The sequence below is a fragment of the Somniosus microcephalus genome, chromosome 6 (assembly GCF_052327205.1).
Source record: "Somniosus microcephalus isolate GS21.2 chromosome 6, FLI_Smic_1.0, whole genome shotgun sequence".
Classification (NCBI taxonomy): Eukaryota; Metazoa; Chordata; class Chondrichthyes; order Squaliformes; family Somniosidae; genus Somniosus; species Somniosus microcephalus.
The window spans coordinates 112,567,928-112,791,825 of record NC_140992.1 but is presented as its reverse complement, the minus strand read 5'-3'; the positions used below and the strand labels follow the sequence as shown (position 1 = coordinate 112,791,825).

At 50.0% G+C, this 223,898-nt stretch overlaps 2 protein-coding genes across 3 annotated transcripts in view; both read right to left on the bottom strand.

Annotated features, from left to right (window-relative positions):
- Positions 1 to 24,009: 24,009 nt before the first annotated feature.
- On the bottom strand, positions 24,010 to 203,449 carry LOC147116000 (S-arrestin-like). The gene is made up of 16 exons (XM_085990708.1): positions 203,278 to 203,449; positions 200,564 to 200,655; positions 193,749 to 193,809; positions 179,441 to 179,485; positions 174,826 to 175,022; positions 174,192 to 174,251; positions 103,688 to 103,755; positions 102,015 to 102,150; positions 99,235 to 99,319; positions 90,884 to 90,956; positions 87,531 to 87,668; positions 61,659 to 61,736; positions 43,288 to 43,311; positions 31,449 to 31,495; positions 27,393 to 27,417; positions 24,010 to 25,279 (listed from the first exon to the last, which is right to left on the bottom strand). Exons 2-16 carry the CDS (start codon positions 200,618 to 200,620, stop codon positions 25,195 to 25,197), a joined length of 1,179 nt encoding a protein of 392 aa, XP_085846834.1. The 5' UTR covers positions 200,621 to 200,655; positions 203,278 to 203,449; the 3' UTR covers positions 24,010 to 25,194.
- Positions 203,450 to 215,413: 11,964 nt separating this feature from the next.
- atg16l1 (ATG16 autophagy related 16-like 1 (S. cerevisiae)) overlaps positions 215,414 to 223,898 on the bottom strand; it is a 59,453-nt gene continuing 50,968 nt past the window's right edge. For both annotated transcript variants that reach the window (XM_085990702.1, XM_085990703.1), the window contains 4 exons: positions 222,824 to 222,973; positions 222,114 to 222,161; positions 220,571 to 220,672; positions 215,414 to 218,852 (listed from right to left, as the gene is read on the bottom strand). In XM_085990702.1, coding sequence (XP_085846828.1) covers positions 218,759 to 218,852; positions 220,571 to 220,672; positions 222,114 to 222,161; positions 222,824 to 222,973 — 394 coding nt within the window. In that variant the 3' untranslated portion in view covers positions 215,414 to 218,758. The remainder of the gene's footprint in view (positions 218,853 to 220,570; positions 220,673 to 222,113; positions 222,162 to 222,823; positions 222,974 to 223,898) is intronic.

The following is a 223,898-nucleotide window of genomic DNA, read 5'->3' as shown; positions in this document are numbered from 1 at the left end:
TACCATTCAAATGAAAGAGGTCCATACCAACCTTTTGCCATGGTGCTGTTGGTAAGTCAGCCACTATCATTGGTTCCTTTGCTTGTTTGTTTTGGTGTTTCTGACATGTCTCACATATGCCTATCATGTTCTCAATGTCCTTATTTATGCCAGGCCAATAAACAGTGTCTCTTGCTCTCCTTTTGCATTTTTCAATTCCGAGGTGTCCCTCATGAATCCTTTTAAGCATGTCTTGACGTAGGGCCTGTGGAATGACTATTCTGTTCTGTTTTAGTAATAGTCCACTTGCAACACTTAACTCTGACCTGATGTGATAGTACTTTGGACAGGAACCTTTTGGCCAACCATGATGAATGTTCTCTATTACTGTTTGTAACACTGTGGCCTAGAAATTCATTGATGCCACTTTTGGGGCGCTAAAGTGGGGCGTCCGCTAAAGTTAGCGGCCGCCGCCAAATCTAGGCCACTTCTCCGATATTCATTAGCTTCGCCCTACTAGTTCGGGCGAGCGCTAAAACTGTTGTTGGACGCCTCTCTTTGGGCGCTAAGCCGGAGGTGGTGATCGATAGCGCCGAGGCCGGGCGCAGCGCAGGTGCGGCCATCTCGTGACTGACAGCAGACACCCTGGCGCCGGCCAGCTCTTAAGGGGGAAGGGTCGACTGTGTCTGCTGCCACGCCCTGGATAGTGGAGCCCTCCAGCTAGGCCTGAACACTGCTGCTGGACCCAAATAGCGCCTGAAGACATGGAGAAGGCCCATGAACGTGCGCAGCGCTTCTCAGAGCGTGATCTGAGTGTGCTGCTTGCTGCTGTGGAGAAGAGGCGCCATGTTTTGTACCCGGACAATGGCAAGAAGGTGACGGTCCGCGTCTACAGGAGAGCCTGGAGGCATGTCGCCAGCAAGCTGTCAGCCAACAGCGACGTCCCCAGGACCGGTGCCCAATGCCGCAAAAAGATAAATGACCTCACACGCATTGTCAGGGTGAGTACCCTTTCCAATGACCTCCTCATCCTTGCATGTGCACCTCACATTATGGGCAAAGGGACCTGAAAGCTCTAATGGCCAGCCTTCATCCAGCAGCTATGGGACAGGCATGAGCATCAATTGCACATTCTGCACTTAACACACTGGCCAAGCTATTCCACCATGGGAGGCAGTGCACACCAGATCATGGCGACACACTGGCCAGGCTATTCCACCATGGGAGGCAGTGCACACCAGATCATGGCGACACACTGGCCAGGCTATTCCACCATGGGAGGCAGTGCACAGCAGATCATGGCGACACACTGGCTAGGCTATTCCACCATGGGAGGCAGTGCACAGCAGATCACGGCGACACACTGGCCAGGCTATTCCACCATGGGAGGCAGTGCACACCAGATCATGGCGACACACTGGCCAGGCTATTCCACCATGGGAGGCAGTGCACAGCAGATCATGGCGACACACTGGCCAGGTTATTCCACCATGGGAGGCAGTGCACACAAGATCACGGCGACACACTGTACTTAGAGGCCATCCTTTCTCTTGCAGGCCAAGCTGGCGAATAATCGCAGGAGCCGGACTGCGACCGGGGGAGGACAACCCCATATCCAGCCACTCACCGACCTGCAACATCACGTGGAGCGCCTCATGGGTCGCCGGGTGATTGGGCCCGTTGCATGTGGAGATGCCGACCCTGTTCTGGGAAGCAATGGTAAGGACATCACCTTTTGCACCTCTCTCGTCCCACTTGCGCATCAGATCTACATCCTTTGCCACTGTCCGACCAATGCGCTGAATGCCACCACTCATGCATCCCGCACTGACGCCCTCTCCTCACTCTAAAGCTACTCTTGTGCCTTCCTGCTTTCAGATGGTCAAGAGGAGGTCCCTCAACTTGCCAGTGACAGACCCTCCGAGGAGGAGCAGGAGGAGGAGCAAGAGGAAGGCGGCCCATCAGGGGAACCCTCAGCCGCGGCCACCCAGGCCAATGTAGGGGACATGTCTTCCCTGGAGGGCAGCGTGGCGGAAGTGTCGAAGGGGAGGGGAGCTCCTGGGACCTGCGTGCTGCAGAAAGGCGGGAGGGGGGTGGAAGCTCGGCGGCCTTCTCCCCAGAGGGGGGATGCGTCGGAGGGGAGTCCAATTGCTGGGCCCAGCGGCCTCCAGCAACGCAGGAAGGGTCGGCCAGCTCGGCGGCCTTCTCCCCAGAGGGAGAGTCCGGCCTCCAGTCAGGAGATGCTCTTCGCCGAGGAGATGGAACGCCTCGAAGACTTGTCCGCGGACTCGGAGCGCCGGCACACGGAGCTCATGGCGGCAGTGGCACGGTTGCCTGAGTCCATCGATTCCCTCTCTCGGAGTGTGGCCGAGTTCGGGCCCTTAGAGGCCACCAGTCGGGCGGAATACCGGGCAGATCTTTCAGCGACTGGCCAGGTGATTAGTGGTGCCGTCCAGTCACTGGCTGCTCTGCTGCGGGCAGTGAACAGGTCAACACGGGCACTCACTGCTGCCACACTCGCTGTGTCAGCCAGGCATCGCCAGGGCACCCGGCGCGCTGCAGCAGCACATCGGTCTGTCCCTCGGCAGATTGGTGCGCATGCTGCAGTGCTGGCCCGGGCGAGTGCCAGTGTCTCAGGCGACCAGCGAGCGCCTGCCATCCGCCAGCTTGCCGCCATTCCTCCAGCCGCCACTGCCACTCCCCCAGTGGAGCTGCCAGGAGCTGCTGCAGCGACTGATGCTGGCCAGCCACAGCTGCAGCAATCAACGCCCAGACCTCGACTAGGCCGACCCCCAAGTGCATCTGCCGTCACGACATGTGCCCCTCAGGAGCCTGCCCCCAGCCTTGCAGCAGCCAATGGCCTTACTTTGAGGCGGAGCAGCAGGGCGGGCAGGGGCCACCCAAAGATGGCCAAGGCATCGCCCTAGCGGGCCAAATAGTCGAATGTGTGGCCATTTGTGTTTGTTTCTTGAGGCCGAGAATTGGATGTTTGTTTTTTGAAGGCCGATGATGTGATGTTTGTTTTGGACGAAGGCCGAGAATGACGGCTATTTTAGTTGCCCTATTTTGTTAATCCTCCCCAGGTTGTGGGAGCGAGTAATGTGTTTGAGTGTTTTTTGGGGGTTTCCTCTGTTTTTGGTTTTCATGTGGGAAGGGCCCAGAGTTTGTACAATAAAGCATTTTATTTATTCACATTGTCCATGTTTGATCTTTGAAGTGTTTGTTGCCTTAACCGGCTGAGGGCTTGCGGAGCGGCTGCAATCATGTTCTATCATTGGCACAAGCCATTCCCTGACAGGGGGCCTAGAAGGGACGTTCAATAAGCCGACGACGGGCGGCCCTTGGACCTTGTGCGTCCCTCCTGGGCTGGTACTCCTCGTCCTCGTGCTCCTCCTGCTCCTCCTCCTGAGGTGGTGGTCCAACGTGAGGTGGCAGTGCCTGAGTCCTGCGGATAGCCAGGTTGTGCAGCATGCAGCAAACGACGACGAATTGGGAGACTCGATCCTGTGAATACTGGAGGGCTCCCCCGGAGCGGTCGAGACAGCGGAACCATTGCTTGAGCACGCCGATTGTTTGTTCTATGAGGTTCCTCGTCGCTTGATGGCTCTCGTTGTATGCCTCTTCAGCAGGGGTCGTGGGCGCGCGGAGCGGGGTCATGAGCCAGGTACACAAAGGATAGCCTTTGTCCCCGATAAGCCATCCTCTTGGGGGAGGCTGTGCCTGGAACATGTCAGCCACAGTTGTCTGTCGCAGGATAAAGGCATCGTGGCTGCTGCCTGGAAAGCGGGCATTGACAGCTAGGATGCGCTGCCTGTGGTCGCACACCAGCTGTACATTGAGGGAATGGTAGCCCTTCCGGTTGCGGTAATCCTCGGCATGCTCAAGAGGTGCCCGCAAAGCCACATGCGTGCAGTCAATGGCGCCCTGCACCATGGGGAAGCCCGCTATTCTTGCAAACCCCACTGCACGCTGCTGCTGCTTGTCCAGGGTCATGGGGAAGGAGATGAATTGATGTCTCCTTCTGAAAAGGGCTTCGGTCACCTGGCGGATGCAGCAATGCACGGCGAACTGGGAGATGTTAGCGATGTCCCCAGTAGCGGATTGGAAGGAGCCGGAGGCATAGAAGTTGAGAGCCACCGTCACCTTCACTGCCACCGACAGAGACGTCCTGCGCATCAGCTGTGGCTGCAGATCTCTCTGAAGCAGCCGGCAGATCTCTGTAACCACCTGCCTTCGGAATCGCAGCCTCCTAACACACATCGCGGCAGACATGGTCAGATAGGAGGTCTGCTGGCGGTATACCCTGCGTGGGTAAGGCCTCAGTTGGCGACGCCTGTTGCCCCCTCTGCGTCTAGCCAGGGCTGCCACTCTCTCACGGCGTCTGTAAGCCCTTCTGGCATAAGGCTGAAATTCAGCGTTGCCACCCAATGCAGCCCCCATTATATGCTGGCAAACACTGAGCTCTGAATGAAGGCTAAGATAATTGGTAAGCTCTGGCCTGAGCCAAAAATACCTGTCCAAGTGTTCGTCCAAAGCAGTAAACTCTCCTCCTTGGTCTCTGTCCAAAAAACCGTTGCACAAGAGTGAATGCTGCAAAAGGGCTGGCCTTTATACTGCTGGGTAAGTGCCCTTTAATTAGCGCTCCCCCCGGCCCAGCTGGCCTGTGTACCGTTCCACTTCACAGTCGCTCGGGACGCCCGGCGCACAATGGGCCGGCGCGAGTGAAGTTCCGGTTTGGGGCGCACAAAGGGCGTTGCACTATTAAATTACGTCATGATCTGCGCGCGCAGCAGGGCGTGCGCTAAGACTTTGCGCCGGCGCTAAATGTGTCCTGAAGTTGGGGAGAGGCGCAGATCGCGCTGCGCCCGGGCGATAAGCGCCTAGCGCTCGAGATCTACTCCCCCTAAGGCGCTAACGGCTGGCGCGCCCAACTGAATTTCTAGGCCTGTATCTTTTGTAACACTGTACTCACATGAACATCTACGTCTTCCTCAGTAGAGCTCACATGACTCATTGTGGGTGCTCGGGATAGTGCATCTTCTAACACTATGTGTTTGCCTGGTGTGTAGATCAGTTCAAAGTCATATCTTTGCAGCTTCATCATGAGTCGTTGAATCCTTGGAGACATCTCATTCAGATTTTTGTTTATGATGGCAACCAGTGGGCAGTGGTCTGTCTCAACTGTGAAGGTGGGAAGTCCATATATGTAGCCATGGAACTTTTCTAGTCCAACTACCAAGCCTAGACATTCCTTTTCAATCTGGGCGTAGCGACACTCAGAGTCAGTCATAGACCTGGAGGCATTGTAGGATTCGCAAAATTGGACTTTATATTAATAAGGGTCAAATGGCAGAAGAGGCCATGATTTTAAAGACTGTTTTAAAAATAGCCCAGAAAAAGGGGTATACAAAATGGCCACCATACCATGTGACCAGCTTATTGGGACACTTTAAAATGGTTCCTGCGCAACCTCAGGCAGATTTGTGGATTCAAGCCACAGTAAGTTCTGGAAGCCGTTTCTGAGAGAATGAAACCAGACCCACACGCATGCATATGGATTAGATGCAGATCTAGTCAAGATCGGCCTGGAGACAGAGGCCATCAAAATGTTGACCCAGACAAAAGGGGACAATTTCATATTCATGAGAACAGCACCCAGGACTAGATAACGAGATCAGCAGGGCATTAAAAACAATGAAGGTAATTCCAGACCAGAGATGGGCCTCTTACCAGCCGTTTAAGACATTAAAAAATATAATGACTACCCCACTGTGCTCCCAGCCCGCCAAAAATTAAACAAAGACTAACCTGATTTTGGGCGGGAGACGGAGGTTTCTGGAAGAAAGTATATCTGGAAGACTTTTTCGGCAGTTGGACACACAGGCAGACACGTAGGCTTGGAGAGCTGGAAACACACAGCTTGAATCCGGACACCCAGAAGAAGAAGCAGGCAATCACAGGAGGAAGAAGAAAGTCAACATCGAGAAGGCCGTTTCGAAACCGACGTTCCGCCCTGGGGAAGCACATCGGGAGATCATCGACCGTCCCCGGGCCGTTGCCGGGACGAGAGGCCATCGACCCAACTTGGGAGAAGAGACAAAAAAAAAAAAACCCCAAGAGGAGAAACCTTCCAGCCACCCCGGCTCGGGAGAAGAGTGAAAAGGAAACTGAAGAAGCGATGGGAGCCAGCCCAAGGCTCCTCTAACCAGGGTCGAGCCGACGATCCTCGACCCCGCCGACATCCAGGCCCACTGGTGTCCAGCCGCCCCCGACCCCCACCTCAGGAGAGAGGTGTGGCGCAGCTCGCAGGAGCTCCATGATCCACGTGGAGATGAAACGCCTGAAAGGACCAAACACAGACTCGATTTCAAAACCTTGCACTTCCTAGTGGGATTGGTGAGCATGTTTCTGGCCCTTCACAATCAGTTCTAGATCGGTTTAATAAGGGGGTGGATTTAAGGGTACAATTAACATGAGTTGTTGTCCCTCGATGTTCTGTGTGTTTCCTTATTTCATAATGATCTTTGTAGAGTATAAGATGCCTGAATTTGCTTTAGTTAGTACTGTGTCATTATGATTTGTTTGTGTGTGTTTTTCCCTCCCATGTACTCCCTTATCTGCTTGCATTTGATTTGATATTTTTCCTTATGCAATAAAATTTCATTTTGTTTCATCAAACTTGGTCTACAAGAGTTTTCTCTACATTGTAGTTCCTGCACCTAAGTCCAGAGTGTAGAATCTAAGGGGCGAGTGGGTTGAACCACTCAAGGTTTTACTGTGCAAGAGAGCGAGGCCTCTAGAGAGAGAAACCTCAGGGGAATCTCTCGAGGAAAACCCCTTACAGAAAATGGCGACCACGGCAGGACTCTGGCAGCAGGATTGCAATGTAGTAGATCCAAGTTTGAATGGTCGAAATGCAATGGATGAGAGGATAGCGGATTATGTCTTTGGCAAGGTAAATCTCACTAAACAGTGGATTTCCGATCTCTTGCTGGATGGACGTCCGGTGGACACAGCCACCAGGTGGACAGAGAGCAAAGAGCATAAGAAGTCAGTGGAAAAGGCAGTGTGGCTGATGTGTTACAAGAGGCAGGTCCAGATCTTGGACCGGGTCGTTGCAGCACAGGCAGCCAGGATCACAACCCAGGCAGCAGAGATAGAGGAAAAGGCCATGGGTGGGGAAAAGCTCATCACAGCGCTTCACGCGCTGAATCAGGAACGCCAAGTGGTGGCTAGTCAACATCAGGCTAGGATAGAGTACCTGGAGTGCCAGGTTACTGAGGCAAAGATTAATGAAATGAGGATACAGGAGAAAAACGCCCGCCTCGCACAACAGCTAAGAGCGCAGGAGGAGAGGGTAGTGGAGGTTAAGGCAGCTTACAAGCTAGCCCTCGAGCACGGGTTTGAGAGCACAGACCACGGACCCTGCCAAAAGACCATAGAGGACCTAAGAACAGCCCTGGTTAAGGCAAGAGGCATGGTGTGTCTCGTCAGCCCGAAAGCCAGTCACATGGACTTTTTAAAGGAATCAAAACAGCCGATTCCAGCTGAGGTAATTGTGGTACCAGCCACCGAGCCCTCAGCACCGCCGAGCTATAGTGAGGCTTGGTCGGAAAAGGAGGGGGTAGCGAAAGAGGAGGTAGCCGAGGTGGAGTGTGTGGAAGAACCACTGGTAACAAAGACGGGACCGGCACCGATGTGTCCCGCTCGGCACCAGAGGTTCGGTCCCAACACTGCCGATGGCAGTGTCGGACCCCACCAGAACCAGCTCGTGGTGCCCTACGCTGGCCCGCAATTAAGGTCCATGGTGAGACACCTCACACGACTCACAGTAAAAGGAGATCCCTCGATTCATTTCAGGGAGATAGAGGAAACAGCAGCCATTAATGACTGTGATGATCAGGAACAGGTCAAACTGTTGCTTTTCTCCCTGGATTCCACAATCCTTCAGTGCCTCTCAGAGGATGGTAAAAGGGGACGGAAAGGGTATGCGGATCTCAGGGAGGAAGTTTTAGAAGTAATGGGAGTGGACGACGGTAGTCCGTTCGACCGTGTAGAAGGGACCATGCAGTTATCTGGAGAACCCCCACGGGTTTTCGCAGAAAGGCTGTGGCCAGTATATCGACGCAGCTGTCCGGGTATGCCTGAACGGGCTTTAATGAGCAACAAACAGCGGGTTCATTGGCTCCGTTGTTTGGCTACCAACAGTTTGCCAGAGATACGGGCCCTAGCCAGATCTTGGTTTGATCCCCAAGGTCCCGGCGTCACGGAGGAGATGGTACTCCGTCAGTTAAATGTAGCGTACAAGAATTGCAGAGGTCAGGAAACACCTCCCCAGAAGGGAAAGGTGCATGAGGCAAAACCCGTAGCCCCAAGTCAGAAGGAGTGGCGTCAGGAGGGGAATCGCCCTGTCCAAGCCAAGCTCAATTGCTACGGGTGTGGGAAGGATGGACATTGGCGTAAGGACTGTAGAAATCCATGGAAGGATAATAAAGGGAGATTTCCCGCAGCCCAAGCCCAAGCCCAGACTGCCGCCCCAGCACCAGCCAAAACCCAAGCCGCAGCTCCTGTCCCAGCACAAGGAGCTGGTGCAGTTATGAATCCCGCTGCGATTGAGTCGATCATAGAGACAATGCGGTCTCTGATGACCTCGTAGGGGAAAATAGCTGTCACCACCGGCCTTGTCGCTCCCGAAACTCCAATCGCTATACCCAAGTGACTAGAGTTGGCGCAGCCCGTCTACCTGTGTGCGCTGCGATATGATGTATGGAGACGACGCCTCGTGGAGATGGAGATGGAGGAGGTGAAGGGAACCTATCTGTTGGACACGGGAGCATCGTGCACCGTAATCCACGCAGATAACCCCATCGCCTCGCCTCTGTCCACCGGGGTCCCATATCTTCTGTCGGGCTTCACGGGCGAAGAACAGGCTGGCGCACATTCCCTTCCCCTCTCCATTCGTTTAGGACCACTCCGCACCACATGGAAGTGTACCCTAATGAAGTGAGAGGTGGGAGGTGGAACGGGAGTCCTGGGGTCTGATTTCTTGGTAGCCCATGGGATCCACGTGGACCTGAGAAATCATTGGCCCTGAAATTAGGATCGGGAGCTTGCCGCGCGTGCAAGCCCCCGATGTGCACTCACCCTGCGCGCCGACATCTGAAGCCCGGGCCTGCTTGCATTTCATGTCACTGGCCCGGTTCAGATGTCGGCGCGATGTGCTTACCTGATCCAGCAGCGTAGTTAGTGCGATGTGCCGGCTGGGATCAGGTGAGCACTGTGCAGCCAATCAGGGGAGGGGAAACTCATTCATGAGTTTGAGAGTAAGAACTGTCAAACTCATGAAAAGTATGGGCTGCCAAAACACTACTTAAACTTTAAATAAAATTTTAAAAAACATCCCACTGATTATATTGGCCCAGAAATTCCAGAACGGGGCTTGCAGCGCGTGCAAGCCCCGTATTTACACTTACCCCTCGCTACTGACGATCAGCTCCAGGGACGCCTGGACTTGGTGAATGAAAAAGAAGAATCCCGGGCAGCGTATGACGTCACGCCGCCCAGGAGTGCAGCCAGCGCGAAGCCAGGAGCGTGCAGTGTAAGTGAGACACGCCCCTTGAGGTCTCAGTTTCACTGGACACGCCCCCAATGTTTCTGTCAAGCTGCTAAGGATTTTTACATGCAAAGCAGCAGTTTAAATAGGTTTTTGGAAGTTTTTTGAAGATTTTGGTAACTTTTATAAACTCTTTAAAATGTTTACATTATTTTGAGTAATCTGAAGTAGTTTTAAAGAGAATTAAAGCAATTTAAAGACTTTTAAAAGCCCTAAAAGAATTTTTTTAATTCCATTTATTTATTTAGCAATGTCGTCGTCATACGTGTCTTCACACTGTTCCCTTTGGGGAACTGTATGAAGTGGTGGAAGGATTTATGGCCGTGATTAACGCTCATTCCGTGACCGTAACCATCTTTGAACCAGCCATTAGGGCGGTTAGTCCTATGGCGGGAGGGTTTTACGGGCTCCCACAAGCTATACAAGGAGGGGGGGCCACCCACACCCACGGACGCAAATATCCCACTGGATGTCAACCCAGAATTTAGAGCCGGAGCTCCGACTCCACTTGCCGGGACTGTCTGGAGCGGGGTTCGAAACCCTACCCTGATCTGGCCCAGCGGCAGGGATCCTACCGCTATGACAAAGGCCCAATCCGATTAGCAACGTGAAATGGCAGCATAGGGCTCCAGTCACGGGGAGGGAAAAGGCGCAGGAAACGTATGGGTGTCACCTTTTGTGCGGAGTGGGCCTTTTGCGTAGCAGTAAGCATCCCCGCCGCTGGGCCAGAAGGAGTAGGGTTTTGAACCCCACTCCAGACAGTCCCGGCAAGTGGAGTCGGAGTTCCAACTTTAAATTCTGGGTGGACATCCAGCGGGATACTTGCGTCCGTGGGTGTTGGTGGCCCCCCCCCCCTCAGATGGGCTGTGGGAGCCAGTAAAACCCTCCCGCCATAGGACTAACCACCCTAATGGCTGGTTCAAAGATGGTTACGGTCACGGAATGAGCGTTAATCACGGCCATAAATCCTTCCACCACTTCATACAGTTCCCCAAAGGGAACAGTGTGAGGATACGTACGATGATGACCTCTTCCGCAATGCACCTCCTTGGACCCTCAGTCACAGATGCGAGGGGGCAAGTCGTGCAATTTTTAAATTTTTCATTTTATTGACATGTAAAATGTTGGCCCAGTAATTCCCTTCCAACTGCGCGAGTACGGTTGGGGTACTTACGCATCTGGCCGGATGAAATGCCGGTTTTCAGCATGCACAGTGCTTTTGGGGAAAACCGGCATTTCCTGTCCTCTGAACGAAGGGGTTCAGAGGCAGAACGCGTGCGACTGCACAGGCAGCGCGTGCGCAGTATAATTCGCCGCTTTCATTACTGCTTTCAGTGAGGTCAAGTCCTTACAACTTACACATGAAAAAAGCATGGGTACAGTTGCTCCAGAGGCTGCAGAGGAAGATATTTCTTATCGTGGAGCTTCTGAAAGTATGTATGTCTGTATATATTCCTTTGCGTGTTATGTATATATTCCTTTACTTATGTGTATGAATGTATTATTTAATTATGACTTTCAGAGAAAGTAACTTATTTGAAAATCATAATTAAAAACATACATTCATACACATTAGTAAAGGAATATAAAACATACATACATATACGTAAAGGAATATATGTGGACATACATACATAACTCATTCTCACATTCCATTCACACAGCCACAATTGCTCCTTCTACCTACCGTTCTGAAAACCCTTTTAAAAAAAAAAAAAAAATTTTAACTTTAAAACTTACTTAAAATTTCTTAAAATAACTTCCCTCCCTTTCCCAAACAAAAATATTGCATTTCAGAAGCTCCACGATAAAATGTTTCTTCCTCCGCAGCCAATGAACCACTTTACACTTGCTTTTTTCAAGTGTAACTTCTGAGGACTTACCCTCACGGATTTCATGAATGAAATCTACGAAGTTCACTGCGCAAGCGCTGCCTGTGCAGTCGCACGCGCTCGAGGTCTGGAAATGCCGGCGTTCCCCGCATGCGCTGTTCATGCTGAACGCCGGCATTTTCAACGGCCAGATGCGTGAGTACCCCGAGCGCACTCATGCCTTTGGCCGCGAATTTCTGGCCCATTAACTATAAATACGTTTAAAAAAATGTTTTAAACAATTAATCAAATTTTTGAAAAAAATAAATTTTTAAAAAATAGGGTCTAAAACTAAACTTACCTTACTGTAAATTCTTTAAAAATAATAAACCTGTGGAAAAAAAAATTCTAAATTGTACTAAAAGCCCACTTACCTGTAAAACTAAGTACTTACGTCTGGTTTTTCCACACGTAAAAACCGGAAGCCTTTACACTCGGGCAACTCTGGAAAAAAAAAAGGAATTTCACTGCGCACGCGCTGCCTGTGCAGTCGCACGCGTTCTGCCTCTTAACCCCTTGGGTCAGAGGACAGGAAATGCCGGTTTTCAGCGCATGCGCTGTGCATGCTGAAAACCGGCAATTCCTCCGGGCACACGCGTGAGTACCCCGTCCGTACTCACGCGTTGTGACAGGAATTACTGGGCCATTGTCTCTGGGGAGAGGGTACGAGTGTGAAGGAGATAAGAGAGTGTTAAGGAAACCCCTACGAAGGCGCGGGTTGGCCGGCGAGAAGTAAAATTCTTGGGTCTAACCCTATGCGCTGGCGAGAGAACCGTAGACCAGGAGGATGAGCCGGAATCGGTGGAAAATCCACCGGTCTATGCCACTCGCACAGTGGAGGTGTCCCGACGCAACAAGTGGTTTAGCATGAAGCGGTGCAAACTGTTTAAACCGGGTGCAAAAGCATCAGCAACCGAAGCCAGGTCTGAGGGTAAAGATCCTCAGCCTGAGGCGCGCGATGAGTCACAGACCACACAAGCTGGCGTTGTAGCCTGCTTGGAAGGAGAAGAGGTCCCGCCCACCTGGGGCTTTCTCCGATGGCCTGGGACTCGGACGAGGAGGGGCCCGAACAACAAGGTCCCGCCCTTGACACGATTCTGGAAGAGGTGGCGTCGGAGGACGGAGATCCTGCTCTCGACTCGAGCGTGGGGGAGGTAGAAATTGGGGGCAGAGACCCTTTGCCTGTAGGGACAGGTGAGGAGGAGCCGTCTGCCACAGGCCCAATTCCCGAAGGGGCGGAGACTGAGGGGAGGGAGCCGAAGCCTACAGTCGTGGAAGAGCCACTGGCTGTGAGAGCTGAAGTCCCACCCGAAGATCCACTCGCCAAGGGAGCCTGCCCAAAATCCCAAAGGGGCGGAGCCTGAGGGAAGGGAGCCAAAGCCTACAGTCGTGGAAGAGCCACAGGCTGTGAGAGCTAAGGTCTCACCCGAAGGTCCACTCGCTAAGGGAGCCACGCCCAAAGTATCTTTTCGCAGATCGACTCGAACGCCTCAGCCTGTAAAACCTTGGCCCGATTCCCCCACCCCCAGTAGACGCCGACTTCAGAAATCCTTGAAAAAACACAGTCCCCAATTAGCAGCAAAAGGCTGCGGGGAACCAGAGCCACAGGTCACTGCAGCCCCGCCACAGGGAGCGGCAAGCTGCAGTCCAATCAGGGATTAGGCAAGCCACCCGGGGACGGGCGGCGCTGTACATAAGTCAGGTTAAGTTTAAGTTTAAGGTGTGTAAATATTAAAATGATTAGAGTGTAAGTAGTTTTAAATCTGCCCAGTATATGTGTGTGTTTTTGGATCGAGGTCGAAGGACCCGATCATGCCGTCACCTAAGCCAGAATCTCTCGGGAGCCTGGCTATATTGTTTGATTTATTGCAGGAACTAGTAAAGATGAGAGGGATCCTCGTCGCGTTCGTGATGGTCGGATGGAGCTGGGCCTATTGGGGCCGCACCAAGGACTCCACCATCTATGGGTGCTCTGGAAATAGAGGCCCCATCGCGACTGACGGAACCGGCCCACGGGACGCTGAAGAGACTGCTGCCTACTTCCATGAAGGGAGATGGCCAGGCTGGCTTGGGTCGAACTCTACTGAATACTCCAGCCAGACGGGGTTTGCATACAGAGAAACGTCTCTGATGTGCCCCAGGGTGCGGATCATTGCACCCAGGATCAGCGTCACCGTGGGCAAGAAGATGTGCCTTGTTTGTCACGGACATGTACCTTTGGACCGCTGGTGGTGGCTGCGTAAGTTGAGCAGCACCATGAAGAACTCGACGGTGGAGTGGGAGAGATTGGGTAATAACACCCATCGGACAATAACAGGAACACACGGGGGGTTGAGTGTCTGTTGGGACAAATGGTGGGAACCAGATGAGGGGATCTACATCTGTATGTGGGGTTCAGAACGCGCTTGCCCCACAGGCGTCCCCATCTTTTTCCAAAGACAGTGGCAGGGTGCTGGACAAGGAATGAGGTGGGACGTCAGCACACAGGCATGCGGAGTCCCATACTCTCAGATCCCAGTAAATGCCACGGAGCTCATCACCCCACCCCGCAAGCCCCTGCCCACAGTTCCAGTAGCTGAAGCCCTCAAGGAAGGGTGCCCCACCACAACAAAGGGACCCGGGAATGGATTGGTATTGGTACCCACAGATCAGGTACTGTACCAAGGGGTCCACTATGCGATGGCTTCGGTGATTTTAAATCTCACCGAGGTAAGATTGCCAGCGTGGTGCCCCAAGGAAACGGAGCAATTATACCAGGTCCTGTTAACAAACATGTTTAAACAGTTTTACGAATTCGACTTTGCCGATGCCGACAGAGCCAAATTGTACACCACACCACATGAGGTCTTGGACAGAATAGGGAGGTAAAGAAGGGGTGCAGTAAATGATATTTTCACAGCTTTTAATACAGGAACTTCCGTCATCAACACACTGGATGACGTGGAGCTGCAAACCCAGATCAATGGTTTAAAAACACAGTTAAGAAAGATACTGACTGATGAGAATAAGGTAGTGGGTTCTGAGTTACATGAGGACCAGGCCATGACACTACACTTAAAAGAGATTATAGCTGAGCTGGAGAAACACGCCAGAACGGTAAATGCCCTCATTAGGGAGGATCGGAATGCGTCCGATCAGGCTGCGCAGAACGAAGCTTGTGTGCTATACGGGGCGTGGTTACTGGGCGAGGGCCGCAGTAATCTGGAGGATTTAAAGCAAGGCTTAGTCCCCTCCTGGATCAGCAACAAGCACCTCGCAGCCCTCCACCCTTTTGAGAATACATTGAGTCCGTGCCAGCTCAGACTAGCTTCAGAGGCCTACCCAGTCCCAGTGGACGGTCTAATCACACCATTATGGGTATAGTGGTAAGAATGCCGGTGATGGGAAAGACAGCCAAACCCACCCCGGTATACAGGGTGGAGAACACTGGAGTCATTCAGGGGGGTGCACACATTCGCTACACGGAGGTCCCACCTTACGTCATTCGATGGGAGCATGCAATGACGGGTGCCGACCTCTCGGGGTGCCGGAGCCGAGGAGCACACATCATTCTGTGTCCCCAGCACTTGAATGCCCATTCAAAACCACAGTGCGGGTTCAGAACTGCTGGTGCGAAGCCTATAAATTGCACTATGGAGGCAATGGCACAAGGCCATGTGCCCCCACAGGTGGCATATATAGGAGGTGGGACATACTGTGTCACCACTGCAGCGCCCCACTACCAGCATGGACAGCACGGTTGGTGTCCGGTCAGTGACAGCAGCTTCTGTTTCAAGCCCAGGGCAGAAGTTCAAGTGGCCCAAGAGCGAATTGTCCCCATTCCTGAGCCTTCCACTGTTCATGTCACTGTGAAAGAGAATTTCACCGATCTGCAGTGTTTCGTTGCACATTTTGGATATATCATTCCCCCTCTCCCTGAACACCTCACCAAGATATTAAAAGCCGTTGTTGTTTCACAGAAACACTTCTATACACTGGAGCAGAAGACTCTAGAGATAGGGGCAGACATATTGGACATAGTGACCCCACCGTGGTGGGACCTGTTCATTAATATAGAAATCCCTTCCTGGATTAGGATAGCCTCCCACGTTCTTGTAGTGTGCCAGGTTGTCATTGTAGTTTATTTACTGTTTGTACACTGTAAAAAGGTCAAACATTCGCAGAAGTATGAGAATAGAGGGGAATGGAGGGAGCATTATGTGCAGGTAGAAGAAGAGACACCCGTTTAGATTTTGCTGCTTGCATAAAGTTAAAGTTTTCCCTCCCTCCTCTGTATTATTTTTGATATGTATTCATGTGTATTTTTGAATTTTTCATGTATGTACTTTATTTTATTATTGAAGTTTTATTAGATGTGATGTTATTATTAGAAAGTGATGTGTATGCACTAGGTGATGTAGGGGTATAAGGACCCCCTCCACGCCTGGAAGTAAGTTGTTAGATTTTTAACTCCAAGGTATTGCCATTTATAGATGCTTAATGTACACTAGATTTTTCTGAAATGAGAAATGCATGTGTCGTGGGGTCATAGATAGGTAAATACTGGGGATGGTTAGATTGTGGAAAGTCAGAAAATTTTGCTCACCCAGAATTTATGATACTTCAAGCAAGTTACAGTATCATTAGGGGGGAGTGTAAGATTCGCAAAATTGGACTTTATATTAATAAGGGTCAAATGGCAGAAGAGGCCATGATTTTAAAGACTGTTTTAAAAATAGCCCAGAAAAAGGGGCATACAAAATGGCTGCCATACCATGTGACCAGCTTATTGGTACACTTTAAAATGGTTCCTGCGCAACCTCAGACAGATTTGTGGATTCAACCCACAGTAAGTTCTGGAAGCCGTTTCTGAGAGAACGAAACCAGACCCACACGCATGCATATGGATTAGATGCAGATCTAGTCAAGATCGGCCTGGAGACAGAGGCCATCAAAATGTTGACCCAGACAAAAGGGGACAATTTCATATTCATGAGAACAGCACCCAGGACTAGACAACGAGATCAGCAGGACATTAAAAACAATGAAGGTCATTCCAGACCAGAGATGGGCCTCTTACCAGCCGTTTAAGACATTTAAAAATATAATGACTACCCCACTGTGCTCCCAGCCCGCCAAAAATTAAACAAAGACTAACCTGATTTTGGGCGGGAGACGGAGGTTTCTGGAAGAAAGTATATCTGGAAGACTTTTTCGGCAGTTGGACACACAGGCAGACACGTAGGCTTGGAGAGCTGGAAACACACAGCTTGAATCCGGACACCCAGAAGAAGAAGCAGGCAATCGCAGGAGGAAGAAGAAAGCCAACATCGAGAAGGCCGTCTCAAAACCAGTGTTCCGCCCCGGGGAAGCACATCGGGAGATCATCGACCGTCCCCGGGCCGTTGCCGGAACAAGAGGCCATCGACCCAACTTGGGAGAAGAGACAAAAAAATAAAAACCCCAAGAGGAGAAACCTTCCAGCCACCCCAGCAGGAGCTCCATGATCCACGTGGAGACAAAATGCCTGAAAGGACCAAACACAGACTCGATTTCAAAACCTTGCACTTCCTAGTGGGATTGGTGAGCATGTTTCTGGCCCTTCACAATCAGTTCTAGATCGGTTTAATAAGGGGGTGGATTTAAGGGTACAATTAACATGAGTTGTTGTCCCTCGATGTTCCGTGTGTTTCCTTATTTCATAATGATCTTTGTAGAGTATAAGATGCCTGTATTTGCTTTAATTAGTACTATGTCATTATGATTTGTTTGTGTGTGTTTTTCCCTCACATGTACTCCCTTATCTGCTTGCATTTGATTTGATATTTTTCCTTATGCAATAAAATTTCATTTTGTTTCATCAAACTTGGTCTACAAGAGTTTTCTCTACATTGTAGTTCCTGCCCCTATGTCCAGAGTATAGAATCTAAGGGGCAAGTGGGTCAAACCACTCAAGGTTTTACTGTGCAAGAGAGAGAGGCCTCTGGAGAGAGAAACCTCAGGGAAAACTCTCGAGGAAAACCTCTTACAGCATAGGCAACAGGCTTCCAATCTTCACCCTCTGCTTATAGTAAGACCGTGCCTAGGCCATCTTTTGATGCATCCGTTGACACTTTGATTCTCTTTGTTGGGTCAAAGAAGGTGAGTACAGGTGTGCTTGTCAGCACTGTTTTGAGGTTCATCCACTCTTGTTCATGTCTTTCTGTCCATGCGAACTCATTTGTTTTATGTAGCAGGTCTCGCAGACAGTCTGTCTTGGCTGACAAGTTAGGAATGAACTTTCCAATGAAGTTATCATCCCCATGATGCGTAGCACTCCTATTTTGTCAGTGGGTCGGGGCATTTTGAGTATGGCGTTTACTTTTTCCATATCTGGCTCTATTCCTTTACCAGATAGATTATCTCCTCGGAAAGTGACTTCCTGGACGCCAAACTGACACTTGGCTTTGTTGAGCTTCAGTCCATTCCGGCGTATGCTCTGTAGCACTTTAGTCAGTCTCTCATTGTGTTCTTTCAGTGTGGAGCCCCAGATGATGATGTCATCAACATAGACCCGAACTCCTTTCAGACCTTCAATTATGTGTTCCATCGCTCTATGAAAGATTTCAGATGCAGATATTATCCCGAAAGGCATTCTGAGGAAACAATACCTGCCAAATGGTGTGTTGAAGGTACAGTACTTGGTGCTCTCTTCATCCAGTTTTAGTTGCCAAAATCCTTGTGAGGCATCGAGCTTTGTGAAGTATCTGGCACCTGACATTTCACTGGTGATTTCTTCTCGCTTGGGAATCTGGTAGTGTTCACGTTTTATGTTTGCATTTAAGTCCTTTGGATCCATGCATACTCTTAGATCATTGTTCTTTTTCTTTACACATACCATGGAGTTAACCCAGTCTGTTGGCTCTTCGACTTTCCTGATGACTCCTAGTGTGGTCATTCAGTCCAGTTCTTTCTTGAGCCGGTCACGCAGGGGTGCTGGAACTCTCCGTGGAGCATGTACCACTGGCTGAGCATCCTCCTTTAGCTGGATCTTGTAAGTGAATGGTAGAACTCCAAATCCTTTGAACACATCCTGGAAATTACTCACTACAGAATCCACTGAGTCATCTGGTCTGCTTATGGCACAGTTTATACGGTAGACTCTCTTGACCAGTTCTAAGTCCTCACAAGCTTTGTCACCTAGCAGTGAATCAAGTCCTTCAGCCACAACAGAAAACATGAGATATTGCACTTTGTCTTTGACTGTCACTTTAAGTGTGCATACACCTAAGCTATTTTCTGTCCATTATAGTTCTTCAGTAGTACTGACTTTTACTGTATTTTGGGCTTTTCTTTCATATTTTTAATGTCACTCATACTGATTAAGTTTGCTTTTGCCCCAGTGTCTAGTTTCAATGTAGCTAATGCTCCATTTACCTGCAGTGGCATCATCCATTTGTCCTCTTTTACTGCATTAACTTTATGTTCAGCATTGTCCATTCCTGAGGGCTGCACATTTTCTGTATCCTTTTCTATATTGTCACATGACACCATTCCTACAAAAAATGTCTCACTTAAATCAGTGTCCTCAATCACATTGACTTGTTGCCCTTTCTTTGTTTTTACTTTTGAAAAGCATTGTTTGGCAAAGTGATTCTTTCCATTACATTTTGTGCACATTTTTCCAAACGCTGGGCATTGTCTTGACTGGTGCTGGTAACCACAGTGTTTACAATTAAAAATTCCATCCTCCGATTGCTTTGCATTTCTGTTCTGCCCATGTTTCTTCCCCTTGTAGGACACAGCACCGACAGCAGCACTATCACTTGCTACAGTCGCATTATTATTAATTTCACTGAAAGTCTTTGCGTGCTGTTGAGCTAGCTCACTGGCATGGCATATTTTCACAGCTTTCTCCAATGTTAGTTCAGTTTCTCTCAACAAACGTTCCCTGACCTTTTTATCATGAATACCAAACACAATCTGGTCATGAATCATGGATGATTTCAGTTCAGAGAAATTACATGTCTGTGCTTTCAGTTTCAGATCAGTCACAAAGCTATCAAAAGTCTCATTTTGCTGCTGTGTCCGTGAACGGAACACGTACCTCTCAAGGTCTCGGTCTTTTTGGGAGAACAATGTGTATCAAACTTCTTTAGCACATCGTCCATTTTTTTTCTGTCCTCCTCTTGATCAAATACAAACGTATTAAATATCTCTATCACCTGTGGGCCTGCAATCGTGAGCAGTAACGCTATTTTCCTTGCGTCTGGCATCGTACCAAACCCGATGGCAGCAATATAGAGTTTGAATTGTTGTTTGAAAGTCCGCCAATTGCAGTCGACATTCCCCGTGAGTTTCAAACCCTCCGGTGGCTTCAATTTCTCCATGTCGTGTTTCACAATATTCAGCAGATATTACCAATCCTGGTACCATGTTATGTTCATAAAGAAATAGACGTTTTCATTGTGAACAGCTAGCTTGAGCTAGTCATTTATTCAGCCATATGGACTAGTGTACAGGCATCTATCTTGACTACTGCCTTGTGGGTAGCCCACTACTAAACATACAGCTCCACCTAGTGTACCATTCTAGAATGACATGTTGCTGATCATTACACCCCCTCTAGGCAAGTTCGATCAAGCTGTGTTCGAACATGTTTTTCCTTGTCATCCCAGTCTGTGGATGCTTGTACAGGTCTGATTGAAATTTTAAGGTAATGTTGCATGTCTAGTTGTCCTATAATGAGGGAGCAGGCTGATTGTGGTACCAGTCCTACATCTAGGGTTACCGTTATTCCATGTATAGTAATAGGTATCTTGTAAAAATTTATTATTTTGGTTTCATCTTGTGTGAATCCCCCTAATGGTTTTTTTACAAATTGGGTCTCCCAAATCTGTCCACTTAGTTTTTATAATTGCAGGATCTATTACAGTGTAATAAGCCCCCGTATCAAACAGGGCCTTCACTTGTGTATTTGTGGGCAAGGTTGCCAATGCATAAGGGAATTCAAGAGGCCCTAGCTGGGTGCCAGGCCTCCAATCCTGGGATTGCCCATCCTCAGGGTCCTGAGCTTCATTTGCTGCGTTGACTTTAATTATTTTAACTGACTTTTGTTCCTCCCTTTTAAGGGTATTATGTTTTCTAGATCCCTTTGGGGGTTTGTCTGACCGTTTATTATAATGGATTTTAAGCTGTCTATAGTTTTCTTGAAGATTCTGGTCATTTATTTCATCATGAGCTTGCCACCTTAACTGGAATCCATGGCCCCCAGGAGCATAGGCTGCTCGGGGACCTGCTATTCAGCCATGGTTGTCACCACCTTACATAAGAACATAAGAAATAGGAGCAGGAGTAGGCCAATCGGCCCCTCGAGCCTGCTCCACCATTCAATAAGATCATGGCTGATCTGATCCTAACCTCAAATCTTCTATCACTCTCCATCCACCCGAGCCCATGTGATCTCCCGGGAGAGGCGAAAAACCAGATAAAAGACCCAATGGCCAATTTGGGAGAAAAAAATCTGGGAAATTCCTCTCTGACCCATCTAGGCGATCGAAACTCGTCCAGGAGATCACTCTGTCCCTATATTTTCTACAGTACTTACCTTCTTTAAAGGCGATCTCCACCCCAGCCAGGAACAGGAATAAAACCATGTCCTGAAATCTAACACAGAATTAGAACACAGTAGGAGCAGAACCAGGCTACACGGCCCCTGGGCCCACTCCACTACCCACAGGGCCATGACCATTCCGAACCTAGACTCATGTCCAATTTCCTGCCCACTCCCCGTAACCCTTAATTCCCTTTACTTCTAGGAAACTATCTATTTCTGTTTTTAATTTATTTAATGATGTAGCTTCCACAGCTTTCTGGGGCAGCAAATTCCACAAACCTACCACCCTCTGAGTGAAGAAGTTTCTCCTCATCTCAGTTTTGAAAGAGCAGCCCCTTATTCTACTTACCTTCTGTAAAGGCGATCTCCACCCCAGCCAGGAACAGGAATAAAACCATGTCCTGAAATCTAACACAGAATTAGAACACAGTAGGAGCAGAACCAGGCTACACGGCCCCTGGGCCCACTCCACTACCCACAGGGCCATGACCATTCCGAACCTAGACTCATGTCTAGGTTCCTTTCATTAGGCCTCCCAATTGTGCAGGTGTGCACCTTATCATTAAGGAATTTAGTGGATTTGGAGTATTTATTTGATTATCCCACAGGATATTCTGTATCCCTTGGTTCTGGGGATCAACATTAATCGTGCCATGAGTTCTAACAGCTCCTTCGGCATCAAAGCCTTCTATTTCAAAAATTATCACTTGGTTTTGTGGAGGTACAGGGATAGGATTATTTCCCCTAATAAGGCAATCGTTTACATTTTCTAATAAAAAGACTTGGCCAATTCCGACAGGGTTTGCCATTGGCCTTCAGGGCCTAACCTCGGTTAGGGTTTAATATTTCGTCAGGACCTAACCTCGGTTAGGATTTAATATGTACTTTATAAGAAATTTCTAGACCTCAATGGTATATTGAGGGAGTTCTGATTTAAGTTCTACAAGGCCTGATTAGGGTCTTGTCATCTCTAGAGACTTAAATCTGGGTCTTAGAACCACTGTCAGTAAACATTCCTTCTATACTTAACAATCTACAGGATATAGATAGATACAAATATAAGTATAGGTTCTGTATCAACTCGTTAACACACATGTTGGGCGCCAACTGAAGGGATAATTACAAGTTCTAGCCCTTTTCGGGCTACCCCAGATCAGGCGTACTCCCCGGACATTCACCTTCAACTAAAGTTAGAGATAGCCGAATTCTAAAAGACGCTTAATTGGGTCTAAAGGTCCAGGCTATCTCTCCCTAAAGGAAAGGAATGACCTGAAGATATTACCGTCTTCCAGATAGCACTTTTAATAAGTTTAACTAGACTGTAACCTTCCGGATATTATGAGCGTCCGGAATACCCCCCAGAACTCTGCAACTCTTCACCAAAGAATGTACAGAGATTTGAGTTTGCGAGTTTGATACAGAAATACTAATTTGAGACAATTCTAAAAATATATAAATTTATTAAAGAACCGACATGCAGTTAACAGCTCGTGAGTCCATCGCAACATTACAGTTCAAAAACAAATAGCTTACATTTCTTATTTCTCAGAGATCCTTATTTTCAAATCTTAACTTCGTTACATTCCTACATTTCTTACTTATTTCTAAATCCAGAACTTCCACCAAAATCAAATTAAAAGTACCTCTTTGATCCCCGAGGTTCAAAGTTAAAAACTTACAGAGATGCCTGTGAAGAGTGAAAGAATCGCTTGGCCCGTTCAGCGACTTCTGACTTTCTGTTTGGAAAGCTCTTATTTTTATACTCTTTTTTCATGGTTTCTCCTTTGAAGTTTTCTGCCAATGTAAGCTAATTATCTTTAGTGATACCTCTGTTGAATGCTTTCCATTCTTACTGTCATTTCAGCCGCCTACTCTCAGACTTCTGTCTCTACCTGTAGGTGTTCAATAGTTATCATAAAAACAATATGACAGTAATGGTTTCTGTTTGATGCCATTTTTACAAAATTCTTTCATTCAATTCTTAATATTGGCTTAACTGGTTTTAGCAGACGTCATGACTCCTAGCTGCTCCAAGTTCAATACAAAATCCATGTGATTGCTTGGTGTATCTATTGAAGTCATATCTTCAAAGTGTTCTATAGGTATCATATTTACAATATGTAAATTAAAACCACTTTAACCAGGGTGTTTCATGCATTTCTAGCTATCTCAATTGGTTGCATATCAGACTTCAGGACTCCATATTTCAAGCTTAACATAAAAACGATTTGACCAGCAGGTGTTTCTTTTACTTGATGTCATTTTTTCAAAGGCACATGCCTCTTTTAATGTTTCTGTGTTTCTGTTCAACGTGTTGGTTTATAACACTTTACTTGGGTCACTCCATTGTGTTTCTCCCAAACTCCAGACCTTTTCGAAGTGCCAAACTGTTATTTCAATAGGGCCATTGTTTCTTGGTCAATAACCCATTCCCATTTCAAAAGCTTGTCGTTTTTACAACTTTGTTAACAACTGATCTTTATCTCAGAAGCCTGTATTTCTGTTTACAGCTTGTTTCTCTGAGGATTTTTAGATTTTTAAACCCAGTTTCTCATGTTTTAATAATATCAGAATTTTCATAGGATGGTGTATTTTTCTGAAATATGGCTTATTCCTTCACATGTCTCTGGTACGGTACAGTACTCCTGGTGTGTCTACAGTTGGTACAGTACTCCTGGCATGTTTAGAATTGGTACAGTACAGTACTTCTGGTGTGGCTCTGGTACGGTACAGTACTCCTGGTGTGTCTCTAGTACGGTACATGTACTCCTGGTGTGTCTAGAGTTGGTATAGTACAGTACTCCTGTTGTGTCTCTGGCACGGTACAGTACTCCTGGTGTGTCTTGAGTTGGTAGGTACAGTCTTGCTTATTTGTAATATTGAAATGTAAATTGCTTTGGATCCATGAATATTACATTGTATATTGAAAGATTGTAACCGTACACTGCAACTCTGGAAAGAACAGACAAGTGTTTTGAATGCATTTTTATTTCAAACTAATTGCTGCAAATAGGTAACAAAACCACAACCAGACTATCCAACTGCTCTTCACTCTCACCAGAATGACTGATGTGTGTCTGAAGTTCACCATAGCACCCTGAGACGTCTAAGGATTAACTGGAGAAATATTAACCATGCCTTCTGAAGAGGAAGTCACACATCTGATACAATTATTGTTTTAGAGGTAGAGTCAGGCTGGAATCTGAAGTTTGTAATAATGGATACCTGGGAACAAGTTAGAGGCTGGAATCTAATCAATGGGTTTGCTTGGTTTATATATAGAATAACAGATACCTGGGAGTGAGTTACTGGCTGGAATCTAATCAATGGGTTTGCTTGGTTTATATATAGAATAACAGATACCTGGGAGTGAGTTACTGGCTGGAATCTAATCAATGGGTTTGCTTGGTTTATATATAGAATAACAGATACCTGGGAGTGAGTTACTGGCTGGAATCTAATCAAAGGGTTCGGATTTTTTTATGGAGAACAGCAAATACTGAACTCTAATCAAATGACATTATAAACTGTGAGAATGATGCTCAGATAATTCCCTAAACCTCTAGATGAGTTTAGTCTCTTACATGCACACATCCTATTTTTCAAATACACATACCATAGAGTTTGAGAGAGTGGTTTTACTCCATTTTGAATCATTTACTTTCTCAGTGGTGGGTTTCATGGCTGACAACAACCCGTGTGCTCTTTGCCAGTGATACTTGCCGTCATTTACTTTGAAGGAGTCACGATTGCCATATAATCTATACAAATTTATCAAGTGATAATTCACAGTTGATTACCATAAAGTAATAGTAAGTTTGCATCATCCTCAATTCATGTTAATGGCCCATTTAAAAAATATTTAATTAATCTTTGTGTACATTGCCTTCTCATAAACTTATCCTTTACATACAATTCGAACACATCTCTGTAACTGAATCCAACCCACAACCAATAGAGCTTCATAAAATACTTTCTTCCCATGATCTACCTGCCCCACGTTCTGAACAGGATGAAGAAACTCTTCTGACTCCTCCCTGGGTCACATGAAGAAATCGGAAGCCCTATTCCACTAAGCAGTTAAACAGTTCTCGGCCATATTTACTTGAGCTAGAAACAAACGAGTGAACTCTACATGGCTAGCCAGGGTGTGGCTGTCATTCATCATCTTCCACATCCACGTTCCCTGGTGGTGAAACCTCTGCAGCATCCTCAATAGCAATGTCATCTTCCTCATGATTTCTGAAGATAAAGTCAGCAGAATTTCCAATTAGAAAAGCCATGTGCACAACTTCCTTCCACGTAACTACTAAACACGGCATACAGCACATTCCAATTAAACAATGAATTCCAGCTCATGCAGAATAAATCACTCCTGAAGACTAAATCAAAACCAATGAAGAGTACAGCCAAACATAAGACGAACGTTACACCGGGAATATCCTCAGGGAATCTCTTGATTGGCTGCCATAACTTCAACAAAAATGCCTGGATAGATGCATAGATAGAGAGAAACTTGATCCGCTGGTGGGGGAGTCTAGGACAAGAGGACATAACCTTAAAATCAGAGCCAGGCCATTCAGGAGAGAAGTTAGGAAACATTTCTTCACACAAAGTGTTGTAGAAGTGTGGCACTCTCTCCCACAAAAAGCAGTAGATGCTACCTCAAATCATAATTTAACATCTGGGAGCGATAGATTTTTGCTAGACAAGAGTATAAAAGGATTTGGAGCCAAGGTGGGTGGATGGAGTTGAGATACAGGTCAGCCATGATCTCACTGAATTGTAGAACAGGCTCGAGGGGCTGAGTGGCCTACTCCTGTTCCTATGTAAACAGGGTTTCCACCAATCTTGCACCAAAGTTATGGCAGCCAATCTGGGTAACTTGTAAGGAAATTCCCAGTGTAAATCCCTAACAAAGACTTAACCCCAATCAATGAAGAGTTAATCCCAATTAATATTAAAATTAAGCATTTTTAAAAATGAAGAGTAAAACCTGCAAATTATACGATCCAATACTCACATATGAATTCTTAATGTATTGGCATGAAATTCTTATGTAGACTATATTAATGGAGGTGTAAATCCATTTAAAATAACCGACTAAAGTAAATCCCAACAAATAAAGAATAACTCCCATTATTGGTGATTAAACCCCATTCAATGAAAACCCACTGCAGACTAATTCAATCAAGATTAAACTCCATTCAATAGAGACTATATCCCCAAACAATGAAGCCTATCTTCTTCTTCTTCTTAGGCAGTCCCTCGGAACCGAGGATGACTTGCTTCCACATTAAAAATGAGTTTGCAGGTGACTGATTCGTCCAATGCAGGACCTACAGTCTCTGTCACAGGTGGGGCAGACGGTGGTTGAAGGGGCGGGTGGGTGGGGTGCTTGGGTTGACGTGCACTCCTTGCGCTGACTGCGCTTGGCTTCCGTTTGCTCCCGGCGAAGAGACTCGAGGTGTTCGGTGCCTTCCCGGATGCTTCTCCTCCACTTTGTGCAGTCTTGGGCCAGGGATTCCCAGGTATCGGTGGGGATGTTACACTTTTTCAAGGAGGCTTTGAGGGTGTCCTTGAAGCGTTTCCTCTGCCCACCTGGGGCTCTCTTGCCGTGCCGGAGCTCCAAGTAGAGTGATTGTTTTGGGAGTCTCGTATCGGGCATGCGGACAATGTGACCCGTCCATCGAAGCTGATTGAGCGTGGTCAAAGCTTCGATGCTGGGGATGTTGGCCTGAGCAAGAACACTGACGTTGGTGCGCCTATCCTGCCAATGGATTTGCAGGATCTTGCGGAGGCAGCGTTGGTGGTACCTCTATACCCAAACAGTGAAAATTAAATCTCATTCAATGAAAAGCAAATTCTAACCAATAAAGATTAATAATTCTTGGCCATTTGAGACTAAATCCAATTCATTGACGATGAAATCACATAGAATGAAAACCTAATCACACTGGTTGCAGACTAAAGGCCATTCAGTGAAGACACATTTCCACTAATTGGTAACTAATTCCTCTTGATTAAAGATGAAATCCTATTTAATGAAGAGCTAATCCCCGTCAGGCAAATTAGCATTCCCACCCAGCGTTGTGTTGGCAGAAGCTGTAATCACCCCAGTTTATTTTATTACATTCTAGGATGGCAGCTGTCTAGCACATTGTAAAAGAAGGGACTACACAATACAAGAGGAAGATAATTCCTAGGGGGCTCCACAGAGTTTCACACACAGAACACCCATCCATATACTATACCAGGGCCAAAAAAAATTATTTAATTCAGTTTTTTATATAACCATTTTGGGGTTCTCCATCTACCAAAGGAATGGAGAAGGATTTAAAAAAAATGTTCTTACTTGTTACTTTCTATCAAAGGAATCCCTTGGTGAGAGAACCAGAGAGATGGGGAAAGAGAAAAAGGGGATACAGGGATTAGTGCAAGTCCAATAATATAGTACACACACACATACAGAGAGACACACAGGGACACACACAGATGTGCTGGAATTGCTTACTCTCAACATCTCTTCGTACATTTGGTCTGTGCAAATCCAGACAAGATCTCAACCTTCGGTTAAAGAACATCATGGCTGGGGCTGGTTGATCAGTCACTTCTCCTGGGCTTTTTCTGTGCCCTCCTTCCTGAAGATAGTGACTACAGCTGGGACCTGGTTCCACAGACACTGAGTGCCCTCTGGTAGCTTGCCCAATTTCTTATATCGGAGTCTAACCAGTAAATGATGCCATGCTATTTGGCTGTGCTCGGCATTACAACTGAGCCCGATCCTGTCCACAACTGCACCCTGGAGAGTGATTGCGACTTTGAGCCCTGGCTGCTATATTTCTCCATCCCTAATCCAGGGACAATGGGATGAACTGCAGTCTGCCCACGGCCATCACATCTCCAATCCGCTAGTTCAGCACATGCCTTCCTATTCTGTGTGGCTCTGTGCGACACCGGGCAGGACATCTGACCACTCAGCCATTTGGGGTGAGCAAATTTGTTCATTAATATCGCATAACAAGCTAACCGCAGAATGAATGCCCAGAATGCGATTCTGCTCTCTCCCAGCGGGGCAAGTTATGCTTGCAGGAAGCATGAGTTGGAGAGTCACAATAGTGGCGCACTCATTTTCCTACCCGTTAACTCTGCAAGCATAGCTTCCCAACTAGGAGCGTGGGATCGTAGAATCGCCCTAGAGTTCCTATTAAATAGATATCCAATAGTTCTAGTAATTTTATCTCACTCCCATTACAGAATTCCAACCACCCATTCCCCAATCACTTCCAGCATGCGGTGTCCCCCCCTATGCTTGCAGCCTCCGCACGGGAATGTCTTATAAACATTAGTAATAATATACTGATTTTGTTGTTATGGTTCCATTTGTTTTGTCCCTTTATTTTAAGCATCTTTTGTTTAATTGGACCACTTGTTTGGTTATTATATTAGTGGTGCCCTTAAAGGGGCCACTGGAAGTGCTGACTCCTGTCATGTGACACCAGGGCAACTCAGTGCCATCCTTATTGGTCCATTAAAATAGGCCCAATGATTACAATGACATATAATCCCCATGGATCACTCAATTCCCCAATCGCTCCCCATTCAATCCCAACCCAAAGGATACCAGGGTAGAGTCCCAAGCACTCTTCTCATTGAACTTGGGAATGCACCCAAATGGAGGGGAGGAGGGGGGTACCCAAAAAGCTGGTGGTGGGATTTGCGCCAGGGCTGTCCTCAGACTGGAGGGTCTGCGGAGGGCCCAGGACCAGCCTGAAGACAGAAAGTGGCTGTCAGTGAGTGTCTCTTCTTTTCCCCCCTCAGCACCATCTTCAGGTCTCAGGGACTTCAGGCTGTTGTTCTTTAATATTGGTCAGAAGGACCTCAAGCTTCCAGCTGCACTTCCTGTTTCTACCCCTATTACGGGTGCAAGGCCCTGTCACATGGGCAGCTCTGAGGCCATCTTAAGAAATATATCCAACTCCTTCTTGAATATATTTAATGAATTGGCCTCCCCGACCTTCAGGAACATCCTTCCTGCATCTAGTCTGTCCAGTCCTGTCAGAATTTTATAAGTTTCAATGAGATCCCCTCTCATTCTTCTAAACTTCCAGAACCAGGGGACACAGTCTAAGGATAAAGGTTAGGTCATTTAGGACAGAAATGAGGAGGAATTGCTTCACTCAGAGAGTGGTGAACTTGTGGAACTCTCTACCACAGAAGGCGGTGGAGGCCAGTTCATTAAATATATTCAAAAAGGAGTTGGATATATTTCTTAAGGCTAAAGGGATCAAGGGGTATGGGGAGAAAGCAGGGACCAGGTACTGACTTTGGATGATCAGCCATGATCGCATTGAATGCCGGAGCAGGCTCAAGGGGCCGAATGGCCTACTCCTGCTCCTATCTTCTATGTTTCTATGTATAAGCCCAATCGACCCAATCTCTCCTCATACGTCATTCCTGCCATCCCAGGTATCAGCCTGGTGAATCTTCGCTGAACTCCTTCCTCAGATAAGGCGACCAAAACTGCACACAATACTCAAGATGTGGTCTCACCAAGGCCCTGTAAAACTGCAGCAAGACATCCTTGTTCATGTACTCAAACCCTCTCGCTCTGAAGGCCAACATACCATTTGCCTTCTTAACCGCCTGCTGCACCTGCATGCTTACCTTCAGCGACTGGTGCACAAGGACACCCAGGTCTCGTTGCACTTCCCCTTCTCCCAATCTATTGCCATTCAGATAATAATCTGCCTTCCTGTTTTTGCCACCAAAGTGGATAACCTCGCATTTATCCACGTTATATTGCATCTGCCATGCTTCTGCCCAATCACCCAACCTGTCCAAATCATCCTGGAGTTTCTCGGCATCCTCCTCACAGCACACACGCCCACCCAGCTTTGTGTCATCTGCAAATTTGGAGATATTACATCTAGTTCCCTTGTCTAGATCATTAATATATGTTGTGAATAGCTGGGGTCCAAGTACCGATCCCTGCAGTACCCCACTAGTCACTGCCTGCCACTCGGAAAAAGACCCGTTTATTCCAACTCTTTGCTTTCTGTCTGCCAACCAGTTCTCTATCCAAGTCAATACCTTGCCCCCAATCCCATGTGCCTTAACTTTACATGCTAATCTCTTATGCGGGACCTTATCGAAAGCCTTCTGAAAGTCCAAATACACCACATCCACTGGTTCTCCCTTATCTATTTTACCAGTTACATCCTCAAAAAATTCCAGTAGATTAGTCAAGCATGATTTACCTTTTGTAAATCCATGTTGACTTTGTCCGATCCTGTCACTGTTTTCCAAGTGCTCTGCTATTACATCTTTTATATTGGACTCTAGCATTTTCCCCACTACCGATATCAGGCTTACCGGTCTGTAATTCCCTGTTTTCTCTCTACTACCTTTTTTGAATAGTGGGGTAACATTAGCTACCCTCCAATCCATGGGTACTGTTCCAGATTCCATCGAATTTTGGAAGATGATCAGCAATGCATCTACTATTTCTAGGGCCACTTCCTTAAGTACCCTAGGATGTAGATTATCAGGCCCTGGGGATTTATCGACCTTCAATCCCGTCAATTTCCCCAACACCATTTCCCTACAAATACTGATTTCTTTCAGTTCCTCCCTTTCATCAGACCCTATGTTCCCCGACATCTCTGGGAGGTTACTTGTGTCCTCCTTTGTGAAGACAGACCAAAATATGTATTTAATTGGTCTGCCATTTCTTTGTTCCCCTTTATAAATTCCCCTGATACTGACTGCAAGGGATCTACGCTTGACTTCACCAATCTTTTTCTCTTCACATATCTATAAAAGCTTTTACAGTCAGTTTTTATGTTCCCTGCAAGCTTACTCTCATTCTATTTCCCCCTTCTTAATTAATCCCTTTGTCCTCCTTTGTTGAATCCTAAACTGCTCCCAATCCTCAGGTTTACTGCTTTTTCTGGCCAATTTATATGTCTGCTCCTTGGATCTTATGCTATCCCTAATTTCATTTGTTAGCCACGGTTGAGTCACCTTTTTTGTTTTATTTTTATGCCAAACTGGGATGAACAAATTCTGTAGTTCATCCATGCGGTCTTTGAATGTTTGCCATTGCCTATCCACTGTCAAGTGACATTCCCCAATCAATCCTACCCAACTCGCGCCTCAGACCATCATAGTTTCCTTTATTTAAATTCAGGACCCTAGTCTCCGAGTCAACTACTTCATTCTCCATTTTAATGAAGAATTCTATCATATTATGATCGCTCCAACCCAAGGGGCCTCGTACAACAAGATTACTAGTTAATCCTTTCTCATTACATAATACCCAGTCTAAGATGGCCTGATCTCTGGCAAACTAGAAACATGGCTGTCAGGAGTTAGATTCCATAATGTCTTATTTACAGTTGATACCCACCAGGATTAGGGTGCATGAGCAGGAAGGGTATTTCCACGGTGGCATCACTGCAGAAGGAAAAAGTATCAGCAAATGAGGCTTTAAAACATCAGTGAATACAAATACTAGCTATTGCAGTGGGTTACACGCTTGTAACTTTGGATCAATCCAACCAGATTTATTAGGATGCAAATCTCCTCTATCTACTAAAAGAACAAACTTGCATTTATATAGAGCCTTTAATGACTTTGGGACATCCCGAAAAGCTTCACTGCCAATTAAGTACTTTTGAAGTGTAGTCATTGTTTAATGTAGGAAACACAGCAGCCAAATTGCACACAGCAAGCTCCCACAAACAGCAATGAGATAAATGAAGAGATCATCTGTTAATATTGGTGTTGGATGAGAGAAAACTGTTGGCCAGGACACTGAATGAACTCCCCTGCTCTTCTTCAAATAGTGCCGTGGGATATTTTGTTTTCACTTGAATGTTTAACGGCTCACCCGAAAGACGGATCCTCTGACAGTGCAGCATTCCCTCAGTACTACACTGGAGTGTCAGCCTAGTTTATGTGCTCAAGGGGGTAATTTTCACCTTCACCATCTATCAGAGCTGATTGTCCACCTGTTGTAGAACCAAATCAATGGGATGAAAACCAGGCAGGTTCTACAGAGGGTGGGTGATCCAATGTACCAGATGACCACCCGGGTGGTTAAAGTGTAAATTACACCATGTCGCTGGAGTGGTGTTTGGCTCAGAGGCAAGTGTACTACCACTGGTTTATATGGCTCAGTTACCCACTGTACTTATACTAGGTAACTTCATGATGACTTCACAAGGCGAAGGAGTACTGAACATTGGCACCCCAACACAAGACACTGCAACGTGATAAGCAATGGCGTTGTACCAGGGACACTTGGCACAGAAAGTTCTCGAGCTTGACCATACCATCTGACGGTGATGCAGGTACAGGGAGATGCAGTGATTAACACATATAGGACACATTGTGTACATATATTGTACATGCTGTCCATTATCTCCTCTTTCTCAGTCATGTGCTCCTAGCTCTCACCGCCTCTCTGACCACTTCTTGTGCTATTACCCTGCATCCTGTGCAACTGTTATGCACATGGGATGCAAGTAGATAGCTCCAGTTGAAGAGCGTGCACTGGCTTGGAAAAATGGGCTAAATGACCTCCTTCTGTGCTGTAATATCTATGATTCCATGTCAACATGGTGATTATTAAAATAAATCATTCAGAAACAGTACAGTGTGGCGGAGACCACATAGGGACAATAACACAATGTATAGCCAGTGCTGTTATGTGTACCTAAACACAATTCACTTTGTATAGCAATGTTGTGATATGTACATGCTGGGTTGGGTTATTGGTGCAGAGTCCCTTTAAGAGCGTCGGGAACGTGATGACGTCATGACGTCGGTTGCGTGATGACGTCATAGCCCCTGCACGGGGCTGAGCCTTCAGACCTCGTGGAGATTGATTAAAGTAAGACACTTTTTGTTTTTGCTTAAAGAAAAGTCTCAGCCTGTTGATTTCTATCGACTCCAACATTGGTGACCCCGCTGCTCTTTTGGACGATTCCAAAGACTTCATCCGAAATGGCGACGAACGCCGTTTCCATCAAATTACCCGAGTTTTGGGAACAACAGGCTGCCGCTTGGCTCGCCCAGGCCGAGGCTCAATTTGCAATCCGGGACATCACCGCGGACGACACGAGGTACTACTATGTCGTCTCTGCTCTCGGCAGCTCCACCGCGGCCAGAGTCGTGAACCTGCTCGAAAACCCCCCAGAGCTCAACAAATACGATACACTGAAGGCGCACCTCTTACGAACTTTCGGACTCACCGAAGCCGAACGCGCACGCCGGCTTCTCTCTCTACCCGGGCTTGGCGACTCCAAGCCCTCGGAGCTGATGGACCACATGCTAGCCCTCCTGGGCACACACATGCCGTGCTTCCTCTTCAAGGAACTGTTCCTCCAACAGCTACCAGGTCAGGTACGGTCAGCGTTAGCCAACTCTTCCACTACCGATTTCTGCGACCTGGCCAAGGAGGCCGACAAATTTTTCTCCGCCGGGCAACAGTACTGCATGGCCACGCGGAGCCCTGCCCCCACTGATGCAGCCCAATGGCAGCAACCCTCAAGCCTCTGCTTCTACCATGCGCAGTTCGGCCCCAAAGCCAGGAAGTGCCGGCCCCCATGCAGTTTTCCCGTGTCGAAGCAAACTAAAGACCACTCGTCGGCTGCCATGGCTGTCGGCCGTTCAGGCAGTTTGTTGTTTATTACAGACACCGACTCCGGACGTCGTTTCCTTTGCGACACGAGCGCCCAAGTGAGCGTCCTGCCTGCGTCAACCATAGACATTCAAGGGGGGAACCACGGCCCCGTCCTCGAAGCTGCCAATGGCAGTTCCATCCGCACCTTTGGGAAACGGAACGTGGCGCTTTGTTTTGGCGGGCAACGGTTCACCTGGGACTTTGTCACAGCAAAAGTGTCCACTCCCCTTCTCGGCGCTGACTTCCTCTGCGCCAATGGCCTTTTGGTGGATGTCAAGAACCGACGTCTCATCAACGTGGAAACCTTCAGCTCGCTCCCATGTGTATTGATTTCTTTGTGGGTTCAATGATGAGACATTTATGAAAGAGAATGAGTTTTAATCTAAAGTCTGTTCAACTCTTTTATACAGCTTTTACAGGAGACACGATGCTGTGATGCATCTAGAACGAAACTGAAACTAAACTAGGCTGCCTTGCTTGTCTCAGTCACATGACCTCTGCTGGTCAGGCACAAGCAATCAATACATGCAATCATGCTATTAAGGCATCATAATCGAACAGGCAAATACCATCTCTATTTGCTGATATCATTACATCTCCTTTTCTTAAAACAAAAGTATTTTACTTTTAACTAACAACATGTTTTCTTTGTATTAATCTGCATTTTAACTGTAACACTTAATGAACTTACATTATCATTATCATGATCAAGGTTTTTTAACCTTGCTTTGTGTGTTCACATGAAATATGTCAATACACTAGAATTTGAAGAAAGAATAAGATAACATTACTTCCTTCTATAACAATAGTCCTTAAATTTGCTCAATGAGTCTCTCAGGAGGCATCACGTGTCTTGAGGATTTTCTGATTGATTGTCCTTGAATCTGAGTTGTTGCCTCAGATGATGTGTTCTCAGCTGTGTGATCAGGTTGCTCAACAGTATCAGTCTCTTGACCTGCTGTGGCTGGTCCCATGAGAAGATCTTGACGATTTCTTCTCAGAACAGCACCCTCATCTGTCTGAATGGTGTATGATCTTGGTTGAACTTCACTCAGGACAGTTCCCTTCTGAGTCCATGTGTTTGTTTTGTCTTTGAACCTTACTTGGTCACCAGTGTGGAGTTCAGGTAGGTTTTGTGTTCCTCTGTCATAGTAGTACTTTTGCTTTTCTTTCTGTTGTTCTTTGAACTTCCTCACTTTCTCCCCCTCTTTTGTTTTCAGGAGGTTCTCCGGGATGGGTAGGTTTGACCTTAGCCGACGTCCCATCAGGAGTTGGGCTGGTGACATACCACACTCGAGCGGCGTTGTGCGGTATACAAGCATGCTCTGGTAGAAGTCAGTTCCACTGTCTTTTGCCTTGTACATCAGTCTTTTCACTGTCTGGACCGAGTTTTCCACTAGACCATTGGACTGTGGAAAGTGAGGACTTGACGTTGTGTGGACAAAGTCCCACTCTTTGGCAAAGTGTCGGAAACTTGCATTGTAAAACTGGGGTCCGTTGTCTGTGAAGACCTCGCTTGCCACGCCATGTCTGGAGAATATGGCTTTCATATATGTTATCACAGCATCTGCAGTGGTGGTGTACAGTCTACAAACCTCTGGATACAGGGAGTAATAGTCTGTGAATACAAGATAGTCCTTCCCTTGACATACAAATAGGTCAGCGCCTACCTTCTGGTAAGGTCTGTCTGGCGCTGGGTGTGGCTTTAGTGGTTCTACCGGATTGCTTGCTCGATATTTCAGGCATATTGTGCAGTTTGACACCTCATTTGTCACATCTTGGTTGATTCGTGGCCAGTACATCACCTCTCGTGCTCTTTTCTTACACTTTTCGATTCCCAGATGTCCTCCATGGATCTTTTTTAACATCTCTTTTCTCAGACTCTTTGGGATAACTATTTTACTTCCTTTGTAGATGATGTCTTCGACCACCGATAGTTCCGCCCTGCAGTTCCAGTACTCTGCCATGTCAGGTGAGCAGTCTTGCTTCATGTTGGGCCATCCATCCAAGATGCTTTTTCTCAGTCGTCTCATTGTTTCATCTTTGTTTGTCTCAGTCTTTATGAGCTCCATTTTTGCATCTGCTATGGGCAGTGCACTTGTGATCACGTAGGCGTTCACTTTTTCATCCATTGTGGTGTTTGCGGGCTCACTTGGGTCAACAGCTCTGGACAACGTGTCTGCTGTATACATCAGTTTACCCGGTGTGTGCGCAACATTCAGTGTATAGCATTGCAGCCTGATCATCATTCTTTGTATTCTAAGCGGACAGCTATTTAGTGGCTTTTGGAACAATGCAATCAAGGGCTTATGGTCAGTCTCTACACTGATTGCTTGTCCTGCCACAAACTGGTGAAATCTTTCACAGGCGTATGTGATGCTGAGCAGCTCCTTTTCTATTTGAGCATATCGCGTCTCCGCGTCTGTCATTGAGCGCGATGCATATGCAATAGGTTGCCAGTAGTCATATTGTTGCAGAAGAACGGCACCGAGCCCACTCTGTGATGAATCTGATGATATCTTGATGGGTCTCGCTGTGTCATAAAACCTCAGAACTGGTTCCTCTGTGAGCAGTTTCTTTAGATCGCTCCATGACTTCTCATGATGATTCCATTCCCATTCTATGTTCTTTTCAGTTAGTCTTCTCAGTGGCGCCATCTTTTCTGAGAGGTTGGATATGAATTTCCCCATGTAGTTCATCATTCCATTAAACCTCTGCACGTCCTTTTTGCATTGTGGCTTTGGCATATTCTCAATGGCGGACACCTTTCTGGGATCTGGTCTGATGCCCTCACTGCTAAGGATATCTCCCACGAATGTCAGTTCTGTCACCCCGAGCTGGCATTTCTCTCTATTCAGCTTCAGGTTTGTTTTCCTTGTTGCTTCCAGCACTTTTTTCAGTCTCTCGTCATGCTCAGTTCTCGTGGTTCCCCATACTATGATGTCATCCATTGATGTATCAACTCCCTCCAGGTGCTCATAGATCATATGGATAGTTTTGTGATACACTTCAGGAGCTGAGGCAATGCCAAATGGTAACCTTAGGAATCTGTATCTGCCAAATGGACTGTTGAACATGCACAGTCTTGAACTTGCTTCGTCCAATTTCATCTGCCAAAATCCTGATGATGCATCTAACTTGCTGAAATACTTTGCATTTGCAAACTGTGCCATGATTTCCTCACGTGTAGGAAGCTTGAAGTGCTCTCTCTTTATTGCTCTGTTTAGATCTCTTGGATCCAGGCAAATTCTGAGCTTTCCATTCTTTTTGTCGACGAGGGAACTCACCCACTCAGTTGGCTCATCTATCTTCCGAATCACGTTCAGGCTTTCCATCCTGTCCAACTCTGCCTTCAGTTGCTTTTGAAGAGCAAACGGGACTTTTCTGCATGGATGTATGACCGGTGTCATACTTTTATCTACTCTGATCGTGTGTTCTCCTGGAATGCAGCCTAGACCCTTAAATAGGTCGTTGTACTCTTTCATGAGTTCATCATAGACTGTCTCTCCTTCGCTTTCCACAACGAGGACTCTCTTTACCAGGTTCAGTCTCTCACAGGCTTTTAAACCTAGGATGGCTTGCACATCCTTTGGCACCACGATTAATGCTAGCGTGTGCTCTCTGTCCTTGTGTGTCACTTTGACAATGCATCTTCCTTTCACTGGTATATCAGTACCTGAGTATCCTGTCACTTTCACTTTTATTCCATGTATCTTTGGTCTGGGTCTAATTTTCTTAAAATCAGTCTCTGATATCACATTAACTTGTGCTCCAGTATCCAATTTAAATGGAATGTGTATGTCATTCACTTTTAGTGTCAACATCCAGTCTCTTTCTTCTTTTTTGTTTACAGACACAACATCTACATAGAACTCCTCTATGTCGCTTTCATCTACTGTATGGACCTTGCTTTGTTGCGCTTGGTTCTTACAGCAACGGGCATAATGGTTGTTCTTGTTGCAACTATTGCATGTTTTACCATATGCTGGACACTTTTTTGGTGGATGCTGTGTACCGCATCGACTACATGACTTTCGATTGTCCCTTTCATTTTTGTTCGCTGGCCACGCCTCTTTTTTCACATTGGCGCTCGTTTTGTTAAACGGTTCATGTCCGTTCATTCTCACTGCATCCACGTTACAGCTATTGTCACTGAACAGCTCCTTTGCCTGCAACTTCACAGTCTCTGTAGCCCTACACAGTGCTATGGCTTTTCCCAGGTCTAGATCTTGCTCTCTTAGCAGTCTTTCCCTTAGACCATTATCCGGAATACCACACACCAGTCTGCCAGTCCCCCAAATTCACACGATTTGCTTCTGTTTCGCAGTTCAGTCACATACTGATCAATAGTCTCTCCCGTTTTCTGTACACATGTGAAAAATCTGTGCCTCTCAAACATCACGTTACATTTAGGTATACAGTAGGCCTCAAACTGTTCCATTATTTTATCTAGCTTCATTTTGTCTCCATTAGCAGCGAATGTGAAATTATTATACACCTCCAGCGCTTCATCACCCACATGTAAGAACAGTGATGATTTCTTTTTATTACTTTTCTCGTCAGCTCCGATTGCTGATAAATACAACCCTACACGTTGTTTGAACCTTCTCCAATTTTCAGCCACATTACCTGTCAACTGAAGCGTCGCCGGTGGGAGTAAACCTTCCATTTTTCACTTCGTTAGCTATTCTCTAATGGTAAGCAACGATGTTCTCTTTTGGCTTGCTAATCTGTGGAGAGCTGATTTAACTTCAGATGTTTTCTCTTCATCTCTTTCAATCACTTCTGACACCATGTATTGATTTCTTTGTGGGTTCAATGATGAGACATTTATGAAAGAGAATGAGTTTTAATCTAAAGTCTGTTCAACTCTTTCATACAGCTTTTACAGGAGACACGATGCTGTGATGCATCTAGAACGAAACTGAAACTAAACTAGGCTGCCTTGCTTGTCTCGGTCACATGGCCTCTGCTGGTCAGGCACAAGCAATCAATACATGCAATCATGCTATTAAGGCATCATAATCGAACAGGCAAATACCATCTCTATTTGCTGATATCATTACACCATGTTCCCTCAGTGGGTCCAGCGCACTCTCGGCCTCCGACGAGTTTTCCCGCCTCCTTGCCCAGTTCCCGGACCTTACGAAACCCAGGTTCTCGTCCGCCGCCACCAAACACGGGGTAGAACACCACATTTCGACCACCGGTCCGCCCGTCCATGCCCGCGCTCGGCGCCTTGACCCGGGGAAGCTCGCCATCGCCAAAGCCGAGTTCGACACCATGGAGCGCCTCGGCATCATCCGCCGGTCGAACAGTCCATGGGCTTCGCCCCTCCACATCGCCCCGAAACCAGGCGGCGGGTGGCGCCCGTGCAGAGACTACCGGCGCCTCAACGATGCGACGACCCCTGACCGCTATCCGATTCCACACATCCAGGACTTTTCCACCCGCCTGGCTGGGAAAGTGGTATTCTCGAAAGTGGGCCTCGTCCGGGGTTATCACCAGGTCCCCGTCCGGCCGCAGGACGTCCCGAAAACCGCGGTGATCACCCCATTCGGGCTATTCGAATTTCTCCGCATGCCATTTGGCCTCAAAAACGCCGCACAGGCTTTTCAACGCCTGATGGACACCGTGTTACGGGACCTGACGTTCCTGTTCGTATACCTGGACGACATGCTCATCGCCAGCGCCTCCAGAACGGAACATGTGTCCCACCTCCGGACTCTTTTCGAACGACTCAGCCAACACGGCCTAATCGTCAACCCGGCCAAGTGCCAGTTCGGGCTGTCCTCAATCGACTTTCTCGGGCACCGCATCACGAAGGACGGAGCGGTGCCACTCCCATCGAAAGTGGAGGCCGTGATGGACTTCCCGCAACACCTCACCGTTAAGGCCCTGTAGGAGTTTTTGGGCATGGTGAACTTTTACCATCGTTTCGTCCCCCGAGCAGCCCAGCTTATGCGGCCCCTTTACGAGGCCCTCAAAGGCAAGCCCGACAAGCTCGACATCGACTGGTCCGAGGAGATGGCCAATTCTTTCACAGACATGAAAAGGGCCCTGGCTAACGCGACCATGCTGGTGCATCCGTTGCCCGATGCGCCGATCGCTCTCACCACCGACGCCTCGGACTATGTGGTCGGCGCCGTCCACGAACAGTGGGTCAACAGCACCTGGCAGCCGCTCGCCTTCTTCAGCCGGCAGCTCCGCCCCAACGAGCGGAAGTACAGCACCTTTGATCGCGAGCTTCTCGGCCTCTACCTCGCCATCCGGCACTTCCGTTTCCTGCTGGAGGCCCGCCCATTCATGGCATTCGTGGACCACAAGCCGTTGACCTTCACCATGGCCAAAGCCTCCAAGCCATGGTCAGCCCGTCAGCAATGCCAGTTGGCCTTCATCTCGGAGTTTACAACGGACATCCAGCATGTGGCTGGGAAAGACATCCCCGTCGCCGACTGTCTCTCCCGAGCCGTCGCCAGCGCCGTGCACCTCGGCATCGACTACACCCGCATGGCGGCCGACCAGGCCTCCGACCCGGACGTCTAGGCCTACAGGATGGCGGTCACGGGCCTTCAACTAGCAGACGTCGCGTTCGACGCTGCCGGCACCACACTCCTGTGCGACGTCTCCGTTGGGCAGCCATGTCCCGTCGTGCCCGAAGGGTGGAGACGGCAAGTATTCAATGCTGTACATAATCTTTCCCACCCGGGCAGGAAGCCGTCACAGAAGCTGGTGGCGGCCAAGTTCGTCTGGCACGGGCTCAGGAAAGACGTTCGCGACTGGGCCAGCACCTGCGTGTTATGCCAATGCTCGAAAGTACATCGCCATACTAAGGCCCCGTTGGTGCCTTTCGCGGTGCCTGAGAGGCGGTTCGACCACGTTAACGTGGACCTGGTGGGGCCCCTGCCGCCCTCCCGCGGGTTCACCCACCTCCTCACAATGGTCGACAGAACTACCCAATGGCCGGAAGCCATCCCGCTGTCTTCAACGACGGCCGCCGATGTGGCTCAGGCATTCATCAGCACTTGGGTCGCCCGGTTCGGCGCCCCATCTGACATTTCCTCCGACCGGGGGCCCCAGTTCACGTCAGAGCTCTGGAACGCTGTCGCCCGGGCATCGGGTTGAAACTCCACCACACCACAGCTTACCACCCTCAGGCTAACGGGCTGTGCGAACGGTTTCATCGCTCCATGAAGGCCGCGATCCGAGCCAGCCTCCGGGACGACGGCTGGATCGACAGACTCCCGTGCGTCATGCTGGGACTCAGGACTGCTCCCAAGGAGGACCTCCAATCCTCGTCGACTGAGCTTGTCTACGGACAGCGGCTGCGGGTTCCCGGGGATTTCGTCCCCAACGCAACGGAACCTTGGTCCGCAGCTCGTCAGTGGCCCGACCTTCTGGACAACGCCCAGGTTTTCACTCTGGTACCCACGTCGCAGCACGGCCTCCCGCAGTCCCATGTTCCGCTCGACCTTCGTGCGGCGGAGTATGTTTTCATCCGCCACGACGCCCACCAGGGACCTCTTCAGCCACCCTACGATGGACCATTCTGCGTCCTGGAAACCGGGGACAAGACCTTCGTCGTGGATGTCGGCGGTAAGCCAGACTGCATTTCCGTGGTAACAATAGAAAATGCTGGAAATACTCAGCAGGCCAGGCAGCATCCATGGAGAGAGAAACAGAGTTAACGTTTCAGGTCTGGGACCCTTCATCAGAACTGGAAAAAGCTGGAGATGTAACAGATATTAAGCAGGTGCAGACAGTGGGGTGGTTAGGAGGGGAGGAAGGAATAGAAAGAACACCCTGTACTTTTGTAAGAGGCAGGAAAGATAAAATGTTGCAAATGGGAATGGCAAAAATCATACTGCATGAAAAATGGGGGCAGGGATAATTATCTGAAATTGTTGAACTCAATGTTGAGTCCGGCAGGCTGCAAAGTGCCCAATCGAAAGATGAGGTGCTGTTCCTCGAGCTTACGTTGAGCTTCATTGGAACAATGCAATAGCCCGAGGACAGAGACATCAGAGTGGGAGTGAAGCGGTGAATTAAAGTGACAGGCGACCGGAAGCTCAGGGTCACCCTTACGGACTGAACGGAGGTGTTCCGCAAAACGGTCGCCCAATCTGCGTTTGGTCTCCCCAATGTAGAGGAGACCACATCGTGAGCAGCGAATACAGTATATTAAATTGCAAGAAGTACAAGTAAATCGCTGTTTCACCTGGAAGGGGTGTTTAGGGCCCTGGACAGTAGGAAGGGAGGAGGTAAAAGGGCATGTGTTGCATCTCCTGCGCTTGCACGGGAAGGTGCCAGGTGAAGGAGAAGGGCTGTTGGGGGTGATTGAGGAGTGGACCAGGGTGTCGCGGAGGGAGCGGTCCCTTCGGAATGCTGAAAGGGGAGGTGAAGGGAAGATGTGTTTGGTGGTGGGATCACGTTGGAGGTGGCGGAAATGGCGGAGGATGATCCATTGAATGTGGAGGCTGGTGGGGTGAAAGGTGAGGACAAGGGGAACCCTATCGTGGTTCTGGGAGGGAGGGGAAGGGGTGAGAGCAGAAGTGCGGGAAATAGAACGGACACGGTCAGGGGCAGTGTCAACCAAGGTAGAGGGGAATCCTCGGTTGAGGAAAAAGGAAGACATGTCGGAAGCACTAGTATGGAAGGTGGCATCGTCAGAACAGACGCGGCGGAGACGGAGAAACTGGGAGAATGGAATAGAGTCCTTACAGGAAGCGGGGTAGGAGGAAGTGTAGTCCAGGTAGCTGTGGGAGTCGGTGGGCTTGTAGTGGATGTTTGTTGAGAGCCGATCACCAGAAATGGAGACGGAGAAGTCAAGGAAGGGAAGGGAAGAATCGGAGATGGACCATGGACCGTCTTAAGCCGGCCCACCTGGATCTGGACCGACCCGTTGAGTTGGCACAGCCCCCGAGACGGGGCCGACCTCCGGTTTCCACACCCTCAATCCACCACCGAGCGCCCGAGGTCCCTACGACGAACCCCCTGGTCCCCACACCTGAATTGAGGAGCCGTTCCAACCGTGTGATCCGGCCCCCCCAACAACTGACAGTGCCAGTACTAATGAATTCTGGGGGGACGTATGTGGCGGAGACCACATAAGGACAATAACACAATGTATAGCCAGTGCTGTTATGTGTACCTAAACACAATTCACTTTGTATAGCAATGTTGTGATATGTACATGCTGGGTTGGGTTATTGGTGCAGGGTCCCTTTAAGAGCATCGGGAACGTGATGACGTCATGACGTTGGTTGCGTGATGACGTCATAGCCCCTGCACGGGGCTGAGCCTTCAGACCTCGTGGAGATTGATTAAAGTAAGACACGTTTTGTTTTTGCTTAAAGAAAAGTCTCAGCCTGTTGATTTCTATCGACTCCAACAACAGATGCATTTACTGGGTCAGTCAGGATATCAAGTATTTAGGAAGTTTAAGTTTCCCATTGGTTAAATGCATTCCTTTTGCATCACACTGAAACCTTTCTACTTAGTAAGAAGCTTTAATTCATTTAAGAATGGCTATTGATAACATCATGTAACATTACTTCACCTGGTCTTTATGTCACCCAGCATGCTGCAAGAAAGGAACAACAGCAACATTAATATTGTGCACAAGTATCTAATATATTTGAATTCATTTCAAACAGTTTATACATAAAAACTTCACACAGAGGGAGAAGAATGTGGGGAACAGACTCACCAGGGGCACAGTGGAGGGTGGAGATTGTCAAGGGGGTCTGGGGAGTGATTTGATGAAAGCAGCAATTGAGAGATATATGAGACAGAGCAGAGTGCGGCCCAACCATCTTCAGCTGCTTCATCAATGACCTTCCTGTGGTGTATGTAACCTGTTCCACCTTAAGAGAACTTAAGCCTGTTCCACCTTAAGAGATGTACTACTTTCTCTGGCTGCTGTATACGTAATACCGGTGGTGACCACCGGTATATAAGTACTGTGTAGTGATATTGCTGTTAGTATAGCCCTGACCTCCAACTAGTAAAGACCTGTTGAAACGTTATTCTTGTAGTCTGTGTCAGTAATTAATCTTAAATACAACTAGAACACACAGACTTAACAGTGGCGACGAGTCCGATTCTTACCCTGCGGCAGTTTATACCCACGGCGGCTTCGTCCACAGAACGGGCATCGAAGAGAGGCATCCACCCTCATCACCCTGCTGGAAGACATGTCGCGCGGCAGGCATCGAGAACCCGGAGTGCAGAAGATATCCTGAACTCGAAGCCTCCATCAGCGGCAGTCAGCTATCTTCCTTCTACCTCGGTGGTGGGTAAGCCGGTCAGCGACGCGAGCAGAAAGTCGGCCGCGTTGGCTGTACAGACGGGGAGGGAAGACGGAGGAATAAGGGCGGTGAGATCGATCGCGACCGGAGATAAGGGCCGGGCTGCATTCGGGCCAAAAGGCGCAGCGTGGGGACATCGATCGCGGCTGGTGATAAGGGCCGGGCCGCATTCGGGCCAAAAAGGCGCAGCGTCCGGGGCGACTGAAGGCGCGAGAGCCGCGGTGAAGGCGAACGCAGCCGGTGCTAATAACTGGGCTGCAAGAAGGGCTGCGAGGCGCGACATCGGGGAAGCACGAATGCCCGAGGGAGCCGCGGTGAAGCGGAGACAGCGTCGGGGGAGTTACTAACCGCTGGGAAAGGGGAGCAGCAGCGGCACGCCAAACGCCATTGCAGCCCGCGGGTGAAGAGGGCGAGTGCGGGAAAGACCGCCAAGCGCGGGAAACCGCCATTTTGTAGGCGGAGGACAAAGACAAGAGCAGGAAGCCGCCATCTTGGAAAAAGGGAAATCACTAAAAAAAAAATTGCAACGATGCCTAAACATGGGAACATTAATACCTTTGATAGCGACATCGAAGATTGGGCCACGTATGTAGAACGCATACAAAATTATTGTAAAGCAAATAAAATCCCAGATGATGAGAAAGCACTAACTTTATTACACTTAATGGGTGCGAAGACATACGGGCAATTGAAACACCTTTTATCACCAGATGAACCGGCGGAGAAGACGTTCGAGGAGATTGTTACTGTCCTGAGAAATCATCTAAACCCCACGCCGCTGATGCTAGCGGAACGATTTAAATTTTACAGCAGAAAGCAGCTGAAAGATGAAAGCAATGCTGAATATTTAATGGAATTGCGTAAGCTAGCAAAGTACTGTCAGTTTGGAACGGGACTAACAGATGCGCTAAGAGATAAATTTGTGTGTGGATTATTAAAAGAAGATACACAAAAGCGACTGCTCGAGGAGAATGAGCTGACGCTTGAGAAAGCGGTCACTATGGCAGCATCACACGAAGTCGCAGCGAGAGGCACGGCAGTAATGCAGCTACGGTCACCGGAACTCAGTACAAATAAATTGGTTTTGAGTACTGTAAAATGTTATCGTTGTGGAAAGACAACGCACGATCAGAACCAGTGTTGGTTTAAAAACCAAGAATGCAGAACGTGTGGCAGGCTTGGCCACATAGCTAAAGTATGCCGGTCAGGAAAGAAGACCAGCAACAAAAAGTCACCGCACGGAAAATACATAAAGGTACACAAGGTGACAAAGAACAGTTCGAACGAACAGAAGTCAGATTCAGACGCCAGCAGTAATGAACTGGGTAGCTTAAGAGTACACAACGTTGGTAAGGATGCAGATCTCCAGACAATTTGGGTCACTCTTCAGATAGCAGGAGTCCAAGTAAAGATGGAATTGGACACTGGATCGGCATTGACGGTCATGAATAAGAAAGATTACAAAAGGTTATTCCAACATATTCCCCTACGGGATACGGAGATTATATTGAAAACATACACGGGGCAAAGAGTGTACCCCATCGGAAAGATAGAGGTAAAAGTGGTCCACAAGGGCAAAGAAAGCCAAGTAATGGACTTATATGTGCTACCTGAAGGAGGTCCACCACTACTGGGACGGGAGTGGATTAGGAAAATGAATATGGACTGGCACTCCTTAAAGGCACTAACGGTAGATTCCGGGGAAACAGATGTCAAACCTAAACGATTGTCCAGAATATTGGATGATGCTAAAGAGGTGTTCCAGCAGGGACTGGGAACACTGAGAGGAATTACGGCAAACATCAAGATTGATGAACATGCACACCCAAAATTTTTCAAAGCCAGACCGGTACCCTATGCAATACGACCTGCTGTAGAAGCGGAACTGGAAGCGCTAGACCGTTCAGGTGTACTGTCTAAGGTAGATTGGAGTGAGTGGGCTACGCCCATTGTTCCCGTTATGAAACATCCTTCGAGCAACAAGCCAGGACAACCAGGGAAGGTTCGCATCTGTGGAGACTTCAAGATCACCGTTAATCCGGTGCTTCACACGGTGCAGTATCCGCTTCCGCGGATTGAGGATATCTTCGCTTCGTTGTCTGGCGGGAAACACTTCACCAAGATAGACCTGGCGCAGGCGTACTTGCAGATGGAGGTTGAAGAAGAGTCATGCCAGTACCTCACGATCAACACGCATAGAGGTTTGTACCGGTATAATAGGCTGGTTTTTGGAGTGGCATCGGCTCCAGCAATTTGGCAGAGGGCCATGGAGCAGGTATTACAGGGAATTCCAGGCACACAATGTTACCTGGACGATATTCTGATTACAGGAGATGGTGATGAAGAACACCTCGCAAACTTGGAACTGGTGCTCAACAGACTGAAAGAGTATGGACTTCGAGTTAATCAGCAGAAATGTGAGTTCTTTCAGAAGCGGATCGCGTACTGTGGTCATGTCATTGACTGGGAGGGGCTTCATAAGTCTCCTGACAAGATAGAGGCAGTTGTAAAGGCTCCCGCTCCGGATAATGTCTCTCAGTTGAGGTCGTTTCTAGGATTGATTAACTATTACCATAAGTTTCTACCGAATCTATCCACGGTACTGCACCCGCTGAACGCTCTTTTACAGAAGGGGGTACCATGGGAATGGAGCGAAAACTGTAAGAAGGCATTTCGCAAAAGCAAAGAATTGATCATCTCAGAGGAAGTGTTGGCTCACTTCAACCCGACACTGCCTATTCGGTTGGCTTGTGATGCTTCTCCATATGGTATTGGGGCAGTACTCTCACACAAGTTGCCAAATGCCACGGAAAGGCCAGTCGCGTTTGCATCCAGATCATTGACCTCCGCTGAGCGCAACTATGCGCAGATCGATAGGGAGGCTCTCAGCCTTGTATGGGGAGTGAAGAAGTTTAATCATTACCTGCAGGGCCAAAAATTCACACTTCTGACAGACCATCAGCCGTTGGTATCCATTTTTAACCCTAAGAAGGGTGTTTCGGTGATGACAGCACAGAGACTCCAGAGATGGTCCCTTTTCCTAGGGGCACATCAATATCAAATAGAATTCAAAGGTACAAAGCAGCATGGCAATGCTGATGGGCTGTCGCGCCTGCCACTACCTGAAGAAGAAGAGACGACGAAAGTTGACCCTGTTGAGTTATTTCATTCGACCATCATCGAGTGTTTACCAGTCACCAATGCAAGTATTGAAAGAGAAACCAGGAACGACCCGGCACTGTCCCAAGTCTACGAGGTGACAGTGAAGGGATGGCCAACACATGGTGATCCTCTGTTACCGGCATTCTCGGCAAGGCGAGACCAGCTGTCCGTTTGCCATGGTACTTTGATGTACGGGACAAGAGTGATTATTCCTCCCAAGTTAAGGGAAAGAGTTCTAAAGGAACTGCATGAAGGTCATCTGGGGGGAGTTAAGATGAAAAGTCTTGCTAGGGCTTATGTATGGTGGCCGGGTATTGACCAACAGATAGAGGAGTTGACGAAAAGCTGCGCTGGGTGCCAAAAAGTGCAAAATGCACCTCCGAACGCACCGCTACACCCATGGGAATGGCCTTCAGCCCCATGGCAACGCGTACATATTGACTTTGCTGGTCCATGTTCCTAATTGCGGTGGACGCATATTCCAAATGGCCAGAAGTGATCAAGATGAATACCACTACTTCAGAAAAGACAATTGCGGTGTTAAGAACAATATTCGCAAGGAACGGATTGCCAGAACAGATATGTTCGGACAACGGACCACAGTTCATGTCGGAAGAATTCCAAAAATTCTTAAAGAAGAATGGGGTGAAACATTATACCTCTGCCCCATATCATCCGGCGACAAACGGGTTGGCCGAGAGATTTGTCCAAACATTCAAAAAGGCAATAAAGGCCATGAACGATGATCAGATTCCGCTACAACACAAAGTGGACAATTTCCTAATGGCATATCGAAACGCCGCTCATGCAGTAACTAACCAAAGTCCTGCCATGATGTTTTATAACAGGAGGTTGCGGTCCAGGTTGGACTTGTTAAAACCAAATGTGCGGAGGGAAGTGGAAAACAAACAGTTCCGGCATATTAATAACAAGACCACTCGAAGTTTCAACGTAGGACAACCAGTGTTGGCAAGGGACTATGGAAACGAAAAATGGCAGTCCGGAACAATTCGGGCCAGACAAGGACCTCTGATGTACACAGTAGATATTGGTAACAATGTGATAAGGCGTCATGCAGATCAACTGGTAGAATCGAGAGCAAGGGTCGAACCCATGGTTGCGAAAGAGACAACTGTGGAAGACGTTAATGAACCTGAAGCATCTACCTCGGCAGGAAATGTACCTGATGATGACGTCCAATACATAGGAAACCAACTAGAGGAGTCACCTCAGCAACAAGAATCAGAGACCACTGAAAGGCGTTATCCAACCCGAATCAGAAGGCCTCCTGAGAGACTGAACCTTTGAACTGTTTATACCTGAAGTTATATATGTATATATGTTATTATATTATGTTAAATGGGGATATGACTGTTAAGCTAAAAAGGGAGGATTGTGGTGTATGTAACCTGTTCCACCTTAAGAGAACTTAAGCCTGTTCCACCTTAAGAGATGTACTACTTTCTCTGGCTGCTGTATACGTAATACCGGTGGTGACCACCGGTATATAAGTACTGTGTAGTGATATTGCTGTGAGTATAGCCCTGACCTCCAACTAGTAAAGACCTGTTGAAACGTTATTCTTGTAGTCTGTGTCAGTAATTAATCTTAAATACAACTAGAACACACAGACTTAACACTTCCCTTCAACATAAGGTCAGAAATGGGGATGTTCGCTGATGACTGCACAGTGTTCAGCGCCATTCGCAACTCCACAGGTAATGAAGCAGTCCATGCCCGCATGCAACAAGACCTGGACGATGTTCAGGCTTGGGCTGATAAGTGGCAGGTAACATCGCACCACAGAAGTGCCAGGCAATGACTAAGTCCAACAAGCGAGAGTCTAACCACCACCCCTTGACATTCAATAGCATTACCACCGCCGAATCCCACACTTTCAACATCCTCGGGGTCACCATTAACCAGAAACTTAACTGGACCAGTCACATAAATACTGTGGCAACAGGAGCAGGTCAGAGGCGAGGTATTCTGTGGCGAGTGTCTCACCTCCTGACTCCCCAAAGCCTTTCCACGATCTACAAGGCACAAGTAAGGAGTGTGATGGAATACTCTCCACTTGCCTGGATGAGTGCAGCTCCAACACTCAAGAAGCTCAACACCATCCAGCAGCCCACTTGATTGGTACCCCATCCACCACCTCAAACATTCACTCTCTCCACCACCGACGTACCGTGGCTGCAGTGTGTACCATCTACAAGATGCACTGCAGCAACTCGCCAAGGCTTCTTCGGCAGCACCTCCCAAACCCACGACCTCTTCCACCTAGAAGGACAAGGGCAGCAGGTGCATGGGAACACCACCACCTCCAAGTCACACACCATCCTGACTTAGAAGTCTATCGCCGATCCTTCATCGTCGCTGGGTCAAAATCCTGGAACTCCCGAACCTAACAGCACTGTGGGAGTACCATCACCACACGGACTGCAGCAGTTCAAGGCGGCGGCTCACCACCACCTTCTCAAGGGCAACTAGGGATAGGCAATAAATGCTGGCATTGCCAGCGATGCCCTGATCCCATAAACGAATTAAAAAAAAATTTTTTTTAATTTACTAAACTGTGGAAGAGCCACATGCGTCACAATGGACTCCTTGGTCCTGGGCGCACCTCCGTCACAATGGACTCCTTGGTCCGGGCGCACCTCCGTTCCCGTGTAACTATCCAGAGATTGGCAAAATTAAAGAAATTTATCTTAAGACAAAAAGTTAAATTAAAGAAACAGAGTTTGACTTCATTATGCCAATTAAGTACTTTTGAAGAGTAGTCACTGTTGTAATGTAGGATATAATGGCAGCCAATTTGCACACAGCAAGGTCCCACAAACAGCAATGAGATAATGATCAGATAATCTGTTTTTAGCGATGTTGGTTGAGCGATAAATATTGGCCAGGACAATGGGAGAACTCCCCTGCTCGTCTTCAAATAGTACCATGGGAACTTTTACATCCACCTGAGAGGGCAGACGGAACCTTGGTTTAATGTCTCATCCTGCACTGAAGTGCCAGCCTAGATTATGTGCTCAAGTTTCTGATAGGACTTGAATATGATCTTCTGAGTCAGAGGCAAGTGTGCTGCCACTGAGCCATGGCTGACACCTTAGGAAGCAGTGACCATAAATTAATTAGATTCGCATTGAGACTATAATACTTCATCCAGGAATGGGATTCAGACACTTCCTGTGGAGGGGTTTGGACACTTCCTGTGGGGGGGAGGGATTCGGACACTTCCTGTGGGGGGGGGGTTCGGACACTTCCTGTGGGGGGAGGGGGTTCGGACAGTTCCTGTGGGGGGGGTCCGGACACTTCCTGTGGGGGGGGGGTCGGACACTTCCTGTGGGGGGGGGTTTGGACACTACCTGCAGGGGGAGGGGGTTCGGATACTTCCTGCAGGGGGAGGGGGTTCGGACAGTTCCTGTGGGGGGGGTCTGGACACTTCTTGTGGAGGGGGGGGTGCGGACACTTCCTGTGGGGGGAGGGGTTCGGACAGTTCCTGTGGGTGGGGTCCAGACACTTCCTGTGGGGGGGGGAGTTTGGACACTTCCTGTGTGGGAGGAGGTTCGGACACTCCCTGTGGGGGGAGGGGGTTCAGACAGTTCCTGTGGGGGGGTGTTTGGACACTTCCTGTGGGGGGAGGGCACTTCCTGTGGGGGGGGTCCGGACACTTCCTGTGGGAGGGGGTTGGGACAGTTCCTGTGGGGGGGGGGTTGGGACACTTCCTGTGGGGGGGAGGGATTCGGACACTTCCTGTGGGGGGGGGTTCGGACACTTCCTGTGGGGGGAGGGGGTACGGACAGTTCCTGTGGGGGGGGTTCGGACACTTCCTGTGGGGGCGGTTCGGACACTTCCTGTGGGGGGGTGTTTCGGACACTTCCTGTGGGGGGGCTCGGACACTTCCTGTGGGGGGGGTTCGGACACTTCCTGTGGGAGGGGTTCGGACACTTTCTGTGGGGGGGGAGTTTGGACACTTCCTGTGGGGGGAGGGGGTTCGGACACTTCCTGTGGGGGGTGTTCGGACACTTCCTGTGGGAGGGGTTCAGACACTTCCTGTGGGGGGTTTCGGACACTTCCTGTGGGGGAGGGGTCGGACACTTCCTGTGGGAGGGGTTCAGACACTTCTGTTGGGGGGGGGTTCAGACACTTCCTGTGGGGGGGTTCGGACATTTCCTGTGGGAGGGGTTCGGACACTTCCTGTGGGGGGGGTTCGGACACTTCCTGTGGTGGGGGTTCGGACACTTCCATTGGGGGGGCGTTCAGACATTCCTGTGGGGGGGTTCGGACACTTCCTGTGGGGGGGCTCGGACACTTCCTGTGGGGGGGTTCCGGACACTTCCTGTGGGGGGAGGGGGTTCGGACAGTTCCTGTGGGGCGGGCTCGGACACTTCCTGTGGGGGGGTCTGGACACTTCCTGTGGGGGGAGGGGGTTCGGACACTTCCTGTGGGGGGGGTTCGGACACTTCCTGTGGGAGGGGTTCAGACACTTCCTGTGGGGGGTTTCGGACACTTCCTGTGGGGGGGGTCCGGACACTTCCTGTGGGGGGAGGGGGTTTGGACAGTTCCAGTGGCGGAGGGTCGGACACTTCCTGTGGAGGGGGTTTTGACACTTCCTGTGGGGGGAGTTTCGGACAGTTCCTGTGGGGGGGGTCCGTACACTTCCTGTGGGGGGGTTTTGACACTTCCTGTGGGGGAAGGGGGTTCGGACAGTTCCTGTGGGGGTGCCTGGACACTCCCTCTGGGGGGGTTCCGGACACTTCCTGTGTGGGGGGGGGTTTGACACTTCCTGTGGGGGGAGGGGGTTCCGGAAAGTTCCTGTGGGATAGGTCCAGACACTTCCTGTGGGGGGAGGGGGTTCGGAAAGTACCTGTGGGGGAGGTCCGCACACTTCCTGTGGGGCGTTCGGACAGTTCCTGTGGGGGGGGGGTTCAGACACTTCCTGTGGGGGGGTTCGGACAGTTCCTGTGGGGGGGGGGTTCGGACACTTCCTGTGGGGTGGGTTCGGACACTTCCTGTGGGGGGGGGGGGTTCGGACACTTCCTGTGGGGTGGGTTCGGACACTTTCTGTGGGGGGGTTTCGGACAGTTCCTGTGGGGGGGCTCGGACACTTCCTGTGGGGGGGGTTCGGACACTTCCTGTGCGGGGGATCGGACACTTTCTGTGGGGGGGTTCGGACACTTCCTGTGGGGGGGGTTCGGACACTTCCTGTGGGGGTGGTCAGACACTTCCTGTGGGGGGTTTTGGACACTTCCTGTGGGGGGAGGGGGTTCGGACACTTCCTACGGGGGGGGTTCGGACACTTCCTGTGGGGGGGGTTCGGACAGTTCCTGTGGGGGTGGTCCGGACACTTCCTGTGTGGGGGGGGTTCGGACACTTCCTGCGGGGGGAGTTTGGACACTTCCTGTGGGGCGGGAGCAGTTTGGACACTTTCTGTGGGGGGGTTTCGGACAGTTCCTGTGGGGGGGCTCGGACACTTCCTGTGGGGGGGGTTCGGACACTTCCTGTGCGGGGGATCGGACACTTTCTGTGGGGGGGTTCGGACACTTCCTGTGGGGGGGGTTCGGACACTTCCTGCGGGGGGGGTTCGGACACTTCCTGTGAGGGGGGGTTCGGACACTTCCTGTGGGGGGGGTTCGGACAGTTCCTGTGGGGGGGGGTCCGGACACTTCCTGTGTGGGGGGGGTTCGGACACTTCCTGCGAGGGAAGTATGGACACTTCCTGCGGGGTGGGGTTCGGACACTTCCTGTGGGGCGGGGGCAGTTTGGACACTTCCTGTGGGGGGAGGGGGTTCGGGCAGTTCCTGTGGGGGGGGGTCCAGACACTTCCTGTGGGGGTGTGGGTTTGGACACTTCCTCTGGGGGGGGTCGGAAAGTTCCTGTGGGGGGCGGTCCGGACACTTCCTGTGGGGGGAGGGGGTTCGGACACTTCCTGTGGGTGGAGGGGGTTCGGACACTTCCTGTGGGGAGGGGGTTCGGGCACTTCCTGTGGGGGGGTTCAGACACTTCCTGTAGGGGGGGGGGGTTCGGGCAGTTCCTGTGGGGGTGGGTTCGGACACTTCCTGTGGGGTGGGTTTGGACACTTCCTGTGGGGGGGGAGTTTGGACACTTCCTGTGGGGGGGGTCAGACTCTTCCTGTGGGGGGGAGGGGGTTCGGACACTTCCTGTGGGGGCGTTCGGAGACTTCCTGTGGGGGGGGTTCAGACACTTCCGGTGGGGGGTTTCGGACACTTCCTGTGGGAGGGGTTCGGACACTTCCTGTGAGGGGGGTTCGGACACTTCCTGTGGGGGGGTCCGGACACTTCCTGTGGGGGGGGTTCGGACACTTCCTGTGGGGGGGTCCGGACACTTCCTGTGGGGGGGGTTCGGACACTTCCTGTGGGGGGGGGTTCGGACACTTCCTGTGGGGGGGTGTTTCGGACACTTCCTGTGGGGTGGCTCGGACACTTCCTGTGGGGGGGGTTCGGACACTTCCTGTGGGGGGGTTCGGACACTTCCTGTGGGGGGGTTTGGACACTTCCTGTGGGGGGGGTTCGGACAATTTATGTGGGGGTGTTCGGACAGTTCCTGTGGGGGTGGTTCGGACACTTCCTGTGGGGGGGTTCGGACACTTCCTGTGGGGGAGGGTTCAGAGACTTCCTGTGGGGGTTTTCGAACTCTTCTTGTGGGGGGGGGTTCAGACACTTCCTGTAGGGGGGGGGGTTCAGAGACTTCCTGTGGGGGAGTTCAGACACATCCGGTGGGGGGGGTTCAGAGACTTCCTGTGCGGGGGGTTCGGACATTCCCTGTGGGGGGGGTTCAGAGACTTCCTGTGGGGGGGTTCGGACACTTCCTGTGGGGGATCTGACACTTCCTGTGTGGGGATCTGACACTTCCTGTGGGGGGGTTCGGACACTTCCTGTGGGGGGTGGTTCGGGCACTTCCTGTGGGGGGTGGTTCGGGCACTTCCTGTGGGGGGTGGTTCGGGCACTTCCTGTGGGGGGTGGTTCGGGCACTTCCTGTGGGGGGTGGTTCGGGCACTTCCTGTGGGGGGGTTCGGACACTTCCTGTGGGGGGTGGTTCGGGCACTTCCTGTGGGGGGTGGTTCGGGCACTTCCTGTGGGGGGGGGGTTCGGACACTTCCTGTGGGGGTGGTTGGACACTTCCTGTGGGGGTGTTCGGACACTTCCTGTGGGGGGGTGCGGACACTTCCTGTGGGGGGATGTTCAGAAACTTCCTGAGGGGGGGTTCAGAGACTTCCTGTGGGGGGGTTCAGAGATTTCCTGTGGGGGGAGTGTTCAGAGACTTCCTGTGGGGGGGTTCGGACACTTCCTGTGGGGGGGTTCGGACACTTCCTGTGGGGGGGTTCGGACACTTCCTGTGGGGGGGTTCGGACACTTCCTGTGGGGGGGTTCAGAGACTTCCTGTGGGGGGGTTCAGAGACTTCCTGTGGGGGGGTTCAGACACTTCCTGTGGGGGTGGGTTTCGGACAGTTCCTGTGGGGGGGGCGTTCAGACACTTCCTGTGGGGGGTGTTCAGACACTTCCTGTGGGGGGGGTTCGGACACTTCCTGTGGGGGGGTTCGGACAGTTCCTGTGGGGGTGGTTCGGACACTTCCTGTGGGGGGTTCGGACACTTCCTGTGGGGGAGGGTTCAGAGACTTCCTGTGGGGGTTTTCGAACTCTTCTTGTGGGGGGGGGTTCAGACACTTCCTGTAGGGGGGGGTTCAGAGACTTCCTGTGGGGGAGTTCAGACACATCCGGTGGGGGGGGTTCAGACACTTCCTGTGGGGGGCGGTTCAGAGACTTCCTGTGCGGGGGGTTCGGACATTCCCTGTGGGGGGGGTTCAGAGACTTCCTGTGGGGGGGTTCGGACACTTCCTGTGGGGGGATCTGACACTTCCTGTGGGGGGATCTGACACTTCCTGTGGGGGGGGGGTTCGGACACTTCCTGTGGGGGTGGTTGGACACTTCCTGTGGGGGGATCTGACACTTCCTGTGGGGGGGTTCGGACACTTCCTGTGGGGGGTGGTTCGGGCACTTCCTGTGGGGGGTGGTTGGACACTTCCTGTGGGGGTGGTTGGACACTTCCTGTGGGGGTGTTCGGACACTTCCTGTGGGGGTGATCGGACACTTCCTGTGGGGGGGTGCGGACACTTCCTGTGGGGGGATGTTCAGAAACTTCCTGAGGGGGGGTTCAGAGACTTCCTGTGGGGGGGTTCAGAGATTTCCTGTGGGGGGAGTGTTCAGAGACTTCCTGTGGGGGGGCTTCAGACACTTCCTCTGGGGGGGGTTCAGAGACTTCCTGTGGGGGGGTGTTCAGAGACTTCCTGTGGGGGGGTTCAGACACTTCCTGTGGGGGTGATCGGACACTTCCTGTGGGGGGGTGCGGACACTTCCTGTGGGGGGATGTTCAGAAACTTCCTGAGGGGGGGTTCAGAGACTTCCTGTGGGGGGGTTCAGAGATTTCCTGTGGGGGGAGTGTTCAGAGACTTCCTGTGGGGGGGCTTCAGACACTTCCTCTGGGGGGGGTTCAGAGACTTCCTGTGGGGGGGTGTTCAGAGACTTCCTGTGGGGGGGTTCAGACACTTCCTGTGGGGGGGTTCGGACACTTCCTGTGGGGGGGTTCAGAGACTTCCTGTGGGGGGGTTCAGACACTTCCTGTGGGGGGGTTCGGACACTTCCTGTGGGGGGGTTCGGACACTTCCTGTGGGGGGGTTCAGAGACTTCCTGTGGGGGGGTTCAGAGACTTCCTGTGGGGGGGTTCAGACACTTCCTGTGGGGGTGGGGTTCGGACAGTTCCTGTGGGGGGGGCGTTCAGACACTTCCTGTGGGGGGTGTTCAGACACTTCCTGTGGGGGGGGGTTCAGACACTTCCTGTGGGGGGTGTTCAGACACTTCCTGTGGGGGGGGTTCGGACACTTCCTGTGCGGGGGGTTCGGGCACATCCTGTGGGGGAGGGGTTTGGACACTTCCTGTGGGAGGTTTTCCGACACTTCCTCATAGAGTCATAGAGTTATACAGCACAGAAAGAGGCCCTTTGGCCCATTGCATCCATGCCAGCCATCAAGCCCTGTCTAATCTAATCCCATTTTCCAGCATTTGGTCCGTAGCCTTGTATGCTATGGCATTTCAAATGCTCATCCAAATGCTTCTTGAAAGATCTGAGGGTTCCTGCCTCTACCACCCTTTCAGGCAGTGAGTTCCAGATTCCAACCACCCTCTGGGTGAAAAAGTTCTTCCTCAAATCTCCTCTAAACCTCCTGCCCCTTAGCTTGAATCTATGCCCCCTTGTTATTGACCCCTCTACTAAGGGAAAAAGTTCCTTTCTATCTACCCTATCTATGCCCCTCATAATTTTGTACACCTCAATCAGGTCCCCCCTCAGCCTTCTCTGCTCCAAGGAAAACAACCCCAGCCTGTCCAGTCGTTCTTCATAGCTGAAGCGCTCCAGCCCAGGTAACATCCTGGTAAATCTCCTCTGCACCCTCTCCAAAGCAATCACATCCTTCCTATAGTGTGGCGACCAGAACTGCACACAGTATTCCAGCTGTGGCCTAACCAGCGTTTTGTACAGCTCCATCATAACCTCCCTGCTCTTATATTCTATACCTCGGCTAATGAAGGCAAGTATCCCATATATGCAGGTGCAGCAAGTGATTAAGAAGGCCAATGGAATGTTGGCTTTCATTGCTAGGGGGATAGAATATAAAAATAGGGAGGCATTGCTTCAGTTGTACAAGGTATTGGTAAGACCGCACCTGGAATACTGCGTACCGTTTTGGTGTCCATACTTAAGAAAGGACATACTTGCTCTCGAGTCAGTACAAAGAAGGTTCACTCAGTTAATCCCGGGGATGAGGGGATGGACATATGAGGGGAGGTTGAGTAGATTGGGACTCTACTCATTGGAGTTCAGAAGAATGAGAGGCGATCTTATTGAAACATATAAGATTGTGAAGGGGTTGGATCGGGTGGATGCGGGGAGGGTGCTCCCGATGATGGGTGAAACTAGAACTAGGGGGCATAGTCTTAGAATAAGGGGCTGCTCTTTCAAAACTGAGATGAGGAGGAACTACTTCACTCAGAGGGTGGTAGGTCCATGGAATATGTTGCCCCAAAAAGCTGTAGAAGCTACATCATTACATAAATTTAAAACAGAAATAGACAGTTTCCTAGAAGTAAAGGGAATTAAGGGTTACGGGGAGCGGGCAGGAATTTGGACATGAGTCTAGGTCCGGATCAGTCATGGCCCTGTGGGTAGCGGAGCGGGCCCAGGGGCCGTGTAGCCTGATCCTGCTCCTATTTCGTGTGTCTAATTCTGTTAGATTCAGGAGATGGTTCTGTGATAGTGGATTGGCGGTTAGGATCAGATCAGCCATGATCTTATTGAATGGCGGAGCAGGCTCGAGGGGCCGATTGGCCTACTCCTGCTCCTATTTCTTATGTTCTTATGCCTTTTTAACCACCTTATCCACCTGTTCTGCTGCCTTCAGGGATCTATGTACATGCACACCAAGGTCCCTCTGATCCTCTGTCTTTCCTAGGGTCTTACCATTCATTGTGTATTCCCTTGCCTTGTTAGTCCCTCCAAAATGCATCACCTCACACATTTCAGGGTTAAATTCCATTAGCCACTGTTCCGCCCATCTGACCAACCCATCTATATCGTCCTGCAGACTGAGGCTACCCTCCTCGCTATTTACCACCCCACCAATTTTCGTGTCATCTGCGAACTTACTGATCATACCTTTTACATTCACATCCAAATCATTAATGTAGACCACAAACAGCAAGGGACCCAGCACCGATCCCTGCGGTACCCCACTGGACACAGGCTTCCAGTCACAAAAACAACCTTCGACCATCACCCTCTGCCTTCTGCCACTAAGCCAGTTTTGGATCCAATGTGCCAAGGCACACTGGATCCCATGGGCTCTTACCTTCTTGACCAGTCTCCTGTGCGGGACTTTATCAAAAGCCTTACTGAAATCCATGTATACCACATCCACTGCCCTACCCTCATCCACACACCTAGTCACCCCCTCGAAAAATTCAAATTGGTCAGACATGATCTTCCCTTGACAAAGCCATGCTGACTATCCCTGATTAATCCTTGCCTCTCCAAGTGGAGACTAATTTTGTCCCTCAGAATTTTTTCCAATAATTTCCCTACCACTGATGTTAGGCTCACTGGCCTGTAATTCCCTGGTTTATCCCTACTACCCTTCTTGAATAATGGTACTACATTAGCTGTTCTCCAGTCCTCTGGCACATCCCCTGTGGCCAGAGAGGTTTTGAAAATTAGTGTCAGAGCCCCTGCAATCTCCTCCTTTGCCTCACACAGCAGCCTGGGATACATCTCATCCGGGCCTGGGGATTTATCCACTTTTAAGCCTGATAAAACCGCTAGTACCTCCTCCCTCTTGATGCTAATATGTTCAAGTATATCACAGTCCCCCTGCCCGATTTCTATGTCTACATCGTCCTTCTCCATAGTGAACACAGATGCAAAAAATTCATTTAAAACTCCACCTACATCTTCTGGCTCCACACACAGATTGCCACTTTGGTCCCTAATGGGCCCTACTCTTTCTCTAGTTATCCTCTTGCCCTTAATATACTTATAAAACACCTTAGGATTTTCCTTTATTTTGCTCGCCAGTGTTATTTCATGGCCCCTCCTCGCTCTCCTAATTTCTTTTTTAAGTATCCCCCTGCACTTTTTATACTCCTCTAGGGCTTCCTCTGTCTTTAGTCCTTTGTATCTGCCAAAAGCCCCCCTTTTTTTCCTAATCCATTCTCGTATATCCCTTGACATCCAAGGTTCCCTGGGCTTGTTGGTCCCACCCTTGACCTTTACGGGAACATGTTGCCATTGTACTCTCTCAATTTCCTTTCTGAAAGGCTCCCATTGCTCCGATGTGGATTTTCCTACAAGTAGCTGATCCCAGTCCACTTTGGCCAGATCCTGCCTTATATTAAAATCGGCCTTCCCCCAATTTAGAACCTTTATTTCCGGTCCATCTCTGTCCTTTTCCATGACTACCTTAAATCTCACCAAATTATGGTCACTGTCACCAAAGTGCTCACCTACTAACACTTCCACCACTTGCCCGGCCACATTTCCTAGAATTAGGTCCAGTACTGCCCCCTCTCTTGTAGGACTTTCTACATGCTGGCTCAAAAAGCTCTCCTGGATGCACTTTAAGGATTCTGCACCCTCTAAGCATTTCACACTCTGACTATCCCAGTTAATATTGGGGAAGTTGAAATCCCCCACTATTATTACCCTATTATTCCTGTGGGAGGTTTTCGGACACTTCCTGTGAGGGGGGTTTCGGACACTTCCTGTGGGGCGGGGTTCGGACACTTCCTGTGGGGTGGGGTTTCGGACACTTCCTGTGGAGAAGGGGTTCGGACACTTCCTGTGGGGGGGGGGGTTTGGACACTTCCTGTGAGGGGGGTTTGGACACTTCCTGTGGGGGGTTTCGAACACTTCCTGTGGGGGTGGGGTTCAGACGCTTCCTGTGGGGGTTGTTCGGACACTTCGGGCTGGATTTTCATTGAGAAGGGAGTCGGGTGGGAGGCGTGACTACAACTTTCGGGGTTGTAGTCCCGCCTCCATCGAGTTGTAGCCAACCCACACGATTTTGACTTGATTGACCTTGTTGAGCCCGCCCAGCAAGCTCAGCAGGCCAATTAAGGGCCACCCAGCAACAGGTGATGTCACAGATTGATATCTCATCTGTCAAGACCTTTTGACAGATGAAATATCAGTGTTTTACAGCTGTTTGAAGCTGTCAAACACTGACAATCTGTACTCCAAGTTAATTCCTTCCTGTCAGGATGATTTAGAGATCTCCCCGGAACAGAAAGCTGAATGCTGCAATTTTTGACAGATCGCGGCCATTCTGCTTTCTGTGCAGGTGAGATGAGGGACTCCTGCGACCTGAGGGAAGGAAGGCTGTAAAGGTATGTAAATGTAAGTAAAACTTCTTTAAACACTTTAAACACACCAAACACACTTACCTCTGCACTCATACACCCATCACTCACCTGAACACTGGACATCTCGACCCCTCCAAGCCCTTCACCCCGATGGCCCGCCTCGCTAACTTGGCGTGGTTTGGAGCCATCGGGAATCTCACATTTCAACAATGAAAATAGGGATTAGGCTAAAAACTGCCTGTTAACAGGCAGTTAATTGGCACCAATCCCCTTCCCGCCTCGGGGAGGCGGGTCCCAGCACGGGTCGGGTACCCGCCTCCTTTGAAACTGGCATGGAGGTGGGTTAGGGACGGGATGGGTTCGTGCCCCCCGATTTCGGGATTTTATCCCCCCACACGCCTCCAATCCCGACTCCACGGCCCAATGAAAATCCTGCCCTTCCTTGGGGTGGGGGGGAGGGGGGGGCGGGGTTCAGACACTTCCTGTGGGGGGAGGGGTTCAGACACTTCCTGTGGGGGAGGGAGGTTTGGACAATTCGGGGGCGATTTTGCCAGCCCTGGGGAGGCGGATATGGAGGCAGGACTGCCGGAGAAATGTCAGAATCTGGGAGCGGGTACCCAACCCGCCTCCATGCCATCTTCCCAGGAGGCGGGTATCCGACCCGCGCCGGGTCCCGTCTCCTCGAGGCGGGAAGAGGATTAGTGTCAATTAACTGCCTGTTAACAGGCAGTTTTTTGGCTAATCCCTATTTTAAGCTCTAAAGTGTGGGGTCTGCAGGGGTCAGAGGGGCCAAAATGTGTGCAGGTGAGTGATGAGTGCAAGTGTAGAGAGGTAGGTGTGTGAGGTGAGTGTAAAGTGTTTTAATGAGATTACTTACCTTTGCTTCTTCCTCCAGCCTTCATCCCTTTAGGCTGTGGAGCTTCCTCATCTCAGCGGCAGAGAAAGCAGAATGGCCACTGCATTCTTAAATGCAGCAGCCTCCTGCTTTCTGCTCAGGAAAGAGGTTTGGTGAGTCTTGAGTTCAAGGACTCACCAAAGAACAGAGATTGTCAGTGTTTGACAGCTTCTCAAAGCTTTCAAAATTTTTGACAGATGTAACGTCATACGCTGACGTTCTCTGTCACCGGCTTTCCCTTAATTGGCCTGCTAAGCCGCCGGGCAGGCTTAACAAAGTCAATCAACGGAAAATAGCATGGGTTGGCTGGACGTCAATGGAGGCGGGACTAAAACCTGACAAGTAGCTTTCCCGCCTCCATCATGCCCCATTGATAAAATCACCCGCTTCCTCTCTGCGGGGTTTGGACACTTCCTGTGTGGTGGAGGGGGGTGGGGGGTGCGGTTTGGACTCTTCTGATCTTTCTCTCTGGATATGAACATAACAAACGCAACTGCCTACCAATCAAAAAAGCTTGAGCGTAGGATCAGATGTAGTTGCAAATAACAAGACTCCATTTAGATTTTTGAGCATAAAATGTCCTGGGAATTTGGTGCTAATTTAAAGAGTACTCGTTCACATCACTCACCCAGGAATCAACAAGCTGATTTTTACTGCATAGGACACCAACATCCCCTGAACTTCACGGTCAGCTCCTTCCTTTAAACTGAAACAGAGAAAAGACAAGACTGATGTTACACTGTATAGCACCGAGGCACTCCATCAAACCCAGGTCCTCAAACGTAATGAATCTCCTTAGCTCCCTCAGTCTTCCCTTCCTGCTACAATCTTCTCAAACCTGAGCTTCAGATCACTCAAGCACTACTCCTTAATTTTTGTGACATGTATTATGGAACTTGCCCCTTCACCTGGTGTGCTGCACTATGAACCTTCGCCCTTCACCTGTGGCCTATTATCTTCACCTGGTGACTAGTACTTAGAACTTTAGTCCTTCACCTGGTGTCGTGTACGGTGGACCTTGTGTCCTAGTCTTTTCACCTGGTGACATGTACAACATGCCAGATCCTTTCATCTGGTGTTCTGTACTATGGACCGGGACCTTAGTTTTCAATAAAGAAAGTGGTTGATTTGCGTGGATTGTCCATACGTTGCTGCTAGGCATCCACTCGAAAACAAATGTTGAACTCAAATAAATCTAAAATATTAGTTGGATACTTTCCATAAAAAACATTACTTTAAATACCTTTAGCAATTTTTTATCGTCACTCTTTAGAAATTCTGTTCTTATGTCCTACTGCCTCGTTAGCGGTGAATCGGGACCATAACTCCCAGTGCCACCTGTCTTGAAGCCAACGTGATGTCATGGTGCCTGTAGAGAGGTCATGCCCTGCGCCACTTCCCCATGACCATGGTCATTAAAGCTGCACACTGTACAAGTCACGCTTGACTCACCCAAAGAGGACTCAAATGCATTTTCTCATCCTACTCCATAGTTTGTGCACAAGTGAGAAAATGCAGTGGGTGGGGAATGGATTATTCAAAGGGGTTCATACTGGCCTTTTAGCTCTAGGACTTGGGTTCAAATCTAGCCCAATCAGAGAGGACACAAATTGGTTCCTCTGATTGCTGGCCGTAAGGGCCCTTCATGATGTGAGTTTGGGCAGTTCCCAGTGCAGAACAAAATGGCTTAAATTCTGAATTGAGCAATTTCCACTGCTCTTCTTTGAATCCACACACCAGACTGTCATCAGGGATTTCTTTGGTGCGGGTCTCAGTGCTTCCACTTTCAGAAACGGTCTCCAAACCTTTCTGTTCCGGTTTTACCATAGGCACGATCGGGCTTTCCCAGTCACTGTGGTCGATTTTCTCAATTTTGCCCTCATGCTCCATGAGACCTAACTCCGCTGATATGCTTTCCTTTAGCGCATAGGGCTTAAAACTTTTAAACTTTGCCCTCTCCTTTACATTAAGGTGTACTTGAATACCTTTGAAGTGCCAGGTTTCGGACTGAATAAGGACTTATACTCTTCCATAAGTACATCTTGGTCTTGGGAGTGGTGCTCTTCTTAATATTGGCACAGTTTAACTTCAGTCTATGAAGCCAGCCTTGACCCATCAATGAGGGACCTTTGCCCTTAATCACAATTATAAACAATTGTTTCATCTAATTTTCTTATTTTACTTGAACTTCTATTTCCCAGAGGACTGGCAATGGGTGTTCAGAATAACTTTTCATCAAAATGTTGTTTACTTGTAGTGCAGTTCTCTGAAACATTTCTTCATGTGCTTTTGATGACATAATTGTTACGCCCGCCATCCAGATGGGGACCACGAATTCGTGTTACTCCTATCCTGTAATGGGATGTACAGGAAAATACGTCTCTTCTCCATCCGTATCACCTTATGGCATGGTTTGTTCCTCAGGTAGCTCGTGGAATCAATGGAGTGGACACTGGACTTTTGTCTTTGCCTCACAATGCTACGATGTGACTTGGGGCCTCCTTTTTTTATCTCCCTGCCTCCAATCCAGCAGCACCTACTGACATTTAAACATAGAAAACATAGAAGATAGGAGCAGGAGTAGGCCATTCGGCCCCTCGAGCCTGCTCCGCCATTCAATGAGATCATGGCTGATCATCCAAATTCAGTACCCGGTCCCTGCTTTCTCCCCATACCCCTTGATCCCTTTAGCTTTAAGAAATATATCCAACTCCTTCTTGAATATATTTAATGTATTGGCCTCTACTGCCTTCTGTGGTAGAGAATTCCACAGGTTCACCACTCTCTGGGTGAAGAAATTCCTCCTCATTTCTGTCCTAAATGGCCTACCCCTTATCCTTAGACTGTGACCCCTGGTTCTGGACTCCCTGACCATCGGGAACATCCTTTCTGCATCTAGTCTGTCCAGTCCTGTCAGAATTTTATAAGTTTCAATGAGATCCCCTCTCATTCTTCTAAACTCCAGCGCGTGCAAGCCCAATCAACCTAATCTCTCCTCATACGTCATTCCTGCCATCCCAGGTATCAGCCTGGTGCATCTTCGCTGAACTCCTTCCATGGCAAGAACATCCTTCCTCAGATAAGGCGACCAAAACTGCACACAATACTCAAGATGTGGTCTCACCAAGGCCCTGTACAACTGCAGCAAGACACCCTTGCTCCTATACTCAAACCCTCTCGCTAGGAAGGCCAACATGCCATTTGCCTTCTTAACCGCCTGCTGCACCTGCATGCTTACCTTCAGCGACTGGTGCACAAGGACACCCAGGTCTTGTTGCACTTCCCCTTCTCCCAATCTATTGCCATTCAGATAATAATCTGCCTTCCTGTTTTTGCCACCAAAGTGGATAACCTCGCATTTATCCACGTTATATTGCATCTGCCATGCTTTTGCCCAATCACCCAACCTGTCCAAATCATCCTGGAGTTTCTCAGCATCCTCCTCACAGCACACACGCCCACCCAGCTTTGTGTCGTCTGCAAATTTGGAGATAATACATCTAGTTCCCTTGTCTAGATCATTAATATGTATTGTGAATAGCTGGGGCCCAAGGACCGATCCCTGCGGTACTCCACTAGTCACTGCTTGCCACTTGGAAAAAGACCCATTTATTCCAACTCTTCGCTTTCTGTCTGCCAACCAGTTCTCTATCCAAGTCAATACCTTGCCCCCAATCCCATGTGCCTTAACTTTACACGCTAATCTCTTATATGGGACCTTATCAAAAGCCTTCTGAAAGTCCAAATACACCACATCCACTGGTTCTCCCTTATCTATTATACCAGTTACATCCTCAAAAAATTCCAGTAGATTAGTCAAGCACGATTTACCTTTTGTAAATCCATGTTGACTTTGTCCAATCCTGTCACTGTTTTCCAAGTGCTCTGCTATTACTTCTTTTATAATGGACTCTAGCATTTTCCCCACTACCGATGTCAGGCTTACCGGTCTATAATTCCCCGTTTTCTCTCTACCACCTTTTTTGAATAGTGGGATAACATTAGCTACCCTCCAATCCATGGGTACTGTTCCAGATTCCATCGAATGCTGGAAGATGATCAGCAAAGCATCAACTATTTCTCGGGCCACTTCCTTAAGTACCCTAGGATGTAGATTATCAGGCCCTGGGGATTTATCGGCCTTCAATCCCATCAATTTCCCCAACACCATTTCCCTTCACATACTGATTTCTTTCAGTTCCTCCCTTTCATCAGACCCTATGTTCCCCGACATCTCTGGGAGGTTATTTGCGTCCTCCTTTGTGAAGACAGAACCAAAATATGTATTTAATTGGTCTGCCATTTCTTTGTTCCCCATTATAAATTCCCCTGATTCTGACTGCAAGGGACCTACTCTTGACTTCACCAATCTTTTTCTCTTCACATATCTATAAAAGCTTTTACAGTCAGTTTTTATGTTCCCTGAAAGCTTACTCTCATATTCTATTTTCCCTTTCTTAATTAATCCCTTTGTCCTCCTTTGTTGAATCCTAAACTGCACCCAATCCTCAGATTTACTGCTTTTTCTGGCCAATTTATATGTCCTCTCCTTGGCTCTGATGCTATCCCTAATTTCCCTTGTTAGCCATGGTTGAGTCACCTTTTTTGTTTTATTTTTATGCCAAACTGGGATGAACAAATTCTGTAGTTCATGCATGCGGTCTTTGAATGTTTGCCATTGCCTATCCACCGTCAACCCTTTGAGTGACATTCCCCAATCAATCCTACCCAACTCACGCCTCATACCATCGTAGTTTACTTCATTTAAATTTAGGTCCCTAGTCTCTGAGTCTGTTGTATCCATGTGTTAATGGAGACACGGAATGCAGGAGTTGGTTTAACAGGTGCTTACTGAACAAAGTCTGGAGGTGAACTAAAAGATACAAGACGCTATACAGGCTTATATACCCAAGTGGTCACTACCAGTATTACAGTACACAGGGGCTCTTAAAGGCACATACACTACAATTCCTCCCCTTTTAGGTAATTAGTACATAACATTTTAAGTAATCATTAATTAACATGTTTACAAGAACAATAATCTACACATTTGCGGCAGTTAATCAATTATAAGTCAGTCTCTCTGGAGGCTTCCTGACTCGGTCCGGATAACGCCTCGGTGGTGTAGTAGTTTTCGGTGGTGTAGTAGGTTCTTTTGGCAAGGTCGATTCGGCTTGAATGCCAGTGTCGGGTTCATCTGGTTCCAGTATCACCAGATCGGAGGTAGATACTATGGGTATCTCTGCTTCATCATTAGGTGTATAGAGTTGTGGTGTAGGTTGTCCCTTTTCGGATGACTCTATGATCTGGTCAGCATGGCGCCTTATTATGCTTTCTCCAATGTCTACGGTATACATCAGCAGTCCTAGTCATGTACAAATAGTTCCAGACTGCCATTTCTCAGTACGGTAGTCCCGGGCCAAAACTTGTTGACCTATCTGGAAGGTTCTAGTTGGCCTTTCATTCATGCCTTGAAATTGCCGGTTCTCTACGTCCCTTCTGATGTTTGGCTTGATCAAATCCAGCCGGCATCTTAGTCTTCTATTGAAAAACATCATGGCGGGAGTTTGGTTTGGAACCACATGTGTTGCATTCCTGTACGCAAACAAGAAGTTATCTGCCTTATGCTGTAGATTTATGCCTTCATTACCCATGGCCTTTATGGCCTTCTTGAAGGTCTGGACAAACCTTTCAGCTAATCCATTGGTGGCGGGATGGTATGGGGCGGACGTGTAGTGCTTAACCCCATTGTTTTTTAAGAACTTCCTGAATTCTTCGGACACAAATTGCGGTCCATTATCAGAACAGATCTGTTCAGGCAGCCCATTCCTGGCAAATATGGTCCTTAATACTGTGATGGTTTTTTCCGTGGTGGTGGAGGACATCTTTATTACCTCCGGCCACTTGGAGTGTGCATCAACCGCGATTAAGAACATTGAGTCCATAAATGGACCAGCAAAGTCGATATGTACCCTTTGCCATGGAGATGAGGGCCACTCCCATGGATGTAGAGGGGCTTGTGGTGGGGCGTTTTGGACCTTCTGGCATCCTAGACAGCTCTTGGTCATTTCTTCGATGTCTCCATCGATACCTGGCCACCACACAAATGCTGTGGCTAGGTTCTTCATTTTCACTCCACCCAGATGCCCCTCGTGAAGCTCCTTTAGCACTTTATCCTGGAGTTTGGGTGGAATCACCACTCTGGATCCACACATCAAGGTTCCTCGGCACACTGACAGCTGTTCTCTTCTTTGCGAGAATGCTGGCAACAGTGGTTCGCCATGTGCTGGCCATCTCTTCACCGTTAAATCGTAGACTCGTGAAAGAGTCAGGTCATTTCGCGTTTCCTTTTCAATGGTAGAATTTGTTACTGGTAGACATTCCACTATGGTTGAGTGGAACATCTCCACTGGGTCCACTGTAGGTGCCTCTTCTACCGTTGGCAATGGTAGGCGCGATAAACCGTCAGCATTCCCATGCTGTTTTGATCCTTTGTATTCTATGTCATATTGGTGTGCCCCTAGGAAAAGGGACCACCTCTGTAGCCTTTGCGCTGTCATAATGGGAACGCCCTTTTTAGGGTTGAATATGGAGACGAGGGGTTGATGGTCAGTCAACAAGGTAAATTTTTGTCCGTGCAGGTAATGGTTGAATTTCTTCACTCCCCACACCAGGCTGAGTGCTTCCCTGTTGATTTGGGCATAGTTACGCTCAGCTGAGTTCAATGAGCATGACACAAAAGCTATCGGCCGCTCCGAGCCATCAGGGAATCTATGCGATAATACCGCTCCTACGCCGTAAGGGGATGCATCGCACGCCAGTCTGATTGGCAGTGATGGGTTGTAATGAGCCAACACTTCCTTGGACGTGATCAAGCCTTTGCATTTATGGAAGGCACGTTTACAGTCTTCGCTCCATTTCCAAATTACTCCCGTTTATAGCAGTGCGTTAAGAGGGTGCAGAACAGTTGACAAGTTCGGTAAAAATTCATGATAGTAATTTATCAATCCCAGGAACGACCTTAATTGTGAGGCATTTTCAGGTGCTGGGGCTTTTATGACCGCTTCAATTTTTTCAGGTGACTTATGCAACCCTTCTTCGTTAATTATATGGCCACAATATGATATTTGTTTCTGGAAAAATTCACACTTGGGGCGATTTGCTCGTAGGCCCCGTTCTCTCAGCCTAGTGAGCACCTGCTCCAAATTGGCAAGGTGCTCGTTGTCGTTTTCTCCTGTTACAAGGATGTCGTCTAGGTAGCATTGAGTCCCTGGAATCCCTTGCAGGACTTGCTCCATAGCTCTTTGCCAGATAGCTGGAGCTGATGCTACTCCGAAAACCAGTCGATTGTACTGGTACAGGCCTTTGTGTGTGTTTATCGTGAGATACTTTTTAGAGGCCTCCTCAACCTCCATCTGTAGATATGCCTGTGCCAAGTCAATTTTGGTGAAACGTTTCCCTCCGGATAATGAGGCGAAAATATCTTCTATCCTCGGAAGAGGATACTGTACCGTGTGAAGGACCGGGTTTACAGTCACCTTGAAGTCCCCACAGATGCGAATTTTCCAGATTTATCATTATTCAACGTTTTCTTCATGACCGGGACGATGGGTGTTGCCCACTCACTCCAATCTACCTTGGATAACACGCCTGCCTTTTCCAAATTCTCCAGCTCTGCCTCGACTGCTGGACGAATTGCGTATGGCACTGGCCTTGCCTTAAAAAACTTGGGAATTGCCACATCTTCTACTTTTATTGAGGCGGTGACGCCTTTCAAGGTTCCTAGTTCCTGTTGAAACACTTCTTTGGCGTTGGCCAAGATGTCTTTTAATCGTTCAGGTATGACGTCATCATCATTTTTTTTCTTACTGGTCACCGTCAGTGCCTGAATGGAGTGCCAGTCTAAACGTATCTTCCGGATCCATTCACGTCCCAACAGAGGTGGACCACCATCTTGCAGAACGTATAAATACAACTTCTGTATTTCCTTGCCGTTGTATACAACAGGCACCTTTATTTTCCCTCTGGGGTATACTTTCTGCCCCGTATATGTCTTCAAGATAATGGATGTGTCTTTCAAAGGTATATGCGGAAATAGCCGCTCGTAATCCCGTCGACTTATGACGGTCAGAGATGATCCTGTATCTAGCTCCATTTTAACTGGGGACCCCGCTATCGTGAGGGTAACCCAAATGGTCTGGCAATCTTCTTTGGCAATTACATTATGTAATTTGAGACAGCTTAGTCTCTTGTTTCCGGAGTCGCTATCGCTCCTCTGGTCTTCGGAGCTACTGTCTGTCATCATTTGTACCTTTCTGTACTTTTCCTTATTGATTTGTTTTCTGTCAGTGGATTTTTTGTTTCCAGATCGGCATACACGTGCAATGTGTCCCATCTTTCCGCATTGCCTGCATGCTTTGTCCTTGAACCAGCAGTCCCTCTGGTCATGGGTGGATCTGCCGCAGTGATAGCATCTCTCGAAACCTCGTGTCATTTCATGGGTGCTGAAGTCCTGTGGCTTTTGCTGTATCTCTGCAGCTCCTCTTGCTGCTGCTTCGTATGATACAGCCACACTGAAAGCCTTGTCCAGTGTCAAATCTTTCTCAGAAAGTAGCCTTTTCTGTGTTCCTTCACTTAGGAGACCGCAGACGAATTTGTCTCGTTCAGAATCTGCCAGTCCTGCCCCGAATTGGCAGTGCTTTGACAGCTTTCTTAATTCGGTGAGGTAATCAGCGTTACTTTCATTCTTGTGCTGATTCCTCCAAAAGAATTTGAATCGTTCCGCTATCAGCAGCGGTGTTGGGTTTAAGTGCTCCTGTAGGGTATCAACAATCTCCTTAAAATTCTTGTCCATCGGTTTGGCTGGAGTGATTAAGTTTTGTAACAGCCCGTATGTCCTTGCGCCCATCAGATTTAGAAGTACCGATGCCTTTTTATCATCCTCTACTTCATTCGCTGTGCAATATACCTCCACTCTTTCCACATATGTGGTCCAATCCTCTATATCACTATCGAAAGCAGTAATATTGCCAGTCTTAGGCATCCTGAAAATCAAAAATGGCGCCTCCCGCGCTTTCCTTTCTTCCCTGCCCTGAAAAAAATGGCGCCTCCCGCGCTTTCCCACCGCTGCCGCTGCTGACAACGCTGTTCTCCGCAGTTTTTATTTACACAGATATTTTTAATAGTTGGAGACTCGTTCCCGCCGGACTCTCTGGGACTTTTCCCTCCCTGTGCTTGGTCCGAACGCCGACCTGCTTTGCAGCGCCGGCCATCTCCCGAGTGCTCCACCCTCCGTCTCTGTTTGCCTCCGCCTTCCGACTCGCTGTTCGGCCCTGCTGCAGGGCCACCCGATCGAGCCCCAGCCCGCCTACTTCATTCTCCATCTTAATGAAGAATTCGATCATATTGTGATCGCTCCGACCCAAGGGGCCTCGTACAACAAGATTGCTAATTAATCCTTTCTTGTTACATAATACCCAGTCTAAGATGGCCTGATCTCTGGTTGGTTCCTCGACATATTGGTCTAGGAAACCATCCCTTAAACACTCCAGGAATTCCTCCTCCACAGTATTGTTACTAATTTGGTTAGCCCAATCTATTATGTAGATTAAAGTCACCCATGATGACTGCTGTGCCCTTATTGCACGCTTCTCTAATTTCCCTTTTAATGCCATCCCCAACCTCCGCATTACTGTTTGGAGGTCTATATACCACTTCCACTAACGTTTTCTGCCCCTTGGTATTTCTCAGTTCTACCCATACAGATTCCACATCATCAGAGCTAATATCCTTCCTTACAATTGTGTTAATCCCTTCTTTAACCAGCAATGCTACCCCACCTCCCTTTCCTTTTTGCCCATCTTTCCTCAATATTGAATACCCCTGGATGTTGAGTTCCCAGCCTTGGCCACCCTGGAGCCATGTTTCCGTAATCCCAATCAAATCATATTTGTTTACCTCTATTTGCGCAGCTAATTCATCTACCTTATTATGAATGCTCCTCGCATTAAGACACAAAGACCTAGAAATTCAGTGGGCTGCGCCACCCGTTAGCAGCCTAAGTGGGCACTTAGTGGGTTTTATGCCACTGGCCATGCCACCTGCTAAACGGCGCTAGCCGTTTGACGTCATCGGTGCGCCGCAGCACCCGCTACCGCCCCAATCGCAAAATTTAGTAGTGCCGCCTGCTTTAATGCCGGTCGCAATTTGCGACCGGCTCAGGGGGGCCTACCTGCGGCGGTTGAGGCGCTGAGGTGCGGGCGGCCATTTTTTTTGCTGGCCGCCTGCCAACACCTCTCCGCGCCACCGTTTCCGGCCTCCTAAGCCCCTCCTCCCGCGGAGTGCTGGCTTTGTCCCAAGAGCCCGGCACTTCTCCTCGGTGCCGGGCTCTTTTGCTGGCACTCGCGCTCTTCGAGCGCGCTGCAGCAGGCCCCTCCCCTTTCAGAAGGGGAGAAAGGCCTGCAGTACTGCAGCGCGCCGTGCCGCAGTGTGTGGCGCTGCGGCACGTTGCGCTGCGAACTTCAATTGCAGCGCCCCAAGAGGGATGCGGGGCGCCTCGAGTAGCGCCGCGCTTCCCTCTGGGGCGCGCAAAACTGAATTTGCGGTGGGCAGCCGCGACTTCTTCCGGGGCGCTACTTCCGGTGCCCTGGCGAGGCTGGCGCCCCAAACGGGGTGCCAGTGAATTTCTAGGCCAAAGCCTTCAGGCTTGTTTTTTTAACGCTCTTACACCTATTAGAATTATTATTTACTGTGGCCATGTTTGATTTAAACCGTTGATTTCTCTGACTGCCACTTTTGTTTTTCTCCTTCCTATCTTTTGCTTTTATCCTTGTTTCCCTTTCCTCTGTCCCCTTGCTCAGGTTTCCAACCCCCTGCCATTTTAGTTTAAACCCTCCCCAACAGCACGAGCAAACACTCCCCCTAGGATATCAGTCCCGGCCCTGCCCAGGTGCAAACCATCCGGTTTGAACTGGTCCCACCTCCCCCAGAAGCGGTTCCAATGTCCCAGGAATTTGAATCCCTCCCCCTTGCACCATTCCTCTAGCCACGTATTCATCTGAAATATCCTTCTATTTCTACTCTGACTAGCACGTGGCACTGGTAGCAATCCTGAGATTGCTACCTTTGAGGTCCTATTTTTTAATTTACCTCCTAACTCCCTATATTCTGCTTTTAGAACCTCATCCCGCTTTTTACCTATGTCGTTGGTACCTATATGTACCACGACAACTGGCTGTTCCCCCTCCCCTTCCAAGATGTTCTGCAGCCACTCTGAGACATCCTTGACCCTTGCACCAGGGAGGCAACACGCCATCCTGGAGTCTTGTTTGCGGCCGCAGAAACGCCTATCTATTCCTCTTACAATAGAATCCCCTATTACTGTAGCTCTCCCCCTCTTTTTCCTCCCGTCCTGTGCAGCAAAGCCACCCCTGGTGCCAGGAAGTTGGCTGCTGCTGCCTTCCTCTGGTAAGCCATCCCCCCCAACAGTACTCAAAGTGATTTATCTGTTTGAGAGGGGGATGTCCACAGGGGACCCCTGCACTACCTGCCTGTGCCTAGTACTCTGTCTGTTGGTCACCCATTCCCTTTCTGCCTGTCCAACCTTTGCCTGCGGTGTGACCAACTGATCAAACGTGCTATTCACGACCTCCTCAGCCTCGTGAATGGTCCAGTATGAATCCAATTGCAGCTCCAGCGCCGCAATGCGGTCTGCCAGTAGCTGCAGCTGGACACACTTCCTGCACACATAGTTGTCAGGGGCACAGGAAGTGTCCCTGAGTTCCCACATAGTGCAGGAGGAGCATACAATGGGGCCGGGCTCTCCTGCCATGACTTACCCTTTAATTAATTGCAATTAAATCAAATCAAATCAATCCCACCAATTACACTACCGTTAAATAGTATATTTAAGGGCCCTGGTTTATAAACAGCCCCCGCTACACCACAGAGACTTTAGAAACTATAAACCACAGAGTTAAAGTTTATAAAGAGAGAAATACTCACCAACCAATCACTTACCTGCTTTCTGGTGACGTCACACTTCAATTACTTTTTACTTCTTTCCCTCTGAGATTGGAGATTGGTACGCTCTGAGGCCTACCTGAGTCTCTGGAGCCTTTCTACAGCCGCCGCTCCGCGATTCCCGCTGAGATTTCACCCACTGACGCTCTGAGGCCTACCTGGTCTCTTGGAGCCTTTCTACAGCCACCACTCCGCGATTCCAGCCGAGATTTCGCCCGCTGATGCTCTGAGGCCGACCTGGTCTCTTGGAGCCTTTCTACAGCCGCCGCTCCGCGATTCCCGCCGAGATTTCGCCCGCTGATGCTCTGAGGCCTACCTGGTCTCTGGAGCCTTTTGTACTGCCGCTGCTCCGCGATTCCCGCCGAGATTTCGCCCACTGTCGCTCTGAGGCCTACCTGGTCTCTGGAGCCTGTCTACAGCCGCCGCTCCACGATTCCCGCCGAGATTTCGCCCGCTGATGCTCTGAGGCCTACCTGGTCTCTGGAGCCTTTTGTACTGCCGCTGCTCCGCGATTCCCGCCGAGATTTCGCCCACTGTCGCTCTGAGGCCTACCTGGTCTCTGGAGCCTTTTGTACTGCCGCCGCTCCGCGATTCCCACCGAGATTTCACCCGCTGATGCTCTGAGGCCTACCTGAGTCTCTGGAGCCTGTCTACAGCCGCCGCTCCACGATTCCCGCCGAGATTTCGCCCGCTGACGCTCTGAGGCCTACCTGGTCTCTTGGAGCCTTTCTACAGCCGCCGCTCCGCGATTCCCGCCGAGATTTCGCCCGCTGACGCTCTGAGGCCTACCTGGTCTCCTGGGGCCTTTTGTACTGCCACCGCTCCGCGATTCCCGCCAAGATTTCGCCCGCTGACGCTCTGTTACCTTGATCCTGTGTTGTTATGGCATTTAACCTTTTTAAAGCAATATCTCTCTGGATGATAATCATTGTTACCACACCTTCAACATGGTTGAGCGATTCTGTTCACTCCGGAGCTGTTGGACTCTGTGGCCTGTAACTTGTTAGCATGCCAGGCAGCAATCTCCATCCCAAGTGCTACATCGAGAGCTCTCACAGATGTGAGTCTGCCTTCTACCAACAGTTTCCTCTCTATTGACTTTTCCTTCAAACCACAGAGAAAGCGGCCTCATTGCATCGTCAAGAAAGCCACGAAAGTCAGGAATTCTTTCTCAATTATTTGATGAAATCACTGCCCTACTCGTCAGAATCTGTTTGTTTCAATGTATTATTCAATCAAAGGAAAGCGCACAGACGCTAGGCATCGTGGTAAAATTATTTACAATGCAATTATTCTGTCCCTCCAATATCAGCATGCCCCAGCTCTCCTGAAAGCACTGGGATACAGTTCCATTCTGGGAACTCTCTGGTACTTGCAAAGTTATCCATTCTTCAAGTGTGAGCAAAGACAGTAAATGTCAGCAAGATATTCAACTCTGATGGCACCACAGCTGAGCCCAATCCCGTCCTCACTTGCATTTTCCAGCAAGAGTAACTGCTTTGTGATCAGGAGCAGGAACCCTGGCTGATTTCTCCCGCTGCCTATCCCAGGAGGACAGAGCTTAATTGTCACAACCCAGATGAGACAGCTAACTGAGCACAGACCAGGAACAGAACCTGAGACCTTCCTATTCTGTGTAACTCATTACCGTACCAGGCAATATATTTACCCACGGAGCCATTGGGATGAAGCACCGTGTTTAGAATGTGCAATCAGCAGGTAGCACTCCCTCTGACATATGTGTTAGATCCGTGGATCAGTGGATAAATAATCACACGGATGCTGTACATTAACAAATAACAGGTCTTTACTGGAGGAGGGTAATCTCTAGACTGGGGTACAGAGGCATGCGCAAAGCTTATATACCGGTGTGGTCACTGCCGGTACTACAGTATACAGGAGCTGTAAAAAGTAGTTCTGACTTAAAGGCACATACACTACAATTCCTCCCCTTTTAGATTAATAATACCCCCTTAATATTCAAATAACAATTACATTTTTACATGTACATTAAATAACAAAAGTCCATTTATAGATTCAGTCTTTGGGGCGGCTTCCTGACCCTTTTGGGATAGCGCCTTTACAGAGGTTCTTGTTCTTGGTGCAGAGGCAATTCTGACCCCTTTTCATCGGGTAGTTCATCGGGTTCCACTGCTACTGGGTCTGAAGTAGATGCTACCGGTATGTCGGGTTCATCCCCAGGTACTCGAGACATGGGGTTGACGCGTTCCTGTGACGCTAATGTCTGATCGACGTGGTGTCTCACAATGTTCTCCCCGACATCCACTGTGTACATTAATGGCCCCTGCTTTGTACATATCGTTCCGGGTTGCCACTTCTCTGTTCGATAGTCATGGGCCAAGACTGGTTGCCCTACATTGAAGCTCCTTGTCGGCTTCTCATTGATGTGCTGGAATTGTTTGTCCTCAACATTTCTTCGCACATTTGGTCTGAGCAAGTCCAGACGAGATCTCAACCTTCGGTTAAAGAACATCATGGCCAGGGTCTGGTTGGTAACTGCATGTGTCGCGTTTCGGTAGGCTAATAACAAATTGTCCATCTTATGCTGTAGTGGAATTTCCTCGTCGCACATGGCCTTTATCGCCTTCTTAAAGGTTTGTACGAACCTCTCAGCCAATCCATTGGTGGCTGGATGATACGGGGCGGATGTGTAATGTCTTACCCCATTCCTTTTCATGAATTTTTGGAACTCGTCGGACACAAACTGTGGTCCATTATCAGAGCAGATCTGCTCTGGCAAACCGTTTCTGGCAATCGTTCAATTATTGACGAATAAAATATCTCGATAGGGTCCACTGCTGGTGCTTCCTCCACAGTAGGCAGTGGCAGGCGCGATAGCCCATCAGCGTTCCCATGCTGTTTCGTGCCTTTATATTCTATTTCATATTGATTCGCCCCTAGAAACAGGGACCATCTTTGTAACCGCTGTGCAGTCATTACTGGCACGCCCTTCTTAGGATTAAAGATGGAGGCAAGTGGTTGGTGGTCAGTCAGCAAGGTGAACTTCTGCCCGTGCAGATAGTGGTTGAATTTTTTTACTCCCCATACTAGGCTGAGGGCCTCCCTGTCAATCTGGGCATAGTTGTGCTCGGCTGAGGTTAGTGACCGAGACGCAAAGGCTACTGGCCTCTCCACCCCAACTGGGAATTTGTGCGACAGCACCGCTCCAATGCCGTAGGGTGATGCATCACATGCCAAACGAATTGGTAGTGCTGGGTTGAAATGGGCCAACACCTCTTTTGATGTGATCAATTCTTTACACTTCTGGAAAGCTCGTCTACGTTCGTCATCCCACTTCCATGGTACCCCTGTTTGCAGTAGGGTGTTCAGCGGGTGTAATACCGTAGACAAATTTGGTAAGAACTTGTGGTAATAGTTTACCAGCCTGAGGAACGACCTCAGTTGTGACACATTTTCCGGTGCTGGAGCCTTGACTACTGCCTCAATCTTTTCAGGGGACTTATGTAACCCCTCTTCATCGATGACGTGGCCACAATACGAGATCTGTTTCTGGAAAAACTCGCACTTGTGGCGATTAGCTCGTAGCCCATACTCCTTTAATCTGGTGAGCACCTTCTCCAAGTTAACAAGGTGATCACCGTCATTTTCGCCCGTGACCACGATGTCGTCCAAATAACACTGGGTCCCTGGAATCCCTTGCAGGACCTGATCCATCGCCCTTTGCCAGATAGCCGGAGCCGAGGCTACTCCAAACACCAGCCGGTTGTATTGATAGAGACCTTTATGAGTGTTGATCATAAGGTAATGTTTCGAAGCTTCTTCTACCTCCATTTGCAAGTACGCCTGGGCTAGATCAATTTGGGTGAAGCGTTTACCTCCAGATAGCGAGGTGAAAATATCCTCAATTCGTGGAAGCGGATATTGCACCATATGAAGGGCTGGGTTCACTGTCACCTTAAAATCCCCACAGATGCGGACCTTCTTTGGTTCCCCAGGCGTATTACTCAACGACCTCTTCATTACAGGAACGATGGGTGTAGCCCACTCGCTCCAGTCCACTTTGGACAGTACTCCTGAACGTTCCAACCCTTCCAGCTCTGCTTCAACAGCTGGTCTGATCGCATAAGGCACTGGTCTGGACTTCAGAAACTTTGGGCTTGCATTTTCCTCTATTTTAATTGTTGCTGTTATTCCTTTTAGTGTTCCTAGTCCCTCCAGGAACACTTCTTTTGCGTCAGTTAGCATTTTTGACAGTCGTCCAGGTGTGACGTCGTCATCCTTTTTGGCCTCAACCTTCAGTGCCTGTATGGAATGCCAATCTAATTGTATCTTCCGGATCCATTCACGTCCTAGCAGTGGTGGTCCTCCATTTGGCAATACATATATATCCATTTTAGGTATTTCCTGGCCTTTATATGTCACTTTCACCCTTATTTTTCCTTTGGGGTAGACTTTTTGCCCCGTATACGTCTTCAAGACAATCTCTGTAGCTTTCAAGGGTATGTGTGAAAATAGCCGCTTGTAGTCTCTTTGATCTGTCATTGGCCCAGGCAGTAGTCCCTACAAACCTCAAGACCGCTACCATTATTCCTGTGCCAAAGCAAACGGCTGTGACGTGCCTGAACGACTATCGACCTGTCGCACTCACACCCATCATAATGAAGTGTTTCGAGAGACTGGTCCTGGCTCACATCAAAGCCAGTGTTCCCGCCTCTCTTGACCAACACCAGTTTGCCTATCGTGCAAACAGATCAACGGAGGATGCAATCACAACTGCTCTACACTCTGCACTGAATCACTTAGATGGTAAAGAGACCTACATCAGAATGCTGTTCATAGACTACAGCTCAGCATTCAACACTATCGTCCCCAACAAGCTGGCCACCAAACTCCACACTCTTAGCCTGAACACTTCCCTCTGCAACTGGACCCTGGACTTCCTAACAAACAGACCCCAGTCTGTCAAATTAGGTAACCACACCTCCCCCCACCGACCCTGAACGCGGGGGCCCCACCCTCTACTCCCTCTTCACCCACGACTGTGTGGCTGTTCATGGTTCCAACACCATCATCAAGTTTGCGGATGATACCACGGTAGTAGGCCAGATCACCAACAACGATGAGTCAGCCTACAGGGAGGAGGTCCAGCATCTCGTGAAGTGGTGCGCCGATAACAACCTGGCCCTTAACATCAAGAAAACCAAAGAAATCATTGTGGACTTCAGGAAGTCTAAAGGCGGAAGTCACACCCCCATCCACATCCATGGGGCTGTGGTGGAAAGGGTGGACAGCTTTAAGTTCCTCGGAGTTGTGGTGTATGTAACCTGTTCCACCTTAAGAGAACTTAAGCCTGGTCCACCTTAAGAAAGGTACTACTTTCTTTGGCTGCTGTATACGTAATACCGGTGGTGACCACACCAGTATATAAGCACAGTGTAATAATATTGTATTCAGTATAGTCCGACCTCCAACCAGTAAAGACCTGTTGAATTTACTCTTGTGGTCTGTGTAGTAATTCTCACTATAACACACAGACTTAACAGTGGCGACGAGTCCGATTCTTACCCTGCTGCAGTAATTTCCACGGCGACTTCGTCCACAGACAGGACGTCGAAGAGAGGTTTGCACCCTCATCACCTACGGGAAGACACGTCGAGCGGCAGGCATCGAGCAACCGGAGTGCAGAAGACATCCTGACCTCGAAGCCTCCATCAGCGACTGTCAGCTTCTTCTACTACCTCATGGTGGGTAAGCCGGGCAGCGACGCGACAGAAAGTCAACCGCGTTGGCTGTACAGACGGGGCTGGGAAGATGGAGGAATAAGGGCGGTGAGGTCGATCGCGACCAGAGATAAGGGCCGGGCCGCTTTCGAGCGAGAGGCGCAGCGCGGGACATCGATCGCGACCGGAGATAAGGGCCGCATTCGGGCTAAAGGCGCAGCGTCTGGGGAAACTGAAGGCGCGAGAGCCACGGTGAAGCGGAGACAGCGTCGGGGGACGGGTGAAGACCGCCAAGCGCGGGAAAACCGCCATTTTGTGGGCGGAGGACGACGGCAAGAGTGGGAAGCCGCCATCTTAGATAACATTAAAAATACGATAAATTGCTACGATGCCTAAACATGGGAACATTAATGCCTTCGACAGTGATATAGAAGACTGGGCTATGTATGTAGAATGCATACAAAACTATTGTAAGGCAAATAAAATTCCTGAGACAGATAAAGCACTAACATTACTAAACTTAATGGGTGCGAAGACATACGGGCAATTGAAACACCTGTTATCACCAGATGAACCGGCGGATAAGACGTTCGAACAGATTGTTACTGTCATAAAAAATCATCTTAGCCCCACGCCGCTGATGCTAGCGGAATGATTTAAATTTTACGATAGAAGACAGCTGCAAAATGAAAGCAATGCTGAATATTTGATGGAATTACGTAAGCTAGCAAAATATTGTCAGTTTGGAACGGGACTGACAGAGGCACTTCGAGATAGATTTGTGTGTGGTTTATTTAAACAGGATACACAAAGGCGACTGCTCGAGGAGAATGAGCTGTCTCTCGAGAAGTCGGTCACTATGGCAGCAGCACACGAGGCCGCAGCGAGAGGCACGGCAGTAATGCAGCTACGGCCACCGGAACTCGGTACAAACAAATTGGGTTTGAGTTCTGTCAAATGTTATCGTTGTGGAAAGACAACGCACGATCAGAACCAGTGTTGGTTTAAAAACCAAGAATGCAGAACGTGTGGCAGGCTTGGCCACATAGCTAAAGTATGCCGGTCAGGAAAGAAGACCAGCAATAAAAAGTCACCACAAGGAAAATATGCAAAGGTACACAAGTTGACAAAGAACAGTTTGACTGAACAGAAGTCAGATTCAGACGCTAGCAGTAATGAACTGGATAGCTTAAGAATACACAACGTTGGTAAGGATACAGACCTCCAGACAATTTGGGTCACTCTTAAGATAGCAGGAGTCCAAGTAAAAATGGAATTGGACACTGGATCGGCATTGACGGTCATGAATAAGAAAGATTACAGAAGGTTATTCCAACATATTCCCTTACAGGATACGGAGATTATATTGAAAACGTACACGGGGCAAAGAGTGTACCCCATCGGAAAAATAGAGGTAGAAGTGGTCCACAAGGGCGAAGGAAGCCAAGTAATGGACTTATATGTGCTACCTGAAGGAGGCCCACCACTACTAGGACGGGAGTGGATTAGGAAAATGAATATGGACTGGCACTCCTTGAAAGCACTAACGGTAGATTCCGGGGAAACAGCTGTCAAACCTAAATGATTGTCCAGAATACTGGGTGAGGCTAAAGAGGTGTTCCAGCCGGGACTGGGAACACTGAGAGGAATTACAGCAAACATCAAGATTGATGAACATGCACAACCAAAAATTTTTAAAGCCAGACCGGTACCCTATGCAATACGACCTGCGGTTGAAGCGGAGCTGGAAGCACTAGAACGTTCAGGGGTACTGTCTAAAGTAGATTGGAGTGAGTGGGCTACGCCCATTGTTCCCGTTATGAAACGTCCTGCGAACAATAAGCCAGGAGATCCAGGGAAGGTTCGCATCTGTGGAGATTTCAAAATCACCGTTAATCCGGTGCTTCACACGGTGCAGTATCCGCTTCCACGGATTGAGGATATTTTCGCTTCACTGTCTGGCGGGAAACACTTCACCAAGATAGACCTGGCGCAGGCGTACTTGCAGATGGAGGTTGAAGAAGAGTCACGCCAATACCTCACGATCAACACACATCGAGGGTTGTACCGGTACAATAGGCTGGTTTTTGGTGTGGCATCGGCTCCAGCAATTTGGCAGAGGGCCATGGAGCAGGTATTACAGGGAATTCCAGGCACACAATGTTACCTGGACGACATTCTGATCACAGGTGATGGTGATGAACAGTATCTCGCTAACTTGGAACTGGTGCTCAACAGACTGAAAGAGTATGGACTTAGAGTAAATCAGCAGAAATGTGAGTTCTTCCAGAAGCGGATCTCGTACTGTGGTCATGTCATTGACCGGGAGGGGCTTCATAAGTCTCCTGACAAGATAGCGGCAGTTGTAAAGGCTCCCGCTCCGGAGAATTTCTCTCAGTTGAGGTCGTTTCTAGGATTAATTAACTATTACCATAAATTTCTGCCAAATCTATCCACGGTGCTGCATCCGTTGAACGCTCTTTTACAGAAAGGGGTACCATGGGACTGGGGCGAAAACTGTAAGAAGGCATTTCGCAAAAGCAAAGAATTGATCACCTCAGAGGAAGTGTTGGCTCACTTCAACCCGACACTGCCTATTCGGTTGGCTTGTGATGCTTCTCCATATGGTATTGGGGCAGTACTCTCACATAAATTGCCAAATGGCACGGAAAGGCCAGTCGCGTTTGCATCCAGATCATTGACCTCCGCTGAGCGCAACTATGCGCAGATCGATAGGGAGGCCCTTAGCCTTGTATGGGGAGTGAAGAAGTTTAATCATTACCTACAGGGCCAAAAATTCACACTTTTGACGGACCATCAACCGTTGGTGTCCATTTTTAACCCTAAGAAGGGTGTTTCGGTGATGACAGCACAGCGTCTCCAGAGATGGTCTCTTTTCTTAGGGGCACATCAATATCAGATAGAATTCAAAGGTACGAAACAGCATGGCAATGCTGATGGCCTGTCGCGCCTGCCACTACCTGAAGATGAAGACACGACGGAAGTTGACCCTGTTGAGTTATTTCATTCGACCATTATCGAGTGTTTACCTGTCACCAACGCAAGTATTGAAAGAGAAACCAGGAACGACCCGACACTGTCCAGAGTCTACGAGGTGACAGTGAAAGGATGGCCAACACGGGGTGATCCTCTGTTACCGGCATTCTCGGCAAGGCGAGACCAGCTGTCCGTCTGCCATGGTACTTTGATGTACGGGACAAGAGTGATTATTCCTCCCAAGTTAAGGGAAAGAGTTTTAAAAGAACTACATGAAGGTCATCTGGGGGGAGTTAAAATGAAAAGTCTTGCTAGGGCTTACGTATGGTGGCCGGGTGTTGACCAACAGATTGAGGAGTTAACAAAAAGCTGCGCTGGGTGTCAAAAAGTGCAAAATGCACCTCCGATAGCACCGCTACACCCATGGGAATGGCCTTCAGCCCCATGGCAATGCGTACACATTGACTTTGCTGGTCCATTCATGGACTCCATGGCCTAGAAATTGAGTGGGCTTAGCGCCCATTTTGCGGCGCTAGAGGGCATTGCGCTGGACTTACAGCCGGTTTTGAAATTGACTAGGGCCCAACATCGGCGTTACACCGGTAGCGCTGCGCCGGCACCGATGACGTCATCGGTGTGCGCAGCGTCCCGGTTGCCGTGGTGACGGGCCCCAGCGCCGAAATTCAGTTGCGGCCGCCTCGCCCGTGGCAGCCGCAACTAAGACTCTGGCAACAGAGTCTTACACGGCTTTGCGCCGGCGCATAAAGGTGGAGCGGCGGCCGGCCGCTTTCCCGCCGGCCGCCTGCCCGCACCTCCCTCCCCGGACTCCCCCACCCCCCCCCCCGTGGAACAGATGCTTCTCGGCTGCGAGCCCGGCACTTCCCCGAGGTGCTGGGCTCATTTTTGTGGCGATTTAACCGGCCAGCGGGCAGGTGCAGGCAGCTCCTCCTTAACTGAAGGAGGAGGCCTGCACTTCCCGAGCCTGCCGCACCGCATCGGGCGCCGCAGCGCCGGAATAGCGCCGCAATGCGGCGCGTAGCACCAGTTTTCAGGCGCAAACAGCCTTCAGTAGCGCCGGCAGCCGTTTGGGCGTGGCGCTACTGAATTTTTGGCGCGCGCGGTGCGACTTAGCACCGGCGCTAAATTTCCGGCGTTAAGCCCCGGCGCAGCGCAAACTCAATTTCTAGGCCCATGTTCCTAATCGCGGTGGACGCACATTCCAAATGGCCAGAAGTCATCAAGATGAATACCACTACTTCAGAAAAGACAATTGCGGTGTTAAGAACAATATTCGCAAGGAACGGATTGCCAGAACAGATCTGTCCAGACAACGGACCACAGTTTGTATCGGAAGAATTCCAACAATTCTTAAAGAAGAATGGAGTTAAACATTATACCTCTGCCCCATATCATCCGGCGACAACCGGGTTGGCTGAAAGATTTGTCCAGACATTCAAAAAGGCTATTAAGGCCATGAATGATGATCAGATTCCGCTGCAACACAAGGTCGATAAGTTCCTGATGTCATATAGAAACGCCGATCATGCCGTGACTAACCAAAGTCCTGCTATGATGTTTTATAACAGGAGGTTGCGGTCCAAGTTGGACTTGTTAAAACCAAATGTGCGGAGGGAAGTGGAAAACAAACAGTTTCGGCATATTAACAGCAAGACCACTCGAGCTTTCGACGTAGGACAACCAGTGATGGCAAGGGGCTATGGAAACAAAAAATGGCAGTCCGGAACAATCCGGGCCAGACAAGGACCTCTGATGTACACCGTAGATATTGGTCATAATGTGATAAGGCGTCATGCGGATCAACTGGTAGAGTCGAGAGCAAGGGTCGAACCCATGGTTGTGACAGAGACAGCTGTGGAAGACGTTCATGAACCTGAAGCATCTACCTCGGCCGAGAATGTATTTGATGATGATGACACCCAATACATTGGCAACCAACTAGAGGAGGCACCTCAACAACAAGAATCAGAGACCACTGAAAGGCGTTATCCAAGCCGAATCAGAAAGCCTCCTGAGAGACTGAACCTTTGAACTGTTATACCTGAAGTTATATATGTATATATGTTATGTTTATTTGGGGATATGACTGTTAAGCTAAAAAGGGAGGATTGTGGTGCATGTAACCTGTTCCACCTTAAGAGAACTTAAGCCTGGTCCACCTTAAGAAAGGTACTACTTTCTTTGGCTGCTGTATACGTAATACCGGTGGTGACCACACCGGTATATAAGCACAGTGTAATAATATTGTATTCAGTATAGTCCGACCTCCAACCAGTAAAGACCTGTTGAATTTACTCTTGTGGTCTGTGTAGTAATTCTCACTATAACACACAGGCCTAGAAATTCCCTTGGGTTTGCGCCCATTTAGGGGCGCAAGAGTGGGTTGCGCCGGAAGTTGCGTCGCCGCTGAAATTAGGTGGGCCTTTAAATCGGCATAAGCCGGTAGCGCTGCGCCGGCACCGATGACGTCATCGGTGTGCGCAGCGCCCCGGTACCGCCCGAAACCACGCCGATCCCCATCTTCAGTAGCGGCCGCCTCTTCCCTGGCGGCCGCTAACAACGTTTTGAAAACCTGGCCGTGCTGCAGCCTTAGAGGCGCTATTTAAAGCGGAGGTGCGGCCGGCCGCTTTTTCGGCGGCCGCCTGCCCGCACCTCCTTCCCCGGCCTCCTCCACCCCCCCCCCGCGGCATTGCCGGCTGGTTTCCGTGGAGCCCGGCACTTCGCCGTTGTGCCGGGCTCTTTTGCCGGCACTTTCAACGGGGCTCCGGCCGTTGCAGGCACCTCCCCCTTAAGAGAAGGGGGAGGCCTGCAGTACAGCAGCCTGCCGCTCCGCATCGGGTGGCGCAGCGGGACCGGCAGCGCTGAAATTCACTTTCAGCGCCCCAAGCGGGGCAGGCACATCCTGTACCAGCGCCCGCTTCCGCTTTGGGGCGCTGAAAGTGAATTTGGGGCGGGCACAACTGGCTCGGCGGCGGGCGCTAAATTTCCGGCGCAAACGTGCTGGCGGGGCGTCACCGAATTTATAGGCCACAGACTTAACAGGAGTCCACTTCACGGAAGACCTCTCCTGGTCCCTCAATACCTCCTCTCTGGTGAAGAAGGCCCAGCAGCGCCTATATTTCCTAAGGAAGCTGAAGGGATGTAACCTGTCACTCCTGATCCTCTCTAACTTTTACCGCTGCACAATAGAGAGCATCCTGACGAACTGTATCACAGTATGGTATGGCAGCTGTAGCTATTATGACCGGAAAGCCCTGCAGCGGGTAGTCAAAACTGCCCAACGCATTACCGGCACCCGGCTACCGACCATAGAGCACATATACCAGAAACGCTGTTTACAGAGGTCACGGACCATCATCAAAGACCCTACCCACCCCAGCCACAGTCTGTTCGCCCTCCTGCCATCTGGGAGACGCTACAGATGCATTCGCACCCGAACAACCAGATTTAGGAACAGCTTCTTTCCCAGGGCTGTCATCCTACTGAACTCCACAAATAAACTCTAAAGCCTGCACATCTGCCAATGCACTTTATTATGGTTATGTTTATGTTAATGTATTACAAGCCAAATGAATGTTGAATGTTTAAATGTCTTAATCTAAATGTACACTCTCGGGAGCCGTAAGCCTACATTTCGTTGTACTGCACTTGTGCACTAACAATGACAATAAAGTTGATTATTATGATTATGACTGTTAGAGCTGACCCTGTGTCTAATTCCATTTCCACTTGGACTCCTCCATTTCGGTTACATTATGTAGTTTCAGACAACCCAGCTCCTTGCTTCCGGAGTCTGTGTCACTTTTCTGTTCGTCTGAACCACTGTCCATCACCTGGTGTACCTTTTTGTACTTCTCCTGTGGAGATTTCTTACTGTTGGTTTTCTTCCCAGACCTGCAGACTCTTGCTATGTGTCCTGCTTCCCCACACTGTCTGCACACTTGGTCTTTGAACCAACAATCTTTCTGGTCATGTGTTGTTCTGCCGCAGCGATAGCACTTCCCTGTTCCATAGGTCATTTCATTGATGCCATATTCTTGCGGTCTCCGTTGTATCTCTGCAGCGCCCCTTGCGGCTGCTTCGTGTGATACTGCCATACTGAAAGCTTTGTCCAGCGTAAGGTCCTTTTCCTTTTCTGATAGAAGCCATTTCCGGGTTCCTTCACTTTGTAACCCACACACAAACTTGTCCCTTAACGTGTCTGCTAGTCCCGCTCCAAACTGGTAGTATTTCGATAGCTTGCGCAGTTCCGTTAGGTACTCAGCATTGCTTTCGTCTTTGTGTTGGTTCCTTTTATGGAACTTAAATCGTTCTGCTACCAGCAGCGGTGTGGGGTTTAAGTAGTCCTGTAGGATTTCTACTATGCTTTCAAAATTCTTGTTTACCGGCTTCTCTGGGGTTATTAGATTTCGCTGTAACCCATAAGTTTTTGCACCCATGGAATTTAACAGAACCAGTGCTTTATTAGCATCTGGCACTTCATTCACCCTGCAGTACACCTCAATACGTTCCACATGTCGCCCAATCTTCGACTTCATTGTCGAACGTAGAGATACTGCCACTCTTCGGCATCCTTGGTTGTGCATTAACTATCACCAATGGCGCCTCCCGCGCTTCCCTTCTTCTCCGTTGGCACAAAATGGCGTCTCCCACGCTTTCCTTCCTTCCCGCGCTCGCCCCTCTTCTCTGCTGCAACTTCTCAAAATGGCGTCTCCCGCGCTCTTCCTTCTCCGTGGCTCAATGGCGTCTCCCGCGCTCTCCCTGCTTCTGCGCGGCTCAATGGCGTCTCCCGTGCTCTCCCTGCTTCTCTGCGGCTCAATGGTGTCTCCCCTTGCTTCGCCCCGCGGACCCTGATCAGCCCGTGATCCCTGGCTGTGCTCTGCGCGTTCTTCTCTTGATATTTGTCGACGCCGCTCAGTCTAGAACCCGGTTGTTTCTTACCCTCTCTCTCTCCGGTTTGCAGTATTTTTCCTCGACGCCGCTCGGTGTTCAACCCCCGGCTGCGCCCTGCGCTCTTCACCCTCTGTCTTACCCCGTCGACGCTGCTCGGCTCTCTCTCTGCCGTCAGTCGGCTCCAGCCGCCGCTGCTCGGGAAGGGTCTGCTCTGGACCTGTCATCGGTCTCTTACTGCTCATTGTGGCTGGGGAACCAAGCCCGGCTCCCCACAGCCTCCCCAGCGAAGTTGGATCTCTGCCTGACTGCTGGGCGGTTGCTCGTGGTCGACGCCTGTGTTCCTGGCCTCGACTATTTTTTTTATTTTTTATGTTGCAGATAGATTCGAATCGACACTTGTCGCCACTGTTAGATCCGTGGTTCAGTGGATAAATAATCACACGGATGCTGTACATTAACAAATAACAGGTCTTTACTGGAGGAGGGTAATCTCTAGACGGGTACAGAGGCATGCGCAAAGCTTATATACCGGTGTGGTCACTGCCGGTACTACAGTATACAGGAGCTGTAAAAAGTAGTTCTGACTTAAAGGCACATACACTACAATATGAAAGTGGCAGTTTGATTGACAGGACAAGACCTGGAGTCTCAGGTTTCAGTCGGAGCCTCGGTTTGGCAGTTGGGTGACAACAATATCCTTCCAGCCCATTTCCTTTCCTCCCCTAGCTCATCTCGCTATCTTACTCTTTCCCTCCAGCCTGTCTCCCCACCTCACATTTGCCCCCACGTCCATTTCCCTTCCTCCCCCAGCCCTGTCACTCCCAGTCTCCACTGCCCTCCCTCCCCCAAGTCAAACCTGAATCGCTTACATAGTGGAAGAAGCCAGGTTAGTGTCCTCCTGTTTGGTTTTGCCATCAAGTGCGATGCCATGTTTGTCACGGTTGTTGGCCATTAAGGGCAAGACCATGTAGGTCTTAGAGAAAGTGGAACCTGAGGCAATCTTGTCACTATAAAAACAAAATGTTAATATTTAGAAATAGGATACAAATCAATGATAACCAAATATCCTGCACCTTACAACACATCCAGTCAGTGCCTTCTTGAATTCCACCTGCCAAACTGTGAGGGACCCTGACCACCCTGAGCTATATCGAGAAGGTTCACTGCTTCTGCCTCCTGAATGGCCTGTCAGACACACTCCAGTCACAGGTGTTCCGACACTAGTGCTATTCCACCACAGGATTTAAGAAGAGATTCGTGCCCCTTATGTACCCGCTTTCTACCCAGCCCAAAACCAGGATGGGTGGGGCTTTGGATGATTGACAGTAAGTTGGGGATGAAAATTCTCTCTGTGCATGCTTTGTTTGCTCTGCCCATACCTCCAGACCTTAAACTGCCTTCAGTACCTGAGGGTCACCAAAATTACAGGGACATCCGGTTGAAAACCAGACTGGTGGTCATTCTAATGTGGCCAGGCCTGGTATCTTACAGCACACTGTGGGCAAATGATGATGATTCGTGCCCTTCTGATGTGAGAATGTGACACGTGGGTCTTGGGATTGACCCCTAAAGGTAGGATGCACTGTATCCCCTCAGAGAGACATAATCTTATCCATCTCACTCCTCAGACTGCGCAAGGTTGATAGGGATAACATGAGACTTTAATATGTGAGCTTAGACAGTGCTGTCAGTGGGCTGTTCAACTGTGAGGGGCATCGCTGCCAAGCCTGACCATGATGCCCACACACACACACACCCCTTTTAGCAGAGGTCACTGGATTGTGATCAAGAGTTGGAAACCTGGCTAATTTTTCTCCTCCCCAGTCCATTAACCTTGAGGCTGATTGAACCAACCCGAATGCTGCCCAGACGCAGATGAAATCACAGGGCAGAATTTCCCTGGGGGTTCTCCCGATCTCCTGTTGTTACTGCAACGGAAATCCTGGAGAAACAGCGTCAATGGGCGTTTGCACTGTTCCTTTGGGGTTTCCGCTAATCTCCCACCAAACTTACAGGAGGAGATAGGAGTAGGCCATTCAGCCCCTCCAGCCTGTTCATGGCTGATCTTAAACTTCAACCCCATTTACCCGTCTTTGTTTCGTATCCCTTAACACCCTTACCTAACAAAAATCTAGCAATCTCAGTCTTGAAAATTTCAATTGACTTCCAGCCTTTTGGGGGGAGAGGATTCTAGATTTCCACTACCCTTTATATGAAAAAGTGCTTCCTGATTTCACTCCCAAATGGTCTAGCTCTAATTTTAAAATATGCCCTCTTGGTCTGGATTCCACCACCAGAAGAAATAGTTTCAAGGGAATACAAACCAAGTTTATGCAACCTGTCCTCATAATTTGCCATATCACACCAATCGGAGTACATTCCCTATATCCCTACTCTCTGTCTCCTACTTCCCAACCAACACATGCCACAAGGTTACTTCCAATTCCATGCGCTATCATATTTACTAATAGTCTCTTGTGCAGAACCTTATCTAATGCTCTAATTCTTTAAGTCCATATAGACAATATCCATAGACAGTCTCCTGCCCACCTCCTTTAAAAAATCAACTACATTAATCAGACATGATCTACCCTTCGCAAATCCATGCTGACTCTCTTTGATCAGCTCAAGCTTGTCCAAGTGCTTGGTCACTCGGCCTCTGATGATAGATTCCGGTAACTTTCCCACAACTGATGTTAAACTGACAGGTCTGCAGTTATCTGGTTTCTCCCTCCCTCCCTTCTTAAATAATGTAGTGACATTTGCAATTTTACAATCTGAAGGCACAATTCATGAATCTAGGGAGCTTTGGAAGATTATTACTAAGGTATCTGCCATTTCCTCACCTATTTCCTTTAATACTCTGGGGTGGAAACCGTCAGGTCCTGGAGATGTGTCTGTCTCAAGTCCCAATATTTTCTTCATTACCCTTTTTTTTTAAAACTTATATTAAATTCACTACACTCTCCCCCTGACTTATTTTTAGGTTCCCGTGTACCACTGGTAATTTGTCCTCTTCCCACACTGTGAAAACAGATTAAAAATACTTATTTGACAAGTTTGCCATTTCTTTATTGTTCATTGTAGTCTTGCCTTCAATTGTTTTTAATGGGCCCACATTTCCCTTTACCACTCTCTTTCCCTTAATGTATTTATAAAAACTTTTGCACCTCTTATGACTTGCTTTGTAGCCCTTTGTTGCTGTTTACAGTTCTCCCGGTTTGCTGAATTTCCACTTTTCCTTGCATTTATGTAAGATTTTTCTTTTAGCTTATTATTGCCTCTTACCTCATTGGTTGGCCATGGTTGCTTAATTGCAGAAGTGGAGCTTTTGCCTTTTTGGGTTTTGCATTATACCAAGTACATCGTTGAATACTGTTTGTAAAGGCACTGTTTGTCTGTAGGTTTACCAATCAACAGCTCAGCCCAGTTTACCGTGGTCAATTAATTTCTCATCCCTTTGAAATTTGCTTTATATCAATTTAAAACCTAAGTTTAAAATTCTCCCTTCTCCCTCTCAAACCTAATATCAAATTCAATCATATTATGGTCACCATTCCCAAGATGCTCCCTTATCATCAGATTGTCACTAATTTCAGTATGGCCTGTTCCCTTACACAAAGGCCTGTTCCCTTTCCAGTTCTAAAATATTTGGGTCATTATTTGCTGTAGCATGACATCTAATGCCATCTGCCATTAGTTAGACTTGCCCATGTATGTTTTGTTTTTTTAATTTTTTGCATAGCAAGTTGCTGAAAGTGCGAGGGAAACCGGGCATCTGGGACCTGAGTGAACAGGGAAAGCAACTGTGTATCTCCTTAACCAATCAGATTGGAGAATTGGGAAATCACCAGCACAAGGACTGAGAAGGGAGTGTAAATTAGAGTGGGTGAATTCAATGTCAAATCAGGTACAGAAAGAGAAATGAAGAGAGGGAAAGTAAGATTGGATTAAGAGAGAGAGAGAAAAAAGAGACTCTAGCCATCCTACAGGGCTCCAGCCACTATAGAGGGCCCAGATCATCGTCCCAGCCTCCAACCTTCCTACAAAGCTCCAGCTACTATAGAGGGCCCAAACCATCATACCAGGAACCAGCCATTCTACATCCTATCATCCTATAGCATCTAGGCTGTCTTACAGAGCTCGGGCCATTCTACAGGGTTCTTATCATCCCTGGCCATCCAATGAGGTTCTTCTTGTGCTACCAAAGTGCTTTACTTACTTTGCTTCCTCCAGAGCAACCTCCTCGATGTATTTATCATTTGAATACAGCACCACATTGGTCGTTTGTTCAACTGAGAACAAAGAAAAGATATTTAGAACACGAAACATATGTAGTTGGAAAAATCTTTCACTTTCTGAGACAAAGTTTCAAAATTTACGGACGACACAAAATTATTGGAAAGAATTCTGAAGGACAGGATAAATCTTTATTTAGAAAGACACGGATTAATCAAGGATAGTCAGCACGGATTTGTTAAGGGAAGGTCGTGTCTGACAAACTTGATTGAATTTTTTGAGGAGGTAACAAGGAGGGTAGTGCGATTGATGTAGTGATTATGGACTTTAGCAAGGCATTTGATAAGGTTCCACATGGCAGACTGGTCACGAAGTTAAAAGCCCATGGGATCCAGGGCAAAGTGTCAAGTTGGATTCAAAACTGGCTCGGAGACAGGAAGCAGAGGGTAATGGTTGATGGGTGTTGTTGTGAGTGGAAGGCTGTTTCCAGTGGGGTTCCGGAGGGCTCAGTACTAAGTCCCTTGCTTTTTCTGGTATATATCAATGATCTAGACTTGAATATAGGGGGTATGATTAAGAAGTTTGCAGATAATACTAAAATCGGCTGTGTGGTGGATACTGAAGAAGGAAGCTGTAGACTGCAGGAAGATATCAATAAATTGGTCAGGTGGGCAGAACAGTGGCAAATGGATTTCAATCCGGAGAAGTGTGAGGTAATGCATTTGGGGAGGGCTAACAAGGAAAGGGAATACACATTAAATGGTAGGACATTGAGTAGTGTAGAGGAACAAAGGGACCTTGGAGTGCATGTTCACAGATCCCTGAAGGTAGCAGGCCAGGTAGATAAGGTGGTTAAGAAGGCATACGGAATGCTTGCCTTTATTAACCGTGGTATAGAATACAAGAGCAGGGGGGTTATGCTTCAACTGTATAAAACACTAGTTAGGCCTCAGTTAGGGTACTGCGTGCAGTTCTGGTCACCACATTACAGGAAAGATGTGATTGCACTAGAGAGGGTACAGAGGAGATTTACAAGGATGTTGCTGGGAGTAGAGAATCTTAGCTATGAGGAAAGACTGGATAGGTTGTGTCTGTTTTCCTTGGAACAGAGGAGGCTGAGGGGAGACCTTATTGAGGTGTATAAAATTATGAGGGGCATAGATAAAGTGGATAGAAAGGACCTATTTCCCTTAGCAGAGGGGTCAAAAACCAGTGGGCACAGATTTAAAGTAATTGGTGGAAGGTTTAGAGGGGATGTGAGGGGAAATTTCTTCACCCAGAGGGTTGTGGGGGTCTGGAACTCACTGCCTGAAAGGGGTGGTAGAGGCAGGAACCCTAACCACATTTTAAAAGTATTTGGATGTGCACTTGGGATGCTCTAACCTGCAGGGCAACGGACCAAGAGCTGGGAAGTAGGATTAGGCTGGATAGCTCTTTATTGGCCAGCGCGGACACGATGGGCAGAAACGGCCTCCTTCCTTGCTGTAACTTTCTATGATTCTATGATTCTAAATTGGGAGGGGGAGGGGGGTGGTATAGTTAATACAGAGGAGGACTGTGACAAAATACAGGAAGACATTGATAAACTTGCAGAATGGGCGTGTAATTGGCAAATGACTTCAATATCGGTAAGTGTGAGGTGGTACATTTTGGTAGGAAGAATAAGGAAGCCACATACTGCTTATAAGTGTCTAAATGAGGTAGAGGAGCAGAGTGATCTGGGGGTACAGCTACACAAATCACTAAAAGTAGCGACGCATATTAATTAAAAAAATTCATTAAAAAAAGCAAACCAAGCACTGGGGTTCATTTCTAAAGGGGTAGAATTGAAAAGTAGAGAAGGTTTGTTAAACTTATAAAGAACCTTGGTTAGACCACACTTTGAGGTTATATCCATCAGGAAAGATTGAACAGGCTGGGTCTCTTTTCTCTAGAAATGAGAAGTCTGAGGGGTGACCTGATAGAGGTCTTCAAGATTATGAAAGGGTTCGATAGGGTAGACGTAGAGAAGATGTTTCCACTTGTCGGGGAGACCAGAACTAGCGGCCATAAATATAAGAGTCACTAATAAATCCAATAGGGAATTCAAGAGAAACTTCTTTATCCAGAGAATGGTTAGAATGTGGAACTCACTACCACAGGGAGCGGTTGAAGCAGATAGCATAGATGCATTTAAGGGGAAGCTTGATAAATACACGAGGGAGAAAAAAATAGAAGGATATGTTGATGGGGTTAGATAAAGGGAGGAGGCGTGTCTGGAACATAAACACCGGCATGGACCTGTTAGTCCAAATACCCTATTACAGTGTTGTAAATACTATGTAAAGGGCAGGAGAGAAGATAAGAAAGGAATTAGGAGTTGCATCCACATGTCTGAAATGGACTAGTCTTCAACTGGCAACTGGCAGGCTTCCACAGTGGTTGTATCCAAACAAAGGTTCAAGGTCCAAACAAGAAGGTGAATCAATACTGAAAATATTGCATTGCCATCAGCTTACCCATTGGAGCTTGGCCTTTGCTGTCAGACTGTTCACCCAGAGCCTTGCTATCAATGCTGTGTATTAAAACACACACCAGTCCAGTGTTTACCCAGAGACTCACTGGTCCAGTGTTGTTTACCCAGAGACTCACTAATCCAGTGTTTACCCAGAGACTCACTAATCCAGTGCTGTTTACCAAGAGATTCACTAATCCTGTGTTGTTTACCCAGAGACTCACTGGTCCAGTGTTTACCCAGAGACTCACTAGTCCAGTGCTGTTTACCAAGAGATTCACTAATCCTGTGTTGTTTACCCAGAGACTCACTGGTCCAGTGTTTATCCAGAGACTCACTGGTCCAGTGCTGTTTACCCAGAGACTCACGAATCCAGTGTTGTTTACCCAGAGACTCACTGGTCCAGTGTTAACCCAGAGACTCACTGGTCCAGTGCTGCTTACCCAGAGACTCACTAATCCAGTGTTTACCCAGAGTCTCACTGGTCCAGTGCTGTTTATCCAGAGACTGACTAATCCAGTGCTGTTTACCCGGAGACTCACTGGTCCAGTGCTGTTTATCCAGAGACTCACTGGTCCAGTGTTGCTTACCCAGAGACTCACTAATACAGTGTTTACTCAGTGACTCACTAACCCAGTGTTGTTTACCCAGAGACTCACTAATCCAGTGCTGTTTACCCAGAGACTCACTAATCAAGTGTTTACCCAGAGACTCACTGGTCCAGTTTGATTTACCCAGAGACTCACTAATCCAGTGTTGTTTACCCAGAGACTCACTAATCCAATGCTGTTTACCCAGAGACTCACTAATCAAGTGTTTACCCAGGGATTCACTGGTCCAGTTTTATTTACCCAGAGACTCACTAATCCAGTGTTGTTTACCCACAGACTCACTAACCCAGTGTTGTTTACGCAGAGACTCACTGATCCAGTGCTTTTTACCCAGAGTCTCACTAATCCATTGTTGCTTACCCAGAGACTCACTAATCCAGTGCTGATTACCCAGAGACTCACTGGTCCAGTGGTTACCCAGAGACTCACTGGTCCAGTGTTGTTTACCCAGAGACTCACTAATCCAGTGTTCTTTAAGGAGAGACTCACTAATCCAGTGCTGTTTACCCAGAGACTCACTAATCCAGTGTTGTTTACCCAGAGACTCACTAATCCAGTGTTGTTTACCCAGAGACTCACTAATCCAGTGTTGTTTACCCAGAGACTCACTAATCCAGTGTTGTTTACCCAGAGACTCACTAATACTGTGTTGTTCACCCAGAGACTCACTTGTCCAGTGTTTACCCATAGACGCACTAATGCAGTACTGTTTACCCAGAGACGCACTAGTCCAGTGTTGTTTACCCAGAGACTCACTAATCCAGTGTTGTTTATCCAGAGACTCACTAATCCAGTGTTGTTTACCCAGAGACTCGCTAATCCAGTGTCGTTTACCCAGAGACTCACTAATCCAGTGTTGTTTACCCAGAGATTCACTAATCCAGTGTTGTTTACCCAGAGACTCACTAATCCAGGGATGTTTACCCAGAGACTCACTAATCCAGTGCTGTTTACCCAGAGACTCACTAATCAAGTGTTTACCCAGAGACTCACTGGTCCAGTGTTGTTTACCCAGAGACTCACTAATCCAGTGTTTATCCAGAGACTCACTAATCCAGTGCTGTTTATCCAGAAACTCACTGGTCCAGTGCTGTTTATCCAGAGACTCACTGGTCCAGTGTTGTTTACCCAGAGACTCACTAGTCCAGTGTTGTTTACCCAGAGACTCACTAATCCAGTGTTGTTTACCCAGAGACTCACTATTCTAGTGCTGTTTACCCAGAGACTCACTAATTCAGTGCTGTTTACCCAAAGACTCACTAATCAAGTATTTACCCAGAGACTCACTGGTCCAGTGTTGTTTACCCAGAGACTCACTAATCCAGTGTTTACCCAGAGACTCACTAATCCGGTGCTGTTTATCCAGAATCTCACTGGTCCAGTGCTGTTTATCCAGAGACTCACTGGTCCAGTGCTGCTTACCCAGAGACTCACTAATCCAGTGCTGTTTACCCAGAGTCTCACTAATCCAGTGTTTACCCAGAGTGTCACTGGTCCAGTGCTGTTTATCCAGAGACTGACTAATCCAGTGCTGTTTACCCGGAGACTCACTGGTCCAGTGCTGTTTATCCAGAGACTCACTGGTCCAGTGTTGCTTACCCAGAGACTCACTAATACAGTGTTTACTCAGTGACTCACTAACCCAGTGTTGTTTACCCAGAGACTCACTAATCCAGTGCTGTTTACCCAGAGACTCACTAATCAAGTGTTTACCCAGAGACTCTCTGGTCCAGTTTGATTTACCCAGAGACTCACTAATCCAGTGTTGTTTACCCAGAGGCTCACTAATCCAATGCTGTTTACCCAGAGACTCACTAATCAAGTGTTTACCCAGGGATTCACTGGTCCAGTTTTATTTACCCAGAGACTCACTAATCCAGTGTTGTTTACCCACAGACTCACTAACCCAGTGTTGTTTACGCAGAGACTCACTGATCCAGTGCTTTTTACCCAGAGTCTCACTAATCCATTGTTGCTTACCCACATACTCACTGGTCCAGTGGTTACCCAGAGACTCACTGGTCCAGTGTTGTTTACCCAGAGATTCACTAATCCAGTGTTCTTTACCCAGAGACTCACTAATCCAGTGTTGTTTACCCAGAGACTCACTAATCCAGTGCTGTTTACCCAGAGACTCACTAATCCAGTTTTGTTTACCCAGAGACTCACTAATCCAGTGTTGTTTACCCAGAGACTCACTAATACTGTGTTGTTCACCCAGAGACTCACTTGTCCAGTGTTTACCCATAGACGCACTAATGCAGTACTGTTTACCCAGAGACGCACTAGTCCAGTGTTGTTTACCCAGAGACTCACTAATCCAGTGTTGTTTATCCAGAGACTCACTAATCCAGTGTTGTTTACCCAGAGACTCACTAATCCAGTGCCATTTACCCAGAGACTCACTAATCCAGTGTTGTTTACCCAGAGACTCACTAATCCAGTTTTGTTTACCCAGAGACTCACTAATCCAGTGTTGTTCATCCAGAGACTCACTGGTCCAGTCATGTTTACCCAGAGACTCACTGGTCCAGTGCTATTTATCCAGAGACTCACTGGTCCAGTGCTGTTTAACGAGAGACTCACTGGTCCAGTGCTGTTTACCCAGAGACTCGCTGGTCCAGTGTTGTTTTCCCAGAGACTCACTGGTCTAGTTCTGTTTACCCAGAGACTCACTAGTCCGGTGTTCTCTATCCGGAGACTCACTGGTCATGTTTACCCAGAGACTCACTGGTCCAGTGTTGCTTATCCAGAGACTCACTGGCCCAGTGCTGTTTACCCAGAGACTCACTAATCCAGTGTTGTTTACCCAGAGACTCACTGGTCCAGTGCTGTTTACCAGAGACTCGCTAATCCAGTGTTGTTTACCCAGAGACTCACTAATCCAGTGTTGTTTACCCAGAGAATCAATAATCCAGTGTTGTTTACCCAGAGACTCACTGGTCCAGTGTTGTTTACCCAGGGACTCACTAATACAGTGCTGTTTACCCAGAGACTCACTAATCCAGTGTTGTTTACCCAGAGACTCACTAGTCCAGTGCTGTTTACCCAGAGACTCACTAATACAGTGCTGTTTACCCAGAGACTCACTAATCCAGTGTTGTTTACCCAGAGACTCACTAGTCCAGTGCTGTTTACACAGAGACTCACTAATCCAGTGTTGTTTACCAAGAGACTCACTAATCCAGTGCTGTTTACCCAGAGACTCAGTAATCCAGTGTTGTTTACCCAGAGACTCACTAATCCAGTGTCGTTTACCCAGAGACTCACTAATCCAGTGTTGTTTACCCAGAGACTCACTAATCCAGTGTTGTTTACCCAGAGACTCACTAATCCAGTGTTGTTTAACAAGAGACTCACTAATACAGTGATGTTTACCCAGAGACTCACTAATCCAGTGCTGTTTACCCAGAGACTCACTAATCCAGTGTTGTTTACCCAGAGACTCACTAGTCCAGTGCTGTTTACCCAGAGACTCACTAATACAGTGCTGTTTACCCAGAGACTCACTAATCCAGTGTTGTTTACCCAGAGACTCACTAGTCCAGTGCTGTTTACACAGAGACTCACTAATCCAGTGTTGTTTACCAAGAGACTCACTAATCCAGTGCTGTTTACCCAGAGACTCAGTAATCCAGTGTTGTTTACCCAGAGACTCACTAATCCAGTGTCGTTTACCCAGAGACTCACTAATCCAGTGTTGTTTACCCAGAGACTCACTAATCCAGTGTTGTTTACCCAGAGACTCACTAATCCAGTGTTGTTTAACAAGAGACTCACTAATACAGTGATGTTTACCCAGAGACTCACTAATCCAGTGCTGTTTACCCAGAGACTCACTAATCCAGTGTTGTTTACCCAGAGACTCACTAGTCCAGTGCTGTTTACCCAGAGACTCACTAATACAGTGCTGTTTACCCAGAGACTCACTAATCCAGTGTTGTTTACCCAGAGACTCACTAGTCCAGTGCTGTTTACACAGAGACTCACTAATCCAGTGTTGTTTACCAAGAGACTCACTAATCCAGTGCTGTTTACCCAGAGACTCAGTAATCCAGTGTTGTTTACCCAGAGACTCACTAATCCAGTGTCGTTTACCCAGAGACTCACTAATCCAGTGTTGTTTACCCAGAGACTCACTAATCCAGTGTTGTTTACCCAGAGACTCACTAATCCAGTGTTGTTTAACAAGAGACTCACTAATACAGTGATGTTTACCCAGAGACTCACTAATCCAGTGCTGTTTACCCAGAGACTCACTAATCCAGTGCTGTTTATCCAGAGACTCACTAATCCAGTGTTGTTTACCCAGAGACTCACTATTGCAGTGGTGTTTACCCAGACACTCACTAATCCAGTGTTGTTTACCCAGAGACTCACTAATCCAGTGTTGTTTACCCAGAGACTCGCTAATCAATTGTTGTTTATGCAGAGACTCACTAATCCAGTGTTGTTTACCCAGAGACTCACTGGTCCAGTGCTGTTTACCCAGAGACTCACTAATCCAGTGTTTACCCGGAGACTCGCTAATCCAGTGCTGTTTACCCAGAGACTCACTGGTTCAGTGTTGTTTACCCAGAGGCTCACTAATCCAGTGTTTATCCAGAGACTCACTAATCCAGTGTTGTTTACCCAGAGACTCACTGGTCCAGTGTTGTTTACCCAGAGACTCACTAATCCAGTGTTGTTTACTCAGTGACATCGTGATGGAATCATGAGATTTAAGGGGTTAAATGGTGCTTCACTTTTACACACAATGTAATTTCTTACTAAACAGTTTTTCAAAGTTGGAGATGTCTTTCACTTTGTGTGACGGTTTTGGAAGTCAGTGAAAGTGACTCAGTATTCTCAGAGTGGAAATGCCGTCTGGTATAATCCAACTGTCTTTTTAATTTGTTCTTGGGCAACTCTGGACTTATTGCCCACTCGTAGTCACTTTGAGAAGGTGGTGCGCCTTCTTCTTGAACATAGCGATTGTTTGTACAACTGAGTGGCATGCTAGGCCATTTTAAAGGGCATTAAGAGTCAACCCTGTAGTGTGGACCTGGTGTCTCATGTAGGCTGGGCCAGGTATGAGTGGCAGGTTCTCTTCCCCAGTGATGTTATTATAACAATTTGGCAGATTTTGTGGTTACTTCTCTGGTGCCAGCCCACAACTTGCTATGGTGGAATTTGAACTCTTGACCTCTGGGTTGCTAGTCCATAACCACAACACTACCCTACCCATACCTGATATTTTGACACTCTTCACATTCTTGTTAGAGTTATTATTCACTTGAATGTTGATGCTGATTGGCTCTCCATGGTAGTAGATCTGAGGAAGGAATATAATCATCAGCTCAAATACTGCCCTTTGGTTTCAACTTTCTCCCTTCTCTTTCTGGGAACTTGGTTTCCCAGATGCTGCCTGCACTTCCAGTACCTCATCTAAGTGTCACCCTTCATGTCCGAGCCTAGTGAGTGTTGTTAGGTTATTCAACTGTTGGGGCATCACAGCCAAGCCCAATCCTATCCTCGCCCCAGGCCCGTGCTCAAACTTTCCAGCAAGGATCATTTGGATAGCGATCGGGAGCAAGCAATCAGGCTGAATTCTTCCCTCCATAACCCAGTGGCACTGAGGCCAATTGTCATGCCCCAACTACTGGCCTGGCTGGAATCAGCTATCTCAGCACAAACCGCGGATCATATCTGGGACCTCTTGCGGCTCAGTTAGAAGCTGGCTTTACCAACCAAGCTATCGGGGCTGCATGTAGGTTTTCAATGAAGTGATTGTCAGTACCAATATGTCAAAGTATAGTACATGGAACAAGGAGATAGAATGGGTTAGAGCACAGCTGTTACATCTGTGGGACCCAACTCAAAGCACGACCAAGAGAAATGAGGTGAAGGAGCCTTCCTTGTGAGAGATTGACTGATGCAATGGGTTTCATCCTGCTTTACACCTCGCAGAAAAGATGAAGGTTGGTCCTTTCTGTCAAGCTCAGGACAGGGGTCCACAGCACAAAAATTCCCCTTACCCCTAACTTGACACTAAAGTGGTATGAAGTACACGGGACCTTGCATACAGCAGTCAGCTGATCAAAGAAATCGAAGGAGTGCTGCCACAATGTTCCAATAAGACACCCACTACAAGTGAGGCTCCACTTGTGACATGGGCATCAAAGGACTCTGCTCATTATCTCATTCAAAGAGGTCACAGGGTGACGGCTGTGGACAACAGATAACTATCACGCTGGAGGAATAAGGAGAGCTTTACTGAGGTTAGAGCTGAGATAATTTTTGGGGGCTGTGTAGAGGGAGCTCTACTATGCATCTAACCCATGCTGTACTTGATCAGGGACTTTACTTTGTATCTAACCCATGTGGAGCATGCCACTTTGGGGATTTTTTTTACAATTTTTCCACAGAAAGGATTGAGGGGAAGAAAATAATTACATTTAAATTTTGGGGTTTTAAAGAAAAGTGTATTCACACAAGTTTTGTAAATAAAATAAAAGCACTGAGATGGTAGGAGGTTAACATACTAGTGAGCTGGGCTTTGATATAATGTTTCCACAGACTGTAAGTAAAAAGCAATTCATTAGCCTGTCTCAGCAACCAACAAAGACCTGACACCCATTGTGTTGGGAAGTCTCTGATTCTTTTGGTTGTGAAGAAAGAGTAATAATGATTTTTTTTTAAAACAGAGACAGAGATACAAGAAGTCAGTTACAAAGGCTACAAAGTCAGCCAGGTTTTTAAAACCGAGAGCTATGAGGGCAAGCTTTGGTGAGGCCGAGAAGGAGAATACAGGAATGTAGGTTGGAGATTTTATTTAAGTCACTGATGTGTGGAAGCATGCTCATTATTTTCTATTCTATCACAAAAATAAGTTATACTGATTAAACTCAGAGTCTGATCAAAACAATTACACTGTATTTTCACTTGGTGTGAAGTTAGGAGGGACAGTAAATACTGAAGATGGGAGCAGGAATTTGCAAAGGAACATGAACAGATTAAGAGAGTGGGCAAAACTGTGGCAAATGGAGTTCAATGTGGTCAAGTGTGAGGTCATCTGCTTTGGACCCATAAAGATAAATCAGAGTATTTTCCAAATGGTGAGAAAATAGGAACTGTAAAGGAGCAAAGAGATTTGGGAATCCAAGTACATAAGTCATTGAAATCTAGTAGACAGGTGCAAAAAGCAATCAATGGAATGTTGACCTTTATCTCAAGGAGGCTGAACTACAAAGGGGAGGAAATTATGCTACAGTTGTAGAAAGCTCTGGTCAGACCTTGTCTGGAGTACGGCATTCAGTTCTGGGTACTGCACCTCAGGAAGGATATATTGGCTTTGGAGGGGGTGCAATGCAGATTCACCAGAATGATACAGGGGCTTAAAGGTTTAAATTATGAGGACAGATTTCATAAGCTTGGATTGTATTCCCTTGAGTCTTGAAGATTAAGGTTCCTCTGGTGGGGGAATCAAAAAAAGGCGGGGGCGGGGCATAATCTTAAAATTAGAGCGAGGCCATTCAGGAGTGAAATCAGGAAGCACTTTTTCTCACAAAGAGTAGCAGAAATCTGGAACTCTGTCCCCCAAAAGGCTGTGGATGCGAGGACAATTGGAGCTTTCAAGACTGAGATTGATTTTTGTTCTGAAATGATATTATGGGATACGGAGCAAAGGTGGGTAAATGGAGTTGAGGTGCAGATCAGCCATGATCTAATTGAATGGCAGAGCAAATCGAGGGACTGAATGGCTTACTCTTGTTCCCATCTTTCTATTTGCATCCTTTTGAAACACATTTTCTTTACCATTCAAAGGGTGAGGTATTTAGTTGGTAGATGACCCCTCACTTATTCATCATTCAAAGAGTGAAGTATTGTTTAGTTAGCAGATTGGCTCCTCATCTCTTCACTCTGCAAGGATTGAGGTATTGTTTAGTTACTAAGTTACCCCTCACATCTTCACCATTCAAAGAATGAGGTATTGTTTAATTAGTAGCTTCTATCAGATGCCCCCTCACCTCTTTACTCAGAGATGCCTGCAGGTGGAGTGGCTGGTCTGACATCAGGAAATGCTTGCTCAAATGAGCAGTTGGTTGTGGCCCGGCTCGATCCGGAGCGTACTGTACTTTGCGGATAACCAGACGCACAGAGCTTCTAGAAAAAGAAACATGGGGGGGGGGGGGGAAATCAGTCAGCAATAACAGCAAGTTAATACAAAACCTGACAAAGACCAAAATGACCATGAAAGCTGCTGGATTGTCATAAAAACCCAATTGGTTCACTAATGTTATTCAGGGAAGGGAACCTGCCATCCTAACCTTTACCTGGTCTGTCAGTCCCACATTATGTAGTTGGCTCTTAATGTCCTTAGGGGAACTAAGGGTGGGCAATAAATACTGCCTTGCAAGTGTTGCCCACATCCCAATAACAAATTAAAAACTAAATTAAATGGCACACTTTAGATACAGAGTAAAGCTCCCTCCACATTGTCCCATCAAACACTCCCAGGTCAGGTACAGCACGGGTTAGATTAAGAGTAAAGCTCCCTCTACAGTGTCCCATCAAACACTCCCGGGTCAGATACAGCACGGGTTAGACACAGGGTAAAGCTCCCTCTACACTGTCCCATCAAACACTCCCAGGTCAGATACAGCACGGGTTAGATACAGAGTAAAGCTCCCTCTACGCTGTCCCATCAAGCACTGCCATATCTGGTACAGCACAGATTCGATACAGAGTAAAGCTCCCTCTACAATGTCCCATCAAACACTCCCATATCTGGTACAGCACAGATTCGAAAAAGAGTAAAGCTCCCTCTACAATGTCCCATCAAACACTCCCAGATCTGGTACAGCACAGATTCGATACAGAGTAAAGCTCCCTCTACAATGTCCCATCAAACACTGCCAGGTCAGGTAAAGCACGGGTTGGATACAGAGTAAAGCTCCCTCTACATTATCCCATCAAACACTCCCAGGTCAGATTCAGTACGGGTTAGATACAGAGTGCAGCTCCCTCTACAATGTCCCATCAAACACTCCTAGATCTGGTACAGCATAGGTTAGATACAGAGTAATGCTCCCTCTACACTGTCCTAACAATGTTCCTCAGCTACATGCTGAAGAGACCAATGTGACAATTTTCCATTTCCCACACCACCATATGTGGCATCTTGAAATTGCAAATTTAATGCCCATTGGTGCTAATTTAGGGACAGTTTAACGTTGTGGGCCATTGCCTCCCATGAATGGGATTAACACTGCCAAGATAAGGACATTTTCATCCCATCAGCCTGGGCTGGATTTGACCGTAGTCTCTGTGGTGAAAGGTCAGTATCTAACCCATTGTACTACCCAGTCCCTTTCAGGTCAGTAGCTAGATGAAGCCTAAAGGTGAGTGCTTTACACTGTGCTGGTAGCAGCAGGCAGTTTATACCGAGGATGCACTAAAGTCCCACTGAGTGACAGCTCACAATTCTATATCTCCGCTCGTCGCTGTCCTGTTTCAGTTGGTAATACTTGAACCGTCAATTGAACAGATTGCGACAGCCAGGAAGAGATGTGTTACTGTGTTTCAGTGAACGTGTGACTGATATCACAATGGTGTTAGAGACTTGATCATATTCACAAAATATGAGGGATGCATCAGGGCCAATTGCCTTTCAGATTGCAACATATTACTTTTCACTTACCTTTTATGGATCTCTTCCTCCAGATCGCTTACGCAGAAAGCTACGACCTCAAAATATATGGAACAGACCTGCAGAGAAAGCAGAAAGATCAGGAATCACAGATATTCAGTGGGGATGGGAGGGTAGGATTCAGGTCCCTGGGCACTGACTCGCTCTAGGTTACAGCTCCATGGGCACCGAGTCACTCTAGCTTACAAGTCCATGGGCACTGACTCACTCTAGGTTACAGGTCCATGGGCACTGACTCACTCTAGGTTACAAGTCCATGGGCACTGACTCACTCTAGGTTACAAGTCCATGGGCACTGACTCACTCTAGGTAACTGGTCCATGGGCACTGACTCACTCTAGGTTACAGGTCCATGGGCACGGACTCACTCTAGGTTACAGGTCCATTGGCACTGACTCACTCTAGGTTACAGGTCTCTGGGCACTGACCCACTCTAGGTTACAGGTCCCTGGACACGGACTCATTCTAGGTTACACGTCCCTGGGCAGTGACTAACACTTGGTTACAGGTCCCTGGGCAATGACTCACTCTAGGTTACAGGTCCATGGGCACAGATTCACTCTAGGTTACGGGTCTCTGGGCACTGACTCACTCTAGGTTACAGGTCCCTGAGCAGTGACTCACTCTAGGTTACAGGTCCGTGGGCACTGACTCACTCTAGGTTACAAGTCCCTGGGCACTAACTCACTCTAGGTTACAGGTCCCTGAGCAGTGACTCACTCTAGGTTACAGGTCCCTGGGCAGTGACTCACTCTAGGTTACAGGTCCCTGAGCAGTGACTCACTCTAGGTTACAGGTCCATGGGCACAGACTCACTCTAGGTTACAGGTCCCTGGGCACTGAGTCACTCTAGGTTACAGGTCCATGGGCACGGACTCACTCTAGGTTACAGGTCCATGGGCACTGACTCACTCTAGGTTACAGGTCCCTGGGCACTGATTCACTCTAGGTTACAGGTCCATGGGCACTGACTCACTCTTGGTTGCAGATCCATGGGCACTGACTCACTCTTGGTTGCAGGTCCATGGGCACTGACTCACTCTAGGTTACAGGTCCATGGGCACTGACTCACTCTAGGTTACAGGGCCATGGGCACGGACTCACTCCAGGTTACAGGTCCATGGGCACTGACTCACTCAAGGTTACTACTCCCTGGGCACTGACTCACTCTAGGTGGCAGGTCCATGGGCACTGACTCACTCTAGGTTACAGGTCCATGGGCACTGACGCACTGTAGGTTACAGGTCCATGGGCATTGACTCACTCTAGGTTACAGGTCAATGGGCACGGACTCACTCTAGGTTACAGGTCCATAGGCACTGACTCACTCAAGGTTACTGGTCCCAGGGCACTGACTCACTCTAGGTTACAGGTCCATGGGCACGGACTCACTCTAGGTTACAGGTCAATGGGCACTGACTCACTCTAGGTTACAGGTCCATGGGCACTGACTTATTCTAGGTTACAGGTCCCTGGGCAATGACTCACTCTAGGTTTCAGGTCCATGGGCACTGACTCACTCTAGTTTACAGGTCCATGGGCACGCACTCACTCTAGGTTACAGGTCCCTTGGCACTAACTCACTAGGTTACAGATCCATGGGCACTGACTGACTCTAGGTTACAGGTCCATGGGCACTGACTCACTCTCGATTACAGGTCCATGGGCACTGACTCACTCTAGGTTACAGGTCCCTGGGCAGTGACTCACTCGAGGTTACAGGACCATGGGCACTGACTCACTCTAGGTTACAGGTCCCTGGGCACTGACTCACTCTCGGTTACAGGTCACTGGGCACTGACTCACTCTAGGTTACAGGTCCATGGGCATGGACTCACTCTAGGTTACAGGTCCATGGGCACGGACTCACTCTAGGTTACAGGTCCATGGGCACTGACTCACTCTAGGTTACAGGTCCATGGGCACTGACTCACTCTAGGTTACAGGTCCATGGGCACTGACTCACTCTAGGTTACAGGTCCATGGGCACTGACTCACTCTCGGTTACAGGTCCATGGGCACTGACTCACTCTAGGTTACATCTCCATGGGCACTGACTCACTCTCGGTTACAGGTCCATGGGCACTGACTCACTCTAGGTTACAGGTCCATGGGCATGACTCACTACAGGTTACAACTCCATGGGCACTAACTCACTCTAGGTTACAGGTCCCTGGGCACTGACTCACGCTAGGTTACAACTCCATGGACACTGACTCACTACAGGTTACAGGTCCATGGGCACTGACTCACTCTAGGCTACAGGTCCATGGGCACTGCCTCACTCTAGGTTACAGGACCTTGGGCACTGACTCACTCTAGTTTACTGGTCGATGGGCAATGACTCACTCTAGGTGACAGGTCCCTGGGCACTGACACACTCCAGGTTGCAGATCCATGGGGATGGACTCAATCTAGGTTACAGGTCCATGGGCAGGGACTCACTCTAGGTTACAGGTCCATGGGCACGGACTCACTCTAGGTTACAGGTCCATGGGCACGGACTCACTCTAGGTTACAGGTCCCTGGCACTGATTCACTCTAGGTTACAGGTCCATGGGCAGTGACTCACTCTAGGTTACAGGTCCCTGGGCACTGACTCACTCTAATTTTCAGGTCTCTGGGCACTGACTCACTCTAGGTTACAGGTCCATGGGTACTGACGCACTCTAGGTTACAGGTCCATGGGCACTGACTCACTCTAGGTTACAGGTCCATGGGCACTGACTCACTCTAGGTTACAGGTCCCTGGGCACTGACTCACTCTAGGTTACAGGTCCATGGGCACGGACTCACTCTAGGTTACAGGTCCATGGGCACGGACACACTCTAGGTTACAGTTCCATGGGCACTGACTCACGCTAGGTTACAGGTCCATGGGCACTGACTCACTCTAGGTTACAGGCCCATGGTCACTGACTCACTCTAGGTTACAGGTCCATGGGCACGGACTCACTCTAGGTTACAGGTCCATGGGCACGGACTCACTCTAGGTTACAGGTCCATGGGCACTGACTCACTCTAGGTCACAGGTCCATGGGTACTGACTCACACTAGGTTACAGGTCCATGGGCACTGACTCACTCTAGGTTACAGGTCCATGGGCACTGACTCACTCTAGGTTACATCTCCATGGGCACTGACTCACTCTAGGTTACAGGTCCATGGGCGTGACTCACTACAGGTTACAACTCCATGGGCACTAACTCACTCTAGGTTACAGGTCCCTGGGCACTGACTGACGATAGGTTACAACTCCATGGACACTGACTCACTCTAGGTTACAGGTCCATGGGCACTGACTCACTACAGGTTACAGGTCCATGGGCACTGACTCACTCTAGGCTACAGGTCCATGGGCGCTGACTCACTCTAGGTTACATCTCCATGGGCACTGACTCACTCTAGGTTACTGGTCGATGGGCAATGACTCACTCTAGGTTACAGGTCCCTGGGCACTGACTCACTCTAGGTTACAGGTCCCTGGCACTGACTCACTCTAGGTTACAGGTCCATGGGCACGGACTCACTCTAGGTTACAGGTCCCTTGGCACTGAGTCACTCTAGGTTCCAGGTCCCTGGGCATGGACTCACTCAAGGGTACAGGTCCCTGGGCAGTGACTCACTCTAGGTTACAGGACCATGGGCACTGTCTCACTCAAGGTTACAGGTCTCTGGGCACTGACTCACTCTAGGTTACAGGTCCCTGAGCAGTGACTCACTCTAGCGTACAGGTCCATGGGCACTGACTTACTCTAGGTTACAGGTCCATGGGCATGACTCACTACAGGTTACAACTCCATGGGCACTAACTCACTCTAGGTTACAGGTCCCTGGGCACTGACTCACGCTAGGTTACAACTCCATGGACACTGACTCACTACAGGTTACAGGTCCATGGGCACTGACTCACTCTAGGCTACAGGTCCATGGGCACTGACTCACTCTAGGTTACAGGACCTTGGGCACTGACTCACTCTAGTTTACTGGTCGATGGGCAATGACTCACTCTAGGTTACAGTTCCCTGGGCACTGACTCACTCCAGGTTGCAGATCCATGGGGATGGACTCACTCTAGGTTACAGGTCCATGGGCACGGACTCACTCTAGGTTACAGGTCCATGGGCACGGACTCACTCTAGGTTACAGGTCCATGGGCACTGACTCACTCTAGGTTACAGGTCCATGGGCACTGACTCACTCTAGGTTACAGGTCCATGGGCACTGACTCACTCTAGGTTACAGGTCCATGGGCACTGACTCACTCTCGGTTACAGGTCCATGGGCACTGACTCACTCTAGGTTACATCTCCATGGGCACTGACTCACTCTCGGTTACAGGTCCATGGGCACTGACTCACTCTAGGTTACAGGTCCATGGGCATGACTCACTACAGGTTACAACTCCATGGGCACTAACTCACTCTAGGTTACAGGTCCCTGGGCACTGACTCACGCTAGGTTACAACTCCATGGACACTGACTCACTACAGGTTACAGGTCCATGGGCACTGACTCACTCTAGGCTACAGGTCCATGGGCACTGACTCACTCTAGGTTACAGGACCTTGGGCACTGACTCACTCTAGTTTACTGGTCGATGGGCAATGACTCACTCTAGGTGACAGGTCCCTGGGCACTGACACACTCCAGGTTGCAGATCCATGGGGATGGACTCAATCTAGGTTACAGGTCCATGGGCAGGGACTCACTCTAGGTTACAGGTCCCTGGGCACTGACTCACTCTAATTTTCAGGTCTCTGGGCACTGACTCACTCTAGGTTACAGGTCCATGGGTACTGACGCACTCTAGGTTACAGGTCCATGGGCACTGACTCACTCTAGGTTACAGGTCCATGGGCACTGACTCACTCTAGGTTACAGGTCCCTGGGCACTGACTCACTCTAGGTTACAGGTCCATGGGCACGGACTCACTCTAGGTTACAGGTCCATGGGCACGGACACACTCTAGGTTACAGGTCCATGGGCACGGACTCACTCTAGGTTACAGGTCCATGGGCACGGACTCACTCTAGGTTACAGGTCCATGGGCACTGACTCACTCTAGGTCACAGGTCCATGGGTACTGACTCACACTAGGTTACAGGTCCATGGGCACTGACTCACTCTAGGTTACAGGTCCATGGGCACTGACTCACTCTAGGTTACATCTCCATGGGCACTGACTCACTCTAGGTTACAGGTCCATGGGCGTGACTCACTACAGGTTACAACTCCATGGGCACTAACTCACTCTAGGTTACAGGTCCCTGGGCACTGACTGACGATAGGTTACAACTCCATGGACACTGACTCACTCTAGGTTACAGGTCCATGGGCACTGACTCACTACAGGTTACAGGTCCATGGGCACTGACTCACTCTAGGCTACAGGTCCATGGGCGCTGACTCACTCTAGGTTACATCTCCATGGGCACTGACTCACTCTAGGTTACTGGTCGATGGGCAATGACTCACTCTAGGTTACAGGTCCCTGGGCACTGACTCACTCTAGGTTACAGGTCCCTGGCACTGACTCACTCTAGGTTACAGGTCCATGGGCACGGACTCACTCTAGGTTACAGGTCCCTTGGCACTGAGTCACTCTAGGTTACAGGTCTCTGGGCACTGACTCACTCTAGGTTCCAGGTCCCTGGGCATGGACTCACTCAAGGTTACAGGTCCCTGGGCAGTGACTCACTCTAGCGTACAGGTCCATGGGCACTGACTTACTCTAGGTTACAGGTCCATGGGCATGACTCACTACAGGTTACAACTCCATGGGCACTAACTCACTCTAGGTTACAGGTCCCTGGGCACTGACTCACGCTAGGTTACAACTCCATGGACACTGACTCACTACAGGTTACAGGTCCATGGGCACTGACTCACTCTAGGCTACAGGTCCATGGGCACTGACTCACTCTAGGTTACAGGACCTTGGGCACTGACTCACTCTAGTTTACTGGTCGATGGGCAATGACTCACTCTAGGTTACAGTTCCCTGGGCACTGACTCACTCCAGGTTGCAGATCCATGGGGATGGACTCACTCTAGGTTACAGGTCCATGGGCAGGGACTCACTCTAGGTTACAGGTCCATGGGCACGGACTCACTCTAGGTTACAGGTCCATGGGCACGGACTCACTCTAGGTTACAGGTCCGTGGCACTGATTCACTCTAGGTTACAGGTCAATGGGCAGTGACTCACTCTAGGTTACAGGTCCCTGGGCACTGACTCACTCTAATTTTCAGGTCTCTGGGCACTGACTCACTCTAGGTTACAGGTCCATGAGTACTGATGCACTCTAGGTTACAGGTCCATGGGCACTGACTCACTCTAGGTTACAGGTCCATGGGCACTGACTCACTCTTGGTTACAGGTCCCTGGGCACTGACTCACTCTAGGTTACAGGTCCCTGGGCACTGACTCACTCTAGGTTACAGGTCCATGGGCACGGACTCACTCTAGGTTACAGGTCCATGGGCACGGACTCACTCTAGGTTACAGTTCCATGGGCACTGACGCACGCTAGGTTACAGGTCCATGGGCACTGACTCACTCTAGGTTACAGGCCCATGGGCACTGACTCACTCTAGGTTACAGGTCCATGGGCACGGACTCACTCTAGGTTACAGGTCCATGGGCACGGACTCACTCTAGGTTACAGGTCCATGGGCACTGACTCACTCTAGGTTACAGGTCCATGGGCACTGACTCACACTAGGTTACAGGTCCATGGGCACTGACTCACTCTAGGTTACAGGTCCATGGGCACTGACTCACTCTAGGTTACATCTCCATGGGCACTGACTCACTCTAGGTTACAGGTCCACGGGCGTGACTCACTACAGGTTACAACTCCATGGGCACTAACTCACTCTAGGTTACAGGTACCTGGGCACTGACTCACTCTAGGTTACAACTCCATGGACACTGACTCACTCTAGGTTACAGGTCCATGCGCACTGACTCACTACAGGTTACAGGTCCATGGGCACTGACTCACTCTAGGCTACAGGTCCATGGGCACTGACTCACTCTAGGTTACATCTCCATGGGCACTGACTCACTCTAGGTTACTGGTCGATGGGCAATGACTCACTCTAGGTTACAGGTCCCTGGGCACTGACTCACTCTAGGTTACAGGTCCCTGGCACTGACTCACTCTAGGTTACAGGTCCATGGGCACGGACTCACTCTAGGTTACAGGTCCCTTGGCACTGAGTCACTCTAGGTTACAGGTCTCTGGGCACTGACTCACTCTAGGTTACAGGTCCCTGAGCAGTGACTCACTCTAGCGTACAGGTCCATGGGCACTGACTTACTCTAGGTTACAGGTCCATGGGCATTGACTCATTCTAGGTTACAGGTCCCTGGGGAGTGACTCACTCGAGGTTACAGGACCATGGGCACTGACTCACTCTAGGTTACAGGACGATTGGCACTGACTCACTCAAGGTTACAGGTCCCTGGGCAGTGACTCACACGAGGTTACAGGAACATGGGCACTGACTCACTCTAGGTTACAGGTCCCTGGGCACTGACTCACTCTAGGTTACAGATCACTGGGCACTGACTCACTCTTGGTTACAGGTCCATGGGCACGGACTCACTCTAGCTTACAGGTCCATGGGCACGGACTCGCTCTAGGTTACAGTTCCATGGGCACTGACTCACTCTAGGTTACAGGTCAATGGGCACTGACTCACTCTAGGTTACAGGTCCATGGGCACTGGCTCACTCTAGGTTACAGGTCCATGGGCACTGACTCACTCTTGGTTCCAGGTCCATGGGCACTGACTCACTCTAGGTTACATCTCCATAGGCACTGACTCACTCTAGGTTACAGGTCCATGGGCATGACTCAGTACAGGCTACAACTCCATTCACACTGACTCACTCTAGGTTACAGGTCCATGGGCACTGACTCACTACAGGTTACAGGTCCATGGGCACTGACTCACTCTAGGCTACAGGTCCATGGGCACTGACTCACTCTAGGTTACATCTCCATGGGCACTGACTCACTCTAGGTTACTGGTCGATGGGCAATGACTCACTCTAGGTTACAGGTCCCTGGGCACTGACTCACTCTAGGTTACAGGTCCCTGGCACTGACTCACTCTAGGTTACAGGTCCATGGGCACGGACTCACTCTAGGTTACAGGTCCCTTGGCACTGAGTCACTCTAGGTTACAGGTCTCTGGGCACTGACTCACTCTAGGTTACAGGTCCCTGGGCACTGACTCACTCTAGGTTACAGGTCACTGGGCACTGACTCACTCTAGGTTACAGGTCCATGGGCAGGGACTCACTCTAGGTTACAGGTCCCTGAGCAGTGACTCACTCTAGCGTACAGGTCCATGGGGACTGACTTACTCTAGGTTACAGGTCCATGGGCATTGACTCATTCTAGGTTACAGGTCCCTGGGGAGTGACTCACTCTAGGTTACAGGACCATGGGCACTGACTCACTCTAGGTTACAGGACGATTGGCACTGACTCACACTAGGTTACAGGAGCATGGGCACTGACTCACTCTAGGTTACAGGTCCCTGGGCACTGACTCACTCTAGGTTACAGATCACTGGGCACTGACTCACTCTTGGTTACAGGTCCATGGGCACGGACTCACTCTAGCTTACAGGTCCATGGGCACGGACTCGCTCTAGGGTCCAGTTCCATGGGCACTGACTCACGCTAGGTTACAGGTCCATGGGCACTGACTCACTCTAGGTTGCAGGCCAATGGGCACTGACTCACTATCGGTTACAGGTCCATGGGCACGGACTCACTCTAGGTTACAGGTCCATGGGCACTGGCTCACTCTAGGTTACAGGTCCATGGGCACTGACTCACTCTTGGTTCCAGGTCCATGGGCACTGACTCACTCTAGGTTACATCTCCATAGGCACTGACTCACTCTAGGTTACAGGTCCATGGGCATGACTCAGTACAGGCTACAACTCCATGGGCACTGACTCACTCTAGGTTACAGTTCCCTGGGCACTGACTCACGCTAGGTTACAACTCCATGGACACTGACTCACTCTAGGCTACAGGTCCATTGGCACTGACTCACTCTAGGTTACAGGACCTTGGGCACTGACTCACTCTAGGTTACTGGTCGATGGGCAATGACTCACTCTAGGTTACAGTTCCCTGGGCACTGACTCACTCCAGGTTGCAGATCCATGGGGATGGACTCACTCGAGATTACAGGTCTCTGGGCACTGACTCACTCTAGGTTTCAGGTCCCTGGGCAGTGACTCACTCTAGGTTACAGGTCCCTGGGCACTGACTCACTCTCGGTTACAGGTCACTGGGCACTGACTCACTCTAGGTTACAGGTCCATGGGCAGGGACTCACTCTAGGTTACAGGTCCATGGGCATTGACTCATTCTAGGTTACAGGTCCCTGGGGAGTAACTCACTCTCGGTTACAGGACCATGGGCACTGACTCACTCTAGGTTCCAGGTCCCTGGCACTGACTCACTCTAGGTTACAGGTCCATGGGCACTGACTCACTCTTGGTTACAGGACCCTGGGCACTGACTCACTCTAATTTGCAGGTCTCTGGGCACTGACTCACTCTAGGTTACAGGTCCATGGGTGCTGACGCACTCTAGGTTACAGGTCCATGGGCACTGACTCACTCTAGGTTACAGGTCCCTGGGCACGGACTCACTCTAGGTTACAGGTCCATGGGCACTGACTCACTCTAGGTTACAGGTCCCTAGGCACTGACTCACTCTAGGTTACAGGTCCATGGGCACGGACTCACTCTAGGTTACAGGTCCATGGGCACTGACTCACTCTAGGTTACAGGTCTCTGGGCACTGACTCACACTAGATTACAGGTCCCTGGGCTGTGACTCACTCTAGGTTACAGGTCCATGGGCACAGACTCACTCTAGGTTACAGGTCCCTGGGCACTGACTCACTCTTGGTTTCAGGTCCATGGGCACGGACTCACTCTAACTTACATGTCCATGGGCACTTACTCACTCTCGGTTACAGGTCCATGGGCACGGACTCACTCTAGGTTACAGTTCCATGGGCACTGACTCACGCTAGGTTACAGGTCCATGGGGACTGACTCACTCTAGGTTACAGGCCCAAGGGCACTGTTTCACTCTAGGTTACAGGTCCATGGGCACGGACTCACTCTCGGTTACAGGTCCATGGGCACTGACTCACTCTAGGTTACAGGTTCATGGGCACTCACTCACTCTAGGTTACAGGCCCATGGGCACTGACTCACTCTAGGTTACAGGTCCATGGGCACGGACTCACTCTAGGTTACAGGTCCATGGGTACGGACTCACTCTAGGTTACAGGTCCATGGGCACGGACTCACTCCAGGTTACAGGTCCATGGGCACTGACTCACTCTAGGTTACAGGTCCATGGGCACTGACTCACTCTAGGTTACAGGTCCATGGGCACTGACTCACTCTAGGTTACAGGTCAATGGGCTCTGACTCACTCTAGGTTACATCTCCATGGGCACTGACTCACACTAGATTACAGGTCCATGGGCATGACTCACTACAAGTTACAACTCCATGGGCACTGACTCACTGTAGGTTACAGGTCCCTGGGCACTGACTCACGCTAGGTTACAATTCCATGGACACTGACTCACTCTAGATTACAGGTCCATGGGCACTGACTCACTACAGGTTACAGGTCCTTGGGCACTGACTCACTCTAGGCTGCAGGTCCATGGGCACTGACTTACTCTAGGTTACAGGACCTTGGGCACTGACTCACTCTAGGTTACTGGTCGATGGGCAATGACTCACTCTAGGTTACAGGTCCCTGGCCACTGACTCACTCCAGGTTGCAGATCCATGGGGATGGACTCACTCTAGGTTACAGGTCCATGGGCAAGGACTCACTCTAGGTTACAGGTCCATGGGCACGGACTCACTCTAGGTTACATGTCCATGGGCATGGACTCACTCTAGGTTACAGGTCCCTGGCACTGACTCCCTCTAAGTTACAGGTCCATGGGCAGTGACTCACTCTAGGTTACAGGTCCCTGGGCACTGACTCACTCTAGGTTACAGGTCCATGGGCACTGACTCACTCTAGGTTACAGGTCCCTGGGCACTGATTCACTGTAGGTTACAGGTCCATGGGCACTGACTCACTCTAGGTTGCAGGTCCAAGGGCACTGACTCACTCTAGGTTACAAGTCCCTGGGCACTGACTCACTCTAGGTGGCAGGTCCATGGGCACTGACTCACTCTAGGTTACAGGTGCATGGGCACTGACGCACTGTAGGTTACAGGTCCATAGGCACTGACTCACTCAAGGTTGCTGGTCCCAGGGCACTGACTCACTCTAGATTTCTGGTCCCTGGGCATTGGCTCACTCTAGGTTACAGGTCCATGGGCATGGACTCACTCTAGGTTACAGGTCAATGGGCACTGACTCACTCTAGGTTACAGGTCCATGGGCACTGACTCACTCTCGGTTACAGGTCCCTGGGCAGTGACTCACTCTAGGTTACAGGACCATGGGCACTGACTCACTCTAGGTTACAGGTCCCTGGTCACTGACTCACTCTAGGTTACAGGTCACTGGGCACTGACTCACTCTAGGTTACAGGTCCATGGACACGGACTCACTCTAGGTTACAGGTCCATGGGCATTGACTCATTCTAGGTTACAGGTCCCTGGGGAGTGACTCACTCTCGGTTACAGGACCATGGGCACTGACTCACTCTAGGTTCCAGGACCATTGGCACTGACTCACTCTAGGTTACAGGTCTCTGGGCACTGACTCACTCTAGGTTACAGGTCGCTGGGCACTGACTCACTCTAGGTTACAGGTCACTGGGCACTGACTCACTCTTGGTTACAGGTCCATGGGCACGGATTCACTCTCGCTTACAGGTCCATGGGCACTTACTCACTCTAGGTTACAGGTCCATGGGCACGGACTCACTCTAGGTTACAGTTCCATGGGCACTGACTCACGCTAGGTTACAGGTCCATGGGCACTGACTCACTCTAGGTTACAGGCCGATGGGCACTGACTCACTCTAGGTTACAGGTCCATGGGCACGGACTCACTCTAGGTTACAGGTCCATGGGCACGGACTCACTCTAGGTTACAGGTCCATGGGCACTGACTCACTCTAGGTTACAGGTCCATGGGCACTGACTCACTCTAGGTTACAGGTCCATGGGCACTGACTCACTCTAGGTTACAGGTCCATGGGCACTGACTCACTCTAGGTTACATCTCCATGGGCACTGACTCACTCTAGGTTACAGGTCCATGGGCATGACTCACTACAGGTTACAACTCCATGGGCACTAACTCACTCTAGGTTACAGGTCCCTGGGCACGGACTCACTCTAGGTTACAGGTCCATGGGCACTGACTCACTCTAGTTTACTGGTCGATGGGCAATGACTCACTCTAGGTTACAGGTCCCTGGGCACTGACTCACTCCAGGTTGCAGATCCATGGGGATGGACTCACTCTAGGTTACAGGTCCATGGGCACGGACTCACTCTAGGTTACAGGTCCCTGGCACTGATTCACTCTAGGTTACAGGTCCATGGGCAGTGACTCACTCTAGGTTACAGGTCCCTGGGCACTGACTCACTCTAATTTTCAGGTCTCTGGGCACTGACTCACTCTAGGTTACAGGTCGATGTGTACTGACTCACTCTAGGTTACAGGTCCATGGGCACGGACTCACTCTAGGTTACAGGTCCATGGGCACTGACTCACTCTAGGTTACAGGTCCATGGGCACTCACTCACTCTAGGTTACAGGCCCATGGGCACTGACTCACTCTAGGTTACAGGTCCATGGGCACGGACTCACTCTAGGTTACAGGTCCATGGGCACGGACTCACTCTAGGTTACAGGTCCATGGGCACGGACTCACTCTTGGTTACAGGTCCATGGGCACTGACTCACTCTAGGTTACAGGTCCATGGGCACTGACTCACTCTAGGTTACAGGTCCATGGGCACTGACTCACACTAGGTTACAGGTCCATGGGCATGACTCACTACAAGTTACAACTCCATGGGCACTGACTCACTGTAGGTTACAGGTCCCTGAGCACTGACTCACTACAGTTTACAGGTCCTTGGGCACTGACTCACTCTCGGCTGCAGGTCCATGGGCACTGACTTACTCTAGGTTACAGGACCTTGGGCACTGACTCACTCTAGGTTACTGGTCGATGGGCAATGACTCACTCTAGGTTACAGGTCCCTGGCCACTGACTCACTCCAGGTTGCAGATCCATGGGGATGGACTCACTCTAGGTTACAGGTCCATGGGCAGGGACTCACTCTAGGTTACAGGTCCATGGGCACGGACTCACTCTAGGTTACATGTCCATGGGCACGGACTCACTCGAGGTTACAGGTCCCTGGCACTGACTCACTCTAAGTTACAGGTCCATGGGCGGTGACTCACTCTAGGTTACAGGTCCCTGGGCACTGACTCACTCTAGGTTACAGGTCCATGGGCGGTGACTCACTCTAGGTTACAGGTCCCTGGGCACTGACTCATTCTAGGTTACAGGTCCATGGGCACGGACTCACTCTAGGTTACAGGTCCATGGGCACTGACTCACTCTAGGTTACAGGTCCCTGGGCACTGATTCACTCAAGGTTACAGGTCCATGGGCACTGACTCACTCTCGGTTGCAGGTCCATGGGCACTGACTCACTCTAGGTGGCAGGTCCATGGGCACTGACTCACTCTAGGTTACAGGTCCATGGGCACTGACGCACTGTAGGTTACAGGTCCATGGGCATTGACTCACTCTAGGTGGCAGGTCCATGGGCACTGACTCACTCAAGGTTACTGGTCCCAGGGCACTGACTCACTCTAGATTTCTGGTCCCTGGGCATTGGCTCACTCTAGGTTACAGGTCCATGGGCACGGACTCACTCTAGGTTACAGGTCAATGGGCACTGACTCACTCTAGGTTACAGGTCCATGGGCACTGACTTATTCTAGGTTACAGGTCCCTGGGCAATGACTCACTCTAGGTTTCAGTTCCATGGGCACTGACTCACTCTAGTTTACAGGTCCATGGGCACTGACTGACTCTCGGTTACAGGTCCCTGGGCACTAACTCACGAGGTTACAGATCCATGGGCACTGACTGATTCTAGGTTACAGGTCCATGGGCACTGACTCACTCTAGGTTACAGGTCCCTGGGCAGTGACTCACTCTAGGTTACAGGACCATGGGCACTGACTCACTCGAGGTTACAGGTCCCTGGTCACTGACTCACTCTAGGTTACAGGTCACTGGGCACTGACTCACTCTAGGTTACAGGTCCATGGGCACGGACTCACTCTAGGTTACAGGTCCATGGGCATTGACTCATTCTAGGTTACAGGTCCCTGGGGAGTGACTCACTCTAGGTTACAGGACCATGGGCACTGACTCACTCTAGGTTACAGGACCATTGGCACTGACTCACTCTAGGTTACAGGTCTCTGGGCACTGACTCACTCTAGGTTACAGGTCCCTGGGCACGTACTCACTCAAGGTTACAGGTCCCTGGGCAGTGACTCACACTAGGTTACAGGAGCATGGGCACTGACTCACTCTAGGTTACAGGTCACTGGGCACTGACTCACTCTTGGTTGCAGGTCCATGGGCACGGACTCACTCTAGCTTACAGGTCCATGGGCACGGACTCACTCTAGGTTACAGGTCCATGGGCACGGACTCACTCTAGGTTACAGGTCCATGGGCACTGACTCACTCTAGGTTACAGGTCCATGGGCACTGACTCAATCTAGGTTACAGGTCCATGGGCACTGACTCACTCTAGGTTACAGGTCCATGGGCACTGACTCACTCTAGGTTACAGGTCCATGGGCACTGACTCGCTCTAGGTTACATCTCCATGGGCACTGACTCACTCTAGGTTACAGGTCCATGGGCACTGACTCACTCTAGGTTACATCTCCATGGGCACTGACTCACTCTAGGTTACAGGTCCATGGGCATGACTCACTACAGGTTACAACTCCATGGGCACTAACTCACTCTAGGTTACAGGTCCCTGGGCACTGACTCACTCTAGTTTACTGGTCAATGGGCAATGACTCACTCTAGGTTACAGGTCCCTGGGCACTGACTCACTCCAGGTTGCAGATCCATGGGGATGGACTCACTCTAGGTTACAGGTCCATGGGCAGGGACTCACTCTAGGTTACAGGTCCATGGGCACGGACTCACTCTAGGTTACAGGTCCCTGGCACTGATTCACTCTAGGTTACAGGTCCATGGGCAGTGACTCACTCTAGGTTACAGGTCCATGGGCAGTGACTCACTCTAATTTTCAGGTCTCTGGGCACTGACTCACTCGAGGTTACAGGTCCATGGGTACTGACGCACTCTAGGTTACAGGTCCATGGGCACTGACTCACTCTAGGTTACAGGTCCCTGGGCACTGACTCACTCTAGGTTACAGGTCCATGGGCACGGACTCACTCTAGGTTACAGGTCCATGGGCACGGACTCACTCTAGGTTACAGTTCCATGGGCACTGACTCACGCTAGGTTACAGGCCCATGGGCACTGACTCACTCTAGGTTACAGGTCCATGGGCATGGACTCAGTCTAGGTTACAGGTCCATGGGCACGGACTCACTCTAGGTTACAGGTCCATGGGCACTGACTCACTCTAGGTTACAGGTCCATGGGCACTGACTCACACTAGGGTGCAGGTCCATGGGCACTGACTCACTCTAGGTTACAGTTCCATGGGCACTGACTCACTCTAGGTTACAGGTACCTGGGCACTGACTCACGATAGGTTACAACTCCATGGACACTGACTCACTCTTGGTTACAGGTCCATGGGCACTGACTCACTCTGGGCTACAGGTCCATGGGCACTGACTCACTCTAGGTTACATCTCCATGGGCACTGACTCACTCTAGGTTACTGGTCGATGGGCAATGACTCACTCTAGGTTACAGGTCCCTGGGCACTGACTCACTCTAGGTTACAGGTCCCTGGCACTGACTCACTCTAAGTTACAGGTCCATGGGCACGGACTCACTCTAGGTTACAGGTCCCTTGGCACTGAGTCACTCTAGGTTACAGGTCTCTGGGCACTGACTCACTCTAGGTTACAGGTCCCTGGGCATGGACTCACTCAAGGTTACAGGTCCCTGGGCAGTGACTCACTCTAGGTTACAGGACCATGGGCACTGTCTCACTCTAGGTAACAGGTCCCTGGGCACTGACTCACTCTAGGTTACAGGTCCATGGGCACGGACTCACTCTAGGTTACAGGTCCCTGAGCAGTGACTCACTCTAGCGTACAGGTCCATGGGCACTGACTTACTCTAGGTTACAGGTCCATGGGCATTGACTCATTCTAGGTTACAGGTCCCTGGGGAGTGACTCACTCTAGGTTACAGGACCATGGGCACTGACTCACTCTAGGTTACAGGACGATTGGCACTGACTCACTCTAAGTTACAGGTCTCTGGGCACTGACTCACTCTAGGTTACAGGTCCCTGGGCACGGACTCACTCAAGGTTACAGGTCCCTGGGCAGTGACTCACACTAGGTTGCAGGAGCATGGGCACTGACTCACTCTAGGTTACAGGTCCCTGGGCCCTGACTCACTCCAGGTTACAGGTCACTGGGCACTGACTCACTCTAGGTAACAGGTCCATGGGCACTGGCTCACTCTAGGTTACAGGTCCATGGGCACTGACTCCCTCTAGGTTACAGGTCCATGGGCACGGACTCACTCTAGGTTACAGGTCCATGGGCATGACTCACTACAGGCTACAACTCCATGGGCACTGACTCACTCCAGGTTACAGTTCCCTGGGCACTGACTCACGCTAGGTTACAACTCCATGGACACTGACTCACTCTAGGTTACAGGTCCATGGGCACTGACTCACTACAGGTTACAGGTCCATGGGCACTGACTCACTCTAGGCTACAGGTCCATGGGCACTGACTCACTCTAGGTTACAGGTCCCTTGGCACTGAGTCACTCTAGGTTACAGGTCTCTGGGCACTGACTCACTCTAGGTTACAGGTCCCTGGGCACTGACTCACTCTAGGTTACAGGTCACTGGGCACTGACTCACTCTAGGTTACAGGTCCATGGGCAGGGACTCACTCTAGGTTACAGGTCCCTGAGCAGTGACTCACTCTAGCGTACAGGTCCATGGGGACTGACTTACTCTAGGTTACAGGTCCATGGGCATTGACTCATTCTAGGTTACAGGTCCCTGGGGAGTGACTCACTCTAGGTTACAGGACCATGGGCACTGACTCACTCTAGGTTACAGGACGATTGGCACTGACTCACTCTAAGTTACAGGTCTCTGGGCACTGACTCACTCTAGGTTACAGGTCCCTGGGCACGGACTCACTCAAGGTTACAGGTCCCTGGGCAGTGACTCACACTAGGTTACAGGAGCATGGGCACTGACTCACTCTAGGTTACAGGTCCCTGGGCACTGACTCACTCTAGGTTACAGATCACTGGGCACTGACTCACTCTTGGTTACAGGTCCATGGGCACGGACTCACTCTAGCTTACAGGTCCATGGGCACGGACTCGCTCTAGGGTCCAGTTCCATGGGCACTGACTCACGCTAGGTTACAGGTCCATGGGCACTGACTCACTCTAGGTTGCAGGCCAATGGGCACTGACTCACTATCGGTTACAGGTCCATGGGCACGGACTCACTCTAGGTTACAGGTCCATGGGCACGGACTCACTCTAGGTTACAGGTCCATGGGCACTGACTCACTCTAGGTTACAGGTCAATGGGCACTGACTCACTCTAGGTTACAGGTCCATGGGCACTGGCTCACTCTAGGTTACAGGTCCATGGGCACTGACTCAGTACAGGCTACAACTCCATGGGCACTGACTCACTCTAGGTTACAGTTCCCTGGGCACTGACTCACGCTAGGTTACAACTCCATGGACACTGACTCACTCTAGGCTACAGGTCCATTGGCACTGACTCACTCTAGGTTACAGGACCTTGGGCACTGACTCACTCTAGGTTACTGGTCGATGGGCAATGACTCACTCTAGGTTACAGTTCCCTGGGCACTGACTCACTCCAGGTTGCAGATCCATGGGGATGGACTCACTCGAGATTACAGGTCTCTGGGCACTGACTCACTCTAGGTTACAGGTCCCTGGGCACGGACTCACTCAAGGTTAAAGGTCCCTGGGCAGTGACTCACTCTAGGTTACAGGACCATGGGCACTGACTCACTCTAGGTTACAGGTCCCTGGGCACTGACTCACTCTCGGTTACAGGTCACTGGGCACTGACTCACTCTAGGTTACAGGTCCATGGGCAGGGACTCACTCTAGGTTACAGGTCCATGGGCATTGACTCATTCTAGGTTACAGGTCCCTGGGGAGTAACTCACTCTCGGTTACAGGACCATGGGCACTGACTCACTCTAGGTTCCAGGTCCCTGGCACTGACTCACTCTAGGTTACAGGTCCATGGGCACTGACTCACTCTTGGTTACAGGACCCTGGGCACTGACTCACTCTAATTTGCAGGTCTCTGGGCACTGACTCACTCTAGGTTACAGGTCCATGGGTGCTGACGCACTCTAGGTTACAGGTCCCTGGGCACGGACTCACTCTAGGTTACAGGTCCATGGGCACGGACTCACTCTAGGTTACAGGTCCATGGGCACTGACTCACTCTAGGTTACAGGTCTCTGGGCACTGACTCACACTAGATTACAGGTCCCTGGGCTGTGACTCACTCTAGGTTACAGGTCCATGGGCACAGGCTCACTCTAGGTTACAGGTCCCTGGGCACTGACTCACTCTTGGTTTCAGGTCCATGGGCACGGACTCACTCTAACTTACATGTCCATGGGCACTTACTCACTCTCGGTTACAGGTCCATGGGCACGGACTCACTCTAGGTTACAGTTCCATGGGCACTGACTCACGCTAGGTTACAGGTCCATGGGGACTGACTCACTCTAGGTTACAGGCCCAAGGGCACTGTTTCACTCTAGGTTACAGGTCCATGGGCACGGACTCACTCTCGGTTACAGGTCCATGGGCACTGACTCACTCTAGGTTACAGGTTCATGGGCACTCACTCACTCTAGGTTACAGGCCCATGGGCACTGACTCACTCTAGGTTACAGGTCCATGGGCACGGACTCACTCTAGGTTACAGGTCCATGGGCACGGACTCACTCTAGGTTACAGGTCCATGGGCACGGACTCACTCTAGGTTACAGGTCCATGGGCACGGACTCACTCCAGGTTACAGGTCCAAGGGCACTGACTCACTCTAGGTTACAGGTCCATAGGCACTGACTCACTCTAGGTTACAGGTCCATGGGCACTGACTCACTCTAGGTTACATCTCCATGGGCACTGACTCACACTAGGTTACAGGTCCATGGGCATGACTCACTACAAGTTACAACTCCATGGGCACTGACTCACTGTAGGTTACAGGTCCCTGGGCACTGACTCACGCTAGGTTACAATTCCATGGACACTGACTCACTCTAGATTACAGGTCCATGGGCACTGACTCACTACAGGTTACAGGTCCTTGGGCACTGACTCACTCTAGGCTGCAGGTCCATGGGCACTGACTTACTCTAGGTTACAGGACCTTGGGCACTGACTCACTCTAGGTTACTGGTCGATGGGCAATGACTCACTCTAGGTTACAGGTCCCTGGCCACTGACTCACTCCAGGTTGCAGATCCATGGGGATGGACTCACTCTAGGTTACAGGTCCATGGGCAGGGACTCACTCTAGGTTACAGGTCCATGGGCACGGACTCACTCTAGGTTACATGTCCATGGGCATGGACTCACTCTAGGTTACAGGTCCCTGGCACTGACTCCCTCTAAGTTACAGGTCCATGGGCAGTGACTCACTCTAGGTTACAGGTCCCTGGGCACTGACTCACTCTAGGTTACAGGTCCATGGGCACTGACTCACTCTAGGTTACAGGTCCCTGGGCACTGATTCACTGTAGGTTACAGGTCCATGGGCACTGACTCACTCTAGGTTGCAGGTCCAAGGGCACTGACTCACTCTAGGTTACAAGTCCCTGGGCACTGACTCACTCTAGGTGGCAGGTCCATGGGCACTGACTCACTCTAGGTTACAGGTGCATGGGCACTGACGCACTGTAGGTTACAGGTCCATAGGCACTGACTCACTCAAGGTTGCTGGTCCCAGGGCACTGACTCACTCTAGATTTCTGGTCCCTGGGCATTGGCTCACTCTAGGTTACAGGTCCATGGGCATGGACTCACTCTAGGTTACAGGTCAATGGGCACTGACTCACTCTAGGTTACAGGTCCCTGGGCAGTGACTCACTCTAGGTTACAGGACCATGGGCACTGACTCACTCTAGGTTACAGGTCCCTGGTCACTGACTCACTCTAGGTTACAGGTCACTGGGCACTGACTCACTCTAGGTTACAGGTCCATGGACACGGACTCACTCTAGGTTACAGGTCCATGGGCATTGACTCATTCTAGGTTACAGGTCCCTGGGGAGTGACTCACTCTCGGTTACAGGACCATGGGCACTGACTCACTCTAGGTTCCAGGACCATTGGCACTGACTCACTCTAGGTTACAGGTCTCTGGGCACTGACTCACTCTAGGTTACAGGTCGCTGGGCACTGACTCACTCTAGGTTACAGGTCACTGGGCACTGACTCACTCTTGGTTACAGGTCCATGGGCACGGATTCACTCTCGCTTACAGGTCCATGGGCACTTACTCACTCTAGGTTACAGGTCCATGGGCACGGACTCACTCTAGGTTACAGTTCCATGGGCACTGACTCACGCTAGGTTACAGGTCCATGGGCACTGACTCACTCTAGGTTACAGGCCGATGGGCACTGACTCACTCTAGGTTACAGGTCCATGGGCACGGACTCACTCTAATTTTCAGGTCTCTGGGCACTGACTCACTCTAGGTTACAGGTCCATGTGTACTGACTCACTCTAGGTTACAGGTCCATGGGCACGGACTCACTCTAGGTTACAGGTCCATGGGCACTGACTCACTCTAGGTTACAGGTCCATGGGCACTCACTCACTCTAGGTTACAGGCCCATGGGCACTGACTCACTCTAGGTTACAGGTCCATGGGCACGGACTCACTCTAGGTTACAGGTCCATGGGCACGGACTCACTCTAGGTTACAGGTCCATGGGCACGGACTCACTCTTGGTTACAGGTCCATGGGCACTGACTCACTCTAGGTTACAGGTCCATGGGCACTGACTCACTCTAGGTTACAGGTCCATGGGCACTGACTCACTCTATGTTACATCTCCATGGGCACTGACTCACACTAGGTTACAGGTCCATGGGCATGACTCACTACAAGTTACAACTCCATGGGCACTGACTCACTGTAGGTTACAGGTCCCTGAGCACTGACTCACTACAGTTTACAGGTCCTTGGGCACTGACTCACTCTCGGCTGCAGGTCCATGGGCACTGACTTACTCTAGGTTACAGGACCTTGGGCACTGACTCACTCTAGGTTACTGGTCGATGGGCAATGACTCACTCTAGGTTACAGGTCCCTGGCCACTGACTCACTCCAGGTTGCAGATCCATGGGGATGGACTCACTCTAGGTTACAGGTCCATGGGCAGGGACTCACTCTAGGTTACAGGTCCATGGGCACGGACTCACTCTAGGTTACATGTCCATGGGCACGGACTCACTCGAGGTTACAGGTCCCTGGCACTGACTCATTCTAGGTTACAGGTCCATGGGCACAGACTCACTCTAGGTTACAGGTCCATGGGCACTGACTCACTCTAGGTTACAGGTCCCTGGGCACTGATTCACTCAAGGTTACAGGTCCATGGGCACTGACTCACTCTCGGTTGCAGGTCCATGGGCACTGACTCACTCTAGGTGGCAGGTCCATGGGCACTGACTCACTCTAGGTTACAGGTCCATGGGCACTGACGCACTGTAGGTTACAGGTCCATGGGCATTGACTCACTCTAGGTGGCAGGTCCATGGGCACTGACTCACTCAAGGTTACTGGTCCCAGGGCACTGACTCACTCTAGATTTCTGGTCCCTGGGCACTGACTCACGCTAGGTTACAACTCCATGGACACTGACTCACTCTAGGTTACAGGTCCATGGGCACTGACTCACTACAGGTTACAGGTCCATGGGCACTGACTCACTCTAGGCTACAGGTCCATGGGCACTGACTCACTCTAGGTTACAGGTCCCTTGGCACTGAGTCACTCTAGGTTACAGGTCTCTGGGCACTGACTCACTCTAGGTTACAGGTCCCTGGGCACTGACTCACTCTAGGTTACAGGTCACTGGGCACTGACTCACTCTAGGTTACAGGTCCATGGGCAGGGACTCACTCTAGGTTACAGGTCCCTGAGCAGTGACTCACTCTAGCGTACAGGTCCATGGGGACTGACTTACTCTAGGTTACAGGTCCATGGGCATTGACTCATTCTAGGTTACAGGTCCCTGGGGAGTGACTCACTCTAGGTTACAGGACCATGGGCACTGACTCACTCTAGGTTACAGGACGATTGGCACTGACTCACTCTAAGTTACAGGTCTCTGGGCACTGACTCACTCTAGGTTACAGGTCCCTGGGCACGGACTCACTCAAGGTTACAGGTCCCTGGGCAGTGACTCACACTAGGTTACAGGAGCATGGGCACTGACTCACTCTAGGTTACAGGTCCCTGGGCACTGACTCACTCTAGGTTACAGATCACTGGGCACTGACTCACTCTTGGTTACAGGTCCATGGGCACGGACTCACTCTAGCTTACAGGTCCATGGGCACGGACTCGCTCTAGGGTCCAGTTCCATGGGCACTGACTCACGCTAGGTTACAGGTCCATGGGCACTGACTCACTCTAGGTTGCAGGCCAATGGGCACTGACTCACTATCGGTTACAGGTCCATGGGCACGGACTCACTCTAGGTTACAGGTCCATGGGCACGGACTCACTCTAGGTTACAGGTCCATGGGCACTGACTCACTCTAGGTTACAGGTCAATGGGCACTGACTCACTCTAGGTTACAGGTCCATGGGCACTGGCTCACTCTAGGTTACAGGTCCATGGGCACTGACTCAGTACAGGCTACAACTCCATGGGCACTGACTCACTCTAGGTTACAGTTCCCTGGGCACTGACTCACGCTAGGTTACAACTCCATGGACACTGACTCACTCTAGGCTACAGGTCCATTGGCACTGACTCACTCTAGGTTACAGGACCTTGGGCACTGACTCACTCTAGGTTACTGGTCGATGGGCAATGACTCACTCTAGGTTACAGTTCCCTGGGCACTGACTCACTCCAGGTTGCAGATCCATGGGGATGGACTCACTCGAGATTACAGGTCTCTGGGCACTGACTCACTCTAGGTTACAGGTCCCTGGGCACGGACTCACTCAAGGTTAAAGGTCCCTGGGCAGTGACTCACTCTAGGTTACAGGACCATGGGCACTGACTCACTCTAGGTTACAGGTCCCTGGGCACTGACTCACTCTCGGTTACAGGTCACTGGGCACTGACTCACTCTAGGTTACAGGTCCATGGGCAGGGACTCACTCTAGGTTACAGGTCCATGGGCATTGACTCATTCTAGGTTACAGGTCCCTGGGGAGTAACTCACTCTCGGTTACAGGACCATGGGCACTGACTCACTCTAGGTTCCAGGTCCCTGGCACTGACTCACTCTAGGTTACAGGTCCATGGGCACTGACTCACTCTTGGTTACAGGACCCTGGGCACTGACTCACTCTAATTTGCAGGTCTCTGGGCACTGACTCACTCTAGGTTACAGGTCCATGGGTGCTGACGCACTCTAGGTTACAGGTCCCTGGGCACGGACTCACTCTAGGTTACAGGTCCATGGGCACGGACTCACTCTAGGTTACAGGTCCATGGGCACTGACTCACTCTAGGTTACAGGTCTCTGGGCACTGACTCACACTAGATTACAGGTCCCTGGGCTGTGACTCACTCTAGGTTACAGGTCCATGGGCACAGGCTCACTCTAGGTTACAGGTCCCTGGGCACTGACTCACTCTTGGTTTCAGGTCCATGGGCACGGACTCACTCTAACTTACATGTCCATGGGCACTTACTCACTCTCGGTTACAGGTCCATGGGCACGGACTCACTCTAGGTTACAGTTCCATGGGCACTGACTCACGCTAGGTTACAGGTCCATGGGGACTGACTCACTCTAGGTTACAGGCCCAAGGGCACTGTTTCACTCTAGGTTACAGGTCCATGGGCACGGACTCACTCTCGGTTACAGGTCCATGGGCACTGACTCACTCTAGGTTACAGGTTCATGGGCACTCACTCACTCTAGGTTACAGGCCCATGGGCACTGACTCACTCTAGGTTACAGGTCCATGGGCACGGACTCACTCTAGGTTACAGGTCCATGGGCACGGACTCACTCTAGGTTACAGGTCCATGGGCACGGACTCACTCTAGGTTACAGGTCCATGGGCACGGACTCACTCCAGGTTACAGGTCCAAGGGCACTGACTCACTCTAGGTTACAGGTCCATAGGCACTGACTCACTCTAGGTTACAGGTCCATGGGCACTGACTCACTCTAGGTTACATCTCCATGGGCACTGACTCACACTAGGTTACAGGTCCATGGGCATGACTCACTACAAGTTACAACTCCATGGGCACTGACTCACTGTAGGTTACAGGTCCCTGGGCACTGACTCACGCTAGGTTACAATTCCATGGACACTGACTCACTCTAGATTACAGGTCCATGGGCACTGACTCACTACAGGTTACAGGTCCTTGGGCACTGACTCACTCTAGGCTGCAGGTCCATGGGCACTGACTTACTCTAGGTTACAGGACCTTGGGCACTGACTCACTCTAGGTTACTGGTCGATGGGCAATGACTCACTCTAGGTTACAGGTCCCTGGCCACTGACTCACTCCAGGTTGCAGATCCATGGGGATGGACTCACTCTAGGTTACAGGTCCATGGGCAGGGACTCACTCTAGGTTACAGGTCCATGGGCACGGACTCACTCTAGGTTACATGTCCATGGGCATGGACTCACTCTAGGTTACAGGTCCCTGGCACTGACTCCCTCTAAGTTACAGGTCCATGGGCAGTGACTCACTCTAGGTTACAGGTCCCTGGGCACTGACTCACTCTAGGTTACAGGTCCATGGGCACTGACTCACTCTAGGTTACAGGTCCCTGGGCACTGATTCACTGTAGGTTACAGGTCCATGGGCACTGACTCACTCTAGGTTGCAGGTCCAAGGGCACTGACTCACTCTAGGTTACAAGTCCCTGGGCACTGACTCACTCTAGGTGGCAGGTCCATGGGCACTGACTCACTCTAGGTTACAGGTGCATGGGCACTGACGCACTGTAGGTTACAGGTCCATAGGCACTGACTCACTCAAGGTTGCTGGTCCCAGGGCACTGACTCACTCTAGATTTCTGGTCCCTGGGCATTGGCTCACTCTAGGTTACAGGTCCATGGGCATGGACTCACTCTAGGTTACAGGTCAATGGGCACTGACTCACTCTAGGTTACAGGTCCCTGGGCAGTGACTCACTCTAGGTTACAGGACCATGGGCACTGACTCACTCTAGGTTACAGGTCCCTGGTCACTGACTCACTCTAGGTTACAGGTCACTGGGCACTGACTCACTCTAGGTTACAGGTCCATGGACACGGACTCACTCTAGGTTACAGGTCCATGGGCATTGACTCATTCTAGGTTACAGGTCCCTGGGGAGTGACTCACTCTCGGTTACAGGACCATGGGCACTGACTCACTCTAGGTTCCAGGACCATTGGCACTGACTCACTCTAGGTTACAGGTCTCTGGGCACTGACTCACTCTAGGTTACAGGTCGCTGGGCACTGACTCACTCTAGGTTACAGGTCACTGGGCACTGACTCACTCTTGGTTACAGGTCCATGGGCACGGATTCACTCTCGCTTACAGGTCCATGGGCACTTACTCACTCTAGGTTACAGGTCCATGGGCACGGACTCACTCTAGGTTACAGTTCCATGGGCACTGACTCACGCTAGGTTACAGGTCCATGGGCACTGACTCACTCTAGGTTACAGGCCGATGGGCACTGACTCACTCTAGGTTACAGGTCCATGGGCACGGACTCACTCTAATTTTCAGGTCTCTGGGCACTGACTCACTCTAGGTTACAGGTCCATGTGTACTGACTCACTCTAGGTTACAGGTCCATGGGCACGGACTCACTCTAGGTTACAGGTCCATGGGCACTGACTCACTCTAGGTTACAGGTCCATGGGCACTCACTCACTCTAGGTTACAGGCCCATGGGCACTGACTCACTCTAGGTTACAGGTCCATGGGCACGGACTCACTCTAGGTTACAGGTCCATGGGCACGGACTCACTCTAGGTTACAGGTCCATGGGCACGGACTCACTCTTGGTTACAGGTCCATGGGCACTGACTCACTCTAGGTTACAGGTCCATGGGCACTGACTCACTCTAGGTTACAGGTCCATGGGCACTGACTCACTCTATGTTACATCTCCATGGGCACTGACTCACACTAGGTTACAGGTCCATGGGCATGACTCACTACAAGTTACAACTCCATGGGCACTGACTCACTGTAGGTTACAGGTCCCTGAGCACTGACTCACTACAGTTTACAGGTCCTTGGGCACTGACTCACTCTCGGCTGCAGGTCCATGGGCACTGACTTACTCTAGGTTACAGGACCTTGGGCACTGACTCACTCTAGGTTACTGGTCGATGGGCAATGACTCACTCTAGGTTACAGGTCCCTGGCCACTGACTCACTCCAGGTTGCAGATCCATGGGGATGGACTCACTCTAGGTTACAGGTCCATGGGCAGGGACTCACTCTAGGTTACAGGTCCATGGGCACGGACTCACTCTAGGTTACATGTCCATGGGCACGGACTCACTCGAGGTTACAGGTCCCTGGCACTGACTCATTCTAGGTTACAGGTCCATGGGCACAGACTCACTCTAGGTTACAGGTCCATGGGCACTGACTCACTCTAGGTTACAGGTCCCTGGGCACTGATTCACTCAAGGTTACAGGTCCATGGGCACTGACTCACTCTCGGTTGCAGGTCCATGGGCACTGACTCACTCTAGGTGGCAGGTCCATGGGCACTGACTCACTCTAGGTTACAGGTCCATGGGCACTGACGCACTGTAGGTTACAGGTCCATGGGCATTGACTCACTCTAGGTGGCAGGTCCATGGGCACTGACTCACTCAAGGTTACTGGTCCCAGGGCACTGACTCACTCTAGATTTCTGGTCCCTGGGCATTGGCTCACTCTAGGTTACAGGTCCATGGGCACGGACTCACTCTAGGTTACAGGTCAATGGGCACTGACTCACTCTAGGTTACAGGTCCATGGGCACTGACTTATTCTAGGTTACAGGTCCCTGGGCAATGACTCACTCTAGGTTTCAGTTCCATGGGCACTGACTCACTCTAGTTTACAGGTCCATGGGCACTGACTGACTCTCGGTTACAGGTCCCTGGGCACTAACTCACGAGGTTACAGATCCATGGGCACTGACTGATTCTAGGTTACAGGTCCATGGGCACTGACTCACTCTAGGTTACAGGTCCCTGGGCAGTGACTCACTCTAGGTTACAGGACCATGGGCACTGACTCACTCTAGGTTACAGGTCCATGGGCACGGACTCACTCTAGGTTACAGGTCCATGGGCATTGACTCATTCTAGGTTACAGGTCCCTGGGGAGTGACTCACTCTAGGTTACAGGACCATGGGCACTGACTCACTCTAGGTTACAGGACCATTGGCACTGACTCACTCTAGGTTACAGGTCTCTGGGCACTGACTCACTCTAGGTTACAGGTCCCTGGGCACGTACTCACTCAAGGTTACAGGTCCCTGGGCAGTGACTCACACTAGGTTACAGGAGCATGGGCACTGACTCACTCTAGGTTACAGGTCACTGGGCACTGACTCACTCTTGGTTGCAGGTCCATGGGCACGGACTCACTCTAGCTTACAGGTCCATGGGCACGGACTCACTCTAGGTTACAGGTCCATGGGCACGGACTCACTCTAGGTTACAGGTCCATGGGCACTGACTCACTCTAGGTTACAGGTCCATGGGCACTGACTCAATCTAGGGTACAGGTCCATGGGCACTGACTCACTCTAGGTTACAGGTCCATGGGCACTGACTCACTCTAGGTTACAGGTCCATGGGCACTGACTCGCTCTAGGTTACATCTCCATGGGCACTGACTCACTCTAGGTTACAGGTCCATGGGCACTGACTCACTCTAGGTTACATCTCCATGGGCACTGACTCACTCTAGGTTACAGGTCCATGGGCATGACTCACTACAGGTTACAACTCCATGGGCACTAACTCACTCTAGGTTACAGGTCCCTGGGCACTGACTCACTCTAGTTTACTGGTCAATGGGCAATGACTCACTCTAGGTTACAGGTCCCTGGGCACTGACTCACTCCAGGTTGCAGATCCATGGGGATGGACTCACTCTAGGTTACAGGTCCATGGGCAGGGACTCACTCTAGGTTACATCTCCATGGGCACTGACTCACTCTAGGTTACAGGTCCATGGGCACTGACTCACTCTTGGTTACAGGACCCTGGGCACTGACTCACTCTAATTTGCAGGTCTCTGGGCACTGACTCACTCTAGGTTACAGGTCCATGGGTGCTGACGCACTCTAGGTTACAGGTCCCTGGGCACGGACTCACTCTAGGTTACAGGTCCATGGGCACGGACTCACTCTAGGTTACAGGTCCATGGGCACTGACTCACTCTAGGTTACAGGTCTCTGGGCACTGACTCACACTAGATTACAGGTCCCTGGGCTGTGACTCACTCTAGGTTACAGGTCCATGGGCACAGACTCACTCTAGGTTACAGGTCCCTGGGCACTGACTCACTCTTGGTTTCAGGTCCATGGGCACGGACTCACTCTAACTTACATGTCCATGGGCACTTACTCACTCTCGGTTACAGGTCCATGGGCACGGACTCACTCTAGGTTACAGTTCCATGGGCACTGACTCACGCTAGGTTACAGGTCCATGGGGACTGACTCACTCTAGGTTACAGGCCCAAGGGCACTGTTTCACTCTAGGTTACAGGTCCATGGGCACGGACTCACTCTCGGTTACAGGTCCATGGGCACTGACTCACTCTAGGTTACAGGTTCATGGGCACTCACTCACTCTAGGTTACAGGCCCATGGGCACTGACTCACTCTAGGTTACAGGTCCATGGGCACGGACTCACTCTAGGTTACAGGTCCATGGGCACGGACTCACTCTAGGTTACAGGTCCATGGGCACGGACTCACTCTAGGTTACAGGTCCATGGGCACGGACTCACTCCAGGTTACAGGTCCAAGGGCACTGACTCACTCTAGGTTACAGGTCCATAGGCACTGACTCACTCTAGGTTACAGGTCCATGGGCACTGACTCACTCTAGGTTACATCTCCATGGGCACTGACTCACACTAGGTTACAGGTCCATGGGCATGACTCACTACAAGTTACAACTCCATGGGCACTGACTCACTGTAGGTTACAGGTCCCTGGGCACTGACTCACGCTAGGTTACAATTCCATGGACACTGACTCACTCTAGATTACAGGTCCATGGGCACTGACTCACTACAGGTTACAGGTCCTTGGGCACTGACTCACTCTAGGCTGCAGGTCCATGGGCACTGACTTACTCTAGGTTACAGGACCTTGGGCACTGACTCACTCTAGGTTACTGGTCGATGGGCAATGACTCACTCTAGGTTACAGGTCCCTGGCCACTGACTCACTCCAGGTTGCAGATCCATGGGGATGGACTCACTCTAGGTTACAGGTCCATGGGCAGGGACTCACTCTAGGTTACAGGTCCATGGGCACGGACTCACTCTAGGTTACATGTCCATGGGCATGGACTCACTCTAGGTTACAGGTCCCTGGCACTGACTCCCTCTAAGTTACAGGTCCATGGGCAGTGACTCACTCTAGGTTACAGGTCCCTGGGCACTGACTCACTCTAGGTTACAGGTCCATGGGCACTGACTCACTCTAGGTTACAGGTCCCTGGGCACTGATTCACTGTAGGTTACAGGTCCATGGGCACTGACTCACTCTAGGTTGCAGGTCCAAGGGCACTGACTCACTCTAGGTTACAAGTCCCTGGGCACTGACTCACTCTAGGTGGCAGGTCCATGGGCACTGACTCACTCTAGGTTACAGGTGCATGGGCACTGACGCACTGTAGGTTACAGGTCCATAGGCACTGACTCACTCAAGGTTGCTGGTCCCAGGGCACTGACTCACTCTAGATTTCTGGTCCCTGGGCATTGGCTCACTCTAGGTTACAGGTCCATGGGCATGGACTCACTCTAGGTTACAGGTCAATGGGCACTGACTCACTCTAGGTTACAGGTCCCTGGGCAGTGACTCACTCTAGGTTACAGGACCATGGGCACTGACTCACTCTAGGTTACAGGTCCCTGGTCACTGACTCACTCTAGGTTACAGGTCACTGGGCACTGACTCACTCTAGGTTACAGGTCCATGGACACGGACTCACTCTAGGTTACAGGTCCATGGGCATTGACTCATTCTAGGTTACAGGTCCCTGGGGAGTGACTCACTCTCGGTTACAGGACCATGGGCACTGACTCACTCTAGGTTCCAGGACCATTGGCACTGACTCACTCTAGGTTACAGGTCTCTGGGCACTGACTCACTCTAGGTTACAGGTCGCTGGGCACTGACTCACTCTAGGTTACAGGTCACTGGGCACTGACTCACTCTTGGTTACAGGTCCATGGGCACGGATTCACTCTCGCTTACAGGTCCATGGGCACTTACTCACTCTAGGTTACAGGTCCATGGGCACGGACTCACTCTAGGTTACAGTTCCATGGGCACTGACTCACGCTAGGTTACAGGTCCATGGGCACTGACTCACTCTAGGTTACAGGCCGATGGGCACTGACTCACTCTAGGTTACAGGTCCATGGGCACGGACTCACTCTAGGTTACAGGTCCATGGGCACGGACTCACTCTAGGTTACAGGTCCATGGGCACTGACTCACTCTAGGTTACAGGTCCATGGGCACTGACTCACTCTAGGTTACAGGTCCATGGGCACTGACTCACTCTAGGTTACAGGTCCATGGGCACTGACTCACTCTAGGTTACATCTCCATGGGCACTGACTCACTCTAGGTTACAGGTCCATGGGCATGACTCACTACAGGTTACAACTCCATGGGCACTAACTCACTCTAGGTTACAGGTCCCTGGGCACTGACTCACGCTAGGTTACAACTCCATGGACACTGACTCACTACAGGTTACAGGTCCATGGGCACTGACTCACTCGAGGCTACAGGTCCATGGGCACTGACTCACTCTCGGTTACAGGACCTTGGGCACTGACTCACTCTAGTTTACTGGTCGATGGGCAATGACTCACTCTAGGTTACAGGTCCCTGGGCACTGACTCACTCCAGGTTGCAGATCCATGGGGATGGACTCACTCTAGGTTACAGGTCCATGGGCAGGGACTCACTCTAGGTTACAGGTCCATGGGCACGGACTCACTCTAGGTTACAGGTCCCTGGCACTGATTCACTCTAGGTTACAGGTCCATGGGCAGTGACTCACTCTAGGTTACAGGTCCCTGGGCACTGACTCACTCTAATTTTCAGGTCTCTGGGCACTGACTCACTCTAGGTTACAGGTCCATGTGTACTGACTCACTCTAGGTTACAGGTCCATGGGCACGGACTCACTCTAGGTTACAGGTCCATGGGCACTGACTCACTCTAGGTTACAGGTCCATGGGCACTCACTCACTCTAGGTTACAGGCCCATGGGCACTGACTCACTCTAGGTTACAGGTCCATGGGCACGGACTCACTCTAGGTTACAGGTCCATGGGCACGGACTCACTCTAGGTTACAGGTCCATGGGCACGGACTCACTCTTGGTTACAGGTCCATGGGCACTGACTCACTCTAGGTTACAGGTCCATGGGCACTGACTCACTCTAGGTTACAGGTCCATGGGCACTGACTCACTCTATGTTACATCTCCATGGGCACTGACTCACACTAGGTTACAGGTCCATGGGCATGACTCACTACAAGTTACAACTCCATGGGCACTGACTCACTGTAGGTTACAGGTCCCTGAGCACTGACTCACTACAGTTTACAGGTCCTTGGGCACTGACTCACTCTCGGCTGCAGGTCCATGGGCACTGACTTACTCTAGGTTACAGGACCTTGGGCACTGACTCACTCTAGGTTACTGGTCGATGGGCAATGACTCACTCTAGGTTACAGGTCCCTGGCCACTGACTCACTCCAGGTTGCAGATCCATGGGGATGGACTCACTCTAGGTTACAGGTCCATGGGCAGGGACTCACTCTAGGTTACAGGTCCATGGGCACGGACTCACTCTAGGTTACATGTCCATGGGCACGGACTCACTCGAGGTTACAGGTCCCTGGCACTGACTCATTCTAGGTTACAGGTCCATGGGCACAGACTCACTCTAGGTTACAGGTCCATGGGCACTGACTCACTCTAGGTTACAGGTCCCTGGGCACTGATTCACTCAAGGTTACAGGTCCATGGGCACTGACTCACTCTCGGTTGCAGGTCCATGGGCACTGACTCACTCTAGGTGGCAGGTCCATGGGCACTGACTCACTCTAGGTTACAGGTCCATGGGCACTGACGCACTGTAGGTTACAGGTCCATGGGCATTGACTCACTCTAGGTGGCAGGTCCATGGGCACTGACTCACTCAAGGTTACTGGTCCCAGGGCACTGACTCACTCTAGATTTCTGGTCCCTGGGCATTGGCTCACTCTAGGTTACAGGTCCATGGGCACGGACTCACTCTAGGTTACAGGTCAATGGGCACTGACTCACTCTAGGTTACAGGTCCATGGGCACTGACTTATTCTAGGTTACAGGTCCCTGGGCAATGACTCACTCTAGGTTTCAGTTCCATGGGCACTGACTCACTCTAGTTTACAGGTCCATGGGCACTGACTGACTCTCGGTTACAGGTCCCTGGGCACTAACTCACGAGGTTACAGATCCATGGGCACTGACTGATTCTAGGTTACAGGTCCATGGGCACTGACTCACTCTAGGTTACAGGTCCCTGGGCAGTGACTCACTCTAGGTTACAGGACCATGGGCACTGACTCACTCTAGGTTACAGGTCCATGGGCACGGACTCACTCTAGGTTACAGGTCCATGGGCATTGACTCATTCTAGGTTACAGGTCCCTGGGGAGTGACTCACTCTAGGTTACAGGACCATGGGCACTGACTCACTCTAGGTTACAGGACCATTGGCACTGACTCACTCTAGGTTACAGGTCTCTGGGCACTGACTCACTCTAGGTTACAGGTCCCTGGGCACGTACTCACTCAAGGTTACAGGTCCCTGGGCAGTGACTCACACTAGGTTACAGGAGCATGGGCACTGACTCACTCTAGGTTACAGGTCACTGGGCACTGACTCACTCTTGGTTGCAGGTCCATGGGCACGGACTCACTCTAGCTTACAGGTCCATGGGCACGGACTCACTCTAGGTTACAGGTCCATGGGCACGGACTCACTCTAGGTTACAGGTCCATGGGCACTGACTCACTCTAGGTTACAGGTCCATGGGCACTGACTCAATCTAGGGTACAGGTCCATGGGCACTGACTCACTCTAGGTTACAGGTCCATGGGCACTGACTCACTCTAGGTTACAGGTCCATGGGCACTGACTCGCTCTAGGTTACATCTCCATGGGCACTGACTCACTCTAGGTTACAGGTCCATGGGCACTGACTCACTCTAGGTTACATCTCCATGGGCACTGACTCACTCTAGGTTACAGGTCCATGGGCATGACTCACTACAGGTTACAACTCCATGGGCACTAACTCACTCTAGGTTACAGGTCCCTGGGCACTGACTCACTCTAGTTTACTGGTCAATGGGCAATGACTCACTCTAGGTTACAGGTCCCTGGGCACTGACTCACTCCAGGTTGCAGATCCATGGGGATGGACTCACTCTAGGTTACAGGTCCATGGGCAGGGACTCACTCTAGGTTACAGGTCCATGGGCACGGACTCACTCTAGGTTACAGGTCCCTGGCACTGATTCACTCTAGGTTACAGGTCCATGGGCAGTGACTCACTCTAGGTTACAGGTCCCTGGGCACTGACTCACTCTAATTTTCAGGTCTCTGGGCACTGACTCACTCGAGGTTACAGGTCCATGGGTACTGACGCACTCTAGGTTACAGGTCCATGGGCACTGACTCACTCTAGGTTACAGGTCCATGGGCACTGACTCACTCTAGGTTACAGGTCCCTGGGCACTGACTCACTCTAGGTTACAGGTCCATGGGCACTGACTCACTCTAGGTTACAGGTCCCTGGGCACTGACTCACTCTAGGTTACAGGTCCATGGGCACGGACTCACTCTAGGTTACAGGTCCATGGGCACGGACTCACTCTAGGTTACAGTTCCATGGGCACTGACTCACGCTAGGTTACAGGCCCATGGGCACTGACTCACTCTAGGTTACAGGTCCATGGGCATGGACTCAGTCTAGGTTACAGGTCCATGGGCACGGACTCACTCTAGGTTACAGGTCCATGGGCACTGACTCACTCTAGGTTACAGGTCCATGGGCACTGACTCACACTAGGGTGCAGGTCCATGGGCACTGACTCACTCTAGGTTACAGTTCCATGGGCACTGACTCACTCTAGGTTACAGGTACCTGGGCACTGACTCACGATAGGTTACAACTCCATGGACACTGACTCACTCTTGGTTACAGGTCCATGGGCACTGACTCACTCTGGGCTACAGGTCCATGGGCACTGACTCACTCTAGGTTACATCTCCATGGGCACTGACTCACTCTAGGTTACTGGTCGATGGGCAATGACTCACTCTAGGTTACAGGTCCCTGGGCACTGACTCACTCTAGGTTACAGGTCCCTGGCACTGACTCACTCTAGGTTACAGGTCCATGGGCACGGACTCACTCTAGGTTACAGGTCCCTTGGCACTGAGTCACTCTAGGTTACAGGTCTCTGGGCACTGACTCACTCTAGGTTACAGGTCCCTGGGCATGGACTCACTCAAGGTTACAGGTCCCTGGGCAGTGACTCACTCTAGGTTACAGGACCATGGGCACTGTCTCACTCTAGGTTACAGGTCCCTGGGCACTGACTCACTCTAGGTTACAGGTCACTGGGCACTGACTCACTCTAGGTTACAGGTCCATGGGCACGGACTCACTCTAGGTTACAGGTCCCTGAGCAGTGACGCACTCTAGGTTACAGGTCCATGGGCACTGATTCACTCTAGGTTACAGGTCCATGGGCACTGACTCACTCTAGGTTACAGGTCCCTGGGCACTGACTCACTCTAGGTTGCAGGTCCATGGGCACGGACTCACTCTAGGTTACAGGTCCATGGGCACTGACTCACTCTAGGTTACAGGTCCATGGGCACTGACTCACTCTAGGTTACATCTCCATGGGTACTGACTCACTCTAGGTTACAGGTCCATGGGCGTGACTCACTACAGGTTACAACTCCATGGGCACTAACTCACTCTGGGCTACAGGTCCATGGGCACTGACTCACTACAGGTTACAGGTCCATGGGCACTGACTCACTCTGGGCTACAGGTCCATGGGCACTGACTCACTCTAGGTTACATCTCCATGGGCAATGACTCACTCTAGGTTACTGGTCGATGGGCAATGACTCACTCTAGGTTACAGGTCCCTGGGCACTGACTCACTCTAGGTTACAGGTCCCTGGCACTGACTCACTCTAGGTTACAGGTCCATGGGCACGGACTCACTCTAGGTTACAGGTCCCTTGGCACTGAGTCACTCTAGGTTACAGGTCTCTGGGCACTGACTCACTCTAGGTTACAGGTCCCTGGGCATGGACTCACTCAAGGTTACAGGTCCCTGGGCAGTGACTCACTCTAGGTTACAGGACCATGGGCACTGTCTCACTCTAGGTTAGAGGTCCCTGGGCACTGACTCACTCTAGCGTACAGGTCCATGGGCACTGACTTACTCTAGGTTGCAGGTCCATGGGCATTGACTCATTCTAGGTTACAGGTCCCTGGGGAGTGACTCACTCTAGGTTACAGGACGATTGGCACTGACTCACTGTAAGTTACAGGTCTCTGGGCACTTACTCACTCAAGGTTACAGGTCCCTGGGCAGTGACTCACACTAGGTTGCAGGAGCATGGGCACTGACTCACTCTAGGTTACAGGTCCCTGGGCCCTGACTCACTCTAGGTTACAGGTCACTGGGCACTGACTCACTCTTGGTTACAGGTCCATGGGCACGGACTCACTCTAGCTTACAGGTCCATGGGCACGGATTCGCTCGAGGTTACAGTTCCATGGGCACTGACTCACGCTAGGTTACAGGTCCATGGGCACTGACTCACTCTAGGTTGCAGGCCCATGGGCACTGACTCACTCTAGGTTACAGGTCCATGGGCACGGACTCACTCTAGGTTACAGGTCCATGGGTACGGACTCACTCTAGGTTACAGGTCCATGGGCACTGGCTCACTCTAGGTTACAGGTCCCTGGGCACTGACTCACTCTAATTTTCAGGTCTCTGGGCACTGACTCACTCTAGGTTACAGGTCCATGGGTACTGACGCACTCTAGGTTACAGGTCCATGGGCACTGACTCACTCTAGGTTACAGGTCCATGGGCACTGACTCACTCTAGGTTACAGGTCCCTGGGCACTGACTCACTCTAGGTTACAGGTCCATGGGCACTGACTCACTCTAGGTTACAGGTCCCTGGGCACTGACTCACTCTAGGTTACAGGTCCATGGGCACGGACTCACTCGAGGTTACAGGTCCATGGGCACGGACTCACTCTAGGTTACAGTTCCATGGGCACTGACTCACGCTAGGTTACAGGCCCATGGGCACTGACTCACTCTAGGTTACAGGTCCATGGGCATGGACTCAGTCTAGGTTACAGGTCCATGGGCACGGACTCACTCTAGGTTACAGGTCCATGGGCACTGACTCACTCTAGGTTACAGGTCCATGGGCACTGACTCACACTAGGGTACAGGTCCATGGGCACTGACTCACTCTAGGTTACAGTTCCATGGGCACTGACTCACTCTAGGTTACATCTCCATGGGCACTGACTCACTCTAGGTTACAGGTCCATGGGCGTGACTCACTACAGGTTACAACTCCATGGGCACTAACTCACTCTAGGTTACAGGTACCTGGGCACTGACTCACGATAGGTTACAACTCCATGGACACTGACTCACTCTAGGTTACAGGTCCATGGGCACTGACTCACTACAGGTTACAGGTCCATGGGCACTGACTCACTCTGGGCTACAGGTCCATGGGCACTGACTCACTCTAGGTTACATCTCCATGGGCACTGACTCACTCTTGGTTACTGGTCGATGGGCAATGACTCACTCTAGGTAGCAGGTCCCTGGGCACTGACTCACTCTAGATTACAGGTCCCTGGCACTGACTCACTCTAGGTTACAGGTCCATGGGCACGGACTCACTCTAGGTTACAGGTCCGTTGGCACTGAGTCACTCTAGGTTACAGGTCTCTGGGCACTGACTCACTCTAGGTTACAGGTCCCTGGGCATGGACTCACTCAAGGTTACAGGTCCCTGGGCAGTGACTCACTCTAGGTTATAGGACCATGGGCACTGTCTCACTCTAGGTTACAGGTCCCTGGGCACTGACTCACTCTAGGTTACAGGTCACTGGGCACTGACTCACACTAGGTTCCAGGTCCATGGGCACGGACTCACTCTAGGTTACAGGTCCCTGAGCAGTGACTCACTCTAGCGAACAGGTCCATGGGCACTGACTTACTCTAGGTTACAGGTCCCTGGGGAGTGACTCACTCTAGGTTACAGGACCATGGGCACTGACTCACTCTAGGTTACAGGACGATTGGCACTGACTCACTGTAAGGTACAGGTCTCTGGGCACTGACTCACTCTAGGTTACAGGTCCCTGGGCACGGACTCACTCAAGGTTACAGGTCCCTGGGCAGTGACTCACACTAGGTTGCAGGAGCATGGGCACTGACTCACTCTAGGTTACAGGTCCCTGGGCCCTGACTCACTCCAGGTTACAGGTCACTGGGCACTGACTCACTCTTGGTTACAGGTCCATGGGCACGGACTCACTCTAGCTTACAGGTCCATGGGCACGGACTCGCTCTAGTTTACAGTTCCATGGGCACTGACTCACTCTAGGTTACAGGCCCATGGGCACTGACTCACTCTAGGTTACAGGTCCATGGGCACTGACTCACTCTAGGTTACAGGCCCATGGGCACTGACTCACTCTAGGTTACAGGTCCATGGGCACGGACTCACTCTAGGTTACAGGTCCATGGGCACTGACTCACTCTAGGTTACAGGTCCATGGGCACTGACTCACTCTAGGTTACAGGTCCATGGGCACTGACTCACTCTAGGTTACAGGTCCATAGACACTGACTCACTCTAGGTTACAGGTCAATGGGCACTGACTCACTCTCGGTTACATCTCCATGGGCACTGACTCACTCCAGGTTACAGGTCCATGGGCACGGACTCACTCTAGGTTACAGGTCCCTGGGCACTGACTTACGCTTGGTTAAAACTCCATGGACACTGACTCACTCTAGGTTACAAGTCCATGGGCACTTACTCACTACAGGTTACAGGTCCATGGGCACTGACTCACTCTAGGCTGCAGGTCCATGGGCACTGACTCACTCTAGGTTACAGGACCTTGGGCACTGACTCACTCTAGGTTACTGGTTGAAGGGCAATGACTCACTCTAGGTTACAGGTCCCTGGGCACTGACTCACTCCAGGTTGCAGATCCATGGGGATGGACTCACTCTAGGTTACAGGTCCATGGGCAGGGACTCACTCTAGGTTACAGGTCCATGGGCACGGACTCACTCTAGGTTACATGTCCATGGGCACGGACTCACTCAAGGTTACAGGTCCCTAGCACTGACTCACTCTAGGTTACAGGTCCATGGGCAGTGACTCACTCTAGGTTACAGGTCCCTGGGCACTGACACTCTAGGTTACAGGTCCCTGGGCACTGACTCACTCTAGGTTACAGGTCCATGGGCACTGACTCACTCTAGATTACAGGTCGCTGGGCACTGACTCGCTCTAGGTTACTGGTCCATGGGCACAGACTCACTCTAGGTTACAGATCTATGGGCACTGACTCACTCTAGGTTACAGGTCCATGGGCACGGACTCACTCTAGGTTACAGGTCACTGGGCACTGACTCACTCTAGGTTACAGGTCTCTGGGCACTGACTCACTCTAGGTTACTGGGCCATGGGCACTGACTCACTCTAGGTTACAGGTCCATGGGCACTGACTCACTCTAGGTTGCAAGTCCATGGGCACTGACTCAGTCTAGGTTACTGGGCCATGGGCACTGACTCACTCTACGTTACAGGTCCATGGGCACGGACTCACTCCAGGTTACAGGTCCATGGGCACTGACTCACTCTCGGTTACTGGGCCATGGGCACTGACTCACTCTAGGTTACAGGTCCATGGGCAGTGACTCACTCTAGGTTACTGGTCCCTGGGCAGTGACTCACTCTCGGTTACAGGTCCCTGGGCACTGACTCACTCTAGGTTACAGGTCCATGGGCACGGACTCACTCTAGGTTACAGGTCCATGGGCAGTGACTCACTCTAGGTTACTGGTCCCTGGGCAGTGACTCACTCTAGGTTACAGGTCCCTGGGCACTGACTCACTCTAGGTTACAGGTCCCTGGGCAGTGACTCACTCTAGGTTACAGGACCATCAGCACTGACTCACTCTAGGTTGCAAGTCCCTGGGCACTGACTCACTCTAGGTTACAGGTCTCTGGGCACAGACTCACTCTAGGTTACAGGTCCATGGGCACGGACTCACTCTAGGTTACAGTCCCTGGGCACTGATTCACTCCAGGTTACAGGTCCCTGGGCACTGACTCACTCTAGGTTACAGGACCATGGGCACTGGCTGATTCCAGGTTACAGGTCCCTGGACACTGACTCACTCTAGGTTACAGGACCCTGGGCACTGACTCACTCAAGGTTACTGGTCACTGGGCACTGACTCACTCTAGGTTAAAAGTCCCTGGGCACTGACTCACTCTAGGTTACAGGTCCATGGGCACTGACTCACTCTAGGTGACTGGACCATGGGCACTTGCTCACTCGAGGTTACAAGTCCCTGGGCACGGACTCACTCTAGGTTACAGGTCCCTCGGCACTGACTCACTCTAGGTTACATGTCCATGGGCACTGACTCACTCTAGGTTGCAGGTCCATGGGCACCGACTCACTCTAGGTTACAGGTCCCTGGGCACTGACTCACTCTAGGTTGCAGGTCCATGGGCACTGACTCACTCTAGGTTACAGGTCCATGGGCACTGACTCACTCTAGGTTACAGGTCCATGGGCACGGACTCACTCTAGGTTACAGGTCCATGGGCACGGACTCACTCCAGGTTACAGGTCCATGGGCACTGACTCACTCAAGGTTACTACTCCCTGGGCACTGACTCACTCTAGGTTTCTGGTCCATGGGCACTGACTCACACTAGGTTACAAGTCCCTGGGCACTGACTCACTCTAGGTGGCAGGTCCCTGGGCACTGACTCACTCTAGGTTACAGGTCCATGGGCACTGACTCACTCTAGGTTACAGGTCCATGGGCACTGACGCACTGTAGGTTACAGGTCCATGGGCATTGACTCACTCTAGGTTACAGGTCAATGGGCACGGACTCACTCTAGGTTACAGGTCCATAGGCACTGACTCACTCTCGGTTTCAGGTCCCTGGGCACTGACTCACTCTGGGTTACAGGTCACTGGGCACTGACTCACTCTAGGTTACAGGTCCATGGGCACGGACTCACTCTTGGTTACAGGTCCATGGGCACTGATTCACTCTAGGTTACAGGTCCATGGGCACGGACTCACTCGAGGTTACAGGTCCATGGGCACTGACTCACTCTAGGTTTCTGGTCCCTGGGCATTGGCTCACTCTAGGTTACAGGTCCATGGGCACTGACTCACTCTAGTTTACAGGTCCATGTGCACGCACTCACTCTAGGTTACAGGTCGCTGGGCACTGACTCACTCTAGGTAACAGGTCCATGGGCACCGACTCACTCTAGGTTACAGGTCCATGGGCACGGACTCACTCTAGGTTACAGGTCCATTGGCACGGACTCACTCTAGGTTACAGGTCTCTGGGCACTGACTCACTCTAGGTTACAGGTCCCTGGGCACGGACTCACTCAAGGTTACAGGACCATGGGCACTGACTCACTCTAGGTTACAGGTCGCTGGGCACTGACTCACTCTAGGTTACAGGTCACTGGGCACTGACTCACTCTTGGTTACAGGTCCATGGGCACAGACTCACTCTAGCTTACAGGTCCATGGGCACTTACTCACTCTAGGTTACAGGTCCATGGGCACGGACTCACTCTAGGTTACAGTTCCATGGGCACTGACTCACGCTCGGTTACAGGTCCACGGGCACTGACTCACTCTAGGTTACAGGTCCATGGGCACTGACTCACTCTAGGTTACAGGTCCATGGGCACTGATTCGCTCTAGGTTACATCTCCATGGGCACTGACTCACTCTAGGTTACAGATCCATGGGCATGACTCACTACAGGTTACAACTCCATGGGCACTGACTCACTCTAGGTTACAGGTCCCTGGGCACTGACTCACTACAGGTTACAGGTCCATGGGCACTGACTCACTCTAGGCTACAAGTGCATGGGCACTGACTCACTCTAGGTTACAGGACCATGGGCAGTGACTCACTCTAGGTTACTGGTCGATGGGCAATGACTCACTCTAGGTTACAGGTCCCTGGGCACTGACTCACTCCAGGTTGCAGATCCATGGGGATGGACTCACTCGAGGTTACAGGTCCATGGACAGGGACTCACTCTAGGTTACAGGTCCATGGGCACGGACTCACTCTAGGTTACAGGTCCATGGGCAGGGACTCACTCTAGGTTACAGGTCCATGGGCACGGACTCACTCTAGGTTACAGGTCCCTGGCACTGACTCACTCTAGGTTACAGGTCCCTGGGCACTGACTCACTCTAGGTTACAGGTCCATGGGCAAGGACTCACTCTAGGTTACAGGTCCATGGGCACGGACTCACTCTAGGTTACAGGTCCCTGGCACTGACTCACTCTAGGTTACAGGTCCATGGGCACTGACTCACTCTAGGTTACAGGTCCATGGGCAGGGACTCACTCTAGGTTACAGGTCCATGGGCACGGACTCACTCTAGGTTACAGGTCCATGGGCACGGACTCACTCCAGGTTACAGGTCCCTGGCACTGACTCACTCTAGGTTACAGGTCCATGGGCAGGGACCCACTCTAGGTTACAGGTCCATGGGCACGGACTCACTCTAGGTTACAGGTCCCTGGCACTGACTCACTCTAGGTTGCCGGTCCATGGGCAGGGACTCACTCTAGGTTACAGGCCCATGGGCACGGACTCACTCTAGGTTACAGGTCCATGGGCACGGACTCACTCTAGGTTACAGGTCCCTGGCACTGACTCACTCTAGGTTACAGGTCCATGGGCAGTGACTCACTCTAGGTTACAGGTCCCTGGGCACTGACTCACTCTAATTTACAGGTCTCTGGGCACTGACTCACTCGAGGTTACAGGTCCATGGGTACTGACGCACTCTAGGTTACAGGTCCATGGGCACTGACTCACTCTTGGTTACAGGTCCCTGGGCACTGACTCGCTATAGGTTACAGGTCCCTGGGCACTGACTCACTCTCGGTTACAGGTCCATGGGCACTGACTCACTCTAGGTTACAGGTCCCTGGGCACTGACTCACTCTAGGTTACAGATCCATGGGCATGACTCACTACAGGTTACAACTCCATGGGCACTGACTCACTCTAGGTTACAGGTCCCTGGGCACTGACTCACTACAGGTTACAGGTCCATGGGCACTGACTCACTCTAGGCTACAAGTGCATGGGCACTGACTCACTCTAGGTTACAGGACCATGGGCAGTGACTCACTCTAGGTTACTGGTCGATGGGCAATGACTCACTCTAGGTTACAGGTCCCTGGGCACTGACTCACTCCAGGTTGCAGATCCATGGGGATGGACTCACTCTAGGTTACAGGTCCATGGACAGGGACTCACTCTAGGTTACAGGTCCATGGGCACGGACTCACTCTAGGTTACAGGTCCATGGGCAGGGACTCACTCTAGGTTACAGGTCCATGGGCACGGACTCACTCTAGGTTACAGGTCCCTGGCACTGACTCACTCTAGGTTACAGGTCCCTGGGCACTGACTCACTCTAGGTTACAGGTCCATGGGCAAGGACTCACTCTAGGTTACAGGTCCATGGGCACGGACTCACTCTAGGTTACAGGTCCCTGGCACTGACTCACTCTAGGTTACAGGTCCATGGGCACTGACTCACTCTAGGTTACAGGTCCATGGGCAGGGACTCACTCTAGGTTACAGGTCCATGGGCACGGACTCACTCTAGGTTACAGGTCCATGGGCACGGACTCACTCCAGGTTACAGGTCCCTGGCACTGACTCACTCTAGGTTACAGGTCCATGGGCAGGGACCCACTCTAGGTTACAGGTCCATGGGCACGGACTCACTCTAGGTTACAGGTCCCTGGCACTGACTCACTCTAGGTTGCCGGTCCATGGGCAGGGACTCACTCTAGGTTACAGGCCCATGGGCACGGACTCACTCTAGGTTACAGGTCCATGGGCACGGACTCACTCTAGGTTACAGGTCCCTGGCACTGACTCACTCTAGGTTACAGGTCCATGGGCAGTGACTCACTCTAGGTTACAGGTCCCTGGGCACTGACTCACTCTAATTTACAGGTCTCTGGGCACTGACTCACTCGAGGTTACAGGTCCATGGGTACTGACGCACTCTAGGTTACAGGTCCATGGGCACTGACTCACTCTTGGTTACAGGTCCCTGGGCACTGACTCGCTATAGGTTACAGGTCCCTGGGCACTGACTCACTCTCGGTTACAGGTCCATGGGCACTGACTCACTCTAGGTTACAGGTCCCTGGGCACTGACTCACTCTAGGTTACAGATCCATGGGCATGACTCACTACAGGTTACAACTCCATGGGCACTGACTCACTCTAGGTTACAGGTCCCTGGGCACTGACTCACTACAGGTTACAGGTCCATGGGCACTGACTCACTCTAGGCTACAAGTGCATGGGCACTGACTCACTCTAGGTTACAGGACCATGGGCAGTGACTCACTCTAGGTTACTGGTCGATGGGCAATGACTCACTCTAGGTTACAGGTCCCTGGGCACTGACTCACTCCAGGTTGCAGATCCATGGGGATGGACTCACTCTAGGTTACAGGTCCATGGAGAGGGACTCACTCTAGGTTACAGGTCCATGGGCACGGACTCACTCTAGGTTACAGGTCCATGGGCAGGGACTCACTCTAGGTTACAGGTCCATGGGCACGGACTCACTCTAGGTTACAGGTCCCTGGCACTGACTCACTCTAGGTTACAGGTCCCTGGGCACTGACTCACTCTAGGTTACAGGTCCATGGGCAAGGACTCACTCTAGGTTACAGGTCCATGGGCACGGACTCACTCTAGGTTACAGGTCCCTGGCACTGACTCACTCTAGGTTACAGGTCCATGGGCACTGACTCACTCTAGGTTACAGGTCCATGGGCAGGGACTCACTCTAGGTTACAGGTCCATGGGCACGGACTCACTCTAGGTTACAGGTCCATGGGCACGGACTCACTCCAGGTTACAGGTCCCTGGCACTGACTCACTCTAGGTTACAGGTCCATGGGCAGGGACCCACTCTAGGTTACAGGTCCATGGGCACGGACTCACTCTAGGTTACAGGTCCCTGGCACTGACTCACTCTAGGTTGCCGGTCCATGGGCAGGGACTCACTCTAGGTTACAGGCCCATGGGCACGGACTCACTCTAGGTTACAGGTCCATGGGCACGGACTCACTCTAGGTTACAGGTCCCTGGCACTGACTCACTCTAGGTTACAGGTCCATGGGCAGTGACTCACTCGAGGTTACAGGTCCATGGGTACTGACGCACTCTAGGTTACAGGTCCATGGGCACTGACTCACTCTTGGTTACAGGTCCCTGGGCACTGACTCGCTATAGGTTACAGGTCCCTGGGCACTGACTCACTCTCGGTTACAGGTCCATGGGCACTGACTCACTCTAGGTTACAGGTCCCTGGGCAGGGACTCAGTCTAGGTTACAGGTCCATGGGCACGGACTCACTCTAGGTTACAGGTCCATGGGCACTGACTCACTCTAGGTTACAGGTCCATGGGCACTCACTCACTCTAGGTTACAGGTCTCTGGGCACTGACTCACTCTAGATTACAGGTCCCTGGGCACGGACTCACTCTAGGTTACAGGTCCCTGGGCACGGACTCACTCTAGGTTACAGGTCCTTGGGCACGGACTCACTCTAGGTTACAGGTCCCTGGGCACTGACTCACTCTAGGTTACAGGCCTCTGGGCACTGACTCACTCTAGCTTACAGGTCCATGGGCACTTACTCACTCTAGGTTACAGGTCCATGGGCATGGACTCACTCTAGGTTACAGTTCCATGGGCACTGACTCACGCTAGGTTACAGGTCCATGGGCACTGACTCACTCTAGGTTACAGGCCCATGGGCGCTGACTCACTCTAGGTTACAGGCCCATGGGCACTGGCTCACTCTAGGTTACAGGTCCATGGGCACGGACTCACTCTAGGTTTGAGGTCCATGGGCACGGACACACTCTAGGTTACAGGTCCATGGGCACTGACTCACTCTAGGTTACTTCTCCATGGGCAGTGACTCACTCTAGGTTACAGGTCCATGGGCATGACTCACTACAGGTTACAACTCCATGGACACTGACTCACTCTAGGTTACAGGTCCATGGGCACTGACTCACTGTAGGTTACAGGTCCATGGGCACTGACTCACTCTTGGTTACAGGTCCCTGGGCACGGACTCACTCTAGGTTACAGGTCCCTGGGCACTGACTCACTCTAGGTTACAGGTCCATGGGCAGTGACTCATTCTAGGTTACAGGTCCATGGGCAGTGACTCGCTCTAGGTTACAGGTCCATGGGCAGGGAATCAGTCTAGGTTACAGGTCCATGGGCACGGACTCACTCTAGGTTACAGGTCCATGGGCACGGACTCACTCTAGGTTACAGGTCCATGGGCACGGACTCACTCTAGGTTACAGGTCCATGGGCACTGACTCACTCTAGGTTACAGGTCCCTGGGCAGTGACTCACTCTAGGTTACAGGACCATCGGCACTGACTTACTCTAGGTTACAGGTCCATGGGCACTGACTTACTCTAGGTTACAAGTCCCTGGGCACTGACTCACTCTAGGTTGCAGGTCTCTGGGCACAGACTCACTCTAGGTTACAGGTCCATGGGCACGGACTCACTCTCGGTTACAAGTCCATGGGCACTGACTCACTCTAGGTTACAGTCCCTGGGCACTGACTCACTCCAGGTTACAGGTCCCTGGGCACTGACTCACTCTAGGTTACAGGACCATGGGCACTGGCTGATTCTAGGTTACAGGTCCCTGGACACTGACTCACCCTAGGTTACAGGACCCTGGGCACTGACTCACTCAAGGTTACTGGTCACTGGGCACTGACTCACTCTAGGTTAAAGGTCCCTGGGCACTGACTCACTCTAGGTTACAGGTCCATGGGCACTGACTCACTCTAGGTGACTGGACCATGGGCACTTGCTCACTCTAGGTTACAAGTCCCTGGGCACTGACTCACTCTAGGTTACAGGTCCCTCGGCACTGACTCACTCTAGGTTACATGTCCATGGGCACTGACTCACTCAAGGTTGCAGGTCCATGGGCACTGACTCACTCAAGGTTGCAGGTCCATGGGCACTGACTCACTCTAGGTTACAGGTCTATGGGCACTGACTCACTCTTGGTTACATGTCCATGGGCACTGACTCACTCTAGGTTACAGGTCCCTGGGCACTGACTCACTCTAGGTTACATGTCCATGGGCACTGACTCACTCTAGGTTACAGGTCCCTGGGCAATGACTCACTCTAGGTTGCAGGTCCATGGGCACTGACTCACTCTAGGTTACAGGTCTATGGGCACTGACTCACTCTTGGTTACAGGTCCATGGGCACTGACTCACTCTAGGTTACAGGTCCATGGGCACGGACTCACTCCAGGTTACAGGTCCATGGGCACTGACTCACTCAAGGTTACTACTCCCTGGGCACTGACTCACTCTAGGTTTCTGGTCCATGGGCACTGACTCACTCTAGGTTACAGGTCACTGGGCACTGACTCATCTAGGTGACAGGTCCATGGGCACGGACTCACTCTAGGTAACAGGTCCATGGGCACTGATTCACTCTCGGTTACAGGTCCATGGGCACTGACTCACTCTAGGTTTCTGGTCCCTGGGCATTGGCTCACTCTAGGTTACAGGTCCATGGGCACTGACTCACTCTAGGTTACAGGTCCCTGGGCAGTGATTCACTCGAGGTTACTGGTCCATGGGCACTGACTCACTCTAGGTTACAGGTCCATGGGCACTGACTCACTCTAGTTTCCAGGTCCATGGGCACGCACTCACTCTAGGGTACAGGTCGCTGGGCACTAACTCACTAGGTTACAGATCCATGGGCACTGACTCACTCTCGATTACAGGTCCATGGGCACTGACTCACTCTAGGTTACAGGTCACTGGGCACTGACTCACACTACGTAACAGGTCCATGGGCACCGACTCACTCTAGGTTACAGGTCCATGGGCACGGACTCACTCTAGGTTACAGGCCCATTTGCACTGACTCACTCTAGGTTACAGGTCTCTGGGCACTGACTCACTCTAGGTTACAGGTCCCTGGGCACGGACTCACTCAAGGTTACAGGTCCCTGGGCAGTGACTCACTCTAGGTTACAGGACCATGGGCACTGACTCACTCTAGGTTACAGGTCCCTGGGCACTGACTCACTCTAGGTTACAGGTCACTGGGCACTGACTCACTCTTGGTTGCAGGTCCATGGGCACGGACTCACTCTAACTTACAGGTCCATGGGCACTTACTCACTCTAGGTTACAGGTCCATGGGCACGGACTCACTCTAGGTTACAGTTCCATGGGCACTGACTCACGCTTGGTTAAAGGTCCATGGGCACGGACTCACTCCAGGTTACATCTCCATGGGCACTGACTCACTCTAGGTTACAGGTCCATGGGCATGACTCACTACAGGTTACAACTCCATGGGCACTGACTCACTCTAGGTTACAGGTCCCTGGGCACTGACTCACGCTAGGTTACAACTCCATGGGCACTGACTCACTCAAGGTTACAGGTCCATGGGCACTGACTCACTACAGGTTACAGGACCATGGGCACTGACTCACTCTAGGTTACTGGTCGATGGGCAATGACTCACTCTCGGTTACAGGTCCCTGGGCACTGACTCACTCCAGGTTGCAGATCCATGGGGATGGACTCACTCTAGGTTACAGGTCCATGGGCAGGGACTCACTCTAGGTTACAGGTCCATGGGCACGGACTCACTCTAGGTTACAGGTCCATGGGCAGGGACTCACTCTAGGTTACAGGTCCCTGGCACTGACTCACTCTAGGTTACAGGTCCATGGGCAGGGACTCACTCTAGGTTACAGGTCCATGGGCACGGACTCACTCTAGGTTACAGGTCCCTGGCACTGACTCACTCTAGGTTACAGGTCCCTGGGCACTGACTCACTCTAGGTTACAGGTCCATGGGCAGGGACTCACTCAAGGTTACAGGTCCCTGGGCACGGACTCACTCTAGGTTACAGGTCACTGGGCACTGACTCACTTTTGGTTACAGGTCCATGGGCACGGGCTCACTCTAGCTTACAGGTCCCTGGGCACTGACACTCTAGGTTACAGGTCCCTGGGCACTGACTCACTCTAGGTTACAGGTCCATGGGCACTGACTCACTCTAGATTATAGGTCCCTGGGCAGTGACTCACTCTAGGTTACAGGTCCATGGGCACGGACTCACTCTAGATTACAGGTCGCTGGGCACTGACTCGCTCTAGGTTACTGGTCCATGGGCACAGACTCACTCTAGGTTACAGATCTATGGGCACTGACTCACTCTAGGTTACAGGTCCATGGGCACGGACTCACTCTAGGTTACAGGTCACTGGGCACTGACTCACTCTAGGTTACAGGTCTCTGGGCACTGACTCACTCTAGGTTACTGGGCCATGGGCACTGACTCACTCTAGGTTACAGGTCCATGGGCACTGACTCACTCTAGGTTGCAAGTCCATGGGCACTGACTCAGTCTAGGTTACTGGGCCATGGGCACTGACTCACTCTACGTTACAGGTCCATGGGCACGGACTCACTCCAGGTTACAGGTCCATGGGCACTGACTCACTCTCGGTTACTGGGCCATGGGCACTGACTCACTCTAGGTTACAGGTCCATGGGCAGTGACTCACTCTAGGTTACTGGTCCCTGGGCAGTGACTCACTCTTGGTTACAGGTCCCTGGGCACGGACTCACTCTAGGTTACAGGTCCCTGGGCACTCACTCACTCTCGGTTACAGGTCCCTGGGCACTGACTCACTCTAGGTTACAGGTCCATGGGCACGGACTCACTCTAGGTTACAGGTCCATGGGCAGTGACTCACTCTAGGTTACTGGTCCCTGGGCAGTGACTCACTCTAGGTTACAGGTCCCTGGGCACTGACTCACTCTAGGTTACAGGTCCCTGGGCAGTGACTCACTCTAGGTTACAGGACCATCAGCACTGACTCACTCTAGGTTGCAAGTCCCTGGGCACTGACTCACTCTAGGTTACAGGTCTCTGGGCACAGACTCACTCTAGGTTACAGGTCCATGGGCACGGACTCACTCTAGGTTACAGTCCCTGGGCACTGATTCACTCCAGGTTACAGGTCCCTGGGCACTGACTCACTCTAGGTTACAGGACCATGGGCACTGGCTGATTCCAGGTTACAGGTCCCTGGACACTGACTCACTCTAGGTTACAGGACCCTGGGCACTGACTCACTCAAGGTTACTGGTCACTGGGCACTGACTCACTCTAGGTTAAAAGTCCCTGGGCACTGACTCACTCTAGGTTACAGGTCCATGGGCACTGACTCACTCTAGGTGACTGGACCATGGGCACTTGCTCACTCGAGGTTACAAGTCCCTGGGCACGGACTCACTCTAGGTTACAGGTCCCTCGGCACTGACTCACTCTAGGTTACATGTCCATGGGCACTGACTCACTCTAGGTTGCAGGTCCATGGGCACCGACTCACTCTAGGTTACAGCTCCCTGGGCACTGACTCACTCTAGGTTACATGTCCATGGGCACTGACTCACTCTAGGTTGCAGGTCCATGGGCACTGACTCACTCTAGGTTACAGGTCCATGGGCACTGACTCACTCTAGGTTACAGGTCCATGGGCACGGACTCACTCTAGGTTACAGGTCCATGGGCACGGACTCACTCCAGGTTACAGGTCCATGGGCACTGACTCACTCAAGGTTACTACTCCCTGGGCACTGACTCACTCTAGGTTTCTGGTCCATGGGTACTGACTCACACTAGGTTACAAGTCCCTGGGCACTGACTCACTCTAGGTGGCAGGTCCCTGGGCACTGACTCACTCTAGGTTACAGGTCCATGGGCACTGACTCACTCTAGGTTACAGGTCCATGGGCACTGACGCACTGTAGGTTACAGGTCCATGGGCATTGACTCACTCTAGGTTACAGGTCAATGGGCACGGACTCACTCTAGGTTACAGGTCCATAGGCACTGACTCACTCTCGGTTTCAGGTCCCTGGGCACTGACTCACTCTGGGTTACAGGTCACTGGGCACTGACTCACTCTAGGTTACAGGTCCATGGGCACGGACTCACTCTTGGTTACAGGTCCATGGGCACTGATTCACTCTAGGTTACAGGTCCATGGGCACGGACTCACTCGAGGTTACAGGTCCATGGGCACTGACTCACTCTAGGTTTCTGGTCCCTGGGCATTGGCTCACTCTAGGTTACAGGTCCATGGGCACTGACTCACTCTAGTTTACAGGTCCATGTGCACGCACTCACTCTAGGTTACAGGTCGCTGGGCACTGACTCACTCTAGGTAACAGGTCCATGGGCACCGACTCACTCTAGGTTACAGGTCCATGGGCACGGACTCACTCTAGGTTACAGGTCCATTGGCACGGACTCACTCTAGGTTACAGGTCTCTGGGCACTGACTCACTCTAGGTTACAGGTCCCTGGGCACGGACTCACTCAAGGTTACAGGTCCCTGGGCAGTGACTCACTCTAGGTTACAGGACCATGGGCACTGACTCACTCTAGGTTACAGGTCGCGAGGCACTGACTCACTCTAGGTTACAGGTCACTGGGCACTGACTCACTCTTGGTTACAGGTCCATGGGCACAGACTCACTCTAGCTTACAGGTCCATGGGCACTTACTCACTCTAGGTTACAGGTCCATGGGCACGGACTCACTCTAGGTTACAGTTCCATGGGCACTGACTCACGCTCGGTTACAGGTCCACGGGCACTGACTCACTCTAGGTTACAGGTCCATGGGCACTGACTCACTCTAGGTTACAGGTCCATGGGCACTGACTCACTCGAGGTTACAGGTCCATGGGCACTGATTCACTCTAGGTTACATCTCCATGGGCACTGACTCACTCTAGGTTACAGATCCATGGGCATGACTCACTACAGGTTACAACTCCATGGGCACTGACTCACTCTAGGTTACAGGTCCCTGGGCACTGACTCACGCTAGGTTACAGGTCCCTGGGCACTGACTCACTCTAGGTTACAGGTCACTGGGCACTGACTCACTCTTGGTTACAGGTCCATGGGCACGGACTCACTCTAGCTTACAGGTCCATGGGCACTTACTCACTCTAGGTTACAGGTCCATGGGCACGGACTCACTCTAGGTTACAGTTCCATGGGCACTGACTCACGCTAGGTTACAGGTCCACGGGCACTGACTCACTCTAGGTTACAGGTCCATGGGCACTGACTCACTCTAGGTTACAGGTCCATGGGCACTGACTCACTCTAGGTTACAGGTCCATGGGCACTGATTCACTCTAGGTTACATCTCCATGGGCACTGACTCACTCTAGGTTACAGATCCATGGGCATGACTCACTACAGGTTACAACTCCATGGGCACTGACTCACTCTAGGTTACAGGTCCCTGGGCACTGACTCACTACAGGTTACAGGTCCATGGGCACTGACTCACTCTAGGCTACAAGTGCATGGGCACTGACTCACTCTAGGTTACAGGACCATGGGCAGTGACTCACTCTAGGTTACTGGTCGATGGGCAATGACTCACTCTAGGTTACAGGTCCCTGGGCACTGACTCACTCCAGGTTGCAGATCCATGGGGATGGACTCACTCTAGGTTACAGGTCCATGGACAGGGACTCACTCTAGGTTACAGGTCCATGGGCACGGACTCACTCTAGGTTACAGGTCCATGGGCAGGGACTCACTCTAGGTTACAGGTCCATGGGCACGGACTCACTCTAGGTTACAGGTCCCTGGCACTGACTCACTCTAGGTTACAGGTCCCTGGGCACTGACTCACTCTAGGTTACAGGTCCATGGGCAAGGACTCACTCTAGGTTACAGGTCCATGGGCACGGACTCACTCTAGGTTACAGGTCCCTGGCACTGACTCACTCTAGGTTACAGGTCCCTGGGCACTGACTCACTCTAGGTTACAGGTCCATGGGCAGGGACTCACTCTAGGTTACAGGTCCATGGGCACGGACTCACTCTAGGTTACAGGTCCATGGGCACGGACTCACTCCAGGTTACAGGTCCCTGGCACTGACTCACTCTAGGTTACAGGTCCATGGGCAGGGACCCACTCTAGGTTACAGGTCCATGGGCACGGACTCACTCTAGGTTACAGGTCCCTGGCACTGACTCACTCTAGGTTGCCGGTCCATGGGCAGGGACTCACTCTAGGTTACAGGCCCATGGGCACGGACTCACTCTAGGTTACAGGTCCATGGGCACGGACTCACTCTAGGTTACAGGTCCCTGGCACTGACTCACTCTAGGTTACAGGTCCATGGGCAGTGACTCACTCTAGGTTACAGGTCCCTGGGCACTGACTCACTCTAATTTACAGGTCTCTGGGCACTGACTCACTCGAGGTTACAGGTCCATGGGTACTGACGCACTCTAGGTTACAGGTCCATGGGCACTGACTCACTCTTGGTTACAGGTCCCTGGGCACTGACTCGCTATAGGTTACAGGTCCCTGGGCACTGACTCACTCTCGGTTACAGGTCCATGGGCACTGACTCACTCTAGGTTACAGGTCCCTGGGCAGGGACTCAGTCTAGGTTACAGGTCCATGGGCACGGACTCACTCTAGGTTACAGGTCCATGGGCACTGACTCACTCTAGGTTACAGGTCCATGGGCACTCACTCACTCTAGGTTACAGGTCTCTGGGCACTGACTCACTCTAGATTACAGGTCCCTGGGCACGGACTCACTCTAGGTTACAGGTCCCTGGGCACGGACTCACTCTAGGTTACAGGTCCTTGGGCACGGACTCACTCTAGGTTACAGGTCCCTGGGCACTGACTCACTCTAGGTTACAGGCCTCTGGGCACTGACTCACTCTAGCTTACAGGTCCATGGGCACTTACTCACTCTAGGTTACAGGTCCATGGGCATGGACTCACTCTAGGTTACAGTTCCATGGGCACTGACTCACGCTAGGTTACAGGTCCATGGGCACTGACTCACTCTAGGTTACAGGCCCATGGGCGCTGACTCACTCTAGGTTACAGGCCCATGGGCACTGGCTCACTCTAGGTTACAGGTCCATGGGCACGGACTCACTCTAGGTTTGAGGTCCATGGGCACGGACACACTCTAGGTTACAGGTCCATGGGCACTGACTCACTCTAGGTTACTTCTCCATGGGCAGTGACTCACTCTAGGTTACAGGTCCATGGGCATGACTCACTACAGGTTACAACTCCATGGACACTGACTCACTCTAGGTTACAGGTCCATGGGCACTGACTCACTACAGGTTACAGGTCCATGGGCACTGACTCACTACAGGCTACAGGTCCATGGGCACTGACTCACTCTAGGTTACAGGACCTTGGGCACTGACTCACTCTAGGTTACTGGTTGAAGGGCAATGACTCACTCTAGGTTACAGGTCCCTGGGCACTGACTCACTCCAGGTTGCAGATCCATGGGGATGGACTCACTCTAGGTTACAGGTCCATGGGCAGGGACTCACTCTAGGTTACAGGTCAATGGGCACGGACTCACTCTAGGTTACATGTCCATGGGCACGGACTCACTCTAGGTTACAGGTCCATGGGCAGGGACTCACTCTAGGTTACAGGTCCATGGGCACGGACTCACTCTAGGTTACAGGTCCCTGGCACTGACTCACTCTAGGTTACAGGTCCCTGGGCACTGACTCACTCTAGGTTACAGGTCCATGGGCAAGGACTCACTCTAGGTTACAGGTCCATGGGCACGGACTCACTCTAGGTTACAGGTCCCTGGCACTGACTCACTCTAGGTTACAGGTCCCTGGGCACTGACTCACTCTAGGTTACAGGTCCATGGGCAGGGACTCACTCTAGGTTACAGGTCCATGGGCACGGACTCACTCTAGGTTACAGGTCCATGGGCACGGACTCACTCCAGGTTACAGGTCCCTGGCACTGACTCACTCTAGGTTACAGGTCCATGGGCAGGGACCCACTCTAGGTTACAGGCCCATGGGCACGGACTCACTCTAGGTTACAGGTCCATGGGCACGGACTCACTCTAGGTTACAGGTCCCTGGCACTGACTCACTCTAGGTTATAGGTCCATGGGCAGTGACTCACTCTAGGTTACAGGTCCCTGGGCACTGACTCACTCTAATTTACAGGTCTCTGGGCACTGACTCACTCGAGGTTACAGGTCCATGGGTACTGACGCACTCTAGGTTACAGGTCCATGGGCACTGACTCACTCTTGGTTACAGGTCCCTGGGCACTGACTCGCTATAGGTTACAGGTCCCTGGGCACTGACTCACTCTCGGTTACAGGTCCATGGGCACTGACTCACTCTAGGTTACAGGTCCCTGGGCAGGGACTCAGTCTAGGTTACAGGTCCATGGGCACGGACTCACTCTAGGTTACAGGTCCATGGGCACTGACTCACTCTAGGTTACAGGTCCATGGGCACTGACTCACTCTAGGTTACAGGTCCCTGGGCACTGACTCACTCTAGGTTACAGGTCCATGGGCACGGACTCACTCTAGGTTACAGGTCCATGGGCACTCACTCACTCTAGGTTACAGGTCTCTGGGCACTGACTCACTCTAGATTACAGGTCCCTGGGCACGGACTCACTCTAGGTTACAGGTCCCTGGGCACGGACTCACTCTAGGTTACAGGTCCTTGGGCACGGACTCACTCTAGGTTACATGTCCATGGGCACTCACTCACTCTAGGTTACAGGTCCCTGGGCACTGACTCACTCCAGGTTGCAGATCCATGGGGATGGACTCACTCTAGGTTACAGGTCCATGGGCAGGGACTCACTCTAGGTTACAGGTCAATGGGCACGGACTCACTCTAGGTTACATGTCCATGGGCACGGACTCACTCTAGGTTACAGGTCCCTAGCACTGACTCACTCTAGGTTACAGGTCCATGGGCAGTGACTCACTCTAGGTTACAGGTCTCTGGGCACTGACTCACTCTAGGTTACAGGTCCATGGGTACTGACGCACTCTAGGTTACAGGTCCATGGGCACTGACTCACTCTAGGTTACAGGTCCATGGGCACTGACTCACTCTAGGTTACAGGTCCCTGGGCACTGACTCACTCTAGCTTACAGGTCCATGGGCACTGACTCACTCTAGATTACAGGTCCCTGGGCAGTGACTCACTCTAGGTTGCAGGTCCATGGGCACGGACTCACTCTAGATTACAGGTCTCTGGGCACTGACTCGCTCTAGGTTACTGGTCCATGGGCACGGACTCACTCTAGGTTACAGGTCACTGGGCACTGACTCACTCTAGGTTACAGGTCTCTGGGCACTGACTCACTCTAGGTTACTGGGCCATGGGCACTGACTCACTCTAGGTTACAGGTCAATGGGCACGGACTCACTCTGGGTTACAGGTCGCTGGGCACGGACTCACTCTCGGTTACTGGGCCATGGGCACTGACTCACTCTAGGTTACAGGTCCATGGGCAGTGACTCCCTCTAGGTTACTGGTCCCTGGGCAGTGACTCACTCTTGGTTACAGGTCCATGGGCACGGACTCACTGTAGGTTACAGGTCCCCGGGCACGAACTCACTCTAGGTTACAGGTCCCTGGGCACTCACTCACTCTAGGTTACAGGTCCCTGGGCACTGACTCACTCTAGGTTACAGGTCCATGGGCACGGACTCACTCTAGGTTACAGGTCCATGGGCAGTGACTCACTCTAGGTTACTGGTCCCTGGGCAGTGACTCACTCTAGGTTACTGGTCCCTGGGCACTCACTCACTCTCGGTTACAGGTCCCTGGGCACGGACTAACTCTAGGTTACAAGTCCATGGGCACTCACTCACTCTAGGTTACAGGTCCCTGGGCACTCACTCACTCTAGGTTACAGGTCCCTGGGCACTGACTCACTCTAGGTTACAGTTCCATGGGCACTGACTCACTCTAGGTTACAGTTCCATGGGCACTGGCTCACTCTAGCTTACAGGTCCCTGGGCACGGACTTACTCTAGGTTACAGGTCTCTGGGCTCTGACTCTCTCTCGGTTACAGGCGCAATCCCTTAGTGCCCCGCCACCAAATTTCGGCAGTGTCCCGCAAGGCTGCTGCGGGCGTTGTCAGCGACAGCCTCACGGGTCATGAGCCGGGCTGCACACCGCTGGCGGGGTGCTAATTAAAGGGGTGGTCCAGCTGCGCCCCGCGCCGACATATTTCATTCTGGCCGACCTCCAGTCCGTGGCCACCATCGCTGCACTGGTAGGCTAGTGGAAGCCGTCAAATGGCCTGCAGAGTGTGCAGCAGCCCTCCCCTTTAACGTAAGTGGAGGGGCGCTGAAATGTGTCAGCCCTACACAGAGTGGCTGTGTAGCGCTCCGGTGCTACCGCGCTTTGCCCCCCATGTACTGTCCCGAGAGGAAGTGGAGCATCCGAGATAGCGCTCCGCTTCCTCGCTGAGGCGGTAAGCCCAATTTAGCAGCCAGGACGGTACTCCCGCTCCAGGCGTTAAATGTGAGGCGCTAATTCGGTTGCCGCCCCCAAACGGGGCGTAACCGAATTTTGCTCCCTGAGACTCCTGGATGTACTGCAGTGACTCCAGACGCTCCACAAACTCCGAAACGGAGCTTGAGCTCGAATAACTGGCAGCACTTCCTGTACACATGGTTATCCAGGACGCATGAAGTGTCCTGGAGTTCCCACATAGAACAAGATGTACATAAGAACATAAGACGTAGGAGCAGGAGTAGGTCATTTGGCCCCTCAAGCCTGCTCCGCCATTCAATAAGATCATGGCTGATCTGATCTTGGCCTCAACTCCACTTTCCTGCACTATCCCCATAACCCTTGAATCCCTTACCATTCAAAAATCTGTCTATCTCCACCTTAAATATATTCAATGACGCTGCCTCCACAGCTCTCTGGGGAAGAGAATTCCAAAGATTCACGACCGTCTGAGAGAAGAAATTCCTCCTCATTTCCGTTTTAAATGCGTGCCCCCTTATTCTGAAACTATGCCCCCTAGTTCTAGATTCCCCCACGAGGGGAAACATCCTCTCTGCATCTACCCTGTTCAGCCCCTTCAGAATCTTATATATTTCAAATGTAAGAAGTCACACAACACCAGGTTATAGTCCAACAGCTTTATTTGAAATCACAAGCTTTCGGAGCGCTGCTCCTTCTTCAGGTGAAGTGGAGAAATGCATAAAGACACAGCTTATATAGTCAGAGAATCATGTCAGATGTTTACAGGTAATGTTTCCAACTGCCATTTATCGCACCTCGGCAGAGAGATAATCACAGCAGTCAAAGGTGTGAATGGTGTCCAAACAGGTCAGTCAGGGAAACATTACATCAAAGAACAATGAGGTGGGGTCACAAGGGGTCAAATATTGCAGATGCTGGGGTCTGTATGAAAAACAAAAAAAGACAAAAAACATTTTTTTTGGCTGGAAATCACAGCAGGTCCGGCCGCATCTGTGTAGAGAGAACAAGCCAATGTCGACTCGAGTCTGGATGACCCTGCATCAGGTGGGGTTACATGTAGCGTGACATGAACCCAAGATCTCGGTTGAGGCCGTCCTCATGGGTGCAGAACTTGGCTATCAGTTTCTGCTCGACGATTTTGCGTTGTCGTGTGTCTCGAAGGCCACCTTGGAGAATGCTTACCTGAAGATCGGAGGCTGAATGTCCTTGACTGCTGAAGTGTTCCCCGACTGGGAGGGAACACTCCTGCCTGGTGATTGTTGTGCGGTGTCCGTTCATCCGTTGTCGCAGTGTCTGCATGGTCTCGCCGATGTACCATGCTCCGGGGCATCCTTTCCTGCAACGTATGAGGTAGACAACGTTGGCCGAGTCACATGAGTATGTACCATGTACCTGGTGGGTGGTGTCCTCACGTGTGATGATGGTATCTGTGTTGATGATCTGGCATGTCTTGCAGAGGTTGCTGTGGCAGGGTTGTGTGGTGTCGTGGTCGCTGTTCTCCTGAAAGCTGGGTAATTTGCTGCGAACGATGGTCTGTTTGAGGTTAGGCGGCTGTTTGAAAGCGAGTAGTGGAGGCGTGGGGATGGCCTTAGCGAGGTGTTCGTCGTCATCGATGACATGTTGAAGGCTGCGAAGAACATGGCGTAGTTTCTCCGCTCCGGGGAAGTACTGGACGATGAAGGGTACTCTGTTGGTTGTGTCCCGTGTTTGTCTTCTGAGGAGGTCTATGCGATTTTTCGCTGTGGCCCGTCGGAACTGTCGATCGACGAGTCGAGCGTCATATCCCGTTCTTACAAGGGCGTCTTTCAGTGTCTGTAGGTGTCCATCGCGTTCCTCCTCGTCTGAGCAGATCCTGTGTATTCGCAGGGCTTGTCCATAGGGGATGGCTTCTTTAACGTGGTTAGGGTGGAAGCTGGAGAAGTGAAGCATCGTGAGGTTGTCCGTGGGCTTGCGGTAGAGTGAAGTGCTGAGGTGTCCGTCTTTGATGGAGATTCGTGTGTCCAGGAATGAGACTGATTCTGAGGAGTAGTCCATGGTGAGTTTGATGGTGGGATGGAACTCGTTGATGTTATCGTGTAGTCTTTTCAGTGATTCTACGCCGTGGGTCCATAGGAAGAAAATGTCGTCGATGTATCTGGTGTATAGCGTTGGTTGGAGATCCTGTGCAGCGAAGAAGTCTTGCTCGAACTTGTGCATGAAGATGTTTGCGTATTGGGGTGCGAATTTGGTCCCCATGGCTGTTCCGTGTGTTTGGGTAAAGAACTGGTTGTCGAAGGTGAAGACATTGTGGTCAAGGATGAAGCGGATGAATTGTAGGATGGCGTCTGGAGATTGGCTGTTGTTGGTGTTGAGTACTGAGGCTGTCGCAGCGATGCCGTCATCGTGGGGGATACTGGTGTAGAGTGCCGAGACGTCCATCGTGGCGAGGAGTGTTCCTGGTTCAACTGGTCCGTGGGTGCTGAGCTTCTGTAAGAAGTCTGTAGTGTCGCGACAGAAGCTGGGGGTTCCCTGTACGATGGGTTTCAGGATGCCCTCGACATATCCAGAGAGGTTCTCACACAGAGTTCCGTTGCCTGATGCGATAGGACGTCCAGGTGTGTTGGCTTTGTGTATCTTTGGGAGGCAGTAGAAGTCTCCCACGTGGGGAGTACGTGGGATGAGAGCATGTAGGATGCTTTGAAGGTCTGGATCGAAGGTTTTGATCAGTCTGTTGAGTTGGCGGGTGTGTTCTTTGGTCAGATCTGCGGGTAACTGTCTGTAGTGTTCCTGGTTGTCCAGTTGTCGGTATACTTCTTTGCAATAGTCCGTTCTGTTCTGTATGACGATGGCACCTCCTTTGTCTGCTGGTTTGATGACGATGTTGCGGTTGGTCTTGAGAGCGTGGATGGCGTTGCGTTGTGCTCGGGTGACATTCTGGACTGTCTTGTGAGTGCGGCTGATGAATCTGGCGTTGGTGCATCTCCTGACAGCTTGAGCATACATGTCAAGCTTAGGGCAGCGACCCTCCGGAGGGGTCCAATTTGACTTTTTCTTCTTCGGTTGCTGCACTGCGGATCCCTCTGTCTGCTGTTCCGGATCATTGATTGTCTCATTGGGTTCGCTGCTGACATCTTGGGATTTGTGGAAGAATTCCCGGAGCCTCATTCTCCTGATGAATTCCTCTGTGTCTGCCGCGAGACTGATGGGGTCCATTTTGGTGGTGGGGCAGAAATTGAGCCCTCGGCTGAGGACTTCAATTTCGTCTGGTTGAAGGGTGTGGTCGGACAGGTTGACGATGGATTTCCCTGTGGTTTCAACCGTGGTACCGGGGGAGGCTTGGTTGCTGCTGCTGGTGATGCCAAGTTTCTCAAGCTTCCTGTTCTTGGTGTGCATGTAGGTAGCGTAGTTCCGTTGCCTTGTTTGTTTGGCGGTGTCTCGTAGCTGGTCTGCTGCGTCCTGAGCACAGGCTGAGAACATGGACTCCATCTCGGTTTCGAGGTTGCGGCGTCTGCTGTAGAGCTGGTGTACGAGATGGTTTTTTTGTTTTTCATACAGACCCCAGCATCTGCAATATTTGACCCCTTGTGACCCCACCTCATTGTTCTTTGATGTAATGTTTCCCTGACTGACCTGTTTGGACACCATTCACACCTTTGACTGCTGTGATTATCTCTCTGCCGAGGTGTGATAAATGGCAGTTGGAAAGGTTACCTGTAAACATCTGACATGATTCTCTGACTATATAAGCTGTGTCTTTATGCATTTCTCCACTTCACCTGAAGAAGGAGCAGCGCTCCGAAAGCTTGTGATTTCAAATAAAGCTGTTGGACTATAACCTGGTGTTGTGTGACTTCTTACATTTGTCCACCCCAGTCCAACTCCGGCATCTCCACACCATTATATATTTCAATAAGATCCCCTCTCATTCTTCTAAACTCCAATGAGTATAGGCCCAACCTGCTCAACCTTTCTTCATAAGACAACCCCTTCATCTCTGGAATCAACCTCGTGAACTTTCTCTGAACTGCCTCCAATGCAAATATATCCTTCTTTAAATAAGGAGACCAAAACTGTACGCAGTACTCCAGGTGTGGTCTCACCTATGCCCTGTACAGTTGTAACAGGACTTCCCTGATTATATACTCCATTCCCTTTGCAATAAAGGCCAACATCCCATTTGCCTTCCTAATTACTTGCTGTACCTGTATGCTAACTTTTTGTGATTCATGTACAAAGACCCCCAGATCCCTCTGTATCTCAGCATTTTGTAATCTCTTCCCATTTAAATAATAATTTGCTTTTTTATTTTTCCTACCTAAGTGGATAACCTCACATTTTCCCACATTAAACTCCATCTGCCAGATTTTTGCCCACTCACTTAGCCTATCTATACCCCTTTGGAGATTCTTTGCGTCCTCCACACAATTTGCTTTCCTACCTATCTTTGTATCATCAGCAAATTTGGCTACATTATACTCGGACCCTTCATCCAAGTCTTTAATATAGATTGTAAATAGTTGAGGCCCCAGCACTGATTCCCGCAGCTCCCCACTCATTACATTTTGCCAACCTGAAAATGACCCATTTATCCCGACTCTCTGTTTTCTGTTAGTTAGCCAATCCTCTATCCATGCTAATATATTACCCCAACCCTGTGAGCCCTTATCTTGTGTAGTAACCTTTTATGTGGCTCCTTATCGAATGCCTTCTGGAAATCCAAATACACTATACTGTATCTACTGGTTCCCCTTTATCCACCCTACTCGTTACATCATCAAAGAACTCCAGCAAATTTGTCAAACATGATTTCCCTTTCATAAAACCATGCTGCCTCTGCTTGACGATATTATGATTTTCTAAATATCCTGCTACCACTTCCTTAATGATGGGCTCCAGCATTTTCCCAATGACAGATGTTAGGCTAACTGGTCTATAGTTGCCTGCTTTCTGTCTCCCTCCTTTCTTAAATAGGGGCGTTACATTTGCAGTTTTCCAGTCCGCTGGGACCTCGCCAGAATCCAGGGAATTTTGGTAGGTTACAACCAATGCATCCACTATCTCTGCAGCCACCTCTTTTAAGGCCCTACGATGCAGGCCATCGGGTCCAGGGAACTTGTCCACCTTTAGTCCCATTAGTTTGCCTAGTACTTTCTCTCTAGTGATAGTGATTGTTTTAAGTTCCTCCCCACCCCAATAGCCCCTTGATTATCCATTATTGGGATGCTTTTAGTGTCTTCTACCGTGCAGACCGATACAAAATATTTGTTCAAAGTCTCCGCCATTTCCCTGTTTCCCATTATTAATTCCCCAGACTCATCCTCTGGGGGACCAATGTTTACTTTAGCTACTCTCTTCCTTTTTATATACCTGTAGAAGCTCTTACTGTCTGTTTTTATATTTCTTGCTAGCTTACTCTCATAAGCTATCTTCTCTCTCTTTATCATTTTTTTAGTCGTCCTTTGCTGGTTTTTAAAAATTTCCCAATCCTCTGGCCTTCCACAAAATCTCCCATGATTATAGCCGTACCTTTCTTACAAGCCTCTATTATTTCTTGATTTATACTCTGTCCTACAGTGTGGCTATTGTTTTGGGGACCTGTAGACCACTCCCACCAGTGACTTCTTACCCTTATTATTTCTTATCTCCACCCAAACTGATTCTACGTCTTGATCTTCTAAGCTAATATCATTTCTCACTACTGCACTGATCTCATCCCTTATTAACAGAGCTACACCATTTCCTTTTCCTTTCTGCCTATCCTTATGAAATGGCAAATACCCCTGAATATTCAGTTCCCAGCCTTGGTCACCTTGCAACCACATCTCTATAATGGCTATCAGATCATACCCATTTATTTCTATTTGTGCTGTCAACTCATCTATCTTGTTACGAATGCTGCATGTGTTCAGATTTAGAGCTTTTAATTTTGTCTTTTTACCATTTTTCCCTACTCTGACCCCTCTTTCTGATGCACTCTTATGTGTATACGCTCTGTCCCTTCCTGTCACACTCGGGTTATCGTTACCCCTATCACTACCCTGCACTTTTGTCTTCTCATTTTTTTTTGACTTTTTTAATTTCTGCTCAGCGGATCCCACCTCCCCACCGACTATTTAGTTTAAAGCCCTATCAACAGCCCTAGTTATTTGATTCGCCAGGACACTGGTCCCAGCCTGGTTCAAATGAAGCCTGTCCCGACGGAACTGCTCCCTCTTACCCCAGAACTGGCATACAATGGGTCCCCACTGGCCTGCCATGGTAGTCAATCCACTGACCTATAAATCACTGAGACTCTGACCACTAAAACACTTGAAACTGAACTCCAAAACCTAAGACACTGAGACACTGACTTATAAAACTCTACGAGATTGGCCTCAAAGAAACTGACCTCTGAAAGACTGAGATACTAAAATAGTAAAAAAGTTAACTAAGAACACTGGAATTGACAGCAGCAGCAGCGGCGGCAGTGTGGACCGGGGAGGAGCGGCGAGGCGGCGGCGGCGGTATAAATTGAGCCCGAGGCGCAGGTAGGCCCCACAGCAGCAGCAGCGGTGGCAGTGCAGACCTGGGAGGAGCGGTGAGGCGGCGGCAAGGCGGCGGCAGCGGTACCAACTCAGCACCAGCAGAATTTTCAAAGTGTGACATCAGAAGTCAAAAGTGATGTCGGCACAAGGGGGGGGAGCTGATTGAGGCCAGTGTTGGGAGGAGCAGAGAGCGGCGGTACAGTGAGTACTTAAGCTCACTTTCACGGGCTTTTTTTTTCAGAGGCCGGTGTCGGGAGGAGCAGAGAGCGGCGGTACAGTGAGTACTTAAACTCACTTTCACAGGCTTTTTTACACAGGCCGGTGTTGGGAGGAGCAGGGAGCGGCGGCACAGTGAGTACTTAAACTCACTTTCGCAGGCTTTTTCACAGAGGCTTACCAATCTCGCAGACCGGCGGCGGCGTTCCAGAGCCACGTCACGAATCAAAAAGTGACGCGGGCAAGAGGAAGCAGCTGATTGGGTGAGTACAGCCAGGTGAGTATTTATACTAATCTATAGTTTGACAGTTAAGATTAATAATTTATAAAATTTAGAAGGTCTTAATTTTTGTGGTTATAGTTACTAAGGTCTCTGATGTGCATCGGGGAGTGCTAGTAACCAAGGGCCCTTGAGTATATCATTTCATTGTAGTGTAATTAGTGGTATTGATTTGATTTAAATTAATTTAAATTAATTAAAGGGTAAGTCATGGCAGGACAGCTCGGCCCCGTGGCATGCTCCTCCTGCGCTATGTGGGAAATCAGGGACACCTCCTGTGTCCCTGATGACCATGTATGCGGGAAGTGTATCCAGCTGCAGCTACTGACAGACCACATAGCGGTGCTGGAGCTGCGAATGAGTACATACTTGAGCATTCGCGATGCTGAGGACATCGTGGATAGCACGTTTAGGGAGTTGGTCACACCGCAGGTAAAGGCTGCACAGGCAGGAAGGGAATGGGTGACCACCAGGCAGAGAAGTAGGCGCAGGCAGGTAGTGCAGGGGTCCCGTGGCCATCCCCCTTTCAAACAGATATACCACTTTGGATATTGTTGAGGGAGATGGCTTATCGGGGGAAGGCAGCAGCAGCCAACTTGCTGGCACCATGGGTGGTCCTGCTGCACAGGACGGGAGGAAAAAAAGCAGGAGAGCTATAGTGATAGGGGATTCTATTGTAAGGGGAATATATAGGCGATTCTGCGGCCGCAAACGAGACTCCAGGATCGTATGTTGCCTCCCTGGTGCAAGGGTCAAGGATGTATCGGTGCAGCTGCAGGGCATTCTGGAGGGGGAGGGTGAACAGCCAGTTGTCGTGGTGCATGTAGGTACCAACGATATAGGTAAAAAAATGGGATGAGGTCCTAAAAGCGGAATATAGGGAGTTAGGAGGTAAATTAAAAAATAGGACCTCAAAGGTAGTAATCTCAGGATTGCTACCAGTGCCACGTGCTAGTCAGAGTAGAAATAGAAGGATATTTCAGATGAATACGTGGCTAGAGGAATGGTGCAAGGGGGAGGGATTCAAATTCCTGGGACATTGGAACTGGTTCTGGGGGAGGTGGGACCAGTACAAACTGGACGGTTTGTACCTGGGCGGGACCGGAACTGATGTTTGCTAGTGCTGTTGGGGAGGGTTTAAACTAAAATGGCAGGGGGTTGGGAACCTGTGCAAGGAGACAGAGGAAAGGCAAGCAAGGATAGAAACAAAAGACAGGAAGGAGAAAAGCAAAAGTGGAAGGCAGAGAAATCAAGGGTTTAAATCAAACAGGGCCACAGTAAATAAGAATTCTAAAAGGGCTAAGAGTGTTAAAAAATCAAGCCTGAACGCTTTGCGTCTTAATGCGAGGAGCATTCGTAATAAGGTGGATGAATTAGCTGCGCAAATGGATGTAAACGGATATGATATAATTGGGATTACGGAGACATGGTTCCAGGGTGAGCAAGACTGGGAATTCAACATCCAGGGGTATTCAATATTCAGGAAGGGCAGGAAAAAAGGAAAATGAGGTGGGGTAGCATTGCTGGTTAAAGAGGAGATTAACACAATAGTAAGGAAGGATATTAGCTCTGATGATGTGGAATCTGTACGGGCAGAGCTGAGAAATACCATGGGGCAGAAAACGTTAGTGGGAGTTGTATACAGACCCCCAAACAGTAATGCTGAGGTTGGGGATGGCATTAAATGGGAAATTAGAGATGCGTGCAATAAGGGCACAGCAGTTATCATGGGTGACTTTAATCTACATATAGATTGGGCTAACCAAATTAGAAACAATACTGTGGAGGAGGAATTCCTAGAGTGTATACGGGATGGTTTCCTGGACCAATATGTCAAGGAACCAACTAGAGATCAAGCCATCTTAGACTGGGTATTATGTAATGAGAAAGGATTAATTAATAATCTTGTTGTGCGAGGCCCCTTGGGGAAGAGCGATCATAATATGTTGGAATTCTTCATTAAAATGGAGAGTGAAGTAGTTGACTCAGAGACTAGGGTACTGAATTTAAATAAAGAAAACTACGATAGAATGAGGCACGAGTTGGCTAGGATGCATTGGGGAACATTACTTAAAGGGTTGATGGTGGATAGGCAATGGCAAACATTTAAAGATCGCATAGATGAACTACAGAATTTGTTCATCCCTGTTTGGCATAAAAATAAAACAAAAAAGGTGACAACCGTGGCTAACAAGGGAAATTAGGGATAGCATAAGATCCAAGGAGAGGACATATAATTTGGCCAGAAAAAGCAGTAAACCTGAGGATTGGGAGCAGTTTAGGATTCAGCAAAGGAGGACAAAAGGATTAACGAAGAGGGGGAAATAGATTATGAGAGTAAGCTTGCAGGGAACATAAAAACTCACTGTAAAAGCTTCTATAGATATGTGAAGAGAAAAAGATTGGTGAAGTCAAGCGTAGATCCCTTGCAGTCAGAATCAGGGGAATTTATAATGGGGAACAAAGAAATGGCAGACCAATTAAATACATACTTTGGTTCTGTCTTCACAAAGGAGGACACGAATAACCTCCCAGAGATGTCGGGGAACATAGGGTCTAATGAGAGGGAGGAATTGAATGAAATCAGTATTTGTAGGGAAATGGTTTCCTGGACCAATATGTCGAGGAACCAACCAGAGATCAGGCCATCTTAGACTGGGTATTATGTAACGAGAAAGGATTAATTAGCAATCTTGTTGTACGAGGCCCCTTGGGTCAGAGCGATCATAATATGATCGAATTCTTCATTACGATGGAGAATGAAGTCGTTGACTCAGAGACAAGGGTCCTAAATTTAAATAAAGGAAACTACGATGGTCTGAGGCGCGAGTTGGGTAGGATTGATTGGGGAATGTCACTCAAAGGGTTGACGGTGGATAGGCAATGGCAAACATTCAAAGACCGCATGGATGAACTACAGAAATTGTTCATCCCAGTTTGGCATAAAAATAAAACAAAAAAGGTGACTCAACCGTGGCTAACAAGGGAAATTAGGGATAGCATAAGATCCAAGGAGAGGACATATAATTTGGCCAGAAAAAGCAGTAAACCTGAGGATTGGGAGCAGTTTAGGATTCAACAAAGGAGGACAAAGGGATTAATTAAGAAGGGGAAAATAGAATATGAGAGTAAGCTTGCAGCGAACATAAAAACTGACTGTAAAAGCTTTTATAGATAGGTGAAGAGAAAAAGATTGGTGAAGTCAAGCGTAGGTCCCTTGCAGTCAGAATCAGGGGAATTTATAATGGGGAACAAAGAAATGGCAGACCAACTAAATACATATTTTGGTTCTGTCTTCACAAAGGAGGACACAAATAACCTCCCAGAGATGCCGGGGAACATAGGGTCTGATGAAAGGGTGGAACTGAAAGAAATCAATATTTGTAGGGAAATGGTGTTAGGGAAATTGATGGGACTGAAGGCCGATAAATCCCCAGGGCCTGATTATCTACATCCTAGGGTACTTAAGGAAGTGGCCCTAGAAATAGTAGATGCATTGCTGAACATCTTCCAACATTCGATGGAATCTGGAACAGTACCCATGGATTGGAGGGTAGCTAATGTTACCCCGCTATTCAAAAAATGTGGTAGAGAGAAAACGGGGAATTACAGACATCGGTAGTGGGGAAAATGCTAGAGTCCATTATAAAAGATGTACAGGAAACTTTGTGCTATCCGGAGGTGAGCTATCCGGCAATCTGGAGCCACCGGCAAAAATCAGCAGCCATTTTTTATTCTTTTTGTTTGTTTTTTTTGCTTTGTTTGAACAGTCAAGCTGTGCAAGGTCTGTAGCTATAGCAACAGCTTCAGCTACAGAGCTTTAGGGCCACACCCGAGTGTATAGACGCTGTTGCTAAGCAACAGTGTTTGTTGTCAAATACGGAGATAAGAATCTCCGTATCTCTCAACATTAACTCTGGAGAGTACGGAAGTTTTAAGGCAACGGCAGCAGCTCGGTCCCGTGGGTGCCGGATAGCACAAAGTTTCCTGTAATAGCAGAGCACTTGGAAAACAGTGACAGGATCGGACAAAGTCAACATGGATTCACAAAAGGTAAATCGTGCTTGACTAATCTACTGGAATTTTTTGAGGATGTAACTGGTAAAATAGATAAGGGAGAACCAGTGGATGTGGTGTATCTGGACTTTCAGAAGGCCTTCGATAAGGTCCCACATAAGAGATTGGCGTGTGAAGTTAAAGCACATGGGATTGGGGGTAAGGTACTAACTTGGATAGAGAACTGGTTGGCAGACAGGAAGCAAAGAGTTGGAATAAACGGGTCTTTTTCCGAGTGGCAGGCAGTGACTAGTGGGGTACCGCAGGGATTGGTGCTAGGACCCCAGCTATTCACAATATATATAAATGATCTAGACGAGGGAACTAGATGTAATATTTCCAAGTTTGCAGACGACACAAAGCTGGGTGGGCGTGTGTGCTGTGAGGAGGATGCAGAGAAACTCCAGTGCGGTTTGGACAGGTTGGGTGATTATGCTGCATTTGCCATGCATCTGCCCAATGTGGATAAATGCGAGGTTATCCACTTTGGTGGCAAAAACAGGAAGACAGATTATTATCTGAACGGCAATAGATTGGGAAAAGGGGAAGTGCAACGAGACCTGGGTGTCCTTGTGCACCAGTCGCTGAAGGTAAGCATGCAGGTGCAGCAGGCGGTTAAGAAGGCAAATGGTATGTTGGCCTTCATAGCGAGAGGATTCGAGTACAGGAGCAAGGATGTCTTGCTGCAGTTGTACAGGGCCTTGGTGAGACCACACCTTGAGTATTGTGTGCAGTTTTGGTCGCCTTATCTGAGGAAGGATGTTCTTGCCATGGGGAGAGTGCAGCAAAGATTCACCAGACTGATACCTGGGATGGCAGGACGTATGAGGAGAGATTGGGTCGATTAGGCTTATATTCGCTAGAGTTTAGAAGAATGAGAGGGGATCTCATTGAAACTTATAAAATTCTAACAGGACTAGACAGACTAGATGCAGGAAGGATGTTCCCGATGGCGGGGGAGTCCAGAACCAGGGGTCACAGTCTAAGGATAAGGGGTAAGCCATTTAGGACTGAGATTCGGAGGAATTTCTTCACCCAGAGAGTGGTGAACCTGTGGAATTCTCTGCCACACAGGGCAGTTGAGGCCAATTCATTAAATATATTCAAGAAGGAGTTGGATATATTTCTTGAGGCTAAAGGGATCAAGGGATATGGGGAGAAGGCAGGGACAGGGTACTGAATTTGGATGATCAGCCATGATCTCATTAAATGGCGGAGCGGGCTCGAGGGGCCAAATGGCCTACTCCTGCTCCTATCTTCTATGTTTCTATGATATCTATCAATCTAAAACACAATGGAAACTACAAGTGAATTATCAACAACAGTGAAAAAATGAACAATTTAATAAAATAAACGAACAAACTAACACTTACCTTTTACCCACCAATCTGCTCCCTCCACAGCAGTGACGTCCCTTTTGAATTTCTTTCTCGCTGTTCTGACTCTGACTTTGACCTCTGGCTCGCTCTTTCCGCTCTCACTGTACTTGTTATTCGAGATATAAACCACCCAAACACTTCAACTGGATTCCAGCCTGTAACTCACTCTATATGTAACCAAGCCGAACTCTTCAATTAGAATTTGGCCTATTCCTCACAACTAAAGTCCACAAAAGAATTTGGACCAGAATTAAGACTAAATTTGTTGGGGGGTATTAGAAATAATTTTGATGGCATCAACAGGGAGCTCCTTTAAACTATCTGTAGACTCTACATCCACCACCGTGTGCCCCTGCTGTTCATCATTTCCCTCTGGATCATAACAGGCTCTTCTTACCTTTTCTGGGTCGTTGACACCAGGCTGCAGACATACAGAGCAGGGCAGGTGGTTTGGGAGCTGTTAAGGGAAAAGGCATAAATATTAATTGTGGCAGACAAAGCAAAGCAGCAACCACACTTAGTTCTTGTTCCTCTTGATTTTTCACACACACAGTTTTGTTGTATCTCTCTCAAGTTAGCTGATCCCTCTTATTTTGATATACTTCACCCTTAGTCCTTCTTCATCCGGTGACATTTTTGGTCAAGCTCCTCTGACCTCATATGGAATGCCCATATCTCTTCCATCGCTGAAGCTGCCTCCAAGATGCTCAGTTGCCTTTGTGCCAAACATTTCTTTTCACTCAATAACTCCGGATTCTCTATAAAACCCATGCATGTCCGAGGCTTGAATTCTGCTCCCATATCTGGGAAGCTTCTTTAACTCGGTGACTAGCTGCAGTAGTGGACTGGAATGTGGATGAAGTATAGATCAGTCGGTGAGATTCAGAGCTCAGTTTGGTAGGAATGGCCATGATAAGATTGAGCCCCAGCCCTACCGCCCCCCTACCTTGCCCAACACCTCCCACCCCTCCCAGCCGGTAATGCTCTCAGCCAGAGTCATTTTTGTCATTACTGCAGGTTGCAGAACATACCTGAAAGCAGAAGGGCATAGCTTTGTCACCGATCTTCCTTATTAGGCGTTCCTGCATCTTGGTCAGGGATTTCGGTTCCTGGTCTGTTGGAGGGTACACCTGGATTGTGGACACATACAGGTCCCTTTTAAACAGCTGTCCAACCAAATCGATGTCCTCGGGTCCATAGTGAAAAATACAGTTCAACCTGCAATAAACTGAGGGTAGAGGAAGAGCTGAAGGTTAACGAGATAATAAGAAGAGAAAATGCTGGAAATACGCAGCAGGTCAGTCGGGATCTGGAAAGAGAAAATACAGGTTCTGGCCTTTCGCCTGTGAGCCCTGATTAAGCTGGACCTTTCAGGTCTGGTCTGATCAGAGCAATCGATAGTTTCACCGTGATTCTTCCGACAATTCCTTATTACTTTCCAGGATTCATCCTGAATCCCCATCACTTTAAGCTCAATGAAGAGCCTTTCATGTGGCTCTTCCAGTGTTTTCTTGGAAGTCAAGGTACACCACAGGTCACTTGAAGACTCACTTCCTCAAGAAAGGTTAGTTGGGCAGCATCTTTCCCTTCTGAATCCATGTTGACAGTTGTTTACTGGATTATTATTTTAGAGATAACCCTTAAAGCTACTCATGATAATCAATCCCATTATTTGCCGCATATTGAAATAAGACTAATGGGTCTGTAGATGCCTCTGTCTGTTTGCTGACCTTTTTAAAATAGGCATCATTTCCAGTTTCCACTGGCAGAAGGGTCAGTAACAAGAGGACACAGATTTAAGGTAATTGGCAAAAGAACCAGAGGGGAGATGTGGAGAATCTTTTTTATGCAGTGAGTTGTTGTGCTCTGGAATGCACTGCCTGAAAGGGTGGTAGAAGCAGATTCAATAATAACTTTCAAAAGGGAATTGGATAAATACTTGAAGGGGAAAAAGTTGCTGGGCTATGGAGAAAGGGAAAGGGAATGGATCTAATTGGATAGCTCATTCAAAAAGCCTTCACAGACACAATGGGCCGATTGGCTTCCTTCTGTGCTGTATCATTCTATGCTTCTATATGTTAGCCTATTTCCACTCTACCGGTACCTCCCCCATGCCCAGTAGCTCCCTCATAATGACTGCTAATGCATCACAAATGGTCCACCTTAGTCTCTTTTAGTACTCTGGGGCAAATAAAATCTACCCCTGGAGATTCATTTGTCTTAAGCTCTTTTAGCCTACCTAGGATTTTCATTCCATTTATATCAAAGTCATTAATTCCATTGTAATTTGGGAAGAGCAGGATGCTTATGTCTCCTCAGTGAAAACTTAAAGGAAGTAACCATTTAAGGGCCGATGCTAGGATTAGGGACTCCCAGCTATGCTCTCAGGGAGCACTGTGGACTCTCAGTCCTTGATTTTCCGTCCGTTGAAAGACTTCTGACTAATTTGTTAACGCATTTAAGGTCACACTTGTTTAGTCCACATTTGCTAACTGTCGAAGTGTTGAACAAATCCCACACCCATTTTGCTTAAATTGTTCCCTCAGTTCCTTGAGCGTTTTCAAAGTTATGTATCTGACTCCTGGTCCTTGGGATTTTTGAATTCCAAATTTTGTCAAACTTGCTCGCTCTGTACCTCAAGGGAGCCACAGTTTCCACTTCCTGTACGTTGTCTTCCGACCATATATCCGCTCCATCACCAAGACTGCCTACTTCCACCTCCGTAACATCACCTGACTCCGCATGCCTCAGCTCATCTGCTGCTGATCCTTCACCCATGCCTTTGTTACCTCGAGACTTGACTATTCTAATGCTCCCCTGGCTGGCCTCCAATTTATCACCCCACATAAATTTGTGCTCATCCAAAACTCTGCTGCCCATATCTTAACGCAAACCAAGTTCCGTCATCCATCACCCCTGTGCTTGTTGACCTACATTGGCGCCCGGACCGACAACGCCTCCATTTTAAAATCCTCATCCTTGTTTTCAAATCCCTCCATGACCTCACCCTCCCTATCTCTGTAACCTCCTCCAGCCCTACAGGCCTTTGTGATATCTGCGCTCCTCCAATTCTGGCCTCTTGCGCATCCCCAATTTTAATCGATCCACCATTGGCGGCCTTGCCTTCAGCTGCTTAGGCCCTAAGCTGTGGAATTCCCTCCCTAGACCTCTCCGCCTCTCTACCTCTTTCCTCCTTTAAGATGCTCCTTAAAACCTACCTCTTTGACCAAGCTTTTGTCCTAATATCTCCTCTGTGGCTCAGTGTCAAAAATGTTTACATTGATATTGCTCTTGTGAAGCGCCTTGGGATGCTTTGCTACATTAAAGGCGCTATATAAATACAAGTTGTTGCTGTTGTCTGGGTCATTTGTGAATACCAGGTCAAGATGTGCACTGCCTCTTGACTGGCTAAAAATCACAGGGGTGAAATTTATTTTGGGCTTTAACACTAAAATGGACAATAATGCATCGGCCACCAGTTTTAGACTCCACCCGATTTTCTTTCACTGATGTCCAAAATGAATTAACCCCCCATTATTTTTTTGCTATTTTTTTGGAGTTTCTAAGCTGGATTCAACCTAACGCAGCTCACAGATCCACCCCGTCCTGTTAAAAAGTCCGACAGCTCGCCAGCTCTGTCATACAGCGGCAAGCCGCAAGCTTCTTCCTTTGGCCGGCTGGTGGTGGAATGCATTGGCACTGTGTGCCAGAGTGGTAGGTCTGTGGTTCATGCAAGGAGTTTTGCCCATCGCAACCATCTGGTCTTAGTCGAGCCAATAGGGAGAGATGCCTGGGTACATTTTCCGAGTCCTCACCCAGGACGAGGTGCCTGGCACGCCGCGAACACAGATTGGAATATCATGGGTAAGCTGCCCACGATTTCACTACCCATGTCTGCAGCAGGCCCTTCACATGGAGGCTACAGGAAACAAGTGGGGCCAGTCTGGGCCAGCAATACTTCACTCTCTTCAGCAAGCTCCAAAATGACTGCCAGCAGAGGCCTGGGACCAAGTTTACTGCCCGACTGCATGGCCTCCTCCTCAGGACTGTTACATGAAGCCACTGCAGCCCAAGCGTGGGGCAATTTCCGAATGGTGCAGCAGCTTCTACAAATGTGCTATTCATTATACAGGAAACTTTGGTTTATCCGGAGGTTGTATGTCCGGAAACCTCGATCTACCAGCAGAAATCAGGAGCCGTTTTGTTAGGTTTTTTTTCTTCTCATGGCTTTGTTTTCAACAGTCGGGCTCTGGAAAGTCTCTCTGAAGCTGTTGCTGAGCTACAGAGATGCTTCCAAGGTATGGGCCGACTGTTTACAAGCTGTTGCTAAGCAACAGTGTTTGTTGTCAGATACGGAGATGAAAACCTTCGTATGCTTCAACATTAACTTTGTATATCCGGCAATTTTGATAGATCGGCAACAGCTCGGTCCCGTCGGTGCCGGATATAACAAAGTTTCCTGTAATCCGCTTGTGATTTCTGAAGTGAATCTAATCATATCTCAGGAGTGTGAGACAAAAAAAACTCAGGCACTGAAATTGCACTGTGAGAGTGAACCATCTAACCCTTAGTGGGTGAGCCTGGAATTCCCCTGTCCTGACAGTGATACTCACCCAGTCAGACTGGTGGTGGGGGGGGGGCAAGGGGTGTGTTGAGTGGAATTTCCCGTCCTGGCAGAGATACACACCCAGTTCGAATTCAGCTTTTAAAAATCTGGAAATAAATTCAATAAAAATTGACCATGAAGCTGCCAGATTGTCATAAAGAAACCTACCCGATCTGGCGGATATGTGACTTCTTTCCCACACCAACATGGTTGACTCTTAGCTGCCCTCTAAGTGGTCTAGCAAGCCACTCAGTTGTATCAAAATAACGCTACCAACAGTGCAAGAAGAAAGACTTGCATTTATATAGCGCCTTTCACGTCCCAAAGCACTTTACAGCCAATGAAGTACTTTTGAAGTGTATTCACTGTTGTAATGTAGGAAACGCGGTAAGCCAATTTGTGCACAGCAAGGTTCCACAAACTGCAATGTGATAATGACCGGATAATCAGTTTTAGTGATGTTGGTTGAGGGATAAATATAGTCAGGACATCAGGGCGAACTCCCCTGCTGTTCCTTGAATAGTGCCACAGGATCTTTTGAGAGGTCAGATGGGGACTCGGTTTAACGTCTCATCCAAATGATGGCACCTCCGATAGTGGAGTACTCCCTCGAGAAGGCCCACCACCTTCTCAGAGCAACCAGGGATGGGTAATGAATGCCGGCCTTGCCAGCAACGCCCACATCTCGAGAATGAATAAGAAAAAAAATCGTTATTTTAAACAGATCAACACCTCCACTAAACCAAGGGTGAGAGGGGAGCGGGCGAGTGAGTAAAATATTCATCCCCTAACTTCAGAAACAGGAACTTCTAGGTCTCATTCTCTATTGTTGGTCTTTTTGAGGATGAGCTCTGACCCAAATCTAGTCCACTCCACTTTCAAAGGTGTGCTGAGCATTTTTGGCTAAATTTTATTTGCAGAAGTTTTGTTTGTAAGAACTTGTATAATCGGTGATGCGATGACATTATCACCAAAGTCAACTAGTTCACTTCAGAAGAGGACAGCGGCCCTTTTAGTACTGTGGACGGTACGGAGCTCACCTTTTCGTTCCTTTATGTAACCGGTGTCCACCAACAGCACGCCATCTACAGAGAGAAGCAGAATATTGGTTACTCCGACTTTACATGTCACCCATGCATCTCGTAATGGCAACTTTTAACTTCCCTCAGGTCCACGGAACCAGCCCTTCTCAACCCAGTCAGATGGTGCCTGTAACTTTCCATAGCTCATTTCAAGCTGCTTAGTATCGTTGGACGAAGGAAATTTAAAAAAGAACCAACTGCCTTAAAATGTAAGTTTTAAGAAAGAGTAAGGGTGCAAGTCTAATCACCTCCAATGGATTTATACATAGTGACAGATTTAGGGTAAAAAATCAGCCAGAGGTCCCACCACTGACTTCCTGTTCTGTGACCACCCCCCCCCCCGACTGCCAGAAAGTACATGTGTGTGGACTTTGGGAGAAGGTAGCACTGGGTTCACCTATGATGCTCTCCACAGTAGAATAACTGGCTGGCGCTCACTGTCTAAGCTTGCACGTAAAGAATGGCCACTTGAGTCAGAGACCGGAGGGCAGCCAGTGCAAGTGGAACCCGTGTCCCATCGAGAGCTGGTGCCATCAGAGAGGAGGGAAAGAAAATTAACATTCAGTCTGTCATAGAATCTCATAGCACAGAAGGCCATTTGGCCCATTGTGCCTGTTTGAAAAAGCTATCCAATTAGTCTCCTCCTCTTCTTTTTCTCCATTGCTCTGCAAATTGTTTTTTTTTCAAGAATTTCTCCAATTCACCTTTCAAAAATTGCTAGTGAATCTGCTTCCACCACCTTTCAGACAGTGCATTCCAGATCACAACAACTCGCTGCGTTAAAAAATTCTCCTCATCTCCCCTCTGGTTCTTTTACCAATTATCTTAAATATGTGTCTTCTTGTTACTGACCCTCCTGCCACTGGAAACAGTTTCTCCTGATCTACTCGATCAAAACCATTCACAATTTTGAACACCTCTATTAATTCCCCCCTTAACCTTCGCTGCTCTAAGGAGAACAATCCTAGCTTCTCTATTTTCTCCACATAACTGAAGTCCCTCATCCCTGGAAGCATTCTAGTAAATCTCCTTTACACCCCCCTCCAAGGCCTTGATATCCTTGACAGTCAATCAACAGTGGAAAGCAACACAATCTGCTCCAGGATAGGCCATTGGGATAGCACCATCATCCAATCCCAGAGCAAACTTCCCTTGTGAATGTGTCTGTTGAAGAGTCCGGTAACAGATCATTGAATGCTGCTGAACAAGCCTTGAGGAGATGCTGAGCTTACAAACACCAGAGTGTGAAATCAACAGGTGAAATAGAATACCAGGAAGCCCAGGTTAGTCTCAAACCCAACCCGATACCAACCACCATGGACTAGGTCTCAGTCAAAGACACCGGAAAAGATCCGTCAGAACATACCGGGACTCAACACCTAACTGCACATCACTCCAGTATTCACTCTCTAAATAATCCTGATATTCAGACAGATGATGAAAATCTTCTTCTTCATGGGGTCCTGAAAATGAGATGCTTTATCCTCCAGTGGATCCTGCTGATGCGACCCTCCCCTGTAAGTTGTGAACCACTGGGGCATCAAACACCTCTCCAACAAGCGAGAGTCTAACCACCTCACCATGACATTCAACAGTATTACCATCGCCGAATCCCCCACCATCAACATCCTGGGGGTCACCATTGACCAGAAGCTTAATTGGACCAGCCACATAAATACCGTGGCAACAAGAGCAGGTCAGAGGCTAGGTATTCTGCGGCGAGTGTCTCATCTCCTGACTCCCCAAAGCCTTTCCACCATCTACAAGGCACAAGTAAGGAGTGTGATGGAATACACTCCACTTGCCTGGATGAGTGCAGCTCCAACAACACTCAAGAAGCTCGACACAATCCAGGACAAAGCAGCCCACTTGATTGGCACCCCATCCACCACCTTAAACATTCACTCCCTCCACCACCGGCGTACCGTGGCTGCAGTGTGTACCATCTACAAGATGCACTGCAGCAACTCACCAAGGCTTCTTCGGCAGCACCTCCCAAACCCGCAACCTCTGCCACCTAGAAAGACAAGGGCAGCAGGCGCATGGAAACGCCACCACCTCCAAGTTCCCCTCCAAGTCACACATCATCCTGACTTGGAAGTATATCGCCGATCCTTCATCGTCGCTGGGTCAAAATCCTGGAACTCCCTCCCCAACAGTACTGTGGGAGTACCATCACCACACGGACTGCAGCGGTTCAAGAAGGTGGCTCACCACTGTTGTATCCGTGTGTTAATAGAGACACTGAAGACAGGAGTTGGTTTCACAGGTGTTTACTGAACAAAGTCTGGAGGGGAACTAACTGATACAACACAATATACAGGCTTATATAGCCCGAGTGGCCATTACCGGCATTACAGTACACAGGGGGCTCTTAAAGGCACATACACTACAATTCCTCCCCTTTTAGCCAACCAGTACATAATATTTTAAGTAATCATTAATTACATGTTACAAGAAAAATAATCTACACATTGCTGTAGTTAATCTTCTTCTATATATATAAATCGGTACTTCTGTCTGTCTGTCTGTCTGTCATCACGTGTGCGTCTGTCGGGTATGCGCTCGAAAGTTACAGGGCGTACCTACGCGCGCGTTACCTCCAAAGAAAGCTTACGCTTCCGAGACGGTTTTAAGCGTATTTACGTTTCGGCTGGGCTAAAATCGCGCCCGCGGTATCCCAATAACCTTAACATTCCGCTCATTAGCATCTCATTATCCGCTCATTAGCGACAGAGTGACCTCGAGCTCGACCAATCGTACACCGGGTTGCTGGCGTGTGCCGCCGGGCCAATCAGTGCGTGTGTGGCCGGGCCTTATCCTTCTGAACCGAGGTGAGTCGCCACCATCTTGATTCCAAACTTTTCCTTTCTTTTTCCCGCTTTCTGCGTCTTAAAAAAAAACGTTGCTTTTAAAACACATATTGTTTTTTAAAAAAATGATTTAGAAAGTAATTAACTTATCTAATCTCATTAATTTTCCTACCTTTCCCCGTTTTTCCAGGTAGGCCTAGAAGCCTCGGCGTCTCGTCCGCACCCACGCCCGAGCTAGGCACCTCCCGGCCCCACTCGAAGGCTGGAGGGCCGAGCCTCAGCCCAGCGCCGCTAGGGTGCGTGCCCAGCAGGAGCTGAGACGCGGCGTCTCTCTCTGGCTCGGCCGGGGGGCGGGGCTTGCTGAGCGTCCAGCGTTACCCTGGCAACCGGGCCCGCCGGCCGTCTCGCACAGCCGCAATCGGCGGTCTTCACCTGGGGGGGGCCGCGACCCTCGGGGGGGCGGGGGGGGCCGCGACCCTCGGGGGGGGCCGCGGCCCTCGGGGGGGGCCGCGGCCCTCGGGAGGGGCCGCGACCCTCGGGGGGGGGGCCGCGCGCGCAGCAGGAGCAGCTGAGACGCGGCGTCTCTCTCTCTGGCTCAGCCGGGGGGGCGGGGCTTGGTCAGCGTCACAGTTACCCTGGCAACCGGGCCCGCCGGCCGAGCCAGAGAGAGACGCCGCGTCTCAGCTCCTGCTGCGCGTGCAATCGGCGGTCTTCACCTCGGGGGGGGGGGGGGCCGCGACCCTCGGGGGGGTGCCCCCCGCCCTCCCTTCCCCCCCCGCCCTCCCCCCCGCCCTCCCTTACCCCCTCCCTTCCCTCCCCCACTCCCCCCCTCCCTCCCCTCCCCCCCTCCCTCTCTTCCCCCCCTCCCTCTCTTCCCCCCAGTCGCTCTCTCTCTTCCCCCCAGTCGCTCTCTCTCTTCCCCCCAGTCGCTCTCTCTCTTCCCCCCAGTCGCTCTCTCTCTTCCCCCCAGTCGCTCTCTCTCTCTCTTCCAACAACAACATTCCCTCGAAAAAGCCTCGGCACCGCCGGGCACTTCAGCTAGTTAATTATAAGTCAGTCTCTCTGGAGGCTTCCTGACTCGGTCCGGATGATGCCTCGGTGGTGTAGTAGTTTCTGGTGGTGTAATAGGTTCTTTTGGCAAGGCTGATTCGGCTTGAATGCCAGTGTCGGGTTCATCGGGTTCCAGTATCACCGTGTTGAGGCTGCCGCGGAACACGAATGGAGGCCGAACCGATCTGAGGAACACATGGCTTTTTATTACATTCTCTTGAGAGATGGCTACCTCAGCTCTTCTCTCTGCTAAAACCGAAACCAGAATGGGGCGACGCCCGTGCTTTTGTGTACACACTGAGGGCGACGCCCACTCCTTTGTCATGCCTTAAAGGCAGCATGCGTCTTAAAGGCAAGGTGCCCGATTTATTGTCCACGGACGGAAAAGTGGATTGCGCCCGTTTAGGTGGCGATCCGCCACACAGCTCCCCCCAGAATCCGCTTAGGAGGTGTGGACGAGACGGTGCGGCGGTCTGATGGGCCGGCCGGAGCGGCTCTTGTAGGACGCTGGTGGACGTGGAACGGCCGGGCGTGGAGCAGCCGGGTGTATTGGCTTGAGGGCAGGTCGGCCGCGTGGCGGTGGACAAGCTACTGGGACCTGCTCACCGGGCTCCGAGTGTGCTGGCTTGAGTCGGTCAACCGACACTTTTTCAGTCCTGTCGCCCACTTGTAGGGCGAAAAATTTGTCCCCAGCCTGTAGCACTTTGTAGGGCCCGTCATACGGGGGTTGAAGGGGTCCGCGGTGGGCGTCGTGCCGGACGAAAACGAACTGTGCCTGGTGCAGGCTTAGCGGGACGTGTGAGGTGGATTCGCCATGCCGGGCAATGGGCACCGGGGCGAACTGTAGCGCCGGTGAGGCGAAGTCATGGCGTTGCTGGTCGGCTGACCAGGGTGTCGTGGCGGTGGGCAGGAACTCGCCAGGTACGCGCAGCGGCTGGCCGTACACGAGCTCTGCTGCCGATGCGTGGAGGTCTTCTTTAACCACGGAGCGCAGGCCGAGGAGGACCCACGAGAGTCGGTCAGTCCAGGCGCCGTCCTGGAGGCTGGCTCGAAGAGATGCCTTCAAGGATCTGTGGAACCGCTCACACAGTCCGTTGGCTTGGGGGTGGTACGCTGTGGTGCGGTGAATGGTCACCCCGAGATTGCGTGCGATGGCGGTCCAGAGTTCAGAGGTAAATTGCGGGCCTCTGTCTGACATCATGTCGGAGGGGACGCCGAACCATGCAACCCAGGTGCTGACGAAGGCTCTGGCGATGTCGGCGGTGGTGGTAGAGGTCAGTGGAATTGCCTCGGGCCAGCGCGTGGTGCGGTCGACGATCGTCAGCAAGTGCGTGTGGCCTTGCGACGGCGGCAGGGGCCCGACGATGTCCACGTGGATGTGGTCGAATCTACGTGAAGGGACGGTGAACTCCTCGAGGGGTGCTTTCGTGTGTTGCTGCACCTTGGCCGGTTGGCAGGCTAGGCAGGAGTTGGCCCAAGTACGCACATCCTTGCGAAGGCCGCGCCAGACAAAGCGGTTGGCTACCAATTTGATGGATGCGCGGGCGCCGGGGTGGGAGAGGTTGTGGAGAATCTCGAATACCCGGCGGCGCCAGGACGCTGGGACGACGGGCCGAGGTTGAGATAGGGATATGTCGCACTTGACCGTGACTGCGGTCGGGCCGCAGGCGACGTCGGCCAGGCGTAGCCCTGGTAGGTTGGTAGGTGCGGAGAGCAGATCAGGGTCCGTGAGCTGGTCTGCTGCGAGTTGAGCGTAGTCGACTGCCAGGTGTGCGGCGTGGATGGCGGGGCGGGAGAGGCAGTCGGCTACCATGTTGTCTCGGCCGGAGACGTGTTGGATGTCCGTGGTGAACTCGGACACTGCCGTGAGCTGGCGCTGCTGCCTGGCGGACCAGGGGTCGGTTGTCTTTGCCATTGCGAATGTCAGGGGTTTGTGGTCGACAAACGCAGTGAAGGGGTGGCCCTCCAGCAAAAACCGAAAATGGCGGACCGCCAGGTACAGCGCGAGGAGCTCGCAGTCGAAGGTGCTGTACTTGACCTCCGGGGGGCGTAGTTGGCGGCTGAAGAAGGCAAGTGGTTGCCAGGCGCCGTCGACCCACTGCTCGTACACGGCGCCGACCGCGTGGTCGGAGGCGTCCGTGGTGAGCGCTACTCTGGCATTGGGCCGTGGGTGCGCGAGCAGGGTGGTGTCGGCGAGCGCGGTCTTGGTGGAGTTGAAGGCGGCTGATACGTCTGCCGTCCATTCGACCGCCATCTTGCCGCTCCTGCCCCGGAGGGCTTCATACAGGGGCCTCATGAGGGACGCCGCTTTGGGGATGAAGCGGTTGTAGAAATTCACCATCCCGAGGAGCTCCTGGAGTCCTTTGATGGTGGTGGGGCGGGGAAATTGCTGGTCGGCCTGCACCTTGGTGGGCAGGGGAATGGCCCCAGCATGGGTGCTGTGGTGGCCGAGGAAGTCGATCTTGTCCAGGCCGAACTGGCACTTGGCTGGGCTGAGGATGAGCCCGTGGTCGCTGAGGCGCCCGAACAGGATGCGAAGGTGTTCAAGGTGTTCCTGCTTGGAGGAACTGGCTACCAGGATGTCGTCCAGGTAGACGAACAGGAACTTCAGGTCCCGAAGGACCGAGTCCATGAGCCGTTGGAATGCCTGGGCTGCGTTTTTGAGGCCGAAGGGCATCCGCAGGAACTCGAAAAGCCCGAAGGGGGTGATTACGGCCGTCTTGGGGATGTCCGCGGGGTGGATGGGGACTTGGCGGTAGCCGCGCACCAGGTCGACTTTGGAAAAGACTGAGCGGCCGGCCAGTCTAGCCGAGAAGTCCTGAATGTGCGGCACGGGGTACCGATCAGGGGTGGTGGCGTCTTTGAGGCGGCGGTAATCCCCGCAGGGGCGCCAGCCCCCGCCTGGTTTGGGGGCGATGTGGAGTGGGGAGGCCCAGGGACTGTTGGAGCGGCGGATGATGCCGAGCTGTTCCATAGTGGCAAACTCGGTCCGCGCAATCTCCAGTTTGGCCGGGTCCAGCCTGCGGGCATGGGCGTACACTGGGGGGCCTGTGGTGGGGATGAAGTGTTCCACCCCATGTTTGGCGACCTCCGCGGAGAAGGTCGGGTTGGTGAGGGCCGGGAATTCGGCCAGGAGTGCCGAATAGTCATCCGTGGCCTGGGCGTGGCACTGTGACGCCATGTCGGCGGGTTGACGGGGGGCCATGGCGCCCAGGATGGGGGACATGGTGTTCATGTCCATGAGGCGGTGTCGAGGGATGTCTACCAGTAGGCCGTGGGCGCACAGGAAATCTGCGCCGATGAGAGGGGAGAGTGCCTTGGCAGTGATGAACTCCCATCGGTAGCGGCGACCAGCGAGGTCGAGGGTGACTGTGCGGGTGCCGTATGTCCGGATGTCCGAGCCGTTAGCGGCAGCCAGCGCCTGTCCTCGTTCGCCCTTTTGGATGTCGAGGGCGGAGGCCGGGATGATGCTGTGCTGAGCTCCAGTGTCGCACAGGAACCGGCGGCCGGTTTTGTCATCCGTGATGTACAGCAGGGAGCCCGCGTGGCCCACGGCCATCGCGGGGGCTGGTACGGGGGCGGACTTGAAGGAGCAGGGAGGTGTGCAGCATTGTGCCCTGGCGCCGAACCGTGCGTGGTAGTAACAGTAGCCCGGGTTTGTGGGGCGCGAAGGCCCCGTGGGGCCCGTGGCTGGGCCTTGTGACCGCGTGGTGGCCGGTGAGGGGCGTGCCCAGGCTGTGGCTGCCAGGTCCGGAGCGACGTCGCGGCTGGAGTGAGCGGACAGCAGCTTGTCGGCCTCGTCGGCCAGGGCTTCTAGGTCCGTGAGGCCGGACGCCAAGATCGCTGGGCGGATGCTGGGAGGTAGCTGGCGGATGAACAGCATGCGGAAGAGGGACCCGGGTGGGCTCTCGTCGGTGAGTGAGAGCATGTGGGAGAGGAGGTCTGACGGTGAGGCGTCACCGAGGCCTGGAAGGTCGAGGAGGCGGCAGTTTCGCTGGTATGTCGAGGTCGTAAATTTTTTAAGGAGCACGGCCTTAAGATGTGCATACTTGCCCTCCTCTGGTGAGCTCTGCAGCGCTATCCAGACCTTCGTGACTGTGGAGCTACCGAGTGATGCGACGAGGTAGTCATACTTCTTCCCATCTGTGGTGATGTGTCGCAGCCGGAATCGGGACTCAGCATGGAGGAACCAGGCTTCGGGCTGGTTTTCCCAAAACTCCGGCAGTTTCACGGAAACTGCGTTCGTGTCCGCCATTGCAGTGCTCGGAATACGTTCTGAGCGTCGGGGTCACCAATGTTGAGGCTGCCGCGGAACACGAATGGAGGCCGAACCGATCTGAGGAACACATGGCTTTTTATTACATTCTCTTGAGAGATGGCTGCCTCAGCTCTTCTCTCTGCTAAAACCGAAACCAGAATGGGGCGACGCCCGCGCTTTTGTGTACACACTGAGGGCGACGCCCGCTCCTTTGTCATGCCTTAAAGGCAGCATGCTTCTTAAAGGCAAGGTGCCCGGTTTATTGTCCACGGACGGAAAAGTGGATTGCGCCCATTTAGGTGGCGATCCGCCACAACCGGATCGGAGGTAGATATGGGTATCTCTACTTCATCATTAGGCGTACAGAGTTGTGGTGTAGGTTGTCCCTTTTCGGATGACTCTATGATTTGGTCAGCATGGTGCCTTATTATGCTTTCTCCGATGTCCACGGTATACATCAGCGGTCCTAGTCGTGTGCAGATAGTTCCAGGCTGCCATTTCTCAGTACGGTAGTCCCGGGCCAAAACTTGTTGACCTATCTGGAAGGTTCTAGTTGGCCTTTCATTCATGCCTTGAAATTGCCGGTTCTCCACGTCCCTTCTGATGTTTGGCTTCATCAAATCCAGCTGGCATCTTAGGCTTCTATTGAAGAACATCATGGCGGGAGTTTGGTTTGTAACCATATGTGTTGCATTCCTGTATGCAAACAAGAAGTTATCCACCTTGTGCTGAAGTTTTATGTCTTCATTACCCATGGCCTTTATGGCCTTCTTGAAGGTCTGGACAAACCTTTCAGCCAATCCATTGGTGGTGGGATGGTATGGGGCGGACGTGTAGTGCTTAACCCCATTGTTTTTTAAGAACTTCCTGAATTCTTCGGACACAAATTGCGGTCCATTATCAGAACAGATCTGTTCAGGCAGCCCATTCCTGGCAAATATGGTCCTTAATACTGTGATGGTTTTTTCCGTGGTGGTGGAGGACATCTTTATTACCTCCGGCCACTTGGAGTGTGCATCAACCGCGATTAAGAACATTGAGTCCATAAATGGACCAGCAAAGTCGATGTGTACCCTTTGCCAGGGAGATGAGGGCCACTCCCATGGATGTAGAGGGGCTTGTGGTGGAGCGTTTTGGACCTTCTGGCATCCTAGGCAGCTCTTGGTCATTTCTTCGATGTCTCCATCGATACCTGGCCACCATACAAACGCCCTGGCTAGGTTCTTCATTTTCACTCCACCCAGATGCCCCTCGTGAAGCTCCTTTAGAACTTTATCCTGGAGTTTGGGTGGAATCACCACTCTGGATCCACACATCAAGGTTCCTCGGCACACTGACAGCTGTTCTCTTCTTTGCGAGAATGCTGGCAACAGTGGTTCACCATGTGCTGGCCATCCCTTCACTGTTAAATCGTAGACTCGTGAGAGAGTCGGGTCATTTCTAGTTTCCCTTTCAATGGCAGAATTTGTTACTGGTAGACATTCGACTATGGTAGAGTGGAAAATCTCCACTGGGTCTACGGTAGGTGCTTCTTCTGCCATTGGCAACGGTAGGCGCGATAAACCGTCAGCATTCCCATGCTGTTTTGATCCTTTGTATTCTATGTTATATTGGTGTGCCCCTAGAAAAAGGGACCACCTCTGTAGCCTTTGTGCTGTCATAATGGGAACACCCTTTTTAGGGTTGAATATGGAGATGAGGGGTTGATGGTCAGTCAACAAGGTAAATTTTTGTCCGTGTAGGTAATGGTTGAATTTCTTCACTCCTCATACCAGGCTGAGTGCTTCCCTGTCGATTTGGGCATAGTTACACTCAGCTGAGTTCAATGAGCGTGACGCAAAAGCTATCGGCCGTTCCGAGCCATCAGGGAATTTATGCGATAATACTGCTCCTACGCCGTAAGGGGATGCATCGCACGCCAGTCTGATTGGCAGTGATGGGTTGTAATGAGCCAAAACTTCTTTGGACGTGATTAAGTCTTTGCATTTATGGAAGGCACGTTTACAGTCTTCGCTCCATTTCCAAATTACTCCTGTTTGTAGCAGTTCATTAAGAGGGTGCAGAAGAGTTGATAAGTTCGGTCAAAATTTATGATAGTAATTTATTAATCCCAGGAACGACCTTAATTGTGAAACATTTTCAGGTGCTGGGGCTTTTATGACCGCTTCAATTTTTTCAGGTGACTTATGCAACCCTTCCTTATTAATTATGTGGCCACAATATGATATTTGATTCTGGAAAAATTCGCACTGGGGCGATTTGCTCGTAGGCCCCGTTCTCTCAGCCTAGTGAGCACCTGCTCTAAATTGGCAAGGTGCTCGTTGTCATTTTCTCCTGTTACAAGGATGTCGTCTAGGTAGCATTGAGTCCCCGGAATCCCTTGGAGGACTTGCTCCATAGCTCTTTGCCAGATAGCTGGAGCGGATGCTACTCCGAAAACCAGTCGATTGTACTGGTACAGACCTTTGTGTGTATTTATCGTGAGATACTTTTTAGAGGCCTCTTCAACCTCCATCTGTAGATATGCCTGTGCCAAGTCAATTTTGGTGAAACGTTTCCCTCCGGATAGTGAGGCGAAAATATCTTCTATCCTCCGAAGAGGATACTGTACCGTGTGAAGGACCGGGTTTACAGTCACCTTGAAGTCTCCACAGATGTGAATTTTTCTCTGTTCTTCAGATTTATCATTATTCAACGCTTTCTTCATGACTGGGACGATGGGTGTTGCCCACTCGCTCCAATCTATTTTGGATAATACGCCTGCCTTTTCCAAATTCTCCAGCTCTGCCTCGACTGCTGGACGAATTGCGTATGGCACCGGTCTTGCCTTAAAAAACTTGGGAATTGCTGCATCTTCCACTTTTATTGAGGCGGTGATGCCTTTCAAGGTTCCTAGTTTCTCTTGAAACACTTCTTTGGTGTTGGCCAAGATGTCTTTTAATCGTTCAGGTATGACGTCATCATCGTTTTTTTTCTTACTGGTCACCGTCAGTGCCTGAATGGAGTGCCAGTCTAAACGTATTTTCCTGATCCATTCACGTCCCAACAGCGGTGGACCACCATCTTGTAGAACGTATAAATACAACTTTTGTATTTCCTTGCCGTTGTATACAACAGGCACCCTTATTTTTCCTTTGGGGTATACTTTCTGCCCCGTATATGTTTTCAAGATAATGGATGTGTCTTTTAAAGGTATATGCGGAAATAGACGCTCGTAATCCCGTCGATTTATGACGGTCAGAGCTGATCCTGTATCTAGCTCCATTTTAACTGGGGACCCTGCTATCGTGAGGGTAACCCAAATGGTCTGGTAATCTTCTTTGGCAATTACATTATGTAATTTGAGACAGCTTAGTCTCTTGTTTTCGGAGTCGCTATCGCTCTTCTGGTCTTCGGAGCTACTGTCCGTCATCATTTGTACCTTTCTGTACTTTTCTTTATTGATTTTTTTTTTCCTGTCCGTGGATTTTTTTTGTCCAGATCGGCATACCCGTGCAATGTGTCCAATCTTTCCGCATTGCCTGCATGCTTTGTCCTTGAACCAGCAGTCCCTCTGGTCATGGGGGGATCTGCCGCAGCAATAACATCTCTTGAAACCCTGTGTCATTTCATGGGTGCCGAAGTCCTGTGTCTTTTGTTGTATCTCTGCAGCTCCTCTTGCGGCTGCTTCGTACGATACAGCCATACTGAAAGCCTAGTCCAGTGTTAAATCTTTTTCAGAAAGCAGCCTTTTCTGTGTTCCTTCACTTAGGAGACCGCAGACGAATTTGTCTCGAAGATAATCTGCTAGTCCTGCCCCGAATTGGCAGTGCTTTGATAGCTTTCTTAATTCGGTGAGGTAATCAGCGTTACTTTCATTCTTGTGTTGATTCCTCTTGAAGAATTTGAATCGTTCCGCTATCAGCAGCGGTGTTGGGTTTAAGTGCTCCTGTAGGGTATCAACAATTTCTTTAAAATTCTTGTCCTTTGGTTTGGCTGGAGTGATTAAGTTTCGTAACAGCCCGTATGTCTTTGCGCCCATTAGATTTAGAAGTACTGACGCTTTTTTTTCATTTTCTATTCCATTTGCGGTGCAATATACCTCCACTCTTTCCACATATGTGGTCCAATCCTCTATCTCGTTATCAAAAGCATCAATATTGCCAGACTTAGGCATCCTAGAAAAAAAATGGCGCTTCCCGCGCTTTTCTTTCTTTTCTGCAGAAAAGATATGGCGCTTCCGCGCTTCCCCGCCGCTGCTGCCGATGACAACGCTGTTTCCCGCGGGTTTCCCTTCTTTTTATTTATTTATTTACAGGTGGAGACTCGTTCCCGCCGGACTCTCTCTGCTAGGTCTGAACGTCGACCCGCTTGCAGCGCCGGCCGTCTCCCGAGTGCTCTCTCCCCGTCTGTTCCTGCTTGCCTCCGCCTTCGCTGCTTGGCCTAGCCGCAGAGCCAGCCGCTGGAGCCCCAGCCCGACGCCCAGGAAGGATCACTGCAGTACCTGCCACCAGCTCGGCCAGCTGGTGAAACCACAGCTTTTTCTTTTTCCCGATTTTCTTCGACTTTGGACGCCAGAGGAATCGATGTCCTTGAGGTGCTGCCGAATTGCAGGTAAGTCCGTTTCCAATTCGTCGCCACTGTTGTATCCGTGTGTTAATAGAGACACTGAAGACAGGAGTTGGTTTCACAGGTGTTTACTGAACAAAGTCTGGAGGGGAACTAACTGATACAACACAATATACAGGCTTATATAGCCCGAGTGGCCATTACCGGCATTACAGTACACAGGGGGTTCTTAAAGGCACATACACTACAACCACCACCTTCTCAAGGGCAATTAGGGATGGGCAATAAATGTGGCCTTGTCAGCGATGCCCACATCCCATAAACGAATAAAAAAAAGCACAGTTACAATATGAGATTTCACCATCAGAGTCACTTCTGTAAGTCACGTAACCCCAGAGTCAGACCTCCAGAGTGAGGGACACAACCCACAGAATGAGGGACACTACCCCACAGAGTCACACCCTCAGAGCGAGGGACACTACCCCACAGAGTCACACCCCCAGAGTGAGGGACACTACCCCACATAGTCACACCCCTAGTGTGAGGGACACTACCCCACAGAATGAGGGACACTGCCCCACAGAGTCACACCCTCAGAGCGAGGGACACTACTCCACAGAGTCACACCCCCAGAGTGAGGGACACTACCCCACATAGTCACACCCCTAGTGTGAGGGACACTACCCCACAGAATGAGGGACACTACCCCACAGAGTCACACCCTCAGAGCGAGGGACACTACCCCACAGAGTCACACCCCCAGAGTGAGGGACACTACCCCACATAGTCACACCCCTAGTGTGAGGGACACTACCCCACAGAGTCACACCCTCAGAGCGAGGGACACTACCCCACAGAGTCACACCCTCAGAGCGAGGGACACTACCCCACAAAGTCACACCCTCAGAGCGAGGGGCACTACCCCACAGAGTCACACCCTCAGAGCGAGGGACACTACCCCACAGAGTCACACCCTCAGGGCGAGGGACATTACCCCACAGAGTCACACCCTCAGAGCGAGGGGCACTACCCCACAGAGTCACACCCTCAAAGCGAGGGACACTACCCCACAGAGTCACACCCTCAGAGCGAGGGACATTACCCCACAGAGTCACAGCCTCAGAGCGAGGGGCACTACCCCACAGAGTCACACCCTCAGAGTGAGGGACACTACCCCACAGAGTCACACCCTCAGGGCGAGGGACTTTACCCCACAGAGTCACACCCTCAGACTGAGGGACACTACCCCACAGAGTCACACCCCCAGAGGGACGCTACCCCACATAGTCACACCCCCAGAGTGAAGGACACTACCCCACAGAATGAGGGACACTACCCCACAGAATGAGGGACACTACCCCACAGTGTCACACCCCCAGCTGCTCTATGGTACCTCCTGCTGGTTGCTGTTTGCAGTGTGGAGAGAGGCCTGTGAGAGGGGAGACTGACTGGCTTCCTGCAGGAGGAATTCTTACCTACACTCTGATGGGGATTGAAAGCAGAGAACAAAATTACATTGCAGAATTATTGTGGGAGAAAAAACCCAATTCCTTGTGAGGTTTATTGTGTGAGGAATACATTAATCGTTCACACTTACCCACAGGGTCAACGTGGGTGCCATGATCCACAAAATCTCTTTTGCTCAAGTAGGCAGAAATCTATGAACAATTAAAAGCAGGAATTATAGGTAGAAATGATTGGCGATATTATTGGACAATCTCTTATTAAACTCTATCCAGCGATTTAACTGAACCATTAGCCTGTTGTCAATTAATCCAAAGTGGTATTCATCAAAATAGCAGATAAAATAATCTATGTCAATGGAATATAGCAAAAAAAGACAGACAGTGTAGAGGTTAAACTGATCGGGGTATAGAGACGGGGCGGTGTAGAGGTTAAACTGATCGGGGTATAGAGACGGGGCAGTGTAGAGGTTAAACTGATCGGGGTATAGAGACGGGGCAGTGTAGAGGTTAAACTGATCGGGGTATAGAGACGGGGCGGTGTAGAGGTTAAACTGATCGGGGTATAGAGACGGGGCAGTGTAGAGGTTAAACTGATCGGGGTATAGAGACGGGGCAGTGTAGAGGTTAAACTGATCGGGGTATAGAGACGGGGCAGTGTAGAGGTTAAACTGATCGGGGTATAGAGACTGGGGCAGTGTAGGGGTTAAACTGATCGGGGTATAGAGACGGGGCAGTGTAGAGGTTAAACTGATCGGGGTATAGAGACGGGGCAGTGTAGAGGTTAAACTGATCGGGGTATAGAGACGGGGCAGTGTAGGGGTTAAACTGATCGGGGTATAGAGACGGGGCAGTGTAGAGGTTAAACTGATCGGGGTATAGAGACAGGGGCAGTGTAGAGGTTAACTGATCGGGGTATAGAGACTGGGGCAGTGTAGGGGTTAAACTGATCAGGGTATAGAGATGGGGCAGTGTAGAGGTTAAACTGATCGGGGTATAGAGACGGGGCAGTGTAGAGGTTAAACTGATCGGGGTATAGAGACGGGGCAGTGTAGAGGTTAAACTGATCGGGGTATAGAGACTGGGGCAGTGTAGGGGTTAAACTGATCGGGGTATAGAGATGGGGCAGTGTAGAGGTTAAACTGATCGGGGTATAGAGACGGGGCAGTGTAGAGGTTAAACTGATCGGGGTATAGAGACGGGGCAGTGTAGGGGTTAAACCGATCGGGGTATAGAGGCAGGGGCAGTGTAGGGGTTAAACTGATCGTGGTATAGAGACGGGGCAGTGTAGGGGTTAAACTGATCGGGGTATAGAGACAGGGGCAGTGTAGGGGTTAAACTGATCGGGGTATAGAGACGGGGCAGTGTAGAGGTTAAACTGATCGGGGTATAGAGACGGGGCAGTGTAGAGGTTAAACTGATCGGGGTATAGAGACAGGGGCAGTGTAGAGGTTAAACTGATCGGGGTATAGAGGCAGGGGCAGTGTAGAGGTTAACTGATCGGGGTATAGAGACTGGGGCAGTGTAGGGGTTAAACTGATCGGGGTATAGAGACAGGGGCTGTGTAGAGGTTAAACTGATCGGGGTATAGAGACAGGGGCAGTGTAGAGGTTAAACTGATCGGGGTATAGAGACTGGGGCAGTGTAGAGGTTAAACTGATCGGGGTAGAGAGACAGGGGCAGTGTAGAGGTTAAACTGATCGGGGTATAGAGACAGGGGCAGTGTAGAGGTTAAATTGATCGGGGTATAGAGACAGGGGCAGTGTAGGGGTTAAACTGATTGGGGTATAGAGACAGGGGCAGTGTAGAGGTTAAACTAATCGGGGTATAGAGACAGGGGCAGTGTAGGGGTTAAGCTGATCGGGGTATAGAGACAGTGGCAGTGTAGGGGTTAAACTGATCGGGGTATAGAGACAGGGGCAGTGTAGAGGTTAAACTGATCGGGGTATAGAGACGGGGCAGTGTAGAGGTTAAACTGATCGGGGTATAGAGACGGGGCAGTGTAGAGGTTAAACTGATCGGGGTATAGAGACGGGGCAGTGTAGGGGTTAAACTGATCGGGGTATAGAGGCAGGGGCAGTGTAGGGGTTAAACTGATCGTGGTATAGAGACGGGGCAGTGTAGGGGTTAAACTGATCGGGGTATAGAGACGGGGCAGTGTAGAGGTTAAACTGATCGGGGTATAGAGACGGGGCAGTGTAGAGGTTAAACTGATCGGGGTATAGAGACGGGGCAGTGTAGAGGTTAAACTGATCGGGGTATAGAGGCAGGGGCAGTGTAGAGGTTAACTGATCGGGGTATAGAGACTGGGGCAGTGTAGGGGTTAAACTGATCAGGGTATAGAGATGGGGCAGTGTAGAGGTTAAACTGATCAGGGTATAGAGATGGGGCAGTGTAGAGGTTAAACTGATCAGGGTATAGAGACGGGGCAGTGTAGGGGTTAAACTGATCGGGGTATAGAGACAGGGGCAGTGTAGGGGTTAAACTGATCGGGGTATAGAGACGGGGCAGTGTAGAGGTTAAACTGATCGGGGTATAGAGACGGGGCAGTGTAGAGGTTAAACTGATCGGGGTATAGAGACAGGGGCAGTGTAGAGGTTAAACTGATCGGGGTATAGAGGCAGGGGCAGTGTAGAGGTTAACTGATCGGGGTATAGAGACTGGGGCAGTGTAGGGGTTAAACTGATCGGGGTATAGAGACAGGGGCTGTGTAGAGGTTAAACTGATCGGGGTATAGAGACAGGGGCAGTGTAGAGGTTAAACTGATCGGGGTATAGAGACTGGGGCAGTGTAGAGGTTAAACTGATCGGGGTAGAGAGACAGGGGCAGTGTAGAGGTTAAACTGATCGGGGTATAGAGACAGGGGCAGTGTAGAGGTTAAATTGATCGGGGTATAGAGACAGGGGCAGTGTAGGGGTTAAACTGATTGGGGTATAGAGACAGGGGCAGTGTAGAGGTTAAACTAATCGGGGTATAGAGACAGGGGCAGTGTAGGGGTTAAGCTGATCGGGGTATAGAGACAGTGGCAGTGTAGGGGTTAAACTGATCGGGGTATAGAGACAGGGGCAGTGTAGAGGTTAAACTGATCGGGGTATAGAGACGGGGCAGTGTAGAGGTTAAACTGATCGGGGTATAGAGACGGGGCAGTGTAGAGGTTAAACTGATCGGGGTATAGAGACGGGGCAGTGTAGGGGTTAAACTGATCGGGGTATAGAGGCAGGGGCAGTGTAGGGGTTAAACTGATCGTGGTATAGAGACGGGGCAGTGTAGGGGTTAAACTGATCGGGGTATAGAGACGGGGCAGTGTAGAGGTTAAACTGATCGGGGTATAGAGACGGGGCAGTGTAGAGGTTAAACTGATCGGGGTATAGAGACGGGGCAGTGTAGAGGTTAAACTGATCGGGGTATAGAGGCAGGGGCAGTGTAGAGGTTAACTGATCGGGGTATAGAGACTGGGGCAGTGTAGGGGTTAAACTGATCAGGGTATAGAGATGGGGCAGTGTAGAGGTTAAACTGATCAGGGTATAGAGATGGGGCAGTGTAGAGGTTAAACTGATCAGGGTATAGAGACGGGGCTGTGTAGAGGTTAAACTGATCGGGGTATAGAGACTGGGGCAGTGTAGAGGTTAAACTGATCGGGGTATAGAGACGGGGCAGTGTAGAGGTTAAACTGATCGGGGTATAGAGACTGGGGCAGTGTAGAGGTTAAACTGATCGGGGTATAGAGACAGGGGCTGTGTAGAGGTTAAACTGATCGGGGTATAGAGACAGGGGCAGTGTAGAGGTTAAACTGATCGGGGTATAGAGACTGGGGCAGTGTAGAGGTTAAACTGATCGGGGTAGAGAGACAGGGGCAGTGTAGAGGTTAAACTGATCGGGGTATAGAGACAGGGGCAGTGTAGAGGTTAAATTGATCGGGGTATAGAGACAGGGGCAGTGTAGGGGTTAAACTGATTGGGGTATAGAGACAGGGGCAGTGTAGAGGTTAAACTGATCGGGGTATAGAGACAGGGGCAGTGTAGGGGTTAAGCTGATCGGGGTATAGAGACAGTGGCAGTGTAGGGGTTAAACTGATCGGGGTATAGAGACAGGGGCAGTGTAGGGGTTAAGCTGATCGGGGTATAGAGACGGGGCAGTGTAGAGGTTAAACTGATCGGGGTATAGAGACAGGGGCAGTGTAGGGGTTAAACTGATCGGGGTATAGAGACAGTGGCAGTGTAGAGGTTAAACTGATCGGGGTATAGAGACGGGGCAGTGTAGAGGTTAAACTGATCGGGGTATGGAGACAGGGGCAGTGTAGAGGTTAAACTGATCGGGGTATAGAGACAGGGGCAGTGTAGAGGTTAAACTGATCGGGGTATGGAGACAGGGGCAGTGTAGAGGTTAAACTGATCGGGGTATAGAGACAGGGGCAGTGTAGGGGTTAAGCTGATCGGGGTATAGAGACAGTGGCAGTGTAGGGGTTAAACTGATCGGGGTATAGAGACAGGGGCAGTGTAGGGGTTAAGCTGATCGGGGTATAGAGACAGGGGCAGTGTAGAGGTTAAACTGATCGGGGTATAGAGACAGGGGCAGTGTAGGGGTTAAACTGATCGGGGTATGGAGACAGGGGCAGTGTAGAGGTTAAATTGATCGGGGTATGGAGACAGGGGCAGTGTAGAGGTTAAATTAACCGGAATATAGAGGAGCAGGCAGGGTCAGTGTAAAGGTTAAACTAACTGGGTAAAAGGGAGGAGGAGGATGGGCAACACAATGGCAGATGGAGTTCAATGTGGAGAAGTGTGAAGTCTTTCACTTTGGTTCCGAGAAAGACGAAGTGCAACTGTGGAGGAGCGACGGGTTTTAGGTGTCCAGGTATACAAATCACTTAAAGCTAGTGCACAGGTTGAAAAGCAATCAAAAAGGCTAATAGAATGTTGGTGTTCATCCCAAGGGGGCTGAATACAACAGTGAGGAAGTGATGCTTCAGTTGTACAGAGCCTTGGTCAGACCCCATCTGGAGCACTGCGTTCAGCTTTGGGCACCGAACCTCAGGAGGGATATATTGGCTTTGGAGAGGGTACAGTGCAGATTGATTCTGGGGCTTAAAGGGTTACATTATGATGACAGGTTGTACTCCCTTGCATTTAGACCGTTCTGGGGTGATCTAAGCAAGGTCCTTAAAATGATAAAGGGATTTGAGACTCAATACAGAGAAACTATTTCCTCTGGTGGGGAAATCCAGAACAAGGGAGCAAAATCTTAAAGTTAGAGCTTGGCCATTCTGAAGTGAAGTCAGGAAGCACTTTTTCACATAAAGGGCAGTGGAAATCTGGAACTCTCTCCCCCAAAAGGCTGTGGATGCTGGGTTAATTGGAGCTTTCAAGACTGAGATTGATAGATTTTTGTTAGGTAAGAGTACAGGAAACTTTCTGATATCCGGCACTGATGGGACTGAGCTGTTGCCGGTGGAACAAAACTGCCGGAGAAACGAGCGGTAATGTTAAAACATACGGAGCAGCTCCGTATCTAGCAACAAACCCTGTTGCATACAGCCTCAAAACAGTCGGCGCAGCTTGCAAGCGTCTCTGTAGCTAAGCAACAGCTTCAGCTAGACGCTTGCAGAGCCTCGACTGGATTAAAAAAAGCAACAAAAACTAAAAAAACATCTGAACCGACTCCTGAATTTTGCCGGTGGATAGAGCGTTCCGGACATTTAACCTCCGGTTAAATGAAAGTTTCCTGTATCAAGGGATATGGAGCAAAGGCGAGTAAATGGAGTTGAGGTACAGATTAGCCATAATCTAATTGAATGGAGGAATAGGCTCGAGGGGCTGAATGGCTTCCTCCTGTTCCTATGTTCCTTTCTTCATATGACACCACTGTGGTTGGTGTTCCTCTCGATTCTCTTCTCTTCTTCCCCTCAGCTACAAATACTCCATCCCAGTCACTCCTTACGCCTCCTCCTCCGCCCTACATCATCATCATGCTAAATCAAGACTCATTGCACCATCTCACACTCCAACTCATTCTTTCCCAGAGCCTGAAAACTGCAGAACTGCTTCTGTTCTTCACTTTCCCTTCCTCGTACACTCTACAGGCTTCCAAAACCCAAGCTCAGAGTCACCTGATTAGTACTTCCACATCTACCTTGCTTCCCTTTTCATCTTTTTAACCTTCCTGCCTTGCACTCTAGGCCATGTGGTGTCCTGAAATCTGTACCCTGTTTGCCCTTGTCCAGAACATGGCCGGCGCTTGAAGGGGGTAAATTCAAAACTAATCTGCGGGAACATTATTTCAGTGAGCAATTGGTTAATCTATGGAGCAGACTCTCTAGGGAGAGGATGGAAGCAGTTTGTATTGATTCATTCAAATACAAATTAGATCGATTTAGTTCAGAAAATTATATTTCGGGATACAATATATGAATAATTTGAGCAATGACGTGGTAAGTGTAGCTTGCTTGGAACAGGTGACTTTGGACCTATGGTTCCCAAAGCTCTCCGCCACTGGGGTTGTCCTAGCCTCATGTCTGGGTCTGTTGTAGACTAATTGATGGAGATTGATTGCTATGATTCATCAACAACTCCATTATCGTTGCATCATGTGACTACCAGCATGGTAAAAGGCGAACTAGATAGAACTTGCTCTTTTTTGTCTAGCTATTCCTATGTTCCTCTGGACCCTGTGGTGCCCTGCACTCTGGGCCCTGTTGTACACTGCATGCTAGGGTAGGCAGTACATAAAATGGATGGGGTAGGGTCCATGATAGGGTAAATTGTACCTGAAATGGGTGTAGACTCTATGATAAGGTAGATTGTATCAGAATTGTTGGCTTAGGGTCCATGATAGGGTAGATTGTACAGGGTTTGTGGGCAGAGCAAGGACATTTCTTGTTCTGTGCTTTCTTGTGTTCTTGGAAGAGAAATGGGGCAGATGAAGACCAAAGAAGAAAAGAGAAAGTACGAACCGACTTGTCACGAGAATACTTTTTGTAGACAACGTGCTTTTTGGAATCAGCACTCATCCTTTCTGCAATGGGGCGGTTGGTAGATGTGTGATCTGGGTTGAAGAGAAGGCAACAAAAATAATTGATTGACACCACCAATAACAGGATATTAACAAAATAACTAAATAATGGACTGGCTGGAAACCATCACTAGATACTGATTAACCCTTTTAACACTCTGGGACGGGATGGTACAGTGGATCAGACACTGTCCTTTCACACCCTGGGACTGGGTGGTACAGTGGATCAGACACTGTCCTTTCACACTCTGGGACTGGGTGGTACAGTGCGTCAGACACTGTCCTTTCACACTCTGGGACTGGGTGGTACAGTGGGTCAGACACTGTCCTTTCACACTCTGGGACGGGATGGTACAGTGTGTCAGACACTGTCCTTTCACACTCTGGGATTGGGTGGTACAGTGAGTCAGACACTGTCCTTTCACACCCTGGGACTGGGTGGTACAGTGCGTCAGATACTGTCCTTTCACACTCTGGGACTGGGTGGTACAGTGGGTCGCACACTGTCCTTTCACACTCTGGGATTGGGTGGTACAGTGTGTCAGACACTGTCCTTTCACACTCTGGGACTGGGTGGTACAGTGAGTCAGACACTGTCCTTTCACACCCTGGGACTGGGTGGTACAGTGGGTCAGACACTGTCCTTTCACACTCTGGGACTGGGTGGTACAGTGGGTCGCACACTGTCCTTTCACACTCTGGGATTGGGTGGTACAGTGGGTCAGACACTGTCCTTTCACACTCTGGGACTGGGTGGTACAGTGGGTCAGACACTGTCCTTTCACACCCTGGGACTGGGTGGTACAGTGGGTCAGACACTGTCCTTTCACACTCTGGGATTGGGTGGTACAGTGGGTCAGACACTGTCCTTTCACACTCTGGGACTGGGTGGTACAGTGGGTCGCACACTGTCCTTTCAAATATTGGCTGAATAACATTGCTGCATTAGAACTAGACACTATTACTAGCTGAGTTTGAAACTCTGAAATGTAGTAAACACTGAGGAGGAGGAGGTCTTAGACAGACTGGTGAAATGGGCAGACACACAGCAGATGAAATTTAGCACACATAAATGTGAAGTGATTCATTTTGGTCGGAAGAATAAGGAGGCAATATATACTAAATTATACAATTTTAAAGGGGGTGCAGGATCTGAGAGACCTGGGGGTGCATGTATACAAGTCTTTGAAGGTGGCAGGACAAGATGAGAAGGTTGTTAAAAAGCATATAGAAACATAGAAACATAGAAGATAGGAGCAGGAGTAGGCCATTCGGCCCTTCGAGCCTGCTCCGCCATTCAATGAGATCATGGCTGATCATCCAAATTCAGTACCCTGTCCCTGCCTTCTCCCCATATCCCTTGATCCCTTTAGCCTTAAGAAATATATCCAACTCCTTCTTGAATATATTTAATGAATTGGCCTCCACTGCCTTCTGTGGTAGAGAATTCCACAGGTTCACCACTCTCTGGGTGAAGAAATTCCTCCTCATCTCAGTCCTAAATGGCTTACCCCTTATCCTTAGACTGTGGGATCGTTGGCTTTATAGAGGCATAGAGTACAAAAGCAAAGAAGTTATGCTAAACCTTTATAAAACACTGGTTAGGTCCCAGCTGGAATATTGTAGGCAATTTTATGCACTGCATTTTAGGAAGGATGTCAAGGCCTTGGAGAGGGTGCAGAGGAGATTTACCAGAATGGTACCAGGGATGAAAGACTTCATTTATGTGAAGAGGCCAGAGAAACTGGTGTGGTTCTCCTCTTGAGCAGGGAAGGTTAAGGAGAGATTTGATAGAGGTGTTCAAAATTTTGAAGGGTTTTGATAGAGTAAATAATTGTTTCCAGTGGCAGAATTGTCGGTAACCAGAGAACACAGATTTAAGGTCATTGGCAAAAGAACCAGAAGCAGCATGTGGAAACTTTTTTTACACAGCGAATTGCTATGATCTGGAATGCACTGCCTGAAAGGTGCTGGAAGCAGATTCAATAATAACCTTCAAAGGGGAACTGGATAAATACATGAAAAGGAAATAATTGCTGGGCTATGGGGAAACAGCAGGGGAGCCGGACTAATTGGATAGCTCTTTCACGATGGGCCGAATGGCCTCCTTCTGTGCTGCATTATTATATGATTCTCTAAGTAACACTGCTGCTTTAGAACTAGACACTAATACTGGCTGAGTAACAATGCTACATTAGAACTAGAAGGCAAAGTTGCTGACATTGGAGAAATGTTAGGAGTGAGATTTATCATCAGAAAGAGTGAGACAAATCAGAGACATGGCTAAACACACGGAATAACAACAGAAAATGCTGGAAAAACTCAGCAAGTCAGGCAACATCCGTGGAGAGAAATTTGAGTTGACGTTTCGGGTTTGACCCTTCTTCAAAACTGGAGAGAAAAGGAACTAGATCGAAGCATTTTCTGTTGTTATTTCGGATTTCCAACATCTGCAGTATTTTGCTATCGTGCTAAACACACGGAGTTGCGTTTATCTTTAAGAGTGAGACTTATCAAAATGAGGTGACGTTTTTAAGCCAAATTGAGTGACCGGTCAACTGGCATCCTTTTCCTAAAACCGTCTCGGTCACAGTAATAATTATAAATTAAACAATATTAATGATAATAAACAATGGGAACATTTTGAGTGAGTACCTGAAGAAGACCCCCTCAGGACAGAGACACAGAAGTCAGCTAATCAACAACCTTCAGCAACTCCTGGACACTCCCTTTGGACAAGAAGCTTCTTGTGGCCTGCCGTCACTCCAAATAGGAAGTCTTCCTCTCAGACATCGTGTGAGTCCAACACTGGTACCTGCAAGTGGGAAACTGGAACCATTTATAGTCTGGTGCTTTGCTGTGCCCGTCCCTAAGCTGTCAGAGGGAGGCTTATGCTTCCTGTTCACGTGTCCAAGCTCTGAAATCCTGTGATAAGTTGTAGTAAATCTTGGTAGGCCGGCAGCCTGGGCAGATTACAGGGCATTGTCAGCACAGCAGATTCTCACCAAGGTTACATCTCCTCATATGATAAATCTTTTAATAACTATATATAATCTGTTGACACCTTCAACAGATTTGCAACGTCCTACATAACAGGTTATATATTAACACCTGGCAAATCACAGGAAACCATCATTAACCTGGTCAGGAACCACCCAATTAAACAGCAGTACGGCACTCCTGGTGGCTCGGGTTGGTAACTGCACCACCCGGTATGGTACCGACCACAGACCAGATAGCCCAGGTTTGATCCCCTATTTGTGCCGAGTCAACTAGTCGCCACTGAGGCAATAGTTGTGGGAGCTATAACGGGCAGGACCATCACTGGGTCAGGGAGGGGACCATTTATCTAGGAGTCCCATTCCCGTTGGAGGTGCATGTGTATGGACATTGGGTAAGAACAAGATCGGGCTTGGCCATGGTGAACCCTGTAGATGAAAGGTCAGCCAGGATTCACTATCTCACCTGGTATGTGAATGGCTGCTTGAGTGAGGTACCGTAGGGTATCCAGTATATAGGACAGTACCCACCGCATGAGTGAGGGCCTGCGGGAGAGGAGCAGTGAAAAAATAGTTTTAGTATATATTCAGGATCTTGGTTATGGTCTGTGGTTTATAGTCTGTAATGGCCCTCCTGTAGTTCATTGTTTGGTTTGTAATGGCCTTCCTGTAGTTCACCGTTTGGTTTGTAATGGCCCTCCTGTAGTTCATCGTTTGGTTTGTAATGGCCCTCCTGTAGTTCATCGTTTGGTTTGTAATGGCCCTCCTGTAGTTCATCGTTTGGTTTGTAATGGCCCTCCTGTCGTTCATCGTTTGGTTTGTAATGGACCTCCTGCAGTTTGTGGATTGGTTTGTAATGGACCTCCTGCAGTTTGTGGTTTGGTTTGTAATGGACCTCCTGCAGTTTGTGGTTTGGTTTGTAATGGACCTCCTGCAGTTTGTGGTTTGGTTTGTAATGGACCTCCTGCAGTTTGTGGTTTGGCTTGTAATGGACCTCCTGCAGTTTGTGGTTTGGTTTGTAATGGACCTCCTGCAGTTTGTGGTTTGGTTTGTAATGGACCTCCTGCGGTTTGTGGTTTGGTTTATAATGGACCTCCTGCAGTTTGTGGTTTGGTTTATAATGGACCTCCTGCGGTTTGTGGTTTGGTTTATAATGGACCTCCTGCGGTTTGTGGTTTGGTTTGTAATGGACCTGCAGTTTGTGGTTTGGTTTGTGTTAGACCTCCTGCAGTTTGTGGTTTGGTTTGTAATGGACCTCCTGCAGTTTGTGGTTTGGTTTGTAATGGACCTCCTGCAGTTTGTGGTTTGGTTTGTAATGGACCTCCTGCAGTTTGTTGTTCGGTTTGTAATGGACCTCCTGCAGTTTGTGGTTTGGTTTGTAATGGACCTCCTGCAGTTTGTGGTTTGGTTTGTAATGGACCTCCTGCAGTTTGTTGTTCGGTTTGTAATGGACCTCCTGCAGTTTGTGGTATGGTTTGTAATGGACCTCCTGCAGTTTGTGGTTTGGTTTGCAATGGGCCTCCTGCAGTTTGTGGATTGGTTTGTAATGGACATAAGAAATAGAGCAGGAGTAGGCCATTCAGCCCCTCGAGCGTGCTCCGCAATTCAATAAGATCGTGGCTGATCTTCTACCCCAACTCCACTTTCCTGCGCTATTTCCATATCTCTTGATTCCCTTAATATCCAAAAATCTATCAATCTCGGTCTTGAATATACTCAATAACTGAGCCTCCACAGCTCTCTGGGGTAGAGAATTCCAAAGATTCACCACCCTCTGAGTGAAGACATTTCTCCTCATCTCAGTCCTAAATGGCCGACCCCTTATTCTGAGACTGTGACCCCTGGTTCAAGACTCCCCAGCCAGGGGAAACATCCTCCCTGCATCTACCCTGTAAAGCGCTGTAAGAATTTTGTATGTTTCAATGAGATCACCTCTCATTCTTCTAAACTCTCTGGAATATAGGCCTAGTCTACTCAATCTCTCCTCATAGGACAATCCCCCCATCCCAGGAACCAGTCTGATGAACCTTCGTTGCACTCCCTCTATGGCAAGTATATCCTTCCTTAGGTAAGGAGACCAAAACTGTACACAATACGCCAGGTGTGGTCTCACCAGGGCCCTATATAATTTCAGTAAGACGTCTTTACTCTTATACTCAAATCCTCTTGTAATAAAGGCCAACATACCATTTGCTTTCTTCATTGTTTGCTGTACCTACGTGCTAACTTTCAGTGATTCATGTACAAGGACACCCAGGTCCCTCTGAACACCAACATTTCCCAATCTCTCACCATTTAAAAAATACACTGCTTTTCTATTTTTCCTACTAAAGTGGATAACTTCACATTTCTCCACATTATATTCCATTTGCCATGTTCTTGCCCACTCACTTAGCCTGTCTATATCCCCTTGAAGCCTCTTTGCATTCTCCTCACAGCTTACATTCCCACTTAGCTTTGTATCATCAGCAAACTTGGATATATTACATTTGGTCCCCTCATCCAAATCATTGATATAGATTGTGAATAGCTGAGGCCCAAGCACTGATCCTTGCGGTACCCCACTTGTTACAGCCTGCCAACCCGAAAATGACCCGTTTATTCCTACTCTGCTTCTGTCCATTAACAAATCCATGCTACGATATTACTCCCAATCCCATGAGCCCTAAATTTGTTTAATAACCTCTTGTGTGGCACCTTATCGAATGCCTTCTGAAAATCCAAATACACCATCTCCACTGGTTCCCCCTTATCTATTCTGCTAGTTACAACCTCAAACAACTCTAATAGATTTGCTAAACATGATTTCCCTTTCATAAATCCTTGTTGACTCTGCCCTCTTCCTGTAGTTTGTGGTTTGGTTTGTAATGGACTTCCTGCGTTTTGTGGACTAGTTTGTAATAGACCTCCTGCAGTTTGTGGTTTAGTTTGTAATAGACCTCCTGCGGTTTGTGGTTTGGTTTGTAATGGACCTCCTGCGGTTTGTGGTTTGGTTTGTAATAGACTTCCTGCATTTTGTGGTTTGGTTTGTAATGGACCTCCTGCAGTTTGTGGTTTGGTTTGTAATGGACCTCCTGCAGTTTGTGGTTTAGTTTGTAATGGACCTCCTGCATTTTGTGGTTTGGTTTGTAATGAACCTCCAGCAGTTTGTGTTTTGGTTTGTAATAGACCTCCTGCATTTTGTGGTTTGATTTATCTATATATATAAAACAGTATGTCTCTCTGTCTGTCTCTCTGTCCGGCTATACAATCAAAAGTTATAGAGCGTACCTACACATATGTTATATCAAAAAAAGCTTATCATTAGGGGACTCTCATAGGCGTATTTACTTTGTGGTCGGACAAAAATTGTGCCGACGGTATCCAAAAAACATTCAAAATTCCGCTCATTAGCATCGAGTGGGGGCGGGTTCATTGCGTGTGCGGGCGGGCCATCCTAGAGTTGAGTGACGTGACGATTGACCAATCCTACAGTTCAGTGACCTGACGGTTGACCAATCGGTGCGTTTGTGGGTGGGCCTTATCATTCTGAACTGAGGTGAGTGTCAGCCATCTTGATTCGTAAGTTTATTTTTTTTCCCCACTTTCTGCGTGTTTCTTTTCAAATCTAGATTTCCAGCAAAAAAAGTTGCTTTTAAAACACAAATTGTTTTTAAAAAAAGTTAATTAATTTGTAAATCTTTTCTCTAACCTCTATAATGTTCCTACCTTTCACCGTTTTTGCAGGCCTGGAAGCCTGGGCCTCTGTTGCCCAGCCACGCCCGAGCTAGGCACCGCCCCTCCCGCTGGGCCCGCCCCGCGATCGCCGCCATCTTTGTAAAGGCTGGCGGCGCGGGACTGGGCCGAGCGTAGCCATCGCCGCCATTTTGGTAAAGGCTGGCGGGGCGGGAGGAAGCCTAGCGGGAGGTGAGTTGCGGTCACCGCGGGGCTCGGGCTCAGCTGATCGGGCGCTCATCAGGGGTTGGCCCGCAACACATCGACCGGAGGAGCAGCCGCTCTCTCTCTCCTCCCCCCCCCCCCCCCCCGCGGCTCGGGCGGGGGGCCGGTGTTCGGGAGGGCGGGGCTTGGGAGGGCGGGGCTCGGGAGGCCGATGCTCGGGAGAGCGGAAAGGGGGGGGGAAGGGTTACCCCGGCAACCGGGCCCGACGCCCTCTCACAGCCTCAAGCCGGCTCACGCCCGTTCCCGGGGCTTGGCTCCAGCGCAGGCCCAGCCGCAATCGGCGGTCTTGAAGCCGGGGCTCGGGAGGGCGTGGGGCGGGGCTCGGGAGGGCGGGGCTCGGGCTGACCGGGGCGCTGCGCTCAGCTGGGCCATGTCAGTGCGTGGGGCGGCACGGAGCTCCGCGGAGCCATCGCCGGCAGAGGGGAGAGGGTCTGCTGGCTCCCCCCCTCCCTTTCTCCCCCCCTCCTTCCCCCACCACACCCTTCCCACCCCCCCAGTCACTCTCTTCCCCCTCTTCCCCCCAGTCGCTCTCTCTTCCCCCCAGTCGCTCTCTCTCTTCCCCCCAGTCGCTCTCTCTTCCCCCCAGTCGCTCTCTCTTCCCCCCGTCGCTCTCTCTCTTCCCCCCCAGTCGCTCTCTCTCTTCCCCCCCAGTCGCTCTCTCTCTTCCCCCCCAGTCGCTCTCTCTCTTCCCCCCCCAGTCGCTCTCTCTCTTCCCCCCCAGTCGCTCTCTCTCTTCCCCCCCAGTCGCTCTCTCTCTTCCCCCCCCAGTCGCTCTCTCTCTTCCCCCCCAGTCGCTCTCTCTCTTCCCCCCCAGTCGCTCTCTCTCTTCCCCCCCAGTCGCTCTCTCTCTTCCCCCCAAGTCGCTCTCTCTCTTCCCCCCAAGTCGCTCTCTCTCTTCCCCCCATTCGCTCTCTCTCTCTCTTCCAACAACAACATGCCCTCAAAAAAGCCTTGGCACCGCCGGGCTCTCCAACTAGTGTATATATATAAAATGGTATGTCTTTCCCTCGGTCTGTCTTTCCCTCTGTCTATCTGTCCGGCTATACAATCAAAGGTTATAGAGCATACCTGCACATATGTTATATCAAAAGAAAGCTTATCATTAGGGGACTCTCATAGGCATATTTACTTTTTGCTCAGACAAAAATTGTTCCAACAGTATACAAAAAAAACGTTCAAAAAACGGCAACATTCCGCTCATTAGCGTTGAGTGACGTGATGGTTAACCAATCGTACAGGGGATTAACCTGATGGTTGACCAATCGGTGCGTCACGGCGGGGGGGGGGGGGGGGGAGGGGGTTCATTGTGTGTGTGGGTGGGCCTAATCCTTCTGAGCTGAGGTGAGTGGCCGCCATCTTGATTCCTAACTACTAACTATTGATTTATTTTTCCCACTTTGTGTGTGTGTGTGGAGATTTTATCCAGCACAAATTTGGTACTTAGGAGCCCAACTAGCTCATTATATAATTTGCGTGTAATAAATGAGTCCAGTATGTGATTTATTTCTCGGGGCCATGTCAGTGCGGGGGCCCGGGGCCTAGGCTTCTCCAACCGCCGGCAGCGCAACTCCAGTCCCAGGCTCCCAGCCTAGACAGGGACCAACACTGGCAGAGGGGAGAGGGTCTGCTGCCTCGGCTGCATTCCCGGGGTCGGTAGGTGGGGAAGCTTCGTAAGCAACTGGGGTAGGTCGCAAGCCCCGAATAATAATCTGAAGATCCCGTGTTTGCAGCTGAGGGGATTTCTTCTGCTGACAGCCCCAGGTTAACGGCAGCCATCTTTGTCAAGGAGGGCGAAAAGTTTCAGTGCGGCGCCATTTGATCCAGTGTGTAACAGAGTGCATGCGCGGCCATCTTAGTACAGGAGCATAGAGTGGGTAGGGCTTCAGTGTCTGCTCCCAATCGGGTCCTGGTGCCCGGGAGAGACAATCAAGTGTGTGGGCGGGGCCTAATCTTTCCAACTGAAAAGCAAGCGGCGGCCATTGTTGTTTGTGATACAACACAGTGACAGTTGAGAAACCCTTCTTTAATAAAAGGATTGGTGAGGTTGTAAAGTGTATGTTATAGAAATATTTACCAAAAATGTTTTATAAGTACTTTAAGTTTCATGTTTCAAGGTATTAAAAGGTAGGCTGGGCCATGTCAGTGCAGGGGCCCGAGGCCTAGGCTTCTCCAACCGCCAGCAGCGCAACTCCAGTCCCAGGCTCCCGGCCCAGACAGGGACCAACACTGGCAGAGGAGAGAGGGTCTGCTGGCTCCCCCCGTCCCTTTCCCCCCCCACCCTCCTTCCCCTCCCTCCCAACCCCCCCCTTCCCCTCCATCTTCCCTTCCCCCCCTTTCCCTTCCACCCACCCCCCCAACACCCCCCCTCCCTCCCAACCCCCCTTCCCCTCCATCTTCCCTTCCCCCCTTTCCCTTCCTCCCTTTTCCCCCACCCCTTTCCTCTCTCTCCTTCCCTCTTTCTCTCTCATTCCCCCTCTCCTTCGCTCTGTCTCTCTCTCCTTCCCTCTCTCTCTCTCCTTCCACCCCCCCCCCCCCCCTCTCTCTCTGTCTGGCACAGGGTTCTTGAGTTCCCTCGGCACCGCCGGGCACTCCAGCTAGTATAGATATACATAGAAGATAGGAGCAGGAGTAGGCCATTTGGCCCCTCGAGCCTGTTCAGCCATTTAATGAGATCATGGCTGATCATCCAAATTCAGTACCCTATCCCTGCCTTCTCCCCATATTCCTTGATCCCTTTAACCTTAAGAAATATATCTAACTCCTTCTTGAATATATTTAATGAATTGGCCTCAACTGCCTTCTGTGGTAGAGAATTCCACAGGTTCACCACTCTCTGGGTGAAGAAATTCCTCATCGCAGTCCTAAATGGCTTACCCCTTATCCTTACACTATGACCCCGGTTCTGGACTCCCCCGCCATCGGGAACATCCTGCCTGCATCTAGTCTGTCTAGTCCTGTTAGACTTTTATAAGTTTCAATGAGATCCCCTCTCATTCTTCTAAACTCTAGCGAATATAAGCCTAATCGACCTAATCTCTCCTCATACGTCATTCCTGCCATCCCAGGTATCAGTCTGGTGAATCTTCGCTGCACTCTCTCCATGCCAAGGACATCCTTCCTCCGATAAGGTGACCAAAACTGCACACAATACTCAAGGTGTGGTCTCACCAAGGCCCTGTACAACTGCAGCAAGACATCCTTGCTCCTGTACTCGAATTCTCTCGCTATGAAGGCCAACATACCATTTGCCGCCTTAACCGCCTGCTGCACCTGCATGCTTACCATCAGCGACTGGTGCACAAGGACACCTAGGTCTCGTTGCACTTCCCCTTTTCCCAATCTATTGCCGTTCAGATAATAATCTGTCTTCCTGTTTTGGCCACCGAAGTGGATAACCTCGCATTTATCCACATTGGGCAGATGCATAGCAAATGCAGTATAATCACCCAACCTGTCCAAATCATACTAGAGTTTCTCTGCATCCTCCTCACAGCACACACGCCCACCCAGCTTTTTGTCGTCTGCAAACTTGGAGATATTACATCTAGTTCCCTCATCTAGATCATTTATATATAGTGTGAATAGCTGAGGTCCTAGCACCGATCCCTGCGGTACCCCCGCTAGTCACTGCCTGCCACTCAGAAAAGAACCCGTTTATTCCAACTCTTTGCTTCCTGTCTGCCAACCAGTTCTCTATCAAAGACAGTATCTTACCCCCAATCCCGTGTGCTTTAACTTTGCATGCTAATCTCTTATGCGGGACCTTATCGAAAGCCTTCTGAAAGTCCAAATACACCACATCCACTGGTTCTCCCTTATCTATTCTACCAGTTACATCCTCAAAAAATTCCAGATTAGTCAAGCATGATTTACCTTTTGTAAATCCATGTTAACTTTGTCTGATCCTGTCACTGTTTTCCAAGTGCTCTGCTATTACATCTTTTATAATGGACTCTAGCATTTTTCCCACTACCGATGTCAGACTTACCAGTCTATAATTCCCCGTTTTCTCTCTACCACCTTTTTATAATAGTGGGGTTACATTAGCTATCCTCCAATCCATGGGAACTGTTCGAGTCTATAAAATTTTGGAAGATGACCAGCAATGCATCTACTATTTCTAGGGCCACTTCCTTAAGTACCCTAGGATGCAGATTATCAGGCCCTGGGGATTTATCGGCCTTCAATCCCATCAATTTCCCTAACACCACTTCCCTACAAATACTGATTTCATGCAATTCCTCCCTCTCCTTAGACCCTATGTTCCTCGACATCTCTGGGAGGTTATTTGTGTCCTCCTTTCTAAAGACAGAATCAAAGTATGTATTTAATTTTATTTGTGATGGACCTCCTGCGGCTTGTGTTTTGGTTTGTAATGGACCTCCTGCAGTTTGTGGTTTGGTTTGTAATGGACCTCCTGCAGTTTGTGGTTTGGTTTATATTTGCTGAAGTCACTGTATATTTCATCGCCTGGTACTTACACAGGTCCACGACGGTAGGTGCCCGGAGGTACCTGGCAGAGATTGTGCACTTTTTGTAGACTGGGCTCGATCAAAGAGCCGGCTTCCTACTGTGCTGTAAGAGTCTACAATCTGGTACTCTAGGTCATACTCCAAGAATGCCTTATGACTTTTTGGGTCATCATTTGAGCTAGAAGCAAACAGAGGGCAGGGAGTGGAGATGTGTTTTGTGGGGATTTGTTGGGGAGTGGAGTGGAGGGAAGGTTAGTCAGATTCCATTGGTACATTTCATACATGGATGTTTCTTGGTAGAGATATTCAATTTGGAGGTGGTTGTAACCCCAGACCCCTATTCAACATTGTACAGCACCAACAACCTTGCACAAAACTTGCCCCAAACACAGAGAAGGCACTTGAGAGTAGAGTGGGAATTCCTTCTCATCGTACACGGTCAAATAGCACTCTGTGTTCCGGATGTGGATGAAATCCTACATGAGAATCTTGCATCCACTGTGTGCACCAACAGCCTCTTCTCTTCAGTGTTCCCCCTCCAAAGGGGTACAAATGGTGCCCCATCGCTCCTTGAACTGGCCATAGAACCTTGGGCAGGAAACATCAGAGAGAGCCTGGACATCGATGCAGTGACTGGAGGAATTACATAAAATCATCGGTGTACAGAGATACTGTATGTAAACTAACCTAACTCACTCCCCACATATCTTAAACAAAAATCCAAGGGGTTTCAGATGACTCTTAGGTTGATCAGCATTTAAAAACACTTGATAAATTAAATCAATTTTGTTTTTTTTTCTCTCCCAGGAATAGGGATTCATCAGTGAGCAGAATCAGTGTCTGGTAAAGCTCAGAATATCTCTATAATCCTGACTATAATCAGCATCTACCTGACTCATCAGTCCCTGTATTACTGGAATCATTTGAACTCATCATTTGGCCCATTAGAAATGAGAACAGAAAGTCCTGACAACTATAAACATAGATATAAGCAAAGCTGAAAGGAGCTGGAAGTGTTGGGCTTCCCTCCACTCCCCAGCGCAAACTTTCTCTTTTATTTTATCAATGCTACTACAACTCAGTGCTCCTCTAAACTTTCCCCCTGTTCCTCCTACTATGCTTCCCCTTCCCCGTGTTGAAATCAAGACTCATTTCACTGCATCCTACTCCAACTCATTTGTTCCCAGGGTCTCCAACCTGTGGAACTCTCTTCCTTCTTCAATCATCCCGAGCTACTCACTACTTCCTGGCTTATCTCATCTCTTTTCAACCTTGGTTCTGCCCGGCACTATGGGTATTGGCAATTGTAAAGTTGCAGTAATGAGGAGTTACAATGAACAGTCCGAGAGAAAATGTGCAGAGGAGAGGGAGTCAGTCTTGAATGGAGAAAGGCGAGTGGCAGCTGCAGAGAGATAGGATGTAAAGGACATTGGGATTAGACAGAGAGGTGCATTGTAAAGGATAGGGGAGGGGATGGAGGCAGGGAGGCATGGTGCAAAATACAAAATACATGGAGGGAGCCAGATACCAGACAGTGGCAGAACAGAAATAAAGCGACTGGAAGACAAGTAGGAAGATGGGGAGTATCAGGCAATCCCAGGTGTGAGATGTGCAAGTGGCAGGGGGGATGGGGGCTCCAGTTCTGACGGTTACTTTGCCAAATATAAAAAGTTGTTTGAAATTTTTAATAACTTCATCAAGGCTCACACTGCAGGACCCTAGAGTTAGAGTTAAAGAACAGATGGGATGTGCTGACAGCACCATGTAGGAGAGGAGCCGCCGATTGGGTATCTCCACATTTGGAGGCAAGGAGTGGAAAAATGGATTTCATTTTACAAAATACTTATTAGGTCAGGTTTTTATTTTCAGCTCATTCAAAAACCCTACCTGAACCAGACTGCAACTTCAGTGCCCATCTCAACTCAAGCTGCGCTTCCGACCTCGTATGGTCTCCAACACAGACTGCCTACTTCCACCTCCATAACATCACATGCCTACGCCCCCACACCTCAGCATATCTGCTGCTTCATCCATCCATGTCGTTGTCACCTCTCAACTATTGCAATGCTCTCCTGGTCAGACTCTTCTCTATAAACTTCAGTTCATCCAAAACTCTGCTGCCCATATTCTGTCCAGCACCAAATCCTGCTCATTCTTGTGTTTAAATCCAGTCGTGGCCTCATCCCTCCCTATCTCTGTAACCTCCTTCATGCTACACCAGCAATATTGGCCAAAACACCAGGAAAGCGCCCTTGCTCTTCTTTGAATAGGGCTATGGGATCTTTTACATTCATCCGAGAGTAGACTGGGCCTCGGTTTAACGTCTCATGTGAAAGGTGGCACTTCTGAAGTGTCAGCTGAGTGCTCAAGTCTTTAGCATGGGGCTTTGGCCCATGACCTGTTGATCTGAGGCGAGTGTGCTTTCACTAAGCCAAGTCTGACACTTAATAACATGCTACTTGGGCCTCATCACAATGAGATTAGATAGTTGTTTGAAAAAAGAGTATCAAAGGGTAGGGCAACAAGAGTGGGATTAGGCTAGGTTAACACTAAAGTGTACGGGAAACAAACAGGGGAGTGGGATTAGACTAGGTTAACACTAAAGTGTATGGGAAACAAACAGGGGAGTGGGATTAGACTAGGTTAACACTAAAGTGTACGGGAAACAAACAGGGGAGTGGGATTAGACTAGGTTAACACTAAAGTGTACGGGAAACAAACAGGGGAGTGGGATTAGACTAGGAGCCTCATGGAGAAAGACACCAACCCAGACTTGATGACCAAAAGGCCCAATCGGTGCTAGAACATTCCACGACTCCCCCAAGTGGCCAGTCCCAATATGAGCCTAGGTGATGAGTCTTGGCAAGTTATTCAAACATGAGGAGTATAACATCCATTTCTGTTCTCTCTCTCCCCAGCAGGGGGGGTCACTAGGTAATGATCAAGAACTGAGATTCCCTCCACAAGGTACTATGGCCAATGGCAGTGTCAGAACTGGTTATTCAGCTGACACCAGCTACTTCAGCATAGACAGGGTGTAAAATCCACACACGCCCGCTGCACGGCCCAGGCCACGATGGCTGAATGGCAGCCTTCTGTACTGTATGATTCTATGATGTGGCTCAGTACCACACCAAAACCATGCTCTACTGCGCTTTGTGGTTTAGTACCACACTGGGTGGAGCTTATAACAACTGAGCCATTAAGGCCCGGGGGGGTGGAGAGAGGGGTGAGCAAGGAGCTCTGCAGACAATTTAAAAACAGCTTTACCCTTGAACTGTTTCAAACATTTATACCCAAATTAAAAAAAAAAAAACTGCAGGTGTAAACATCAGTTGAAGCTGTACTGGAGAGGTGGCGATTCAGAACTTGACACGGGTGCAGCTTTTAGAATTCACTTTATTTTTTTTTAAAAACCAGTAATGAAGCAGCACTGGCAGATTTACAGAGCAAGTCGGTGGTGATTACATGGGATGCAGCCACGACGAGTGAGCTGAATCTCAGCCAGGCGACGAGGCAGTTACAATGCCACGCTCTTCAGAAAAAAAATAAAGTGCAAATAAGACTTTGTGGAGAGCACTCAAAGCATCGATACAAATGAGGTAATTGGAACATGCCACTTAACTATGCACACAGAACAAAGGTCAGATCCTGCCATCATTGCTCTCTACCCCAAGACAGGAGCATGAATCTGTCTGCAGTCACAGCGCAAGCAATTTCTTAACAGCGCATTTGGTAAAACTGTAGCAGCCAAGGAAGGTATTGGATCTGTGGGTTCAGCTACGGCAGGAGACACTTGTCTGCTTTCTTCCCAACTCTGAGTGGGCCGCACTGACAACAGGCAGTCCGAGCAAAGGGCAACCGTAACAAATCTGAGGACTCTTCCCCCACGCAGATCAGTAGTAAATGATGAATTTCTGATGTTTGAACATCTAATGTGCAGCCATGAGGGAAAGGTGTGAAACCTTGACCTCCAGAGGGCAAGTCCGTTGCGTTAACGAACATACTACACCCCCAGCCCCGATCTCAGCAGGGTTACCTCTTAACAGGCGGAAATGTTATGCTTGCAATGCAACAAAGGTGGGACCAGAAACTAGAATCAAACATTGTTTGATATGAGCATTTTTACACGTGGAACAGAGTGACCTGGCTGATGTCCACAGACTGAACAGCCCCATAGCACTGCCAAAGCTCACTGTGATTGTCAAGCAGCAAAGAGCTGGCAGTTAGAGGCTCCTCTGGTGAACAATATATGGGGATTGTTGTTGAAGGTTTTATTTTGATTCATTTGTATACAGGAAACTTTTTTTTAAATCCGGCCGTGGTGCCGGTTCATCAAAAATTCCGGATAACCGAAAGCTATAGTAAAAGATAGGGAGAGCGGAGAGCTCTGTATAAAGCAACAAACCCTGTTGCTTAGCAACAGGTTCAGAACAATGGCCACAAGTTCCAAGCGTCTCTGTAGCTTAGCAACAGCTGCAGCCACACCCTTGTACAGCAACAGATGGAGGAAGGCAAGTACAATATGAAGTAAAACTTACCTGAACCTACTCCTGAATTTTGCCGGTTAACCGAGATTTCTGGTTATTTAGGTGCCGGTAAATCGAAAGTTTCCTGTATATATAAAAAGCCAGTAATGAGGGACTGGAGGGTGCAGTGGATTAGCTACTGGCCTTCACCAACCCGAGTCCAAATCCAACAGGCCTGATGGGATGAAAAGTTGAAAGTTTGCCTTGTTTTTAAAAAAACTTTAAATTCGTGAAGTGAGTTTGCAGTCTCAGTTCCTGATGAGAATTGGGCCCAGCACAAACATTCCTCCAATGGTGCAGTTAGCACACACCGAGGCTGCAGCTGAGACACACTAGAACAAAGGGAGATTTATTCTATATTTAAACTGTGTACCTGACCCAGCTTGGGTTTCGGCACGGGCCAGACAGAGTAAAGCTACACTGTCGCAACAAGCAACCTCAGGTTAGATACATAGTACGGCTCCCTCCACAGTGCCCCATCAAGCATTCCAAGATCACATACAACTTGGGTTAGATGCACAATAACGCTTCCTCTGCAAGGTCCCAACAAATACTCCCAGGTCAGATACCACTTGAGTTAGAGTAAAGCTCCCTCTATATTTTTCCACCAAGCACTCCTGGGTCAGGTACAGCACGGGTTAGATATAAACAAAATGATCCCCCCAAACCGGAGATGGATGACCCTGACTGCTGAGAAGTTTTTCCATGTCTCACATCAGGTATCTCTCAGCCTGACTGTCAATTTAGTGCAAATTGTGGGAAATGTTCTGCTGTGGCCTCATAGCCAAAAGGAGCTGAGCTACAAGTGCCATTCTATACAAGACCCATACGACCAGCTCTCACCCCATTGGTCAGGACCGGATTTGAACCCAGATCCCAGAAGCCCACATCACAACAGACTACAATCTAGTCTCCAGCAATTGTGTCGGTTGTGACTAAGGGTCTATAGTGACCAACGAGCTCATGCTTCCTCTCTCAGATACCGAAGGGCAACTTTACAAAGCACAATCTGCAGCCGTGATAAAACGGACACCCTGCTAGCCAGGCTCTTGCTGCTCAATAATGGAAACACTACTCGGTAACAGGACGTATTGCTGGTTCCTCTTCGGTGTGACATAGGCTGTTAGTAATGAGAGGTGGTACTGGTGTGGATTACATAGTTCAATAGAAGCTTAGATCTGAGCATTAGCCGCATGAAATTATAAAGACGCCTACCTCAAGTTTGTTTTATATGTGGCAGACTATGTACCTATAACAGGTGCTGTTTGAAGTTTGTGTTCGTTTACTTTAAACGCAGCTTTCGCCCCTCCACTTTGATTGTGATTGTGTAGCTCTGCTACCAGTGTCATTGTGCCCAGATTCCCCACTTGTTGGAATTACTGATGGGTGGCTCATGCCCCCTGCTTACCACCACTGTGGGAACACAATCACCACAAGGGGATGCCACGATTCAAGGCTAAGGGCAATTGGTGACGGGCAATAAATGCGGCCTTTCCAGTATTGCCCACATCCAAAGAACAAATGAAAAAATGCCTGGGGAACATTCTCACACATGGTTTACAGCTTCCTCACAGAAAAGACAAACCACACAACAACACCCCTCCACCATCACTACAACACATCTATCCATCACTTCAAGCTACTTCACCAACAGAGGAACTTAAACTTACACCATCTGTAACCACTCCAGACTATTGGAACATCCTTTTCCCATGTCTTCCAAAGAAATAAAGACTGACATACTTATCCAGGTCTGGGGGAGGGGGAAGGAAAGGTGGTAAAGCAGACACATTATGCCTGTTATCCCCGTCATTGACGTGGCAACAACAAAACGGAAGCAGTGGGCATAGTAAACAGCCGGGCACCTTAGATGGCTAACCCAGGTCAAGTAGGATGGCTCCACGTCCCGAAGTCGATCACAGCAGCTGGTACACAGCACAGATCCTGCGCATAGTTCCTAAAGCGATATACTCCAGCAGGTGGAGAGCGTGCTTCTCGTGAATGATTGTAAATGTACAAAAGTTCACCATCGCGTTGTCTGAATGCCCTTCTGGCGGCCCGGATATACGGGAGGGGGCTCGCTCTGCCACGCCGCGCGCTGTAGTTCAGGAGCGCACTACGGGCCAATCTCCTGCGTGCGGCTGGAAGGTGCATTGTGTACAAGGGCACCGCCCGGCCGTCTTGCGGTTACATTAAATCAAGCCTCTGACCAAAGTACCACGCGGCTTCCTTTGTCCACACTGATCACGTGCTCTCCAGACGGCGACCACGACACTGCATTTACGGAGGAACTGAACCGGAGAAGGAGGACAAAAAAGTACGAGAAAGGATCAGCGATTCTGTTTAGCACTATCACCACTCGCAACACACACGCTGTGCTGGCTTGCCTCCCACCTTGTGCCCTCCGTAAACCTGAACGCATCCAAAACTCTACTGCCCGTATCCCAACTTGCTCCAAGTGTCAGGTGTATTTACTTGTTAAATTTCCCCAAATATCTTCAGGCGAGCGAGGGAGGATACCTGGAAAACTGGCACTTAAAAAGGAACAAAAAAGGAGAGAAATTGCAATTCTGTAGTGCCTTTCACGACTTCAGAAAGTCCCAAAGCGCTTCACAGGCAATTAATTATTTAAAAGAGAGTCAATTTTATGTAGGTAAATGCAACAGCTAATTTGCATAGCAAGATCCCACAAACAGCAAACAAGATGAGTGACTAGTGAACTGCTTTGGTGGAACTAATTGAGATGGCCAGGTCACCAGGAGAACCCCTTGCTCTTCCTTCAATAGTGCCACCTGAACAGGTAGACAGGGCTTCAGTTTAACAGAGCACTCCCTCAGTACTGCTCGAGTGTCGGCCTAGATTCGGGTCACAAGTCCTGAATTGGGGCTTGGACCCATGACCTTCTGGCTCAGGAGGTCTGTATGTTACTAAAGGAGCTAAGCTAGCACAATTTGGGACCTGAAGAGGGGAAAACTGCACTTCGAAAATCTGCAGCTCAATCTGCTCTACAGGAAACAGCTCAATTAATTAGACAGAGAGACGAAAAGCACAAGGAGAAATCCACTCTCTGCCGTCGTTGTCTGGCCAGTGATGTTGCTGCACAGTGCCTTTAGATGGTACTTTTTTTGGTGCAGGGTGAATCGAGCAAATAAACAGATTTTTTTTGTCAAACACCACTCTCCTAGGACCTGGATTTGTGGCCTGATGACTATCCTCCTTTGGGGGAGAGGGGAAGATACGAGTAAAGGGGGTATCTTTGGGTTCAGCTAGCTCCAACATGGCACACCTGGCGCTGGAAGATCAGGAACCATGTCAACCCCATGGCAGACTCAGTAATCCTACACCTGAACCAGGCAGGCCCACAGTACTCCCGGGCACTGTTAGCTACTCTAGCTCTCTGATGGAACTTGGAAGACTAGTCCTCAAATATCAGCCTGGATTCCACCTCTGAACCAATATCCACAGACTCCCGTTGGTGAGTGCCTGTCTGAGCACCTCAGGTGTGGACAGGATTGGGGTCAGCTGTGATGCCCCTCATGGTCTATTAGACACTCGCAGTCTAGGCCTATGCATGAAGAATGGCCACTTGGGCAAGTTACTGGCACACTGCCAGGTCTGTAGCACCGCTCCCCAGCAAAAGGCAGCATCTTCAGGCGAGGAGTGGAACACAAATAAAATGGTGCAGAATGCACACTTTGAACAGCTGAACTTATGGCAGCCTGAAGTGGGTCCTTACAAACCGCTCGAGGGCAGAGAGTGCAGCTCAACACGCCGCTCGAGGGCAGCGAGTGCCGCTCAACACGCCGCTCGAGGGCAGCGAGTGCCGCTCAACACGCCGCTCGAGGGCAGCGAGTGCCCTCAACACACCGCTCGAGGGCATTGACAGGTCTCCCAACAATCCGCTTGAGGGCGGTGAAAGATCCCTCAGTCAAGTACGCACTTCAACAGGTGAACACAGCGTTACAAACACCTATCCCAACACAACCTCAGCGGCCAGTCTGTGACAAACCTGTGGTGCTTTCCCAGAGTTCTTTCTGTCTTCCCAGATTCAACGCTCCACACATAAAGTGTCCCATCTGAAGACCCGGCAGCCACAAACTTCCCATCCGGGCTGGAAAAAGAGAGTGAATTGGTGATGAGTGATTTCAGAGGGCTGGTGACTCTTTAACATACTGCGTGCAACTTGTGTTCCAGGGCAATGCCACACTGCAGGGTTAATGAGCGAAACTGAGAGTGACACTTGAGAGGCTCTGCTGATTGTATCACGCAATTTGAGGAGCAGTAACATGGTTGTTACTTTTGCTGATGGGCTGTCTTATAATGAAAGCCTCAGGAAGATTTAACAGCCAAGGGGTATGGTGGTGTAACGGTTATGTTACTGGACTAGTAATCCAGAGAACACGAGTTCAAATCCCACCACTGCAGTTTGAGAATTTGAATTCAGAAATAAAAAGCTGGTATAAGTAAAACTGACCAGAAGCCATGTAAAAACACAACTGGTTCACTAATGTCTTTTAGAGAAGGAAACCTGCCGTCCTTACCCGGTCTGGCTTATATGTGACTCCAGTCCCACACCAACATGGTTAACTCTTAACTGCCCTCTGAAGTGGCCCAGCAACATTTGCCAACGCTGCCCACTTCCAAGAATTAAAATAATGGGCTTGTGTTCCTGGTGTTCAGCTGGCAGGCTGTCTTATACTCTGCAAGGATCCATCAATCACCAGCCCGACACTCAACAATGGGCTAGGAATCTCCAGCTCAGACGCACATCTGAAAATTCCACGTGTTTGATGACGCCGTTACATTACCGTAACCAGCTCAACCTACTTCCATTAATTGTCGCTAAATTATTAATTTCCTTTATAATAGCAACAAGAAAAGTTAAAACCAACTCTACCTGTCCTAGTGGTTCTGACCACCTTCCCAAGTTGTTGGAATGCCTGTGCAGGCATTCCAAGTACATCCCTACTTGGCCAGGTTGGCGGAAGGCTCAGATGCCAGTGGGGCCCGTTTAGCTTTGCAACCAGCTATCAGTTTGTGTTGGAGGTAGGAAGTGAAGCACCACTGGTGCTTTCAATGTTAGGAGCAATGGATCATCTAAACCAAGGGCTGTCATTCAATGCTCTCATCATCAGGAGCAGAAGATATTTAATGTAATGTGAAGCAGCCTTTAACTTTCAAATGGTGAGGCTTCTAGGTTATAACAAGGTCAGTGCACTTGATAATCCAACACTGATGCAAATTTGAGAGATTCTCTTTCGTTAATGTTGCTCTGACACAGTGGTAGAAGTTCAAGGATAAGGGATTTGTGGGAGTGTCAATATTTCAAGGTGACACCCATGCTGGAAAATTTAAAAAACAAACCTCCCCTAAATCAAATCCTCCACTGTGACCAGTCACACAGTTGACCTGACGCACCTGAAGCTGCGCAGTGTGACCCGATCTGACACACCTGGTGTGTGCAGCGCTGCATCCTCCACCCCCTCTTCCTTCACTAAAGCACAATGAATATCTGTTAGTTCACAGATCAATGCCAGTTAGAAGTTAATTACCTGAACGTTACTCTTGTCCAATCTGATCCGCACTTGAATCCTTGCGAACTGTGCAGAGAGATTGTACAGGGTCAGAGACAGCAGCGAGAGGGACAACATTCACCACATGGGCCAGAGAGAGGGACACCAATCGCCACATGGGCCAGAGAGAGGAACACCAATCGCCACAGGGGCCAGAGAGAGGGACACCAATCGCCACATGGGCCAGAGAGTGGGACACCAATCGCCACATGGGCCAGAGAGAGGGACACCAATCACCACATGGGCCAGAGAGAGGGACACCAATCACCACATGGGCCAGAGAGAGGGACACCAATCACCACATGGGCCAGAGAGAGGGACACCAATCACCACATGGGCCAGAGAGAGGGACACCAATCACCACATGGGCCAGAGGGACACCAATCAACCACAGGGGTCAGAGAGTGGGACACCAATCAACCACAGGGGTCAGAGAGTGGGACACCAATCAACCACAGGGGTCAGAGAGTGGGACACCAATCAAGCACAGGGGTCAGAGAGTGGGACACCAATTCCTAGACGTAAACATCGGTGATATGGACACTGATCCCTAAATATATACAGATGGAAGCAAACAGTGATTCCTAAATGTAAACAGTTTTTCATCATCATTCCCAGGTATAAGCAGGACAACAGACACCAATTGCCAGGTATGAAGAGTTGAAGCCTGGGCCACCCCGTACAATTACCTGAAAGACTGTCTGGTCACATTTGTGCGCAGGTCAATGATCTTTAACAAGTCATCTCTGGAGCAGGTCAGTAGTTCTGTGCGCTCTGGGCTGAGATCGAGTGCCGTGATTCGGCCCTGCAGTTCCACCTCACGCACAATACTCTCAGTCCTGGGACAGAGTAGAAACAAAATAATATAATGCACATAAAATAACACAATCCCGGGATTGTAGAGGTCCAGCAGTAGAAGGTTATTTATGGAGCCTGATGTCTCACTCCCTGTCCCATTCAGTAGTGAAGTGCATATTGTTAGAATGTGTTCAGTTACAGTATATGGGAAAGTACAGAACTGGAAGAGACTCTGCAGGCCATCAGTCCCAAAACTAATATTTCAGTTGCCCAGTCCCTTAAATATCTATCTAAATGGCTCTATATTCACTGGAGTTTAGAAGAATGTGAGGTGATCTCATTGAAACGTATAAAATTCTTAGAGGGCTTGACAGGGTAGATGCAGACAGGCCGTTTCCCCTCGCTGGAGAGTCTAGAACTAGTGGGCATTGTCTCAGGATAGGGGTTTGGCCATTTAAGACTGAGATGAGGAGAAATTTCTTCACAAAGAGGATTGTGAATCTTTGGCATTCTCTACCCCAGAGGGCTCTGGATGCTCAGTCAATGAGTACATTCAAGACTGAGACTGATAGATTTTTGGGCACTAAGGGAGTCAAGAGATATGGGGATAGGGTGGGAAAGTGGAGTTAATGTAGAAGTTCAACCATGATCTTATTGAATAGTGGAGCAGGTTCGATGGGTCGTATGGCCTGCTCCTGCTCCTATTTCTTATGTTATTATGTAAATCGCCATTAAAATTATCCAGACTATCTGTGTCCACTAACCCCCCCACCAAGGGCCGTTTTCTCCACACGTTCACCAACCTCTGCACAACTTTGTGCTCCTTCCTTATTCTAAACTCTAGCCTGTGGCCCGGCTTCTAGTTTGTGGGAAACTTAAATACATTCTAAGGTTCAATCTGTCTATTCCTTTAAGGATCTTGAATAATATCTCCCCCGAGACTTTTCTCCTTCATGTAAACTGTCC

What these genes read in the sequence shown, in the direction of transcription:
- LOC147116000 (XM_085990708.1), bottom strand. Translation starts at nt 200,620, where the DNA reads ATGAGTGCTGATTCCAAAAAGCACGTTGTCTACAAAAAGTATTCTCGT. An exon ending in AGTATTCTCGTGACAAGTCG is followed by an intron (nt 193,810 to 200,563) that starts GTTCGTACTTTC and finishes AATTGTTCATAG; the next exon opens with ATTTCTGCCTACTTGAGCAA. An exon ending in CTGGGTGACATAAAGACCAG is followed by an intron (nt 31,496 to 43,287) that starts GTGAAGTAATGT and finishes TTCCTTCTGCAG; the next exon opens with TGATGCCACCGTGGAAATAC.